This window comes from Myodes glareolus, chromosome 3, assembly GCF_982192425.1.
Source record: "Myodes glareolus chromosome 3, mMyoGla1.1, whole genome shotgun sequence".
NCBI classification, from domain to species: Eukaryota; Metazoa; Chordata; class Mammalia; order Rodentia; family Cricetidae; genus Myodes; species Myodes glareolus.
Window position 1 is genome coordinate 104,452,001 of NC_142028.1, and position 288,358 is coordinate 104,740,358.

Genomic DNA, 288,358 nt, shown 5'->3' on the forward strand with positions numbered 1-288,358 from the left:
TCGGTCACTTTCTTCAGTCCAGCGACCGTGCTTTGGTTCACCGTGTCTGCCTTAGGAAGGTTTCTTCCTAAGATAGCGCATTTCTTAACTTCTTATTTATTCGTTAGTTTCTGTGTACGAGTGTGTGCCTGCGTGGATGTATGTGTGCACACCAGTGTAGGTAGTCAGAAGGAAGTCAGAAGAGGGTGCTGGGTTACCCTGTAACTGGCATTATGGGGAGTTGAGAACCACCATGTGGGTTCTGAGAATAAAACTAGAGTCCTCTGCAAGAGCTGTGATCTCTCTGAATGGCTGGGCTAGTTCTCCAGCCCCTCCAATAACTGCTTCTGGTCATAGTGCTTCTCAAACTACAGTGGTCCCTATTTGCCACCTTTAATCCCCTGTCATCCCTCCCTAGAAGTCAATGTCCTCCATTTTGGGATTCCCAAGGAAGAGGGGGTTTCTTTTCTTTTTCTTCTTCTTTTCTTTTCTTTTTTCTTTTTTTGGTTTTTCGAGACAAGGTTTCTCTGTAACTTTAGAGCCTGTCCTAAAATTAGCTCTTGTAGACCAGGCTAGCCTCGAACTCACAGAGATCCACCTGCCTCTGCCTTCCTGGTGTTGGGATTAAAGGTGTGCACCAGCCCGGCTGAAGAAGAGGTTTCTAACTGACCTTGTAGACCAGTCCCTTGTGGCTCTCAAAGGAAAACTCCCTGAAGATGCCCTCTTTGTTTTTCTGCACATCTGTTGCCCGGATTCCATCCAACAACACCTACTGGTGGCATCCTCAAATACTAGTGGCTTTATGGAATCATCTGTTTCACCACCCAGAAGCTCTTTAATGTGTTCTCTCTCTCTGTCTCTCTCTGTCTCTCTCTCTCTCTTCTCTCTCTGTCTCTCTCTCTCTCTCTCTCTCTCTCTCTCTCTCTCTCTGTGTGTGTGTGTGTGTTAAACCCATGGCCTTATGTATGCAAAGTATGTACTTTACCACTGAACTACATCCCTGCCACTATTTTTGGGTTTTTATAGGTCCCATTGTGTGGCTCTCTCCACTCAGCACAGACATCACTAAACACAGCTGACACCTAAGTGCTTTCTTTGGGTAGAAGTGGAGCATGCCTTTACGGAGTGCACGCTGTGTGCCCAGTTCTTCTTCACCATCCCGTCACTCCTCCTTTCCCTCCTGACCATCTATAACAGGTCATGGTTATGATGCCCAGGAGTTTCCTGTTGTTCTCGGAGTATTAGAGGACCTAGCTGATGCTCAGGAAATAAGAAAACAAACACCCGAGAAAGGGATCTGGGAGGAAGACACAGGACCGGGGGCAGGGTTGGACCTCAAAGAGTAGAGTGCTGCCCATCTCCGTGAAGGCCTGAGTTTGAACAGCATGAAACAGTGCTGGTGCCTACCTGCAATCTCAGCCCTGGGCAGGTGGAGGCAGGAGGATCAGAAGTTCAAGATCATTCTTGCCTGCAGAGAGAATTTGAGCCAGGCTAGGGTAGAGGAAACCCTGTCTTGGAACATGGGAACTGGGCATGGTTGTGCAGCCTTTATTCTAGCACTCGAGGGGCAGGAGCAGGAGGCAAGGGTCAAAAACAACCATGAGTTCAAGGTCAGCCTGTCTCTGTAGTGAGTTTCTGGCAGCCAGAGCAATGTAGAGAGCTTTAAAAATAATGGTATAAGACAATGACTCTATTGCAGTTCAGGGGAGGGTAAAAGAGCAAAGGGTGTGGGAAAATAGTTCCTAAGAGACATGGGGTTGCTCACAGCCTACTTATAACTAGTAAAAGGCCTTGGTTTCTTTTTTTGTTTATTTATTTGCTTGTTTGTTTTTGAGACAAGGTCTCACTGTGTAGCCTTGGTTGGCCTGGCTCAGAAAATAGACCAGGCTAGCCTCAAACTCACAGACATCAGCCTGCCTTAGCCTACCCAGTGCTGGGATTAAAGGCAAGGTTACCATACCTAGTCACCCTTGGCTTCCTTTTTAATCCTGACTGTAGTACAAATCCACCAGTTGTACCAGGAGTGCTAATATGCTACTTTAATCCCAGCTCTTGGGAGGCGGAGGGAGTTGGAGTTGAAACTGCCCAAGTTTGATTTGAGACTAACCAGAGCCACAGAATGAAACCCTATCTTAAAACAAAACTCTTGGTCTGGCTGACTAGTGAACAGGAATCACCTGGAATCGTCTTCAAATTGATATTCTTCTTTAATAAGTGTGGTTTGGAGTTGCTGAAATTGTGGCTTTATGATGTCATGCAGCTGGTTGACAAGATAGCTCAGACCATTAAAAGAAGCACTGCTGAGCCGGACAATGGTGGCACATGCCTTTAATCCCAGCACTCGGGAGGCAGAGGCAGGTGGATCTCTATGAGTTCGAGGAAAACCTGGTCTACAAGAGTTAGTTCCAGCACAGGCTCCAAAGCTACAGAGAAACCCTGTCTCAAGAAACAAAACAAAACAAAACAAGTGTTTGTAGTGCTGTAATTAATATAATTTCTGCATGATTATTCGGGTCTGGGCAGCCAGGAAACCAAAGTGCAATTTCTGTTTACATGTTTCTAAAAAGTGCTAACTAAGCTCAGGAATGAAGTCTGCTAAGGGAGGTTAAACTTCCTTAGGGACAGTGATACCAAATGACACAGAGCATCAGCTAGTAGGGGACTCATTACTGTAGACAGATTTTTCTTTGGGCTTCCAGCTCACAAATAACCACATAAAAACTTCTTATTAATCATGAAAGCTCGGCCTTCGCTTAGGCTTGTTCTTAACTAGTTCTTTTTTTAAAAAAAATATTTATTTATTTATTATGTATACAATATTCTGTCTGTGTGTATGTCTGCAGGCCAGAGGAGGGCACCAAACCTCATTACAGATGGTTGTGAGCCACCATGTGGTTGCTGGGAATTGAACTCAGGACCTTTGGAAGAGCAGGCAATGCTCTTAACCACTAAGCCATCTCTCCAGCCCCCCCTAACTAGTTCTTATGACTTAAATTAACCCATATCTTTTAATCTATGATCTTTTTTTAATTGTTTTTTTGAGACAGTTTCTCCGAGTAACAGCCCTAGCTGTCCTGGAATTAGCTCTGTAGGCCAGGCTGACCTCAAACTCACAGAGATCCGCCTGCCTCTGCCTCCCAAGTGCTGGGATTAAAGGTGAGTGTCACTACCACCCTGCCTACTTTCGTTTATGTGGCTTGGTTACCTTTACTCTGTACTGACCATACTGCTTTCTCTGTGTCTTAATGGTGACCCCTCCTTTCTTCTTCCCAGATCTCTCTGTCCCCAGAAGTTCCACCCAACCTCTTCCTGCCATTCAGCTCTTTATTAAACCATTTACAGTGACACATCTTCACACAGTGTAAAGGAATATTCCACAACATTTCCCCCTAAATAAAAAAATAAAGATTTGTCTAAATAAAAAGGAAAAAAAATTAACTCTAACATAATAAAACTATAAGCAAAGATCGTTTATCAGGTATTTTTATGAAACCTGAGAAAACTGAGGTAATGGTTAAGTCCTGGGAAACTAGCCATGGTGTTTGCTGTTCAGTCTCTGTGCAATGGGAAAACAGAAGACTAATTTGTAGTCCTGGCTAGAATAGTCTGTGAGGCTGGACCATCTCAGTCAGCAGCCTTGAAGCTGTTCTGAATGCAGAACTCTGAGGAAACTATAACAGGTACTCTGAGAGGCTGGGTCACCTGGGCCAGTCATTTTCATTGGTGTCTGGTCCCCTTGCTCTGAAAACATACAAACTTTTAAAGGTAACATACATATCTGCATTAACACAAGTATGGACTGTGTGTTGTACACAAGCTCCCCAAAGATGAGATGATTTTTTTTTGTTTTATATTTGAGCAGGTAAAATATTTGTCACCTGTTTTATAGTTTTCTAGTTTATATCTGTAGCCAGGATTTTCAGAGGGCCTTTCGCAATCAAACCAGATCCTCTTTAACCTGCAATGAATCCATAGCCTTTCATTTTCTATGGAAGCAAAAGCATAACCTCTTCCCTAAAGCAATATATTTTCTGACTTCCATTTTAAAGTTAAGGCATTCCTAAAGTATCGAGGCTGGCTTAATTCAGCAGTCCCTCTTACAATCCCATGTCTCTGAGCAGCTGTCATTCTCTGTGCATTAGCATTCAAAAAAAATTCAAAATTAACAAAGCAATATATAAGGTTCAAATTCCCTGTCTTACAATAATATTTTCCATCCTTATGTGACTTATTTTTTTAGTTATTTTATTCTCTCTTTAAAGACTTGATTTTATTATTTAAAAACTAACCATTCTTTTTCTATGACTGTGTATACCTATTTTCTTTTCTTTCTTTAACATCTAAGCACATTTTTAAACCTACTATATCCGTTCAGAAGTTTTCTTGGTCTGGACCACTTTACTAAGTGTCTGCACCCACACCCTTGCAGCCTTCTCTAACACACATGAGCCAGACCTGAAACTATCAAACAGAGGTTGGGTTAGGCCGTCCACCACTAGCACATGGCCTGGCAGCTGCTTCTGCCCCCTTTGGGTCAGTGAGATCTGAGCCCCAGTTCCAGTAGACGCTTTTACCTTGTCTGCTACCACCGTGTAGTGTGCTGCCCACTGCTCATAAACCCCATTTAAGTGCTCGGTAGCAGGGCCTTGTAAAATAGCAGCACCTTTGTATGCCCAGCCCACTCGAGAGATCACTTTCTCAGGCCCTGTGTGGAGATACTTTTCCCCACATTGGATGCCATTTGTAGATGGATCTTTCTTTGGGTCACCAACTCACAGAAACAACATGGAGACTTATTAATTATGAAAGCTTGGCATATAGCTTTGACTTGACCCACTAGCTCTTATAACTTAAATTAACCCATTTCTATTCATCTATGTGTTGCCAAGTGACTCATGGCTTTTCCTCTCCTCCTGCATCTCTCTCTCTCTCTCTCTCTCTCTCTCTTTCTCTCTCTGCATCTGATTAGCGACTCCACCTTTCTTCTTCCAGCGCTCTCTCTATCCAGAAGTCCTTTCTATACCTCCCACCTAGCTATTGTCCATTTAGCTTTTTATTAAACCAGTCACAGTGGCACATCTTCACACAGTGTAGAGAAACATTCCACAACACATTGTGGACAAGAAATCTTCTCTGGGTCTTACCTGCAAAGCATTGTCAGAACCAAGAAACCACATTTAAATTCTTGGGAGAAATTAGCCTTTGGGGCTGTGGGTTGAAAGAACAGACTAGAGAAGGACTGAGAGGCAAGATGACACTCAGCTTGTACAACAGGCTTTGATGTTTGGCAGTCTCGGCAGCAACAATATGGGAATAAGCGTAACACCTAGCAACGGTACAGATGATTTGTTACAGACTCTAAGTATTGGGTGTTTGAGTGTGCACCTACAATGCGTTCTGTTTCCGAAGATAAACCTCACCCTGTGAACGCCTCAGGAAGCCCTCATAGTCAACTCTGGCGTTAGGCATCCTGAGCCAGGTGGCCTCGGCTAGCCTCAAGCTTTCTGTACAGCTGAGTATGTTCTTGAACTCCCTTTGCCCCTTCCCACGTCGGGATTGCAGACATGAGCCACTATGCTGGGCTATAAAATAAAATGTACATCAACAGAGACTTTGAGGCTGTCGTTTGATTAATAATTTGCCTCCTCTCATCCTGTACCCCTGATTTTCTGCAATTATGCAGGTTCTTGGGCTTGTAGTTATATGGCCAACCTAGAGAATGGAGATTTAAACAGACCAGGACTCTCATTTGTTCATTTCTCAGGGAATATTACAAAACCACAGATGCTGGGCTGTGGAGCAGCCGTCTTAACTGTTGAAATGAGGTCACTAGAAGAATGGGGCCATTGTGAGCTCTGAGCAGAACACCACTTAACACAGAGTAGGAAGGAGGCAGAGGAACAAGACGCCTGCTGCCTCTAGGCACTTCTTGGAATTGGCAGGCAGTACTTGGCTAGAAATGACTGTTGCGAGAGTTCCCAGTACTGTGGTGAGTTTAGACCGACAGAACAGAATCATTCCTCAGAACAAGTGGGGCTTCTTAAAGTCTTAATGATTAGCTGGGACGGGCAGGAACCCTCTGGGGCCGTCTAACACCAACTGTAAGCGGTGCACCTGAAGTGGTGCGTGGAAGAAAGGCCGCTGGACGAATGCGGAGAGCGTTCACGAGAGACAAACTGAGCTGTAGGACAGGCAGCCTTCATCAGCGTGGGCGTGGGCGTGGGCGGTCTATCAGGGCATCACAGAGGCTTACCTTCTTCTGCTCACGTCTCCCCTGGACAGCAAGGGCAGCTGGAGAGGAGGAGAGGGCCAAGGGCAGAAGGCCAAGGTAGAGAGGGCAAGAGCTGAGGTGGCAGCACCTGACCTAGTGGAGAAACAAGGCTCGTCCTTGAGAAGTTGCGATTGCAGAAACCTGGTGACTAGCTGTTGTGGTCAGTGTATGAGGAAGAAAGCGCTTATACACCCTCTTCTGAGGGGAAAAAGATGGGGGCACAGGGAGAGACAGAGACTCATTCTCACCCTCAGAGATCTCAGATAATAATTATGTATGCTTAGTTCTTAATTTCTTTCTTTCTTTCTTTCTTTCTTTCTTTCTTTCTTTCTTTCTTTCTTCTTTCCTTCTTTCCTTTCCCTTCCCCTTCCTCTCTTGCTCTCCCAATCTTTCTTTTCTTTCTTTCTTTCTTCCTTTCTTTCTTCCTTCCTTCCTTCCTTCCTTCCTTCCTTCCTTTCTTTCTTTCTTTCTTTCTTCATTCCTTTCGTCCTTTCTTTATGGTTTTTCAGGACAGGATTTCTCTGTATAGCAGCTCTGTCTGTCCTGGAATTCTCTGTATAGATCAAGCTGGCCTTGAACTCACAGAGATCCACTTGCCTTTAATCCCAGGGCTGGGGTTAAAGGTTTGTGCCACCGCCACCCACTTCTTTGTATGTCTGAAACAGGCTCTCGTTGTATAGTCTCAGGTGGCCTGAAACTCGCTATGTAGGCCTGCTAACAGGACCCTTGTAGCCCCAGCCTTCCTCCTGCTGGGATTCCAGGTGTGTGCCGCCACACAGAGAGCAGTCGTTATGAACCAGTGCAGTCTTGCATTCTCAGTTGCACCCAGTGCAAACTTTTATACTTGACAGTGCCTCCTCAAATAAGACTTATTATCCTTTGGGGTATGAAAAAAAATACAGGCTTGGTAAGCTGGTAACGTGCACTGCACTAAATGATTTGCAGGCCTGGGAACACAAAAGCTCCCCTCCTTACCCCAGCACTCTCCCTTACACATTTTAAGGGCTCTCGTTAGCAGTCTGCTCCTTATTGTATTTTGTTTTTGGACATATTCTCAACTGTGCAGGCCTGGAACTTACCATGTAGACCAGGCTGGCCTTGAACCCACAGAGATCCCCCTGTATCCTCCTCTGGTGTTCTGGAATTAGAGGTGTGCACCACTAGCTCACTAGTTTTCTAAGCTATGTCTTTGACTAACTGGGGGACTGTTGCTGGCAATCCAGACTAGTTAAACCTCTGTGCCCATTAACCACTTGTTGGGGGGCCTGGAGAATCAACCATTAACGACAGATGCTAAAGAACAAAGGGATGGGGGTGGGCAAGGCCTTGAGGAACTAGGCCTGTGGATAAAGATAGTCCCACAGGTCCAGGGAAGGAGTTACAGGAGAAGGGAGCCCTGGGGCTTTTGACCAGATTTATATCTGCAGCGTTTCTGACCTTCCAGAGAGCTGTTAAGGACAGCCCTCCACAGCTTGGGAATTGTGGGATTGTGGGCTCCTGGTTCTCACAGGATGCAAGACTATTATGAGGAAGGCAGTGTGAAGCTAGTGTGGTAGCTCTTGATCTACTTGCTACATGGAAAGCTGCTGACGTGTGTGTGTTTATGTATGTATGTGAGCACTCCTGTCCTTGTTGGTGTGTGTGGGTCTATGTGTGCTCCTGTGCATGGGAGTGTGTGTATGGGTCTGTGTGTGTGTGCTCCTGTCTGTGTGTGTGCAAGGGGGGAGGGGTCTCTGTGTGTGTTTCTGTTCATGTGCGTGGGGGGAGAGTTCTCTGTGTGTGTGTGTTCCTGTCCATGTGTGTGTGTTGATGGGTGGTGTGTTTGCTCCTGTGTGTGAGGATGTGTGTGGTCTCTGTGTGTGTGTGTGTGTGTACTACTGTCATGTGTATTTGTTCCTGTCCATGTATGTGGGGAGGGATCTGTGTGTGAGGGGGGGTCTCTGGGTGTGTGTTCCTGTGCATGTGTGAGTGTGGGGAATCTAAGTGTATTCTATGGATGAGGGTATGTCGGGGGTCTGTGTGTGTGTGCTCCTGTCCATGTGTGTGCATGGAGGAGGTCTCTCTGTGTGTATTCCCGTCCACGTGTGTGTGTGTGTTTCTCTGTGTGTGTACCTGTATATGAGGGTGTGGGGGGGTCTCTGTGTGTTTCTGTCCATGTGTGTGCATGCGGGGAGGTCTGTGTTTGTGTTTCTGTCCATGTGTATGTGAGGTGTCTCTCTGTGTGTGTTCCTGTGCATGAGGGGTGTGTGTGTGGGTCTCTGTATATGTGTTCCTGTTCATGTGGGGGGGTCTCTGTGTGTGTGTTCCTGTCCATGTGTGTGTGTGGGTCATCCTGTACATGAGGTGTGTGTATAAGTGTGGAAATCTCAGGTAGACATCAGGTATCTTCCTTTATCACTCGCCACACTAATTTTTGAGACAGGGTCTCTCCCTGGACCTGGATCTCTTTGGTTGTCTAGACAGACTGCATAGTAAGTCGCAGAGATTTTGTCTCCACCTTCCCAGTGCTGAAATTAACCTGTCTTTTAAAATTTTTTAATCTTAAAAGATATTTATTCTTTAACGATGTGCATGTACTTATGTGGGGTAAGTGTGTGTGAGTGCACACATGGAAGCTTCTGGTCTCTCTGAACCTGAGTTATGGGCAGCTTAAGTCCTCTAAAGGGCTAACTGCTGAGCCATATCTCCAGTCCTTTAAATTTTTTTATTTTTTATTTTTTTATTTTTTGGTTTTTTGAGACACGATTTCTCTGTAACTTTGGAGCCTGTTCTGGAACTTGCTCTTGTAGACCAGACTGGCCTTGAACTCACAGAGATCCACCTGTCTCTGCCTCCTGAGTGCTGGGATTAAAGGCGTGTGTGCCACCATCGCCCAGCTAAATACTTTTTTAATTACATTTTTATTTACCTATCTGGGGTGGTGGCACGTGTGGAGGTCAAAGGGCAATTTGTGAGAGTCTGTTCCCTCCACAGTGTGGGTCCTGTGGATCAACTCAGATTGTCAGGCTTGGATTCTTTACTCACTGAGTCTTCTCCTGGCCCTGTGCCTGAGGCTAAGAATCTGGACTCAGATCCCCCATGCTTACAGAGCAAGCCTGTTACCAGTGGAACCAAATCTCCAGACGTTTTACTGTTGTTGTTGTTGAGACAGGGTCTTGTGCTCTGGCTAGCCTAGAACTTGTTATGTATACCAGGCTAGACTCAACCCTGACAAACTTCTCTCTTTGCCCCCAGAGTACTGGGATTCCAGGAGTACATTGGCACACTTGGCCACTGGTTTTATCTTTTAAATTTGTTATGCTTTTGTGTACCAAAGTAGAAATACAAATTCACTAAACATTTTCAAACCTTTCTGCTGTCCCTGCCCATCCGTTCCCAATTATCATTTTGAAGTATTTGATATGAGATGTTTCTTTTTTTCTTTTTCATTCTTTTCTTTTTCTTTGTTTTTTCAAGATAGGGTTTAACTGTGTAGCTCTGATTGTCCTGCAACTTGCTCTGTAGACCAGACTGACCTCGAAACTCAGAGATTTGCCTGCCTGCCTCTGTCTCCCGAGTGCTGGCATTAAAGACATGAGCCGCCATGCCCTGCACATGCCATGGAATTTTGAAGAAAATTGTTTCTTAAACCACACAGAATCTCTAACCAAAAGAAACTGCACTATAAACTAAGATTCCTTGGCGGTTTAAAGTATGTGTTCCAAAGTGTGTGTGTGTGCGTGCGTGCATGTGTGTGTGTGTGTGTGTGTGTGTGTGTGTAAGAGAGGGGTGGTAAGGAGGAGAAGGGGAGAGAGACCTGGGAAATATGGGGAGTAGGGGAAGGGAGAAATCATCTTTGTTCCCTTTGGGGAGGGTCTGGGAATGTAGCTCAATGGAATTGTTTGCTTAGTGCCCTCAGGTGCCGAGTTTTGTCCTCAGAACTGTTTGTGTTCCTTTTCTGGGAAATACTCTTTCTGTTCTTGATTCTTGCCCTTTCCATGATGTGTATTTCCCATTTGGAAGAGAGGCAGTGACAAGCTCCTCTGTTTGTGAAGCCAGGGCCTGGCAGATACCACACAGACAGGGGAAAGGAAGGGAGGGGAGGCACAGAAGAGAGCTCCCAATCTTGTGTGCATTGGCTCTGGGTTTGTCCTGGCTGGATCCAGAGAAAGCTTGCTCAGAGATGGTATCACTGAGAGCCAGGGCAGAGGCAGCAGGCCAGCTCAGGGGAAGGCACAAATGGTGTCAATATCGACAGGCCAAGCAAGAGGTTTCAGATCACAGGGACTGAGTGAAATAAGGGTTTGAACCTCTGAGACTCTGCTCTCTGTGGGAAAGGGCCCTTTGCATGGCCTACCAGGTCAGAAAAGGAGAGGGATAGATACTGCAGTCTCCAGGTCCTGGCTGGAGTTGTTCATCTGCCCTGGCCAGGGCCAAGAAGCGGGGCTGACTGAGCAAGCCAGCAGGGAGCAGCAGTTGCTCACTGCAGGGTCTGTGGGATTGGAGTCACAGAAAGTGCAAGGACACTGAAGCCACCTACTCAGCCCGACATGTGGAGTGAGAGCGAATGGCAGCCTCCAGCACGCGTTCCACATGCTAAGGCTCCGTGGTTAGACCGTTACGGAACAGTTCAGGGAGCAGTGAGGCTGGAGGCCATCCTTGTCTGGGTGCCACACTGTGCCCCGGGTCATCCAGTGTTGAGTCAAGGTGGGCTGGGCAACTCAATGTTCCAAGTCCTCCTAGAAGCCATGGCCCAGTCAGAGCCTGGAAAAGGGTGGACAGAGGGAACCTGGAGGAACACAGAATGGGGTGGGGACCTGGGGTGGAACCGTCACTCCTGCAAAGGCAGAAGCCAAAAGGTGACATTAGAGGGCACAGGGGCCTGTGGGTGGGAAGGTGGAGAAGGGGCAGTCAGCGGAGCTGCCCCAGTATGGTGTTCCTGGAAAGGTCTGTGTGAAAGGTGTGTATGTGTGTGTGGGTGTTGGGGGGGGGCAGGCTGCGCTTTGAGTTAGGTTGAGAAGAGAGCTGACCTGGACTTGTTGGTTCTTCTGTCTTTTTTTACATTTTCATTTATTTATGTTTTATTTTATGTGTATGATGTTCAACCTGTCTGTGTACCACTTCTGTACCTGATGCTTGATTGGATTACTTGGAACTGGAATTAAAGATGGTTTTGGACCAGGCAGTGGTGGCACATGCCTTTAATCCCAGCACTTGGGAGGCAGAGGCAGGTGGATCACTGTGAGTTCAAGGCCAGCCTGGTCTACAGAGTGAGTTCCAGGACAGGTTCCGAAGCTACACAGAGAAACTGTGTCTCGAAAAACGAACACAAAGAAGCAACAACAAAACCAACAGAACAAAACAAAAATATGGTTTGGGGGCTGGGAATTAAATGTCAGTCCTTAGGAAAAACCACCAGGGCTCTTAACTCCCAAGTCATCTCTCCTGTACCATTCTCCCACCCACACCCCCCTTTTTTAAAGGAAAAATCTTAAGGTTTTTTAAAGGAAAACCTTGAACTGACTGTGTGGAGGCAGGATGACCTTGAAGTCCTGACCTCCCTCTCCCCCACCCACAGCTGATCTTAAGTGCTGTATCACCACACTTGATTTCTGTTCTGGGGCCTGCAGCTTCTCATCGAGTTTGTTGCCTTTCCAGTGTGTGCTGGATGCTAGATGTACTTCATGGGAGGCTCTGCCTGTGCTCCTGGAAGGGAAGGTTTATCTGGTTCTCCACATCCACCTTCAGCTTGAACAACTGCTTCTCGAAACCTCAGGATGGTTTCAAGGGGCCGAGAACTCTGCTGAGCACTAAACTCAAGTGGGTCATGAAGATCCTGGGGATAGGCCAGAGGTCCGTGTGGGTCCCTTCTAGGCTACGCTCACCTTAGCCCAGAGCTGGGACGTCAGAGGCTGGGACAGCTGACTCAAATTCCTTCCCAGGAAGCCCGGTCTAGTAGAAAGATTTTTATCTTTCATAGGAAACTGTTAGAAATCAGATAGCCGGATAATTTATTCACTAAGAACATGAAAACTTGGTCACAGAATCTTCGACACATCCACAAGGCAAGCAAAGACTGGTTTTATGAACCACCCAGGCTGACCTTGACAATCGAAGAGCTGCCAAGAGTCTGGTGGTCCAGGCAAGGGCTCTGCCCAAGTGCCGCTGATTCTTACAACTTACGATAGGCTTGATTACAGTCTTTGCAAACGCCTGTTTGAAAACCTGCAGTTTACACCACGGCAATGCAACTGCGCACCTTTAAGGCTGCACCACCAACCAGCAGGTCTGGACATCGGGGCCAGCGTTTGGGATGAATGTTGCTCCATATATATGATTTCCTAGAGACACTACACAGAAAAGGTTATGTAAACGACAGCGACTGCCTATCGGCACACGTGACAGCACTTTTCTCATTGCTGTGACCGAATGCCAGAGAAGAAGCAACTTAAAACCAGTTTGGACTGGTGGCTCATGCTTCTTATCTCAGCCCTCAGGAGACTGAGGCAGGAGAAGCTACAGAAGGAGGCCCTGCCTGCCTGAAAAAAGCATTAAGCTAGTCGGTGGTTGTACAAGCCTTTATTACTGCTGGCACTCAGGAGACAGGCAAGCAAATCTCTGAATTTGGGGCTAACCTGGTCTATAGGCTGAGTTCAAGGGCAGGTAGGGCTACCCAGAGAAGCCATCTCAAAAAAACAAAAACAAAATTAAAATAAAACAAGGGCAGTTTAAGGAGGGAAGGATTTATTAGGGGGTACAGTGTCATGGCAGGGAAAGCATGCCTGCAGGGGAGGGCACAAACCCCGGCTGCAGCTGTAGTTGTGGGTAGTTGTAAGCCATGGGAATTGAACTCTGACCTCTGCAACAATAGCAAGTGCTCTTTACTACTGAATCATCTCTCCAGTCTCGTAAATAAACTAAAGAGGAATGTAGTGGTTTGACAGAAGATGGCCCGACTTTGTAGATTCCCCATGCGAGGCCTTATCCTTTCTGAGGAGTGGCTGGGGGTTTGGGGGAATGTGGGAGTGGGAAGAAGGGGAAGGAGGGAAAAGTGTGGTTGATATATAAAATGAAAAAAAATTTTAATTAAAAAAAGAAAGAGGATGGCTCCCACAGGGAGTGGTACTATTAAGAGGTGCGGCCTTGTTGAGGTCGGTGTGGCCTTGTTGGAGGAAGTGTGTCACTGTGGAGTGGACTTTGAGGTCTCTTGTGCTCAAGCTTCGCTTAGTGCAACACTCAGTCCACTTTTTGTTGCCTGAGCAAGATGTAGCCAGTACTATGTCTGCCTGTGCACCGCCATTCCCCCTGCTGGATGTTAATGGATGGACCCCCTGAGCTGTAAGCCGCCATCTCAGCTCAATATTTTCCTTTGGAAGAGTTGCTGTGGTCATGGTGTCTCTTCACAGCAATAGAAATCCTAAGACAAGGAGGAAGAGGAGGAGGAAAAGAGGTTTGGAAAAGCAGCTAGTCATGGTGGCTCACAAATCTCATCTCAGCACTGTGTAGGCAGAGGCAGGTGCAGAGACAGTAGTATCTGTAAGTTCAAGGCCAACAAACCAAATAAAACTGGCAGGTGGTTCTCTCAAGCATAATTTCGCACCACAAACCAATTTTAGCTTTAACGTTTCTCATTTAAATCCTTTGACTTTACAGACTTTTTGTTGTCTTCATGTAGAGGCTCCCTTGCACTTGTAGACCAGGCTGGCCTCATGCTCACTAGTGTCTAAGCATGGCCTACAACTCTCAGCGTCTCGTCTGCTTCATCTCTCCAAGTGATACGATGATGTGTGATCACACCCAGCCTTTGAGAAGAGGTCTTGCTACGTAGTGCAGGCTAACCTCAAGCCTGAGAACTGAAGATGACCTTGAACTTCTGATCCTCCTGTCCCCAAGTGCTGGGACTACAGACGGTGCCATCAGGCCTAGGGATTTTTCCCTTCTGGCTTACTCTGTTGCCCTAGCCCTTGGGATGTTGCCAAGCACATTCACAGTGGCCTCTCTATCTCAGCTAAACTGAAAACACTTTGCCAGACATGCCCAAAGGTGTGTTTCATTAATGACCAAGGCATTTTTAAAATCCAATCAGTTTGGTGATAGAACTTGATTATCACAAGCATATTCAGAGAGCCGGGAATGTAGCTAGGTGGAAGAGGACCTAACATGAGGCCTTGGGTTCAGGACCAGAGGAGTGGGGGGATAGATTCTGATGGTCTCCAGAGTTTCTCCGTCTGTCTGTCTGTCTGTCTTAGTTAAGGTTTCAATTACTATAGAATACTATACTACTATATACTATAGAAGAGACACCATGACCATTGTAACTCTTATAAAGAAAAACATTTAACTGAGGTGGCAGCTTACAGTTTCAGGCATTTAGTCCATTGTCGTCATGGCTGGCAGCATGACGGTGTACAGACAAGACACGGTGCTGGAGAAGTAGCTGAAAGTACTATATCTTGCAAGCAACCAGAAGTCAACTGTGACACTCTTTTCCTTGTAGAACTGCCTAAGAGTGGTTATTAAACCAACTGACAGAGTCAACATTAGGCTGTCTTGAAATCTCTTCGGCCAGGGAAATTAGTTCAAAACTCTTCCTCCTGGATTGGCCTGTGGGCAAGTCTGTGGGGTATTTTCTTGATCAATGATTGACATAGGAGGGCCCAGCTCACGGTAGGTGGCGCCATCCTGGAGCTGGTGCTTCTGGGTGCTGTAAGGAAACAGGCTGAGTAAGCCACCGTGAACAAACCAGTAAGCAACACTCCTCCATGGCCTCTGCATCAGTTCCTCCCTGACTTCACTGGATAATGAACTACAGATGTAAGATAAAATACACCTTTTCCTCCCCAAGCTGCTTTTGGTCATGGTGTTTTATCTCAGCAGTAGAAAAGTAGCTAAGACAATTAGTAAAGTTGAATGTTGGGTTCTCCCGGAAATTGTACTTGATGTTGAGCAATCCACAGAACGGACACTAGTCAAACCACCAGTCACTGCCTTGTGACTTCTTACACTACTCTCTTTTTTTTTTTTTTTTTTTTTTGTCTCTGGTCATGAGGATGGTAGTCTTACCTACTTTCAGGTTCAGGTGAAAAGAAGACAGGACCATTTTCATAAGGGAGCCATTTTGTGACAGAACTAGCTAGTCCCTAGTCTGGTTTGAGACAAATTCCAGGAAGGACATGAGCTATATACAATGTAAGCTATTCTGCTTCTCCATTTGTTTTAAATTTTTTGAGACAGGGTTTCTCTGTGTAACCCTGGAAGTCCTGGAACTCACTCTGTATACCAAGCTGATGTTGAACTCAGAGATTCATGTTGTGGAACAATCGTTGTACACTGTAAATATGTATTACTCTCATTGGTTAATAAAGAGATGACTGGCCTATAGCTGGGCAGGAGAGATTGGGTGGGAGAGCCAGACTAGGAGGATTCTGGGAAGAAGAAGGGTGGAGTCTCAGGAGTCCTGAGCCAGATGCAGAGGAAGCAGGACATGTAGAAAATGAACAAGCCATAAGCCACGTGGTAGAACTTAGATAAGAAATATGTGTCAATTTAGGTTGTAAGAGTTAGTTAGTAGCAAGCTTAAGCTATTGACCAAGCAGTTATAATTAATATTAAGTCTCTGTGTGGTTATTTTGGAGCTGCTGGCAGGATAGAGCTGAGCAGTGGTCCTGACAAAAAAAAGTCTGCCTACAGATTCACCAGCTATACCGTCCTGGCTGTCAACCATGCAACAGTTTGCCAGTTGGGCAAGGGGCTGGAGATTGAAACACACACACAGACACACACACACACAGAAACATGGGTCATCCTGAAACAAGGATGCCAATTTTATTGTGTTCCAGGGCAGCTTATATAGGGCTCTCCTTGACTAATGGCCACGCCCTAGCTCTCATGACTTATCAGCTGCGAGCCCACCAGAAACCACTCCCCTGCCATCATAACTCAGAAGGTCTCATACCCAGAGCAGCTGCAAGCATAGGAAAATAGGTTGTTGACTCCGACAGGCAAGGGGTCACAGAAAATTCAGGGTCTGAGAGTCTGCAGTCCCCAACAACCTGTCCTTGCCTCCAGAGTACTGGGATTAAAGGCATGCAATGACCAATACTACTATCACCACCACCACCACCACCACACTACCACCACCCAGCTGTGTTTTGTTATTTTGATATAACATAGCTTCAAGGAACTCTAGAGATGATCTCTTCTAACCCCATCTTTCCTAAGGTCAAAGAAGCAAATGTAAATAGCCCAAGGGTTCCCCCAGAAGAAATAAAGTATATATATTCTTGAGTCAGACAGACCATGCCTGAGTATTGGGCATGACTGACACATGCCTCTATTCCCAACACTCAGGGAGGCTGAGGCAGGGACATCAGGAGTTCAAGCCCAGCCTCAGCCACGCAGGGAGTCTGAAGCAAAGGAGTAAACTAAAACCCAAACCAAATATATATATATATATATATATATATATATATATATATATATATATATATATACTTATAGCGCAGTCCTGCCGGGGGGGGGGGCTCAGATAGTCTAGATAGAGGAAACACTGGGGAGACAGGAGAGATCCAGCTGCACAAAGGAGGGGAGGATTGGAAGGAAACAAGGGACAAGTCTGGCAGGGTGGAACTATAATACCTGGTGTTAACACAAGAGGGAGGAGAAATGTTGGCGGGATGGGGGAGTTGCTGTCCTCCCGCTAGCCAGTGCCCGCCCCCTCCTTAGTATCCCTTTGTATGACCAGCATGCCTGAAGGAGGCCATGGCTTAATCTTAGTAGACACCAACTACAGATACAGGCTTCAACGCACTTTTATTATCATCAGCATTGCTACAAACCGAGACAAGAGGTCACCAGCCGCGTTTGCGTAGGCTTTATCGCTCAAGAAGGCAGACAGGGCAGTGTCTGGGAAGTCGCTGACTGCCTGAGATTCCTGCAAACTCCCTTGTCAGCTCTTCGTTTGAGTGCTCAGTAAGACCCTCCTGAAAAATAAGGCCATACACATGTCTAAGTCATTCCAGTCCAATTATTGTGTGTGACATTATTCTGTTCAATTTATTGATTCATTTATCTTTCCCAGAAACTTTCAAAATAAGCCGTATTACTCTCATCGTTCAACTCCTCAAAACGTTGGCCAGGTGTGGTAGCACACACCTTTGATTCCAGCACTCAGGAGGCAGAAGCCGACAGATCCCCATGTGTTTGAGGCCAGCCTCTAAATAGCTAGCTCCTGGCCAGTCAGGGATACATAGTGAACCCTAGAATAGCATACATAAAAAAACAGGTAAGTGTACAGTTTGATAGTTTCAGATTATACACATAATAAATTCCTAAAATAAAAATACAAACTCCCCCAGGACTCCAACTCCACTTGTAGTCCCCCCCCTTTTTTTGGTCTCAACACAGAAACAAATATCATCCTTTTTTTTTTCTTTCTTTCTTTCCTAAGACAGGGTCTCTCTCTCTCGTAGGCCTTGAAGTCTTTAAGTAGACCAGGCTGGCCCTGAATTCACAGAAGTCCACCTGCCCGTGCCTCCTGAGTGCTGAGATTAAAGCTGTGTGCCATCGTGCTTGGCCTCATCCTTACGTTTTTTACCTTTTTAATTGATTTGGGTTTTTTTGGGGGAGGCAGGGGGAGGTACTGGGTGCTATGGTGTGCTTGTAAAGTCAGAAGACAGCTAGGAGAATCGCTTCTTTCTCTTCCTACACCTAACTCAAATCATCATGGTTGGCAGCAAACACTTAGTCTTTTGAGCCATCTTGCCCCCCACCCTCTGGACCCCTTTATGTAGTATCTTGCTGTGTAGTCCAGGATGGCTGGAGCTCACTATGTATAGCTCAGGCTAGTCTTGAACTCCTGGCAGTCTTCTTGTCTCCGCTGACCCAGGGCTGGGATTGCAGGTGTGTGCCGTCTCACACCGTTCGCTGCCTTTACTTTGTGTGTGTATGTGTATTATATATGCTTATGAATGTATGTGCAGGTGCACATACCTCCGTGTGCAGAGACCAGAGGACACCACAGGGTGCCCTGCTCTGTCCCTCTGTCACTCCCCACCTTATTCTTTGGAGAGAGGAGCTCTCTCGCTGAACCTGGAGTTAGGCTGGAGCCCAGCAAGCCCCATTGGTTCTCCTCTCTTCCCCTTCTTCCCTCAATGCTGGGCAGCCATATCTGGCTTTTTATGTAGGTGCTGTGATCCAAACACAGGCCCTCCTGCTGGCACAGTAAGCCATCTCACCAGCCCCTTGATCTTACCTGTAACATCAGAGTTTAGCAGGCACGGGAACGTGACTGTAAATCCTCATCACACACCTCTAATCCCAGCATTCAGGAGGTGGAGTGGAGGATCAGCAGTCCAGGGCCAACCTACACAACACAATGAATTTAAGAGTAGCCTAGGGTACACAGTGAGGCCCTGTGTCCAAAAAAAATAAAAAAAAAAAGAAAAAGAAAATGAAAAGACCAATAAAAAGAACAGTCAAATAACTTTTATCTAGATGAGGAAGTATTGTTATCTACATTTTACAGGTGAGGGAACCAAAACAAAAATTAACTAAGCAACTAGCTCAGGTCATCTACCTGGCATCTAATCTTGGCCAAGATGCCGCGTGGCCATGTGACAGATCAGGTGTCTGTCCTGAAGCTGTTTCTTCATAAAAATGGTGGTAATGATTCCACGCTACCCACGCACCACACTGTTGTGAGGTTTTACCAGTCCTCTCAGGTCCTGACTCAGTAGGTCAGGAGAAGGAGGCAGAAAGCCTCAGACCGTGGGAACCAGTGTTGTGAAAAATAGCTATACTGGGCATGGTTCATGCTGTATTCCTAATACTCAGGAAGGTGAAGCAGGAGGATCACTGCAAGTTTGAGGCCAGCCTGGGCTCCATGGTGAGTTTAAGGCTAGCCTGGGCTACAGAGTGAGGCTTTGTCTCAAAAGAAAAAAAGAAAAGCAGCTTGAAGCCACCCTCTCTCTCTCTCTCTCTCTCTCTCTCTCTTTCTCTCTCTCTCTTTCCCTCCCTCCCTTCCTCCCTTTCTCCCTCCCTTCCTCCCTCCCTCCCTCCCTCCTTCCTTCCTTCCTTCCTTCCTTCCTTCCTTCCTTCCTTTCTTGTTTGTTTTGGTTTCTGAAATAGGGTTTCTCTGTACAACAACCTTAGCTGTCCTGGAACTAGCTCTGTAGATCAGGCAGCCTCAAACTCATAGAGATCCACCTGCCTCTGCCTCTGCCTCTGCTGGGATTAAAGGCATGTGCCACCACCGCCAGGCTCTTGTCTGTTTCAAAACCAACCAACCAAACCAACACACCTAAGAAATAGAATACTTGTAAAAGAAGATTCTTCACAAAACTAAAATTTAATTTGACAACTATTTACTGATCCCCCTGCTCAAGTGGGCTTTACTGTGTATAATAATAATAATAACAGACATCCCTTTATAAGAAAGAGAAACCTTTTTTTGTTGCTTTGTTTTGTTTTGTTTTTTTGAGACAGGATGGTTTTGAACTCCTGATGCTCTTGCCTCCACATCCTACATGCTGGATTACAGGGCACCTTACCTGGCCGAGAAGAACTTTTAACTTTAAAGATTTCTATTTTATTGATGTGTTTGTGTGTTTCTGTGTGGGTATGTGCATGTGAGTGCAGAGTGCACATACCTGCAGAGGCCCGAAGAGGACATTAGATCCCTGGAGCTGGGGTTACAGGGAGTTTTGCTGTAAGCTACGTGACATGGTTGCAAGGAACCAAGATCTGGTCCTCTGCAAGAGCAGCAAGTGGGCTTAACTGCTTAACTTAACTGTCCAGCCCTGGACAAGAACTTTCTGTTTTCAAACAAAGAAGAATGTTAAGACAGATGGTGGTGGCGCAGGCCTTTAATCCCAGCACTCGGGAGGCAGAAGCAGGTGGATCTCTGGGAGTTCGAGGCCAGTCTGGTCTACAGAGCAAAGGTACAGGACAGGCTCCAAAGCTACAGGGAAACCCTGTCTCCAAAAAAAAAAAAAAAAAAAAAAAAAAAAAAAAAAAAAAAAATTAAAATTAAAAAAAGAGTCCTATGTAGCCAGGCATGGTAGTTCATGCCTTTAATCCCAACACTTGGGAGGCAAAAATAGGAAGATCTCTGTGAATTTGAGTACAGCTTGGTCTACATAGGGAGTTCCAGGCCAGCCAGAGTTCAATGGTGAGACTATCTCAATAAGCCAAAGAAAGTAAATCTAAAGACAGACAAACAAACAAACCGTGTTTAAAAAAGGCAACCAAAGTGCAGTCTCAAAGAAGGCTGCTGAGTTCTAGATCCCAAAGGCAGCCATGGTGAGGAGGAGGTCCTCCCTGGGGTAGGGAGTGTGCGATGGTATCTGTCCCAGGTCTTAGAATACCCACTGAGAAAGAACGACACAAATCTTATGCTAAGATGTGGTCCAGGGACCACAGCAAACTGTGTTTGAAGTTTAAGGATTAAGATAGATAGAGATGAGGACCCATGAGATCTACACCCTGTCCAGTTGAATCCTGACTGAGGTGTTCTTTACCTGCCTACCCCAAAAGAAAGTTCTCCCCAGGATGCCTCACTCTCCTTTAATGGACTTCCCCCCTTCTGAATGTAGTTTTCACCACTGGCTCCCAGATCTCACACTGGTGAAAGTGAGAAAGAAGGGGGCACAAAGGCCTGAGTGTTCCACCCTTTGTGGATTAGGATAGTCTGATTCCCGATGAGTCCCTGGGGCCCTGTCTCTCACAGGCAAATGAAAACAGACGGGAAGTTTCACAACTCTGTAGAGGGGAAGTGACTCACAGGTTTGAAATTTAAAAAGAGGCTTTCTGTAGGGGAAAGGGCAGAAAAAAGAGGTCAGATTAGAAAAAGTCGGAAGGGATGGGGTGGAATGACAGGGGGCAGACCAGATACCTGCTTAGAGTGACACCAGACAGGAAGAAATTATTTGACCATTTTTTATTTTTATATCATCATCATCTGAAGAAGAAGAAGAATTGGGGGTGGGGTTGTGGGGACAGGGTCTTGCTATGTAGCCTGGTTGGCTTAATACTCATTATGTAGCCCAGCCTGGTCTCAAACTTGTAGCAATCCTTCTGCCTCAGCCTCCTCAGTGCTTCAGCTTACAACCAACTGTGACTTCGGTTCCTAGCGATCCAACGCTGTCTTCTGATCTCAGAAGGCACCTGCGCGAAGGTGGCATATAAACACTCACCCAAAACAAAATCTTTTGGACTTCTTCAGGCATTTTATGGCTTACTTTTTTTTTTTTTCCACACAGTGGTGTCTTTTGCAGTGGTGGCGATCGATCCAGACATACATTTTAACGAGCCAGTTTGGACCCTTGGACGCTTAAAAAAACAATAGCAGCACCTGCATGCTTTTTGCATGATGCAACATTGGTTAAGTGATTGACGTGGAGGTGGCGGCTGCCCAGAGTTCAAATTCCACAGCTCCCGAAGCAGCTTCCATAAGCCTTGTTTAGTGGGATCCAGCGCTGTTGCTGCTTCCCTTACTCCATCCTCTGGTGACAGCGGACCTGCAGGGCTAGGGCGTGAGGGAGTATCCTTCCTAAACCTGTTCCCTCTGGTTTCTTTTTCAAGGAGTCAAAGGCATGAGCCTCTCTACCTTTCCCGGGAAAGACATTCTCTGAACCCTTATGACTTCAGGTGGCTGCGCAACTTTCCAGACCAACAACCCAGTTCAACATCCATGCATCCTACACAGGGGTGAAAACGCCTCAGATGTTGACTATTTACGTTCCCCACGACAAACAAAAAACATTGCATACTGGGCAGGGCAATAGTGCCACATTTCTTTAATCCCCCATCCAGGAGGCAGAGGCAGGTGGATCTCTGAGTTCGAGGCCAGCATGGTCTACAGAGTGAGTTCCAGGACAATCAAAGTTATAAAGTGAGACCCCCGTCTCGAAGAAAAACAAAACAAAACATTTCATGAGTCACAGCCAAGTTAGCTGTCTTCCTTAATTTTGGGCTGCTATCACTCCAGAGCGATTTGGAGTTATCTTGCTGGTGAAAACACAGAAAGCAGTGCCAAGCTTTGTTTTTGGAAATCCAGATTAACCTTTCAATTAGAAACGTTTGATAAGTTGTCTCAGTTCGAGAACAGGGTATTTCTCTGGCATGGGACTTTTTACAACCCCCGCCCTCCCCCCCCCCCCCCCGCCCCTAAGTCGAAGGCCTCGCCCCCAGGGTTCCCGGTCTCCTGGCACTGGGCTGGGATTTCTTGGCACTGGCTTTGAGTCCCTTGCCAGGGGAGTCCCTAGTCTCCCGGCTCTCGGTTGGGATCCACTCGAGATCAGGGTGTGTCCCTGGTCTTCTGACTTCTGGCTGGGCTCTACTCGCCTGGACTGGGTTCCCACCTCCCCCGCTGGGCCGCTCCAGAGACCCAGCCCCGCCTGCTTTTAGCTGGAATAGGGTTCAGCTGCTGCCTGTGGCTAGGCTATCACGTGTCACGGAGGCCTGGGCGGGGCAGCCAGGCGCTTTTTAGCGGTTGTTCCGGGCTGCCCTGCTGTGCTGCGGGCTGGACCGTGCGGACTTGCTCTTTGTTCTGCTCTCCGGGCCGTTAGGTGGGTGCAGCGCCAGATCATCAGGTCCCCCAGGCGGCTGCCACTCAGCCTGCTCTGGGCTCGGGACTGCAGCAGTGGCTGGCTGGGAAAGCTTTCGCTTTTGTTTCAGAGGTTTACTTTCTGCTTGTCCTTCCGTCTGGGCTGTGGCGGAGCAACTTGCGTTTGCCTTTTAAACGTTTAAAGGGAAACACTTTATAGAAGTACTTACGGGGGTGCGTAGTGGGAATGGTCTCGTTTATCCTTTAGCGCCTCACTAGGCAGCGCCGTCTGCTCTCTGGCTCTCCAGAGCCCAAGCTGGCCTTGAACCCAGTCTCAGCGCTGGGATTACAGCACCACCCTACCCTTAGAAAACGTTGTAAAGTGCTATTTTACGGACTGCACTAAGGAATGGCTACTGCCCTCGAAGCTTCCGCCTTCACGGCAATTGTTGTGGAACTGGGAGCTTTGGCGAGAGGCTGAACTGTGGCTGGACAGGTTCTGCTGCTGGGCAGACAAACGGCAGTTTCGTGTGGGTGTGGGTCACTGGGTAGCTAAATTTTACAGTTAGCGCCTCTCCTGAGATGTTCCTAAATTCCCTGGAGCGACTTTTTCTTGAGCTCAGTCGGCATAAGGCATTCACTGCTAGTTTTAATCTTTGTCATACAGATGGTAGTTTGAGAGTCCTGAGGCTGTGAGCTGGTGTAGCCTGTACCTTAATTTCAACACTAGGGAGGTTAAATTAGGTGGACCAGTCTGGGCTTTAGACTGACCGAGACTTGAGTAAATCAAGAGCCTTTAATTCTTGGGATTCTGTCACAGAGACCGGCGTATCTGTATCTCTACATCGAATTGTTTGCCTTTTTGGTTAGCGTTTTTGAAAAGAGGCTGCCCCCTTCAAAGACATTTCTAGTGTTCTGGTTAAGAGACAGGACACGTGCTCTTTCCTGTTGAAAGTTCTTAAACTGCTCTGGAGCCTCACCTAGCGTCAGGCTGTTAGCCCTGCAGAGGGCTGAGTTAGCCGGTTGGAAACTGAAACTTTATCTGCCGGAATTGAGCACCTTCCTGGGTTGGAGAAGGAATCGCTTCCCAGTGTTCTGAAATCAGTTTCTTTTCTCTCCAGGAGGAAAAAATGGCGTCGGTTGCAATTGATCCACAACCGGTATGATTTTTTTTTTTTTAAAAAAAATACCCGTTTCTTGGCCCCTTTCTTTCTTCTGTTTGAGTCATTAATGTCCACTCCTCTCTGGTTGCAGAGCGTGGTGACCAGGGTGGCCAACTTGCCCTTGGTGAGCTCAACCTATGACCTGGTGTCCTCGGCTTATATCAGTACAAAGGGCCAGCATCCATATTTGAGATCCGTGTGTGAGATGGCAGAGAAGGGTGTGAAGACTGTGACCTCTGTGGCTGTGACAAGTGCATTGCCCATCATCCAGAAGCTGGAACCACAAAGTGAGTTCAGACTTTCCAGTCAATATTGAGCCCAAGGGACTAGGTAAGGGCGAGTTCTAAGTTAACACCAGGAAACCCTCAAGCCTTCCTGAAACACAAATCCACCTCTGTGTACAAGCTGTCTGGCGACCCTCATTGTCACAAAGGGACCGCTTTGTAGTCATATTCTCTAACAGGAACTTCCCAGCCAGGCTTGGTGGCTCATACCTGTCATCCTAATGCTTTGGAGGGGAGATGGAGGAGTGTCGGCTGAAGGTCAGCCATGGCTACACAGTGAACTCCAGACTGCCTGGGCTGTATGAGACACTGTCTCAAAAAGAAAAAAAAATAAGGCTAGACTTGGTGATGTATGCATTTAGTCCCAGAACTCTGGAAGTGGAGGCGGGCCGATCTTTGTGTTCAAGGCCAGCCTGCTCTACATAGCAAAATCCAGGCTAGCCAAAGCTACATAGTGAGACCTTGTCTCCAGACAAAAAAACAAACCAAAAAGAAAAGAAAGAGTAAATCCCTTTTTTTTATTAAATGCTTTTGTATTAGTAACTGAAATTACAAAGGAATCATCTAGGGGGTGGACAGAGATAGCTTTCTCATTCAAATGTGCAAATAGAACATTTTTATTATATTTTAAATTATTTTGTGTCTGGTTGTGTGTCCGCGTTTGTGTGTAGGTGAATGCCACGACCCTGGTCAGCGAATAGCAGTGATCAGTTCAGATCATCAGGCTTGGCAGCAAGCAACCTTACTCACTGAGCTATCTTGCCTGGCCAAACTTTCTTTCTCAGGCAAGGTTGCACATTGTAGCTCATGCTGGCCTGGAATTCCCTATGTAACTTTATCCTTAAAGAAGGATATCCCCCTGCCTTAGCCTCTCAAATGGCTGGGATCACAGGCCCAAAGCCACATCCCTGGTTAATGCAGTCCTGGGGATAGAACTTTGTGCTTGCTGGGCAAACACTCAACCCACTGAGCTACATCATCGGTCCAAAACTTTGTATTTTTAATATTAACATTATTGAGATAAGAAAAACACAGTGAACAATTGATCTACTTAAATTAAAAATGACTGTAGCTCAATGGTAGGGCAATTTCCTAGCATTTATGAGACGCTGAGTTCCGTCCCAAGAACTGCAAACAATGAGAGCAGGCTCATTATCATTAGCAGTCAGTTTCCCCTTTCCTTCTGTACCCCTCGGTTGCTAGTCATCCATTTTTATATAAGGTTATTTCTGGCCTCTGGTATAAGCAGAGTCCTGAAACGTGGTCTTCTCCAACCGGCTTTTTTCACTTAGCGTAGAGGTTTTCAAGAATTGTCTGGGACATAGCGTTGCATGTACTGCACAGCCATGACAGATGTTCATGCTGTATCTATACTTAATCCCTTTTTTTTTTATTAAGGAATAATATTACATTGTGTGGGTAGAACATATTTGTCTAGGGTTACTGTTGCTGCGATGAAACACCATAAATCCCAAAGCAACTGGAGGAGGAAAAGGTTTATTTAGCTAACACAACCTGAATCACTGTCCTTGAGGGAAGCCAAGGCAGGAGCTCAAACTGGGCATGAACTTGGAGGCAGGAGCTGACTCCAAAGGCCTTGGAGGAGTTGCTTACCGGCTTGAGTCTCATGGCTTGCTCCACTGGCTAATAGAAACCCAGGACCACCAACTTGGGAGTGACCCCACCCACGATGAACTGGGGCTCTCCCTGATCAATCACTAATTAAGAAAATGCCCTACAGATGTGTGTGTAGCCTTTTCTCTCTATTAGGTTCCCTCCTCTCTGATGACTGTAGCTTGTGTCAAGTTGACCCTAAAAGCTCGCCAGCACAATATGCCTCCCTCTTTTTCTATGTCACAGTGTGTTTCTGTGTGTAGGCGGATTCTGGGGATCTGAACTCTGGTCTTGAAGCTCTTTTGATAAGGGCTTTACCACCAAGCTATCTCCCCAGCCCCAACAGTTTATCCGTTCATCAACAAATGGACATTAAAGTCGCTTCTCTTTGGGAAGGTGATGAATGATGTTTCTGGGAACGTATGCATGTACAAGTTTTGGGGAGAATATTTTCAGTTTTGCTAGGATGTGTTTAGGAGTGGAACTGCTGTGTCTTCTATACCTGTTTAAATTTCAGAGGAATTGGGGTTGGGTGGGACTGAGGGTTAAGAGCACTGACTGCTCTTCTAGACAACCTGGGTGAGATTCCTAGCACCCACATGGTGGCTCACAACTATCTCTAACTCCAGTTTCAGGGGATCCAATGACGTTTTTGGCCTCCCAAAGACACTAGGCTTGTACACTTGGTGCACAGACATACACACAAGCAAAACACCCACCCGTACACATTGGATTTGTTTTTTCAATTTTAGAGGAATCACCAGACTGTTTTACTAAGTGGCTACACTGGTGATTTTATACTCTCACTACCAAATTTTTCCAAAAACCTGAACTGCTTTTGACAAAGCTTTGAATCAGTTTCCAAAGGGTGAATTAGGGCATTGGTGTAGCAAGTTTTAAACTATCCAGTCAGCCAGCTCCCAAATTATGACTTATTAATTATGAAAATTCAGCCGGTAGCTTAGGCTTATTTCTAACTAACTCTTATAACTTAAATAAGCACATTTCTATTAATTTACTACTTTTAATTGATTAATTTAATTAATTTACTCTGTACTGCCCATGCTGCTTTCTTGCTTCCTCTGTATCTGGTGACTTTGCCTTCTTCCCAGCATCCTCTCTGCCCTGAGAATCCTGCCTAGCTATTGGCTGTTCAGCTTTTTATTAAACTAATCAGAGTGATGCAACTTCACTGGGTTCAAAAAGATTATTCCATATCACCTTAGATTATAAGCATCCTTTGAGAAGCTCTCCCAACAATGCTAACTCTCAAGAGACTTTGATATGAATACTTGGCCTGTTACCTTTAACGGAGAAGCTTAGACTGAAATCTGGGCCTTATTAGGGGGATCCAGGGTGCTATTATTCGCTGGTGAGATCCCAAAATGCATCATTGTGTTCTGAGATAAACAGGGACTAACCTCGTTTTGAGAGTTTTCAGTTACTTTATTTCCTGAGGGAAGGTTCAGTGGGAGCTTGCCTACTCCATGGCTAACACTGAGGCCGTCCTCCTTGGCTGCTTTTCCTGGACAGTCCCTTATTTATCAGCCACTGGAGGAACATTGCCAGCAACCTGTGTAATCTCCTGTCACAGCGAGAGAAACCAGGAAGCAGATCCTGTGGTTTTAAGGGAAACAAAGCTGCATTCTTGCTATTTTTTGTAATAAGGCGAAATTAAAGCCGAATAAAGGCCCAAGGTATTGTTGTGTGTGTTCTATACTTCAGTGACCGTTTCCCTGTGTTTCCTGTTTCCTGCAGTTGCTGTTGCCAATACCTACGCCTGCAAGGGGCTAGACAGGATCGAGGAGAGACTGCCTATTCTGAATCAGCCGACAACTGAGGTGAGCTTGGGCCAGCGCTGAGGCTTGCTGCTGGGCGTGTTTCATCTTCTCTTTAGCCCGGGCTCTGTGTGCCACAAACACACGAGTAGCCTGCCCGTCAGCTCAAGCTGAGTGTAGTTTTGAAGGAGTAATGGCTGCCCCCTGCCTTCCTGAACGGCTGCCGGGTTAAGTCCAAGTAGCAGAGAGGAACTAGCCGCTTTAGGTTAGAATGCTTTTAGGCCACTGTCTACCAGTTTGTAACTTGGCTCTCGCTGTGACACTTCTTTTAAATAACTGGTTCCCTGTGACGCTGGATATGGGTACAGCTGGGTGCAGGTCTGGGCTGGCTTTGTGCAATGCTGGTAGGAACCACATGCATACGTGACAGCTAGCCAGTGTTGGCAAAAGGGTTGCCTCATCTGTCCTCGTGATTCTGTGGCTCAGATCATGCCCTGAATTTTTCTTTCTGGTTAAGAATACAGCATTGTACAAAATGATAGGGGCAAGCAGGGCTGTATCTTTCACCCTTTAAATCGGTGGGTTTTGTGGACAGCGTTTACAATACTTTTACAGGTCTCTAAAATTTTCACTTACGTTGCTTGAGGCAAGGAACGTAAGGATAGGAATTCTTTTCTATTTGGGATATTTAAATTTTGATGAGTGGTTGGTTAGTGTGGTGACGCATGGGCTAGGGCTCTAAGCAGAGGCAGGGTATTCCTTTGAGTTCAAGACCAGTCTGGTTTACATAGCGACTTCTTAGCCAACAGGGCTGTGCAATAAGACCCTTTCTCCAAAAAAAAAAAAAGTTGTTTGATGACTTGTTTATAATATTCAGTATTGCCTGCCTACTGTGTACAAGGCCCTGAGTTTGACCTGCAACACCACAACAAAATTAGTCAATTTATTGTGTTTCAAACGAAATAAAAAATTAAGCTGAGATGTTAAACTGAAAGCTTTGCAAATTGTGGGGTTTTTGTTGTTGATATTGTTGTTTCATTTTGTTTTTATTTTTTGAGATAGGGTTTCTCTGTGTAACAGCTCTTTTGATGACAGCATTTCTCCACATAGCCTGAAATTTGCTTGGTAGACCAGGCTGGCCTCGAACGCACAGAGATCCACTTGTCTCTCCTTCCCAAGCTCTGGTGCAAGTGCCACCACCACCCAGCAGTACACTGAGATCTTATTAAGAAGTAATCTAGAGGATTCTGTTGCTAGGGCTCCTCGTGGCTCTGCGCCACCCTGCCCTGTGTTTTTTGCCGTCTTTCCTCCTCTCTGTCATTCTTCTCTCTAACCTAGACAACCCTATGTGCCGTACCTAGAGGACCAAGTTCAGCTTGGTCTGCAGTTTCCTTTCTGGAATGATGTGACTTCTGAACGTGCTATCTAAAGTTATATAATCTCACCAGGAGTGATTATGTTTCTGCTTTTGTTTTTTGGGAGGTATGGGGTCTCTTAGCCTAGGCTGTCCTTGGATTCCCTTTGTAGGTAAGGGTGACGCTAAACTGCTGGTCCTCCTGCCTCTACCTCCCACGTGCTGGGGTTAGAGGCTTGTAGACTACCAAGCACCCTTTTAATGGTGCCAGCTCAAGCCCAGGGCTTCATGCTGTATAAATACGCTAACTGAGCTACATCCCCAGCCTACCACCCTTCTTCGGCGGCTTTTTTCTCTACTTTTACCTATATGCAAATGTAGCATTGTAAAGGTTTTTTGGGTGTGGGGCAGAGGTTGCTGAGGTTATTGAACCCAGAACTTTTGGTTTTATTTTGGCTTTGAGCCATAGTTTCCTTGTGTATCAGAACTCAAACTCCAACCTCAGCCTCTTGAGTGCTGAAATTATAAGCATGAACCACCAGTATAAGATTAAGTTTTGAAAAATACTGTGTGTAAGTTAACTTTTTGTGGAGTAACTGGGGTGTCTGTCACAGTGCGCGTGTGGAGGTCAGAAGACAGCTTGAGGGAGTGGGTTCTCTCCTTCCGCCTCGTGAGTCCCATGGTTGGAGCTCAGGTCTTCCGACTCAGTAGCACTTGCTTTTGTCTGCTGGGCTATCTTATTAGCCCTAAGATAAATTCTTTTTTGTTGTTATTATTATTATTTTTGATACAGCGTTTCTCCACATAGCCTAGACTATATAGACCAGGCTGACCTCCCAGACTTCTAAGATATATTATTAATGGGCAAATCCAAGCCAGTCATGGGGGCACACACCTTTAATCCCAGCATTCAGGAGGCAGAGGCAATTGAATTTATGTTCCAGGTCATTAAGGGCAGACCCTGTCTCATACAACAACAAAACCAAAACAGCTTGCCCCAATAAATAAGTTCATGTTTATTTATTTTACTTGCATATCTAACAATCCTTAAGGAATGGATGGATGTAGCACAAAGCGACCTGACAAAGACTTTTAGCCTCTCTGAATCTTAATGCTATGTCCAAGACCAGGAGTAAAGCGGTGTGTTCAGCCCTTCTTTAACTACGCAGCCTTTGTAAAAGCCTAAGTGTGTATTCGCCCATTTTTCTCACAAGCCAGCTTGTGTGTTCTTCTTGCAGATTGTTGCCAACGCCAAAGGTGCTGTGACTGGGGCAAAAGATGCAGTGACGACCACTGTGGCCGGGGCCAAAGATTCTGTAACCAGCACTATCACAGGGGTGGTGGATAAGACCAAGGGAGCAGTGACTGGCAGCGTGGAGAGGACCAAGTCTGTAGTCAATGGTGGCATCAACACAGTTTTGGGGAGTCGGATGGTGCAGCTTGTGAGCAGCGGGGTAGAAAATGCACTTGCCAAGTCGGAGCTCCTGGTAGACCAGTACCTCCCTCTTACTCAGGAAGAGCTAGGTAATGTTGCCTTTATGCTGAAGTGATTTATGATTTCCTTTTAAAAACTTTGTTTATTTAGACACAGGTCTCACTATGTAGCCCTGGCTGGCCTATAACTCTCTAGGTAGACTAGGTTGGCCTTGAACTTATAGAGATCTGACCGTCCGCTTCTAGAGTGCAGGAATAAACGTACACCACCATGACTGGCCCAAGGCTATCATTAACCTTTAATTAGTTGGTTAATCAAATTACATTTTATTATTTTGTGTATGGCATACACACATGCTATGACGTACATGCGGAAGACAAAGGACAAGTTCCCAGGGCCGATTCTGTGCTGCCTGCATGCGTGTTCCTGTCACTGTTCTATCGCTGTGATAAAACACCATGACCCAGGCAACTTGTTAAAGAAAGCATTTAATTGGACTTGAGGTTTCAGAGCCTTAGAAGCCATGATAGTGGAGCTGAAGCATGGCAGCGGGTCAGCTGAGAGCTCACACCGTCATGAACAGCCCAGAGGTGGAGAGAGCACGCTGGGAATGACACCAGTCTTTTGAAACCCCAAAGCCTGCGCTGTGACAGACCTGCATTCCATCAGACCACACCTCTTAATCCTTCCCACACAGGTCCAGCAACTGGGGACCAAGTATTCAACCAAAAGCCTCATTCAAACCACTATAGTGTGGGTGCTGGGGATCAGACTCAGGTCACCAGGCTAAGTGATGCCTCTGCCCACTGAGCCAAATGTCGCCTTTCACACTTTTTTTTCTTTTAAGACAGGATCTCATATGACTCAGGCTGGCCTTGAACTTACTATGTAGCTAAGGATGACTTTGATCCTTCTGGCTCTACCACACTCTTTGCCACCTATTTATTGATTGATTGATTGATTGATTGTGAGACAGGGTCTCACACAGCCCAAGCTGCCCTCAGACTCCCTAGGTAGATAACTCCTGATCTTTCTGTCTCTGTCTCTGTCTCCTAAGTGCTGGTATTGTAGGTGTGCGCATAGTAAGTTCCAATCCAGCCAGGATGGCATAGTGAACGTTTCTCAAAAAAAACAAAACAAAGCGGGGTATGGAGGCTGTGCCTGTAATCCCAGCACTAGGAGCAGACAGGAGGAGGATTCAGAATTTAAAGCCAGGGGCTGGAGAAATGGCTTAGTGGAAGACTCTGGGTTCAGTTTTCAGGACCCACATGGGGGCTTCCAACTGTCTGACTGTAGTGCCAGGGGCTCTAGCACTACACACTCATGTGATACACAGACGTACATGCAAGCAAAATACTCACACACACAGAAGAAAAATAAGTAAATCTTAAAAAAAAAAAAAAAACCCAAAACCTTAAACCTTAAAAAGTTTAAAGCCATTCTTGGTTATATAGCCTTAGTGGTCCTTAGGTATCTGGACCCACATGGTACTGCTTGTACCATGTGCCAGGTCTGTGTTGCTAAGATGTTCATGTTGGTGAGAAGAAGCATATGTGAACACACATGCATGTGTGTCTGTATGTGTAAGTGTGTAACAGATACAGTAGTACCTGAGGGTGGTCAGCCCAACAGTGAACGTGAACAGTTTCAAAACGTCCTTGTTGGCCGGGCGGTGGTGCGCACGCCTTTAATCCCAACACTCGGGAGGCAGAGGCAGGAGGATCTCTGTGAGTTTGAGGCCAGTCTGGTCTACAAGAGCTAGTTCCAGGACAGGCTCCAAAGCCACAGAGAAACCCTGTCTTGAAAAACCAGAAAAAACAAAACAAAACAAAACAAAAACCGTCCTTGTTGGGATCACAGCTGAGACTCCCTGTTTATTTTCTCTTTTTCTTTTTGTCTTTTATTTCCAGAGACAGAAGCAAAAAAGGTGGAAGGATTTGATGTGGTTCAGAAGCCAAGTTACTATGTAAGACTGGGGTCCCTGTCCACCAAGCTCCGCTCCCGGGCCTATCAGCAGGCTCTCAGCAGGGTTAAAGATGCCAAACAGAAAAGCCAGGAGACCATTTCTCAGCTTCATTCCACTGTTAATCTGGTGAGTACAGTGTTGTTTTAAGGGTGAGAGTAGATCTAATTAGGGAATTTAAGAATTTCAGTATTGTATATGAATAGCCCAGGGAGGAGAATGGGTCATGCTCGGATGACTCTAGAGAAGGAAGTAAACCTCGACCTCCTGGGTGACAGTGCGGCCACCTCCCTGTTCTGTGGCACCCACAGAATGTGATGCTGTTGCCAGTGATCCAGAGACAGGGTTGGGAACTTCCTCAGAACTCCAGCGCTCATAATATCAGCTCTGTGCGGCTGGAGAGATGGCTTCGAAGTTGAGAGCACTTGTTGTACTTGCAAAACACCCAGATGGGTTATCAGCATGCACACACACACACACACACACACACACACACACACACATCAGCAGTTCAGAAGTACTTGTAACTCTAGTTTCAGCAGATCCACCACCTTCTTCTGGCCTTTGAGGGTACCAGGCGTGCACATTGTGCACATACATACATGCATACGTACATACATGCCTTTATTCATACACACATGTACATATATACATGCAGACATACACTCATACACATAACATAAAAAGAGGTCATCTAAAAAAACAAAACAATGACAATAAAAAAAAAACACTTACTTTAATCCTAGCTCTCAGGGAGGGAGAGGTAGTAGGATCTCTGTGAGTTTGAGACCAACCTGGTCTACATAGCACATTCTTGGACAGCCAGGACTAAGACTTTGGCTCAAAAAAAACTAAACAATCAAATAATCAGGCTATTCTAGTAAGTTATAAATGTATATCTGGAGCAGTTTTCCTCTTAGATTTTTGTCTTACAGATACTTTATTTATTTATTTATTTATGTATTTATTTTGGTTTTTCGAGACAGAGTTTCCCTGTGTAGCCCTGGCTGTCCTGGAACCTGCTCTGTAAACCAGGCTGGTTTTGAGCTCTGAGATCCACTTGCCTCTGCCTCCCGAGTGCTGGGATTAAAGGTGTGCCCCACCACCACCAGGCTACAGATACTTTTTTACTTTATAGTTGCAAGAGACCTAACAGTGCACAGCAAGAGTAGGGGTGGGTTTGTGCAATACATCACAATAGATTGTTGTGCAGCCATTAAAGACTGCCAAGTTAAAGAACGGCACGTATGGTACCGAGCGTCAGTTTCTTCTCGGAAGAGCAGGTGGCTGGTGAGAAGGAAGAGGAAGGCAGAAGTCTCTTCCTCATTTTTTTGTTTTGTTTTTGAGACAGTCTTGCTTGCTACGTAGTTCAGTCTGGCCCAGAACTCGGTACACAGACCAAGCTAGTTTCAGACTTATAGCAATTCTCTTGTCTCTGCCATCCGAGTGCTGGGATTACAGGCACACACCACCATGCCTGGCCTCCTTCCTTTATTTTTCCCCATGCCTTTTCCTTCTTTTAATTCTCGTTTACCCTTCAGGCAGATATAAACTCTATTACCTGTGCTAAACAGAAGCCACACTGGGCCCTGGGAATTTACTAGTTGCATAGAGGCAATGAAGAGCCACTGCTCCTTGGCAGGCTGCCAGGTCGATCAGTAACTGCAGCTGTCCTTGAACTCAATCCGTGGTATCCCTGTCACCTGTGTCCCCCACGGAGCTGCAAGCCGAGGGAGAAGGAAGGGATGGCTGTGTTCACCTGTTTCGTTTCATCACAGATTGAATTGGCCAGGAAAAACATGCAGGGTGCCCAGGATAAGCTCTCGGCCTCGTGGGTGGAGTGGAAGAGAAGCATTGGCTACGATGACACTGACGAGTCCCACTGTGCTGAGGTGAGGCGGTGCCACCTTGTTTCTCTATGAGTCCCCACAGAACGTCTTTCTATCAGCCCAGCCTCATGGCACAGACATGGAATCCCAGCTACCCTGGGCTGTTGAGGCAGGAAGGTGACAGATTCAAGCCCAGCCTGGGCCTATCTGAAAATAAATAGAGAGAGGGGCTGGTAAGACATAGTAAGCAGATAGAGGTGCCTCCACCCCCATGGTAGAAAGAGCTAACTAACCAAGTCCCTCAGGTTCTCCTTTGACCTCTGCTTAAGTACACACAATACATGTAATTTAAATATTATTTTTAGAAGTAAGGAGCAGGCTGGGGTGTAGCTCAGGGGTGCAAGCTCCTGTCTTCAAATGGGTGAGTCAGGTGACTTCTGGGAAGGATCAGAGCTCAGCTGAGAACCAACGGTAAACTAGTGAAAGAGTGGGGGCTAATGCCGCCCTCAGAACCAGCTCAATCATACAAAATGTAATCATACAAAATGGATCTTTGTGTCCCCAGTGCCAGTGTGCCTCTGAAATCCGTATCAATTGTTTGTTCATATTTTATCTACTTATTTGAGAATAGAATATCTAAATTAAACTAACAACAGGTAGTATATGTTTTGATGTCTGCTCTCTCCTGCTTACTGTTCTTTTTAAGACAATGACCTTTGCAGTCATGAGTTCAAAACTCCCACCTAGCTACTTTCTAGCTATTAGAACAAATTATTTAAACTCTAAGCATATGTTCCTAGCTGTGAAATATGATTAAAACTGCCTTATACAGTATTGTTATAAGGGTTATTAAAAAATCAAATTGGTTGGGGGCTTAGCTCAGTGACAGAGCATTCCTCTCTGGGGGAAAAGAAGGTCAGGGCTCAGTGAAGCTGCATGTGTATTGGATGTCTGTATGCATACATAGCCAACTTACTGTGGCACCATTGGATCCACTGCTAATTCTTGAGTATGTTTTATTTTTAGCACATCGAGTCACGTACCCTGGCTATCGCTCGCAACCTGACTCAGCAGCTCCAAACTACGTGCCAGACTCTCCTGACCAACGTCCAAGGGTTACCACAGAATGTCCAAGATCAGGCCAACCACTTGGGGGTGATGGCAGGCGACATCTACTCAGTGTTCCGCAATGCTGCCTCCTTTAAAGAAGTGTCTGATGGCTTTCTCACTTCCAGTAAGGGGCAGCTGCAGAAAATGAAAGAATCCTTAGACGATGTGATGGATTACCTTGTTAACAACACACCTCTCAACTGGCTGGTAGGTCCCTTTTATCCTCAGTCTCCTGAGTCTCAGAATGCAGGGGTGGACAAGACCAGCCAGAAGGTCCAGCAGCCTGAGCTCAAAACTCACTAAACCTGTCCTTGTCACCAGTGCATGATGTTCGCCAGGTGATGCCTTTTGCTAGTTTGAAATTAACCCAATAGATGACTTTAGGTTGGAAAAGGAGCTAGTTCAAACAAAGGTCCTCCTTATGGTCGTTAGTGGCTGAATTAAGAGCTGTGAAGATGCGGCATTGCCACATGACCTTCTCCCCCCTGGCTGGGAAGTGGAACGTGTTAGGCACGTGAGAGCCTACCAGAACTTAAAAGCCCTGGGGTACTTGCACGTTCCTGTCTGTGGCCTTTGTGCTATTGGCTGTAAATGTCTGTCTGTACTGAATAAAGATTCATTTGTGTGGCTTCATTTGCCCCTGTGTGTCCTGTGTCTTCTGAGCTGGCTTCGTCCTTGTTCATCTCAAGGTGCATGCTTGAGCAATTTGAATTTCGGTGTCTTTTTATTCCCTGTGGAGAAATGCCGCCTTTGGATTCAGTGAAATTCATAGCAGGGTGGAACACTTTTATGCTGTTGTCACGTGGGCTTTGTGTATTGCTTTTGTTGGCCTGCTTGATCTGCCTGAGTTCCAGTTGGCCTGTTGGGAGGTCAGCAGGGTGAACAGCATTGGGAGACAACAACTGAGCTGAAGATTTCAAACAAATCCAAAGCTAATATGAGACTGAATGCGTTGTTACTGTTACTCAGGGGTAATGGGAGAGGATCACTTGAGCCCCCAGGGATGAGAGAGCAGCCTGGACAGCGGGGAAGCCCCCCACAGAAGGAGTAAAGGGTCAGTAAATGGACTCAGCAGGCAAAGATGCTACCTGCCAAGCCTGTTGGGTTCAAGACCCACCCCATGATAGAGGGATAGAGCTGACTCTAAATGTTGTTCTCTGAGTTCCTTATGCACAAGTATGCACACGCAACACACACATACACAGGCCAGGGGATGGTGGCTCATGTCTGTTATCCCAACATTCTGGAGGCAGAGGCAGGTGAATCTCTTAAGTCTGAGGGTAGCATGGCCTACATAGCAAGTTCTAGGACAGCAGGGCTACATAGAGAAACCCTATGTTTACATAAACAAAGCAAAAACACATGGAAGTGTGGAACGTCTTTTAATTTTTTTTAAAGATGAATTATAAAAAGGCAGGTGACTGGAGAGACGGCTCAAGCAAGGGTTAAGAGCACTAGTTGGGCTCAGTTCCCAGCAATGCACATGGCAGCTCAGAGCGGTAACTCCAGTCCTAAGGGAATGCAGTACACCCATTCACATAGAATAAAAAAGAAAAACATGATGCTATCTTTAAGAGACCAGAAAACAGTCTATGGCCATACTTCTCTGCACATTCTTTCAAGGCTGGAGAAATAAAAAACTCAACAGAAAACAAGAAGCGGTGCATGGGGCCATGGCAGAACATGCCTCGAAGCTTAGTGTGCAGGAGATAGAGAGAAGAGAACCAAAGTTCCAGAACAGTCCCTGTGTGCTGATGGCTTTAACCCCAGCACTCCAGAGGCAGAGGCACTACGATCTCCAAGTTTGGAGACCTGGGCTACATGAGACCCTATCTCAGAAAAAAATGGAAAACATAAAGGCAAAACATTGCTCATGTGTACCTTAGAATTTTATTGGGAGACAGTTGTTCATTTGCCAGCTGACCCAACCCCTGGCAGGATTTTAAAACATTTTCTTTAGATTTATTATGTGTGTTTGAGTGTTTAGCCTCCATGTATGTATGTGTACTACGCACACGCCTGATACCTGGGAAGGTCAGAAGAGGACATTGGGTCCCCTGGAACAGGAGTTACAATTATGAACCAACGTGTGGGTGCCAGGGACTCAAATCCCTGGTCCCGTGCAGGAGAAGCCAGTGCTCCCCACAGCTGGCCTTCTCTCCATCCTGTCCTCCCCACAGGGGTTTTTTTAAATTGAGAGAAAGGTCTGGCCACAGAGGGCTGCTTGGCTGGAAAGGAATAAAGGACAGGAAGCAACTGGGTGTTTGCCTTGCTTTCCCCAAAGACAGCAGATTTTTCTTTCCCCGAGAGCCCAGTTATAAAGTCAGTCACAGGTGAGATTGCTCAGTGTCCACTTGCCTGAATAACTGGCCGAGCTAGTTCTGTGTGGGGAAGCAATTTCAGTCATTGGTGAGATGTCCATAGGAGGACGTGAGAATAATTCGACATAAGATCTCTAAGCAATCTGTCTATGGTAGCCGGGCTTCTAGTTCCTGTTAAGGGTGACCTGTCATTTAGGACTGGTCCTGAGTCTCCTTGTCACAAAGCTGCAGCCTTATCAAGCTTTCAAAACTGCAAATGCAAACTGGGGGTGCAGCTAGCTGGTGGAGGGCTGTCCTGGCATGCTCTAAACCCTGGCTGGGTTCAGTCCCTAACACCTCGTAAATGAGGTGTGGTCACGGCCGGGATCCTAGCATTTTAGAGTGCTGGCAGGAAGAGCAGAAGTTCAAGATCATCCATATCTATGGAGTGAGTTCAGGAGCAGCCTGGGCTACATGGAGCTCTAAAAAAAAAAAAAAAAAAAAAAAAAAAAAAAAAAAAAAAAAAAAAAAACAACCTAAAAAGCATTTTCAAAACAGCAAATTCCAGGGGCTGAAGAGATGCCTGATTGGTTAAGAGCACTGGCTGCTCTTGGGGAGGAACTGGTTTCCATTCCTAGTATATGACAAAGGTTCACAGCTGCGGTAGCCAAGTTCCAGCGACTCTGATGCCCCCTCTTAGTCTCGATGGGCATTGTATGCACACGTACACATGCATACCATCAAGCAAAGCTCCTGTGGATAAAGTAATATTTTTAAAAATAGAATGTTTTAAGAAAGAGTCACACTCTGCCGGTCATGCTAAGAAGTGAACAAGGCTGCCCTTTGCCAGAACTAAAGTTAAAAAAGGTGGTCTCTGCTCTGACTTTCACCTTTCCATGAAAATAAGAAAGAGTATGTGACTTTACCTGTGTCCTTGTTGTGGGGCTAGGACTCGCTGGCATCCTGACAGCTGTCTGTGTTTGGCAGATACAGACCGGTTTTAGGAGAGGTAGATTATTCATGGGTCTCTGCTTAATTTTTTTTTCTTAGTTCAAATAAGTCATAATCTTTCCATTCTGTGCCTCAAAAGTTTGTGAGTAGTTTATTTCAGTTAAGAATATTTGTATTTGTGGCTATAAGAATTTTTTTTATATTTAATTGCTTTAGTGTGGGTGTAGGGTGCTATGACGGATGTAGAGGTCAGGGGACAATTTGTGGGAGTCCGTTTTCCCCTATCACATGGGTTCCCCATCAAACCCAACTCATCAGGCTTGGCAGCATCTGCCTTCACCCTCAGAGTGATCTCACTGGCCCTGCATGTTTTGTTTTCGAGACGGAGTCTTATTGTGCCATCCGAGCTGGTCTAACTCCCGGACTCAAGCAATCTTCCTGACGCAGCCGTCAGAGGGCAGGAACTGTCGGTGTGTGACGTACACCTGGCTTGGAGAATTCATAGGTCATAACCACATGCATGCTTTTTCTTGTCGAGACGGATCTTGTACACAGCCCTGGCTGCCTTCAGTCTCCTGAGGACTGAGATTACAGGCACGTGTCACAATGCTGACTACTTAATTCTGGATGTATACTCTTGTGTTTCTCCATGACAAGGGTTTCAGTGCCAATTAAACTGATTATGAAAAGGAGACGGACTGGACAGTGGTGACACACACCTTTAACTTCAGCACTCAGGAGGCAGAGGCAGGCAAATCTCTGTGGGTTCGAGGCCAGCCTGGTCTACAAAGCCAGTTCCAGAACAGTCAGAACTGCTATACAGAGAAACCCTGTCTTGAAAAACAAAAACAAAACAAAAGTTTAGAAAAGGAGACAGGTCTGAAATTTATTCTTCCTGAGCAACAGAATACAGCTTTTGTTTGTTTGTTTGTTTGTTTGTTTCTCTGTTTTCACTCTGTAACAAGAACACAGAAGGAACCCAGTGGTGCTGGCGCACACTTTTAGTCCAGGTGTGCCACGCAGGAGGCAGAGGCAGGCACTTTTCTAAGTTCAAGGCCACCTGCTCAGTCTTCAGTAACTTGCACTAGAGTGTGAGACCACCATTTGAGGGACAATAACATGTATTATCTCTAACTAACCAGGTCGGGTCAGTACATAATACCAGGACATGATTAGGGAAAACATACCTCCTTTAGTACAACATTTAAGGTGCAGAGGAGCTAGTTAAGCAAAAAGAGAAACTAAAATTTGGGTTATGCTCAATGCCTCTTTTAGGGAATTGCTTAAGAGGAGGAAGGAGGGCAGATCTTTAAGAAGCAGTCTAGCTGGAGAGAGGAGAGAAAGCCTCGCCAGCTGGACCTCTCTTGGCTCCCATGGGTCAAAGCCAGTTAGCTCCGAGAACTGATCCAATTCCAGAAATGACTCATACAGAGGCCTTTCTCTGTAATGGTCTCGCGATGTGTCTGTCTTTTACCCAGCAAGCTTAAGTGTTTATCACTTTTGTCTCAAGGAAACCTTCAGGCTATCGCTATAGACTTTCTGCAGAGGTTTTCTGTGGTCCTGGCTATTCTGTAACATTTTAAAATGGCTTCGTGGTAAAGATCTTACTTACTCCTCTGGCTTCTTCGGAGATACGGTTCTCTCACCCTGGGTGCAGACGTTATTAACTCAGCTCTTTCTGGGACAGGCTCAGGATGCTCAGGTTTTGGTTCAGGCTAGCCTCAAATTTGATTCACAGCAATCCTCTAACCCTAGACTGCTGAGTGCTAGGATTATACAGGCCTTTGCAACCACTTTGGCAAGTTGAGGAAGCCTTTTAACTTAAGTTCACTGTCCCCCTGGGCCAGAACTATGAGGCAGCAGAAGGGTTCAGGAGGAAAAGGCCAAACTGGAATCACACCCTCACTTCGGGGTGAAATGGAGGGAGGCAGGCATCTGCCCGCTGCTGAATTTGACAGCTAGAAATGATGATTGGCACAATACACATTCAGATATTTAAAAAGGTGTCAGCTAGGTGACTGTTTCAAGTGACAGGAAGTCAGAAAGATTTTATGTTTCAGAGTGGGGCAGACAGTTAAGCGAAGTTCTTTCTTTTCTTCAGCCTTTTGTTTTGTTTTGTTTGTTTGTTTTTTGGTTTGAGACAGGGTTTCTCAGTGTAACAGTCCTGACTGTCCTGGAACTCATTTCGTGGACCAGGCTGGTGTTGAATTCACAGAGATCTGCCTGTTTCTACCTCCCAAGTGCTAGGTTAAAGGCGTGCACCACCACCACCAGGCCTTTCTTTTGTTCTTGCTAAGTTTTGCTAAGTAGTCCAGTCTCCAGTCTGGCGTTGGACTCTGTCTGTAGTGAACATACTCTCCACAGTCCTCAGCCCTCTCCGTGTCGGGACTATAGGATGTGCCGTCATGCCCAGCTGAGATTCCTCTCCACTCTTGTGCAAGCAGGGCCCTCAGACTAGAAAGAGGTGGGGTATAACAAGATAAAGCTTTGCATTTCGCACAAGAGTCTGGCCTTCAGAGAGAGGAACCTCCTAGACTTTTAGCTTGGTCCTCACTTCATTTAAGTTCTATTGGAGTGAGCCAGATACAAGATGTTGAGCCTGTATCATAATTGCCTGTACTTTGGGGGGGGGGGATACTGAAAAAAAAATCTGCTTTGTACACTTACTAGGTGAAAAGAATGCGAATATGAACACAGTTACTGTATACATGGTGTGTGTGTGTGTGTGTGTGTGTGTGTGTGTGTAGATATTAACAAAGTACTCTGTTATCTGAGTTCCTGAAGGTATAAGGTATGAACTCTGCCACTGCATTGCTCTGCAGAGCATCCCACTTAGGGCAAGTGAGCTGGGCAGTTAGGTGTGGCCAGTCCACGCAGCTGCTCCTACTTGTTCAGCAAAGCTAAAGCAAGCCAAGCAGAACTAAGGGCTCCTGGCCCCCTGGGCTGCAAGCACACCCGCAAGCTCGCACACCACCCATCAAGGATGAGAGGTTTTCTCCAGTATTTGCATGACTCTGCCCCCTTTTTATTTTTAGAATTATATATCCAAACTACAGACCAGCAAGGTCGCTCAGCCAGCAGAGGCGCTTGCTACTAAACCTGAAGATGCTAGTTCAGAACCCAGTGCCTACACTGAGGAAGGAAGGACCTGACGCCTGCAAGGTGTTCTCTGACCCCACCCACACCCTGTGCTGTGCACGCAAACATACAAGCACAAACTAAAAAGGAAAAAGACTCTAAACTACTTCTAACAAACTCAAATTTTATGGGTTTTTGTTTTTGCGTCATTATTTAAAATCTGTTTCCAAAACAATTCCTGAACCCATGTAATAATTTTAGCACTGTGCACACACATTCACCAGCAGGTTAAATCCCTACAGACAGCTTTCCCATGTCCTCAATATGTTTAGTGCCCTCTTCTGGAAATGTGAGGTAACAAATATGTCCATGTGTGCTGTGTATTGTCGGAATGGTGCCCCCTAGGGGTTGCATGGTGAACAGCGTGCAAAACATATTCGGCATCTCTGACTACCCCACTAATATCACAGTGTGCCTGTCATACTGACTCCTTCCATCACGGATGGGCATTTTCAGCAAGACACTTCTTTCAGTCCTGCTTCATCACTACATAAGTGCTTGTCCTTGGCAATGAAACGGCTGTTGGTTTTCGGTTTTAAGTTTACTTTTATTTCATGTGCTTTGGTGTTTTTGCCTGCATGTCTGTCTGCATGAAGGCGTCAGAGCCCCTGGAACCAGAGTAACAGACAGTTATGAGCTGCCATGTGGGTGCTGGGAATTGAACCCGGGTTCTCCGGAAGGGCAGCCTGTGCTCTTAACCACGGAGCCATCTCCTAGCCGCAGGTATTTATTTTCTAATTCTGGGAAATGATTTGTGAAACATTTCCCAAAGCCCTACAAAGGTGGGAGGCAAGATCACTACCTCTGAGTTTAAACTCCCCGTACATAGATCACGGCTGCTCTTAGCTGCCCTTTCCCTCCCTATTTCCTTCACAGCGTGTAGCTTCACAGTAGAGTTGGAGGCAGTCTAATAGTCTAGAGAAACTTGTATGCTGAGTGGGTGTGGCTGGAAGGAAGGTGAATTGTCCATATGGTACTCTTAAGTGTGTGTGTACTGGGGTGGGTGCTAGAGGGGGTGTTGGTGGAGGTGGATGCACTATTGGCTTTAGGAACTAGAACTCTGCAAGAGGAACCTCCAACATTCCACAAAGAATCTGCAAAGAGTTGGTGTATAGGTCACTGTTTATTAAGCCCCTTTCACAAGTGAGCTTACGTTACCTTTATTCTTTACCTCATAAGTTGGATATTTCAGATATAGGTTGAAAAGAGTTAAGGAGCAGAGTGGGGACTTACTCCAATGCCTTGCTGATGTCAGAGCGCATACCCCCCCTTCTATTGCTCCAATATCTTATTCATGTCAGAGTGCATACCCGATCCCCCCCCCCCCAAATTCTGTCATTCTAACCTTCTGACAGAAGAAAACTATAGGTAGCTTCCATGTTTGATATCTAGAAAAGCCCTCTGGTTTCTTTCTTTTGGTTTTGTTTTCCAAGACAGAGACTGTGTACCCCTGGCTATCCTGGAACTCACTCTGTAGACCAAGTTAGCCTTGAACTCAGGGATCTGCCTGTCTTTGCCTCCCAAGTGCATGTGCCACCACTGCCTGGCCCGTTTATATCTTTTGTATTGTAGCTTCATGTTCAGTTTTACACTTAATAAAAATATAGTGATCCAGGCATGGTGGCTCCTTCCTGGAATCCCAGGTATGAAGGATCTGCCACAAGTTTGAGGCTATTCTGGACTATGGGGTCACAAAAAATATACATACACACAAATATTTTGTTATTTAATAGATTTATAAGATAGCAAAATAGAAATGAATAAGTACTAAAGGCAAAAAGTCTAGTGGATGTTAAAATATACATTCAAAAACAATAGATCAGAGAGAAAACTAAGCAAGTATATATTTTAACCCGAGAGACTAACATGGTAGTTGACTTTTCTGATTGTTGCTCCAAACCAACACTGCTGGCCTCTGTGAATCTTAGGTTGATTGAACCTTTGAAAAGTGAGCATTCCTAAGCCGGGCAGGGGTAGCACTTGCCTTTTATCCCAGCATTTGGGAGGCAGAGGCAGGCGGATCTTAGTAAGTTCGAGGCCAGCCTGGGCTACAAAGAAAGTTCCAGCACAGCCATGACTGTTACACAGAGAAACCCTGTGTGGAAGGAAAAACAACAACAACAGAAGGAAGGAAGGAAGGAGGGAGAGAAGGAAGGAAGGAAGGAAGGAAGGAAGGAAGGAAGGAAGGAAGGAAAAAAGAAAAGTGAACACCCCTGAAGAGCTAGAATGCAACTTACTCCTTCCATGAAAAATGTAAGGAATGAATTAATGAAAGTTGTACCTCAGATGCTCAGTTCTCACAGTTCCCAAGTTCTCAGGGGAAAGGACAATGAAGGACACAAAGATATAAGGGGCCTGTTGAATAAATAAAGACTTTCCCTGTCCCCTTGCTCCTCATTTTTTCCGTATTATTATGGAATACAATATACCAAGCATCAAGTTTGCCATTCTAGGGATGGGGAGATGGCTCCGTTGGCAAAGTGTCTGGGTCACAAGAATGAAAACCTAAGTATAGATCACCAGCACCCATATTTACACCAGGAACGGTGGTGTGGTCTGAAACCCAGTGTTGGTGGGGGTGGGTAGGATTATGCAATAGGCAGAATCTGGAGCTGATTGGCTAGTCACACTACCAAGTCAATGAGATCTAAGGTCAGTGAGAGACTTCTGCCTCCAAAAACAAGAGGAAGAATGACTGAGGAAGGTGTGCTCCACCAATCTTTGGTCTCAAGCGTGAGCACATGTTTATCCACATGCCATACATACATCATCCTAGGACAGGAGTTTTCTTTTTAAAATAATTTATTGTATTTTATGTACATTGATGTTTTCCCTGTATATATGTCTGTGTGAGGGGGGTCACATCCTATGGAACAGGAGTTATAGACAGTTGTCTGTGTAGCTGCTGGGAACTGAAGCCGGGTCCTCTGGAAGAGCAACCAGTGATCTTAACCGCTGAGCCATCTCTCCAGCCCCCAGACAGGATTTTTCTATGTATTTCTATCTGGCCTGATACTGTATAGCTCAAGCTGGTCGTTTTTTGTTTTGTTTGTTTGTTTGTTTTTTTCTTTTTTTCAGACATGGCTTTCCACCCCGGCCAGGCTGGCTTTGAACTTGTTATATAACTGAGGCTGATCTTGAACTCCAGATCTTCCTGCCTCACCTCCCAAATCCTGGGATTACGGGTGTGAGCCACACGCCTGCCCGATTCGGGTCATATTTTTGATATGTAACTCAGTGGCATTAAATACATTCACAATGTAGTTCAGCTATCGCTATCATTCGCTACAGAGACTTCTCATTCAAATAAAACGTCTTGTCTATTTATGCTACAGGGTAAAAACATTAATGCCTTAAACCCTTTCTTCATTTCTGCCCCTTTATTTTTTTGAGAGTTTTGTTGTTGTTAGTTGTTTTGGCTATTAGGCCATTAGTTTTCCCCTGTTCTTTTTTGCTGGGAAGAGTCCAGTCTGTAGTACTAAATTTTCCAGTTATTTCCTTTATCTTCTTCTTAGTTAACCTTCTGGTGTGCTTGGGGTGGAACCCAGGGCCTTTGAGATCACTAAGCACAAGCTTACTGTCGAGTTGCACCTTCCAACACCTGTGATGACTATTTCAAAGTTTTGTTTGAGGCAAGTCCTCTCTATGTAACTCAGTCTTGCTTCAAGTTTACCCCCCAACCCCTAACCTTTGCCTCCTCCGTGTTGTATTTCAAAATTAGAAAAAAAAAAATTGCTGGACAAATCCTAGAAAAGTAGAACGTTATAATTTAAAGAAGAAAGAAGAATAACCCAAAATACTCCTCATTGTTTTCTGAGACAGTATCACTATGTAGTCCTGGCTGGTCTTGCACTTACAGAGATCTGGTTGCTTCTGCTTCCAGAGAGCACCTGGCACAATAAACAACAACAAAACAGCGACAGTGTAATAGCGTCTACCCCGTTAGTTCTCTACTAAAGAGAAGTTTCAAGCTGACATAGTGGTGCCTGCCTATATTCTCGGCACTCCAGGGGAAGGGCCAAGGAGCTGCTGTGGACCTGACCGTTCACTTCACCTCATTGCTGCCAGTTCTTGCTTTGACCTTAGTTAACACAAGGAAGCTTAGTGCTCGTTTTCACATCTGTGGTGGTTTGAAAGAAAATGGCACCCACAGGGAGTGGCACTATTAGGAGGCGTGGCCTTGTTGAAGTAGGTGTGGCCTTGTTGGAGGAAGTGCATCACTGTTGGGGTGGGCTTTGAGGTCTCTTTTGCTCAAGCTTCCCTCAGTGTGACTCTCAGTTAACTTCCTATTGCCCACAAGATGTAGGACTCTCAGCTATTCCTCCAGCATTATGTCTGCCTGCACACTGCCATGTTCCACCCCACCATTATAATAACGGTCTGAACCTCTGAACTGTAAGGGACCCCCCCAAATGTTTTCTTTATAAGAGTTGCCATAGTCATTGTGTCTCTTCAAAGCAATAGAAACCCTAACCAAGAAACCATCTAAGGTTCTTCTTTTACAGATGCTGGATTTCACTGCCATTGATTTGACATCTGAGACTGATGAAGTTCCTGATATTATACCTTTGGAAGAGGATGACTGAACCAAAGATCACACACTCACAGCCCTGTCCTCTTAGGGCAAAGTGCTACAACACAAAGAAACACTCTCTTTTTTTAAAAAATGTATTACGTATCATTTTTTAATATTTACAATTGTGTTTAATCCTGTGGCTTTGGGGATTGTTAGTCTACTTTTCTGGGGAGTGCTTGATCTTAATTGTAAATGATGTGAACTTTTGTGAGAGATCTTGTTCAGTATCATGTATCATTTTCTTTAATTCTTTAATGTTTAATTGCTGAAATACCTATAATAAAATTGGGCTGTTGGTCAGTGAGGTGCACACTAAAAATATAAAAATTTGGCAGTATAATCCTTGATCAGAGAGTCTTTTTTTCTTAAACTGAACATTTGCAAATTTTTGTTTTATATTAGGATTTTTTATTTTATTTTGTTTTTGCAAAACAGGGTTTCTTTATATAGCTTTGGAGCCTGTCCTGGAAGTCATTCTGTAGACCAGACTGGGCTCGAACTCACAGAGATCTGCCTGTCTCTGCCTCTTGAATGCTGGGAATAAAGACATGTGCCACCACTGCCCAGAAACATTCTTCTTTTGGTAACAGCATACTTGTGTCTCTGGAGGTCCCAGTGTGTCAGTCAGTCAAAGTTTTACGCTTTCCCTTATTCTAGAAGTGACCTGTGGAATATTCTAGAGGAGTAGTGAACAGACAAAGAGAGAAGCACGATGGACATGCCGTACTGAGAAAAGATACCAAGCCATGCGACAAAGCATAGATAAGAATTATGGGTTAATTTAAAGTGTAACAGTTAGTTAGTAACAAGCCTGAGCTATTGGCCAAGAATTTATAATTAATATTAAACTCTGTAGGGTTGCTTGGGCATGGCTTGCTGGACAGAAACTTCTGCATGCTGTGGTCATGTCAATGAACAAAAGTTTGCCAACAAGAAGGAAACATAGGATGTACAGACCCCAAGTTCTAATCTCCTCTACTTAGGAGTAACCTTAATCAAGTTGCATCATTTCTTTTTACCTCAATTTTCTCATGTGTAAAATGAGAATTTTATTGTCAGTAGGGGTAGAGACATGGCCCAGAATAGCCACTAGGCCTGAGGAGTTCTCTGTGTAGGGTAAAGGAGGATGCTTGACTGACTATTCTGAAGAATTTCAGGATCAGTCTGAGTGAAGCAAAGGTAATGATTTTATTAAAGTGAAATAAGACAAGACTGGAGAGAAACTCAGCCAGTAAAAGGACTTGTTGCTCTTATAGAGGACCTAGGCTGAGTTCTCAGTACTCACATGATGGCTCACAAGTCTGTAATTCCAGTTCTGGGGAATCTGATGACCTCTGCTGGCAGAAGAGGACAACTGCATGAACATGGTACAGAGATCCATGTTGGTAAAACACAAATAAAAATAAATTTAAAATAGAAATAGGCACACGCCATGTTTGATTTAAGCATGGGCATTTAGAGAGAAGGACAGTATACACTCCTAAAACATGGATGCTTGAGAGTCATGTTTAGGTGTCTTTTTTTTCCCTGAGACAGGGTTTCCCTGTGTAGCCCTGGCTATCCTAGAACTCACTGGGTAGAACAGGCTGCCCTCAAACTCAGAGATTCTCCAGCCTCTGCTTCCTGAGTGCTGGAATCAAAGACTTGTACTATTGTTGGACACTGTGAATAAGATTATCACTACCCACACTAGCTCAGAATTGAGTATAATGAAGGGTTCTTTATTTAGAGGGAACTCATAGATCACAGTCCTCTGTACAAGTGAGTAACAGGAACTGAATCCAGAAGCCGAGAGAAAGAGAGAGAGAGAGAGAGAGAGAGAGAGAGAGAGAGAGAGAGAGAGAACCCATGAGCTGGTATCTTAAAGGCTATTGGCTGAAGGAGTTTCAAAACAGCACCTCGCTCTTTTGTCTAAATAAGAGAGTTCTAAGCCTAATATAAAACTATATACAGTAAGAACAAATATCAAGTATTAAAAATTAGAATTACAACCAGTATAAACAATATCAAGCAAGAAACATGCTAAATGAGCTGGTACAACTCCTTTAGATGTCAGTGTGGCGATTTCTCAGAAAATTAGGAAACAACCTTCCTCAAGACCCAGGAATACCATTTTTGGGTATATATCCAAAGGATACTCAATCGTGTCACAAGGACATGTGCTCAACTATGTTCATAGCAGCTTTATTTGTCATAGCCAGAACCTGGAAACAACCTAAATGCCCCTCAATTGAAGAATGGATAAGGAAAGTGTGGCACATTTACACAATGGAGTACTACACAGCAGAAAAAAATAACGACAGCTTGACTTTTGCAGGAAAATGGATGGAGCTAGAAAACATTATTTTGAGTGAGGTAACCCAAACATAGAAAGACGATTATCACATGTACTCATTCATAGATGTTTTTTAAACATAAAGCAAGGAAAGCCAGTCTATAAACCACAATCCCAGAGAACTTAGACAACAATGCAGACACTAAGAGAGACTTACATAGATCTAATCTACATGGGAAGTAGAAAGTAGAAAAGGCCAAGATCTCCTGAGTAAATTGGAAGCATGGGGGACCTTGGGAGAGGATTGAAGAGGAGGGGGGAGGCAGGGAGGGGAGCAGAGAAAAATGTAGAGCTCAATAAAAATAAAAAAAAAGCTGACCATGAGGGAGGGCTTCATCCACAATGACCTCCAAGAAGCCTGCAGATATCTGATGAGCTACCTAACAAATATATTTGGAAACATACTACAATTTATGAATTTCTTTTGTTCTGCAACTGTAAAAACTCCAAGAAGCTGTTTATACTTTCAAACATGGAGGTCCTTGTGCTCAGGGACAATCACTAAGGAAACCAGGAATGTTAAACATGCAGAGTTAACTCTTCAAGGAAAGAAATACATACCATGTTTTCCACCCTGAAGGCTGGAAATGGATGTGGTCAATAGCCTGGTGACTTCCGTGCTATCTGTATAGCCAGACCAAATTTGGCTCCTTCAGACTCTTATCCCAATCAGTCTATAGTGCTAACTTCACCCAGGCCCTCATTGTATACTTTATTTACCTTGAGCCTGCTTTCTCAGGATACTTAAAATGTTACATACATGGATACTATTGCCAAAACCTCCTGTGAGCAATGTCAGATTTTATTATTATTATTATTTTTGGATTTTTGAGACAGGGTCTTTCTGTAGCTTTGGAGCCTGTCCTGGAACTCGCTCTGTAGACCAGGCTGGCCTCAAACTCATAAAGATCCTCCTGTCTCTGCCTCCCAAGTGCTGAAATTAAAGGCATGTGCTACCACTCCCTGGCTATGTCAGATTTCTGAATGAAGACTGGTAGCCTCAAATCTTATAGGTGACCTTCAAACCAACTACAGAATGTAATTTCAAAGGAGCTGGTGCTTTTAGTAAGTCAGGGGGTGTAGACAGAGTTTTCCTGTCCTGTAGTTTCTCTCAAATAAACACACGGAGGTTTATATTAATTATAAATGCTTGGTCAATAGCTTAGGCTTATTACTAACTAGCTTTTATATTTTAAGTTAACCCATTTTCCTTATTTAAACTCTTTCATGTGGTTGTACCTTTATTAACATGGCACATTCATCTGCTTCCTCTGTATCCGGCTGGCATCTTCATACTCTGCCTTCCTTCACCCCAGCATTCTTCTAGTCTGACTCTCCTGCCTAATTTTATTCTGTTCAGCTATTGGACAGTCAGATTCTTTATTAAACCAATCACAGCAACATATATTTACATAGTGTAAATGAATATCCCACGGCATTTCCCCCCTTTTGTCTAAATAAAAAAGGAAGGCTTCAACTTTAACATAGTAAAATTATATACAACAAAACAGCTATCAAGTAAGAATTACAGTTATAATCCAGTCCATTTGTATTTGACAAAACTAGAGAAAATACTCTTTTTTACCTATCTTATCTTGGTGAGTCTAAATTTACCTTTTAATAATAACTAAGAAAAGCTATAAGTCTAACTATCTAGTTTTCAACTCCATCAAAGATCCCAGAAGTGTGAAATGCTACCTAATTACAGGGACATCTGGCTGTCTGTACAGTCCCCCTAGGTTCTTCTGTAATGTTAGGACATCCATCTTTGACCAACAGGTCTAGTATATCTGACAAACATTTCTGAGAAGTAGGAGAGAGAGAGAGAGAGAGAGAGAGAGAGAGAGAGAGAGAGAGAGAGAATAGGCAGATAGGCAGAGTCAGGGAGACACCGTGTAGCTGTTGAAGAAGACAGAAAGAAACCTGGGAACCTTACCAGTAAACCATGAGCCTCATGGTAAAATATAAAATAATAGAAATGGGTTAATTTAAGATGTAAGAGCTAGCTAGAAATATGCTTAAGCTATTGGCCAAAGAGTACTGCAATAATATAATTTCTGTATGATTATTTCAGGTCTGAGTGGCAGGAAACAAACAAGCAGTCTCCATCTTCAAAATGGTGCCCATGGGCTGATTACATCCACATAAAACCCGAGAGAGCTTAAAAAGGAATTCTACACACACACAAACAACAACAACAACAAAAACAAAAAGAAAAACAAAGTTTAGCACAGCTTCGTAGCCGCATTTTTTTTTCAGATGGGCTCTGTTTGTTGGCGGTGAGCAGGGGCACCATGGCACCTTTAAGAGAGGTCTTTCTGACTCAACACTGGCAGCAAGGGCTGTGCAGCTTCTTTACAGAAGAGTTTCCTGGTTCGTGCTGGTTGCATGAACAGCTCTGGCTTTTTCAGGAAACTGAGCACTTAAATGGGGTCTGTGAGCAGCATATTACAAATTGCTTAATGGTGACAAAGACCTGCTGTGGCCCTAGAGCTAAGGCGGTGTGCATGGCTCTCAAGGGCAGTGAACATGCCTCTGCCATGTTGGACTGAATGGAGCCAACAGGCAGGGCCAAAGAGTTGGTCCTAGCCATGCCTGCTTAGCATTTAAAAGAAAAGAAATTGCTCCTGGTTAAAAAATAATTACAGATATGCAATAAAGACTGACTCAGACAAAAACAAACCTCTAAATGGGTCATAGTTTGTTGAAAAATGTATCTAGGCTTGGGAGAGAGAGGAAAAAGAGTATAGACAGTTATAATATAAAAGAGTATAGTCAGGGGCTGGAGAGATGGCTCAGCAGTTAAGAGCATTGTCTGCTCTTCCAAAGGTCCTGAGTTCAATTCCCAACAACCACATGGTGGCTTACAACCATCTGTAATGAGATCTGGTGCTCTCTTCTGGCCTGCAGGCATACATGTAGACAGAATATTATATACATAATAAATAAAAAATATTTTAAATAAAAGACTACAGTTAGTCATAGGTTAAAGGAATAAAGATAATAAAATAAATACTTAACTTATAAAATGTAATAGAGTAAGAAAAATAAGCCACATAAAGATGGAATATACACAGAGAGTCTGGATTATGTATATTATTATGCTTTCTTTGAATTTTTTGACTGTGAATCAGCTAAGTACAGAGAGATTTCATTGTATGGGCTGTTAAGCTAAACCAACATATATATTTTAAAGGTATCTTGACTTCAAAATTTGGGTCTAAGGATATGTTGCTTTGAAAAAGAGGTTCTGCTTTTGTTTTCACAGAGCTTAGAAAGCTGTGTGTTCCTTATGGTTTAATCAAACAAGACCCGCTGAAGCAATGGCTCAGATGGTCCAACATCCATGATGGCCTCAGGACTGCTGGGTGAGATGGACCTACCACACAGGATACCCATGAAAGACCTGGTTAACAGTGCCCCCAGTCAGCAGGAAATAGTCTAGAGAACAACGCCCAAATTCCCTAAATGGTTGTGTATAAACATTTGTTTACATTTAAAGGGGAATATGATATAGAGATGAATACTTTGCATTGGTATGGATCTTGGTTGATTGATACAAGTTTAAGGTCAATTTTGTTATATGTATATTTCTGCTCCTGATTAAGGTGTTTGTGCAGCTCATAAAAATGTAATGTGTAATTAAGAAATACAGGTTAATAGAATGTCATCTATAATAGTCAAACTATAGTTAAGTTAGTTAGGTTTTCTCAGTATACAGTGATAGATTTCAGATAGATAGGTATTCTTCAAATCTTTCAAGGTTGTACAGACTATGACATTTAAAATGTTTTAAGAACTTAGGACTTTTCTGAACAATGAGACACATCTGCTCCTGGCAGTACCAATTTACTTCAAGAGGATAATGAACATCGAAGAGGCTCCTTATGGAGTTTGTTAGTCATTTGGGCAAGAAACTGCTCTTTCCTGGACTGCTTGATGGTATGCTGTATGAACTGGACATGCGGGAACTACAGAAAAATGACTGCCGAACTTGCCTAAAGGTGAGACAGTCTTTCAGGGCTCCTGCTTCATGAAAGAGTCTGGTAGACATTCTGCAGGACACAGAAGAAAGTGACTGACAAACTGCCAATATGGGTGGAACTGTCTTTGAAATTTCTAGCTTCATGGAAAAGTCTGCTGGATGCTATGGGCCCGTAGTCTGAAGATGGATGCCCCAATGTTACAGAAGAACTCTGGGTGACTGTCCAGGCAGCGAGATGTCTCTGTCAATTCTAGAGTTTTGGAAGTTGCTTACAATGTACTTTCTGTTAACTTAGGTAATATTATGTCCTTCTGGGGTCTCTGATGGTATTGAAAAATAGAAAGTTATAATTATAGTTTTATTTAGCTATAATAAAAAGATAAAATATTGTAACTAATTCTTGCTTGATACTTATTTTGTTATATATAAGTTTACTATGTTAAAATTAAAATCTTTCTTTTTATTTAGACAGAAAAGGGGATGGGATTCCCTTCTGTATGCTGTGAATATGTTTTATTATCATTGTTTAATGAAGAAGCTTCTTTGGCCTGTGGCAGGGCTAGAGCTAGGCAGGAAAGCTAAACTGAATGCTGGGAGAAAGTAGGTGGAGTCAGAGAGATGCCATGTAGTTGCTGAAGGAGACAGATACCCTGGAACCTTACTGGTAAATCATGAGTCTCTTGGAAATATATAGAATAATAGAAATGGCTTAATTTAAGATGTAAAAGTTAGATAACAAAAAGCCTAAGCTAATAGGCCAAGCAGTGTTGCAATTAATACAGTTTCTGTGTTATTATTTCTGGTCTGGGTGGCCGGGAAATGAATGAGCAGCCTTTGTGCTACACATCTATTTTCATTGGTGTTTGGTCCCCTTGCTCTGAAAATACATAAACTTTTAAATGTAACATACATATCTGCATTAATACAAATATAGACTGTGCATTGTACATAAGTCAAGCCAAAGGTGATTTTTTTTTTGCTATGTGTTTGAGTAGGTTAAATATACATCACGTGTCTTGTAGCTCTTTTAGGTTTATTTCTTTATTTTTGTAGCCAGGATTTTCAGGAGTTCTTCCTTGATCAAACCTGATTTTCTCTAACCTGATTTGAATCAAGGTCATCCTCCCCTGGAAAGGGAGTTCAAGGCTAGAAGAAGCTACAATAAGCCCTCACACATTCACAACCTCCACGACCAAAGAAATGATGTTATAAATTTTGTCACGTACCAGGATGAGGTGAACAATAAAGAACTCTGCTGGATGTGGTGGCTCTGGCCTGTAATTCCCACAGAAGGGAGGCAGGTATAGGATTACAGCAAGTTCAAGGCTAGTTTGGGCTATATATCGAGTCCCAGGACAGTTAGATTTACATAGTAAAACCATGTGTTAAAGAGCTGGGTAGTGGTGGTGCAGAGGCAGACAGATTTCTGTGAGTTCGAGGCCAGCCTGTCTACAAGAGCTAGTTCAAGAACAGACTCCAAAGCTACAGAGAAACCCTATCACGAAAAACTAAAGATCTGTCTCGTCTACAGAGAGAGTTCCAGGACAGCCAGGGCCACAGAGAAAAACTCTGTCTCAAAAACAAACAAACAAACAAACAAAAAAACAAAACAAAACATCCACCCCACAAAACCCACAAAAACCCAGACTGTGTGTTATGGTCTGAGAGAGCCCCAAATAAGACCAATAGCCACATATGCAATAACAAGAATACTTTCTTAATTCCAACGTTGGGGTGGCACTTGGCGACCACTTAAAATGGTTACAAGCTCCTTTTAAGGGAAGTTAGGGGAATTCCAGTGAGGAGGGATTGATCTGGGGCTGATTCATGGGAGAAAGATTAGTACTGGGACCTTCCAGAGGCAGAGTGGGGAAAGCCATCTTTAGTTATCAGGAGACTGGGGACACCTCGTAAGCCAGCAAAGGGGCTTTGGGGGCCTTCTGAGCCAGCAGAAGGCTGTGGTTTCTCTGAGGACCGTCTGTTTAGGTCTGTCCCATTTTAGGGACCCGAAACTCAGGCTTAGATTTCTGTCAGGCTACTAGGAGAGCTTAGTCTGCGGTTGCGCATGCCTTTAATCACAGTACTCGGGAGGTAGAGGTAGGTGGATCTCAGTGCAGCCTGGTCTACAAAGAGAGTTCCAGGACAGTCAGGGCTGTTACATAGAGAAACCCTGTCTAGAAAAACCAACCAACAAAAAACTTTAAAAAAAAAAAAAAAGGTGATTTGTTCAGGGCCATACACTTGTGTTACTCACAAGCGGCTTAGTGTAGCTTTTACCGAACTAACAGTAATCACAACCTGAGCAACAGGAATCTTAAATAAAACTCTCAAGGATCCGGAACGGATATCTTGTGTTCTCAGCAAAATACCTATTAACCTGGAGCAGGTCGCTGACTACGCAGCAGTGCTCTGTGGGGCTTGTAGTTTTCTCAGTCGGAGACAGGGGCGCATTGCATGGCGGGAGATAGAGTCCTTTAAGGAAGACCAGCCCCGGAAGTCCTGCGGCGCAGGCGCACTGCACTCTTCGTAAGCGCGGGAGTATCGGTTTGCGGGCAGGGCTGTATTCGCTGGCTTGGTTTCCTGGGTGCGTTTGGCCTTTTGTGCTGCTATGGCTTTCAGCGTGGAGGTAGCGGGCGACCGGAGCGGAGGGGCTACCGTCCCCGCGGGCTGCCTGTAGGCGGGGTGCAAGGGTCCTCAGGGTCGCCGCGGCCTTCGCCTTCCTCCGTCGCCCGAGTCGCAGTGCCCACCGGGAGAATGGATTCGGCTTTCGAGAAGCGTCACCTCTGGATGTACCTGCAGGCGCTGGGCTTGGATCCGAGCTGGGTCGCCGCCGTGGGCGGGAAGATGTTGTCTCAAGCGCACCTCGGAGAGTAAGGAGACCCGGCCGTGGCTCGGTCCCGGGTGGCCGGTCACTGGCGGCAGAGCTCCGCGGCTGCCGGCCTGTGGCGGCCAGGGGTGCGGGGAACGCCTTAGGGTTGTCCTGCACGGCCTTTATGGGCTGCAGCTGGAGGGAAGCGCGGGGGAATTAGCATGCAGCGCCTTTTAAGTAGTTAGCTGTGGGTTTAACTTCGAATCGAGGAACCAAACAGTGTTACAGCTAGTAAAAAAAAAAAAAAAAGTGGCATAGTATTAAGATGAAAATCAGAGGACGCCACCCTCTCTTTTGCCGCTTCTTTTATTGTGACTCAAAAGGAAATATTTTGTTTCTATTTGTGTTCTCTAGACCTGGGCTTCTTAGACTTCTGATTTCAGACCCTTTTTCCTCTTTGGAATTTGTTTTTTAATGATTTCTTTTTATTTATTTTAGCTGCATTGGTGTTTTGCTTGCATATATGTCTATGCGAAGGAGTCAGATCCCCTGCCACTGGAATTAGACAGTTGTGAGCTGTCTTGTGGGTGCTGAGAATTGAACCAGGGTCTTGGAAGTTTATTTAGGTGTCGATGTGCCGTGTTTTAATAAAATTCCAGACGGTTACACAGAGACATAGACCGCATTTTTTAACATCAAGCATTCTGTCAAAGGTGTTGATACTTAATCAGTAATCCATAATCCCAATGCTTGGGAGGCAGAATTGCTACAGGGTCGGGGCCGGCCTCCAATTCTAGACCAGCCATGACTACGTAGTGAGGCTTTGCCCCGACACTCGAGTCTCAACATTAGTCCGAAGACAGGCTATTTTTGATACTTAACACCCTGCCTGAGGCGTGATAGGAGGGATTCCGTTATGAAACTCTCGTGCCGCAGTAAAAGCAGGGAACTTGATAGTAAAAACATGGCCATTACAACATGCGGTAGTCTTGAGTCTGCCACGATGTTTCAGGTAGCTCTTGGGGCTGAGTGGTGGCATGCACAGCCCAGAGTGCGTGCGTGTTGTTTAGAGCCAAGGCCGTGGTGGTATTGTGTGGTGCATCATGGGCAGACACCACAGAAACTTCCTATTACCAGATGCATGTTCAGAAACATACTGTTCCATTTTTCAGGACCCTCACATTCATCTTTGCTTCCTTAATATATAGGGTTTTGCAACTTGAAGTTTCCAGAAACAGACTTGGAGGCAGTTGCGTTATGTTTCTCACCAAGGGCAAGAAGAACTTGGGATACCTTGGTTATCTTCCGTAGCCCCCATCTATCTGTTTTGTTTCTTTTTTCGAGACAGGTTCTTACTTTATAAATGTAGCTCTGGCTATCCTGGAATTCACTATATAATAAGAAGACCAGGCTGGCCTCAAAACTCACAATTATTCTGTCTCCTCAGCGCTGTGATTAAAGGTGTAAGCCCCTACACCCAGTTTGTTTTTTGAGACAGTGCCTTACTCTGCCCAGCTGGCCTTGTGCTTGTGATTATCCTCTTGTTTCTAGGTCTCCTGGGAGAGGAGTCAGAGAGACCGCCTGCCTCTGTCTCCCGAGTGCTGGAATTTGGAGGCGTTGTTTTCTCAGTCTTTAAATATATGTGTTTATGTGTGGAGTCAGTTCTCTCCTGCCACCGTGTGGGTCCCAGGGCTAGAACTCAGGTAGTCAGGCTTGGTGGCAAGCACCTTTCCCTGCCGAGCCACCTAAACAAAGCACTACATATGCTAACAGTAGTAACTCCTAAACAGCCAAATCAAATCAAACCTAATTACAACTTTGAGGGCTAATGTTGTGTCACATTTACTTAAAAACAATAAATTTTATTCACATATACGGCAAACTTTGTTTGTTATTCTATGAATTTGTAGTTTGTGTGGGCATATATTTGTGTAACCACTGTTCTTATAAATTTGAACATACTGAGCTAACCTAGTTGTTCTAGTCCAAGGTGTTTGTCTCAAAGACTTCATTTTGAAAGTCTCGTGAGTTTTGTTAGCGAGTGGAATAAAGGGGAAGTAGAGTTGCATAATTATCCCCGTTTGAATAAATTGACAGGTGGAGGTGATACATGTGTTCATCTTACAGCTACTTGTTGAGTGCAGTGTCCCACTGGGATATTTTTGGGAAGGGGCATTTTTTTTAAGCGTCTCTAGATTGAAGTTTTGTATGTAAAACGAGGACAGTCAAATTATTGAACTAATACAGCTTAAGAAAATAGTATAGTACTTCGAAGAATTCAGGATAAATTGCTCCATGTAAAAGTGATAAAATAGGGCTGGAGAGATGGCTCAGAGGTTAAGAGCATTGCCTGCTCTTCCAAAGGTCCTGAGTTCAATTCCCAGCAACCATATGGTGGCTCACAACCATCTGTAATGGGATCTGGTGCCCTCTTCTGGCCTGCAGGCATACACACTGACAGAATATTGTATTCATAATAAATAAATAAATATTTTTTAAAAAAAGTGATAAAATAATGTCTGACAAATACCAAGTTCTCAAAAATGTTAGCTGCTGTTATGCTACTTAGTAAAGTCAGTCAGTGCTATCTTCATCATGTCAGGGCGTATTCTCTTCCTATTGATCAGCTTTTCTGTCCCTTTATGTTTAATGGTTCATAGCAGTAAAGCAAGTGCTAGTTTTCTATTTGGATATCTGTTTTTATAATCTGAAAATAAAAGCTTGTTTTTACTTTTCCAGACAGGGTTTCTCTATGTAACAGTCCTAGCTGTCCTGGAACTCTCTGTGTAGATCAGCCTAGCCTTGAACTCACAGAGGTCCTCTTGCCTCTGCTTCCCAAGTGTTGTTTTTTTTTAAAAATATTTGTTTATTAAATATAGAATATTCTGTCAGTGTGTATGTCTGCAGGCCAGAAGAGGGCACCAGATCCCATTACAGATGGTTGTGAGCACATGTGGTTGCTGGGAATTGAACTCAGGACCTTTGAAAGAGCAGGCAATGTTCTTAACCTCTGAGCCATCTCACCAGCCCCCAAGTGTTGGTTTTAAAGGTGTGCGCCACCACCGCCTGGCTGTATGTTTTTTCTTAATGGAGTATAAAGTGTACCTAAAAGAGAAAAATTAATTCGCATTGACCTCCTGAAGAGAACGAACAATACCAGTTTGAGTGCAATGCTTAGTCAGTTTGATGCTGCATAGCTTTATTAATCGTTTATCTTTGCTTCTTTCATTTTAAACCACAGGAACATGTTTGACAAACTGAACCGTGACGCCTTTCATGTAGTTTCTTATTTTTTGTTTCAAACACTGAATGAGTCTCTTGCCAAAGACGTTTTCAGGTAGGAAAAATTATTTTGTTTTCTCTTTTAGTCATTCTCAGATTTGAAAATAGACTTCCAACTTTGGCCATTATCTTGTTTTAAATAAATGTGATAAAATTCTGGTGTGAGCCTTAGAAATGTAGTACTTAACCTTTTTATAGCTGAGTGAGGATTTGGGGGGTGCGTGCGCTTATATTAAAAGTTGCATATTTCATAAATATAGATTTTGTTCTTAACATTTGTTTCTGCTGTTTTTAATGCTCTTCTTCTGATGGGAGGAGTGAGACAGGGTCTCACTTTGTCACTCTGGCTAGCTTGGAATTCACTGTATACTGTGTAGCCCTGGCTGTCCTGAAACTCACTCTAGACCAGGCTGGAGTTAATTAATTGGAGTGATTAATCTCTTAATCACAGAGATCTGCCTGTCTCTGCCTCCCAGTGCTGGGATTAAAGACGTGTGCCACCATGCCTGGCTGAAGCCTTTTAATCCTATCATATGTGAACCTGTGGGGGGTCATTCTTATTTCAGCTACCACTAGGGGTTTCAAATAAAAATAATTTTTTATTCTGTTTTGTTTCCCCCGATTAAAAACTTTGGTGTAAAACACGAAGTTCTGAAAACTTCTGTTTTAGAACATGTAGAGACAGATATAAATGTCATTCCTGACCCCACTAAGCCCAGAACATCACTGCTAACTTTCTAGCCTTTTAGTCCTGTTTCCTGTACATGTTCTAGTTTTTTCTTTTCTTTTGTACTAGGGATAGAGTTTGCAACCCTGTGCTAGGCATGCACTCTCCTACTGAGTTATAACCTCAGCATCGGCTTCCTCCTGTGAATAGAAAACATGTTGTAAAAGTACAAACAGCTTGATTCTTTTTTAGGACTCTTTTTTTGTTATGTCTCCCCCCCCCCCCCCCCCGACAGGGTTTCTCTGTGGCTTTAGAGCCTGTCCTGGAACTAGCTCTTGTTGACCAGGCTGGCCTTGAACTCACAAAGATCCACCTGCCTCTGCCTCCTGAGTGCTGGGATTACCATGGCCCAGCTTTTTTGGGACTCTTTATGTAGCCCTGGTTGCCCTCGTACTCCCAGAGATCCTCCTGCTTCTGCCTCCCTTCTGCAGGCATTAAGGGCATACACTACCACACTGGATAAAAGCTTGATTCTTTAAATAAGTATTTATGTCCCAATACATACTTGGGTAAAAAAGATTATTGAAGGAGTACTAGGTAAATTGTAAAGTTACTATTTTTTTCTTTTTAATGAATAGGAACTCACTATTATTCCTGGCTGGCTGATACTCTAGATTTTAACTCACAGAGCTCCTCAATTCTAGGATTAAAGGCTTGCACCAAGACTGGCTTATTTTTTGGTAAATTTCTATAATATGTAGTTATTTATAATAAACTGAACTCAGCCTACAAATATTGACCTAAGAAAAAAAGAACTATTTTCTCAGTATTTTTAGTTGAGTCAAAGAACACTAGTTTAATTAATTTTGCTTTAATGTTTCTACTGTGGGGAATAATTTTCATGTCTTTTAAATTTTGCTAAGTTTGATTTTTGGGAGGGTTCATTCGTCTACTGCTTTTTTGTTTTTAAGAGATTGCTGGCCTCCATTTGACCAAAAATATGACGTGGAGTTCCGGAAACATTGCTGTGAATGGTTAAAAGAAATTTCTGTAAGTATTTTCTTTGTAAGATAGGAGATGCAGTCTTGAAGGTTCAGATGTGCCTGCAACTCCAGTGCTTGAGAGGCAGGAGGCGCCATCAAAGTTCAAGGCCAGCCTGGGTCTTTGTGGTGGGTACCAGGCTAGCCATGGTGACATGGTGAGACTGCCTTACAAAAATAAGCAATAAAATAACCACAACAAAAATCCCTTAAGGCTGAGGATATAGCTCAGCAGGTCACTTTCCTAGCATGTGTAAGTCCTCTGTTTCCTCAGCGGCACTGTAACAAACCATCTAAACCAAACCAAGAACAACAAAACAGGCTGCTTAATTACATTATTTTTTTTGTAAAAATGAAACCTGTGTGTGTGTGTCTGTATAGGTCAGAGGTTGATTTTGGATTGTCTAACTTAATCGTTTATTTTTATTTATTGAAACTGGATATCTTTCCTGTCTCTTTTTCTCTCCCCGCCTTTTCTCTCTCTCTCTTTTTTTTATGGGGTGGGGTGTCTTTGTGTAGTGCAGGCTGATGAAGAACTTACTCTTTAGACCAGACTGGCCTTGAACTTAAAGATCTGCCTCCCTCTGCCTTCCAGGTACTAGAATTAAAGATGTGTGCCACCATTCCTGGCCAAAGCTGGTTCTCTTGCTCAGCATGGAGCTTGTCCCTTACTGTTGGTCTTGCTGGCCAGCTTGCCACTGTAAATCATGTTTCTGTTCTTCCAGAGTTCTGAGATTACAGACATATGCTATAGTCTGGCTTCTTTTTTCATTCTGGGAGTTTTATCTACTGAGCTATCTCCCTAAACCCCAAAGTGAAAGATTTTATTGTGTAACTCTGGCTGGCTTGGAACTATGTAGCTGGTCTTAAGCTCATAGAGTGCTCTGGTTAAAGCTCTGGGTGCTCAGGTTAAAGGCCTTTATTTCTCTCCCTACCTAGCACTGGGGTTATGTGTGTAACACTGTACCCGACTTTTTCAGGTTTCCAAAATGGTAGGTAGGAGAGTGGGTTGGAGTACTTATGTTCTCTCTACCCCCCCCCCCTTTTTGGTGTTTTGAGGCAGGGTTTCTCTGTAACAGCCGTGGCTGTCCTAGAACTAGCTTTTGTAGACCAGGTGGGCCTTGAACTCACAAAGATCCACCTGTTTCTGTCTTCCGAGTATTGGAATTAAAGGTGTGCACTATCACCACCCGACTGCTTTGTTTTCTGACTTTTCTCTGTTCCACTATGGAAATTGATCTTTTTAAGCCACTATACCATGAAGTGGGTGTGTTGATGGTTTACTGTCCTACTGTGAGGAACTCATGTGACCCACTGCAAGATTATCACACACCTTAAAAAAAAATAGAGTGATGGGGCTGGAGGAATGGCTCAGTGGTTAAGAGAACCCAGTGGTTCCAGAGAACACAGGTTCAATTACATGGCAGATCACAAGCCCCAGTTCCAGTAAGCTGCAGTTCTAGGGTATCTGATGCCCACTTCTGACCTTAGCTCCCCGTGAATGTACTTAGTATACGGACATACATGCAGGCAAAATACCCAGACATAATAAAATTTACAAAAATAGTGATTAAAAATGTGACAGTTATTGTTGGTTGAATTGTCTCATGTCTTTTCTTAGGCTGAATATGGAAGAAGTTTTCCTCAGGTTGTTGGCTCACTGTTTCTTTCTCCTGGTGGTCCTAAGTTTATTCATCTGATGTATCATTTTGCAAGATATGTTGCAATCAAATATATTAAAATACAATCAAATGGTAAGTTTACTTATACTTTTCTTTATTCTTGAATTATTATTGTTCATAATTTTAAAATCAAGATCAAATTAAACCATTTGCCTGAAAAAGCAAATGGTTAGTTAATATTTTACTCATCTATGGTTGGAAACTTTATATAATGAACTTGTTAATATTTGTGTTACTTTATTATGTTCTGGTGCAGGGGTTGGGGCACGTTTTCCATAGGAAAGCTAGATAAGTATTTTAGGTTTTATGGACCACTTAATATTGTTCTGTTTTTACAACCCTTTAGAAATACAGGGACTGCCAGCGTGGTAGCACATGCGTATAATCCTAGCACTTGGAGGTGGAGGCAGGTTGAACAGACATGTAAGCTAACCTGTGCTAAATAGTAAGTTCCAGGCAAACCTGCACTACCTAGTGAGAACCTGCCTTTTAAAATATTGTAGAAATCCATTCTTAGCTTGCTTGGCTTAAAGATAACCATTGAGACAAATCAGGCCTCTAATCCAGTGTGCTGAATATTGTTAGCAGTTTAGTTCAGTTACTGGCATTGGCTGATAATTTCTATTTCAAAATTTTTTGATTCATTAGCTCATAAAAATCAAATAAATGATTTCTTAGAACTAATAAAAATGATTAGTATTTGTAGTTTATTAACTATGGTGCTGTTTTATTTTGATCATAAAGTATGGACAGGTATAAGGCAAAAGTGTTGAAGTGTTAAATCCTGCCTGTCTTCTGGTTTCTGACATGACTCATTTTGAATAGTCATTTAGTACACTCTATTAAAAATCAGAATATGAGAGCTCACCCTGTTTTTTTAAACTTTGATGTTCTCTCTCTCTCTCTCTCTGTTGGTTTTTTTTTCTTTTCTTTTCTTTTTTTTTTTTGGTGATACGACCTCTCTACCTAACTCTGGCTGTCATGGAACTCACTGTAGATCAGGCTGGCCTCAAACTCCTAAGTGCTGGGACTAGTGTGTATGACCAGGCTTAGCAATTTTGATGTTTTCAGTTGTATAGACAACAGTGTAATCAGTAATACAAGCAAATATTCTTTCTTCTTCCCTTCTTTTCTAGTCTTTATCTCACTTCTACTGGGATTACAGACATGTGTTACTTGGACCAGCAATTTTTTTTGTTGTTTTAAAAAAAAAGAAAATCAAACCAGACTGGAGAGATGGCTCAGCTGTTAAAGGCTAGACTAACAATCCAATATATAAATATATCATATATGGACAAGCAGTCATGTGCACACACACCCATACACCTAAATAATAAATAGATCTAGGAATGGTGATTTATGCCTGTCATCTAAATTCTAGAAGACTGAGGCAGGAGGATTTCAAGTTGAGGGCCAACTTGGGCTGCATAGTGAGTTTAGGCCTTCTTCATGGGTTACATGGGAGACCAAGTTTGGTGTGCTAACACTTGGGAGACTGAGCCAGTAATATTGCTAGTTTGAGGTCAACCTGGGGCTACAATGTAAATTCCAGGCCAGTTTGGGCTCATAGTGAGAGTGTCTAAAAAACACTATCCAAACCAAATAAAAAATGAGCGAAGCTCATAAATGTGACTATAGCCCTGGTTTTGGATTTTTTTTCCACTTGGAAATCATTGGGTGTCAGTTGATAGACCTTTCTTGTTTCTTTTTTAGAACTCCTTTTTATTAAACTGAACAAATCACCCTAATTTGTTTACGTAACCTACAGCTGAGAAACATTTGGCTAACCTTATAAGAACAGTGCTACGACCCAAACTTTATGTGTGTGCATTTACTGCTCTTTCCAGGTATGATGTTTTCAAACATCCATGAGCATGCTCTATAAATATTTATATATTTTAAATCTAATGCAATATTAGCATTGTGCCTCTTTTTCTGCAAATAGGTGATTTATCCAATTATATGTAATGCAAGCTGTTTTATATAAAATATGTATGTTTGGATTTTTCATTGTTTTGTTTGGAATAACCCTGGCTGACCTTAGTCTTGCTCTGTGGCCAAGACTGGCCTTGATCTCCTGATCTCCTCCTACCTCCCAAGTACCAGGATCATAGATGTGTACCACCATACTCAGCTAAGTATTTGGGTTTAATAAGAATTTATTTTTTATTTGGGTTTCTGAATATAACTTCTGATTTAAAGTAGTTTTAGTCAAGATTTTAAATGTCTAGGTGACTTCTGAATCCAGTGAACTAATTCTCTTTAAATAATTAGACATTGTGGAGGTTTCTGCGCAGCTTGCTGGGATGTGGATATGTTGTGCTTTTTTGTTTGTTTGTTTGTTTTTCCAAGACAGGGTTTCCCCGTGTAACAGTCCTGGCTGTCCTGCCTGGAGCTCACTTTGTAGTCCAGGTTGGCCTTGAGTCCACAGAGAGCCGCCTGCCTCTGCCTCCTGAGTGCTGGGATTAAAGGCGTGCACCACCACCTTCCACCTGGTAAATTTTAAGTGCAGTGTAGAGACCCTATTTGGGAGAATATCCTTATTTTTTATTATTGATCTGTCTTTACAGTAGGTTTTATAGATAAAAGCCTGACCTCTGATATGTTTGTATGGATTCTTCCTCATTGATCAACAGTAGCAAAGTGAAAAGTTGCTTACAAAATGGCACAGGTTTATTTTATTTTTTTCTCTCGTTTGTTTTACTGAAAAAACAAGCTCATGGTGATGTTGTTTGCAATCTTGTCTTCCTTATAGATTCTCTGCGTTTTGCAGAAACATTTAATGCAAAGCAACAGGATATGTACAAGTGCATTGCCAGATGCCACGTAGCACGTAACAGATTTTTACAAATTTTGCGAAGAGAACATTATGTTACCCAAAAATTCCAGGAAAATGCACAGTAAGTCATATTTTAAAGTTAGTAAATAGTTTTCTTTTTTAAAAAAAATACCAATATAAACAAGCCTAGACATGATCTATGCCTACTTCAAATTCTTGGTTTCTAATATTGCATTTTAGTTACACAATTTTTGAAATTATTTTTACTTTATGTGTTTGGCTGCTTTGCTTGCATGTATGTCTGTACATCACATGTACCTGCTGCCCACAGAGGCCAGAAGAGGGAGTTATAGACAGTTCTGAGTCACTATGTGGGTGCGGAGCCACTATGTGGGTGCTAGGAGTTGAACCAGAGTCCTTGAAGGGCTGCAAGTGTTCTCATTTGCTTAGCCATCTCTTTGGTCATGGAGTTGTAGTTTTAAGTTCTAATTGTGCTATTCATTCTGTAAATTTTTCCATGTTTCTGTTCTGTGTTTAATGTTTATTTCATAGTTTGAATAGATATTTTGTACCTCCCAGCAAGTACTCCATATTAGTCATTTTATAGCACATTCATTCATTCATTCATTCATTCATTCATTGTTACTTGAGCCTTGCCATATAGACTGTGTTTCTTGCCATATGAGCTGTGTTTCTCTTCTACATCTGAGGATTGACGTGTGGCATACTCTAGTTTATAGTATTTATTTACTGTATGTGTGTTTATCTGTTCAACAAATTCTTTTTTCTGTGCACTGGTGCCACAGCATGAAATGAGACAGGCAAGACTGTCACGGAATAGTTTGTCTTTTTACTTTTACATGTAAAAATAAACATGTATTGTTTGTATACTCTATATTGTGCAAGTGGAAGTCAGAGGACAACTTTTGAGTTGAGTCTCACCTTCTGCTGTATGGTTTTGGGGATGGAACGCAGGATGTCAGGCTTGGAGTCAAGTGCTTTTCCCATTGAATCATCTTGCCGGTCTCTTTAGTTTTTATTTTTAAAACATTGCAGTAAAGATAAGAATAAAGAAAGCAAACAAGTGGCTCATACCAGTTCATTACAGTGGAAATGTTCTTTTCTGTTTTTTTTCTTGCAGTTTGTCTATTAAGCAGATGCGAAATTTGAGATCAGAATACATGACCCTACAAAATCAAATTAAAAGGCAAGTGACTTTTAGAGCCGGAATTTATCTCACACAGAGTTTAGATCTTGAATTATGAATGATAAACTACTAAAAATAGAAATAGAGTAAATGTCATTAGCCAGTTGATGTTAGAACTAGAGCATGGTTTTTCCCTCTCACTTTAATAAAGTTCTTAAAAATTACTGCTTTGAACTTGAGTTCTTTTGTTTTTGAGACATAATCTGTCAATGTATGTAGCTGTGTCTGCTCTGGGACTATATATAGATCAGGCTAGCTTTGAACTCAGATCTGTCTGCCTCTGCCTACGAGCATTAGGATTACAGGGGTGTACCACCACACCCAGCTGAGAGCTTCGTTATTATTGTTGTTGTTATTTTTAACTGAAATACCTGTTTGTAGATTTGCAGACCAGTTTTTTTGGATGTGAAATTACCATGTCAATTTTTTAATGAGTAATTTGTTTGTTTAATTTTTTTATTAGAATGAATCCTTGTGATGACCAGAGTAATATACAAGAGAAAATTCAAAAGGTGAGATACATTTTTTTAAATAGCAGAGAGTATGTTTACTGTGAAAGTTTCTATAGGGCATTAATGTTAGCATTTTTCTAGATCAGTGTGTTTCAGAGACCTGACAGTGTAATTCCAAATGAGAAGCAGCAACAGAGGACATCTATAACAACTTCAGTTTTGTTTAAAAATATAATTTATGTATATACTTATCCACACATGGGGAGATAACAATGTTAATAATAGGGCATTGGTGAAAAGGTTTTGTTTTCTGTGTTCTAAGTTTTCTGTAATGAACCTTTAGCATATGAAGGCAAAATGTTACTTTAAAAAGAGCAGGAGACATGGCTCAGTGGCTGCTCTTCTGGAGGACCCAGGTTTGGTTTCTGGCACCCATATAGCCTCTCAGTCACCTGTAACTCCTGGGAGATCTGATGTCCTTTTCTGGCTTTAACTAGCAGTGGGTGGATCTGGCACACACACACACACACACACATATGTGCAGGCAGAACATCAGACACATAAAATAATAATAATAATAAAATGTTAAAAAGCAGGAAATTTGTTATTTTAAAAAACATCTCATTGCTTTCAAAAGAAACTAAGTTCATAATGTCTACACTTACCTTCACTCTGAAAAGAATGGGAGTGTTTCTCATTTGCTTTTGTGAGATTTTTTTCTCATTGAATCCTGCTTATTTACTTCATCTTTTATTTCTCTCTCTCATTTTGAGACAGGGTCTGGATACATATCCCTGGCTGTCTTGGAAGTCAGTCCAGCTAGCCTAGATCTCACAGAGCTCTGTCTGCCTCGCCATTGAGTGGTTGGCTTAAAGGTGTGTGCAACCACCACATACAGCATTTATTTTCCTCCTTTTTGAGCTTGCCATATGTAATACAATTTTTGAATGGTAGTATAAAGATTTCTTAGGTTTGTTTGAAAATTAAATTAGCTATATTTTCCCTAAGAAATTCTTTAAGTCAGCCCTGGTGGCACAAGTCTTTAATCCTAGCACTCGGGAAGCAGAGGCAAGCTGATCTCTTGAGTTGAAGGCATGGTCTAATCTGGTTCTTTGCCAGCCAAAGTTACGTAGTGAGAACCTGTCTCAAGTCCCTTCCTCCCAAAAAACATTTTTCAAGCCCCTTTGGAGATAATATCAGTGCTTTAAATGGTTAGAATGCCATCACTTAATTTTCTTTTCAGCTGTATTTCCTATTGTTAGAAGGGGGTGAACAAATACTTATGCCAGCATTTTCTTATAGTACATATATGTTATTTGTTTGTTTGTTTATTATGTGTGCATTGTTCTGTCTGCATGTATGTACCAGATCTCATTAAGATGGTTGTGAGCCACCATGTGTGTGCTGGGAATTGAACTTGGGATATCTGTAAGAGCAACTCTTAACCTCTGAGCCATCTCTCCAACCTCCTATAGTACATATATGTTATGTGTGGATTTCTTATTTTGTTTTGTTTTCAAAGGTTCGGTCTTTGTGGACTTTAGTGAATGAGACACTCCTGTTTTTGGAAAAGGAGAGAGAAGTTGTTAGTTCACTCTTCAGTGTTGATAACCAATGTGTTTTGGATGGAACTAATGTTACAGTTGATATATCAAGACTCTTACTTGACAGAATCGAGGAGCAGATGTGTCAGGTAAACTTTGCTGTTAAGGAAATGTGTTAGAACAGTGTCACTGCTTTTTATATTTCCTGTCAACTCTGCTTTCCCACTGCTTCCAGCATTTGTGTTCTTTATCATCTCTAGTGAAGCCTTCGTAGAGGTCCTGTCAAAGGTATGTGTATTTGGATCCATTGCTTTCGTTATCTCTTCATTGTACAGTTTTGTGTAGCATGGAGAGCTTAAGATTGCTTAGTATGAAGATAGTACTGTTTTGTTCTTTACATTTGTATTTACACACACACACACACACACACACACACACACACACACACACACACACACATTCACACATGTGTGTATTTGGTGGTCAGAGGACCACCAAATGGTGAGTCTATTCTCTTCTTCGTTTGTGTCCTGAGGTCGAACTCAGCTTGACTGTATTGGTGTCAATGTCTTTATCCCCTGAGCCATTTCAACTCCCTCTGAATTAATTCTTTATAAATTTCCCCCTTCCTCAGCCTCATTAGTGCTGGGATTGTAGGCCCCACCAAGCCCAGCTCTCTTTGTGGTTTTTGTTGTTGTTTTAAGATGGGATCTGCTATGTAGTTCTGGTAGACTACATTTGTAGACCTGGTCTGTCTCTGTCTTCCAAGTGCTGGGGTTAAAGGTGTGCATCACCATGCTTGGTTTCCAGGTGACCTTTTATAAAGTCTGTATGCTCTGTCTTTTTCTTTTTTTTTCTCTTAAACTCATCTATATTTATCTTTAAGCAGAATGTGATTTGGGCACTCTCTTTTCATTCACAAGCTTTGCTGAGTCTTAGGAAGGGTTTTGTTCTTCAGTAATTTGGAAAACAAGCCATGGGGAAAATTTGTGGTAGGTTCTCTTTGTAGTCCTACCTATCCTGGAACTTGCTATGTAGACCATGCTGGCCTCAAACTCCATCTGCCTGCCTTTGTTTGACTCCTGAGTGCTGGGATTAAAGGTGTGCACCACCATGCCTGGCCTTCCCCATACACACACACAGTTTTCTTTCTGTCACTACAGGATTACCTACATGCCATGACTTCAACAGCTTCCTTCCTATCAATAATTTTGTATTTATAATCTTTCTTCTTTAGCCAAAGTACCAACCATCTACTATCTATGTATTTCTGTCTTTATATGGAGCATTTTAATTGTATGACTTACTTATTTTTTCCTTCGTAAGTACAGTTTATTTAGTATCTACCACCTACTTGGTATTGATTGTAGTATATAGAAGTTATATGGATAAAATATTTTGTGAAGAGATTTCACTTTGGGTGCAATATATGTGCATCAAACTCATAGTATGTAACACTCTGGCTGTATAAATTCAAATTTCTATAGGGTGTAGGCAGGTATCAGAAAAGACATTAAGGTCGGGTAGTGGTGGCGCACGCCTTTAATCCCAGCACTTAGGAGGCAGAGGCAGGTGGATCTCTGTAAGTTCGAGACCAGCCTGGTCTACAAGAGCGAGTTTCAGGACAGGCACCAAAGCTACAGAGAAACCCTGTTTTAAAAAACAAAACAAAAAAAGAAAAGACATTATGTTTAAGAATACAGATAAGGCAGGAAGTGGTCATGTCTTTAGAGAATATCACTATTAATTTTTTTTTTTTTTTGAGGTAGGGTCTCACTGTGTAACTCTGGCTAGCTTAGAAGTCATACCAGGCTGGCCTCAAATTCATAGAGATCCACCTGCCCCTGCTTCCTGAGTGTTGGAATTAAAAGTGTGTAACACCATGCCTGTTTTTTGAGACAGGGTCTCTCAGAGTGACCAGGGATTCACTGATTAGGCTGGCTGTCCAGTGAGTTCTAAGGATCTTCCTGTCTTCATTTGCATTGCTGGGATTACAAGCACTTGCCCAATCTCACTTTTTTTTGTGGTAATAGGGACCTCATACTTGGATGACGAATTCTTTTTCAGAAAGAAAGACTGAATTCTTTCTCCAGCCTCCTCATTTTCTTCCTCTTTGTTTCTGTGTTTTTTTTCTTCCTTTTGTGTATGTGCATGCACTTCTGTGTGTGTATGAGTGCTCTCAGGTGTGCAAGCACATGGAAGCCAGAGGACAGTTTCAGGTGTCTTTTCTTGTTTTTCAGGTGATAATCCACCTTTTTTTTTTTTCTTTTGAGACAGGTTCTTTTACTGACGTGCAACTCAAGTAAGCTGGGCTAGCTGACATTTTTGCAACTTTTGTTAAAATAAATTTGTCAGTGAAAGGCAGAGACAGGCAGAGTGCAGGGCTAGCCTAGTTGACATAGTGAGTTCTAACCCATCTGGGCTACATAGTAAGAACCTGTCTCAAAGGAAAAAAAACTGATCCCTTTTGCAAATTTGCCTTCTCATTAGACTTTTTTATAAAAAGACTGATTCATTTTACTTTTTATGTGAATGAGTGTGTGTGTACACATGTACATCTGTACACACTGCATGTGCACCTGGTGCCCAAAAGTGCCAGAAGAGGGAGGCATTTGGTTCACTGGACCTAGAGGTAGAGACAGTAGTAAGTTGCCATGTGGGTTCTGGGAACTGAACTCGAGTCCCACTAGAGCACCAGTTGATCCTTTTGGTTTTTTTCGAGACAGGGTTTCTCTGTGGCTTTGGAGCCTGTCCTGGAACTAGCTCTTGTAGACCAGGCTGGTCTCAAACTCACAAAGATCTGCCTGTCTCTGCCTCCCGAGTGCTGGGATTAAAGGCATGCGCCATCTGTTTGATTTTATTTTCTGCTAGATTTTAGCGTTTTGCATGATGCAAAAATGTGTGAATTCTTTGACAATTTTTATTGGATTGAAATTATTTCCATAGTTTTATGTTTGGGTGGTGATCAATTTATCCCTTAAGGTATGATACTATATTATAGTAAAAAGCATATAAGTATTGCCAAAAGAACCTACAGATCTTTGCTTTTTTTCCCCTTCTAAATCTTTAGTTGCAGATGAGAAATGTTTATGAGGCTGGAAAGTTGAACCTCTTAACCATTATTCAGTTGTTAAATGAAGTCTTGAAAGTAATGACATATGAACATTGTAAGGCTGACCAAGCAAGACTGATACTAGACCTTCACTACCTTGAAAAAGAAGCTAAATTACAGAGGGAAAGATTATCAGATATGAAACATATGAGGTCAGAAAAATTTTGTTATTTTACTATGGGGTGGGTAGGGTGGTTTTCCCAGCAGAAATTGTGTATAATTTTTAAACTTTGGCATGTAAGTTAAATACTGGTATTTGGGCCTGAGACATGTCTCAGCAGTTAAGAACACTTCCAGATGTCCTGTCTTAAATTCCCAGCAACTACATGGTGGCTCATAACTATATGTAATGAGATCTGGTGCCCTCTTCTGCCCTCAGGCATACATGCAGACAGAACACTGTATATATAGTAAATCTTATAAAAAGAAAAGAAATACTGGTATTCAAGAGTCTTATGTAAGGAATTTCCAGAAAGATATGTGAAGTAAAAGGACAAGTAATGTAGTTTTTATTTTTATTTTTGGAATAAATTATTTGTCTTATGATAATTCTTTTTGTTTTTGAGACAGTCTCACTTTTTAGACCTGATTGGCTTATACCTCACTATGTAGAACAGGTTAATCTTGAACTCATACGTGGTGGCACACAGCTATAGTCATAGTACTTGGGAGGCTGAGGCATGAAGATTGTGAGTTTGGGGCCAGCCTACTCTCTATAGTGAGTTCCCCTGAAAAATTGAGCATGAGAAAAGTTCCTCATTTGAGTGGGAAGATCATGAGCTCGGCTCCCTGTAGAAGTTGATGGAGTGGGATTCAGAGCGAGGGTTAGAGCTGGGGAAATAATGCCCTGTGGCAAAAGCCTGTGATCCCAGCTTTGGGAGGCCCAGGCAGGAGGTTGTGGAGTCCAGGGACATCTTCTGTTAAGTAGCCTAGGCCAGTCTACTGTATGTGACCCAGTCTCAAAAAGTTCGTTTTTAAAATAAGTGGAGTAGTAGATGTATGGTTGCTTTTTTGTTTTAAAATGAGAAAAAAATATATTTTAAATTCTGAAGAGTCACTTGTGAGAGTTAATTCAATTTATATGTAGTTTAATGGTTAATTTTTTATATTCTCTTTCCTAATACTATTTTCTTAAATTGTGCTATATTTTTATTTGTCCTTCAAATACAGTTATTTCTTATGATATCATAGGCATAAAATAAAAGAGAACGTCACTGCAATAAGACATTCTGTCTTTGAAAAGGAAGGAAAATGGCATCAGAAGTGGAAAGAATTTCTTGGTCTGTCTCCTTTTGGTGTAATTAAAGGCGGGTCTTCAGTAAGTACTGTAGATTTGGAGAAGAGTTTAATTTTGGCAATTCTCTTTGTCTTTAACAGTCTTTTAATTTATGTTACAGTAACCTAAAAATGTGTGTATGTGTATTTATTGTGTTTACATTGAAGTTGAAAGTTTTTTTTTAATAATTGTATGTAATTATTATATGTTTGATGGAGCTGGGGCAACACATATGTGCCAAGGTGCACATACAGAGGGCATGGGGTGACTTTATGGTTCAGTTCTTCCCAGTCCTTTTTGCTTGTGTTCCTGGAATGGAAGTCAGGCCCTCAGGCTTGCCTGACAAGTGCTTTTACCTGCAGGTATTGCATCAGTCCAAATTATTATTTTTCTTTGAGGCAATTTCATGTATTTTCAGTTGGCCTTAAACTTGCTTGTGATGATGAATATGACCCAGTGATCCGCCTGCGTCTGCTCCCAAATGCTAGAATTATAAGCCTGCACCACCATGCTCGGTTCAGTGGTTTTCTTTTAGAGACAAGTATCCATTGTGCAGATATGTATCCTAGGCTGATCTGGAGCACTTGTAACCTAAGCTGTTTATTATCTGCTAGGATTATAGGTGTGTGCTACTGTGCAGTTCAAATGTTTTAACTAATTTGTATAATTTTTTCTAAGTACATAATAGTTCTTCATCAAGCTACAGTATTTATAGTTACTCATTTTAAGTTCAGAGGGTTAAAATACTATTAAATAAAATTTGAAACTTGTTTATACAAATAATATATTGTTTGCAGGGGCGGGAGAGATGATCTATCCTTAAGCCTACTGTTTTGAGTCCTAGCACCCATGTGGTGGCTCATAACCAGCTTTTTTTTAAAAAAAAAAAAAGTAGTCGCAGGGTAAATGTTTGGTAATTCATTGTTAGGAGGAAAAATCTATTTGTAGATGAACTTAGCTTTGTCGTTGTGGTTGTTTGCGAGAGTGTTAATATTGTGAATTCTGTATTTAAGGCTGTGGATCTTTTGCCTCCCATGTCTCCCCTTTCGTTTGATCCTGTGTCAGAGGAAGTATATGAAAAGAGTGTACTTTTAAAGTATCCTGCTTCACTTCCAGGTTGGTGAGCTCCCCCCAGTCCCCTTTAAAGACAGTGTCTCTTTGGTAAAGCATTGACTGACCTGGCACTTACTGTATAGACCGGGCTGGCCTGGAACTTGGAGCAGTCCTCTTGCCTCTGCCCTGAGTGCTGGGAGTATACCTGTTCACCACTGTACTTGGTTTATTATTTTTCATTGTTCATAATAGTTATTTGTATTTTTAAAATAACTTTTACATTTTTTGCATGTGTATGTACACTCAACAGTGCTTGTGTTGAGGTCACAGAACAACCAGGTTCTCTCTTTTTACCTTGTGAGACCCCAGGATCAAATTCAGATCCTGGGTAACATTTCTTTACCCTCTAAGTCATCTTGCCTGCTCTCCAGTTATTTTTACTGTGAAATGTATGTAAAATTTCTGTTTTGGTGGCAAAAATGTCATGATAAAGGATAGAATCCTATCATTTGTAAAACATGAATGTTTCAGCCTATGTGAGGATTGGGATTAAGGTGTAAGACACTAAACCTGGTGTTTTATTCATTACTGAACAGTAGTTAGCCTGGATTTAGAGTCCTGGATTGACAAATCATCTCTAGGACTTTGATGGTAAAGTCTGGTTTCCTGCTTTCTGCTACAGCTGACACATTGACTGTCTCATAGGTTACAGTTTGTGGTTGCTTATAAGGCTTCTCTTTCTATGTTGTGCAGATTAGCTGGAACGTGCCTAATGTAGGTTTGTTTTTATATGTTTGGGTGTGTATGTGTATATTCTAGAAGCTCATTATTTTCTAAGTTCAAGAAATTGTTTTCCTATGTCTTCTAATATTGCCTGCCTTTCATTCTTAAAAAGATTTTATATGTGTGTGTTTATATGTTTGCATATATGTGTGCAAACATGTGCACGAGGGTACCCATGGAGAACAGTGTCACATTTCCGTGAGCTAGACTTAAGACATTTTTGAGTTGCCTGATGCAAACTCTGATTCTGTAAGAGCAGTAAGCTGTAGTTGAACTTTTCATTGGACCTTTGGCTCTTCTGTAATGACACAGAGACTTATTATGAAAGCTTAACCGATAGCTTAGGCTTGTTCATAACTAGTTCTTAAAACTCAACCCATTTCTATTAATATATTTGCTGCCTCGTGGCTGTTACTTCTCCTGCATGCCTTGCTTGTTCTCTCTCCACATCTCTGCACTTTTTCTTCCTAAGCATCCTCTGTGCCTGGAAATCCTACGTAGCTATTGGCTGTTCAGCTTTTTTTTAAACCAATCAGAGTAACATATCTTTACACCGTGTTATCAAATATCTTCCAACAAGGTGGATGGAGTTGGTACACACCTTTAATCCCAGCACTTAGGAGGCATAGGCAGGTGGATCTCTGCGAGTTTGAGGCTAGCCTGGGCTACAGAGCAAGTTCTAGGACAGACTCCAAGGCTGCAGGGAAATCCTGTCTTGAAAAAAACTGCTGAGCTATTTCCATCTTTCATTTTTAAATCCTATCCTTATGGAATTCTGTCTTAGTTACTGTTTTTATTGCTGTAAAGAGACACTAGGACCATGGTAACTCTCGTAAAGGAAAACATTTAATGGGCTGGCTTACAGTCCATTATGGTGGTACACACAGGCATGCAGACAGGATGGTGCTCGAGCTGAGAGGCCTACATTTCCAGCCGCAGGCAACAGGAAGTGATCTGAGACTCATGACTTGAACATAGGAGACCTCAAAGCCCAGCTCCAAAGTGACACACTTCCTCCAACAAAGCCACACCTCCTACTAGTACCAGTCCCTTTGGGGGGTCATCTTCTTTCAAATACCTTCAAAATCCTATTAGAATTCTGTTTTGTCATTGTTGCTGCTCATTTTGTTTTAGGCCATGTTTAATTTGTGCCCCAGTCTTGAGCTTCAGTCTTGAGATTCTTGTGCCTCAATCTCTCAGATGTTGAGATTAGAAGTATGTACCACCACTCGTGGCTAGGACATCTAATTCTGTCTTTCATCTCTGTTAACATTTGCATATACAAATTATTCCCCCCCCCCCCCCCATACAGAGCTTCTTTTGTGTAGTCCTGGCTGTCCTGGAACTTATTCTGTAGACCAGGTTGGTATCAAATTTATAGACTTGCCTGCCTTTGCCTCCTGAGTGGGATTAAAGGTGTATATTACCACCACCCAGCAAGTTGTTTGCTTCTTGTTGAAATACTTGGTTGCAGTTTTACCTTTAGTGGGTCTCTCCACATGGAGGAGTCCATGTTGGCGTAGAATTCTATGTAGCATAAGCTAATCTTGAACTCAGCTTTCTTCTTAAACATAATTTATTTTTATTTTATATGCATTGGTATTTTTCTTGCCTGCTTTTCTGTGTGTGGGTGTCAGAAGCTCTGGAACTGGAGTTACAGACATGTAGGTAGGTGCTGGGAATTGAACCTGGATCCTCTGAAAGAGCAGCCAGTGCTCTTATAACCACAGAACCATCTCTCCAGGCCTGAACTTAGCTTTTTTTTTTTTTTTTATTTATTTCTTGTGTGTACAGTATTCTGCATGTATGCTTGCAGGCCAGAAGAGGACACCAGATCTCATTATTACAGATGGTTGTGAGCCACTATGTGGTTACTGGGAACTGAACTCAGGACCTTTGGAAGAATAGTCAATGCTCTTAACCACTGAGCCTTCTCTCCAGCCCTCTTTCTTTCTTTCCTTCTTTCTTTCTTTCTTTCTTTCCTTTTTTAAGATTTATTTATTATGTATATAGTGTTCTGCCTGCAGGCCAGAAGAGGGCAACAGATCTCATTACAGATGGTTGTGAGCCACCATGTGGTTGCTGGGAATTGAACTCAGGACCTTTGGAAGAACAAGCAGCGCTCTTAACCACTGAGCCATCTCTCCAGCCCTGAACTTAGCTTTTAAGTGCTGGGATTGAGTATGAACCACCACCTTTGGTTATAAACTTTTTTGTTTGCCAGACAGGTGAGTTGTAGTTCTGTCTGCCAGTAACAGGTGATATTTATAGTTTTGTGTAGTAATTTGTTTTTATGGTGTTCTAGTTTTGTGATATTTGCATTTGCTCTTATTTGGGGAATGTTTTGTGATTTCATTTATAATCAATAGGTACAGAGGTTTTTGAAAAGGCTGAGTTGGAGCCTGGCAATGGTGGCACACCCCTTTCATCCCAGCACTTGTGAGGCAGTAGCAAGGAATCTCTGAGTTTGAGGCCAGCCTGGTCTACAGAGTGAGTTCCAGAACAGCCAGGGCTACACAGAGAAACCTGTGTTGGAAATCAAAACAAAACAAATAAGAAAGGTTGAGTTTGTATACTATGCGTACTACTGTAAGACGAAGAGAGAACCTTTACATAGCATTTGCATTGGCTTATGGAGTGATACCTTGGCTAAATGTTCAAGTATGGAAAGACTTAGGTGTTATGTGTTGAAAATGGAGGGGTTCCTGCAATATCACATCTGTAATGTAACCAGGGTTTGATTTTTCCAGGCTTCTTGCTTTTGTTTATCTCCTCCTCAGTACCATAAGCCATGCTCTTGCAAATGAAATCTGTACCTTATCTTTTTGGTGTTTTTATGTCTTGCTTTCCACTCTTAGCGGGACTGGTGTACATCTGCATCCTCCTTGCACACTTCTGGTCTACTACTGTAGCAGTAGAACAATACTTTAGTCATCACTGTCCCACACTGATGCTTGTGTCAGAGTTCTCTTCGTTTTTGCTATGTTAGTATGGTAGTTGTTGTAGGAGGCCGCCTAGACTCCTGAAATAATCACACAGAAACTATATTATTTAAGTCACTGCTTGGCTAAGCGTATTGCTAGCTAGCTCTTATATCTTTTTTAGCCCATTTCTATTTTATATTTTACCATGAGGCTCATGGCCTACTGATAACGTTCCAGCTGGCAGCTCGTGTCTACCTCTGGCAGCTCCATGGCGTCTCCTGACTCCATCGACTTTCTCCCAGCATTCAGTTTAGTTTTCCCCACCTAGCTCTACTCTGCCCTATCACAGACAAAGGCAGCTTCTTTATATGTGTTGCTTTTATTGGTTAATGAATACAGAAGGACTTCCCACACCTAGTGACATAGATTTTTAATGAGAGGATGGTGAAAAATTGTGTAGGCTGATTGATGTCACAAAAATATTGAAATATGCTAAGTATCTTTTGTTTTTCCTTGCTTAATTTGTTAGCACATGATTTATTCACTCAAAAATGAAGCATGGTTATATAACACCTCCTTTTTTTGTTTCAAGACGGGTTTTTCGTAGCCCAAGCTGGCTTCAAGCTCTCTGTATAGTAGAAGCTGGACTTGAATTACCTGCTTTTATATGCTGGGCTTGTAGAAATACAGAACCATGCTTGACTACATCAGTCATTTTTACAAAAGCCTGCTACCAGACACTTTGTCTTAACAATTTGTTCCATCAGACTTGTGGGAGTTAGTTTTCTCCTCATGTGGGTTTAGGGGAGCTAATTCAAGTGTCGGGATTGGTGGTTAGTGCCCTAACCTGCTGAGCCAACTATCTTACCTTAGATAGTTTTTTTTTTTAAACTTTCCTGTGTGATGACTGTGGGAGTGTGAGTATGGGGCAAGGTCTTGTTGCTTTTTTTTGCAATTCTTCAAGGCCAGTTGACCTGCAATCCCCCAGTTTCTCTGCCTCTGCCTCCTGTTTTCTGTAGGGGTCCCGAGGTTATAGGTACACATGGCTTGGGCTCTAGAGGGTTGAACTCAAGTCGTTGGTTTCTATGGCAGAGTTGTTTTTACCCACTGAGCTATCCCCTTGGCTGGTGTTTATATTATCTTTCTGTTTGCCTCCATTTAGAAGCTTTTCTAAACAGTTTGTCATGAATTCAATGATAGAGCACTTGTGTAACATTAACAAAGTGTGTTCGACGTTGGTTTCAGGGGGAAAGTATAGTTGTTCTACCATTTCTAGAGGTTTGAATATTAGAATACATAAACATACTAAAAATTCTTTTACACTTTCTTAGATACACATAAAGAACATAACCAAGAAAATGGTAGTGGAAGAGAAGCTGACACCCTCGGAGGTGTGTGTGATCTAGCCGGCAGGTAAAGCTTTTGGTTTTCATACTGACTATTGATTTGAATCTCATCTTAAGCAGTTTACAACTTTCTGTACTGTAGAATAGTGTGTGATTTCTTCCTCTCAACTAGACAGCGTTTCTACTTCAGACCCACACTTTGCAGAAGACATTCAGTACCTGCTGTGCCTGGGCATTTCTTTCCTCTTCTATTTTTCTGAATATTGAATTACATTATGGGGATTGTCTGAGTTTTGAAGAAAGTATAGATTTGGAAATTGCAGAAGGTAAGTTTGGGAATTTTGCCCTTTTCTTTATGTGTGTACTATTTTTGAATCACTCTTAACTATTGAATCTAAAATTTTGAGGTATTTGAGGTAATCTGGTTTGGTAGGGAACAGATTAGTGCTTTCTGCTGCAGTGGCTGAGTCTAATTTAGCTTTCGGTTGGTCCATGTTTTCTGTCTTTTTTTTTTGTCCCTTCTAATTTTCTTTTTAATTTTTTTGAGACAGGGTTTTTCTGTGTAACTTTTGGCTGTCCTGGTACTCGCATGTTGACCAGATAGTCTTGAGCTCACAGAGATTTGCACGCTTCTGCCTCCTGAGTGCTGGGATTAAAGGCGTGTGCCACCAACACCTGACGATTCATCTTTTCCTTCTTTAGCCTGCACAGCTTGCTGTTTCCATATGTTTTATAAAATTTTCTTTTTAATTTATGTTTCATTATGTTTACAATGTTTACATTGCCCGCATGTAAGTGTGTAAGTGTACTGAGTACATGCCTGGTGTCCTTGGCCAGAAGAGGGTGCCAGATTCCCTGAAACTGAAGTTATAGTTGTGAGTTGCATTGTAGGTACTAATAACCAAACACTCTGCAAGAACAGCAGTGCTCTTAGTAGGTGAGTCATCTCTCTGTCCCATATATTGAAGTTTTGTTTATGTATACAGTGTTCTGCCTGCATGTATGCCTGCAGGCCAGAAGAGGGTATTAGATCTCCTTATGGATGGTTATGAGGTACCATGTGGTTACTGGGAATAGAACTTAAGACATCTGGAAGAGCAGGCATACTCTTAACTGCTGAGCCATCTCTCCAGCCCCAAAGTTTTTTTTGTTTTTATTTTCCCCCTTATCTTTTTTTTGCTTGTTTGCTTGAGGCAGGGTCTCACTGTGTAGTTCTGGCTCTCCTGGAATATAGGCTGACCTGCTGTCTCTGTGTCCTTAGTGTTAGTAGTAAAGGTCTGCATCACTATGTCGGGCTTATACTGAAGTTTTTGATATTTTATAAATAGTTATCATTCTTTAGAAAAAATATTAGAAGACACCTGATTTACTCTAATACCAAATTTGATATGAAAAACCTAAACCCATTTCATTACCACTTCCTTCAGGAATTCTATTTTCTTTATTGCCTGTTTTCTGTTATCCCATTTTAGCTCTTACAATCAATGACTGCTATAAAGTAAAATTAAACTGGTGACCAGTGAGATACCTTAGTGGATAAAGGTATTTACTGTAAAGTTAAACTGGTGACCAGTGAGATACCTTAGTGGATAAAGGTATTTACTGTAAAATTAAACTGGTGACCAGTGAGATACCTTAGTGGATAAAGGTATTTACTGTAAAGTTAAACTGGTGACCAGTGAGATACCTTAGTGGATAAAGGTATTTACTGTAAAATTAAACTGGTGACCAGTGAGATACCTTAGTGGATAAAGGTATTTACTACCAAGCTTGAAGACATGAGTTCAGTCCTGACCCTTCAGACTCACATAGTAGAGAGAACTGACTCCCCCAAGTTGTTCACTGACTTCCACATGTGTGCTGTGAAATGCACAACCTCTCCACCATTAATTAAAACATAAAACAAAAAAAACCCTCTGGATTAAATATATGTAACCTGCATATTTTTATTGCAATTAAGAATTATTATGTATCAGTGAAACAGATATACTGAAGATAGTTGTATTTATGTGTACATGTGTGGTGCATGCTTGTGAAAGCATGTATGTGTGCACCTATGCATGTGTGCTAATGTGGAGGCCAAAGCATTACTAGGTGTCGTCTGTTACTCCCAACCTTATGTTTTGAGACAGTCCATTGAACCTGGATTTCACAAATTAGCTAGGTTGGGTGGCTAGTGAGCCTTTGTGGTCCTTCTGTCTCTGACTCTGAAGACTATAGATTTGGGCTGCCATGTCTGACTTTTTATGTGGTTGTTTGTTGAGGATCTGAACTCCAGCTTGTGCAGGAAGCACATGAACCATCTCTCCAGCCTTTGTATTGTCTTTTACACTTATTTTTCTTTCTGTGTGGATGAATGATTGCACGTATGTGAGGTTAGAGTGACAACCTGTGTGAGCTGGTTTATTCCTTCCTTCTACAGAGTTGTTCCAAGGATCAAACTGAGGTTGTCAGGCTTGGCAACAAGTGGCTTTATTTGCTGAGCCATCTTGCCACTCCCCATCTATTTTTTTTTTTAAGTTTTGTTTTTAGTAATTTTCGTTATGTGTATGGGTATGTGCACATGAGTGCAGGTGCCTGTGGAGTTCAGAAGAGAGTGTCAGACCCCCTGGAGTTGTATGTGTATGTTGTATGTTTATGTGTATGTGCACATGAGTGCAGGTGCCTGTGGAGTTCAGAACAGAGTGTCAGACCCCCTGGAGTTGTATGTGTATGTTGTATGTTTATGTGTATGTGCACATGAGTGCAGGTGCCTGTGGAGTTCAGAACAGAGTGTCAGACCCCCTGGAGCTGGAGAGTCAGGTGGTTGGCAGCTGCCCAGTGTGTATGCTTAGGAGCTGAGCTTGGGGCCTCTGCAGGATTAGTACTTGGGGACATTGCCCAGTACCACCATGTATTATTTGTAAGTATATTTTTAGAACTTTGACATACATGTATCCTCACAGATAATCAAAGCACTCTAAGTCCTATGCTGGTTTTGATTAGAGTAAGCTGATGGAGATAGCATCGTACTCAGTATTCAGTAGTAGTAGGTCGTTCCTGTTGTGAGCACTCTCATTATAGTGATTTTTGCAAAATTTCTAATGTATAGTGGTATTGATGTTTTCTTGATTTTTTTTTTCATTTACTTTTTGATATTATTTTTAATTTTTAAATTGCTAGCCTGCAATTTGCTATGTATATCAGACTGACCTTGAATTCAGAGTTCTGTTTTTTGCTTCCTTGGTCCTGGGATAAAAGTATTTCTCAGCTCTTAATCTCTATATTTTCTTCTTTCCTTATTTTTTAGGGAAGAAAATAAAACAACCCCCCCCCCCCCACCAAGGCTGTGGTGGTGCATGTCTTTTATCCCAGCACTGGGAAGTAGAGGCAGGTGGATCTCTGAGGCCATCTGGTCTACAGAGTGAGTGTCAGGACAGCCAGGGCTACACAGAGAAATCCTGTCTTGAAAAAAAAAAAACAACAAAAAAAACGCCCACAAAAAACCTAAATTCTAGTTTTGTCTTTCTTTTTTAAAAGTTATGTATATTTTTAGTTAGAACATAGTAACTGTGTATAATATTTTTTATATATTAATACATCATCCTTAAAATATTTTTATTAATTCTTTGAGAGTTTAATACAGTGTGTTTTGATCTTATTCACCACCCTCTCCCCGTTTTGTTTTGGATCGACCCTACCTCCCTGTCCACCCAACTTCAATGCTCTTCTTCCAGTTGCTTGGGGATGTTGTACCTATTACTAATTAATTTGTTTCAAATTTTATTATTATTATTATTATTATTGTGTATGTGTATGATGTAGGGGGGTGGTATGCACATGCCATTGTGTACATGTGGAGGCCAGAGAAATTTTGGGGATTGATTCTCTCTTATAGGGTGGGTTCCGGAAATTGAGCTCAGGCCTCCAGTGTTGCACAGCAAGTGCTTTAACCTGCCCAGTCATAACTCCACCTCCTTAAAAGATTTATTTCATATTTATGTAATGTGTATATGCACATTGGTGCCTGAGGAAGTCAGAACAGGGTGTCAGATTCTTCGATCTGCCTGTATACATGTTTGGAACTGAACTTGGGTCTTCTAGAAGAGCAACAAATGCTCTTCACTGTGCTGTCTCTATAGGCACCACCCCACATCCAAAAACAAACAGAGAGAAAGAAATAAAAGCTCAGTCTCTAACTATAGAGCCTGGAACTGAAGACCCTGGGAGGAAAACCCACCAGATTAATTAGCAAAGCTGTTCAATTTGTGTTCTGTCCTGAAAAGTAAGCAAAGTAAGTGCTTACACATGCCAGTGCTCTGCCCTCCCCCTTGCTTTTGATCTTAGAATTTAAAAGATCTTTTGAAGTTAAGACAAGAGTTACTTATAGGCCAGGCTGGCCTCAAACTTGCTGTTTAGGAAGGAGAGCTTTTCTGTTTTTCTTTTAAAGGAAGTTTAGTATTTGTGTGTGTAACTTGAGTTCTTGCACTTGTCGTTGTGTGCACATGAACCATGACACACATGTGAAGGTCAGAGGATAGCTGACCTTCTGGGTCTCTTTCCATCTTTATATGGGTCCTGGGGATCAAACTCAGCTTACCAAGCTTGCATTGTGAGGTATCAGCTGCCTTCTCCACGTGAACCATAATTGCTGGCCTGACCTTGACCCTCCTGTCTTAAACTGCAGTTTTAGAATTACGGGCACATGCCACCTTGATACCCTTCTTATGGGGCATGCAAACATTCTACCAGCCTTATCCACGTTCAGCCATATCCCAGAGTTGAAGTTATTTCTCTTAAGATTTTTAAAGTGTAAAATAAATTACAGTTAACATGAAAAGGTAACATGACATTTTAATGTTTGTGCAGAGTAGCAGGGGATATAAAACACTAAGGCATCAGCAGAATGGAGAACACTAAAACACTGAACACACAGTTTCTTTATATATAACAGTTGTTATTGAGCAAGATTCACAGGAGAAACTGATTTTGGACATGAAATATCAAGTTTTTGTTAAATTTTTGAATAATTAAATTGTTAAATTTTGTTTTAATTTTGATCTGCAAAATTAAAAATTTTATGATAGTGAAGAATTTCTGTACACGGGAAGGAGAAGAACTTGAAACGGGTTAATAGTGTACAGATTACTATTCTTATTATTATGACTTGCACTTCATGAACATACATATTTTAATTACTATATTGTATTTTTTATGGCCTGGAAAGGGATCGGAGTAAAGAGTATTTGTTTTGTTTTTCGAGACAGGGTTTCTCTGTAGTTTTGGAGCCTGTCCTGGAACTATTCTTGTAGACCAGGCTGACCTCGAACTCACAGAGATCCACCTGCTGCTTCCTCCCAAGTGCTGGGATTAAAGGCGTGCGTCACCACTGCTCAGCAGGAGAAAGTATTTATGTTGTGTGTGGTGGGGGCACAAATGTGTCTGTGTGCAAAAGTTAGGGGATAACTTTTGAGAGTCTATTCTGCTCTGCCGTGAGATCTGGGGATTGGGTTCAGGTTGCTAGGTTATATGACAAGTGTTTGCCACTGAGCTGTCTGATATTACAGGTGTGTGCTACCGTGTCTGCTTAAAGGAATAGTAAAGTCTCTGCTACTGTGAAATTATATTAATATGTTGAGGACTTTGTAATAATGCAATTTTAGTTAGTTGAATTTGTTTTTTAAGTTGTGTTGAAATTGTTGTGTGCCAACTCATTTAACCATGTAAAAATATTATTGATGTAAAAGATACAAACAAAGAAAGTTTGAGTTAGTTGGGAGAATGATACACAGATTGGGCAGAAGTACTGCTCTAATTGTCACTAGACCTCCCTAGAATAAATTGCCTTTCGATGACCAGGACGAATTGAGTGAAATCGTCATGGACAGATACGGGGCAGACAGTTTCTTGGATATTCAGATTCATCAACTTAGTGAGTCCTCCTGCTTATAACCTGGACTTGCTGTCTTTTTTTTTCAGCCCTGCGCCTTCCCCCTTACAATGTGCCTCGTCATCAGATACAAACAGTATCACACTACTTGAAAAGGTATCTTGTAAAACAATTTTCATTTTTATTGTTGATTTGTTGTAAGACTCTGTAGGTGGAATTTCTGTGTCTCAACAGCTGGTACCAAATAAACACACAGAAACTTATTATTAATTATAAATACTCAGCTTCTTACTAGCTAATTCTTACTACTTAACCCATATTTCTTTTTTTTCCTATTTATTTTTCATTATTTCTAAACAATCTTTTCTCATTTTACATACCAATCCCAGTTCCCTCTCCTTCCACTTCTGCTTCCACCACCTTCCCCCCATTCCACTCCCCATTTACTTCCCATGGAAGTCAACAAAGTCTGGTCATCACTTTGAGGCAGGGCAAGGCCCTCCCCTGTATATCTAGGCTGAGCAAGGTATTCCTCCAAAAAGAATGGGCTCCAAAAAGCCACTTCAAGCAATAGGGATAAATCCTGGTCCCACTGCCAGTGGTCCCACAGACTGTTCAAGACACACAATTGTCATTCACATTCAGAGGGCCCAGTTTAATCCTATGCAGGTTCCCTGCTGTTAGTCTGGCGTCAGTGAGCTCCCACTAGCTCACATCACCTGTTTCTGTGGGATTTCCCATCATGGTCTTGACCCTTTGCTTTTCCCTATTTTCAACTGTACTCTGGGAGCTCAGCCAAATGCTTAGATGTGAATCTCTGCATCTGCTTTCTTCAGTTGCTGGATGGGGAGGTTATATGATGGTAATTAACGTAGTCCTTAATCTGATTATAGGGGAAGACCAGTTCAGGCCCCCTCTCCTCTATTGTGGATTCTTGGAAATTTCCCCAGTGCCAGGTTTCTAGCTGGCCCCGTAATGGCTCCGTCAATCTAGATATCTCTTTCCTTCTCTGTTAGTTCTACCTTGTGGCTCATGGCTTGTTAACCTCATTTTCTACACATCCCGCTTCCTCTGCATTTGGCTTGCGACTCATCTAATTTGCCCTTCTTCCCCCGAAAGCATTCTCTCTCCCCCGAAAATCTGACCTAACCATCGGCCAATCAGCTTTTTTATTAACAAAGAGAGCAATACATATTTAGAATGTACAAAGATTGTTCCACAGCAAGACACGGCCTCGCTAATTGACCCAGGCTCTTGTTTTGAACTCACTGTGTAGCCTAGGCCAATTTTTAACTCATGATCATTTTCTTGCCTCATTTGCCCACATATTGGGATTATATAGTTGTCTAATGCCTGGCTTTAAAAACAGTTTTAATTAATTGTGAATATAATTTATAATAATATAATAAAATTGTAATTTATAATAAAATTATTTTTGGTGACATTACAATTACATTTAAAGTTTTTTCCTCCTGTTTTTGTACTTTTTTTATTCTCTTGCTAAATAAGAATGTGAAATTGTTTCTTTACAATAGTATTGTCTGTTGCCAGTGTGATGATACACTCCTGAGATCCTGGGCTTTGGAGGCTGAAGCATAAGTGTCTCTAGGGGAGGCTATCTTGGGCTACACTGCAGTTCAAGGTTAGCCTGGCTACTCAATAAGACTCTGTCTCAAAAAGTAAAACATCCCTACTTTTAACCCATCAATCTGGAGTGAAGATAACAAAATCACCATGATCATTAAGGTTATAATTTATGTCTTTTCAGGATCCAAATATGAGAACTCCCAAAGACAAAAACATAATGACTTATAAGAAAGTATCAGACTCTGATGTAGAAAACTCTCCTTTATCAAACATTGCAAAGAATACACAGAAGAATGTATTCAGAGGGTCTCTGCCCGTGAAAAAGAGTGATCCATTCCATAAGGAACAAGAACGTCTGGCAGAAGAGGTTAGAAGAAGATTATTGATAAATATACTTACATTTTGTTATTTTCTTTTGTTTTTATTTTTTTATATTTTTTTATGGTTTATTTAACTTTATTTTATGTGCATTGGTGTGAAGGTGTCAGACCTCCTGCAACTGGATCTTCAGACAGTTGTGAGCTGCCATGTGGGTGCTGGGAATTGAACCCGGGTCCTCTGGAAGAGCAGTCAGTACTCTTAACCACTGAGCCATCTCTCCAGCCCCTTGTTTTTATTTTTTTGTTTATTTTTTCAAGACAAGATTTCTCTGTGTAGCTTTGGCTGTCTTGAAATTCACTATGTAGATCAGGCTGGCCTTATACTCAGGGATCTCCCTTCCTCTACCTCTGCTGGGATGAAAGGTGTGTGCCACCACTGCCTGGCTTCATTCTTCATATTTGGTATTTTCTAAGTTGTATTGGAATCAGAAATGGAGTACAATTGTTGAATAATGGGGTAATTTGAAGTTAAGGAAGTCACAGATAATAAAAAATAATGCTAGGGTCTGGAGAGCATACACTGTTCTTGCAAAGGACCCGAGTTCTGTTCCCAGCCCCAATGTTGGGTGGCTCACAACGGCTTGTAACTCAAGATCCAGTGAATTTGATGTTTTCTTCTGACCTCTTCAGCCACTGCACTGTACATGTCCATGTTATGTGCATGGACATGCACGTAACACATAATTAAAAATAAAAATAATCTTAATAAAACTTAAGGCTAAAATAAAATTAGTCTTTTTTGGGGTTAGGGGGTTGTTTTGTTTTGTTTCTCGGTGTAATAGCTCTGACTGTCCTGGAACTCACTTTGTAGGTTATGCTGACCTTGAGCTCATCAAGATCTGCCTACCTCTGCCTCCTGAGTGCTGGGATTAAAGGTGTGCACCACCAACACCTGGCTTCAAATCAACCTCCTTAAAAAAGAAAAAGTAGATTTCTTATAAACCTATTTAGTTAAGATTGAGATTATTATTTATTTCCCATTCTGTAAATATCATTCATGTATAAACGGAATACATGTTCAGTAGTTAATGCATAAAACCATTGCATAAATTGTTAGGTAAATGTCTTAGTTTCTGAGCCATTTCTCTAGCCCTTGATTTTTTTAAAAATTATTTTAATATTTAAAATATTTTTGTGTGTGTGTGTGTGAATGTTTTACCTGCATGTGTATATTGCATCACATATGTGCAGTGTCTGCAGAAGTCAGAAGAGGGTATTAGATCCCTGGAGGTAGAGTTACTATTGATGGTTGTGAGCCATCATGTGGGTACCGGGAACTAAACCTAGGTCCTCTGCAGGAGTTCTTGACTGCTGATCCGTCTCTCTGGCTCCCTTAGTGTTTTTTTTTTTTTTTTAATGGAAAAAGTTCTTGTGTGTGTGTGTGTGTGTGTGTGTGTGTTTATATTACGTAAATGTGGAGGTAGAGGACAACTTGGAGAAGTTGGTTCTCTCTTTCTACCATGGGTCCCTGGAATCAAACTCAGGTCATTGTAGCAATGTTTTTATTTTGTCAAGTGACTTGATCAGTACCCAGAGGTCAGTTTATACAAATCAAATACTCAGGCTTTCCACTGTTGCTATCTTGATTGTTTTATAATTTAACATTATTTGAATTAATGTTTGATTAAGCAGTCTTAGCATATGACAGTTTATTTCCAAGTGACTTAAAAATAGGCCTTTAATAAAGACTATTAATTTGGGTTTAGCATCTCCTTATCAGTCTGACCCTACTAAATAGGCACTGTACAGTATCAGAGAATGGAATTAATGCCAACTATTCTATTTGTAGCATGAGGCCAATTTCATGGTTTCTAAATGCTCCTAAGTTTCTAATATTCTGTTGATTCTCTTTATTGACTACACCACAAAGATGATCAGTTCTTTTAACAATGGAATTTCCTAGTTATGGAAAGTAATGCATATTTTCAGTTTAATAGAATTTAGATTGCTCTTGGGAAATGGAGGCAGGATGGTTAGGAATTCAAGGTCATTCTCTGCTAAATAGTGAGTTCCAAGCAATCCTAGGTTACATGAGACTCTTGTCTCAGAAAGCAAAACAAAAAAAATATGGGCCTGAGAGATGGCTCAGTGGTTAAGATCACTTGTTGCTTGTCCGGAGGACCCAGGTTTGATTTCTAGCATCCACATTTTGACTTAGTCACCCATAACCCTAATTTGAGGGGATCCAACAGGGTACACACACATGTGTGCAGGCAAAAAAGTAAATAAATTAAAAAAATTAGAAAAGACCTCAAAACACAATAAAAAAATTAACAGTGGAATAAGGTGGGATAGAAGGAGAGAATCCTAAAATCTCATGACACTGAAAGTAAAATGAATATTCATTTATTTAGTGGTTTGAGACAGGATCTTTTCATAGCCCCAGCTGGCCTTGAATTCTTGATGATGGTTTTCCTGTCTCTGAAATGCTGGGATTAAGCTTAATGCTTGGATTAAGCTAAAGTTCCCGGACAATCAGCTACACAAAGAAACCCTGTTTTTTTTGTTTTTTTTTTAAAGATTTATTTATTATGTACACAGTGTTCAGCTTCCATGTATGCCTACATGCCAGAAGAGGGCACCAGATCTCATTACAGATGGTTGTGAGCCACCATGTGGTTGCTGGGAATTGAACTCAGGACCTCTGGAAGAGCAGTCAGTGCTCTTAACCTCTGAGCCATCTCTCCAGCCCAAGAAACCCTGTTTTAAAAAACAAAAATCAAAACCCAATATCTTTGAGTATAAAAGTTTTCTCCCTCCCCTAACACACACTCTCTCACAAGGTTTTACTATGTAGCTCTCTCTGGCTGTCCTGTAACTCACTCTGTAGAGCAGGCTGACCTTGAAATCCGATCTATCTGCCTGTGTCCTGTGTGCGTGCGTGTGTGCGTGTGTGCGTGCGCACGCGCAAGCATGTGTGTGTTAGTGTGTGTTAAGGTGTTCATCACTACACCTTGCTAAATTTAGTTTGTGTTTCATCTTGCGTCAGGATGGTACCTGGACTATCTGCAGCATGTCAGGGAGCTTCCTTACTGTCTAATCTGTCATCTGTTAGTGATGAACTGCCGGCTTTGATGTGCTCACAGTTCCTATTGGAGTTTTGTCTGGGCTTGGTCATTTTCTTTTTCTTTTCTGTTGCAGGTTGCCAGAGTAGTTCTGTCTGATTCACCACAGTTCTCTGAAGGAAAAGAAATAAAATTGGAGGAGCTGATTGACACTCTAATTTCTAATCCTTTCTTAACTAGGAAACAAATTCCCCGAACTCCAGAAAACTTGAGTAAGTTATGCTTTTTTGTTTGTTTGTTTGTTTGTTTGTTTGTTTTTGGTTTTTTTGAGACAGGGTTTCTCTTTAGCTTTGGAGCCTGTCCTAGAACTAGCTCTTGTAAACCAGGCCTGCCTCTGCCTCCTGAGTGCTTTGATTAAAGGTGTGCGCCACCACCACCCTGCTTAAGTTATGCCTTCTGTCCTGTTTTCCCTTCCTAAGACATTGCCACTGTCAGACTAATGATCTGACAGTTCTTTGAAAACAGTCTAGGACTGTTTCTGTATTTTTTGTTTCGTTGGCAATGACTTTTATTCTGATATGATGAAATTTTATTGTAGTATTCAGTGTGATCAACAATTATTCGTTAGTAATGTTGTGACTTTAGTGTACCTACACAAAAGCACAATCAGTCTTGGTATTCTAGTTTTGTTTTAATGTGTTACGTGGCTATTTTTCTACAAGATATTTTATTTTACTTGAGAAAAAATTCTGGGGCCAGTTGAGCCATCTCTTACATAGTAGAAGGAGAGAATGAACCCCCGGGAGTTGTGCTCTGACTCATACCTGTATCATAGCATGTGTATGTGCATACACACACATGTGCGCACACACACACACACACACACACACGCACACGCACTCTCTGTCTACATAAATAAATGTGTTTAGTGGGTACGGGGATTATGTTTTTTAGTCAACAGTCATATGCAACCATCATACTGCTTGAAATATTTTTACTCTTTGGTAAAAATAATCATAGCGTCAAATGTTTCCCCCTAATATTTACAATTGGGTAGGCAGACGTCTGATACACAGTTTTTTATTTAACCAATGTAGATCGTTTGGGTTAAATGATTAAGACAGTTTCCTCTTTGCGGATATAATTCATATTGAAGTGAAACAGCCTAGGTTGGTGTTCTTCAGATGACACCCAGTGAAGTAAATGGTCCTGCAGTGTTGGTTTTTCTTTTGTTGTTATATTTAACACAGCCTTGCTAATTTGTCAACATATTGTTAATAGCCATTTCCATGCTACAATGAAAGATTTGAGGAGTTGTGGGAGATCAAATAGTCAACAGAGATTAAATTAATATCTAATCCTTTTATCAAAAAAAATAATTCCTCCCACTTCTGGTATGGATGGACAAGAAAATAAATTTTTTATGTATGCAATCACATGTATCACCTAGAGGTGTTATGTGTGTTTTAGGAACAGCTGTTATTGTGTGTACTGACTTGATTTTGGGCATTTGGAGATGAAGGTTTCTCATCATGCCAGCATGTGTATGGAACTTGGACTGAGGAAGTAGTTTTATTTTCAGCACTAGATTGAAGATTTTCATTGCATGTGTTTGGGAATATGTAAATAGTAAATTATGGTTTTTTTTCTTCACATTAATTAGTAACTGAAATTAGGAGCTCATGGAGAAAAGCTGTTGAAACTGAAGATGACGGAAGTTCAGATTCGATTCTAGTAGACGTAAAAGCTAGAGGAGTGTCTCCAGAGTCTTTGCTGACACTGAAGAATCAGAGGGAACTAAGCATGGCTATTTTTTCTTCCGATTTTGATCAATCCTATTTGCCTGAAGAAAAAGCTGTTTCAGATCAGCCCAAAAGTGTACCTCAAAAACCTTTGGTGACAAGTCAGGTCAGTGAACCCCCGATGCAAGAAGAGTCAGACTCGATAAATAAGAAAATGCTTTGTGAGCAAGAGTTAGAGTGTGCAGCCACCAGACTTTCAGAAACCGGACAAATAGCGGCCTTCTCCCTTGCTGTGGGCAGTGGGATAGATGTGTTGGGTAAAAGAGAAGAGGACTCTGTCCAACTATTGGAGCACTCACAAGCTTCCTGCAGTGAACCTTCCACACATAAAACTCCGTCATGGGACCCTTTTCAGAGGCTGAGTGGTTTTGGAATATTACATGAAACTCTTCCAGAAGAAGCTGGCCACCTAAGTCTTAATAGCTCTACTAATTCAGAGATCAATTTTAGACTGGATCCAAGTAGTTGTGTGTACTCTGATGCTTTTCCAGATGATGTTGGAAAAAGACAAGCTCCTCCAGAAGTCGATTCCAGTTTTCAGGCTATTCTCAGTAGTTATGAGGCTTTGAAGAAGTCCCTTAACAAAATAAGGAAAGAATCTCACTTGTCTAATCCCAAGACACTGGAACAACACAAAATAGAATTGAGCCCTGTAGCCAAAGACCTGCAAGCGGATGATACCCATACTTTTTTGGGCACTCAGGATTGGTTTACTGACTACACAGAGCCATCTTCCCACATGTCCCTTGATGAAAGAACACAGTCTGTATCACCACTAACTAAAGTTTCTTTGGTGGAGCAAAAATTGAGGACTACGTTACCATGTAGTCTCAGGGAATTTCTTCCTAACTTAAACGGTAAGAGTTACCCACACCTGTGCATACATCTTTGGTGAACTATCCTCTCAACTTTTTTTTTTCCTTTCTAAGACAGAGTAGCATCGTACCTCTGGCTAACCCAGATTCACTGTATAGTTCAAGCTGGCTTCAAATTTGCCAAGTAGCCCAGGCTATTTCTAATCTCTTCCTGTTCATTAAGTTTTCATAAATATAGTACAAAGTGAATGTTGCATGTTCATGGTTGGTAATATGATAAATAAAATGTTTATACCTTCATCGAGGGTAAGAGAAGTGATCCCTTGCTTTATGGGTACTTTTGGAATCCCTATGATTATATATATCCATGGAGAGAGACAGACAAATCTATCTTTCAAAATATAATCATAGTGTCTGGGTAGGCAGAGTTCTACCTGTAACAATAAGTTATTGAAGCCAAGTTGTCAGCACATTTTATTAATCATAATTCTCCTATTTTCATGTTTTAAAAGTTGCATAATAAAGAATTAAGAGCTGGTGAGATGGCTCAGAGGTTGAGAACACTGACTGTTCTTTCAGAGGTCCTGAGTTCAATTCCCAGCAACCACACTGTGGCTCAGATCTGTAATGAGATCTGGTGTCCTCTTCTGGCCTGCAGGCAGACATGCAGACAGAACACTATATACATAATAAATAAATAAATCTTTAAAAGAAAAATAATTTAAACTATATCAATATTTTAGAACAAATATAGACCTTGTTATACTGATTTCCTTGCTTATCACTTTGATTTTCCCAATTTAATTAAACACTGGGTTTTTGAAAAGTGTTCTAGGAGAATTTTGGAGAAAAAGCATTTAAGTAGAAATGGCAATTTTATTTATTATTTATTAGTGAGTCTTGCACAAAGTGAGCCTTCTCGAAATCAAGAAATATGTTACTACTTAGAATTGTTTCTACTTTTCTTTGTAATGTTTATTTTCCTCCTTTAAAAAATCAATTTTACAGAAGAAGAAATCTCAACTCAAGAGCCTTGAAGCAAGAGAATCTCTGATTTGACAAGATGAAGCAGTTTCCAGTTAACTTAGCTGTGATGCACTTAAACTGAAGCCTTGTCATTCAGCTGCAGCCCATCTAGAGACACACATTGGAAGTGTAATACTCTTTCCAAGGTCAAAGGAGTTATGGATGCACTTCGGCTTCTTGTAATGTCTTTAGGCATTTAGGTCTTTTGAAATGTGTCGTATTTAGATAGTTTGGAAATTGTAAACAGGCTTAATGAATTCCAAGTATACTGATCCTGCAGCCTGATGTTGATGGATAAAATACATGTGATAAGACAGAATGAATTGAGAAAAGGGGAAAGGTAGAAGATGACCGGACATTTAAAGAATACTGCCAAACTGTATTATTTCGTCTACATAGATTGAGAATTTAATCCTAGTTTATATTTAACAAAAATATAAATGAAAAATTAACAAATCTGTTCTATTCTTGTCTATGGGTGATATGGGGTATTTGGGGGAAAGCAACAAGTTTTATGTTACTGATCAGAATCTATTAAAGTTCCCTAATGCCTACTGAATATCCAAAAATAATTTGAGAAAAATGAACATGGATTTAAGTAATTGTGACATTTGTACACTTTGCCTTATTGTCAGGGCTTCTGGCCCAGAACTGGGTTTGTTTGTAACATCCAAGAAATGAATGCGTGCGCCTGAATAAGCGTGAGCAGAAGAGGTACTGAAAGGTTGATTTGTCTCCTTCAGTTCCTTGTATTGTCTCAGTTTGTAATATCTAAATCTTGTCCACAAGTCTTCTAGGAAATGAGAGAGGAGAAAGGTCAGAGGAAAGAGTACTGGAAGTAGATGGGCTGAGCATCAGAGGGACCGTGTAAGAGCTCCTTCATGGCAGTGGAAAGGAAAAAGGTCAGGTGCTGGGTTTCATGAATACAGCAAAGCAGGGACTGTAGGGAAGCCATTCAGTCGTCTGTTTTACAGACAACCTAGTATCTAAATTCTGAATAGCATATTCAGAATATGCTATTTGGCATCTTGTCAGAGCCAAAGCTGAGTATTTAATGTGCATGCTTATTTAACCTTCATAATTGAGATAGCAGGTGTAGCTAGCCTGCTGGTGTTGAAGCTAGGGAGGTAAATGGCTAGAGTGGAATGCAGGGACCAACTGTACTAGGATCATCTGAGATACCTTTTTAAAAATGCTTAAGAGAGGTCCTAGAAATCCCAGATATGCTTCCCTGGTAATTTACGAGTTCTGAAAGAGACTCCTGAATAGTGGGGGCTTCCTCCTGGACCCTAGCTTAGGCACAAACCACACCCAAACACCTGTTTTCATAGAGAGGGAAGTTAAAGTGGCTGCTTTCTGATTCAGGCAGAAAACAGCAGCAAATGACCTTGCGGAGGCAAGTTTTAAAGGAGGAAAAGGAGAGGTCTATGCTAGAGTGGGCTAGGACACTGTGGTAAAGGAGGTAGGGTATGAGGGAGAAGGAAGAGAACAAGGGAAGGGGGGAGGAAGGAGTGTTTGTCCCTCTGGAGACATAAAGAAGTGAAAGACAGACATGGTGGATAAGCAGGTGGCGGTTTATAAAGTTAAGGTGTGGGGGGGAAACCTGTGTTAGTACGAGGTATTTAATTTTAATTGGCATGTTAATTAGGTGAACCAAAGCGGACTTCTGATTGCTGATTGCTTGGTAGTAGTCAGCCTCAGGAGGAGGAAGTAGCCAAATAAGGAGATAAGGCAGAGGAAATGGGAGAGAAGGGCAAGGCCTGCCAGTGCCAAATGTTGAGTGGGTTAGTGTCTCTTCATGTTCAACAGTTTTCTGCTAAGAGGTTATGATTCATATTAGCCCTGAGGTACGTTTAAGAAACAGTATGCTATTGTGTGTGTATTGCTCTAGGAGCCCTTCATTATGAGAGTCAAAAGATCAAATATCTGGATATATATTACTTAGGAGTCACTGAAATTTACCTATGGTCTGCTCAGTGTTCTGACATGCTTATTTCCATTTTAGCACCATGAACAAAATCTTTAATCTAGTTTTCCCAAACTGATTGTAACTTAATGCTTTTGGCATCTTTCCATCCTGTATCTCCTGAAGTTCCCTTTGACGATAATAAGTAATTACTTTGATCATGTGCTTGCTTAGAAGCCCCTTGATGATTTATTGTAATTCTAGAATAGGGTTCTAATTTAAAGACAGCTCTACTTAGAATCCTCTTTTCTTCCCCTGGGATCTTTTGGAGTATTTCCCTTGCTCTTCTAGCTCACCTCAGTCAGTTCTTTAATTATTTTGACTTGAAAAATTTAATAACCTTTAATCATACCAGTTAGTTATTTTTTAAATTCTTTTTTCGTGTGTGGATGTTTGCCTGCATGTCTGTGTACCACTTTAGTGTCTTGTCCCCAGGGGAGGCCTGCAGCGGGAGTCAGATCCCCTGGAACTTGAATTACAGGCTGGTATTAGCTTCCATGTGTTAGGACTTGAACTTGAATCTCCAGAGTAAACATCTCTCTAGTCAGTTATAGTTCCTTTTAAAGCTCAAAACAACATTAAATCCTCTAATTAATAAACACTTTTGAGCTGGGCATGGTGGTAAACGCCTTTAATCCTTTAGCACTTGGGAGACAGAGAGAGGCAGATCTCTTAGATTAGAGTTCCAGGCCAGCCAAGTAAACAGAACGAGTTTCAGGACAGCCGGGGCTACACAGAGACACCCTGTCTCGATAAACCAAACCAAAAAACAAAACAAAACAAAACAAAAAACAACACAAACCTCTAATCCCAGCACTCAGCAGGCAGAGGCAATCAGATCTCCGAGTCTAGTCTACATAGTTCCAGGATACCCAGGGCTGCACAGTGAGACCCTTGTCTGGACAAGGCTCAGAACAAATCACATTTTCCACCTTGAAGTCTTAATCTGTCCTCTCCAAACCATGGTCCAAACCATGCTCTGAACCTTTTTTTGAAGTGTGTTGTTTAACTTTTTTTTTTTTGTCTGTTTTGTTTTGGTTGTGAGAGGAGCTCTTGCTATTTTGTTCAGGTTAGTCTCACAGCAATCTTCCTGCCTCAGCCTCCCAAGTGCTGGAACTACAGATGTTTGCCTAGCTTTCACTTAGTATCTTCATTAGACACTTCCCCCAAATTGTGTGTGATCTCTGGTCACAGCATTTATATACAAACTTAGATACCTACCTTTGTAACCTATATAGATGTCTATGGGGTATGCATGTGCATACAAACACACATAAACACATATCCCATGGGTCACATTTCATTGGTGCAGATACTTAAGTATTTGAATTTTGTGTGCTTCTATGACAGAATAAAAGAAGGGGTAAATAAGTAGTTTTTTTTTCCCCCTTTGGTTACAAAGAGTATACCTTGTTTTCTTCACAAAGATTAAACTGTGCAAATGGACTTCTACATTAAGTAAAACTGTAGATGCAAGTATGTCTCTATTATGGTGGAGGTGGGATCAAACCTAGGAGCCTTAAGGATGCACTCCCAGCCCCTGAAAATTAAATGTTTAAAGAGGGCAAGCATGTAATGTTGCTGAGCATGAAAAATGTTACCAAGTGGGATAAAGAACAGTTTGAGAAGTTAAAGATCATTTGGAGGGCAGGGATTAAGCTGAACAAAATAAACTAAACAGGCATTTTGAAACCTTTACTTATTCTCAGCTATAAGGTATTACTTCTATTTTATCTAATGTATAAACAGGAATTCTTGAGACCTGTATAAAAGCAAACTATTTTTGTCTTAGTATACTAAAAGAAAATGTGTTCAAGACATTTTGTTTAATGTGTGAAGACAGTATGAAGTTCAGACCTGGTTCTCTAAAGATCACCTTTTTCTTTATTCACTGAGAGCCTGCTAGTCCATGCTCTTAAGTGGAAACTGTCTGTGCCCTAAGAATTATTTATTAAATGTGTTCTACATACTACTGTCTAGAATAAATATTCAGTGTTTTGCCACCTGTCTGGAATTCTCTTTATTTCAAAAAGAATTATGCCTTGAACACACTGATTTACCACATATAAAAGTACAACTTGGTCAAAATAATTTGAAAGGCTCAGTGATACAGGTAAGAGTGTTTTGTTACTTGCATTTTACTCCCTAGAATCTAGACTTATTACAACAGGTTTTTGTTTTTTTCTTTGTTTTATTTTGAGGCAGGGTCTTTCTATGTAGTCCTGGTTGGCCTGGAACTCCCTGTGTAGACCAGGGTGGCCTAAGTGAGTGATTGGTCTTTCTGCTTGTCTCTAAATGCTGGGATTATATAAGGTGGTGACACCATGCCCAGTTTCCACCATATATTTAGTAGGTAGGGAACCTGTCATTACACCTACTACTAGTGTTTAGTAAATAATGTAGAAAGCTTAGAAACATTAAAGCCCTATCACTTATCCGTACTGCCTCATGTGTAAAATGAAAAGTTCGAGGTTGATCAGAAGTCTCTGCTCTACTTAACACAGCCTTTAAGCTGTTACTAGGACTGGCGTGGGGTAGTTTATATCAATAGCAATAGTTTTTTGCCATACCGTATATGGCCAATGCATATTAGGAACCTCAGAATCGCTCCTCACAAAGGAAGTGATTTGCTGCTCAGTATCATTTAATTTCCAGATAAATACAAATGGCAAAATACTAATTCTGGGGCCTTGGTTTCTTCAGTTTGTAAATTTGGAATTACATGATCTGTACCTAAAATGATAGGAATGGTTTTTTTTTCCTTTGAGGTAAGACTTTACTTTTACTATATATAACACAGGCTGTGCTTAAATTTATGATCATCTTACCTTAGCCTCCTGAATACTGGGATTACGGGGAATGAGCTGATGTTTAGCAAAAGCTAGGTTTTTATTTTTTGTTTGTTCTTTAAAACAACTTTTCTTCAATGGTGGTAGAGGGGTGTAATAGGAAGGTCTGGTCAGAAAGAATGTTGCTGTGTCTCACCTTAAGGTCGTACCAGTTTCCTCATGTATTAGTGATAGAAGTAACCATCTCTCAGGTTGTGAGGCTAAATTAAAATACATGGCATTGCAAGGGTTCAAGCTTAGCCAATGTCACATGCTATAATTAGAGAAAGGGCTCAGTGGTCAAGGCTAACAAGGTGCACTATTCTGGATGCTTCCTCTGTTAAACTTTTGGCAGTCCTATGTTGTATTCTTACTGGGCCCACAAACAAGGGAAAAGGCACAGTGAAATCAAATGTCTTGCCAAACTTCAAAGAAAAGGGTCAGAACTGGGATTTGAATCTAGGGCTTCATCTGCTAGACAAGTACTTTACCGTTGAGCTCTATCCCTAGCCTGAGAACTTCTTGGGTTGAGGGTGGGGGGAGATCCTCATGTTTTCTCTAGTCTCAAACTTGATGACCTTGAACTCGCAATCCTGCCTTCACCGGGGATTATAGGCATGCACTATTACCCCGTTTTTTATGTGTTGCTGGTGTCTGGACCCAGAATCTTGTGCATTGCTAGGCAAGTCATATACCAGTTGAGCTACATTATATAAATACCTAGTCCTTTAATACAATTTTCACTTAAAATTTTTTTTTTTTATGTGTTTAGCTGTTCTGTGCCCGGTGATAGCAGAGGTCAGAAGATGGTGTTGGATCCCCTAGAACTGGAGTTAGAGATGGATGTAAATTGCCACGTGGGTGCTCGGAATCCTGCGAATTGAACCCAGGTATTGTGGAAGAGCAGACAGTGCTCTTAACCACTCCAGTCCCACAGCTACAGCTGCTACAAAGCACTGCTGGAGTGATGGAGGCCCAACTAGGGAAACGGGAAGCTTGCCAGCCAAACAATACTTCTGGTTAATCACAATCTTTACTATTAAGGACTTTCAAATTATTTCAAACAACATTTTAAATTGCTAATAATAATTGTTTATTCATGATTGAAACCGAGGACTTAGAAATACATTTTAATATCCTGCTGATAAAATAGTAACATCCCACCTTTGTAATCTGATAATACAGAAGATAACTACTTTAATATTCTTATCTATTATAACCAGGTAACCAGAACACGCACACAAATCCCCTACTTTAGTGTTACACCACACCAACTTTTCATAAAGGCCATCTTGAAGCTCTACTGGGTAGCTGAGTAAATAGTGTCCAATGCAAAGAATACGGAAGATATGGGATCCTAAGCACACGTTTCAAAGCTCACTTTTAAGCACACGACATGAATATCAAAAACAGGGGATGCAAAGAAAAGAAAGGTAATTCAGCATTTTACTAAAGAGCATTTGGCATTACTCAACGCATGAGGAGGCTGTGCTTGGGACCATCTACTCTCTCTAGCTTCTCAAAGTGTTTCCTGGCATTACGAATGTTGATCAGAGTAGCTGCAGAAGGGATGGATGGATCTGACATGACCACCATCACATACGTGTTTGATGTGAAGATGTCGATGAAGGCAGCGAAGTTAGAATTCCTCACTTCCATGCTCTGGAAAGAAGCGGCTAATTTACTGCAGCTTAGCTTGAACTGCTTGATGATGTTGCTGATCTTCTCAAAGCGGTGCACATCACGCTGCTCTTTGCATTGGTAGTGGGAAATCACCAAGAACGTAGCTCTCTCGAACAGCAGAACTTCATCAGCCTCAATAATCTGGGCAAAATTCCTGAGGTTCATCTCCAGCTGCTGAACGTTGGGGATCAGCTGATAGACGATGCTGGACCAGGCTTTGTAGAGCGTCTCATCCCAGATGGACGTTCGGAAACAAGCGCACTCCAGCGGGCGAGACAAACGCCTCAGGTCTTCCTCTCGCTCTTTAAAAATCAGGTCACGTTGATCTTCCTGAACCAGATCCATTTTGTGCACTAGGCAGAAGATTTTGGCGTCAGGTGAATTCTGGAGGATGGCTTCCAGACACGACTGGTAATAATGCATGTCCTTTTCCAGTTCGCGGCTCTCCACGTCAAACACGTATATCAGCACCTCCACATTACGGAAGATGTTGTCCCGCTGGCTGGTGAAGTAATTTTCCATAAAGGTGTCCTGGCCGCCACAGTCCCACAGGTTCAGCACCAGGTTCCCCAGGAATCGAACGTGGGAGTGCTCCACGTCGATGGTGGCACCCAGGCGCCTGGTGTCGCGCGCGATATAATTGGCAAAGATGATCGACCTCATGCTGGTCTTCCCCGACCCGCTCTTGCCCATCAGCAGCACCTTTTTCTTCATGGCTGTATTTGGCATCACCTGCCGGCGTCGCCACGAACAGGGCCTGAGGCGCGGCCTAACGGCAGACCAACCGAGGACCGGGACGGCGGCTCCGGACGCCGGGCGACAGGCACCGCCGGACAGCGGGAGGCCGAGCGCGCGAGCTCCGGGCAGGAAAGACCGCGGCGAGGCGAGAGCTCAGGGAACAGCGCCGGAGGCAATGGCTACAGCCGCTGGAGCTAGCGAAAGCCGACCAGTGATGCGCTCAGCTCCGGCCGGGCCGCCACCCACTTCCCGCCGGGTTCTCGCGAGAACTCCGAGTTCCTACCGCCACCCACTTCCGGTGATGACATCGCGAGAATGTCGGCGGAGTCCTGCTTGTTCGTGGAGTTCTGAGAAACTGCTTCTTAAAGGCAATGTGGTGGTAGTGGAGAGGAGACCCCCACACCGGCGTTTTGTTCTCTTCAGGTTGCACTGAGGGGTTTTCAGGAAGGATCGAGAGAACCTGGGAGGGAGAATGCTGCCCTCTCGTGGCCGCAAGTTCCTCACGCCCACTCCCACGGTCACCTCACGAGAGAGATGCTTTCAAACTCTAGCAGGCAGGTGGAGGCAAGGCCTAATTTGTTAGTCCACATAGGAACGACAAATGGAATCCAGCATAAAGAGACTGCGAGAAGCTAAGAAATTGCCCAGTACCGGGCCGTACCTTTACCAGAGACTTCCCGATTTACTGGTTAGTCCCCTTTCTACTTCCAGACGAGCTCCTTGTTCATATCTTATTTTCTTATAATCTCAGACTCGAGAATTTATAATCAGAATCCAGAGTCTGAGGAGAGAGTGATATGGAACACCATGCGTTAGCTATATTCCTCACACTACCGTGTGGACAACCATTTTCATGAGAGGAGACCAAACCTTAGGAAGCTGGAGTCTGCAGGAGTGACAGGGTTTGCTTGCTTCGCCACAGGTCACACTGCCTCGCCCAAGCACAGGGCTCTCTGCTCTTGATTTTCAGATTCAATACATTCGGGATCATCAGGGCACTTCAACTTCCTAAGTTAGGACACTACAAACTTACTGTAAAGCCTTTTTCAGGCTGCATACTACGCTGTACCAGTAAAGACATTTCCTCACCTGTTCGTTCAAAAATTGAATGTTGGGGCTGGAAACATGGCTCAGCAGTAAAGTGTACTCTCTGCTTTTGTAGAGGACCAGGGTTCAGATATGCTACCCTCTTTTGGCCTCCGTGGTTTCTTGCTTGCATAGATATGGTGCACATAGACTCACACAAGCATGTGCATGCACACACACTTCTCTTCCAGAGAACCTGGATTCGATCCCCAGGACCTGCCAAGGCTCCTTGAAACTGTTACTTCAGCTCCAGGGGATCTGATGCCCTCTTTCAAACTATGGCACTGCATACACGTGGTGCACAGACATGCATGTAGGCAAAACACCTATTCATATAAATGATATTTTACATACACAAAAATTAAAAAGTGATCATTTTTCCTTTATACATTTGTGTGTGTGTGTGTGTGTGTTGAAATAGATGTCTTATTTAGGACTAGCCATTCAGTAGTCACTTACTAATGCCAAGTATGAATCTCTGCATTAACAGCTGTCCACTACAGAGAGAACCTTCTCTAGTTGAGGCCAAAGACAGCTCTAATCTATGTGTATAAATACAAATATTTAGAAGAGAGTTTCACACACACACACATTTCTCACACATATATGTGTATGCGTGCATATGTGTGTGTGTGTGTGTGTGTGTGTATAAGGGCTTTTCTTCCATCCTTAGTTTTGGTTAACAAACTCCCCACCCTTTTCTCACCCCATACTTCTACCTCATCACTGCTTAAAATTTTAACTTCCAGTATCTTTCCCTCTATTTTCTAGTGTGTGTATTCTACTATACCCTCACCCTCACCTTTTTTTAATTTTATTTTTGGTTTTTCGAGACAGGGTTTCTCTGTAGCTTTGGAGCCTGTCCTGGAATTCGCCCTTGTAGACCAGGCTCGTCTTGAACTCACAGAGATCCACCTGCCTCTGCCTCCCGAGTGCTGGGATTAAAGGCGTACGCCACCATTGCCCAGCTACCCTCACCTTTTTTTTAGCCTCTTGAGTTCCACAAGTACTCCAAAGTAAACACATAAATCTAGAAATTCAATAAACTTTGTTCTGTATATTTACTGTCTGATTTTTTTTTCAGGTTTGTTTTTGTGTGTGCCTGTGTGTCTGTGTGAGTGTATGCCACACGTGGCAGGCGTCTGACAGGGCATTGAATCCCTCAGAACCGAGATTACAGGCAGTGGAGAGCCACCTTAGTTGGGTGCTGGCAACCAAACTTGACTCCTTTAGAAGAATAGGAAATTCTGACAAACTGCTGAACTATCTCTCCAGTCCCTACTATTTTAATTATAGTATGGTGAGAGAAGTCTCTTTTCTGATCTCTGTGTGGTGTTCTGAATGTCTTCTGTATCTGGACTGACAATCTCTCCCTAAATTTGGAATGTTTTCTGCTTGATTCATTTGAAAAACACTTTCCATGTCTTTATACATGAGTTTCTTCTCTTTTTTTCTATGCCTATAATCCAATAAATTTGATCTTTTCAGAGTATCATATGAATTTCCATTGGCGCCTGCTCATTAATTTACCTTTGTCCTTGTTGGATTGCTTCATTTTCTCCACCTTGTCTTCATGTTTAGATGCTTAGATGTTCTTTCCCTCACCATCCATTCTTACTGATAATTTCCACTGAGTTTATTTGATCTATTATGTTTTTTACTTCCAAATTTCAAATTAGTTTTTCCTCATTATTTCTATCTATGGCGAATTCCTTTCATATCACCCACTGTCTTTCATATTTCATCCGGCTGTTTGTCTGTGAGTCTGAACATGCTTATGGTCATTGTTTCTCCTTCAGGGGTCTCTGTGACCACCCTTGCCAGCAGAGCAGTGATTTGTGGAACGCAAGAGGTAATTTGCTTCAGCATGACTAAGCGGCTGGTGTGGTTCAAACTTTGGGAATTTGACCCTGAGTAGTTTATTTCAGGCATATTTAAGCACAGCCCAATTTGGTGAAAACTTTCCTGTTGACAATTAACTTAATCCTGTGTGCACAATAAAAGCCCATGGCCTGACTACATCGGAACAATTTGTAGTACAAGTGACACTTTCCATAAGGATAGGTCCTATAGATTGATGAGGAGGATCCGCTGTGGTCTCAACCATACAGAAAGCACAAAGGTCACCAGGCTGTTAACCACATCCTCTCCCAGTCTTCTGTGCTGATAACAAGTTATACATCCTTCCGTTTGAGGGGACAACCCTGTGTGTTTAACATTCCTGGTTTCCCTAATGACCTGTGAGCACAATGACCTTCATGCCCTCTATACCCCCTTTTATTTTTTAAAGAGAAAATTGTGACTTTAATAGAAGCCAAGATTGAATGCAATACCTGCATGGCTAGTCTAACTAGTATAGGCAAGCCTAGCAGAATTATAAGAATAGCTACCAGAGGAACCTAGGAAAGGGGAAAGCCACCTAACGATGATGGCCTTTCAAAGGTCACTTGAGAGATTTTGTTTATTCCCCTATGCAGATCATTAATTTGACCACCCACAGTATGAGAGACATCTGACACATCAAAGCCACACATGCCAGGACATGGATGACACCCAAGATTGTGCCTGAGCAACAGATAATCTAAAGTGGTTCTGTTTTGTAAGACCGTGGTCCTCAATTCACTCATGCCTTGATTCATTTCTGCTCATATTTTTTGTTGCAATAGTAGTAGTTTTACTAATCAGTCAGGTCATCTTTGAGACCTCTCTTTGTATTCCAATAGTCACTGCTGGAACGGGCAGTAAAAACGTCTAAAAACAACCTTTACGGGAAAACATCGTACTGTCTCCTATTACAGGCATGCCCTTTATTTCCCCTGACAAAAGGCAATTGGAGTCTGCATTGACAAGCTGAGAATTATCATGTAATATAGTCAGTAAACACAACAGCATCGTTTTGGGGTCAGTAGAATTATGTCCTTGTTATCTCCGTAAGTCATTGCCTTATTTTTCCTCCTGGAATGTCTCCTCTTAATGGGTTTTCAGTCTATTTTTAGATGTTTTATTTGACTGGTGGTCTCTGGGATGCTGTCCTGGTCTGATGCATTGGAGTGGGAGCCATCTGGTTATTCATTTTCTGGAAAGATACAAGCATAACCTCGCCTTGATGTTAGAAGAATATCAGGCCCTTTCCATTGGTTTGTCTCTAGATTTTTCCATTCAACATATGTTGTAGGCTGTGTCTCCTTCAGAGCAAAATGCTTTTGGGCAGCAGACGTATTAACCTTTAAAGTGAACAAATTTGAAGTTAGCATAGTTTGTGGGGATTTAGATGGGCATACACACCTTCTTTTTACTTTTAAAATTTGCCATTTCTGTGATGGTGTCATTCTACACCAGCCTGATCATGTGGATTGTAAGGGATTTCAGTAATGTGATTAATATTACATAAATTGTAAAACTCCTTAAATCATTTGTTTGTATAAGCAGGACCATTATCAGTTTGTAGTTGTAATGGGAGCCCTAGAAAGGAAACGGATAAAGAGCTGCTTGACAAAGTCAAGTTCCAGATGTGCCACGATGCTGTTTTCCTGGAGCCCCCAGGGCAGCGTGCTTTACCTGAGGCTGTGCTCTGCGTGGGAGGCGCAGATTGTTCCCACTGTCTTTGGTATTTTATCCAACTCACTCTCACTAGATGGCATTGCTGTAGGGCTAGTAAATTTGGAGGGAATTAAGTTGTTTTGATTTTTCCGAGTTCTTGTACTACTGTCTTAATATGTTTGCATCTGATCTATTTCTTTGATTGCTTTATTTTTTACTTTTTAAAGATTTGTTTCTAAGTGTGTGTGTGTGTGTGTAGGTGTAGGTGCCTGTGGAGGCCAGAGGCATCGGATCCCCTGGGAGCTGGAGTAACAGGCCCTGTGAGCCATCCGACACAGGTGTTGGAAACCTAACTCAGGTCCCCCTACAAGAGCAGTACATATTCTTATCTAGTACATACTCTGTCTATCTAGTCCCTGCTCAATTATTACTATTATTTTTATCAGTTACATTCTTTCAGTCAAAGTATTTTGTTCAAACAGATGTGGTAGGGTTGACTGTATAGTTTAAAACACAATTTCTAAGACTACGAGCTCTGGGGGCCTGGAGTAAGCTCTATATTGTTTCTAGAGCAGGGCCTTCACTGCGAGAGCAGCCACTGCTGTTTGCTACCTTTTAATTACAGACCTTATTACAGATGGTTGTGAGCCACCCATGTGTTGCTGGGAGTTGAACTCAGGACCTTTGGGAGATCAGGCAGTGCTCTTAACTGCTGAGCCATCTCTCCAGCCCCAGGCTGTTTGATAATACTCTTCTGCCAATGTACTAACCAATTACTAATGGTGGGTGCTCTGACTTCAATAACTGTTGCAGGATAAACAACCAAGAGGAATGTGGCATATGCTTGAATTTTAGTTAATAATATTAGAAGTGGAAGGCAAGGAAGGTAGATAAAGATGAGTATTAAATATTAGATCTACTTTGAAAAAATAGGTTACATGTGGATTAGGGTTAAGCCTTAAGATCAACTTTGGGGGGAAAAACACTATCATGGTGGGTGAAGTGAGTAGGAGGGAAAATTGTGATACAGTCAGGGTCCAAAGAGTTTAGAGATTGTTAAAGCTATGGAAAGTTATAACCAGGAACTAAAACGAGGAGGTGAGGATGAGAGAAAGAAGTCATAGTAATAAGGGGCGGTGGTCTACGAGATGGGGCGGAAGAGTGCAGCGACGAATGCCGGTAGTAAACCGGGTGGACACATAAACAGTGGTCCTAAGACCTAACTGAGCAATGCAGAAGCCAAAGCAAAATCGTCCTGAGACACAGATACTAGAGTAGAAATTAACAATAGGAAGTAAGGGAGAAAGACCACTCGTGCAATGAACAGCTGGCATAGCTGTGCAGAGTTGAAAGATGACATTGTCAGATCCTTCTGCTCCAGTGGTTCCATACGGTGCAGACGCAGAGTGTGGGAGACTTGGTCTCTGCAGCCTTAGTGTTCTTAGGGGCCTGACATGTGGGGCATGGGAGGTTGTAAGTGCTTTCCCAGTGACTCCACAGACTCCTGCTCATTGCCGGGGCCTTTATTGTTCTAAATGGAGGGCTGGTCCACTGCAGTCAGGCTGATTTTATTTCTTTATTTAATTTTATTTTCAAGCTTGGGTTTCTCCATGTATCCATGGCTGTCTGGAACTTGATCTATAATAAACCAAGCTGGCCTTAAACTCACAGAATCCTCCTGCCTCTGTCTTCTGAGTGCTGGGATTACAGGCATGTGCCACCACTGTCAGGTTTATTGAAAAATTTTTATTACGTTCTGAAATTTGAATGTGTGGGCACATGTATGCCATGGTGTATGTGTGAGGTCAGAGAATGACTTTCAGGAGTTGATGTTCTGCTATCAGTAGATGCTGGGGCTTTGAACTCAAATTGTCACTCTTATTAGCAAGTGCTTTACCTGCTGAGTCACCTGACTGACGGATTTTTTTTATACATCTTCTTTTAAAAGTTGTTTTTATTGAGCTATATATTTTTCTCCACTACCCTCCCTTCCTCCCCTGCTCCCATTATACCCTCTCCCATGATCCCCATGCTCTCAATTTACTCAGGAGATCTTGTCTTTTTCCACTTTCCATGTAGATCAGATATATGTATGTTCCTCTTAGGGTTGTCTTTGTTGTCTAGGTTCTCTCGGGTTGTGATTTGTAGGCTAGCTTTTCTTTGCTTTATGTCTAAAATCCACTTATGGGTGAGTACATATTATATTTGTCTTTCTAGATCTGGGTTACCTCACTCAATATGATGTTTTCTAGATCCATCCATTTGCCCGCAACTCTTCAGCTGAGGGGCAGTTAGGTTGTTTCCAGGCTCTGGCTATGACAAATAATGCTGGCATGAATATAGTTGAGTACATGTCCTTGTGGTATAATTTAACATCCTTTGGGGATATACCCAAAAGTAGTATTACTGGGTTGTTTCCTAATTTTCTGAGAAATCTCCATGCAGATATCCAAAGGAACTGTACCAGTTTACATTCCCACCAGCAACGCAGGAGTGTTCCCTTTACCCCACATCCTCTCCAGCGTAAGTTGTCATCAGTGTTTTTGATCTTGGCCATTCTGACAGGTGTAAGATGGTATTTCAGAGTTGTTTTGATTTGCATTTCTCTAATGGTTAATAATGTTGAGCATTTCCTTAAGTGTCTTTCAGCCATTTTAGATTCTTCTGTTGAGAGTTCTCTATTTAGGTCTGTACCCCGTTTTTAAAATTGGGTTATTTGTTCTTTTGATGACCAATATTTTGAGTTCTTTGTATATTTTGAAGATCAGACCTCTGTCCGATGTGGGGTTGGTGAAGGGAGCTTTTCCCATTCTGTAGACTGCCATTTTGTCTTGTTGACCATGTCCTTTGCTTTACAGAAGTGTCTGAGTTTCAGGAGGTCCCATTTATTAATTGTTTCTCTCAGTATCTGTGCTACTGGGGTTATATTTAGGAAGTGGTCTCCCATGCCAATGCATTCAAGTGTACTTCCTACTTTCTCTTCTGTGAGGTCCAGTGTGGTTGGTTTTATGCTGAGGTCTTTGATCCATTTGTACTTGAGTTTTGTGCATGGTGATAGATATGGATCTATTTTCATTCTTCTACATGTTGATATCTAGTTATGACAGCACCGTTTGTTAAATATGCTTTCTAAATCATTTTATATTTTTTGCTTCTTTGTCAAAAATCAGGTGTTTGTAAGAGTGCAGATTGGTATTTGGGTCTTTGATTCAATTCCATTGGTCCTCCTGTCTGATTTATGCTATAACCAGTCGATTTTCATTACTGTAGCTCTGTGGTAGAGTTTGAAGTCAGGAATTGTGATGCCTCCAGAAGTTCCTTTATTATATAAGATTGTTTTGGCTTTTTTGCTTTTCCATATGAAGTTGAGTACTGTTCTTTCAAGGTGTGTGACGATTTTTGCTGGGATTTTGATGGGCATTGCACTGAATCTGTAGATTGCTTTTGGTAAGATTGCCATTTTTACTATGTTAATTCTACCTACCCAAGAGCATGGGGGATCTTTTCATTTTCTGGTGTCTTCTTCAATTTCTTTCTTCAAAGATTTAAAGTTCTTATCATACAGTTCTTCCATTCATTTGGTTAGAGTTACTCCAAGATATTTTATATTATTTGTGGCTGTTGTGAAGGGTGATGTTTCTCTGATTTCTTTCTCAGCCCATTTATCATCTTTGTAAAGGAAGGCTACTGACTTTTTTGAGTTAATCTTGTATCCTGCTACATTACTGAAGATGTTTATGAGCTTTAGAAGTTCCTTGATAGAATTTTTGGGATTAATTATGTAAACTATCATATCATCAGCAAACAGTGAATAGATATGGAGAGAGTGGACAACCTTGTCTTGTTCCTGATTTCAGTGGGATTGCTTTGAGTTTCTCTTCATTTAGTTTGATGTTGGTTGTTGGCCTGCTGTATACTGCCTTTATTATGTTTAGGTATGTTCCTTGTATTCTGCTCTCTCCAAGACCTTTATCATGAAGGAATGTTATATTTTATCGAAAGCTTTTTTGGCATCTAATGAGATGATCATGCTTTTGTTTTTTCAGTTTGTTTATATGGTAGGTTATGTTGACAGATTTTCATATGTTGAACCATTCCTGCATGTCTGGGATGAAGCCTACTTGGTTATGGTGGATGATTTTTCTGATGTGTTCTTGGATTCTGTTTACCAGTATTTTATTGAGTATTTTTGTATCAATGTTCATGAGTGAGATTGGTCTGTAATTCTCTTTCCTAGTAAAGCCTTTGTGCGGTTTGGGTGTCAGGGTAATTGTAGCCCCATAAAAAGAGTTTGGTAATGATTCTTCTGTCTCTATTGTGTAGAACAATTTGAGAATTATTAGTATTAGTTCTTTGAAAATCTTGTAGAATTCTGTGCTGAAACCATCTAGTTCTGGGATTTTTTTAGTTGCAAGTTTTTTGATGACTGTTTCTATTACTTTATCAGTTATAGGTCTATTTAATTTGCTTATCTGGTCTTGATTTAATTTTGGTAAGCAATACTTACGCAGAAAATTGTCCATTTCCTTTAAGTTTTCCAATTTTATGGAGTACAGGTTTTCAAAGTATGACCTGGTGATTCTCTGGATTTTCTCCTTGTCTGTTGTTATGTCCCCCTTTTCCTTTCCGATTTTGTTAATTTGGATATTCTTTCTCTGTCTTTTGGTTAGTTTGGATAAAGGTTTGTCTATTTTGTTGATTTTCTCAAAGAACCAACTCTTTGTCTCATTGATTCTTTGTATTGTTTTCTTTGTTTCTATTTTGCTGATTTCAGCTCTCAATTTGATTATTTCCTGCCATCTAGTCCTCCTGGGTGAGTTTGCTTCTTTTTCTTCTTGAGTTTTCAGGTGTTCTGTTAACTCACTGGTGTGGAATTTTTCCAGGTTCTTTATGTAGGCATTTAGTGCTATGAACTTTCCTCTTAACACTGTTTTCATTGTGTCCCATAAATTTGGGTATGTTGTGTGATTTTAGTTGAATTTTTAGGACATCTTTCTTTCTTCCTTTCTTCCTTTCTTCCTTTCTTCCTTTCTTTCTTTCTTTCTTTTTTTTTCTTGACGCTTTGGTGATTCAGGTGAGCATTGTTTAATTTCTATGTGTTTGTGGGGTTTCTGAAATTAGTGTTTCTGTTGAATTCTAATTTTAAGCCATGGTGATCCTGATAAGATACATGGGTTTATTCCATTTTTTTTGTATCTGTTGAGGTTTGCTTTGTTACTTAGTATTTGTTCAATTTTTGAGATGGTTCCATGAGGTGGTGAGAAGAAGGTATATTCTTTTATGTTTGGATGGAATATTCTATAGATGTCTTTTAAGTCCATTTGATTCATAACATCTGTTAGTTCCCTTATTTCTCTGTTAATTTTCTGTCTGACAGATCTTTCCAGTGGTGAGAATGGGGTGTTGAAGTCTCCCACTATTAGTGTGTGGGGTTTAATGTGTGATTTAAGCTTTAGAAGTGTTTCTTTTACATATGAGGGTGCCCTTGTAAATGGGGGTATAGATGTTCAGTATTGAGATTTCCTCTTGATCAATTTTTTCCCGTGACAAATTTGAAATGTCCTTCTTTGTCTCTTTTGATTGATTTTAGTTTGAAGTCTATTTTGTTAGCTATTAGGATAGCCACACCAGCTTGTTTCTTAGGTCCATTTGATTGGAATTTTTTTCCCCAACTCTTTACTCTGAGGTGATGTCTGTCTTTAAGGTTGAGGTGTGTTTCTTGTATGCAGCAGAAGGATGGATTCTGTTTCTGTATCCAATCTGTTGTGCCTTTTTTTTTTTTTTTTGGTGAATCGAGTCCATTTATATTAAGTGATTATTAATAAACAGTAATTGCTAGTGAAAGACCCCCAGTGTGGGGAGACTCTCACTCAAGTCTCGGGATAACACGACCCCCCCCCCAGTAACTCACGAGAGACCATCCTTGCTGCAATCACACGAGGTTTAATGACAAGATGACAAGACGGGAACCAGTGCACTGGGGCCGAGACTCAACCCATGCAGGGGAAGAATTTGAACCCGAGCAGTTGGGAGAAAGGGTTTTTAAGGGAAGAAACCACAGCCCAGTAATCCGAAAGGGGTAGGGAGGTTCAGTGATGGTCACAAGGGGGCAACTCCCTGTTCCTCAAGGTTATTCTCAAGATTATAATCTAACTTTATCTTCAGCTAGTTCCTGAAACACTGAACCGGCTAATTCTAGATTTCTGATTCTTCCCTCCCTGCTTAGATTTTTGGTTTTATGTTTTCCTGCTAGGGGGATCTGGATTTATCCAGGTCTTTCACTAGTTCCTGTTATTTTAGTTTTTGTTATTTGTCTTCGGGATTTGCTGCTGTGAGATCATCTATTGTCTGTTATTTTGTGGATGTAGCTGACTTCCTTGGGTTGGAGTTTTCCTTCTAGTACTTTGTGTAGGGCTGGGTTTGTGGCTAGGTATTGGTTAAATCTGGTTCTGTCATGAAATACCTTGTTTTATCTGTCTATGGCGATTCAAAGTTTTGCTAGGTATAGTAGTCTGGGCTGGCATTCGTGGTCTTTTAATGTCTGCTTAATGCTTGACCAGGACCTTCTGGTTTTCATTGTTTCCATTGAAAAATCAGGTGTAATTCTGATAGGTCTGCCTTTATATGTTACTTGGCCTTTTTCCTTTGCAGCTCTTAATATTCTTTTTTATTCTGTATGTTTAGTGTTTTGATTATTATGTGTGAGGGGACTTTTTATTTATTTACTTATTTTGGTCCAGTCTATTTGGTGTTCTGTAAGCTTCTTGTATCTTCACATGCATATCCTCCTTTAGGTTGGGATTTCTTCTATGATTTTGTTGAATATATTTTCTGTGCTTTTGAGTTGGAATTCTCCTCCTTTTATCCTTATTATTCTTAGGTTTGGCCTTTTCATGGTGTCCCATATTTCCTGGATATTTTGGGTTAAGCTTTTTCTTTGACTGTTGAGTCTATTTCCTCTATTGTATCTTCAGCACTTGAGATTCTCTCTTCCATCTCTTGTATTCTGCTGTTCATGCTTGTATTTGTGGTTCCTGATCATTTTCCCATATTTTCTGTTTCCAGAATTCCCTCGGTTTGTATTTTTTTAATTGTCTCTATTTTGGTTTTCAAGTCTTGAATCATTTCTTTCATCTGTTTGATTGCTTTTTCTTGGTTGCCTTAGGGATTTGTTGATTTCTTCCAATTTTTGTTGTTGTTTTTTCTCCATTTCTTTGAGGAAAATTTTCATCTCCTCTTTAAGGGCTTCAAACATTTTCCTAAAGTTACTTTTTAGGTCATTTTCTTCTGCTTCATTTGTCTTGGGATGTTCAAGCTTGCTGTTGTAGAGCCACTAAAAAGAGTGCTGAATTGCTCTTTTTGGTGTTGAGTGTGCCCTTACCTTGTCTACCCATCTTTTCCTCTGAGTGGTGTAGTTGGGGCTGTGTCTCTAGTGACCACTCTTCCAGGTGCTAGTGGATCTAAGGCTCAGATGGTTGCTCCTCGTGATATAATGGGGCCACAGTTCCAGTCATCCCAGAGGTAGCTTGGACCCCCCCCCCCCCCGAATTCCCGAATTTCCTGTAAACAACTTGTTTTCTATGCTTGCAAATGCTCCAAGCAAAACAACTTGTTTTCTTGTGCTTGCAACTGCTCTTGAGCAGGAGACAGGGAAGTGGTTCCTGGTGGGTTTGCTTCTGAAAATCCGGAGAGCTAGGGCGTGACCATTGGTCAGGGAAGGCACTGTATAAGCTGCCCTGGAACACAGTGAAGTTGGCATTCTTTCTTCAAGGATGACCCGTGTCTCTCCGTGTGTATGTGTTTCAATCTCCAGCACTATCCTGTAGTGCAGGCACCGCAATTCCCAGAGGTTGCTCTGCAATCCCCCATGTCATCACTGGCTCTGGCCTGCTCCCAGGGAAGCTGCTGGCTCAGACCTGCTCCTGTGGAGGCCTGCTCTGGGCCTGCTCTCTCGAGGTCACTCTCTGGTACCTGCTCCAGTGGAGGTCACTGGTTCAGGCCTGCTCCTGTAGGGGTTGCTGACTCATACCTGCTCCCGAGGAGGTCACTCACTGGTCTGATTTTCTTTTAAGCAGGATCATTTTCTTGCATTAAACATCTTCTTTTACCTTTCTAAGGTAATTACAATATTAATTTTAAAAAGTTTTTTATTTCTGCGGATTTCACCCAGGGACTCCTACATGCTGTTGTCTGCATCTTTAGACTTGGGTGTCAAATTCTCCCAAGAGTTTTCCACTAAGTATAAGTCCATCATCATTATTTTTTAATAATAATGGTATTATTAGTTAGCTTTTCATTGATGTAAAGAAATACTCTAGGTTGGGTATGGTGCTGTACACCTATAATCCTAGCACTAAGGAAGTGAGGCAGGGAATCGAGTTTAAGGCCTGTCGAAACACAGCACAACAAAAAAGAAAGCACAGAATGAAGCAGTGAAAGACCCAAGAGGTGAGTCTGAGCTTGGAAGCCAGAAACAGGGAGGGTGGCAGGGAGATGAAACAAACACCTTAGTCTCAGGATATTCAGAATCACACACACACACACACACACACACACACACACACACAAGGCATTTGTCAGAACTGGGTATGGAATGAGTTACAGACCAGTCATTTGTTACTTTCTCGTGGTTCCTCAGATCTCCTATAGCTGCCATCTTAAGTAAATCATTCTGAATGCCCACACCAGCGCCATGTTGTTTAAACCTATGCCTGGTTCTTGGTATCTTTATTTTTCTCACCAGGGCTTAGGGGGAAAAGATGGTTTATTTAACGTTCAGTCTAAATGGCCTACAGCACATTCAATGAAGGATGCCCTTGACTACATCACCTCATGGCTCATGATAGGAATTGTGAAAATGTGTGTGGGCATGTAAATTATTTTGAACTAGGTGCAGCTTCAAACTACCCTCTCACGAGAACCACAAAAGAGTCCCATGAGAGCTGCTTTCTGACGGTGGCTTGACTCCCAAAGGTTCTCCTGTACCTCAGGAGTGCTTTCCTGTGCGCCAATTCTTCATTCAGAGCCATGCTTTGGGGACATCAAGCATGATGTTTTGAATAGAAGAAAGCTTGTCTCCCACTACTGAGTTTGTAGGCATGCTTTAATCTTTCTGTTTATAATAAGGAGCCCTAGGCCTCAGTGTCAGGTGTTCCTCCAGTCTAGACACCCTCTGATTTATTGATCCTGGGGGGTGAGACTGATAATCTTTGGTGAGATAATTGCCCACTTATATGAAACTGGAGAAGGGGATCCACAAGCCTATGTTTTTCTTAAAGATAACTCCAAATGATCCACTTGTTAAAGTGTAATTTTTACCCTGTCATCAAAAGAATAGCCTTCACCTAGATTATTCTGAAGTGTATGTGGGCGGCTGTGGCCTTGGAGTATAGATTTAGGTATTCCCAAATACAGTGTTCCAAGGTAAAAACAGTCTCCCAGAATTTTTATAGTAACAGAACAAAGAAAACTATAAATCAAAGGATTAAAAAAAAAAGCTTTGGTGGAAACATCAGGGAGATGGCTCCCCAAGCTGGGGACACTCTGCTGCTGGGCTTGGATGCTGGCTGACTTTTAATCATGAAAACTAGGATTTGGTTAACACTCAAAAAGGTTTTTATCTGCTTGTCAGGATGTTAGTTACAATGCAGGTGGGGCAAAGGACTAGAAGGTTAATGATTTCCAGGAAAAACTGTAATTGAGCCCTGGAACCATAGCATTCCAAACCCCCCTCCATCTCAGAAGGATGTGTCAGCCCAGTACACAGCTTCTTTCCGGGTACTCGTGCACGATCCCTACTGAAGCCTTCAATTCTTCACTGTTTTGGATGTTCTGTGGTAAAAATTACTTTTCTGGGCTTTCCCCACTTCTGGCTCAGGATTCTGCTCGTTTGAGTCGCCAGTGGCCATGTCAGAGGAGCAGCAAAGGGCAATTGAAGTTCAGGAGTCAGCCACTAGGGGGAAACCTCCGATGGGCGAATCTCAGATAGGCAAGGGCCCAGACCCCGGACTCCAGAATGTCTTCTGCTTCTGCTGTGCCTTTACATGTTTGCCATTTTTCTCTGCTATCTGGCATGGTGTGAATGGCCATGGGGAGATTCCCACTGCCTGTAACGTAGTGTGCTTATCTCATGGAAACAGCCCACCCTACTGGGCATTTCTACTTATATATTATTATGAAGATGGTTTCTTCCTAAGCTCTACTGTCAAACTGATGACAATGTTGGTTTAAATAGAGTTTTGATGATAAAAAATAAAATAAGGAAGTGTGACACAGCTAAACCCATGAGTTTTTATTGAGGAGCCCTATAGACTGTGCCTTAGGTTAATGACTAAGAAAAACAGCGGAGTCCCAGCAGCCCATCTAGTTTAAATTCTTCTCATCTTAATGTTGGGAGATGGACTGGAAGTTTCGGAGTGAATCATTACTGAAACAAAGCTTTGAAAATAAAGTTAGACTAAGGTGGTTTTTTTTTTTATTTTTCAAATATGAGGTGAAAAACCCAGGAAGACAATCTAAAGTTTGAGAAAGGCACATAGTTGAGTGAGGAACACTTTAAGATCAGGGAACAAGAACAAAGCGGCCCACTTATTACTAGCTGACACACTTTCCTTGCTAGGATTGGTTGGTGATCAAAGATGATGATTAATTCCTTATGCCCATTTTTGCCCTCAATCTTCGGATTCAAAAAACTATTGATGAGTGGGTATACACCATAAAGATTTAAGGTGGAGGTGACTGATTCTTTTTCATATTTAAAAGTTTAGATTTGTGATTCTTTTAATATTCCTTATTAGATTACCTTTTAAGATAAGTCCTTTCTTTGCAATTGCAAGATGCAGCTTGCCAGTAAGATAATATCTTGCTTGTTTATACACTATTAATTTATAACAAGTTGCTTATATAAATCTACATGGGATAATTTGTTTTTCACCTGCAATACTTAAAATGTTTAATCATGTAAGGAATATGGAAAACATGTTGTGTTTTACTTGTCTTAATTGTAATCATCCACTTGAGAAACAGATGTAACCACACTGTAATTTTTATGTTGCTTGACAGATTTTGCTGGGGTATATAAATTGTAGGGAAAAGAATAAAGACAGAGTTAGAAGAAAAACATCAGGAATGAGAGAAGGAAATCACCGGGAAAATAAAGAATAAAGAGAAGGCAAAAGAAGAGTAAAGAAAAGGTCTGAAGGAAACCCTCAAGAGAGTATGAGCATCCTGCCCCTAACCCTCTCAGATAAAAAAGTCTTAGTACTCAGACTCCATGGATTCCATTTGAGGCCTGCACTGCTGGAGGCTGGGCCCCAGGCAGGGAAAGTGAGTCAGCTGCGTCAGTGCTGGTCCTTTGTCTTCTGTTCCCGTCTTAGAATTTACCCTCTTATCTCACTCCTGTCCTTTTTGTGGAATTTAGGGTAAAGACTTACAGGTGACTTTATTTGGACAAGAGAAAAATCTTTAATCCAAATAATCAAAACAATAAGTCTCTCTCTCCCTCTCTCTCTTTCTCTTTCTCTCTGAGACATACTAGCATGGAGGTCAGAGGACAACTTTTGGAAGCCAGTTCTCTTCCTTTACCATGAGTGTTCTGGGAATTGAATTTAGGTTTTGGACCTGGTGGCAAGTATTTTTACTGTTGGGAACTGCTGACCCTCAGACCCTGAACTTTTTATGACCCCTTGCCTGCCGCAGTAAACAACTTGTTTTCCTGTGCTTGCAGCTGCTCTGAGCACGAGACCCTCAGGAGTTCCTGATGGCAGGGGAGTGGTTTCAGGTGGGCTTGCAGCTGAAAAATCCTGAGACCTAGGGCGTGGCCATTAGTCAAGGAGAGCCCTATATAAGCTGCCCTGGACCACAATAAAGTTGGCATCCTTGTTTCAAGAGCGAACCATATCTCGGTGTGTTTTTAAATCCCCAGACCCTTGCCTGATTATAGTTCCAGGTGGTGCAGACGCTACAGTTTACTACACTGAACCATCCAATAGGATCTTCTTATTTATTTATTATAAGCAGCTCATCTCACGATGTAGCCCTGGTTGGTCTGGAACTTGCTGTGTAGACAAAGCTGCCTTTGATCTCATAGAAATCTACCTGCCTCTGCCTCCTGGGATTAACTTCTTAAAATTTTCCTTTGAACATAATTTTTATCCTTCTTGGGTAAATAAGAATAGAATTTCTGGGTTATATTATATGGTAAATAGTGTGACTTTTAAGAAAATAGCCAAAGTATTTTCTTTCCTTTTTAAATTTTATTTATTACTAAAATTTTTTTTTATGTCCTGACTGCAGTTTCCCCTCCCTCCTCTCCTCCCATTCCTTCACCCACCTCTCCTTGGCCCTTCCCCCATCCATCCACTCTTTCATTTCTTTTCAGCAAGGGGCAGGCCTCCCATGGGTATCAACAAAGCATGGCATATCAAGTTTCAGTAAGACTCAGCACCTCCCTTGTATTTAGGCTGTGAAAGGCAATCCAGTGTGAAGGATAGGTTCCTAAGAGTCAGCTAAAGTATTAGGGAGAGCCCCTGCTCCCATTGTTAGGAGTCCCACAAATAGACCAAGCTACACAACTGTCACATATATGTAGTCTCCAACCCAAGGAAGTTAGTTAGCTACCCCCATGAAAACATAGGCAACAGGTAATCCCACAGCAGCAGAACCCAAAGAACGGAAACATAAACACATATACCACCACCACCACCACCAAATAACAGGAATTAACCATCACTGGTCATTAATATTTCTCAATATCATTGGACTCAATTCTTCAATAAAAAGACACAGGCTAACAGAGCAGATAAGAAAACAGGATCCATCCTTCTGCTGCATACATAAAACACACCTTAACTTCAAAGACAGACATTACCTCAGAGTAAAGGGTTGGGAAGAGATTTTCCAATTAAGCAAACCTAAGAAGCAAGCTGCTGTGGCCATCCTAATAGCTAACAAAATAGACTTCAAACCAAAGTTAATCAAAAGAGATGGAGAAGGGCATTTCATATTCATCAAAGGACAAATCCACCAAGATAATGTCTCAGTTCTGAATGTCTATGCTCCAAATACAAGGGCACTCACATTATTAGAGCTTAAATCAATACTGAATCCCACATATTAATAGTGGGAGACTTCAACACCCCACTCTCATCAATGGACAAGTTGACCAGACAAAAACTAACCAAAAAAAAATGGATCTAACAGATGTTATGATTCAAATGGATCTAACAGATATCTACAGAGCATTTCACCCAAACACCAAATAATATATCTTCTTCTCAGCATCTCAGTGAACGTTCTCTAAAACTGACCACATACTTGGTCACAAAGCAAGTCTTACCAGATACAAAAAAATTTGCAATAACCCCCTGTGTCTTATTAGATCACCATGGATTAAAGATGGAGTTTAATAAAGTATTATCTTCTCCTCATTCTTGTTTTTTTTTTTTTTTTTTTTTTTTTTTTTTTTTTTTTAAGACAGGGTTTCTCTGTAGCTTTGTAGCCTTCCTGGAACTTCTTCTGTAGACCAGGCTGGCCTCAAGTTTACAGAGATCCACCTGTCTTTGCCTCTTGAGTGCTAGAATTAAAGGCATGCGCCACCACTGCCTGGCTCAACAAAGTATTTTCTAAAACAACTACAACCATGTCATACCCCAGCTAGCAATCTGGAAAGTCAATACTTCTGCCTTGTCCTTGGCAGCAATATTGAATTGCAGTCATTCGAATCAATGTGTAGTGGAATCTTACTGAGTTTGCAACCTGTATATCCTAATGGTTATTGCTATGCATTTTGTTGGGGGAGGTCTTGAGGACCATTCTCAGGCCTGGTGACTTGCTAGGAGGACTCACAGCTCTCAGCATATTGCCTTACAGCTCTAATGATTACACAGAGAGAACTCAGAGAATCTAGCACAAGGGAGAGCTTCTCAGGCTGAAGGCTGCTGAGAACCAGGTGCTAGCTTTCTTGCATTGGCCTTGCAGAAGATCAGCTTAATTCTCCCAACACATGAAAGACTGTCTGGTAGGGAATCTAAGCAGAGTCAGTTCTTAGGGTTCCTCTCCTCCCCTCCCAACTCTGTCTTTTCTCTTTTGAAGCACAATTAATAAAAACTCAAAGACAGATATTGGGGTTCAACCTGAAGATCAGACAAGCAAAGTAGTCAGCCACTGACTCTTAATTCAACATCCGTTTGAAAATAGTGATTCTGCCTCCAGGAAACCTCAGAATGACACTGAGCCTGCGAGCTTCATGCCAAGGTTTTCATGCCAAACACATTGACCGGATGAGCCATCACCCTGGCCCCTCACCTCCGAATTGAACTGCATAGTCATGAGACACTCTCCACTTTGCAAATCTTCATTTCCTTGGGCTATTTTTTTTTTTTTAGCACTGATTGGTTTGTTCTTGTAGCTCCTGACAAACTCAAAAGGACAGGGAAGAGGTAGGACATCCTGAGGTCTCTTTGCTTATCACAACTATATATTTTTGTCACTGTAATAAAAAAAGCACTCATTACCTGATCATTTTGGATGACAAGGGCCACAGGAAGGTAGTAAATTGGACAATGAATATTCACCTCTCAAAACTTGGCTTCACTTCCACTAGCAGGTTCATGAATAGATAGCAAGGTTTAGGTAGCAGTGTAAAGAATGCCAGTCTCCAGACCAGCTACTTTGTAAAAACTACATTGTAGACCCTGTCCCTTGACACTGAACAGTGTGTACACATGGTGGCCCTTGTCCTTGGCAATGAACAGTGTGTGCATATGGTGGACCCTGTTCATGGCGATGATCAGTGTGTGTGTACATAGTAGACACTGTCATTACAATGAACAATGTATGTATATGGTGGGACGTCTTCTTGGCAATGAACAGTGTGTGCACATGGTGGACCCTGTCCTTCCAATGAATAATGTGTGCAGGTTTTGGTGTATTTTCCAAAAGCTTTCATTTCTCTCTCTGAAGCCTCCTTCCTTGCCCTATTTCATCGCACATTTCTACGTTCCCCTTTATCAGAAAGTCAAGAAGTAGCTTTACTATTTTTAAGAATGATTGTTAAGCATTGTGCCAGTTTGAGTTTCTGTCTTTGACTTTCTATAACCCAGGTGGGGAAAGCATAAATAGTTAGATACTAAATATTTTAGCTTCTGCGGGAAAAGAGGCAAGATCAGGAATGTTTCTGTAGAATGTGACAAAAATCCAAATCTTTGTAGACAGTGAAATTAGAATGTTATGTTTCACAGATCATGTAATGATACTTTAATTTTTCCAACCATTTAAACCTGTCAAACATTCTTAGCTCAGTGGCCCTACCAACTAGCTACCAGCTGAGTGTGGACAGCCGGCAACGATTTGCTGACTTCTGTACCAGTCTGGCGTGGAAGAAACACCTAAGCCACGGCACACAACAACTCAACATTCTGCAGCCCACGATTCCTCAGACACTTGCAGACCAGACTGACAATCTGAATTCCAGCCCTTGGACTGGGTGGACAGGGAGACCCAACTTCTGCAGGCTGTTCTCTGACCTCCACGAGAGTCACGGTACACATGGCTCTCACTACCCAGAACCTGCAATAAATCAGTGGAGAAAAGAAGCAATGTTTGAATCCAACCATTCTCCTGCAGAAGTCTACTGTGTACTTTTGTTTGCTTTTGCGAAAGGAAAGGCTATGCAGAACTGATCTTCTTGCCTCATTATCCCAGGTGCTGGGATTCTAGGCACGTGCCACCATCTCCAGCTCTAAAGCAGGGGCCCTTGACCTTCCTTTATCATCCGAACAAGCTGCTGTCTTGTGAAAACATGACTCCCAGAACAAACAGTCTTGTTTATGCTTCTTTGAAATAGAGTGAAGCCTCACTTTGCAACCCAGGCTGGTCTTGAGCTTTTGACAACCCTCCTGCCTCAGCCTGTATGTGGGGATCACAACCTAAGCCATCATGTTGTGCTCAGATTTGGGGTTCTTTGATACTGGAGATTCCAGGGCAAATGTCTGAAGTGGTTTTCAGGACCAGGTTAACTGTTAGGGGAGAGAGGTAAAATCGAATCTTCAAAGCTGTGGTCCTTGAAGTGTGGGCTGTGGTCCAGCACCATTGTCATATCATTAAGAACTTGTAAGAGATGCATGTTTTCTGGAGCCCAGATCTCAGAAACAACAGAAACTCGGGGTGGGGCCTGGCAATCTGGTTTCTCTCGAGCCAGGTGGTTCTGATACTGCTAACATTTGAGAAGCGCCTAATTCCAGGCTTCACTGCCAGCCGCTGGAGCAGCATTGAACCACCTGAGCAATAAAGGGCTGGGCCTCTCATACAGCTTTGTTCTCAAGAATGAAGCAGGGCCTGCGGTTGAGAGCAATTCCAAGATGCCTGGCAGCCAAGACACAGATTTTCCAGAAAGATCTGGGAACGGGACTCAGGGCCAACATTTTGGAGGTCAGGGCATGCATTTCCGTAAGGAGTGTAGTGTGGTCTTAGAGATGGCACGTGCCACCCTGATGTTTCAGTGTCTTTGCATTATGTGACCATGGTATTAATTAACTCGGGGACCCAGAGGCTTTTCAAAGCCCTCTAATGTATCCTCCACCATCCTTCCAAGGTCCAGTGGGAGAGTCCCTGTCTTGGGGGCCAGTGAGGCAGTGGGAGAGGTCTGACCTCACAAGAGGCCCTTGTGATGTCATTGACACCTCAAGATGCCCTTTTCTGTGAAGGTCACAGGGGACTCAGTCCTGGACCCTGCAGCTTGCAGGGGCCAGGCTGCTGGCGGCAGGCGCGTGCTTCCAGCGGCAGAGGTGGGAGGAAGCATGCAGACTTGAGCCGGCCTGGCGAGCTGTCTGTGCTCGGTGCTACTTGTTTGCGCAAGGACAGTTTCAGGAAGGGAATAGACTACAGAATTTTGCAAAAGGGCCACCTAAGTTTTCTTCTGAGCAAAGACAGCATCTATCAAGGTCCTCCAGAAGTGTGCTTGCCGTCCCGCTGTGGTGGTGGGCGCTCCGAAGTGAAGGATGGGGAAGCGGAAATGCATCTGCGATCTGTGCTCCTGCGGGTAAGGCAATCGCCCCCCATCAAGGTCAATCTGAGGAGGGGGCTTGATTTTTACACTCCCTGGGGAACCGAGTCATTTTCTTAGAAGACAGGCAGTGTCTTCATCTTGCTGCCTTCCCAGGCAGCATCACACTGGAGTCTGGTTTCAGGCTGGATCGTTGTCAATTACCATTTGACGCACACCTGTTGAAACAGCATGCCCATGTTCAGTTGTATTTTTTTTTTTTCCTGTGGTCCTACAGGGTAGAGATTCAGGAACCTTAAGAGTGGACTGGGCCGAGCCTTATCCAGATTGAGGCCAGTATTGTTTCTTGTTAGGTATAGATGGCCAGTCAGTGCTGCGATTTTTAGGACGGGGGAAGAGTTCTTTTTATGTGGGTCGATTTTCCACTCACAGAAATTGGTACTTTGTCTGGGAAGCACAAGGCACTGGTACCAGTTGGTGCAGTGTTGAGGTGGACAAGGGTCACCGGGGAAAGTACTTCACAGTCTCCTGCCCAAGGCCTTGTGGGATGCCTTCTTGTTACCTGCCTGTAGGACCATGCTGAAGTGAAGGATAGTGGAGGCAGGGTTTGGGACAAAGCTTTGGGCTGCTGTCTCTGAGATGATCCTTCTGTCTGTTTTCCCAGGACAATTAGAGGACTGCAGTACTAGACCAGGGGATAAAAGGTTAGAGGGCAGTATGTAAGAGGGTGGACCCCGGAATTGCTCCCCAACCTTCTGGTTCTCAGCTTTGGGGTTAAAGTCTTTGAGTCCTATCTTTGCACAGCAGGAGAGGCCCAAAAATGTGAGCCCGTTTCCACTCTCAAAGGTCAGAGAGTTTCTGCTTGCTCTAAGTTATTGTCATTCCACCCTGGTGGAAGTTCAGAGAGTTGAAACTTACTTCTCTTCCTTCAGGGTTATTGTCTGTTGCTATCTCAAACAAAGGTCTCACCTAGATTTAGCTCAGAGAGTTCTGCTCTCCAGGTTATTGCCAACAGGTGTGTCTAATAGCCAGCCCTTATACTTCAGGTATGGAAAAAGTGGAACTGTTTCTACCTCAAACAAAAGTCTAAGGACCCAACTAAGTTTCTACTCCTTTAGGGAGATAACAATGGATTCCACCCAGGGAGTGCTTTGCCTACAGAATGTTTTGGTCTAGGGTGTAAGTGTTACTTGGCTTGTTCTAGCAACAGAATGTAGCTTGCAACCTTCAACTGGTATGTTCATTTCCTTGTATCATGTTAATGCAGCTTTTTTTTTTTTAAATCTTACTCCTGCCTTTTGAGGAATTTTAAGTAAATGGAAATTAAACACGGGTGATTCAGCATCACTGGAACTCCCTCCTGGCACCATCCTGTTTCTGTTTATTATTTTCACTCATGTCTTTGCTCCTTTTACTTATTTTTCTAATCTGCATGCTCCTACCCTGGTAAATGGTATTATTTGTCAAAGCTGGTCTCTGACACACAGCGTGCAGTCTAGGTAGGAAGGCAGGACACACTGGAGAGGCTCAGGATATGCAATCAGATGCCACCCCAACCCACCTCCTATTTGGTGTCTGTCTCGGACGGATGCTGTTTTCTCTTCACCCTGCAGAGTTGCTTCTTCCATTGGGTGTGAAGTCTCTCTGGTCTTTCTTCTTGCCTCCTCCTGTGTCTGTTCCTTTCCTTTATGGTCTGTCAAGTGCCTCTGCTCTGATCCTCATGTCGGTCAGCCTTCCCTCCTGACTTGTAGTCTTTCTAGTTTTTTCTCCTGTGGGTTTTATTTTTAAATTGATTTTTACTAAGCTCTACATTCTTCTCTGCTCCCATCCCTGCCTCTCCCTTCCCCTTCAACCCTCTCCCAAGGTCCCCATGCCCCCAATTCACCCAGGAGATCCCGTCTTGCTCTACTACCCTTGTCTCTTAGATCCATGCATGTCTCTTCCAGGGTCCTCATTGCTGTCTAGGTTCTTTGAGATTGTGATTTGTAGGATTTTTTTTTCTTTATGTTGAAAAACCACCTATGAGTGAGCACATGTGACAATTATCCCTCTGGGTTCAGTCATTTTGGGTCACCTCACCCAAAATGATGCTTTCTAGCTCCATCCTGTAAAACTCAAGATGTCCTTAATTTTTCTGCTGCGTAGCACATGTCCTTGTTGCACGATTGAGCATCCATTGGATATATACCCAAAAGTGGTTTTACTGGGTCTTGAGGAAGGTTGTCTCCCAATTTTCTGAGAAATTGTCACACTGACATCCAAAGGGGCTGTACCAGCTTGCATTCCCACCAGCAATGCAGGAGTGTTCGGCTTACCCCACAACCTCTCCAGCATAAGATGTCATTAGTATTTTTGATCCTGGTCATTCTTACAGGTGTGAGATGGAATCTCAGAGCTGCTTTGATTTGCATTTCTCTGATGACTAAGGATGTTGAACATTTCCTTAAGTATCTTTCAGCCATTTTAGATTCCTCTGTTGACAGTTCTCTGTTTAGGTCTGTACTCCATTTTTTTTTTATTGGATTTTGGTGACCAGTTTCTTGAGTTCTTTTTATATTTTGGAGATCAGACTTCTATCTAATGTGGGTTAGTGAACATCTTCTCTCATCAGGTTGTGATTTTGTCTTGTTGATTGTGTCCTTTGCTTTACAGAAGCTTTTCAGTTTCAGGAGGTTTCATCTATTAGTTGTTTCTCTCAGTGTCTGTGCTACCGGGGTTATACCTAGGAAGTGGTCTCCTGTGCCAATGCGTTCAAGTGTACTTCCCATTTTCTTTTATATAAGGTCCAGTGTGCTTGACTTATGTTGAGGTTTTTGATCCATTTGGACTTGAGTTGTGCACGATGATAGATATAGGTCTATTTTCATTCCTGTACATGTTGATATCCAGTTATGCCAACACCATTTGTTGAATATGCTTTCTTTATTCCATTTGATATTTTTTGCTTCATTGACAAAAACCAGATGTTCAAAGATGTGCGGATTGATATCTGGGTCTTCTATTCAGTTCCATTGGTCCTCCTGTCTGTTCTTATGCCAATACCAGGCTGTTTTCAGTATGGTAGCTCTGTAGTAAAGTTTGAAGTCAGAGATTGTGATGCCTTCAGAAGTTCTTTTATTGTACAGGATTGTTATGCTATCTTGGGTTTTTCGCTTTTTCATATGAAGTTGAGTATCGTTCTTTTGAGGTCTTTGAAGAATTTTGCTGGGATTTTGATGGGCATTGCATTGAATCTGTAGATTGCTTTTGGTAAGATCGCCATTTTTATGATGTTAATTCTGCCTACCCAAGAGCATGGGAGATCTTTCCACTTTCTGGTGTCTTCTTCAATTTCTTTCTTCAAAGATTTAAAGTTCTTGTCGTACAAGTCTTCCACTTGTTTGGTTAGAGTTACTCCGAGATATTTTATGCCATTTGTGGCTATTGCTCTGATTTTTTCCCCAGCCCTTTTATCATTTGTGTACTGAAGGGCTACTGATTTTTTGAGTTAATCTTGTATCCTGCTACATTACTAAAAGTGTTTGAGTTGTCGAAGCTCCTTGGTAGAATTTTTGGGATCACTTATGTAAACTATCATATCATCAGCAAACAACGAGAGTTTGACTTCTTCTTTTCCAATTTGTATCCCCTTGATCTCCTTTTGGTGTCTTATTGCTCTAGCTAGGACCTCAAGAACTATATTGAATAGATATGGAGAGAGTGGACAACCTTGTCTTGTTCCTGATTTCAGTGGAATCGCTGGGAGTTTCCCTCCATTTAGTTTGATGTTGGCTGTTGGCTTACTGTATATTGCCTTAATTATGTTTAGGTATGTACCTTGTATCCCTGCTCTCTCCAAGACCTTTATCATGAAGGGATGTTGTATTTTGTCAAAAGCTTTTACGCCATCTAATGAGATAATTATGTGGTTTTTATTTTTCAGCTTGTTTATATGGTGGATTATGTTGACAGATTTTTGTATGTTGAACCATCCCTGCATCTGTGGGATGAAGCCGACTTGATTATGGTGGATGATGGTTCTGATGTGTTCTTGGATTTGATTTGCCAGTATTTCACTTAGTATTTTTGCATCGATGTTCCTGAGTGAGATTGGTAATTCTCTTTCTTAGTAATGTCTTTCTGTGGTTTGGGTATCAGGATAATTGTAGCCTCATTAAAAAGAGTTTGGCAATGTTCCTTCTGTTTCAAATGTGTGGAATAATTTGAGGAGTGTTGGTATTAGTTCTTTTTTGAAAGTCTTGTAGAATTCTGAGCTGAAACCATCTGGTCCTGGGCTTTTTTTGGTTGGGAGCCTTTTGATGACTGTTTCTATTTCTTCAGCAGTTATAGCTCTGTTTAATTTGCTGTCTAGTTCTCTTGGGTGAGTTTGCTTCTTTTTGTTCTGATATTTTCAAATATTTTGTTAATTCACTAGTGTGGGCTTTTTCCAGCTTCTCTATGTAGGCATTTAGTGCTATGAACTTTCCTCTTAACACTGCTTTCATTGTGTCCCATAAATTTGGGTATGTTGTGTGGTCACTTTCATTGAATTTTAGGAAGTCTTTGATTTCTCCCTCCATTTCTTCTTTGACCCATGATGATTCAGGTGAGCATTGTTTAATTTCCATGTGTCTATAGGCTTTTTGAAATTAGTATTGCTGTTGAATTCTAGTTTTAAACCATGGTGATCTGATAAGATACATGGGGTTAGTCCAAGTTTTTCATATTTGTTGAGGTTTGGTTTATTACTGAATATGTGGTCAATATTTGAGAAGGTTCCATGAGGTGCTGAGAAGAAGGTATATTCTTTTCTGTTTGGATGGAATAGTCTATAGATGTCTGTTAAGTCCATTTGTGTCACAACATTTGTCAATTCCCTTACTTCTCTAGTTTTTGTCTGTCTGACTTGTCCAGTGGCAAGAGTAGCGTGTTGAAGTCTCCTACTATTAGTGTGTGTGCTTTAATGTATTATTTAAGCTTTAGAAGTGTTTCTTTTACATATGAGGGTGCCCTTCCTTTTGGGACATAGATGTTCAGCATTGAGATTTCCTCCTGATGGATTCCTCCGGCGACTAATATGAAATGTCCTTCTTTGTCTCTTTTGATTGATTTCAGTTTAAAGTCTGTTTTGTTAGCTATTAGGATAGCTATACCAGCCCATTTCTTAGGTCCATTTGATTGGAATAATTTTCCCCAACCTTTTACTCTGAGACGATGTCTGTCTTTGAGGTTGAGGTGTGTTTCTTATATGCAGAAGAAGGATGGATTCCGTTTTCACATCCAACTTGGTAGCCTGTGTCTTTTTATAGGTTAGTTGACTCCATCTATATGAAGGGATATTAATGACCAGTGATTTCTATCTCCTGTTAATTTAGTTTTCATTGTTGGTGATGCTAATTTGTGTGTTTTTTCCCTTCTTTAGGATTTGCTGCTATGAGACCATCAATTGTCTATGTTTTGTTGATGATGTAGCCAATTTCGTTGGGTTGGAGTTTTTCTTCTAATATTTTGTGTAGGGCTAAGTTTGCGGCTAGGTATTGGTTAAATCTGGTTTTGTCATGGAATATCTTGTTTTGTCCATCTATGGGGATTGAAAGTTTTGCTGGGTATAGTAGTTTGGGCTGGCATCCATGGTCTCTTAATATCTGCATAACGCTTGACCACGACCTTCTGGCTTTCATTGTCTCCAGTGAAAAGTCAGGTGTAAATCTGATTGGCCTGCCTTTATATGCTACTTGGCCTTTTTCCTTTGCAGCTCTTTAATATTTTTTCTTTATTCTGTATGTTTAGTGTTTTGATTATTATGTGCGAGGGGACTTTTTCTTTGATCCAGTCTGTTTGGTGTTATGTAGGCTTCCTGTATCTTATAGGCATATCTTTCTTTAGGTTGGGAAAGTTTTCTTTTATGATTATGTTAAATATATTTTCTTTGCTTTTGAGTTGAACTTCATCTTCTTCTATACCTATTATTCTTAGGTTTGGCCTTTTCATGGTGTTCCATATTTCCTGGATATTTTGGGTTAAGCTTTTGTTAGATTTAATGTTTTCTTTGACTGATGAGTCTATTTCCTCTATTGTATCTTCAGCACTTGAGATTCTCTCTTCCATCTCTTGTATTCTGATGTTTATGTTTGTGTTAGTGGTTCCTGACCATTTTCTCATGATTTCTGTTTCTATAATTCCCTCGATTTGTGTTTTCTTTATTGTCTCTATTTCAGTTTTCAAGTCTTGAATCGTTTCTTTCATATATTTGATTGCTTTTTCTTGGTTTTCTTTAAGGGATTTGCTGATGTCTTCCAATTTTTTGCTTGTCTTTTTCTCCATTTCTTTGAGGAAATTTCTCATTTCCTCTTTAAGAGTTTCAAACAGTTTCCTGAAATTATTTTTTAGGTCATTTTCTTCTGCTTCATCTATATTTGGTTGTTCAAGTCTTGCTGTTGTAGGGTCTTTAGGTTTTACTGGTGTCATGTTTCTCTTTGTGGTGTTGTGTGTGTTCTTACCTTTTCTACTCATCTTTTCCTCTAATAGGTGTGGTTGTGGCTGTCTGTGATTCTGTTGATTAATCTTCTAGGCGCCAGTAGATCCAAGGCTCAGGTGATTGTCCCTTGTGGTACAGTTAGTGCCATGGTTCTAGTTACCCCGTTGGTCACTCTGTGTTCCTGGAGGTTGCTTACCGCTCCTGGACTTTGCTCCAGTCCCTTGGAGTTTGCTGTTTCAAGCCTGCTCTAGCCTAGGTTGTTGGCTCAGACCTGTTTTTGTTAATGTCCCTGGTGTGGATCCATTCCTGCAAAGGTCCCTGGCTTGGGGTGGGTGCTGTAAAGGAATCTGGCTCTGATCTACTCCTTTGGAGTTCCCAAATTCACAGAGGACCTGGCTCAGGCTTACTCCCTCAGAAGTCCCAGATTCACACTCAGACCTGCAGCGGTTTCTGGTTCCTGCCTATTCCCTTTGATGTCCCAGACTAATGCTGGAACCCACAGAAGTCTTGGCTCAGGCCTACTCCCTCTGAGGTCCGAGACTCATGTCTGGACCCATAGAGATCTCTGACTCCTGCTTTCTCCCTCACAGACCCTGCTTTCTCCACACCCAGACCCGCAGAGATCCTGGCTCAGGCCTAGTTCCTCGGAGGTCTTAGACTCATGCCCAGACCCACAGGGATCCTAACTTAGGTCTACTCCCTTGAAGGTCCCAGATTCATGTCCGGACCTGCAGTGGTCTCTGGCTCTGGCTCACTCACTCAGCGGTTGCTCCCCTGCACCTGTTCCTGTGGAGCTTTCTGTCTCAGGTCTGCTCTGACTCAGGTTGCTGGCTCAGTTCTGCATCCACAAATGTCCCTCTCTCCTGTGGTTTTGATTAGGCATCTCAGTCTTTCTGAAAGATAGACTTTCTAGTTTCCCCTCACCCATCCCTTACTCTTGCCTTTCTTCCCTCTTATAAAATGTTTCTGACCCTTCCTTCTGACTCCTAACCCTTGAGGTCTTGCTCACGTTATAGGGTTCCCTTAGGCTCAGCCCTGTCGTCCTCCAGAAGAAAGGCAGGACCCACTACCTATGCCATGGTCTTGTAGTTATGTGTCTACCAGCCTCATGTCTCTACTGATGGTGTGTCCTAGGAAGCTGAGCTCATATTCTGTACCTTTGTAAAACGGTGGATGGATCTGTCTGCTGAACTGACATGTTGGAGTGGGTTAAGGCCATCAAACAAGTTCTTAGGATACGTTCTTAAGTTCGGCCACAAGATGGCAGCGTTTTCTCAGCCTACCCTGCTTGCTGGTTCAGCCTGTTTAACCTAAGTGGAAAACAAAACTGAAGATCCTTGAATTTTGTTTTTATTTTTAAATAGGTTTCCTAAAGTTTTCTAGAATAAGCACCTAGTCAGAGTTTAGGACCCAGTATAGCTGAGTGTTATACCTCGAGGAACTGACTGAATGCAGGTTAGAATGAAGGTGTCTCAAATATGTACAACCAAAGATTCCTGTTACTCATAAAACTTGGTAGGGAGCTTTACTAGCTTAAGGAAACCAGAAATACGTTGCTGTATCAAAATACATTCCACAACTTCCCTTAACAACCAAAAACTGGCAACAGGGATTCTACAATTGAATATTATAATCCTTTAAATACGATCAGTACCAAATAAGCAAAAGTAAACACCCATAGGGTGCAGAAAGACGGTCAAGTCATCATTTTCAAAAGCCCAGCCATTGTTTCTCTCTCTGCAATTGCAGCTATATGGAGATAGATAGAGAGAGAGAGAGAGAGAGAGAGAGAGAGAGAGAGAGAGGGAGGAGAGAGCCAGCGCATGCATGCATATGTGCATGTGTATATGAGTGTATTTTAGTAAAGTAAAAAAAAGGGGGCAGTGTTTCCTGCTGCATCTGCAAACCACCAGGCTTTACCTGTTATTGAAGAAATTCCCACGTCAGGAGGTCTACTGTCTCCATTGACTGTAGAAAATTCAGAAGGATTTCTGTCATTTTCAGAAAATTCAGAGCGATTTTGCTCATCATCCTGGTAGTTGTTAGCATGGGAAACATGGCTGAGGAGGGAGGTTTGATTCATCACCTTAGCCTGTTCTCCCTGGGGAAGCATTACTTGTCCTTTCCTAATTCAAAAGTAGGAACCGAAGCTAACTTAGCGACTGGGCTTAGGCCAGTGCCTGTATGGGCAGTCAGGCGTTAACTGATCCTCAGAGCTGAAGGCGCCTGAGTGATCTCCTGTTCTCTTAGCCTACAGATAAGGAAATGGAAGCCCCGAGCTGAAGTTGAGGGATGTATTTTGTTAAGCTTGAGCATAAAGTAGGTTGAAATTGCGTCCACATTTAACTGCATATCAGACATTGGTAGATGTTGAAATTCAGTCTGGTGTAATTTCAAGTAACACAGGCCCACTTTTTCTTCTTTTTCTTCTCCTTTCCAACAGGGTCTCCCTATTTAACCCAGGTTGGTCTTGAATTTGTGAGTCTTCTGCCTTATCTTATTGATTGGATTACAGACATGCAGCAATATATATATATATATATATATATATATATATATATATATATATATATATTCAGCCAGGCTCTACTATACCTATAGGGTGGTCAAGATGGTTCAGTAGGCAAAGGTACTTGCCATCAAGCCTGGCAACCTGAATTTGATGAGCCCACGTGCTGGAAGGAGAGAACAGACTCTACAAGTTGTTACCTGATATCCACATTGTGTGCCATGATGCCATGGCACACAAGTGCATCAACACATACACACACAAAATAAATAAGGAAGTGTAAAAAAAATTTAAGCAGTTAGAAAAGTTTGTCCAATGGTTAAGAGGGTTTACTGCACAGGACCCATGTTCGGTTCCCAGCACCCACGTGGCAGCTCACAGCCATCTGTCACTCCTGTCCCAGGAGATCTGACGCCCTCCTTTGGCTTTGTTCAGCACCAAGTACACACGTGCATAGACACTCAACACATAGAACAGAAATAGAAGTTTGTATAATATACTCTTTTTACTTTTAAAAAATTGTGTGTGTGTGTGTGTGCACATGTATGTGAGTTCAGGTGCCCTTGGAGCCCAGAGGCATCAGATTCCCCTGGAGCTGGTGTTGGTGGTTGTGAACCACCCAGTTTGGGTGCTAGGACTGTACTTGGTCCCTCTACTAGAGCATTTATGCTCTTAGCCGCTGAGGCGTCTTTTTAGTCCCCAACTTACATCATCTTAATTTTTGTTAGTGCTGTGGGCAAAACTCTGGGCCTCATGTACCCTAGGCTAGGGCTCTGCTGCTGAACTGTTTCCACACTGAGCCATTTTTGTCTGTTGATTAAAATAGTGATGCACTATTAATAAAAACTAAAACAGAGAAACTGGGGTTCAACCTGAAGATCTGAAAAGCAAAAGAGTCAGTCACTGGCTCTTACCTCGATCTCAGTCTGAAATGGTGATCCTGCCTCCAGGAATCTCAGAATGAGACTGCGTCTGAGAGCTGTCTCCTCCCATTTTATAATTTTCTCTAGGGCTGGGATTAAAGGCATGTACCACCTAATTTCTATGGCAACTAGTGTGGCTACTGGGATTAAAGGTGTGTATTAGCATTGTCTGGTCTGTAAGGCTGATCAGCGGGGCTGTTTTGATCTCAGATCTTCAGGCAAGCTTTCTTTTTTAAAATACAATTGAAATGCTACTATATAATAGGAAGGCTGCTGTCCAAGTCAGAAGTATTCTCTAATGTAAAAAATGGAGCAATCCTAAAATTTTGAGTAAAACAATATAAACAGCAAATCTTCCTCCCGAGATTAGAACGGAGAAGCTCTACTTTTTCTAAAATATTGATGAGAAATGTAGATGTGAACAAAGGGATTGACATAGCTTGCTTTTATATCTGATTATTTTATAGCTTACTGTGCAGCATTTAAATGATTTTGTGTAACTTACAGGAAATTCCAGGATGGGATAATGTATCATGGAATATTTATGTAGCATTGGTCATATGTGCAGTATCTCAAAAAGAAGGTAGCTCCAGAGAGAACCGGCCAATTTCTCTGGAGGATGTGGATTTGGCTGTTTCTGGGAGCGTGCGGAGGAAGGTGATCTCCAGGGCAGCCATGTATCTGCAACTTAAATCAGTTATGTGAACCAGGGAGGAACTTGTTATTTTAATTTTGGAAAATATTTTCTTCACATTGATGGAAATTTCCTTAACCTTAGATTTTATTTTCTTAGAGTTTCTGTTACAAATTAAGAGGAAGGGCAAAAAAAAAAAAAAAAGAACTTTGTTGGATATTACATGTTTCAAGAAGAATTCTTGTTTTTAATTTAAATAAAATCAACTTTATAAATTCTGAGTAGGGGGAAAGCAAGGGAAAAGCAGGAAAAAGGCTTCACAAATACTTGGTGATGACTTTTTGTGAAGACAAGGGAGACAACCTTCATTTGATTGCGCATTTTCTGTTCTTTCATGTTCAGCTACTTTATACGCCCTTTAAAAATGTGGCTTTTTAGATATCAGAATTTTAATTGTTCTAATTTCATATGAGACGTAAGGCTGTGTATTACCAGTCAAATTAGACACTGAGGGCATAGAAGACAGCTTTGTATTACTTCTGATAGCGTTGGTTAGAACACTCTACCATGTAGGCCGAGAATGATGTGTTTGAGTACCCTGGTTAAAATGGTTAAAACACTCTATTCTGCCATCTAGGCTGAGAATGGATGTGTTTGAGTATCTGGTTTTATTTCCTCTTCTTTCCTCTTCCCTATCCTTGGAAGATCCCTTCTTTGCAGTTGGCTCCCTGCTGTACCAGCCACCTTCCCAATTCTGCCTAGTGGGTAGCTTTCAACTCCATTCCCATCACGGATGTTCAGAGATGGATGCTTCCGGTGACGTGTAGTTCTCTTGGGAAGATGTCAGGTCTGAAAGAGGAAAGTAACTTCAGACACACGGGGGAGGGGGTGGGAGGAGGCAGCACATCAAATCTGGAGGCTCTCCGAGGTGGGGCTACCTACAGGAAGGGGAAGGGGCTGGCTGATGCTCAGGAAACGGAAGCAGTCAGGAAGCCCAGTCAGGTTCCGCCTGACTGTGAGCTCTGGCCAGTCATGTGCTGTCCTTGTACAACAGTGCTACCAGCGGCACCTTGTTCTCAGAGCAGGTAGAGGTGCGGGAGCCACACGTGCTCTGAAGGGAAGGGCGATGCTTGGAGGGTGGGCAAGCCACTCGCTAAAAGTTTTGGTCCCAGAAGAGAGAGACTATGGCAGAGGCGCCTCTGTGGTGTGGCCCTGGCATTCTGGACATCTTCTCTTCCCCTTTCCGTCCTGTGCCCTGGAGGGGGACGTGTGGATCGTCCCATCTGAGCTCTACAGGTGTTGGGCCACCACATTCACCTTCCATTCTCTTAATAACGGAGTGATGATTGCTATGACAACGGCAGAGCATGTGAATCGAAAGCACAGATGCTGGACCAGGCCACGAGTTCAAATTCTAGCCTTTCCACAGACTGGCTACGCCGCTTGGACCACTTTACAGGGGCAAGGTGCTTCCCCTTGCCTCGCTGTTCTCATCTGTGAAATGGACACAGGAATAGAGCCTGCATCTTGGGGCCGTTGTCAGGGCGGAGCCATGTAAAACCAAGCAGAGAGCACTGAGGGAAGTGAAGCCAGCGAGTGTTATTATGTGAATGCCGCTAAGAGTGTGGTCTGCGTTCCGAACCCCGAGAGAGGAAAAGAGCCTCTCTTTTCCTCGGGAGACCGCGTGTGCTGCAGGAGAGAGCCGATTTTATTAACGGGCAGATAGTAAAGCAACGCTCCACAGAGAAGTCCAGTCAGAGGGCTTGTAGTTAGATGGCTGCGGACTGGTTATACTTGGCAGGTTGAAATGGTTGACAAAGGCTTAACACAATTAAAAATTACTTTACGCGTAGGCGAGGGGACAAGTTTGTGGAGTTCTCTCCATCCACCTTTATGTAGGTTTAGGGGATGGAGCTTAGGAAGTCAAGTTTGGTTGGCAGGTGCTTTTGCCAGCTGAGCCATCTTGCCGGCCTGGTTTACAGGGTTTAATTTGCTTTTTACACACCAGCAGGCCTACACACCTGCAGGCCCTCTGCGTGCCCAGGGACTGATAGTCACTGTCCTGCACAAGTTCAGGCTGACGTGAGCCAACACTCAGTGAAATGTCTATTTGGGTTAGAGCTTTTCACGTCTTAAACTCAATGACTGTGGGCTGAAGCCATCCTCACTGCAGAGTGCAATTTACAATTCTCTTTATCACCTTTCCTTTTTATATAAAACCCTGGCTCTTTTAGAATCACATTAAGGTTTCTATGATTACTGCCCCGAAGGGAAAGGATAGTATTTCTAGGTGACTGTCAAGTTAACTACTTAGCCAAATACAGCCATATATTTTGAATATCCAGCTATCTGAAAGCCCCTCATTCTAAGGTTAACGAATTGAATCTGTAATCTGTCAGAAACGAGTTAGGTTTCATCTGTGCTGTTCAGTTACTTAACTTGAGAAATGCTACCCTCTCGCAGGATGGTGATTTTTTTAAAAGTCACCGTTTTCCCTGCAACTACCCATTTTCTCTTCCAAGTGTGGTGCAGTTCGGCTCCTTTCTCCAAATAAAATCTACCTGACGCCTGTGAACAAGAGCGCACCACGAAAAGCAAAGGGTTGGCTGGGCAGTTTAGTCTTTAATCCTGGTTTAACTGGAGGGCAGCTGTGGGCGTAGGGGAGGAGCCAGGGGTGCACGGAGAACACTGTCATTGCCGTCCTGGGCTTGGTGGACCGCGAACTTTATCTGTCTCTCCAGGGCCGTCAACATCCGTGGACTTTGTTTATTTATTTATTTATTTATTTATTTATTTATTTATTTGATACCATGAAATCAGACGAACTACCTATCAACAAATTTCATTACATTCTATTTATTTAGTGTGTGTGGATGCATGTACCACCGTGCGTGTGGAGGTCAGAGGACAACTTTTGTGGGAGTTGGTTCTCTCTCCTTTCACCATGTGTGATCTGGGCACTAAACTCAGGTCATCCATCGCCTTTGGCGGCAATTGCTTTTACCCACTGAACCATCTTGCTGGCCCCATCTTTAGGCCTTTGAACTGTCTCCTTCAATAAGACTGAAGGTCCCGTCTATGGTGCTTAAACGCAACAGCAATCTTGCTGACATGTTGGAACTTGACGGCAACGCTGTCACTGAAGAGGCAGATGCAGGAGAATGATGAGTTAAGGTCGGCCTGAGCATCATGGAGAGATCTTGACTCTAAAAACCAAAGCGATCTTCAGATAACGAGGTTGGCTTTGCTCCTCTGATAGTGACTGTCTAGGCTCGTAATTTCTGTCTCAAGTCTCTGAAGATGTCTGAAGAGGACTTTGGAGAATCTCTTGGTGACTTTATGCAGGGGGTGGGAGAAGAAAAAGTGAACTGTGTCATGAGGTGGACAGATATTCTTCCAATTTTTCAGTAAATTCCTAATTGATTATTTAGTATATGCATCTTTCATGGGCCCTGAGGATTTTTGGGCATGTCTGGCCCAATTTCATAGGACACTCTAATTCCTTCCACACATCCACATTTGTGGGTTCCTCTGCCTCACATCGTCCATCACTTGAGACCACTGAAGACAACAATTACATTTTCTTATTCTGGTTCCCCATTCCAAAGGGAAGAGGCTTGGTCCAGTCAATTCATGATTCTTCTGGCATCCAAGGTCCTTTTCGTGGTCCAATTAGCTGAGCTCTTGAAGGCCCAGGGCTATATAATACCAGCCAGAGCCAGGGCTGCTCTCTATAAGGCCATGAGGTGGAAAACAATCAGAAGAGGAATCAATTGGCCTTCCAAGAACTCTTGCCAAGATACTCTTGTAGGGAGTGAAAGGTTGGTTGGATGATAGTGTAATTAGATGGATTCCCAGGTCATTGAACAAGTGGGCCCAGAAAAGCATTGATGGCTTTGCCTGCTTAGAAGAGTGTCTCCAGTACGAGGCAATGGGAGATGTGCACATGCACACACACACATACATGTATATATATACATACATATAAACTCACATACATATATTTAATTATATGTATAAAATATAATCATAATTTAATTATATATATTCAAGTTTTGGTGTATAATATATATATATATTAATTAATATACCAAAACTTGAATGAAGACACAGACAGCACCCTTGTCAAATGTACTGGAAACACCAAATGGGAAGAATGTGGCAAGTACGGCTGATGACAAGATCGAGATTCAAATTGTCTCGACAAGTCAATTGAAGTCAATGTGAAGTTCTGTGCTGGATCAACACTACGTGTTTATAGTGGGGACTGATCATTTTGGCCCTTCTTCGTAAAGAGTCTCCTGGTTTTTACTCAGTGATGCGCTGTGCTATGAAGCATCAACTTAAGTTCCAGGCTAGATGGGAATAAGATGCTCATATCAGAAAGGTACCACTGCCTCATACGATTTGGCCTGGTCAGCTGTTTTCTTTCAAGGATGCTATCTGGTGACCTGGATGTTTGGATTATGGGGAATACGTTTTGGAAGTGATAAAACTCAAAGCTCAGAAGGTCGGGGGAGGGCCCCTTTTACAGTTGTATTCTGTCGGGGAGGTCTCAGGCTTGTCCTTGACGGTCCAGGGAGAAGAGAAACAGGTGAGCGGTCCCTTCATGAAAATGGCTTGGGGTCAGTGTCGGTAAAGACTCCATAGAGTTATGACTGTAGGAGCTTGTAGGGGACTTTCTCAGATGGCTGAGGGGAGAGTGGGTTGCTTAGGGTTTTTCAAAAGGATCCAGCATCAGGCAGCATCTGACAAAATGGTCTCCAGGTCCCTTTCAACACTGGCAACTCAAAAGTTCTGTAATGGCAGATCAGAGGGCATTCATTTTGATATGATGATTGAGCTTGAAAAGCAAAGAGAAACGGGTGGGTGCATGTAATATGAGGAATAGGCTGATGTCCATGTGTGCCTGCAGAAACCTAGGACCTTCATAGGGATCACAAGGCTTGCATCTTTCACATATAAACGTGTGCCCAGACCACAGCCATTTATTTGGAGCCTTGATTACAGAACCTGCCTTTTCCACTGATGAACCTGCTTTTCTGAGAGTCCTCTGGCACCCTCCTCCAGGTAGTGAGCAGAAAAGCTTCGTCCATCGCTTCCACGACTCTCATTTCATGTTCACGTGGAGGATGTTTTGCGGGCTGGCCAGGGACACTAGCATGTTTTGATGGGAAACATGCTGTAAGCTACAGCCAGCGTATAGATTTTTGAAGCATATTAAGTTGCAAAGCGGGAACGACCGGCACTTCTCCTATAATGTCTCACTTTGTATCCACCTAATGCCTCTGCTAAACTGAGCTCTCTTCTCGGAAGCCTTTCTTGGTGTCAGTCACGGCAAGTCCTGAAACGAACACCTTAAGGGGTCAAGCGTTTCTGTTTCTTTTCCTCTCCCTTGTTTTGTCTAGAAATGGATTTTTACAAGTCATCAAGGTGACTCAGCAGGTAAAACGCTTGCCACGCAGGTCTGGCAACCTGAGCTACTTGGCTGGAACCCATGTAAAGATGGAAGGGGCGAACTGGATTCACAAAAAGTTCTCTGACCTCTGCATACATGCCACACAGACTAATAATAAATACTAAACGTAGGAAATGAATTTCTATCAAGTTGCTTTCTTTTCGCAAAGAATTATGGAACACCATAAAATACCGTTAAGTAGTATGGTATAAGATAAAAATTCATGTATCCTAATATTACACCCTGTAGCGTACATGCCCTAAGAATTGTGTGTGGATTCAGTTTCTGATATCTCTTTGTTTTTATCTTCTGTGGGAGTGTTTGCATGAATGTATTTTTGTGCATTATATGTGTCCTTGGTGGATCTCTTTCAGTTGGAGCTGCCAGTCATTGTGAGCTGCTGTGTGAGTGCTGGGAACCACACCTAGGCCCTCGGAGGTGGAGCAAGTACTTTTAACCAGGGAGCTATTCCTTTTCCTTTATCCTTCCCTTCCCTTCCTTGCCCTCTGCTCCCCTCCCCTTCCTTTCTTGGTGGTTGAAACTGAACCCAGGGCCTTGAGTATCTCTAGCCAAGCACTTTAACTCAACTAGCTAGCTATATTACCATTGTCCCACACGTTTCTGTCTTGGTATCAGCTCTCAGCTTTGGATCAAGGTGTGGCTATTTTCAAATTGTGGTGTTGATCCTACTGAATGGCCCTGCAATTGTTATTTGATTTATAGCTGAAGTCAGGAAAATGAGCAGTGACTGATTTCAGCAGGTTTAAACCAACACGTGGGTGCTGGGGATCGAACCCAGGTCCTCTGGAAGAGCAGTCAGTGCTCTCAACCATTGAGCCATCTCTTCAGCCCCATGAGAGCGAATCTTATTTGACTATTCCTTATGTCATGATGGTAGACTTCGTCTGCACATGAATGTCTCCCAACCTTAAATGTCCCAAGGATCCCTTGGAAATCCGTATCTGGGCCCTGTCTCCGTACACCTTGATTCCGTGTGTCTGAGGCAAGGCATCTGAGTGTTTGAACGATTAACCTAGAAAGCTGTGTGGTAGCGGGACCACACTTTAAGTAACATGATGCCAATCTGGTGAGAGAACTGACAAAATAACCTCAGCAACAAAAGGCACGTGTTTGTTGAGAGAACCAGTACCATTTTAAGATATCCTCTCTTCCCAGATCTTCATAAAAAGAAGCAAGGTGGAGAGCCTGCTTCTGTGTTCTGGCAGAGTGCTTGGGGCCAGCATTCATCATCTCCCTTCCCATCAGCAGGAAGTGTATTCTGCTCTGAGCGCCCACTAGCTTGGGGAGGAGCTCACCCCTTAGGCTGGAAGTTTCAACTCCCTAACTCCCAGTTGCATTGCTCACACCCCTCCGCGTGGTTTTAGTGTTTTCTGGGCCTTCCAGGCCTGCTCTGTGATCTTGATGACAGACTTCTTCACCCTCGAGGAAGCAAAGAGCACCTCCTGAGCACCCCAACCTTCGATCTTCTGTGGAGCCTCAAGGGTGGGAGGGCTGATGTCCTTCCTGTGCGTGGGACCTCGGATTCTGTAATTCCCGTGACAAACCAGTGGCCCTTCTGAGCTTCTGCGACTCTGTCGCTAACATGGCGGTGCAGCTTAAAGCGTTTGTGCGTGTTCAACTGAGTGTGTGTGTGCTTGTGCATTTGTGTGGGTGAGCAGGCGTGTGTGTGCACAGGGAGGCCAAGGGTTGAAGTCGATGTCTTTCTCAACCACCTGTCCTTATTTTTTGAGGCAGAGCCTTTCACTGAGCCTGGAGTTCACTGATTTGACTAGATGACTGGCCAGCGAGTTCAGGGATCTTCCTGTCTCTGCCTCCCCAGTGCTGGGATAACACTGCAGGCCGCTGCACTCAGCTCTTCACACAGGTTCTGATGAACTGACAGAGCTATCTAATTCCAGCCTTTCAGTTCCATCTCACCTCCTTCTAGCTAGGACTGCTCATAGTGTTATTTGTGATGGAAACATTTTTTTTTCTAATATTAAGATCATAAGACTTGGTAAATTTAAATAGAGCACCCCCAACCCATTTTAGGTAGTCTTGCTATGTGGCCTTGGCTGGTCTGGAACTGGATATATAGACCAGCTTGGATTCAAACTCATGGAGATCTGCCTACCTCTGCTTCTTAAGTGCTGGAATTAAAGGTGTGTGCATCGTCTAGATTTTAGCCTTTGATAGTGCTTCATCGATTTGGGGGACTTAACATTTATGCAATCCCCACGGACCCTGTCTCCCAGGCTTGCTGAACAACCATCCTGCTGCTGACAACACTCTCTCTGTTAACTACTCAGAGCCACCAAACCATACTGCACACTGGCACGGCAACTGAGTATGTCCCAAATATTTTTTCAAATAAGTAATTTTTTTTTAACATCATGCAAAACCTTCTGAGAAAAAAATCTTGAGTTTCTAGATTCTCTTGAAAAACCCAAATGACATGGTGGTATTGTGACTGTTTTTTTGTTAGTGGTAGTGGCCTGAGAAGACAGGCATGCCTTCTCCAAGGTGTTCTTGGTGAAAGGTAAGGGGGAAATACCATGAAACTTTATGCTCGTATCTCCCACAAGAGGGCAGTCTAATCTCTAAAACAGCTAATGCACCAGGCCTAGAAATTGAATTGGACTCCGGTGAATAACTTGTCCAGGCCCCACCTACGTTTGCACAAGTCAGAATGGAGCATATGCTTTCTCTTTATGTCCATATTTTCACCCTAACCCTGTCCTAGGGTCTGGTCCCCTCTGCCCCACCCTTGCAGCTCCCAAACCTGCACAAGCTACTTTGTGGAAATGGAAAGAGGGACTATTTTGATTATATAGCTTCAGAGCCACAAGTTCAGCTGAGTTGGCGGCTGTAGAAGTCTGATAGGGGCCTTGTGAGGCAGAAATTCTCTCTCTCTCTCTCTCTCTCTCTCTCTCTCTCTCTCTCTCACACACACACACACACACACACACACACACACTTCTTTTTAGTTAGAGTCTTATTCTGCCTAGGCTGCTATTGATCTCTGTAGCTGAAGATAACCTCGAACCTCATCCTCTCTCCTCCAACCTCCCAGGTACTAGAAACACAGACACGTGGTACCTACCACTCCAGGCTACCTCAGTGCTAGAGATGGAGCTCATAACCATGGGCCTGCTAGGCAAGCACTCTACCAACTCAGCTATGTCCTAGCTCTTTGTGGTGGTTCTTATTGGTGTAGAATCCTGGGGCGGAGCATGCAACCCCAGTCATGCCCTAATACTAACTAGGCCCCGAGGAGCTGCTATGTAAACCCAGATGCCTGTTTGTTAATTCACAATGAGACACATCTGCTGCGGAGACCCAGAAAACTCATTTTTGCTAACCAGCATATTTTTTTTTCCCGAAAACAACAAAACAGAACAAGTCAAAATATAAACTAGAGACCCACACAAGGGTAATACCACAGTTTGACATCGAAGGTTTCCTTGTGGTGATTCCAAGCCTGCGCCAAGGGACTGCATGGTTGGTGCCAGCTCCCCTCACTCGAGCGGAGCTGTGGGTAACTTGATCTAGTTCCTTGCCTCTCTGTTCTCTGTGGAGTAGGTCCAGATCTACCTCTCTGTAGCGATGCCCCCACCCATGTGAGATTGCATTTACTTGTAGCACTTCCTACTTTAGGTCCTGCTCCCATTTTATCTATTGAAAATTATTTTAATAATTTGACCTCAGGACTATCACAGGTTCAGGATCCAAGATCCCCCCCAACCTGCAACTCTGAAGATACCTATGAGGAAATTTCAAAGGTTTCTGTAAACTAGTTTAAAAATGTCTTAAGTTAGCACATTAACTATATAAAATAATGTTTTATTATGACATTGTCACTCATATATGATAAAGTACATTTTGGCGGTATTCACCCCTACCCTATTAGCTCTTCCCACCCTGATAACTGTCCCTTTCCCATCTCAGTCTCCCTTCTACTCCCTGTCTCTGTGTGGTCTGTGTGACCCAGTGAGTTAATTAGGGCATCTGCTACCTGTCTGTAGATCCTCAGAAGGGAGACAAAACTAGCTCCGTCTCTAGATGTGACCCTAAAGGAGTGGAAACAGGCCAGGTTTTGCATTCTCTTGACTGCTTTGTATTTGGCAAAATAAAACATCTTTTCTTTGTGTCTTATTTTTCTGTCATTAAAAAAAGTCATTTCTTCATGAGTTCTAGACCAGCAAACCCATCTCAATAAAAAAAAATCCATCTTTCAAATTTTAAAATTTTTATTATTTTTGTGTGTGTCTGTGGCTTACAGGCATATGAGTATGTAGGTGCCTTTGGAGGTCAGAAAATCCCAGAGTTATCGGCAGAATTACAGGTGACTGCCTCTGGGGGTGACCGCCTCTGTGGGTAACCACCTCTAATTGAGCTGCCTAATGTGGGTGCTGGGAACTGAACTCTGGTTCTCCGAAAGAGTAAGACGCCGACTTAGCTGCTGAGCTTCTCCAGTGTGCCCTGCCACCCTCAAACATGTCCTTCTTTCTAGAGTGAACTGAAATAGTTTAATGACAATATGGAAATAAGGGAAAACGAGAATGAAGAAAAATTTGGATGGTAGAAATTAGATCTTAAGCTGGAAGGTTGTAGCATGATTAATAAAAAAACAAAAACAGAAATTGGGGTTCAACCTGAAGGTCAGAAAAGCTAAACAGCCAGCCACTGGCTCTTACCTCTACCTCAGTCTGAAATGGTGATCCTGCCTCCAGGAATCCTCAGAATGAGACTGACTGAGAGCTGTCTCCTCCCCTCTTATATTCCTCTCCAGTGCTGGGTTTATACCACTACCGCCTGGTTTCTATGGCAAACTAGTGTGGCTACTGGGATTAAAGGTGTGTGTCACCACTGCCTGTTCTGTAAGGCTGGTCAGTGCGACTGTTTTACTCTCAGGTCTTCAAGCAAGCGTTATTTATTAAAGTACAAATGAAATATCACTACAGGAGGTGGTGGTGCGCAACTTTGATCCCAGCACTCAGGTGGCAGAGGCAGGCGGATCTCTGTGAGTGTGAGGCCAGTGTGGTCTAGAGAGTGAGTTCCAGGATAGCCAGGGCTACACAGAGAAACCCTATCTTGAAAAACAAAATCAAGAAAAGAGAAGGAATTGGATTTTAAGCTATTTAACAATTGGCTTTAGTTAAAAAAGCAAACAACTTACATTCTGCCACTACCCCCTGTACTCATTGAATATAAACCTAGGTATCCTAGGTAAAGATAATATTTAATTGGGTATACTGGAAGTATATGTGTATACATATATAAATATTTGTCCCCCACACATATAAACACATTTTTGTATATATGTGTAATATATATATGTAATATGTACACATATATACAATACATACATCACACATAATGTAAGGTTTTATATATATATATATATGTAAAATACTCCGTGTGTGTGTGTGTGTGTGTGTGTGTGTGTGTATCCTGTTTTTCACCCTAGTTTCCACAAACTTGCCCATAATCACAAAGGATGCTGCCTCAGTCTTGGGCTTTAGAATTTTGGGCTTAGTTCTGGGCACACTAAGAACGAGAATGTCTATTGACATTTCTGTTAATTTCTATTCATGAACTCCCTTCGAGGACTCTCCATGTGTGCCAGGGGTGTCTCCTTCAGTTGGTTATGTGTGCCCTGCGTTTCCAGTGCAAGGGTGGATGTGCGTGGTTGACACTGTGTTGAGTCCATCCCTGCGTCCCCAGCGGAAAGCGAGAGTGGGCTCAGATGCCTCATTAAGTCGCCTGATAGGATCTGGAGAAATAGGGCAGTCAGAAAATGAGTTATTCGGTACTAAAGTGCAGTGAAGCATGCGTTTAAATGCCCATTTAGTGCTGCAGACCTGGCTTTGGTTCACGGTGCTATTTGGAGAAGTTCTATTTTAAGAGGGATTAAAATCTTTGCAACTGGCTGGCTATGCAAAGCAGCTAGGACAGCGCAGGCCTCCACAATGCAATAAAGCTTAGACAGACTTGAGTGGTTTCTTCTAATCTTACGGAGAGTTCCTTAATATTTGAGAGGGATTATGTAAGGTAATGTGTGTAAAGTGCTCAGCCCAGAGCCTGACGTGCAGTGGCGTGTGGTCCATCATTTGGTAATAGCCACAGTAATTGGGCCTAATGAAAGGTTTCCTTTCTACAGTCTTATGATAAGGAAGCCTGTCTATATGCACTGATCTGTTAATCACTCTGAAGGTTTCCTAAAGCAGCTGTGTATGTATACTGATTTTTTTTTTGAGCTATACCCTCAAGACAGAATTATGAACCTTTGATCCTGTTTATTTTTTTAAATTGTCTGTCCATTTCATATGTGCATATGATGTATTGTGGTCACCGCAACGCCTGCTGACCCTCCTCTTCCTGCTCAGCCCCCCTCCCTAACGCCTTCTCCTTTGTGTGTGCATCTCTTGCATGTTCTCACCATCAGCATGCTTGCCTTTCTGTTGCATTTTCCAAGATGGTTTCACTAATGTAGCTCAGATTGGCCTCTAGTATTTGTGATCCTTCTTTAGCCTCCCTGTAGGTGTGAGCCCCCAAACTCGGTTTGTGATTGCTTTACCTGAATCCCCTACCTCTTTTTGGTACTGGTCTGGTATAGCGCAGGCTGCTCTTGAGTTCACTGTGTTCGCAGAGACAGATCTTGAGTTCCTGGTCCTCCTGGTCCTACCTCCACTGGGGTCACAGGCATGTGCCACTGTGCTCAGCTTCCATCCCTATCTTTTTAAAATGCTGCTGTCTGGAAAGCCAGCTACCTAGAGCATCTTTCTACATAAAAAGTAAAAAAGTACAAACGAGTTTATACAGGACTAAGGAGTGAGGGCTTTGGGATGGCGTCATTGTTTTGGGTGCTCAGAAAGAATCCTTTTGCTTTCAACCTTTTTGCTGTGTCAAAAAAGATTGGGGTTTCTAGAGGTATGGTCTTGGTTAAAAGGGGAGTTTGTTGAGGACCAGAGGTACACAGATGTAGTCTGTGCCCCGAATTGTCTTTATCTGACTCCAGAAGTGAGCTTTCTAGGGAGGCACCTTTAGAAACATGAAGAGTGTGGCTTCTAACCTCAATGACATAGCAGGGCTCTGTGCAGGGGGACCCATCCACAGCATGAGGCATTGGCTGAGAGAATGAACTTGCTATGTCAGAGGTCTTTCTATTTTGGTGAAAAAAAAATCAGAAACCTTTTAACAGGCTTTAACTCCTTGGAAGGTGAACATACTGTTTGAAGTGAGGAACGTCACATAAAGGGAGGGAACCTTGCCTTTGGTCAGGAAAGAGTGTGCGAGTGCCAGGATCCTCACAGCTGTTTTAGTAGGCAGAGGGCGTCCACTTGGGGAATCACACCGCAAGAAATCTCAGTTTTCCCTGATGTTTGTTCCATTTCATTCCGCGTATTCCTTGCAGATGCAAATGCCAAACCATGTCTATTATTACTTCACGGTTTCCACCTGGGGGCTCTGGAGTTTGCACAGAGCCAGACAGCATCTGCAGTCTCCCGGTTGCCACATCTTCTGACTTGGGGCTTCTCTTTGGGCTGTTATGTCATCACTGTGATGTCTCTGGGCATGGCTAAGAGTTTTCAGTTTCAGCTGGAGCTGTAATCTCAACAACATGGAGACTCCCTTTGCTTAAAATCCAACGCCATTTTGGGAGTGTTTTTTTTCTTTTGCTTGTGATGGTTTGGGACATTTGAGTCCGTTTTGAAACTCCCCTTTTGCCTTCTGCAATTCTGCTGCTATTTTTCTTGTATTTTCTGGATGTGGAAATTTTAACAGACTAAGTCATAATGTTTATTTCTGTAGATGTACAAAGTTGCTTCAGTGGGCTCTTGTTTGCATGGTTCTTCTGTTCTCCGGCATGGATGGATAATTGCAGGTAATAAAGATGGATTCAGTTCTGTCATTGATGAGAGTGGTTCAAATGGAGCTATTTACGTTCACATGAATGGGGGCTTCATTGAGGAATACTTTTGCTGCTTGGGCGGGCTTACATATTTTGACTAAGTTGACCTATCAGGTGAGCTGATTAGCTCCTTTCAGTGTGGGAATACAGCCTGGGTGCGTGTGATCACACGCCCTGCAGCAAGTTGCTATAGTTCATGCTTGCGAAGAAAAGCTTCCATAGAACTGGCCAGACACAGCTGCTCCTGAATCTGTCCTTGAAAAGGTCCCTTCCCATGCCACAAAGGCCTTCCTTCTCCCTTTGTGATTATTGGTTGTTCTTTGTGCATGTCCCATAAAGCTGGGTTGAGGAGAGGTTACTGTGAGAGTCGCAGAGGAGGCAGGATGCCATAAGATGTGGGACCGTTTCTCTCAGCTCCATTATGGTCCTGCACACTTTCTGTTGCCTGCTTCTCTACTTGCCCATCCCTCAGGAGCTCAGAGGCCTGTGGCTTGCTAAACATACCTATTGAGTTCTGACATCCCTTCTGTGTTCCCTGCATTGCAACTGAGGGGTTGTTTATTCTATAACTCTGACTCCTGCATTAATGGTGTGTAGCAGGGTTTTACTCAGTATTTGAATGAATACGTGAACAGATCCTTTATTCTAATCTGTTTATGGAAATCAATCTGCCTAAACTAAGCCACATTAAATTCAAAGAACTGGGCAGGGAAGATTGCTCAGTGGTTGCTGTTTACCAGTACGAAGACCAGAGCTGGGCTCTCTAGAAGCCGCTGAATGTCATGCTGGAAGGTAGCCTGCTTCCTACAGTTCTAGCCTCAGAAGCAAGGCTAGTCTCGGAAATGACTACCCTTATATGGGGAACCTTGCCTCAATGAACAAGGTGGAGGACAGAGGAAGGGATGATTTATGAAGTCAACCTCAGGCCTCCAGATGCATGTACATACATGTATACCCACATACACGTATACCACACACATAAAAAAATGGAAAAAGATGGAAAAAGATTTCAAACTACCCCAAATCTTTCGTCAACATTGCTTCAAACATTGTAGAGAATTGCTCTTGGATTTACGACATCTGTACCACTAGTTTATTATTTCAAAACAAAGAATTTTAAAGGAGTACCAATGAAATGGCTTGGCTATAAAGGCATTTGCTGCCAGGGTTTAAAGCTGGGGGCTCATGTGTGTGACCCCAGCACTTGGGAGCGATCTCCCAAGTATCCTATTGAAGTAGTAGGACTGCCTTGGGTTCAAGACCAGCCTTGCCAAAAAGAAACACTGCCTCAAATAAATAGCAGCAGCAGCAGCTGCAATAGCACACACAAATAAGGGTTTGTCGACTTTCTTTAAAGGATCATAGATAAATATTTTACGATTTGCAAACTGCTGTAGTTTAGATCTGGGATGTTCCCTAAAGGCCAATGTGTTAAATAACAGCTCTTGAGAGGGGTAGAGATGTTAAAAGGTGAAGCCCAGAAGGAGACTTTAGGTCATGGGGTGGGATTCCTAGGGAGGGAGTTGTGGGAATCTGGTCCTTTTTTCTCACATCACAGCCATGGACTAAGCAGCTTCACTTTGCCAGGTGCTTTGGTTGTGATGGATTTCCTTGGCACAGGTCTGAAAGCACATCCAGTCGTGAGCTGGAATCTTCAAACCTTTGTAAGTTGATTGTATCAGATGTTCATTACAGCAAGGGAAACCGATGGACACAGTGACTGTCATTGCATAGGATTAGGGAAGGGCGACGCACGGAGCAACGCGTTGGCCGTGCTTCTGTGAAATTCTACTCTTCGCCCTGAAATTAGAATTATGTACAATTTTCAGGTGCTGTGGAGTGGTTTCTATTCATTCAGCAATTTCAAAATGTAAAGATTAGTTTTTCACACTGTACAAACAGATAACAATCTGAATTTAGTCTAAGGGCCATAATGTGACAGCTCCCAATTATAGTTGATGTTTATAGAAATTATTCCTAAAAAGGTAGTATTTTTTTAAGGTGCAAATTCATTTCATAAGGATGAGAGTCTGGAATGGACTTGGGAAGAGTAGTCTAAGCTTTCAGGTCACAAAGTCTAAAATATATAAGTGTATCTCACTGGCCTAAGAAAAAGTCTGTGTGTTCAGAGATGGAGCTGTGGTGTGATGATAAACAGACAAACTGGGAAGCATCCCATTTAAGCCGATTTTAAGTGACTATTCAGTGACATCGAGAAATTGACAGTGTGGTAGAATCATTTGTTCTCTCCACTTCCAGAAATTTCCCATCAGCCCAGACCGAAACTCTGTACTTGTTACAGGATAACTTCCCAGGTCCTGTAACTTCAGGGACATTTGAATATCAAGAAGCTTGAATCCTCCACCTCTTTTTTTTTTTTTTTTTTTTTTTTTTTTTTTTTTTTTTTCATTTTCGAGGTTGTTTTGACTATTTGGGGTCCCTTGGGATTCTATGCAAATTTTAGGATGGGTTTCTATTTCAGAGGCAGGGGTGGGGGGTGGGGGTGGGGAGGGGGAAGTCAGGCAGGGTTTGTATTGAAATCTGTAAATTATGTTGGTTAGCATTGTCAGTTTGAAGCTTTGGTTGTAAGCCTTAGCTTTAAAAGGCTGAGCTCTCTCCTCAGCCCTCATATAGTAATTTTAATACTATCAAGTCTTCCAGTCCAAGAGTATGGGATGTCTTTCTTTTAATCCGAATTGTCTTTAGTTCCTTTCAGTAACATTTTATAGATTTTAGTATATATATTTCACAATTTATTCCAAAGTATTTTATTTTTCTGATATTAAAATAATTGTCTTAACCTTCTTTTTGGATACTCATGGTTAGTGTACATAAGTTCTGTTGACGTTCATGGTTAGTACACATTAAGTTCTGCTGACTTGTATCTTTATTAAAATTGTTAGCACCAAGAGATTAAAAATATTTTAGCATCTTATCCATAGATAAAGTAGCTATGGTCAGAGATAGATCTATGTCCTTTATGACTGCATGACTTTACTTTTTTTTATTTCCTAAAATGTCTGGCTAGAACTTCTGGTATTATTTTGGCTTCTAGTGTTGAAGTGAGCACCAACGTTTTTTTCCTGATTATAGGAAGGTCTTCAGTCTTTCATCACCAACCTGATGTTTGCATGGTGTTTTTATATATGCTGTTTTGCCTGTTGTAAGAATTTGCTTCTACCTTAGTTTTTTTAATCAATAAGAGATTGATTATCAATGCTTTCTCTTGAGATTCATACGGAAATGCATTATCTTGATTTCTGGGATTTACTTTAAGAGTCTTCAACAAAGAAATGAGACAAGTGTCGAGCTAAATAACTGAGAAATGAATGATACATCGTTAAGGATTTATTATACAATTATTTATTCTTCTATTATTATATTTGAAAATTTACACAATAAAGTTTTCATTAAACTTTCTTATTTGCATGCTCTTCTAAAATACCTTTTAGATTTCCAATAATCTCAAAATCATTGTTTTAATTCATTTATTTTCCTTCTTTTTGGAAATTTTGTGATCTTTGGTAACATAGTTATACTGTAGTTTTTTCCCCCAACATAGAAAAGAATGTTTTTTATGTTCTTTGTGTCTAAAATTTCACTCTTAAGTATTGTTCTTATTGCCAGAAGCGAAGTAGGATCTTCTGCATACATCAGATATTTAATATGTATATTCAGTATTCCCCCCCCCCTTTTTTGCATGTGTGTGTTTGCATGTACGTGGGTATATATGGTGTGGGGTGAGGGTGCACATACAGGTGTTGTGTGTGTGTGTGTCTGTGTGTGTGTGTGTGTGTGTCTGTGTGTAGAAGCCCAAAGTTGATGTCAGTTGTCTTCTCTGGTAGCTCTCTACTGAGACAGCCTCTCGGTGATCCTGGAGCTTAGCAGTTCCTGCTAGTCTAGCTAGCCCGTTTGCCTTGGGCATCCCCTGTCTGTGCCTCCCAAGTGCTCGAATTACAGATGGCCACCATATTTGTGTGCGTTTTACATGGGGTCTGGGAATCTGAACTCCAGTGTTCATGCTTGCCTGTGAAGTGCTTTATCCACAGAGCTATCTCAGATCCTATACAGACATGTCTATATGTGAAATATTTGGGAGTGCTTGAGAACACTATAGACCCTGTGTGCAGATTCCTGAGGCTTGGGATAGGACTTGGTTCCTGGAAGTGACTGAGCTACAATTAGGTTAAGACTTGTTCTTTCATCAGCCTATACCAGTGGGAGTCTTAGTTAGGGTTTCTATTGCTGTGAAGAGACACCATGACAACTCTTCTAAAGGAAAACAGTTAATTGGGGCTAGCTTACAGTTTCAGAGGTTTAGTCCATTACCATGGTGGGAAGCATGGAGACACATAAGCAGACATGGTGCTAGAGAAGGAGGCAAGAGTTCTATATCTGGATCAGCAGGCAGCAGGAAGAGAAAGACTGTGGGCCTGGCTTGAGCATTTGAAACCCACAGCCCAGCCCTAGTGACCACACTTTGTCCAAAAAGGCCCCACCTACTCCAACAAGGCCACACCTCCTAAGATCATTCTAAGCATTCATATATGAGCCTACGGGAGCCAATCAAACCACCGCAGTGGGCAAAAGCAGGACTTGGAATCCAAAGTCCTAATCAGAAGGACAGCCTAGATGCTTGGTGGGATAGATAAGTGACCCACTTTACCCTCAGAAAAATAAGGCTAAGGTTAGCTTTCCATGTCAAGAATTCCACAAATGAGACTTCAGCTGATGCTGCCTTCAGCTGCGGGTGTGGGTATGAGTGTGATGTTGGTCACTGGAAGTGGGGAGCTTACGGTGGGATAAGTCTGTGTACTGAAGAAGATACTTGTGTGCTTATGTTAGGGTTCATGAGATATCTTAGACCCATCACTCCGAAATACCTTCCAAAGGTTATTTGGGAGGGAGGTGTTTATTTCATTCGTCGATTTTGTATTTAGTTAAATCAGCCTAAAGAGGGGCAATGTGGCATTCTGTGGTTACATGTGACGTTTTAAGACGGGAGCTTGATCTGCTCTTGGATGTCCTGGTGGAACCTCAGCCTTGACATATCTAATAATTCTAAGCACTGTACGTGGTGTCAGAGCCTGAGCCCCTCTCCGCCACCCCCACACTGAGATCAGCCCCAGATCACATCCTGGGGTTGTGTGGGGGGCTGCTAACAGGTTCCACTCTTTTCAAAACCCAGGACTCAGAAGGGAAGGATCCTGGGAGACCGTTGGAGCAGCCTTTCCTTTTCTGGATGGTAGAACTGAAGCCCCTAAAGGAGGCATGCTTACCCTGAGCAGAAAAGTCCCCTGCCGGGCCTGCAGGTTTCCATTTCCCTGGGCCTCAGTTAGCACCGTAGAACCATCAGAATACATAACACACTTCCCTGCCGGAAGCCACATCCTTCAACAGTGATACCCAAAGGTGGCCCCCTTGGTCTTTTGATTGTTTTGGAGAGATGCAGCGTGACTCCCTTTATTGCTACAGCATTGGGTGGTCTGCCAGGGAGCACGCAGCATAAATAACAACTAATAAATAATTTTACAGCAAAGGTCCTAAATCTTTCCAGATAGTGTACTGGTATGTGGCTGTCAAATACCAGGCGGATCCTAAGAAAACAGTAACTTTAACCCATCCATCTTTTACATACATGGCACATTGCTGTCATAATTTTTTTTTCCTGAGGTTTTAATGGCTCAAGGGAAAAACTGTGCATGTAAAAACACACGTTTGCAAATACACTCTCCTATGCATAGTTTCCTTGCTGGCTGCGTGCTAACTTCTGTTTTTAAATATGATCCATTATAGCCCACTTGGAATGTTTCTTTGGCCGCAGTAATGTGTTTTGTTTTGTTGCCAAGAATTTCAGCATACTTGATATTTTTGAAATACAATTCCTCTGATTTCTGCCGCCCGGAATATCCATACTTTTGCATTTAAATCAGTGTCGGTAATGCTCAGAAGATGAATTGATTTCACTCCCTGCACAGGCTGGCGTGTCCTCTTTAACTCCTTGAGCCAGTGACCTGTGTTCTCTGTCAGCCTTGACCTTTGGTTTTCCTGATGAGCTCGGGAGGGATTCTGACCTCTTCTTGCCTGGCATTTCCCAAGCTTTAGTTTCATCTTCTATAAGCCAGGGATAAAAATGCCTGCTACATGGGAGTGACGTCACATACTGACGGGTGTGGGAGCTAATACAATTCCCGCTTTTTCATGAAGTGCTTAGTGGGTGTCTTCCTTGCCCTCTTAATGTTATATGCTGACTTCAGTTGAAATTCTACCCACAGTGAAACCTGTTTGTTCTTAGCATCACGCTGGGTTGGAATGAAAGCCATGTTGTTTGTTTTCTTTGTTTTTGTGGATACAGCATGCATATGGCACAAGCACCTGTGTCCATGTACAGGTGAATGCCAGAGGAGGATGCTGGCTGCCCTGTTTCCATCATTCTCCACTTTATTCCCTTGAGGCAGGGTCTCTTACTGAGCCCGGAGCTAGGCTGGAGGCCAGCAAGCTCTACCAATACTCTTGCCTCCAGCCTTCACCGCGCCAGAGTTACAGATGCATGTGTGGCTTTTTACATGGGTGTTGAAGATTCCAGCTTGGGTTCCCATGCTTACACAGAAAGTGTTCTTGCTTACTGGTCATCTTGCCAGCCCTTGCCCTGCATTTTTGTGGTGCGCCATGTCTTATATCTGCCCTATTTGACCTTAGCGGGGCTATCTTTTACTCTGGTGATTACCGGGCACCTATCTGTGCACCCCTTCACGCTCTAAGGTGGTGGACCCCCTAGACTGAATACTGAAGTAGATGCTGAGACCGACTGAGCCTTGTGGTTCCTAATAGGACATTAGCACAGGGCTGCCCTCACAGTAGCTATGATCACAGACAAGTCCACAAGTATGCGGGGGCAATTTAAAAAGAAATGGTAAGCCAGCAGAAGAGTTCCATTTGAGGTGGCTGTCCTCTCCTCATCCTTGCTGCTCCTTGTATACTCCCTCAGGTCTCAGTTGGGGAGCCTCTTGACTCTTCACCCCGTAGGTGTGGCCCCCCTGGGGGTAGGGAAATGGGACTTAGAAAGTCGTGGTTAATCTGGGAAGTCTGACAGCATACTTCCCGTGTTTTAGGGGTTGGCTTATGTCCCAACTCTCCTACCAAAAAAATGTTGAAGGTCTGATCCCCAGAACCTTAAAATATGTGCTTATTTGGGGAAGGGTTTTGATGGAGGTCATCAGGATAATATGAGGTCATTAGAATGATTCTAGGATTGATATTATCAAAAAGGGGAAACATGAGTTAAGAATCTTCACGTGTGACAGGGGATGATAGGCAGGCACAGAGGATCCCATGTACATACCATGTGCGCTCATCTGAGGCTCCTGGAAGCTAGGAGAGAGGCATGGATGGATTCTCCCCAACAGCCCCCAGAAGTAGCTAGCAATTTAGGTCCCCTCGAGCTACATCTCAGTTTCTTTGTCTGTTGCTGTGATAAGGTACTTTGACAAAAGCAACGTAAGAGGGAAAGGGTTCATTCATTCACAGTTTGAGGATGTAGATAGTCTAATAAACCAGGGACTTGAATCATGGCTAACGTCACATTCACAATAGGGAAGCAGAGAGTACCAAATGCACATGGATGCTCAGCATCTTTTCTTTTGCTATACAGTCCAAGATCTTAGCTAGGGAATGTGCCACCCAATGTGGGTAGGCCTTCCTACCTCAATAAATACAGCCCAGATAATCCCCATGGGCATGTGCAGAATCTCACCTCCTTGATTGTCGGTGTTCAGTCTCGATGGGTTTCTGCGTTCCTGGGTAGGGGTGTGTGGATTAGAAATATTAGGGAGAAAAAACAAAGATGCAAAAGGAAAGGACAGAGACACAGGATAGAGGTGGGAGGGCGGCTCAGTGGATACTGAATTCGTTCGGGTTTATTTCTCATGATCTTTAAATACCAAAGCCCAAACGGGGGAAAGAGGGCAAGACTTCCTTACCGTGACACAAACAAGGAACAAATTACCTCTTCACTACCTGAAATATTAAGTAACTGTATCATGAGTTAAGTATTCTGTTGTTTAGGCAGGACATGTAGCGACCACACTTTAGGTCATGTATCCTGTAGGTAGCCTCACCCTGGGTCAAATCTCCTGTCATAACCTTGCTTGTCAAGCAAGAATAGACTTGAACTCTCTGACCTTTGGTCAAGGTGAACGAATCCACATCCATGGACTCTGACACTTGGTATCACGTTGATGATAACACTGACCACTGCAAACAAATTATGAGACAATACATTGTAGTTTAATTCTTCCAGTGTGTGGCCCACATTAATGGAAGCCTTACAGGAAGGTAGTACACCATAGGAAGGAAGCAAAAGCATTCATCTTCTCTGGCGTTTTAAAAAAATAATGGAATGGTGTGACGAATACTACCTACCTATCTGGTCATTTTGATAATTTAATGGTAGTGGTGCTTTGAGAAGATCTCTGGAAATGACGTCCCAGTCCCATCACCATTCCATAGACTTCGTTCTTTCCTTGACTCTGGACCACTTTTCAGTGGAATTGTCTCTTGTTGAATATCTCCAGAAGTTGTAACTAGTGGTAGGGTGTGGCAAAGAGGCAAGGTGACCATCTAGAGTTTGAGGTTGAAGTCAGATAACATGGGTCAACACTTCTCTTCTATGCGGCACATAAACGTATTATCTCCCGTCTCCTTTCTCTGCCTTTCCACGGCCTCTTCAGTCCTGAAGTGGAGGTGACTTTCAGGCATGTCAAGAGCTTATTGAATTCTCCAAGTCTGCAGAAAGTTACACACCACCCATGTGCTCAGTGCCTCCAGCGACACTTTTGAGACTGACTGACATGTTACACCAGCATGGGCTGAAGTGAATTTACTATTATGCTTAAGGGTTATTTATTTACTTTTTTTTTACAAAGCCCAAAAGTACTAAAATATTTGAAGAGTAGTGTGCATGTATGCACAATGGCTAAAAAGTACATTTTCCTGAAGCTCACGGTCTGTAATTAGAACTGGCCACCTCTATACAAAAATGTATATTTTGAAGTTCTCTAAGATAAATCTGTATTAATAACCATGGCTATTGGATGACTTAGGGTTCAGATAACATCAATAACCTAAAAATCACAGGACTCTTTATAAACATCAATGCAGACTGTTTTAGTGTCCCTGTGTTATAGGGCTGGAGCTTAATTAAATTAGTCACTTGGTATCGGATGAGCAGTTCTCTAGTTCCCCTTAAAAAGCAGTGGGGTAGGGAAAGAAAGAGGCAGAGAATGTTATGTTTTGGCATAATTTATTTGTTTTATCAATTTTTAGCCATTCTCAGCTTATTCCATTATAGGAATCTTTGCCATTTTCCGTGAAAGTAATGAGTATGAGGGATCCTTTGTACCTCATTATAACCAATGTAACTCTTTCTAAAGCTGTAGCTTGTGCCCTGAAAGTCAGATGACCTTGTTTCCTATTTAAAAAAAAAGAAGGCATGATTTTCACAGGGCAAAGTTCTCAAAACACAGAGGAAATTGCCAAAGGTTCTTCTTCCTTCCTCTTGATCCGTAATTATTGCCGTAAACTATGTCTGGGAGACCCTGTGGTTTGAGCTGCTACCTCATCTGTTTTCCTGTGTGTGGGTGTCTAGTGTATGTGTATATGCTTATATACACATGTTTATGTGTCTATGTGCATCTCTGTGCAGGTATGTGCACATGGATGTAGAGGCTAGAGGCAGTGGATCTCCTTGGAGCTGGAGTCACAGGCAAATGTGAACGGCCAGACATGGCTACTGAAGTAAGCTTGGGTCCTCTGGAAGATCAGTGTATACACTCTTACCCTCTCAACTGTCTTTTCAGCCCCCAGGAGTCTAATCGTTTCCTTAAAAATATTTTTGAATTAAAATAGTTTTACGTTTATATGTATGATGTTTTGCAAGAACGTCTACGCACCACAGGCATGCACTTCCCGTGGAGGACAGGAGAGGACATTTAATTCCCTGGTCCTGGAGTTACAGAGGGTTGTGAGTCATGATATGGGTGCTGGGAGCTAAACCTGGGTCTTTCAGAAGAGCAGTCGCCAGTGTTCTTAACCCCTGAGATACCTCTCCAGCCCCAGGAATCTAGTTTCTAATTAAACGTTTTATTCTTGACCATTCAGCATCCTATCAATCATAAATGTGGGCTCAAAAATAAAAGTAGAGATACAGCAATATATACAGAAGTATAACTTAAAAATATGTTAGCTACATACAATGGACATTCACTAAGTATGTGCATTCAGCACATAAATTGCACAGCTTTCTTATGATTCAGCATATATGACAGAAGTAGAGACTGTTGAGAGGCTCTGTGCATCTAGCCTCACAGGGTGGGTATGTAGTAAGGCATCCTTGACTGCCTGAGTAGGAGTGTTTGTGCTCGCTTTCAAATCTGGAGGTACTTAGGTATGACGTAAGAGACAAGGAGGAGGAAATTCAAATGGGCACTTATTTTGTTACTCTGTCTTTATGCTTGCTCCAAAGTGCCTTCCCATGTGTTTCGTAATGTGCTCATTCTGTGATAACCTTTTAAGCTTATTGATTTAAGGTCATTTAAGGTTATTTCCACTTTGGAGGGAAAGATGTCGGTGCTCTTTATTGCTGTTGAATAGGTCTGGCACCTTCCTAGATGTTTGCTGAAGGAACCTGTGAAACCCCCAAAGAAGGCTTTTCTCTCTGGTGCCTCATGGTTTGCTGTGTTAAGTGCACCTCCAAGGCCGGGCAGTTTCCCTCCAATAAGAAGGAACTCTTGAAGTCACTTGTGGGCTCTTACAGCTGTCTTCGAGGCTAGGACGACTGTTGTAGAAAACTACCCCAAAGCCAGAAGGTGTGGCCCTTGCAGAAGCCTGCACCTCGGTGGGTGCGGTGAGAACAGAGTGCCTAGATCTGTTCTCTTTCAGCAGATCATACTGTTGAGTATAGAGGGACACAGTAGGCTGGGCAGGCGGGCAGTCCTAGTACCACACGGAAAGGGGAATGGGTCATGTTTCTTCATCTTAGACAAGTAATGCCTGCTTACGCCACAGTAACAAACAAACCTGGATGCCGAATTGGTTCTAGCAAACTTTCATTTGTTAACTACGTAAACTCAGAGGTCTTTCCATGCAGTGCCATGGGGCCAAGGATGCTACTACCCTAATAGGTCTGCTTCCTGACATTCATTTCCTCCAGACACAAGAAAGGAGAAAAGGTGGTTATTGCCGAGTTGAGAAATGTAGTCTGAAGTTTTCTGCACGCTCTCATGCTGAGGCTTACCCTTGTAGCTGGGAAGTCATAGCAGAGCCGTCAGTATTATCCTGTTAATACCCAGAGCTGGCCAGGCCTGGCAATTGCTCAGTGGTTTTTGTCTGTTTAATAAAGGTTTATTGATGCTTATGCACAATGTCAGTGGGTTGAGAAGTTGATTCAAAACAGGAATTCATACCAAAAATGCACCGGAAGTATGTTTCAGCCAGTAATCATGATTTCTGTGTCTGCTGCGGTGTTGCATGTGAAACCTTCCCACAACTAGAAACAGGGGCTCTTCTGTCTTTTACTCCCGTCTGTTAGAAAATTGTCACACTGGTTTTATTAGAACGCTCTCCTTGACTGCTGTCCTGTGGAAGTGTCAAAAGAAACAAGCAATTGGCGGTGTCTTTGAAGTGAGCAGGGCTGTCTCAGACGTGCCCCACTTGTGCAGGGCACAACCAGTGAAGCGTGTATGGTCACTTCTTCCTCCTGGAATACTGCTAGCAGATCTTTCTGAACTTGCCCCTTGATCTCAGGCGAAACCTTCCCACTCTCTATAAACACTGGGTCGGTTGTTAGGTTTCAGGGGAAGAAAATATGGTTTTCCTGCGTTGCTGGGGATTGAACCCAGGACCTTGTCCATGTGGGGCAAGTGGCCCAACATTGAACTTCACCAAGTGTGAACTTTTTCAGAGTGTCTGTGATGTTTAGCTTCAGAGATGAGTTTCATATACCCCCAGACTCGTTTGTTTCAAAAACAGCATCTACCTTCGTTTGCTGAGGCTTCCTCTGTTGACCATCTGAAACATTTGAAAAACATGGGGTCACTGGCTACGATAGTTCTTATTGAAAAGCCTTTACTTAAGAAGGACCTGAATACAGTATCCTCCAGACTGATCAATTCTTGCCTAGGGGCTAAAATTATTGCCATTATTAGAGAAAAAAAAAAAGGTTTGCCTTCCTTGAATAGATGAACCCAACAGTAATGCTCTAATTCTATAGGAAAGGGAACATTGTCAGGGCATTTTGCCTGAATTGGCAACCAATAGATTTTTCTAAAAAAAGTCTGTTTTATGATCATGTTATCACAGAAGGACCCAAACGTAGAAAGCCCATTACGATGCCTTCAAGTTAAGGATCTAGGCTAAAAAAATGAAGGAGCAGTCATGTGTGAAGAAAGGATAGTTATGTTTAAAAAAAATCCCAGGACTGGCCTAATTGCACTTTGAGTACTCTCCAGGGAGTAATTCTTACTCCTTGGTAGGAAACCATGGGCAATTCTGACCATTTGGTTTTGTGAAAATAAACTTGCTTTAATTTATTGACATGTTAGACGTACCTGCCCAATTTTCTCATACTTTTTCCCTGACATGTGTCTTGCGCGAGGGAGTTGCTGCCATGTAGTCTGTGTGTTTTTAGAGACGTTGTGTTTGGCTAAGGAATGTATCAAAAATGGTCGCACCTTGTTCTCATTATACTCTGGAATGTGGCTGCCGGAACAGCGAGGGCTGGGGCCCGAGAGGTGGCTAAGTGCTCTCGCCTCCCTAGCCCACGACAGGCCCGCTCTGCTCCCTTCTGAACTACTGTCTGGGCTGCGCGGGCAGGGTGCCAGGAGAGCACAGCTGGGGAGGCCTGCCACCCAAGCCCATGGTTGCTCATGAGACCCACCTCATGGACAACCCAGCTACAATTGCCCCAACTGTGAAGTTAACCCCCACCATCCTGTTTTGCAAGGCCAGAACGGGGAGGCTTGTGTGGGCTAGTGAAAAGCAGTGGACACAGAAGAGAACCCCAAAGTCCCAAGCCTGACAGCTGGACTTCCTTCTTGATGGAGCCTGTGAGGCTCAGACCTGCCTGTTTTCCCCTCCCAAGGCGGGTCCCTGGCTCAGCATCCCACCTCTTGAACTTGGCCAACAGCTCTCTAGCCAGACCTCCTGTCTTGTTTTATTGACCCCACTGTTCACCCTGGGGGAATCTTTTAACAATGGCTGGCCTTTTCAGAGTTAAAGATAAAACTCCTTTGTGTGTCCTATTTAGGCCCTGTCTTTCAAGATTTGGCTTCTTCCTTCTCCTTTAAAAAATATTTTTAGGGGCTGGAGAGATGGCTCAGAGGTTAAGAGCATTGCCTGTTCTTCCAAAGGTCCTGAGTTCAATTCCCAGCAACCACATGGTGGCTCACAACCATCTCATAATGGGGTCTGGTGCCCTCTTCTGGCCTGCGGGTATACACACAGACAGACTATTGTATACATAATAAATAAATATTTAAAAAAATATTTTTTATTATGTGTGCATTGGCATTTTGCTTGCATGTGTGTGTGAGTGAGTCACAGATCATTATGAGCTGCCCTCTGGGAACTGAACCTGGGTCCCCAGAAGAACAGTCAGTGCTCTTAACCACTAAGTCATCTTCTCAGCCCCTGGTTTCTTCCTTCTTGTTCATTCCCATCTTTCATTTCATGCTCTTGGAATGTAAGGTAATTTTGAAGGTATCTCTGTATCAAGCTTGTTTTTCTTTATTCCTTGAATATCTTGTCTGGCCTAATGATCCATTGGGCTAAACTGTGTGGGCCAGATGCAGCATCATTTTTTAACCTTCCCCACGTCCTCTTTTGGTTCACATAGGCACTCTCATGGAGCACCTCCCACAGGTACCTACTATCCTGTGCGCCCAAGAGGTTTATGTAAGCACAGCCATCAAAGCAAGTAGGTAGTTTGTAGTGTAAGTACTTGTTTCTCCTAATTGGACTGTGAGCAACTCAAGGACTCTAGCTTTTAATTTGTAGCTCTGCTAACCATCACAGGTGTCCAGTGGATGCTTTAAGGACAGATTACCCAAGTGCTTGGCGAGCCATCAAAAGCAGTCCTCTGTGAAGGCCGACAGCTCTGAGCTGCAAGTTCATATAGAGACTGGGATGGCTTTGATGACGTAGCTCAGTAGCTCAGTCATTGCTGAGCTGATGTTTGGACCTGTGGCATCTGAAAACACAGAGTCCATCTCCAGTGACACACTTCCTCCAGCAAGGTCACATCTCTAAAGTCTCTTCAAATGGACCTGCCATCTGGGGACCAAGTACACAAACGTCCTGAACAGCTCATTCAAGTCATCACACAAAGTTTCCCCGGGACACTGTCTGCCTTCCTGGGGTGACAGAGCTTGTACCAGGCTCCCATGTTTACTCTTGTCCTGTACCCTAATATCCCCTCTCTGGGGGAGGAGACAGAACTGGTTTTTGATTTTTTTTCTGATCACTTTTTATTTTTAATGTAGCGCTGGCTGGCTTGGACCTCACAGAGAACTGCTTGCCTCTGCCTCTCCAGTGTTGTGATTAGAGCTGTATTCCGCAGCACCTGGCCTGGGAACTTCATTGCCTGATCAAAGATGCTCTGGAATCCCAGGAAGCAAGACAAATAAATCCATGGCTGTTTTTATTATGATTCATCCCCTGCTCTCCCCTCATATACTCCCCCCTGGCCTGTGATCATTAGCGGAGCTACAAATTAAAGTTGTACAATTAAAACTGGCCAATGGGTCTGAATTATTGCCAGCTTGGGAGGACAACTGTATCCTGCTTGACTCGTGGTTGGTTTTGGTTGAGATGAACGGAGAAGTTCTGTGAATTAATATGCTTCGAATTTCAAATTAATATACTTCAGTCTGTCCTGTGCTCAAGGGCACCCAGTGTCTGGGATGGAGTCTGCCTGTGAGGGCACAGGGCTGTTGTGGGTCATGAGAGTTCTGCAGAGCCAGGAGTCTGTGCTTGTATTAGACTGACTTTCTCCTGGTGGCAGAGCTCAGCCTACTTAACTTGCAGCAGCTACATGTCTCTCAGCTTGAGAGTGCGACAAAATGGAGAAAAAGCATTTAGAGTTGGGCGGAATTGGATGGGCATCCCATGCTGGCACTTGCTCACTTGTTTTGCGTATCGTTAGTGAAATAGTTCCCATCATCCTTCTGGGGTTGCAGGATAATTGAATGGGAGTGCATTGTAGCGCTCCTGGCATGTGCCAGGCTCTCAGGATCATTATTTTTATCTGCACACAACACTCTGACCACACAGTTGAGGAATACATGGGCACACAGATAGGGGGACATAGTTGCGTGGATACAGAGAGGGAGAGCCGGTCTTGTCTTTTCATACCAACTGGTGACACACAGGTTTCTAATGCCACTCCATTCAGAGGAACCTGTCACCTTCCTCAGACCTACCTAGGGATGCTTCTGGAAAGGCATGGGGGTGAGGTGGGCTGTGTTACCGGCCACTTTCATGACCTTATTTGCCTACATTTCCTCACCCATTAAAAACGGGGTATGGGCCATCCATCACCTTGGAGATGGGAAAGTGTTGGTATGACATAGTCTCTTCTGCTTGAGGTCATAGGTAGCTATGTTTTCTCCCACCTTCCTCCTTGCGCGCGCTCTCTCTCTCTCAGCAAGTGATTTAATTATTGCACCACAAAGCACCAGGAGGCAAGGAGCAGTCGGCTTCTGTTAGGGTGATTTTATGTAGATGTCATCGCAGCCATTTCCAGGGGTCTCTGGAAAGACGTGGAAGTGGCTTTTTACCAGGTTCCCCCTGCTCTGCTGTCAGGTGTTGCGTCAGATCTGAGGTTCACCAGTCTATGTATTCTGTAGCTCTCAGGTAATGTGCTACCAAGAAGCCTATGTCTTAGAGGTGAAAATCCCTCAACTACGTTAAAAATGCTGACGGGAAGACCAGCAGGTCACGTACCACAGCGCTAACTGAACCTCAGATGTTAGGACTCCAATGAACTTTCCCCAGATTTGTGATACCCTCTTGTACTTCCTGTAGTGCTATTTTATTTATATCTTAATAAATAAAGCTTGCCCGAGGATCAGAGTGCAAAGCTAAGCCACTAGAGGCCAGGGAGTGGCGGCAAACACTTTTCATCCCAGGACTCTGGATTTCTGTGAGTTCAATGCTAGCCCGGTCTATACAAGATGGCGTCTAGAAACAGATCCAGATGTCCTACACCTTTAGTCCCAGTGTTTTGGAGCCTCACACCTTTAATCCCAGCACTAGGGAGGTGGAGACAGGAGTGATAGGGCTGGGCAGAGAGAGGAATACAAAGGGGAAGAGACAGGAATTTGCTGGAGTGTGGAGTCTGAGGTTTGGTGGAGACAGTGCAGTCTAGCAGTCTGCGGACAGGAGCGCCCCTTTGATCTGAGCGTTGGTAGAGGGGAAAGGTGTCTCTAGTGGTTACTGCTCTGCTTCTCTGATCTTCAGCTTTCACCCCTATATCTGTCTCTGGGTTTTTATTATTTGTGCTACTTCTTGTGCTATTTCTTTGCTGTTAATGATGGATTTTAGTTTTGGAAAAAAAATGTGCATCTTCCCTCACAAAGCAAATGTGGTGCTACTGCTTAATATCATAAAACATCAGGGCTCTCAATGTGTTTCAAAATTTCAATTTCTAGCCAGAAAACTAAAGCGGGTTAGAGCATGGAAAACTCCAGAAGGTAGGCATGACAGTGCAAGGCATGGCTCAGTCAGGATGGGGGCTATTCAGTCCGGCACAGTGCACAGACTTCTAGTCCCTGTCACTGTGCCGAGCTGTGGGATAGTGTTGGGGTGCAGGCCTCCCATGAGCTGTGCAGAACTGTGGGATAGTGTTGGGGTGCAGGCCTCCCATGAGCCGTGCAGAGCTATGGGATAGTGTTGGGGTGCAGACCTCCCACGGGAACTGGGGGTTTTGCCAGTCACATACCAGCTTCTGTGGTAAAACTGAGCTGCTAAACCTTGGCTACTGCATTTCTTGAAGTTTCCTTTTAGACTACAGAGTCCGAAGATGCTCATCTGTGGCCCTTAGCTACCTCCCACCTTCCTGGTGCCTTGAAACTGGGTTTTGTCCATGAAGCCTTGGCTGTCCTGGAACTTGCTATGTAGACCAGGTTGGCCCCAAACTCAAAAGATCCATCTGCTTCTGCCTCCTGGTTTCTTTCTTTAAAAATAAACAAAAACTTCCCTGTTTACTGTGTGTGTGTGTGTGTGTGTGTGTGTGTGTGTACATTTATGCCTGCATGGAGGCCAACCTTCCCTGTTTACTGTGTGTGTGTGTGCGTGTGTGTGTGTGTATATTCATGCATGCATGGAGACCAACCTTCCCTGTTTACTGTGTGTGTGTGTGTGTGTGTGTACATTCATGCATGCATGAAGGCCAACCTTTCCTGTCGGAGGCCAGAGGTAGACTTTAGGGGTCATCCATTTTCACTTTATTTTTTTGAGGCAGAGTTTTGCAGTGAAACTCTTGGCTAGTGAGCTCTCTTTTGACTAGACTGGCCCCTCTTTATCCAGTGCTAGGCCTGTAGGTGTGTGCTGTCACACCTGGAGTGTTTTCTTTTTCTTGTTTACACTGATTGTGGGCATCCAAACTCGGGTCCTTACTCCCACATAGAAAGCACATTACTCATTGAGCCATCTCTCCAACCCCAAGTTAAGGCTCTGAATTACTTGAATTTGTTAATTCTAAGGCATCAACGGTCGAACAAATCAGAATGTTCAAAACCTGGGCGTCTTTTCCTTTGTTGTCGGGAAAAGTTTCTTTCTGCCTCTTGTCTGTCAGTGGGAGTCTCCCACCCACACCCTCCCACATTATCTCACACAGACAGCTGTAACCTGAGTCCCCACTTGTGGGCTCTTGGCCCTCCGTCAGGTCATTCCCAGTCTACACCCTTCGTCTGCTCCCCATTGCCCGTGATTAAGCAGAGAATCGGTCGGTCTCAGTACAACCCTGAACTGTGGACCAACTCCAGACCAAGGGATCTGGCAGAAAATGGCTGTGGATCATCACATGGCTCCTGGGGGTGGGGGCTGCACCTTTTCCTCTTCAAATCTTTGCTCAGGTTGTTCCCCTTCACCTTCTCGCTCATGCAGACATTACTCATTCCAGGCTATTGCCTGTGAGGTCTGAACTTATCACGTGACTTCCCCTCAAACAAACCACACTGTGCCTGATTTTCTGCTTCCCACTTTACTAGACTATCAAACAATTCACCTAGTAATCTGCTCCACAAATGGGAGACCCACGAGGGCAAGAGTGTCCCCTCCTTCTCTCCCCGATCTCGAGTCCTGTATCTCGAACCGATTTTGTTGAGTGCAGCTGGGTAGTTGGCATTCAAAAGTACTTTTTTGGGTCAGTGAGCTGGCTTGGGTATGAAGATGCTTGTCACCGAGACTTTATGTAGGCATCAATTCTTGACTCTTGGTCAAATTATTTTACCTCTTTCCCAGTGCTTTGGCTGTCCCTCCGCAAAGGACACCTTTGTAAGCTGTTGTGTGGGTTGCGGGTGGTGGCTGTGAGCAGTTAGCTCAGTACCGGGTACATAGTGGGCAGGCTGTAGTAATGTGCACCAGTTTTCTTAGCCGTTATCCAGGGTTCAGTGAGACAAGTGGGGCGTCTGAACGTGAAGCCGCAGATGAAAACGGCCGGAGTTCAAATGCTCACCCTGCGCAATGGCCCTTATTAACTTGTGAGACCTTACAGCCTCACAGAAGTCATCGGACGATGGCACCGATCCTGAAAACAGCCTGGGCTCAGGCGAGTAGGGGTGGTTGTGTGGTGCGGGTCCCCACTGCACCTCCCTCTCAGCAGGCCACTCTTCAGGCTGCACGTGCTGATGTGCAGATTTGTGAACTTCTGGCCTGGAGAGGTGGGAAGGGTCCTGCTGGCCCTTTTGTGGTGTGAGTGCGGTGGATGGCTCGCCGGGAGTCACACAGGTGTGATACAGAGCTTTAAGCTAGTTCTCACCCTCACTGCGTCCCTGCTGGTGGTGGCGTAGAAGCAGATCCAGCAGCGGCACGGAGGACCAAAGCTAGGATGATAGGTAGACTGGGCCGGGGCTAGCTTCCTCCACGCCAGGCTTCGTTAAGTCCTCACTCTGCTTCGGTCTCTGGCCTCGTGGGGCCCTGGCTGATGACGCCTGAGGACTCAGCAGGTGAAGGGCAGCAGGCTGTGTGAGCACGTGGCAAATTGCACGCCAGCAGAAGGTGTTGCTTATCGGCCTTCGCTCATTTGATGGCTACCGGGTTCACCCTTTCGGAATGTGCCCGCTGGAGAATGAAGGTCTCTCATGCAGTGTACGATTTCAACCACAAGGTTCAGAAAAAACCTCTCTGAGCTGGGGGGAGAGTTACACTTAATCTCGTAAAGAGTACAGATGAAAGTCTTTCCTATCGTTACAATCAAAGACACTCTAGGCCACTCTTTCCTCAGTGGAATAGTTGGTTTTTATGGCACGTTTTAAAGTTTTATTTCAGAAGCAGCCAGCGTCTTAAAGCAGAATGCTGTGCTCCCCAGGCCTTCACTTACAACGTGTTTTCGGTTTTCTCAGCCGGTTAACCAAGTTTCTTGTTGGCGAGGATGTGACTTGCTACCCTCGTGGAGCTGCATGCCGAGGGTTTTGGCTGGCTTTCCTGTGCCCATCACATGGGTTCTCGCAGCTCACCCTGCTGCTCTGACTTCAAAGTCAGTCTTACTGTTTTAGCAAATATTGCTGTAGCCAGCCCTCTCCTTTCTCATTCAGCGCAACTGAGTCCTGCGAAGTGATAGCCTCCATTCCGCTCGGCATTTCTTCCGCTACGCTCAGTACTTAGCTGTGCTTCCAACGCAAACAAGCCGTTTACTCCTTGATTAACCACCGAGAGAATAAAGCTGGCTGTGTTAGAGAGAAAATCACAGCGGCCACTTACTGCAAGACTCTAAAACCCCCCTCACCTTAGTCAGGAGGCGAACGATTCTGTTTCACGTGCCTGTTCCAGGTGAGCGGTGGCAGCTGTCTGGAGTGTAATACAGTCTGTGGTTACTGATGTCTGGCGTGTGGGGCGGGCATCCTAGCAGGTGTTCCCCATCATCTTAGGCGAGAGAATGCCATCTGAGTTTCCAAACTTGGCACAGTGGATTCTTCTTGGTTTGGATCATGTTTACCTGTCCAGAACTATTTACCATCCCCTCCGCTGCTCCCTCCTCCCCGGGCTGTCACACCAGCATGACTTTGCACCCGCCTGGCTTCTCCCAAGTGCTCTCTGTCTCTTGTTTTCTGTAACACCTGATTGGAGAACTGCCAATGAGGCCTTCCTACAGCTTTGCCTTAGCCACACCCATCACAGTCGGCTCCCAACCAGTTGTTCACTGAATTATCCCCCATCTCTCTGTGTACACACAGAAACACACACAGAGAGACACACATACAGACATGCAGACACACACAGAGACACACACAAAGACATGTAGTCACAGACACATACACATGAGCACACACACAAAGACACTGACAGACATACACGAGCACACATGTAAAGACATGCAGACACACAGACACCGACACACACACACACACACACACACACACACACACACACATCCATTACGGAAACTCCAGTGGAGTAGAGTGTGGGGCTTTGAAGTTGTCTCTGGTGTTTCTGTGCCCTCTTTTCTTGAGGAAATATAGTCTGGGTCGACCAGGAATCCTAATTCTCATGCTGCAGGCTGTTTGGGGGTTTATGAGAAAATGTTAGCGCACAGTATTAAGTCTGTGAGGTGGGAAGAATTAACATTTCAGGAAGTGATGCAAAGGGAGACTCAGATTATTTCGTGAGTGTCATAGGTCAAATGAGTTTGAATTAGAGTTGAAACTTAGTGTAAGGCCAATGGCTTCCTTCTTATTATAATTCAAAACTTTCAAGCTACAGAGTCATTGATACAAAACGCTAATATCTCTATAATTTTCAGGCTTTCTACTTGCATTTCATCACCTGGTTACCTCCTCTGTCTCTTAACACTTACACACACCACACATATTTTTCTGGCATGGTGACCTATTTCTTAACCCGCTTAAAACATGGTGATTTACTTTTTAACCTGCTTAAAACATGGTGATTTACTTTTTAACCCACTTAAAACATGGTGACCTATTTTTTAACTTGTTTTGAACATGGTGACTTTTTCTTAGCTTGTTTGAAACAAGGCCCTCTCTCCTGCATTGCCAGCACATACCCTGCCTGGTAGGAGTCAGTATAGACACACACTGCTCCCAGACTCCTCAGATGTCATTCTGATTGCATGGTTCTATTTTGCTTTTTTTCTATTCTGGGTCACGGCCTTAGCTAGGCATACGGGTTGCTTTAGGCACCGGAGCTTGTCGCCATCTTGAAACTTGAAACCTTTCTCATCTTTGCTCGGTGTCTCATGCACCTTAGACCTTTCTGTAGGACAGCCTACGAGGTCCATCCAATCTTTCCTCGTCATCAGACTCAGTCTTAACCATTCCTTCTGGGAAGGAAAGCGTGGAAATGGTGCTGAGTTTTAAAGCATCAAATCAAAAGACACATGGCAGTGACTCATGACTGGGAAAACCTTACCAATCTGATGTTGGAGTCTGCCAGATTTCTTCCCAATAAGACCCTCACTTTCCCCTTGTATTAGATTCCTATGGAAACTTCTCTGATAATCTGGTAATGTTCTTTACCATTAGCTTTAGCATTTATCTATGGTTACACGAATCTAATGCCATCCACGATGATTGCCAGACAGTGAGATGTATTTCCACCATCTCTTTTACACTTTTCGTTTGGTATTCTGTCATAAGAAAGCACTTCCCCTTTCCCTCATTTGTGAATTATGGCCTCATGGATCTGTTTTGTTTAACGCGTCATCATCATTAGTCATTTTAATGTCAAACTTGTTCTCTGATCTCCTCCCATGTTCTTCAGACACATGTTCATCATTCATTGCACATTTATGGACTTTGTGACAGAAGTTGTCCCATGGTTCATCTTTCATATTCCCCATCCCAATCCTAGATTAAGCATCCTTCTAGCATCTTTGATTCCTTTAGAGGAGGGTGATATTTAAAAACCAGTATATGTTTGTTTGTTTGTTAGGTTCATTACCTCATGAGAAAGCAAACTGAAAAGGAGGAGTTGTTTTTGTTCTTGGTTTTTTGTTTTGGTGGTGTCGCTGTTCTTAGTTTGAGACCGTGGCTAGCTGGCTCCATTGCTTTGGGTCTGAGGCAGAGCAGAACCTTGTGTTGGTGGAACCATGGTAAAGATGCTGATTATTTCATAGCATCTGGGATGGAGAGAGAGAGAGAGAGAGAGAGAGAGAGAGAGAGAGAAGGGGGTGGGGGTTGGGGGAAGGGTCTGGATAGAAGTCTAACATTCAAAGCCACATCCTCCGACTAGGCCCTGCTTCCTGTTTCTACCACCTGCCAACAACACTGTCAAATTATGATGAAACCAATTGAGTTCTCAGCAATTAGCTCTACCAGCTGGGGCCAAGACTGCCACACAGAAGAGTTTTGGATTATACTTCTAACCCATGCTATATACATAAACATACCTGCACATAATATATACACATATATAAATTGTATGGAAAAGAATGATTTTTGTAACTACTTCCTTATGTGAGTGTATGTGTATTAAAATCTTCTCAGTTCTAATAAATTTCTACCCAGGCACTTCAGAGTCTCTTCATCTCATGTACACAAATACCTTAGAGTGAGAACTAGACCTCTTTTATTTTCCATCTATTTACTTAATTGTTGCAGCTAGTGTTTCTGACATGCCTGCTTTTTTTTTTGTCTTCCAACAGTGTGCCTTTAACTTTTTCCTGTTTACTTTATAGACCATTGAGGTACACTGCCGCCCAGTATCTTTTAGGTATTGGGTACCAGTGTCAAGAAAGGGAGAGAGGAAGTGATACATTTATCCTTTTGAGACAAGATCCCAGGCTGACCTTGAATTTCCTGTGTAGCTACACTGTCATTGAGAATGACCTTAGCATCTGGCCCTCTTCAGTTGATCTTCTGATCTTCTGAGTTCTGGGTTTCCGGTTGTCCATTACCACACCAGCTTTAAATGGTGCTGAGAACCGAACCCAGGGCTTTATGCATGCTAGATAAGCATTCTACCAACTGAGCTGTGCCTTTACTCCTCATAGAAATGTTCATTACTTTATCTTTCTGGTTCTAGCACCCAACTCAGTGCATAGCCCATCATAGGAACTTCTTGGATGTTAAATAAAGGAATAAATGGGAAAATGAATGAATGAGTGAACAAATTTGCACAATTAGTTTGCATTATTTAATCTGTGGAATGTTATATAGGACTTACTGAAACACGAGGACATACTATAGTGTAAAACTACACCAGTTCCATTCCGCACTCTATTCAGTCTGTGCTACGGGAACTAGGCAGAAGATTAAAAAACATACACACACAGACAGAGACAGATAGACAGACAGACGGAGCCACGGGAACATCCTTGCAACAAGAATGCCAAGAAGCCCACTTTATTGTGCTCAGGGGCAGCTTATATAGGGCTCTGGCCACGCCCCAGCTCTCAGGATCTTTCAGCTACAGTCTCATCAGAACCCACTCCCCTGCTGTCAGGGTCTCATGCTCAGAGCAGCTGCAGGCTGCTCAGAGCAGAGGAAAAGAAGCTGTTTACAAGAAATTCAGGGTCTGGCGGTCCGCAGGTTAGACCAAAATATTGTCTGCATTTGGAAGGGGTTTTAATCTTTTTTCACAACGTTTGAAAGTTCACAACGGAAAGAGTCTACGAGTGCGTTTACTTGTCCCGTCATGTGAGCTGACATATGGAACTCTGATCGTGAGTCGGTTGGCTGATGAGTTAGGCTGCCTTCTTACACGTATAGCACAAGGCACCTGAGCGAGCCTTTAACAAGAGAAGTAACGACAATTCAAAGAGCGAAGCACAGTTTGAGCTTTAGACTGCTTTATTTTGTGTGACATTGATATGTGTGTGTGTGTTTGAGAGAGAGAGAGAGAGAGAGAACAAGAACTAATATAAAGGCAGTGACCCAGAGAAGCTAGTTTCTGTCCATCTCTATCTTAGTTTCAATTGGCTCTCAGTGTTCTCCAGCCTCCCTGTTCAACTCTACGGTAATGTGCAGTTGTATGGAGACTGCACAGCAGGGGACATCCTTTCAAACAGTATGAAATTTCTTGCATACTTTAATGTAGTCATCATCCTATGAATTTTCCTGAACTCTTCCCATGGCAGCCACATGGATGATGTTGATAAAATAAATGCTTTACCTTGTTATTATCATTTTGGGAATAGATTTTGTTGGATAATAATTTAAACTACTTCCCATGCCCATTTTCTTGCCCATTTTTTTTTTAAACTTTCAATGTGAGAGGGTATTTTATTTGTTTGTATGAATGTACACTGTGTGTGTGCCTGGTGCCCATAGAGGCTGGAAGATGATGGAAGATCTCTGAGAACAAGAGCTACAGATGGTTGTAAGCCACCATGTGGGTGCTGGGAATTGAACCGGGTTCCTCTGGGAAAGCAGTCAGTGCTCTTAACCATTGAGCCATCTCTCCAGCCCCTTGCCTATTTTCTGTTGCTAACTTTTGGTCACTGTGGTGAAATAGCTGAGCAAAGAATTTAAAGAAGGAAGCATTTGCCTTGGCTCCCGATTCCAGAGGTTTCAATAAGTGGTCTTTGTTGTTTTTGGTTTTTTGAGACAGGGTTTCTTTGTGTAGCTTTGGAGCTTGTCCTAGCACTAACTCTATAGATCAGGCTGGCCTCGAATTCAGAGATCTGCCTGCCTCTGCCTCCTGAGTGCTGGGATTAAAGATGTGCACCATCACCACCCGGCTTTCAGTCTGTGTCCATATTGAGGTAGAACCTCTTACTCTTACAAGCATGTGTCTTAAGCCAGCTCAGAATCAGAGAGTGGCAGGGATGGGAGCAGGGCAAGATATATCCTCTAAGAACTTGCCCCAGTGACCTATCTCTTTTTTCTAGTTAGGCCCTGCCTTTTTTTTGTTTGTTTTTAATTTTGGAGAAAGGTTCTCACTACGTAGCCTTGGCTATCCTGGAACTTGCTACATAGCCGAAACTGACCTTAAACTTAGAGATCCACCTACCTCTACCTCCTGAGTGCTGGGATTAAATCTGTGCACTGGCACACATTTAGATCCTGTCTCTCAAATTTCCCAGGACCTCCAAAGTAATGCCACCAGCTGGGACACATGAGCCTTTTGAGGTTACTTTATATCCAAGCCTTAACAGTTGATTTCACAGTTCTCCTTGCAATGGGGGGTGGAGGGTGTCTTTGTGCTCTGAGATCAGTAAGCAAGGGGATGTGGGCATTTTCTTCATTTTTTCCTAGGGGGTGAGATGGCTGAGAACCGAAGGTGGCTGGCAGTGTTCTTAAAAGGAGGCATTGCCTTGTGCACCTTCCAGGTTGGAAATGGTTGTGGTGTATGTAGATCCTGAGAATCAAAGCTTAATGCAGGCAGGACACACAGAGGACACTGGGGGAAAAGCAAAAGACAAAGCATGGGCAAAAGGATGGGGTTCCATAGAATCTGAGGGACCCTGACCATGGTACTGCGGTTTAGTGGAAATACTGCAGGCTCATACCCTCATGGCTGCCGCAGACCTGGTTCTATGACAGTCCCGTATAGCCTGAGGCAATAGTTCCCAGCTTCAGGCTTGGAGCTTTCTAGTCTAAGAATTTATTGTGGTGATTAGGTTAATACAGACAAATAATTAAGGACTCAGCCAGGTACACAAACTGTGCTCAGCAAGTGTCAGTTATAAGATAACTGACTGGTGTATAAACTATATCTATGAACAAAGGGCAAAGACCCCATGGAGAAATTTCCAGCAGGTCTAGTAGAAGTGGGTGGTATTTGCCTTTACAATGATTTGAGGTGGGGGAAGAGGAGGAATAACTGTAAACAGATAGCTGAGAATTTTCCTTTTGTGAATCTTTTCATAAAGAAGGTATATATTCTCCAGAAATCAGAGTGACAAAACTCTCGTAGCCCTGTTCTCTCCTAACAGCTCCTTATTCCCTAGGACTTTGCCAGCATCTGGGGGATCCAGGAAGACATACTCTTTAAATCCTCTGTGTTCTTTCCAAAACCCAAGAGGCTTATCAAGTCCTATTTTAGCTAAGATGTGCACACACGCACGCACGCGCGCGCGCACACACACACACACACACACACACACACACACACACACACACACTCAGCTCCTCTCCTTAGGCCAGAATTCTGTATGGATGTGAAGTAAAAGCAGAACCTTGGTCTTTTGCTATTGATGATTGGTCAGTTAGCATAAAGCAGGGTATATACAGGTAAGACATGGGGCTGCCTTTATATTTTATAATGCTGTCCTTTTATTGAACGAGTAGGGCTTGCATCACTGGTAAACATTCATCTCCAGAGGTCATATATTGAAAAGGTACAAATGGAAACGAGTGGCTTAAAAAGATTCCCTTTAGGCAAAACATTTGGGGAGAAATAGAGAAAAAAAATCTTTAATGAAATCGGAGGCCACTTTGACATATTGAGTTATGAACACACAGCACAGGGAAGTAATTTCGTTCCATCTGCTCAGCTGCCGTAATAATTAAACTTGAAGTCCAGTCTCTTACTTTTTGGGGGGTGGGAGTAAGGGGTGTCCTATAACAGTGACTTCAATCCCTAAGAATCGAATGCTTGTTTAAAAGTATTTATTTTACTCCAAGGAATAAATTTAGTGAAATAAGGCTATTTTCCTAAAAATCATTCCATTCATTGTTAAATTATTTTTCCTTTCAGTTTAATGACATTATGGGAGATTTGGCTCAGCTTTTGAAACTCTTCACAGAGGCGGAGAGGAAAATGATGTAGGTTAGCACTGCTAAGTACTTTTTGATGGTGAGTACAGCAGCTGCTGAAATCTGGCCATCAGTAGATACCGTGAAGGTTTCGAGAATTGAAGCAAACAGCCCCGGCATCTGGGGACTGTTCTATTCATGGTGGTAGCCATTGGTTTATGAGCAGGAGGGAAACCCCTCAGAGTTAGTCATTGGTTGCTAGATCTCGAGCTTCCTGTCTGTATGCCTGGGCCTACCGCTTGCTGCTGGGAAGGTATTCTTCTTTTGTGGCTGGTCGGAGAAAAGGCACGTGCTGGGCAGAAGAGTGATGATCAGACTAGGGTAGTGTGCACGTGTATGCGTGCATGAGTGTGTGTGTGTGTGTGTGTGTGTGTGTGTGTGTGTGTATGTGTGAGGTGAGAAAGCCATTTTTCTTCATTGCCCACAGTATGAGACAGGGCCCACGTTTAGAGATGGAAAGGCATTTGGAATATGAACATCTGAAATGGTGGTCATGAGACATCACCTTGGGTGCCTTGGTCAACAGACTATGGAGTGTCTGATAAACTGCTTGAAATGAATAATTGAGATTTATTTATTTTTATTTTAGGCATAATGTTTTGCATGCCTGCATACAAATACATTGCATGTGTGTCTGATGGCCGAGGAGGCCTGAAGAAGAGGGCACCAGATCCCCGCACACTGCAGTGGCACAAGGTTGAGAGCTGCCATGCGGGTGCTGGGAACCTAAACCAATTCTGAAGCAAGAGCAGCACATGCTCTTAACTGCGGAACCATCTCTCAGCACCAAGATGAGTAACTGTGGAGGCACTCACAGATTCCCACATCTGTCAGTAACTATTAGGGTATCACAAGCGTGATGGCACCCTAGGGAGGGATGCACGGACCCCGAGACACTTTCCAGAAGATGGTGGCAGCTGCCCCTCTGAAGTCATGCTCTTGGGACTTTTGGGCTCTACTCAAGTTGCTGTTGGTTGCCTTTGAAATTGCAAGCAGAAAGGGAAAGCTTTATCTCCACGGAGCACAGACGCATGTGCATGACGAATTGTATCAATGGTCAAGACAGCCCCGACAGCCAGTTCTTATTTATAAACCCACCCAGAACATTCAGTTGTCTCCCCAAACTCAGGGACCAGGGGAGGAGGAGGACTCTCATGAACTCCTGCTTGGGGTCACCTGATCGCCCTGCTGGTGGTGTCGGGTGAGCCTATCCCTGTGCGGCCCCAGAGGGGTGCAGAAGTGCAGTGCTTTCTTCCTTATGCAAGATGAGGAAAAGGTCCCATGGGGCTGGAGAAATCATGGAACCAATAAATGCATGCAGAGTGGTTGCCAGAGATTAACATGGTGGTTAGCACAACTGTTATCTTTCTACCTGCATTAATTATACGAGACACTTAACATGTTGACACAGCAAGCCAAACATCTGGGCTTTTTATGGATGGTGGCATTTATTCAACTGTTTGCTTCCCCCGCTTTTCAAGTCAGTCCCCGATCACTAGGTCCCATTCATTTGTAATTTAGTCAGAGATTATATATCCCTTACTCGGTGCTCGGTGCTCCGTGCTCATGTAGGAGGGCATCATATTCTGAGAAATCCCCTTGAACATTCCTTAGAGTGACACTGGGTAGGACGAAAGGGCTATCCCTTTAGGAGTCAGTCAGATGGTTATTGATTCTGGCTCTGTTGCTGATTGTTCTCTAATACTGATTATAACATTAGCACCCAGGTCTCAGAATTGCATAAAGAACGAGACAAGATGGCATAGCAGAGCTGTCGGAACTGTGCATGTTGTACAAATTGTTCATCCATCTAAAATATTAAGTGTATGAGTGTGTCCCAGGTATTGGCTTAGCTGGTTGTTAGTAAGCAAGATACTTTTCCACTCCAGAAACATAGTCTGGGTGGCATTCACCTTTTTTTTAAAAGGCTTACCTTTATTTCTGTTTGTGTGTATGTGAGAATTTGTGTGAGTATAAGTTGTACATTTACAGTAGCCTTTGGAGGCCAGAACAGGGTACCGGATCCTTTGGAGCTGGAGTTACAGGTGGTTCTGAGCCTGAGCCTCCCACCATGGGTGCTAGAACCCAAACTCAGCAGCAAGTGCTCCTAATCCATAAGCAACTTTTTTTTTTTATCTTTTTTAAATTTTTTTTTAGTAGTATGGAACTCATACTTTGATGAGAGTAATCCCAGGCTTCAAGGCAAACCATGGTTAGCCTAGGAGAGTCCGTTGTTTTAAAACAGGGATTGAAGAGGCCTGGGTAGCTTTCTGTGATGCCTGTAGGAAAGCCTTGAAAAGATTTGTTTAGCATAGTTGTAGGGTTTCTCCACAGGTACTGGGGTTCTTGGGAAGAGTGTGTAGGCTTGCTGCTTTTGGCTGGAGGATATACCGGGAGACTGTGTGGGAACAAGCCCAGCGCAGCTGCCGGCACCTTCAGTGCGAGAGGGGAGGCTTCCTCTGGCTGTTGGCGCTGCACTTATCATCAGTTTAAATCAAGGGCCTGTTCTGTCCCAGGTGGTTGGACCGAAGCCCTGGTGGCCCCGAGGGAAGCACTTGCTTAAGCAGATACACTCTTGTTTGTGTAGGCCCAGCCTCTCAGGGATTTGTTTTAATTTCTTTCTTAATTTGGAAGAATTTAAATCTGCAAAACAGGACAGAGTGACAGCTCCCCCCCCTCCCCCCAAGTCCAATTCCTGAGCATCGGCCGTGATGAAAGACGGACCACATTCGGTCCGTCCGTCAGTTCCAGCCATCATGCCATTTCCGTGTGACATTTCCTGTCCTGCATCTGTAAAACAACAGACATTTCCGTGTGCAACCACGGCGACACAATCACGTCTAAAACCCAAGGATTAAAGAAACAGATTTTCTTTTGCCCCTTTCTTCTAAACCCCAAATGCTTTATGAAGAATTGCTAATGTGCAACAAAGTCAGAAGAGATTGGAAATGAATGGCTCCCAACATCAACACAACCCTCCTGCTCATCCATTCCACCCATCTGTCTTTTCTCGTGTTTGGAAGTAAATCATGGGGATCAGTAAATCTTTCCTCTGAGGAGTTTAGCATTAATTTCAAAACCTAGAGCACAGCAGCTGCTTGCTCTCCCCCCTTTGAAGTAAACTTTGCACTGAAATGCAGAAACCCTCAGGCCAAGTTTTAACAAATTCAGGTGCCCAGCCCCAGTTCCTATCTAGATTAGGCCACTGCCAGCTTTCTAGAGAGTGAGTATCTGTGTACTTCATCAGCCCTGCCCTTCTCCCCTCCGGGGGGAATTACTGATTTGATTGACTTGATTTGTGTTTTCCCACTGAAGATTAGGTCCCTCTGTCATCTGGCCCCCTCTTCCTAACCTCTCTCACCTCCCTGTTTCTGCAGCTCTTTGGCAGCCCAGCCCATGCCCTGTTGATATTTTTGCTTATCAAAGAATCTTTCTCTATCTGCCCATCTTTTCCTCTCCCTGCAGGATGGCCCAATCTATTTCCTTTACAGGCATTGTTCTCCCCTAAGTCCTCCCAGTCCCATTCACTTACCCTTCCCAACTTCAGGTCCTCTTTTTTCTTCTTCTTTGTTTTTTCCTTTTTTTTTTCCTTTTTTAAAATAAACTACAGAGTTCAACAAGCTTCTTTTTTCTCATTCTTCAACATGCTATTCTCTACAAAGTTTTGTTTTTATTCCTTTCCTTCTTGGCAACTTCGTTCGCATTTTATGGCTCCGTTGTCAGCCCAGATGTCTCCCAAACATGCTGTTCCTTCAAATCACCATGCTCAGCAGCCTGCAGACCTTTCTGCCAGGATTTCTTTGCCTTTTTCTGCTCTTTCATTTGGTACCCTCAATGGACATGCCTAAACAGTAAGGTGTTCTTTGTCCTTAAACTTAGTGTGACCGCCGAGCCTTTTCAAGAGGCAGTGGCCTCTGCTTGTTGGTGCATTATTAGCATCTTGGTGCCAGCGACTTTCTATTGCTGTGGCAAAACACCTTGGTCAAGTCACCTTGTAGAAAATACATTTCGTCTTGGCCTATGGTTCTAGAGTGTTACATTTTGGCAAGGAGGCATAGCAGTGAGCAAGCTGCATCATGTCCTCAATGGCAAACACAAAGCAGAGAGGTATCTGGTATATATGGGGCTTTAAGAGATTGAAGCCCACTCCCAGTGATATATGTCCTCCAGCAAGGCGCCTCTAGAGGTTACGAGAGATAATTCATTCACCCACCACAGTAATCATCGCGGCGTCCTTCTTGTCTAATAGCCCGCTGAGTTTAGTTAGCGCTGTCTGCATATGCATAGGTATAGGACCATCCGCTGGAACGTGGACAGTCTACTAGCTGCTATACCTTGAAGAAGATGGACTCTCTCTTCTCTCTTCCCTGGCGCCCTGGTGAGCCCCTCCTCTATCCGTGCTGGAATGCTGACGGGCTTAGTCTTGTGTAGGTCTTGTCCGTGAACCGCAACATGTGCAATCTCGTGCGTTCTGTAGCCACATTATACCCAGGAGGCAATGTTTGTAGCGTACCTCTCCATTCTCTGGCTCTCACATTCTTTCCGTCCCCTCTTCTGCGGTGCTCCTCGAACGTGGTGGTGGTAGCTGTGGGAGGATATAGATATCTCTTTTAGGGCTAAGCACTCAATGATCCCACATGCTTAGCACTTCGAACAGTTCTCAGTATCTGTGCTAACTGCTGTCCATTTCAAAAAGGAACTTCCGTGACCAAGGTTGAGAGCAGCAAAAACAGCAGTAGCAGACCTCTCCCTAGGGCTGATGACGTCCATAGCTATGGACTTTGGCCAGGTACACTACCAAGCACAAACTCTTTCCTGTAGAGCAGGCCTCAAATCCAATCAGCAGGTGTTGGTTAACTCCATCGCAATCATGCCCCTATTTTTCCAGTGACCACATCTTCATTGGCAGTTGGTATTACAGCATGCGGGATCCACTGCTGTGTAAGACTGTTGAGGCTTTCCTGCTTCTTAGCAGACTGCAAAACACCTTCCAGCTCTATCAAAACCAGATAGCGGGGAGAAGTTTCCAGGTCAGTTGCAGGTTGCTTGCTATCGGTCCTATAACCTAAGGATGTCTTTAGCAATAGGATCCATTTTTTTTTTGTTGTTGTTGTTGTTTTGTTTTTCGAGATAGGGGTTTTCTGTGTAAAATAGTCCTGGCTGTCCTGGAACTCATTTTGTCAATCAGGGGGTCCTCAAACTCATGGATACCCACCTGCCTCTGCCTCCTGAGTGCTGGGATTAAAGGTGGGTGCCACCACCACCAGGCTGGCAATAAGATCTTATCATCTAGTTATGGAGGGGAACCAAGATCAATGGCAATAGTCTGTATTGTTTCGGGAGCCACTGAACCCCCACCCCACCCCTTCACTACCACCTACCAGTGACTCATAGGGAGGGATCCTATGCCTGGCACTGGGAGTTCTGTTTAATATGCCATGTTTTCTGGGACCAGCATTATCCATCCACACAGGGTATCTCTGCTTAAATGCCTTCTTTCAGAAAAGTTAATATATTTTAGTTGACTAATAAACCACTGGTTTTCAATAAGATCTGTAGTTTTCCTGTAAATCCTTAGTTTTGGTTAACATATACCCTACCATCTCCTTTAGCCCCGCCCCATCCCTGTTTAAACTCTTACTCTCAGCCGTGTTCTTCCTCTACTTTCATAGCACATATGGTCATCCATGTTCGCCCATATTCCTTCCTCCATTTCAGGTCTCTCCCCTCCACCTCTCACGGGCTTCCCTAGCTTCCTGAGATCTACAGGAACTTCTGATGAAACATACAAACCTCAGTTTGAAGCTAGGATCCATATACAAGTTATAACATGTGACATTTTTTTTTCTCTCTGAGCCTATGACACTGTGGTAGTTTGATTGTGATTGGCCCCCATAATCTCAGAGTGGCACTACTAGGAGGTGTGGCTTTGTTGGAGTGGGTGTGGCCTTGTTGAAGGAAGTGTGTCACCGTGGGGGGGCAGGCTTTGAGGTATCCTATGCTCAGGATACTGTCCAGTGTCTCACTTGACTTCCTATTGCCAGCAAGATGCTCAGCTTTTATTCCAGCACCGCATCTGCCTGTGTACTGCCATGCTTTCCACCATGATGATACTGAACTGAGTCTTTGAAAAATTATAAATGAGCCACCCCAATTAAATGTTTCCTTTATAAGAGTTGCTGTTGTCATGGTGTCTCTTCACAGCAATAAAAACTCTAAGACTCTAATACTTCACTTCGTATTCTGCTTTTCAATTCCACCCATTTCCCTGCAGATTTCATGATTTACTTCTTCTTTATAGTTGAATAAAATTGTCTATGCCCAACGTTTTTGTTATCCACTCATGAACTGCTGGACATGTGGACTGATTGTTTCCTCGCTGTGATGAGCAGAGCAACAATGACCATGGATGTGCCAATATTCTGCAGTAGGATTGGAGGTCCTTTGGGTGTGCCAGAAGTGGAATGACTGAGTTACACACTGTTCTATTTTTAGCTTTCAAGACCTTCACACTGATTTAATAGTGGTGGTCACAGTTTATGCTTCCACCAACAGTGGATCAGGACTCCTTTTCCCTCCCATCCTCCTCAGCGTTTCCTGTCATTTGTTTCCTTGACAATAACCATTCTGACTGTGATGAGTTGAAATCTCAAAAGTGCTTACTTACTAAGAGCTGGTGGGATTGATTAGCAGGTACGAAGCCTAATGACCCGAGTTCAATCCCCAGCACTCACATGGTGGAAGGAGGGAACCAGTTCCGGAAAGTTATCCTCTGATTGCTACAGGCACACTGTGACATGTATGTCCTTCAGTCCTCCATAGACAAATTCACACAAATTAAAAAACAAAATGTGGAACATTATTTTAAAGTGTGTTACAGTTGCTTATGTTGTGGGACATTTGTTTAACGAGGTAAAGGTGTGCTGCTTTTGTTTCTGTTGCATTGTCTAACTCTGTGAAGCTGGGATTCTTTGCCTGTCTAAAATACCTGATGGTCTAATAAAGAACTGAATGGCCAATAGTGAGGCAGGAGAAAGGGTAGGCAGGCTTGGTAGGCAGAGGGAATAAATAGAAGGAGCAGGAGGAGGAGGAGGAGGAGGAGGAGCAAGAAAGAACAAGGAGAGGAGGACATTAGAGGCCCTGACACCCAGCCAACCACAGAGCAAGAGCAAAAGCGAAAGCAAGATATACAGACACGGGAAAAGGGAAAAGCCCAGAGGCAAGAGATGGATGGGATAATTTAAGAAAAGATGACTAGAACTAGGCAAGCTAAGGCCAGGCTTTTATAAGAAATAAGCCTTCATATGTGTATTTATTTGGTCGCTGTGTGATGGGCCCCTCAAAAGAGCAAAGGGACCCCCCCAAAAGCCAAAAGAGTAAAGAGTAAAACAACCAACAACATTTTGCTGTTGCAACGTGGGGTTAGAGTAAAAGAAATTCAACAACACGAAAAAGTAATAAAATCACAAGATATTGATAAAAACAAAATAAGTATTTTATTAGAAAGATTGTGGATGTTATTGTCCTCCCGTTTTCACACATGTAGATCCATGACACATAGCTCATAGTCAGTCTCCCATTAACGTCTCTTGTTCCTCTTGTCCTCTACTTCAAAGATTCACTCTTCTGCTGCATGTCTTGTTTACATACAGGTTGTTAAATTTTGCCTTAGGTAATCTCGAAGGTTATGTGTTCTTCAACATATGCAAAGGTCAGATCTGAAGTCCTTTTTGTCACCCAGAACTTGGTTCCCTGAAAGGTTAACCACCATTAAAGTGTTCATTTCCACAATCCCTGCTCCTCCACTCTGGAAGGCGTGTTCTCCGGAGTTATTTGTATTTCTTAGGCTTCTAAAAAAATGATTTATAGGTAAGGTGAGGGTAGGGAGTAGGGTGAGTCTTGTCTAAAGATTGACATGAAGTTCATGTATGTTCAAAAGCTGTCTTCTTTTGAATGCTCAGCCATGAAAGAGTTATTGATTTCATCTCTTCCAAAGTTCAGGGAGCGCTATGGAAGAGGAGGAAGAAGGAATAGAAGAGGTGGAGGGTGGGGGCAGAGTGCAGTGTCTGGCTTCCAGGCGCCCTGCAATGGTTGCAGTCTTGAACTCAAGAGCAGCTGTGATTCTCTGCACAAGACTGGGCCTGTCAGCGCAGTGAGGGGGGAGACGCTCTTGAGGACCCACTGTTCCTGGAGGGTCTATAGATAATTGCTGGGAAAGAGAGGACCATTTTCTTCATGGGTGTAACTCTTGGTAAGATGCTTTCACTCCTGTTCCTGTATGCAACCCTAATGAAACGCATTGTGTTACACACACATGCACACACGCACACACTCACACGACTGGAAGTAGGGGAATAACTGGGGAGAGGGAGGGGATTAGTGGAAGTGGGAAGGGGACAAAGTAGGTTAGTGAGGGGTGAAGAAGGTCAAATACATTATATATATTTCAAATATCATAATAAACCCGTTACAATATATAATTAATATTTGCTAATAAAAATGTAAAAAATGTCTTGTTTTGCAGTCTGTTACACCAGCTCACTTGGCCCTTGTTGTTGCATATGTTATAAGGATAAGAAAATGAGTCAGTAGTTATTGTAAAAATTTATAAACTACTGCTGATAGATCGATCAATGCACTTTTTGGGAAGTGTTGACTCTGTCAATGGGCCTGGATTTCTGGGGCCATGAAGAGAGCAGACTTTTTGCTCCAGACACATGGAGCCTCTTGTCAACATCCTGCCTTTAGTATCCGTTTCTGCTTGCCAACCACCCTAGAATCAGTCTAAACCTCCACCGAACAGTGGCAACTTTTATGGCTTGAGGTTTGGGAATCCTTGTCCCCACCGCCCTTGAGAACACAGTTCCTGCAGCCAGGGTGCTTCAGCAGCTGTGATAGCTCACAAGCCTCCATCTGCTGGGAACAAGGAAAAACAGACTTCAAATCCTTTAAGAGCTTGAACTCTGAGTTCTAAATTGGATAGAAAGTGGAAGGCAGTTATGTGGGAGTTGATACGGGGCTGTGAGGGAGGTTGTTGCTGGCCAGCTGTGTGACCTCAGGCAGGGACGCAATGTCTTGAAGTCTCAACATCTCCATTGCATGGTGAAGCAGAGAGGCTGACTGATCTCCAGGGTCTTCCATGATCCAGTGGTCTGTATTCTTTTCTGTTACTATTATTACTTTAACGACAGTCTCCTGTTTACACAGTAAAAGAAGTCCCAGAGTTTTCAAGAGCATTTGGAATTGGATCTACCTGTTGGTATGTGCTGGGATGTGTTCTGTATCATTGGAAGACTGAGTATAGCTGAAGGGAATGCGCATGGGCAGGATGAAGATCTGCCCGTGAACTGCCTGCCCTTTTGGTTACCCGGGAAGTCAGGAACAGAGTCAGTAGCTACACACGCTTACCTCAGTCAGCCATATGGCATACGACTTGTTAAGAGCACAGTTTGGTTACATCACCTTCTGGCCTTATGAACTTGAGCACTGACATCTCCTAAGCCTCAGTTTTCATGTCTGTTAAATGGGGATAAAATGCTTCCCTCATAGCATTTCAAGAAGAGAAGCTCTTCCCTGTGGTGCATAACAATCACATCACACATGAAGCTTATTAAAGACAGAGCATCTGTCAGCCATGTTGTAACCAGGAAAATTAGCAATAAGAAGAATTATACAAAGCACTATAGGAGATAAGGAGTACCAAAAGAACACTTGAATAGTGGAGTTACTATAATGAACATTTTTTTTTTTTTTGCTTAAACTTTCAAGTTTTACATCCCCACTTTTCTTTTCCATTCCAGTTCTTCCTGTGTTCCCCTCTGATTTATGACCTTTTGTTTTAGTATGTGCTTAGGTGCGCGCACACACACACACACACACACACACACCTGAGCCCATAAAGCATTGCTTTCACGTGTATGTCTTTAGGGCTGACTCTGCAATTGGATGACCTCTCAAGGGTTATTATCCACAGAGAAGACCGATTTTCCCCTTTTTCAGCAGCCACTGATTGCCTATAGCTCTTCATCTAGGGGTGGGTTCTTGTGAAATTTCCGCTATCTGAATTGGGATGTTGACTAGTGGTGGTGTTATGTAAGTCTTGTTTAGTCAACCATACTATTTAGATTTTAGGGGTGCAGCTTGTCACGTCTAGAAGACACTAGCTAGCAGCAGGCATGCACTCAGGTCTTAATCTTTCCATTCCCATTTTAGCAATGTTCTCCGAGCCAGGTATAGAAGTTGTGTTGTAGCTAAACAACTGGAGTCGGTCCTCTCCAGTAATGGGCCATTGGCTTAAGATCAGTTGAACAGCTGATGGTTACCCTCGAGACAATAGTGCCACCATTACACCATTGTGGGGATTTGACTGGGCCAGTCATATTGTGGTTCATATGCTGTATTTAATTGTATGTTTGTATGTTTCACAATAACTAATAGAGACGACTTTACACATAAATGTTTTCAATGATGGACATGCCAGCTTGATTTGATCAATGTATAATGTATACATCACTGTATAAGGTATACATGTTCTGAAATGTACAGGTACTGTAACCCACAAAATATATACACTTGCTCTATCAATGAAAAACAGAAAATTTTAGATGACGAGAAACTAAGATGGCAAAATAGAAAAGGAAATAGGAACATAACACTATTCTGTGATGCAGAGGGAGCCTCACGGTCCCATGGGCTCAACAGGAGCATTAGGAAAGCAGTCGGTGGGTGGGTGGGCTTTAGAATGGCTCTGCAGTTAAAGGTACTTGTGAAACCCTGGCCCCCTGAGTTTGATCCCTGGGGCCCACGTAAGCATGGGAGGAGAGAACAGACTCTCTAAGTTGTTGACTGTTTTCCACATGCATGCTGTGGCTTTTCCCCTCCCCCAACACATAGTTTAAAAGCTTTAGATGTGGCAGCTAGGATGGGCCTTGGAAAGCTAAGCACTTTGTAAAAGCGGAGTCACAGGGGACGAGGAAAGGCAGGGAGTCCACATCTCATCAGATGGAAGCTCAGGGCTGTGCGCCGAGATGAGTTAGGGGAGAACTTCATTTTCATGTCTTTTTGTATTGTTTTTCGAGACAGGGTTTCTCTTTATAGCTTTGGATCCTGTCCTGAAGCTCACTCTGTAGACCTGGCGGGTCTCGAACTCACGGAGATCTCCACTAGTCTCTACTTTCCCATTGCTGGGGTTAAAGGCATATGCTAACCACTACCTGGCATCTTTTAGTGCTTTTGATTATGCCTCATTACCGCAGTTTCAGAGGATTCAAGATACCAACCGCAAAACAGAAAACAGAATTTTATTTCTTGAGACGAGGTCTTGTGTAGCCCAGCCTAGCCATGAACCCACTTTGTAGAAGGTGGCCTTGATCTCCTCATCTTCCTGCTTTTACCTCGGGAGTGCTGGGATCACAGGCCTGCACCATCGGGCTTGGTGTAAAAATATCGGTAGGCATTTGTGTCAAGTTACATTTACAGAAACATCGAACACCTATGTGGGGCAGTTCCTTTGAACCTGCAGATTATAGACCTGTGCTTTCCAATATAAAAGCAGCTATCACATGTGGCTAGCCTGCACTGAGATATACTATAAATGCACAATAAATGCCGGATTTTGAAGGGTATAAAATAAAATAGCATAATAATTTTTATACCGATGGTTTGTTGAAATGAAAGATTTTGGAAAAAACTGAGACTTAAGTAAGGCTTTATGTTTCTTTTTACCATTTTAATGTGACCAACAGACTTAAGGTGACAGATGTGGCTCGCACTTATTTCTATTGAAGGACACTATGCTAGAGGGAGCTACTCCAAGTCCTGTCATCCAGTCTAGGGTAACCCGAGTCCCAGATGGCTTGAGCCAGATGCATGTTGGGGGAGGGCCTGGTGATAGAATCTGGGCTGTGTCCGCAGCTGGGTCGTGTCCATTGTTCTGAACTGCAATATTGTTATCTGCGTATGAGTCACTGGGTTGGACATTCTTCACACCCCCTCTCAGCTTGAAGTTCTTTCTGACTTTAGTTTGGAGCCAGTGTTCAGAGTTAGCTATTATTATTATTATTTTTTTTTTTTGTGAATTTCATCAAGTCTCTACTGCACCCTTTCCCAGGTGTCAGAGTAAGTTGAGATTGTTTCTTTTTCTCTCTCAAGTGGAAAGACTTCAGAGTTCTGCATTAAAACACCCCTTGCCCTCCCCGTTTTCTCCCCTAGTATTGGCTCCACCTGGACGTTTGTCAGTGGGCATCCGAGCAAGGTGGCCAGGGCAGTTGTCCAATGACACTGTCAGCCCGGCTAGAAAGGCTTCTAGTGATTTGGTTCATGGCCATCACATCTACTTTCAAACGTCCCAAGCCTGGTGAGCCACTGACTTTGTTTAAATGCTAACTGGTTCCATCAAACAAGAATCTAACTCTTGTGTGTTTAAGCTGTCCTGAGAGAACAGGCCCGTCATTCTCCTTTTCCTGGTGACTTGTAATTAGCTTCCTTTTTAAAAAGATTTATTTATTTTCTTTAAGTGTATGTTCTCTGTGTCTGTCTGTCTCTCTTTCTGTCTGTGTGTGAATTCGGGGAACTTTGGAGGCCAGTAAAGGGTGTCAGATCTCTTAGAGTTAGAGGTGACTGTGAGTTTATGGGTGCTGGAAGCTGCTCTTGGGTTTTCCTTAAGACCAGCAAGCGCTCTTAACAACCAAGTCATTTCTTTACCCTGTGTGCATCTTCATTTTTAGCAGTTCTTCCTCTACATATTCGACTATTATTTGACATATACATATATCATATAAATATACATATAAATATGAGACATATACATATGTCTCATATTTGACTATTATTTGAATTTATCAGATGCTAGGCCAGCTTCTAGGACAGAAACCTCAGATTTAGTCTTTATCCCAAGGGGCAGGTAGATGACCAAAGACATGGCCCTTAGGGTCTTGAGAGAAGTATCTGGGTGCTGCGAAGGTACAGTAAGAGGAAGGAGATAATCCCCTTTAGCAAACGTAAACAACGAAACATTTATTTTTCATGTAAAACGATATTAGGGGGTTATACTTAAATACTGCCTTTATATTATTTCCCTATTCACTCCCCCTCCCCTCCCTCTGACTACTCCTCAGATTTACACACGCGCACACAGCCTGCTGTATCCACTTCTTGTTGTTTGTATGTATACGTGTTTAGGGTTAGCCAGCTGAGACTGGATAACCTCTCAGAGGCTCGCCCATGGAAAAGACAAATTCTCTCTCAGCTGCCATTAGTAACCTGTAGCTCTTCATCTAGATGCTGGGCCTTGTGAAGTTTGCCCATCCACACTGGTATGTTAACTAGTGGTATCATATGCAGGTCATGCTTAAGAGACTGTATTGTTAAGATGTAATGGATGCGGCTTTTCTGTCATCTAGAGAAGAGCCTACCTTTCGGGAGATGTCCTGATCTGGGCTTTAGCAGCCTTTCTCTGCCCTCCCCTGCAATGGCCCCCGAGTCTTAGGTGTAGTACTGTGTTGTCGGTGTCTCAGTTGGGGCCAAGTACTCCATGGTCAATTGTTTTCTGCACGTTGATCAGTTGTGGACCTCTAAAAACTTTTTTTAATAAAGACTTTATGTGTATGAGTGTTTTGCCTGCCTGCCTGCGTGCATGCATGTATGTGCTCCATGTGTTGTGTCTGGTGCTGGCAGAAGTCAAAAGAGGGTATGGGGTTCCCCTGGTACTGTAGTTATGGATAGTTCTGAGCCACCATGGGAGTATTGGGAACCAAGCCCAGCCTTCTGCAAGAACACGTGCTCTTAACTGTTGAACCATCTCCCTACCCCCAGTTAATGCATTTCTTCAGTGGTCCCTGTAATGAAATATATTTCTTCAGTGTTCTCTCTCGAGTGAAAAGCGAGACTACACTTATTGCGGGTGTAAGGGTAAGAACTTAGAATACAGTTGGGAATTACACTGGAAATCAGGAAAGTGGCAGTAGCGGATTCCCCTCTAGGGTCCATGGCCTCATCACTCACAGAAAAGGGCCTATGTCTGTAAACGTTGTAAAATTCTATGTAGGAATTCCCTCCTGTTGAATGGGTCTTAAGTCCAATTAGATAGCTCTTGGTTAACTCCAGGATATAAGTGCCACCATTGCAACTCTTGGAATATCTCGCCAAACGAAACATTCCTGAGCAAAAGTTTTTGATATTTCAAAGTAAGACAAATGTTCAGTTAGCTCATAAGTCTGGTAAATAAAACCTGTCTAATAAATACGTCAGTAGAAATTTCCTTTAGTGTGGCTTCAGTCTGGATGGAATCTTATTGCCACAGGAAAACCCACTCTTGATAGGCACCACATTGCAGAATTTGCCATTTATTTTTCTTTTGAAATAAGTGGTTATAATATACTGTATTTAAAAGTAGTAACAGCACATACATACACACAAAAGAGAACATTTTACTGGTTTAAAAGGCAGGGGATCTGAATAGGGAGAGGATTGCTCTTACTGTAGAGTTCATTATACCAAAGTGCCCGACTCTAAGCTAGGCTTAATAAGATCTTGACTTTTATCTCAGAGTGTGGGTGAGCAAAATACATGTACAGTGGTATTTTTGTTAAGTTGAATTTCCTGACTTTTGGTTTGAGGTTTGTAGGAATCTTAAAATGGTTGGCTTATAGTGAAAACTCAGATAATTGGACTGATTATGAATATAGAAATGAAGATACTATCTTTTGTATACAATGGAAATGTTCTCTCTATTTTCCAAACACCAGCTTATCTGCAGCATGAACTCATCTATGCAAAAGCTCTTATATGTTTTATAAACATACATAGAATATAATCAGCATTGTATATTAAATGCTAACAGCGTGTGCTTTAAGAAGAAAAAAGTTCTATCGATCATTTCTACTGATCATTTTAACAGCAGAGAAAGTGCGGGGTCTGGAAGATCTCCTTGTAAATAGGAGTGTAGTGACCTCATTCACGCTTTCTCTTTGCACACTGAGTTATTTCACAGTTATATGCAGCCTGGCCATATTAAGTGGGAGATTCTAGAAGTCACTCATAAGTTTAAAATTGCATGCCATTCTGAGTAGCGTGATCAGATCTATCGCCAGGTCCCTAATTATCACTTTATCCAGTGTGTCCACCCTGTATGTGCTGCCTGCCCTCCAATATTTAGTTAACTGCTCAGCTATCAGATCAATCTGCGGTATTGAGGGGAATATGCACAATAACCCTTATACTACCTAACAATAGTCTCAAAGTACAAAGGCACCTGGGTACACCAAAGGGAACAAGAAAAGTGCTCCCTTAAGGGCAAAGGTGAGTTCTCAACTTAATGAATAAAAAACGTCATATGCTGAGATCACCAAGATTACTCTCAGTTATTGCTAACCCCTTTCTAACCTCTTTTTGTGCCTGATTTATGACTTAAACATAGACCTAGGTGAGTACACATCACATACATGCGTACAAATAGGGCTCAGCATTGCCTGTGGCTTCAGGCATCTGGCAGTGGTTTTGGAATGTATCCATAAGCAGGGAGACTATATATCAAATGTTTGCTGTGAGTCAGAAGTATTTTATAATAAAGATGAACAGCAATCAAGACAACATCGTAAGGCCTTTTCTATTGACCAGTTTGCTAATGTAACAAAGATGAACGGGGATGTTACGTAAGGCACTTGCTACTCCTGTTCATGTATTTGTGGATGATTACAGAGGGACAGATGGACACAACAGCAGGGACAGCAATGATCTGTAAAGTGTGGGGTTCACGACAGGAGCAACTTGACTACCGTTGCCTGGAGCGCAGCCTTCTTATCGTTTATCCCTTTAAAAAAAGCAACAGATTACCTTTTAGGATAATTTTAGAGTTACAGAAAATTAGGTAGCACATAATTCCATATGCCTTTTCCTTTTATTAACATTTTGTATTAGCATTGTGATTTGTTAAGTAGATAAAGCAATTTTGGTAGATATGAACTATATATATATATATATATATTTGCATATGCATGCTAACTATTAAATGTTTGATAAATATAAACAATGTGCATATGCACATATATTTTACTTCCTGGTGCTTGGAAATAAACATAGGACCTCATGCATGCTAATCAGGTTTGCTACCACGGATCTGTGTCCTCCAGCTGTCATTTTATATTAATGGTTATTTTTTTGCCAAGTGTGGCGGGATCACATGCCTGTAATACTAACACCTGGAGACTTTGTAAGAGAGCTGACAACCTGAGAATTTGTGATCAGCCAGGGCCACATGACACGATCCTGCCTCAAACAACACTAACTGACCAACCGACCAAAGCAAGCACTTTCTGTATCGTTACTTCTGGTTTTGTTCTGGTATTTGAGACAGAGCCTTATAGTCTAGGTCATAGGTCTGGTGCGGGAGAATTGTCTGTATTCTGTCAATCATATTTTAAATAAATGCTGATTGACCAGGCAGGAAGTATAGGCGGGAAAACCAGACAGGAAGTAGAGGTGAAGCAAAGGGAATGGGAGTATTCTGGGAAGCAGGAAGCTTCTTCCCCGGTCCAGCTCAGACCACCAAAGAAGCAACATGTGAGCTGCCCAGCTAGAAAAGGTACTGAGCCGTGTGGCTAACGTAGATAAAAATAATGGGCTAACGTAAGTTATAAGAGCTAATAAGTAGCCAGAGCTAAGGGCCAATCAGTTTATAATCTTATGGAGTCCTCTGTGTGATTTTCTTTGGGGTTTTCCAGCTGTGGGGAACCGGGCGGGACAGATACTCCAACAAGCAGGCCCCTTAATGTTGCATAGGTCAGCCTATGTAGTCCAGGCTGACCCCGTACTTGTGATTCTCTTGCCTCTACTTCCTGAGTGCTGGTGTTACACACTGTCCCTTAGTTCTGTTGATTTTTATAAATGGCCAGATCTCATGTGTTCTCATTTGTTTCCCGTAGCTGTGACAGAACACTCTGATCAAAAGCAAATTAGGGAGGAAAGGGTTTATTGGGCTTATACTCTAGGCCAGTCTGTCACTGAGGAAAGCTGGGGCAGAAACTCAGGCAGAGCCCATGGAACAATGCTGATGATTGGCTCAGGAAGTTTTGTTGTTGTTTTAAATATGGTCCAGACTCATCTACTTAGGGGTGACACTACTCACCGTGGACCGAACCCTCCCACATCAGTCAAGACAGTCTGTCACAGACATGCGCCTCCCCCCCACCCCCGCCTGCCCTGGGCAATCTGATTGAGGCAGTCCTTCAAGGAGGCTCCCCTTTCCCAGGTGATTCTTAGTTGTATCACACCAGCTGGGGCAGGCCCAGTGCAGGCCTGGGGCAGACCCTGTGTATGCTGTCTCAGTCTCCGTGAGTTCATGTGAGCTTTGATTGTTGATTTAGAGGGTTTTGTTCTTCTGGTATCCTTCATCCCTCTGGCTCTTATACTCTTTCTGCCTCCTCTTCCTCAGGGCTCTCTGAGGAGCCTGAGAAGAATTTGATAGAGACATTATGTGTAGGGCTGAGCGTTCCAGGGTCTCTCACTCTCTGTGTATTTGTGGGTCTCAGTATTTGTTCCCATCTGCTGTAGGAGGAAGCGCCTTTGATGATGGCTGAACAAGGCACTGATCCACTTCTCTGGCTGGAGTCTAGATACACTACACTCTATCTGTTCGATTATTACCTTTAGTTAGTTGCTTCAGTGTTGTGTGGATTATCCAAAAGGCTGTTAAAATACCCATCAGCTTTTCAATTTTGGGTTTAATTGCATAAACACTTATGAGCATGATTCTCGACTGGATTGTGTGTAGCTTTGAAAGCAGACTGGCTTGCTGAGGGCTAGGGGTTTAGTTCAGTCATGAAGCAGTGTGGGACTCTATCTAGAACCCTGCAAAACAAGCAGCTAACAAGAAGCCCAGCCTCCTAGCTGGGTACTTAAAACATTGTTTATATACTTAACCTACTTGCTTTTAGTAAGACAAAGTCCTGCCATGTAGCTCAGGTTGGCTCCAAATCTTGTGCCTCTTGAGCTCAGGGAACATGGTTGACCACTTTGCATTGTCATCAGCAACGTCATGGAGTCCTGCTCTCCAGCGTCCTCATGAGTGGAAATGGCTTTACACTGAGCAGTCGTGAGCTTCTAATCTCTCTCATCTTTGATTCCATCCCCCATGTGCTGTCCCAGTGTGCTATGTTTTGATTTCTGTAATTAAAATGTAAAATAAGATGTGTGGGGCTCTGCAAGCCCTTGGGGGAGGCCAAAGCAAGAAGATTTTGAGTTTGGGGTTAGTCAGGGCTATACAATATGACCCAGTTCAAAGAAAGGTTAAAAATATTAATGCTATTTCTTGGTATGGTTACGGTGGAAATCATTGATGGGAAGTTTATCTTAAGATATTGCTATTTTCCATCTTACACTTGTCAGAATGGCTAAGATCAAAAAACACAAATGTCAGCTTACATTGAAAAGGCTGTGGAACAAGGGATACTTCTTCATTGTTGGTGGGAGTGAAAACTTGAACAGAAACTTTGGAAGTCAGTGTGGTGGTTTTTTAATTTTTTTTATTTTTATTTTTTTTTAGAAAACTGAGAATCAATTTATCATAAGATTCAGCTATACCATAAGATGCTCAATCCTACTACAAGGACACGTGTTCCATGTTGTTCATAGCAGTGTTATTTGTAATAACCAGAACCTGGAAACAACCTAGGGGATTGGTGTCTGGACTGGAGTTTATGTTGCACCCTAATGTGAAGCTTCCAGGCTCACAGCGGTGCTCCCAAAGCAGAGCCTCCATCTGGTATCCCTGGCCTATGGTCAGTACAGGACCAAAGACGTTTCCAGATTCTGACCAAGGAGAAGAGTGGAACTCCCGCACTGGGGACCCGGAAACTACCTGATCAATTTCTATCTTTGGTTTCTGGCAGTTGGGGTGCCTCTCAGAAAGGTCTGACACCATAGCCATTTACTACGGACCATTTTAAACACTTTCACAAGCGATATGAGGTGCGACAGCTGAACATCAGTCATGCTCGTGTGTAATTTTATGATTCGCATGCTTTGATAAAATAATGGAAGCGACAGAGTATCTTTTAAGTTTGGACGTGCACATAATATGATAGAGGGGAAGAAAAGGTTAAATCTGAATTTTGATGGCACCAGTCAGTCTGCATCACATCTGGAGGACACGACATTTTCAGACCGAACGTGTTCCTTTCGAGAAAGTCACTAACCGAACTCTCCATGTATCTTTTCTAGGCGGCACCACTGTCCACATCTTCCTACGAAGATTTATGACAAAACAGAGAAATCATGTCTTCTCTCCGAGTACACCGAGAATTATCCTATCTATGAGTCTTACCTGCCCAGAGATTCCTTTAAGCCCAAGAGGGTGTACAAGAAAGGAGCCATACCGATGGAGGGCCTGACCACAGCCAGGTGAGGCAAAGGAAGCCATGGAGAAAGTGGGCAGAATACAAAGCCGTAATGAAGAGTGTTTATCAGGACAATAACTGTGGTGTTAGTGCAGTGTGGACGCGCAGCATTAGGGTCTTAATGCTCATGTTCTCCATATCTCTGGAAGAGGATCTTCTGCTTGTTGGCTTCCTTAACTGTTCCCAAACACCCTCTTACTGAGAAAGAATTCTGGCTTGTTAAAGTGGGGGTCAGGAGGCTAAACTGGTCTGTCTAATTAAAGTGGGAAGTTAAGTATTGAAAAAAAAAAAAAAAAGGAGAGAGACCACTACTGAAAAAAGAGGTTTTGGCTTTATGGCAGCCTCCGCACCAACTTGGGTGGTTAAAAAAAAAGAGTGGTAAGAAAGAATGGGTCCTTCTGATGTTATATTATCGATTTTGAATTTAGAGACCCCACAAATGTTCAGGGTATGTAAAGAGCATTTTCAATTTTTCAGTTGCTCCTGATACACTCTAGCTTATTTCCAAGTTGAGATTGTTGGGACCTAGGGCCATGCAGGCACGGACCTGTCTTTGGCAGTGTCCTGGAGGTCTTTATTTCCAGGGGCTGGGGAAAATCCTCAATCTGAGGGTTCAGTGTTCACAAGACTATGCATCTCCCATGACAGTTCTGCTAGTGACCTCCTGATGGAGATGCTCGGCTTGGTGATCTAGTGGAGCTAGGAACATCTCTGAGTGAGGTTGGGTGGGTTTCAGACCCAGGGAGTCAGTCTCCAGGTGAAACCTTTCCAATGATGATGTGTTCATGACCTCCCGATTCCTCATGCCCCAAAGGCAGGATTTCTGTGCTATGGAACCCACAGTACCCACCATCTTTTCCTTCACAGCACTCAGACATCACAGGTACTTGGATACCTCGCTGAATGTCTACCTATTGGTCACTGCTTGCAGCAGAATTTTGCATGGTTTTAGTGACGATTCCAGGTGGTTCAGGGTGGAGCGTGACATCTTTCACTCAAAATAACGGAAACTTCCTCTCTTGAGATTTTTGACTTGGAGGTGTTCTTATCTAAAAAACAAGTTCTGTCTTCTAGACCCATAGAAGCTCTGTCTATGAGTTAGGGCAGGCAGTCCTTTAAGGGGAGAAATGAAACTAAGGGGTTTCTGAGCTTGGTAGGAACTACAGGACAGGGACATTTTGAGAATGGGGTGTAGCTGAGGGACCTGTCTGACACCAAGCAGTTGTTGTGAATGACTTGGTTTTAAGCACAATTGTTCTGACTCCTAGTACGTTTGAACAGTGTTAACGTAACCGCTTTCTCAACCTACAGCTCATTAAATGATTGTCAACTTCACAGTCTGGGCTTCATTTAGCTAAGAAAATATCATCTCTAGGGTTCAGGAGCTTGAAGCAAAGACTGTGGGATGCTCCCCAGCATTGCTTCTCTTTATAAGAGACGATAGGGCACATCTAGGAGGAGTCCTGTGCACATGCCTGAAGATGCAGTGGTTAGAAAGGGAGGTGTTGGGAGGTGATGTCAGACTTTGTTTTCTCCTCCCAGGTGTAGCTGTTCTCATCCCTTTACACCAAGTTTTCAAGAAACAGAGAGCCCTTTATTGGGAAATCAAAAGCACTAACTTCAGACGATTTATAACAGGCCATTTCTGTGCTTTAGTATAGGAGAGGGTTGCTTGAGGCTCGGATGTTGGGATGTTGGGAGATGCGCTTGTTCACTGTCTAAATGTTACTAGAACAAACACACAATGCCCTGGGGCAGGACCCGGTCCCACCTCCCAGCTCGGAGGCCCTCAGCTGTGGTAGCCCTACCTACCCTCCTCTTTCCCAGATGCTGTTTTGCGAATCATAAAATTAACCTCTGTTAAGCTGCCTTTGCCTGTGTCATTTGTAACAATAAAACAATAAAACCATTTCCCAGCAGGTGGGCCTCAGTCAGAGCCATAGCAACAATCAATCCAGCTTACATCAAGAGGTCCCCAGCTACTGAAAGAATTTCCCAAACTATTAATGATTACAGGGCTTTACAAAGAGAAAGGGGTGGAATCCAGTTACTAATGAGGAGGAAGAAGAACAGACTTGGGAGTGGGGTATACCTCGGTCATAGGACCTTGTCTTGTGCCAGGTCCTATGTTCAGACCTTGAAGCTGAGGTCTCAGGCTGGGGGGCGGAGGGAAGCCAATGGGGACTTTTTTTTTTTTCTTTTATCCTACCCTAGCAAGAGGAGCCAGTCTCAAACTCACAGAGCAGTCAGTGTCCTGTATGGATCTCATTGATTCTCAGTCCATGGTTGTTGGGGAGGTTTTCACAGATGGAGGAAAAGTGAGCTTCTTTCAGGAATGCAAAGCAGCCTGCCTCCGGAGGCTTTTAGAGGAAGGGGTGTGTCATCCCATGTCTGCCTAACCTCTGGGTCTGCATGGATGGTCACCCCTCTGTTCCCAGGTCCCTTATTGCCACAGCACCTCGCTCACTTCCCCATTTACAGGTGGACTCTGCGTAGTGTCTGAGGCTGGACCCGGGGCTCCCACCTGCTGCATGAAAAAGTCATTGGTCCCGGTTTGGCTGAATTTGGTGATTAACTCCAGACACAAAACCCCACCTGGCTTCTGGAAAGGCTATCAGCGCAGCACGAGGCATGATTGCAGCTGCACTCAGCTCTTGCTGACCATAAATTGTGGGGATTTAAAGCAGGTGTCAGAAGGGGAATGCCTGCGATTTCCAGCCCTTCTTACTGGAAAACCTTGATTTTTTTTTTTTCCTTTTCAAAAAATGCGCAGCCCTTGGTAATTCTCTTGCAGAGGATTTGCCTTTAGTTCAACTAACTCTGACATCAACTGATAAAGAAAAGTTGTGTTTTTAGCCTCGTTTCCCATTCGGTATGTCCCTGGATGAAACACTGGGGCCCCCACTCGGGGCAGTATTTCTGTTACCTTAGCCAGCTTCAGTGGTGTTAAGTAGTACCTTAAAAGGGGGTGGGACACGGGCACAGTGTGTATGTGTGTGTGTGTGTGTGTCTTTGTATGTGTGGGGAGGGAAGAGGGGGAGAGTAAATGAGTGATGAATTGGCTTAAAGGTAGGGGATGGGTTGGGGATGGTAGGTTGGGGTAGAGTTACTAGTATAGAGGAGAGAAGAGAGAGGAGAGAGGATTTGGCTTAAAGGCAGGGGGTGGAGATGGCGGTGTGGAATGGAGTTACTAATACAGACTCCTGTTTATTGATAAGACTTATTGATAAATCAGGGAGAGTAAGGGAGGAAAAAGCTAAAAGAGAAAGGACATCTGGTACCCTGTCCCAAAGGCAGGGCGGATACAGGAAATGGTAATGAACTGAGTCTTGATGTGCTGATTGAACCCTATGGACTTTCTTTGCTGATGGATTTCTTTGGCGTGCATGGATTTCTTCATGGAGCTGGACAGTTTGTCCATTATTTCATTAAGAATCTTATGTATCTGCTGGTCTGTGTTCCTGCTGTTCTGTTTTCCTCTGTCTTAATCTTACCCATTTTTGTTCAGATTAGATAGCTTTTAATCAATTTATCCTCAAGTTACTGAGGCTTTCCTCCTTTTTCTAAGCCAGTGAATTATTTTTTTCTGAGATAATGTATATTTTAGGTTTCTTTTTGACATGAGGTCTTATTATGCATCCCAGGCAGGCCTAAACTTATGACCAGACTTCTATCCTTGATCCTCAGTGCTGGGATTTGGGGATTATAGGGTTGTATCACCAGGCCTGCCATTAGCTTTTTGCGTTTCCAGTTGAATAATAGCTTTTAGTTCTCTGTGTTATTTTCTAGTTCTTAACTTATTATGACCTTATTTTGCCTTTTCTCATTAAGTATAGTTAAAATAGCTGGTTTGAGATCTTTGTGATGTCCATTGTCTGGCCTGCTCGAGGTCCATGGGTCACATTCTACCGCAGTGTGTCAAGTCATTCTGCATTGGGTCTGGACAGGATTGTGAGTGTTGCACTTGGAGACTCCGGACTGCTTTCTTTTTCACATTCTTCAGAAAAGCATGTTTGTTTGTTTGTTTATTGAACAGGTAATGTGATTAGGCTCAAAGTGCAGATTCCATGTCTTGGGTGGCAGCCCAAATTCCATTTCAATTCGGTTACCCTTAATTCAGAAGCCCGCTTCTGGCGTGTGAGGCGAGAGGGACCTGTGCCCAGCGACTTACAGAGCTTTGGCGTGAGCTCCACTCCAAGATCGCCTCACATTTGCTTTTCTGGTTTCTTTCTTTCTCCCCCCGCCTTTTTTTTGAGCAGAAAGAATCTGGCATCTGGCACAGGCTGGTTTTAGCTGCCTCATCTGACACAGGCTGGTGACTGCCTTCAGGCTGGAAGCTGCGACTCCCAAGCAGTTCATGGAAACCGGAGCAGTAAAGACTTGAGCCAGGACCATTCTTCTCCCACCTGCTGGCTCTACCCCAGACCCTGTTGACTGGCCTGACTCTAGGCTTTCCAGGCGTTTACTACGGTTTCTTCTGGACTTTGTAAAATGGGGACAGATGCTAACTTCTGCCTCAGCAGATCTGAGGAGCTGACAGCAGAAGAGGAGGCTGTACTGTGTAATCTGGGCCCTGGGTGGTTGCACTAGAATCCACTTGCTTCAGGGATGATTTCCTGCAGGGATCAATGCTGGACTCAAGCTTGGTAGTTCCGTGAAGGGCTCTCTGTCAGTGTTCTGGAAAAGGCTCTCCAGCTCTGCCCAGGATGACAGAATGGCTTCCTTAGAAGGTGTCTTTGGAGCTGGGGAAGCTGGAGAATTATATTTGGAAATAATGAAATAAATCAAAAGACGAAGAGTACCCACCTCCCCATAAGAGGAGATTGTAAGAGGTCAAATCATGAGAAGTGAGGCCAAGGAAAGAGATGCTCAAATATGAATTTGAGGACAGACACTGTGACTAATTTTGCTATGCAGCAGGCTAAGGGCAAGAGAGACCGGCTCTGAGATGCCTTGGCTAGAGTGGAGTAGAATTGTATTTGCTGGTTGGGGAATGTGTGGGTGGAGGGGAGGTCATGTAGACTCTCTCCGGAGGAGAAGGAATGAGAAGAGGCCCAGAAGAAAATGTGGTTGTGATGTGTGTATGTGTGTGTATGCCTGTGTGTGTGTGTGTGCGCACATGCATGTGTGTGTCCACATGTGTGTGTGTGTGTGTGTGTACATTCACATGAACCGTATTTTGTTTATTTTTCTTGTAAATATGGGAGAGACTGGGGACAAGTTTAAGTACTGGCAGAAGGGAGACAGCAGGGGAAAAATGTGAAGCCATAGGCTGGGAGACGAAGGTCTCGGGGAGGGCAATTTAGGGGAACGGTTGCAGAGAGAGCTTGACTTTGGCAAAATGGAGGGATGCCTCCAAAGATTACATTTTAATTTGATTGATTCCTTGGCTACTATAATAAATCCTGAAATTTGCATAAATACTAAGCTATTTTAAAAAGTAACTGTCGCTTGGCTTCTGTGAAAATTCTCCATTCCCACTTCCAGGCAAATGATTTTCATTAGCAATTATGTAATTTCCCCCCTTCCCTTTTTCCTATTCTTGCCCAACACCTTTCTGTAGCTTAGCCAAATGGTTTGAAATGAAGTTGCTCTAACTTCCCCAGCAGGACCACTTTAACCTGTACTTAATTTTGGTTTTTAACTCTTGGCTTTCCATGCTGGGTAGCTTTTTTACAGCTACCTACCCGGAGGAAGCTGAGACCTGTGCCCTTTTCTTCCCCTCTTTATTCATAGTCACAGTGAGGCTAAACATTGGGAAATGTACCACAGGAAGAGAGGAGCCATTGAGTGCTGAAAATAATTATTAAATTTATGCAATTTCTGGGAAGAATAAAGTAAGTTTTTGTATAAACTCGAAGGCTGTAAGATTATGTGTAATTGGGGACATAAAACTACGCTACGGTTAATGATAAGCTTCAGTGAGTGTTCCCAGCATAAAAATCTAACGAGGAAACAGAAATTCTGATAGAATTCACTCTCTTCAGCCAGTGTGACTGCTTCTGGGCCAGATACAAATGAGCCAAACTTTAAATTTAAAAATGGTCCTTTTTTCTGGAGCTGAGAGGCTTTTCCTCCTCCTGTTTATTTGTATGTATAGCTGGTCTGTAAATACAAACATAGATGCACATCTAAAGGAGAATTTGAATTTTGTGTGGAAGGAGATTCAGTAGCAAATCCATCCCCTAAATGTGGCTAACAAGAAATTTTATGTGTCTGCTTCTGTCTTTGAGAAACAACTTGAGGGCATCCCCTGAGCTGGTGAAATTGTGAGCATTCCTTAGCAGATTTCTGTGAATGAACGGGAGACAGGATATTAGGCCTGCTTCAGTTTTTAGTGTCTGGAGACCCTTGGAAGATGGCACCTTGGAGGAGAAATAGAATTTTTAAGGCAGTCACAGAGCTTTGGGGTGGGAGTCCTTAGCATGCAAGTTTGGACATCTGGCTTTGCTCCTCAATGCTGGTCTTTGATATCTGCTGTTATTTCTTGGAAGTTCAGAGAAACCACAGCCTTGTTAGCCATTACCAAACATAGGTAAGGTCTCCTCAGAATCCCATTCCAGTCCTGGTTAGCCATCACCGAACATACATGAGGTCACCCCGAAATCCCACTCCAGTCTTGGGAGTGGAGAACCTTCCGCTTCCCTCAGGTATGTTCTCTTCAGAAGATAAACGTTTGGCAGGAAGTTAACTCAGGCTAACTGGTTTTCAGGTGGACTTTCAAGGGTTTCCGTCTGCGCAGCCCATGGAGGCTTTAGTGGTTTCCTTGTATCTTGCTGCAACTGGTTGAGTAATGAGCGGTCACTATGAGGGGATCCTTCATCTAAGCAGAGTGCTGGTACGGAGCTGACCCTTGGCTTCTTGTTTAGCTTCTTGTCAGCCGGCTCCCTTCATAATTCCCACTCCTACAATCAGCTTCCAGATACGGGGTCACTCAGCTTCCCTTCGCTGGGAGCGCACAGTGAGGCGCCTGGGAAGGCAGCTGAGGCAGCAGATGCTATTCCTGCTACTGAGATCGACTTTAAGATGTCCCCACAGGGAATTATGGGAGCTCAACGGAATCATCTCCCATTTCTCGCTTGCAGCCTCAAAGAGACCAGTTCTCCTGCTTCCACGCTCCTTCATCCCACCAAGCATGCGCAGGACCTGCTTTGGGTTTACTGACCACCCTGTGTATAACTCATGCAAGACAGGTTACAGTGGAGCGTGTCACCCTTGCTACTCAAGCATGGCTCAGTAATGCCCCACCGGGCTTCAGCCTGGAAATAGGTTTTATTAGTGTTTAGCTTAATGTTTTCCTGTCCGGAAACCTTTCCCTTCCATTGACAGGGCTGTTCAAGAAAGCATCTTTAGGGAAAGAGCTACTTTTCCCTTGTCCTATTTGGCCACATGGGATGGATCCAGGAAAATCGGTTTGTTTTGGGAGGAACTGGTAGCACGGAGAGAAGGGCAGTGGAGGCCTTGGCAGTAGCCTGACTCAGTTGGGCTTGGCCAGGGGGCTTCTGGTGATGGGCAGCTGCCTCCTGGGCCTGTCATAGCTTGGGCTGGGTTGGGAATGCACGATTTTGCTCTGGTATAAAGCATCCTGTCTTTTCCATTCTGTTTCTTACCCTTTGACATAATGGGAGGGGGCTCTGACCACAATAGAAAGCAAAGAAGTGAAGACTTTGTGTGTCTATTGCATTTTCCCTCTTCTGGGTTTTCTGTGAGGCTCAGAGTAGAGGGGATAAATATTAGCAGAAAAAGCTCCCGAGAACACAGAGAGAAAGGTGAGTGTTTCTGCAAAGCCGATGTAAGCCCCATGAGAGGGCTTGGATGGAAGGCAGGTGGGCTATCAGCTACAGAACAGTCCTCCTCCTTAGCAAGCCTTGTGGTTGACACAGGTGTGAGTAGGGGCGAAGTCAGGGGACAGGTCTGGGACGACTTGTCAATTGCGCGAGAGAGCTGGGTTTTATCTGGAAGGCGTTTTAAGCTGGTGGACAAACTCATTTTCATCCAGTATGTATTCTGGGCACACCAAGACAACTGAAGCAGAAGCAGGAAGATGGGGAAAGATTGCCACATGGCCCATGGCCCAAGTCAAAAAATGGTTGAGATCTGGACCAAAGGGCAAAAAGATCTCCAATGAGGAAGAGGAGCCTGGCTGCTCTTGATGACTGACAGACCCTGGGGCTTTGAGGGGAGGAGTCAAGGATGACACCCCAGTGGCCAAGTGGTCAAACATGGGCAAAAAGTGAGTTAGAGTGTCACGTTCCAAAGTAGAAGAGCGAGGAAATGGTAGGAAGATGGAGTAGAAAATTCAGTTGCCAGGAGTCGAGTAGGCAATATTGTCTTTTTCTAAGCAAGGACCCCAATGACATATGCTTATTCTTCTCCCAGGAGAGATTTTGGGCTTCACAAAATGGTACCAGTGAAGTTCCATCAGCCTGACCCATACATCCCAAGTGAAGAGACTATGGATTTGCTCACCACATACAAGCAAGATTTTAACTACCTCCCTGTCTGTCAAGTTGGCCTCATCAAACCTCGGGACACTAAATTTCCAAACGACAAGATACAGTATCTGCCTACTTACAAAGGTGAGAGGAAGGCAGAGGAGAGGATGGGTCAGCCTGTAGACTCTCCAGGAAATGGTTACATATGTATTACCTTAGGGCAAAGGTCAACAAACCATTTCCTGCCAGCCAGATCCAGCTCTCAGCCTACTTTTGTACAAATGGAAAGCTAAGAATGGCTCTATAATTTTCTCTAACTGAAAAAAAATGATGATTTCAGGGCATGTTGAAGATTGTGGAATTCAAAGCTCACTACTGATAGGCACATTATGTTGGAAGAGAACCATAGCCATTCTTCTGTGCATCTACTATGGCTGCTTCCGTGCTGTAGTGGCAAAGCTGAGTGTTCATGGCAGACTCCATTACAGGAATGTGTAATATCTTGACTTTGTATAGAATATATTTATGATCCTGTCTTAGCCTCTGTTTGAATCTTACAATGGGAAATCTGTTCAAGTTTAAGCTAAGATTCTACAGTTTGATAATTTCATTCATCCAGCCAAGAGAAATTTGAAATATAACATGCATACAGAAAAGTGAATGCTTTGTAATTACACAGACCTATGAATTTTTACTGGTTACACACAAATAGTGCTTGGCCAAAAAATACTATATCCACAGAAGTGGAACACAACCATTGTGCTGACTTTTATTTTTTCTTCCTTTGCCATGCTGGGGAGTAGACCCAGGGCCTTCCAAACACCAGACAAATGCTCTACCTCTGAGCTACATTTCTTGCCCCATTATACCGTGCCATAATAATTTAATATTATAAATTAGTTTTGCCCTGTTTTAATTTTTATATGTTAGATTGATTTTTAAAAAAATGTATATTTTAAATTGATATATAATAATCATACCCATTTATAGGGTATGAGTTGGAATTTTGATATGTATGTACACTTTGTAAAGTTTTCAGAAATGTCTTTATCTTTAATTTATATATTTAATTTTCTTTTGACTTGCGTATATGTGTGTATCTGTGTGAGTATAAGGCATGTGAAGGTATGCCCAATGAAGCCATAAGAGCTTTGCCTCTCCTGGAATCATCATTACAGGTGGTTGTACAACATGGATGCTGGAAACCAGACTCACGTCCTCTGGAAGAGCAGCAAATGCTCTTAGCCACTGAGCCATCTCTCTAGCTCCCATTTTTAAGATTTATTGTTTTTCTTTGTGTGTAATGTTTTTGTCCGCAGTGTACTATGCCAGAAACACAGACATATTTGTGTCTCTTCGTAGTGCTTTATTGAAAAACAACCCATAAGCTACTTTGGATTGATTGGTTGCACATGGCCAATTAGTTTTGATTTCCCTTTGATGTTGGCCGGGGAAAACACAGTATCTTTTATTTCAATCCAATTACTACTATTAACTCTGGGATTATGCATTACACATCACTCAGCAATTATAACTCTCTGTATGTAGGCTTCAGAAGGACTGCAAAAGAGCTGAGGAGACTGTAGAAGTCAAAGGGGCCTTACCCTTAAGGCGGAGACCTGTTGCTGATGCACAGGCTTCTCTGTGGGTGGTTAGATACATTATTAACTGGTCCAGTTGGAGAGCTGCTGCAGGGTCTATAGAGCTGAGATATGGAACTATGGGAGCTGCAGAACTGTGGGGGTGGCAGGGGTGTGGGAGGAGCAGGGCTGGGGGGGGCGGCAGGGGCGGGGGGGATGGTAGCAGGGGTGTGGGGGCGGCAGAAGTGCAGGTTGTAGAGGTGCAGGCCAGGCCCCGTTGGGAGACAGGATGTATGGATGGACTAGATGCTTCAGTTGGCCTTGTCAAGCAGTGGGGACCATGCTGAGCGTGAAGCCCAGGAGAGTGGTGGGGGGTGGGGTTATTTGCTGATGGATCTCTTGAAGGACATATTGGGCGGCCAGATGACGTGTCTGTGGGTTCATGGTCATTGCTGTGTTATGGATTCTACTCCTTTTGATGGTCAGGTGAGGGTATTACACTCTTTTTGTTTTCATAGGCTTGATAAGTTCTTGGACCTGTTTTTCTGATGTGTTTTTAAAAAGGATTTACTTTTATGTATGTGAATGTTTTACCTGAGTGTCTGTATGAGCACCATGTGGGTGGTAGGAACTAAATCCAGGTGTTCTGGATGAGCAGCCATCCCTTATCCCCCTGATGTGGTTTTAGTATAGCCATCTGCTCCCACATTATATGGTAAGTTCATAGGTGGCGTCTTTGTATTCTTAGGGAAGCATCGTCATTTGTATATCATGGTTAGTGTCGGATAGGTGGTTCAGCAAGAGCAACAGAGTGCAGAGCCGTCTTCTTGCCTCTGCACTCAAAATGGAGTCACCCAGGGCAAGGCGCAGCCAGAAAGTATTATAGTCTCTGGCAATATGGAGTAAGCCCCGCCTCTACAATTTTCATCTTCTCAAACATCTCTCTGGGGTGAAAACACTCAAATCCTCATCATTATTACCTTTTATTTTCGTTAGCATATATTAATTGCACAGACAGATGGGTTTCATTGTGGCATTTTAAAAAATATACACTATGTATGTTAGCCATATTTACCTCTCTGTTACCCTCCCTTGTCCACACCTCCCCTCTCCTCCTGAGTCTCTTCCTGTTGTAATGCAGAGCGAGTCACGTCCAGCTAGCCCAGCTAGCTTAACCCCCAAATAACCACACAGAAGTTGTATTAATTAAAACACTGCCTGGCCCACTATCTCTAGCCTCTTACTGGCTAACTCTCACATCTTGATTTACCCTATTTCTATTAATCTGTGTTTACTACGCGGTTGTAGCTTACCAGGAAAGCTTCTAACCTATGTCCATCTCAGGTAGGAGAAACATGGTGTCTGTCACACTTCCCTTCTTTCCAGCATTCTGTTTTGTCTACTCCACCCATCTAAAGCGCTGCCCTATCTTTATTCAACCAATGAGAGCAACACACAAACAGAAGAACCTCCTACACCATCTTCCTATTTCAAGTAGTTCCCCTTTTCATCTGATATCTTTGAAATCCACACATTTCCTTTGATATCTGTTACATGCTAGGCATCAGGCGAAGGAGCATAATGACCAGTCTTTGACCTTTCAGTAGAGAGACAAACTATGTTGTCCTGTGGACTGGGCCAGCAGAGTGGCAATCCCCACTGTGTAGCTCATAGCCACATAGCCCGAGGTCAGGGAGTGAGAGAGTGGGTTTGTCATCAGTAACTCGTCACGCTTGTCATGCATCCTGCTGTTCCAAGAAGACAGGCTAAACAGTTCGTGTGGAACATTTTGGGGGCCTCTGTGGGAGTGTGTTGAGGGTTGCTTTTATTAATCAAGCCAAGCGTTTGGGTGGGAGGTGACAGTGGAGGAGGGAGAATGCAATCCATCTGCCAGGGAATCCTGCATGTTGTTGGTCTTCTCTGCTTAGTCCTGGAGCTGATTCTGAGGTGGCTTGGACTTTGCCCTTTGACTCGCTCATCTTTTGTGTCCCCATCTTCCTCGTTCTATAGCCACCTCTGTCAAGCCATATTCTCAGCGTTATTATTCTATGAAACATGAAGGGTTTGTGAACCCCCAAGCCCTATTTTTCTTGTTTGCTTTCTTGTCTACATTCATGATGACTGTCCTCAGTATTGCTGGAACCTCTGGGTCATTGACACGTCTGCTTTTCTCTACATCAGCACTGCTGTCTGTCCCTCCTCATGGAGCTTCCTCCCTGATATTTATTTCCTCCTTGAAGCCTGCTTTTTAGCAATGTCTCAAAGTTTCTCCCTTCTAGTGTGCTGTTGCTTCTTCTAACAGAACCCCAGTTCTGCCTCTGCAGGTCTGCTCTTGAGTATTCCCCTGAGCACGGCTCTGAGGAAGGCAGTAAGGGACTCCTATAGGGCATGCTCAACCACAAATTCTCTCATCCTTACTATGCACTGTGAGCACCTTTGATCTCAGTGAGATACAGGCTCTTCAGTGTAGCACAATTAATAAAAACTCAGAGACAGATATTGGGGTTCAACCTGAATTCAGACCAGAAAAGCAAAGCAGTCAGCCACTGGCTCTTACCTCTGCCTCAGTCCAAAAATGACTTTGCTTCCAGGAATCAGAATGAGTTTGAGCCTGAAACCAGTTTCTTCCCATCTTATATTCCTCTCTAGTGCTGGGATTAAAGGTTTATAGCACTACCACCTGGTTTCTATGGCAAACTAGTGTGGCTACTGGGATTAAAGGTGTGTGTCACCATTGTCTGGTCTGCAAGACTGACCAGTGTGGCTGTTTTACTCTCTGATCTTCAGGCAAACATTATTTATTAAAATACAAATGAAAATTCACTACATTTCAGAGGAACTGATTGCTTAGTTCAGTTTCCTCATTTCTACCCAAGTATAGTGTCATGTCTGGAAATGAAGACCACACCTTGCTTAGGATGGAGAAAGTCCTATAGTGTTTATTTCTTATTGACCCCAACAAACTGTTTACTCCTAAAAATAAACAGACAGAAATTATAAAAGCAAATACTCAGGTTTCAATCCCTTCTACCTCCAACTTTCCTGCACTTCTCCCTAGTTTATCCATCTCAAACCACCCCCTGTAAAACCACAGAATATTCCACTGCTGAAACTTAACCTTGGCTTATAGTAAAATGGAACAGTCTTTAGTGATAGTTCTTTCTTTCTTTTTTTAATGACATCATCTTATCCATTTATGCTGCTGTGAAAACAAGCCCGAGACGCAATACACAGAGTATGTTCTTTCTCACGTGATGGATGCTGGGAAGTCAACAATCGAGGCATCGGCAGGTTCAGAGTCTGGCAAGAACCCTTAGTTCCAAGATGGTATTTGGTTGCATTGCCTTCGCAAGCTGAAAGGGAGGGCACAAAGGGCCTGAGTGAGTTCCCTCCGGTTCTTTTAAGGACAGGCCCCTCATGATTGAATCATAAAGGTCCTTCCTCTTCATACTACTACAGTGGATATTAAATCTTAACATTTGCATTTGGAGTGGAAGGTGTGATTCAAACTATAACAAAGGCTTACGTTTTTAAACATGTGAACAGTTTATTTGATCTCCTTGATGACATCATGGCTTCCAAAGCTGTGCCTTTAGTTCCTAATTCCCATTCCCAGCATTTTAGGACAGAGAAGCACAGCAAAGAGATGCAAGGGGACAAATAAAGGAAGGAGTAGTTGTGAACCACTGCTTTCAGGGCTCCAGATGACAGTGTCTGGCAATAGTTCTGTCAAATCCCCATCCTTCCAATTATTCTACAGGTCCCAGCCAGGAGCTGGAATGAAGGTGGGGAAGGACCATGCCGTTTACCTTGCCTTTGGGTCAGTTCTGGGACACTTTCCGAATAAGGGATACCATATCCTAGCTTCTTGCCTTGGTTTATTGTCCCTTGAATGACTTAACTCTTGTGAAAATTTGCTGCTCTAGTAAGTATTTCCCCAGTAATCTTTATAATTTTTGGCCATATATTACTGTCTGTCTTTCCAAGGAGGGTTATCAAGGCAAGAAACCAAAGAACATGGTAATTAAATATGTGCATTTCAAAGGATGCCATTTATATTTTGCTTATGTGTTTTATTTATATTAATTCTGTGAGAAAGATATTTAAACCTTTTCTTTTATCCTCATGACCAGTACATTTACTGTGGTGAAAGAAAGAAGAGAGAGAGAGAGAGAGAGAGAGAGAGAGAGAGGAGAGAAAAGAAAGGGAAAGAAAAGAACCTACGAATAAAAAAAATGCTCAACAGCATTTGGTTGTAATTTGTGACATTTTCAAAACACCATGCAATTGAAAAGATTGAGAGTGTAATTACTTGATGCTCAGCTTTAGGCTTAGCGATTTTTTTTTTTAAAAAGGACATTATTATTGAATGGAATCCCGTTTAAAGAGGTTCTTGCCAATTACCCATATGACACTCTGGCCCTGAAGGGCTTTACTGGTGTGTGAATACTTTGTCATGTGGAATTCTGAGTTTTTTCAGGGTCTTATGGAGGGATATGTGTGTGTGTGTGTGTGTGTGTGTGTGTGTGTGTGTGTATGTGGCTGTGTATGTGTGCGTGTATAATAGTTGCTGGTGGGGGAAGTCAGGACGCTGAATAATAGTGTGGTTTCAGCTATGTTGTTGGTTATCAGGAGTCTCGTGGGGCAAGTTTGAGCTTAGGAACCTGTTTTCTTAACACTTCATCCGTCAGAGAAGAGGGCCAAGGAAGTTCTGTTCTACTCACTCTGAAGTATCTCGCGGCAAGATGAAGGTATCTCCAGGTAGACACCGCATTTCAGGGCAGCCTGACGTGTGGTGAGTTGAACATGTGGTTTGTATTCAGCAAGATGGTTCCCGCTAAGGCCCCCTAATGCTTTCAAGATGCTGATAGAGCCATTAGTGGCTCTTGGAGGGAGATTAGATTTTCAATTAAAATGAAGCCAATTTTGAAGAAGTAGTTGGTAGTATTGCTGGCCTAAAATAAACTTCGGAGTGTGCCTGAGGGGGGAATTATCAGGGTTTCTGGAGCAGGAGAGGCTTAGTGAGCCCCTTCCCCCCAGTAAAACTTGACAGAGTGGTAAAATCAATTGTTGCAGGGCTCTGGACATCAACCGAAGGCAGAGGACAGATTGAGAGCATCTATTTAAGAGACACGAGTGACTTATGAACAGTGGGCATCGCTGGGATTTTATCCTGGAGCTGCATCTGTCAGTTCACCATCTGCCCCCAGGTCTGTGTGTGTGGTAGCCCCGCTGGGGGACTGAAGACTTGGGAGAAAAGCAGTCATGCTGCTAGAAGGCTCCGAGTTGATTTCAAAGAGAATTTTTGACCAAACAAGGTTATATAACGAGAAACCATTCAATGATCACAACTTGTGCCACCAATCCTAGACTTACGGGGATAATTGTGGGCAACGGATAAGTAGATGAGTGAGAAAATTCATAGGGAGATACACACAGGGCGCCTTGATAGGCTCCAACATAGCCTGGTGGTCTGAGAGGCTGTGGGCAGTCTCAAGAGCCATGAGAGCAAGGCCCTTTCTGTCTACTCAAGTGCTCTGGCTGAATGGGAGGCCGTATATCTGTGCAGCAGAGACGTGAAAAAAATAATAAAAAAACAAGCAAGTTCTGATTTGTGAACGACTTGATTTGTGTAGTCTCCAGCCCCCCAGATGCACCACACTGGTTGAGGTGTTTGAGTCTAACTGCTAAGCTATGGAGGATGAATCTCAGGAAGTGGTCTTAAAGGGGCTACACACCAGTGACCTCACACTGTGGAGGAAAAGATGGTAGAATGAGTGCAAGGCTTTCTCAAATAGGAGGAAAGACAAGAACTCTTAATGGAGGGAGCATGTATTATGTAAGTCACTTTGTTTTGGGAGGGAGAGGAGAGAAGGAGAGGAGGAGGAGGAGGAGGAGGAGGAGGAGAGAGAGAGAGCGAGAGAGAGCGAGAGAGAGCACAGAGAGAGAACAGAGAGAGACAGGGGGGAGTAGTAGTAGGAGGAGGAAGAAGAAGAAGAAGGAAGAAGAAGAAGGAGAAGGAGAAGGAGAAGGAGAAGAAGAAGAAGAAGAAGAAGAAGAAGAAGAAGAAGAAGAAGAAGAAGGAGAAGAAGAAAAGAAGAAGAAGAGAGAGGAGTGAGAGAGCTATCAGAAAAGGGATGCAGGGTCCATGCACAAAAGCTAGCAGAAAAATATTTGAAAGTAGGTACTGTAAATATATAGAGAGTGGTTGGAAGCCATCCTTAAGGAAGTGAAAGCAAGTATAACAATTACTCATCAACAATAGAACCAATAAAGGGAGATCATAATGAAATGAAAGATCCAGAGTTGAATAATAACCATTTACTTTTTAAATTGAGAAGTTCATCAGGTTTGAGTTGACAGAAAAATCAGTTATATAAAGGCAAATCAATAGAGATTATTCAACATCTTATGTTCACATAAAAGATTAAAAAAATGAAACAGATATTAAGAGATCCAAGACAGCCATCAAGATTACCAGTGCACTCATAATGGGAGCCCCACCTCACAAGAAAGGATAAGAGGGCAGTTAAAGAATTAATTTCTGAGATACCCCAAATTTGTGAAAAATTTACCTAGACATCCAAGAGACATTATGCCAGTAGTATTAACATGAAGAGATCTGTGTGTTATGGTCAGACTGGAACAAAAAGACAAAGATTTGGAAAGAACTGAAGAGAAATATCTCTTCATACAGAGAGAATTGAGGCCCCCCATCCAGGGTCACAGCAGATTCCCTTCAGAAGCAACAAAGAACAAGGCAATGACTGGGTTGAGATATTTGAAATACTGAAAAACATCAAGAATTTTATGCTGAGTAATTGTTATGTTTCAGAAATGAAGGTAAAGCAATGATATCCCCAGATAAAGACAGCACCTATCTTTAGCTGGTTGTCTTAGACATGCCCTTAGAGGAAATCGCTCCACAGAGACGGAGAATGTGCTTACAAACAGAACTTTCCAAAGAAGGATGAAGTTATCAGAGAAGATACCTGAAGAATCTACAGAAATAAAATATTTATGAAGACATCTGGAGAATATCCAAAATAAAAATAGAGCCAATAAATGAGGACTGTTGAGCTGGCCCCATGGGTAAAGGCATTTGCTGCACAACTCTGAGGATCTGAGTTTGATTCTTGGATCCCATGTAAAGATAAAATGAGAGATCTAATTCCTCAGAATTGTCCTCAGACCTCCACATCTGCCATGGCTCTTACACACATAGTATACACCCCATAATAATAATAATAGGACTAAAATTGAAAAATAAGTAATGGTTTTTTTTCCACTGTCAGTCTTGAAGAATAAAAAGCAAATTGTGTTTCTGTACATTTGCTTGCCTTGACAATTAACATGAAGCTGAAAAAGACATCTCTAGGCCTTGGAAATACAGTTCTGTGGTAAGAAGTGTTAAAGCATGCCTAAAACCCTGTATATGATAGTATAATTTAGCACACAAATAAAGTACAAAAATCCCAATCTCCAATAGATGAGTTTTAAAATAAAAATTAACATCCCTTTCTGACCTTCAGGAACTATTTCAGAACAGTAAATACAAATGTATAATAAACCTATAGACAGTACCTTGAGTGTTGGAATTAAATGCATTTCCTCTAAAGTGAATAAGACAAAGAACCCATTCTCATCACTCTTACTCAATATAGTTAGTGAAAGTTTAGCCATAGCAACATGGCAAAAAACAAAACCAAAAACCCAAAAACTAAAACCAAAAGAAGAACAACAAAACAAATGAACCAAAGAAACCAAAACCCAGGATAAAATCAGAAGGGAGAAGCAAAGCTAAGCCTATTTGCAGATATTAGGGTTCTGTAACCAGAGTATCTTAAAGATTCACACAAAATACTTGCAGGCCCAGACTATTCAATGAAGTAGCAGGATACAAAATACACACTAAAAACCTGTGGTTTTTTTTTAACACACACACACACACACACACACACACACACACACACCTCAGTGAGAAAGAAATCAGGAAAATAGTCCCATTCACAATAGTTTCAAAGAGAATAAAATAACTAGGAATAAACCTAACCAACAAACAAAGAGACCTTTATAGGGAAATCTCTAAAACACTGAAGAAAGAAATTGAAGAGAATTCTGTGAGAGGGAAGGACCTGCCATGTTCATGAATCAGCAGAATCCATATTGCTAAAATGGCTACCATGTCAAAATACCCATGGCATTCTTCTTAGAACTTGACAGAGAGCTCCTAAAATGCACAGGGAAACAGACTACTTTGGATAGCTGGCACAAGCAAAAGTGTAAAGCTGGAGGCATCTCAGTACCTATTCTCTGTCACACTACAACCACAGGAGCAAAACCCGGCATTGTCTGGGCATAAAAACAGACACACAGACCAATGGGATAGAGATGAATACCCAGGAATGAGTCCGAGTATGTCTAGACGTTAGATTCTCAAGAAAATGTCTCCTGGAAAAGAGATGGCTTTTAAACAAATTATATTGGGAGAATTTAATATCCACATGCAGAAGATTGATCTAGACCTCACTCTCTCACCAAAAAGTCCAAACTTGATGGAAGACCTTATAAGAATATTTAAAACTTTGAAATCACTAGTACAGAATACACTCATTACTTTAAGCTTTGACCAAATGTCTGACAGAAAAGTAACTCGAAGGTTTGAGAATACTGGTCCATCATGGTGGTTTTACACTGGTTCGTATGGTAGTTAGCACTTTAAAAGTATTGTTGGCCATTTTATTTCTTCTTTTGAGAATCTTCTATTCAGTTCATTAGTCAATTTATTGATTGGATGATTTACTTATTTGAGGTTTAGTTTTTACAGTTCTTTGTATATATTGTATACTAATCCCTGGTATGATATGAACAATGATGTGCGTGTGTGAGTGTGTGTGCGCACATGCGCTCTGGTGATTGTTTCCTTTGTTATTCAGAAGCTTTTTAATTTTACATAATCCCATTTGACAATCCATAGAGTTATTTCTGTGGCACTGGAGTACTAGTTAGGACATCCTTGCTCCCGCCTTCATATTGAAGTGTTTTTACATTTTTGTTTTACATTGACTGCTAACACTTTTAAAGATTACATTAAGGTTTTTGATTTTTGTGCAGAGTGAGAGATGTGGACTTAATTTCATTCTTCTGCATGTGGAAATTTAGCTCCTAGCAGAATTTGTTGAAAGGACTCTTTTCTCCAATGTTTGTTTTTATAAGCTTGGTCAAAAATGAAGGGGCGCTAACGGTGTGCATTTATTCCCTGGTCCTCCCTCTATTGCATCTCACTGGTTGGAAGATCTGTTATTATACCAGCATCCTGCTGTTTTTTGTCACTGTGGTTTGTGTTGTAGTTGGATAATAGGTGTTCTGTATGATACCTCTGGCATTGCTCTGCTAAGATTTGCTAAGATATTCAGGATATTTTGTGCTACTGTATGAATTTTAGAATTGTTTCTGTATGTCTGTTAATGGCCATAAAATTTGATGGGGTTTTGTTGAACCTATAGATGGCTTTCAGTACTCTTGCCATTTCCACAATATTAGTTCTGCCTGTGCATGAACATGGGAGGTCTTTGCATCTTCAAAAAGTCTCCTTCAATTGCTTCCTGTTGTATCTTCAAGTTTTCTTTGTAGAGATCTTTCATAGCCGATTATGTTTATTTATTATCCTACATGTTTTTTTTTATTTTTTGAAACTGTTATGTGACCCCTTCTCATTTTTTGGTCAGTTTATAAATACAAAAAAGCTTCTAATATTAATAAGTTCATTTTGTACCTTGCTACTTTGTCGAAAGGGCTTATCATGTCTAAGAGTATTCCTCTGAGTCTTTAGGGTCTGTAAAGTATAGGATCACATTATAAGTAAATAGGGATATTTTGACCTTTTCCTCTCCTATCTGTACCCCTTTTGTTTATTTCTCTTATTGCTTTGCCTAGGACTTCAAGTTCTTTGTGGAGAGAGCAGAGGATGCTCTTTTCTAATTCCAAATGTTAGAGGAAATTCTTATTTCCTCCAGTTAGTATAATGTTGCCTATAGACTTATCTTATGTATATGAGTGTTTTTACTGTGTGTATGTGTACCACACACATGCAGTGTCCATGGAGACCAGAAGAGGGTGTTGGGTCCCCTGAAATTGGACAGTTATGGTTGTGAGCTGTCATGTGGGTGCTTGGAATTGAACCTGTGTTCTTGACAGCTGAGCTGTCTCTCTGGCCCCCTCAAAACTTTTTTTTTGTTGAAGGAATGTTGCAGTTTGTTGAAGACCTGTTCTGCATGATTAAGATAAACATGTGATTTATTTAATTAAGTCTATTTATGTACTAAGTTACACTTACTGGTTTACTTACATTGAATAAACCTTGCTTCCCTGGTATGAAGTCAACTTGGTCAGTAATCTTTTTAATGTATTGCTCAATTTGCAAGAATTTTATTGAACTTTTGAATGTTTTTATTGGGTAAGTTGGTTTTTATTTTTCTTTTGTGTGTGTCCTTATCTGGTTTTTGTATTTGGGTGGAACTGAAATTCCTTCCCATGAGACATAAGCAAAACATCTACCTCATCTCCTTAAGGTCCCATTGACAAATTGAGACATGATTCTGTCAGTTCACTCTAGGGGAGCCAATATATTTACTGGGCTTCCAATGCTCAGAGAGCATTGGTGAGGGATTGCTTACAAGGGTGTGGAGATTCCTCTACATAACAGGCTGCACCAGAAAGTCTGTATCTCTAGTTATTGTGTTATTGTCTGACCTTCTGCGCCCATTAGGTTTGTTTTAGTGAAATTGGAAACCCCAATGTTTGGTGCACATATTTACAAGTTGCTGTAACATCTTTATGAATTATTCCCTTTATTAACATGCAGTGGTCTTTTTATCTATTCTAATTTTGAGCTGTAGTAGTTTTATCAGATATAAGAATAACTACATTGGCTTACTTTCTGCTTGGGGTTTGCGCCATAGATTGATTTTCATTCTTTGACTCAGTCTCTGTGTCTTTATCAATAAGGCATGAGTCTTGGAAACAATGGAAAGTTGTATTTACTTTTATTTCTTTTTAAAAACTTTTTTCCGTTTTTTTTTATTTTTTATTTTTTGATATAGGGTTTCTTAATGTAGCCCTGGCTGTCATGAAACTCGCTCTCTAGGCTAGGCTGGCCTCAAACTCAAAGATCCACCTGCTTCTGCCTCCTGAGTGCTGGGATTAATGACGTATGTCATCACTGCCCAGCATATTTACTTTTTTAATACGTTAGTTGAGGCCACTGACATCTAAAATTATTATTGAGAAATGTTCACTAGCTTTTGATGAGGTGTTTTTCTTTTACTTACTTTTCTTTTCTTTTCTTCTCTTCCTTCCTTCCTCCCTCCCTCCCTCCTCTCTCTCTCTCTCTTCTCTCTCTCTCTTCCCTCTCCTCTCCTCTCTTTCATTTCCTCCTCCTCTTCCTTCTTCTTCATCACCTGTCTTTTGTAGCCCAGGTTTGCCTTGAACTTGGTATGTAGCTAAGGATGATCCTGAATTTATGATTGTCTTGCCCCTACCTCCAATGTGCTAGGATATAGGTATGCACTATCTGTATCCTGACTAAATCTTCACAATTCTGCTGGTTGTTTTCCTGGTTGCTTGGATTGTTTTTTCTCTACTCTCCTCCCTGTTAGTATCAGGGAATGCTGGTTTAGTGTGTTGGATATGTTAGGTTCCTCTCTAGCTTTGTTAGCTATTTATCTTACAAAATTTGTTCTGTCCTGTGATCTATGATTGAGACTGTATTTATTTCCCCAATGTAGCATTCCTTTAAGTCTTCTGTAGGTTTTGTTAATTTTTGTTCATTCTGAAGAAGTGTTTTTTTTTTTCTATCAATTCTAAAAGATAGTTTTGCTGTCTATGGTATGCCTGTTTGGCAGTAATTTACTTTGAGGGTTGAAGTGTATCAGCCCATGCTTTGAAGGTTGCTGTCTTTGTGTTTTGCTGACCCCAGAGCCTATGTTATTCTGATGTTTCTGCCTCTGTAGGTGACTTGGAGTTGGTGTTCCCTTCTTGTTAATATTGTTCCTTTGCTTTGTGTTTTTGATGGCTTGACTATAATGTGGCTTGGGGGTGGTTCTTTTCCAGTTATGTCTATTTTGGATTTTTAATGCCTTTAGTATTTTAATGTAATCAGCCCCCCCCCACCATGTTTAGAATGTTTTTGCTGTAATTTCACTAGTTTGTGTTTATTTGGCTCTTTCTTCTATCATGTAGATTCTTAGTTTGTTCTGATGATTGTGTCTCAGAGGTCTTGGGCATTGTGGCCATGCTGATTTATTTACTTTCCTTTATCAACATTTATTTTGTTATAAAGAGTTTTATTTTTATTTATGAGAGTGGAGGTTTCTCTCTCTGTGTGTGGTTATTCATGAAAGCCAGCTGAATCCTCTGGAGATGAGTTACAGGCGGTTGTGAGCTCTGCCCAGTGCAGGAGCTGGGAACTGAACTCTAGTCCACTGCAAGAGCAGCAAGCCCTCTCAAGCACTGAGCTACCTATCTCTCCAGCCCCCTTATTAATACGTTAGTATAGCGTTTCATCAACTCTGTCCTCCATACACGATATTGTTTCTTGCAGTTGGCTGAGTCTGTGGGTAACAGTTTTCACTGCATTCTTTTTGTCTATTTCACTGAGTTTTTCATTTCCAATATATATTTTTAAAAATCTTAATTTCCTTACTGAAATTTTCTTCTACGTTGCTGACATTTTCTTCCATTTTACTGACATGTCTTGCACAGCTTCCTCTCTAGGGTCTGGACTGAATTCATCTACTGGTTTATATCCCTTTCAGACCATTGATAATTTTTATCATACAACTTTAAAAATTACTTGGCGTTTTATTTATTTCAGTTCAATACTTGAGTTACGACCTTCTGGAGAAGTCATGCTAGATTGCTCAAGTTTCCATGCTGGGCTTTGAACATCTGCTGGTTTGCATGTTTTCTGGATTTGGGGTGTTCTTCTTCAACAACCTACTTCTAGAGGCTCAATCTCCAGAACTACTCAGTGAGGAAGAAACAAACCACGGTGACAGATCAGCAGTTGCAGAAAAACATGGGCCGTTCGTCAGTGACTATAGGCATGGAAGTGGCAGCCGCTGGGTTCTGTCCTATGGAATTAGAAACTATCCGGGTAAGGGTGGAATTAGGAAATGAATGAGGTAATGGGAGGACACAGAGACAGAAGCAGCAGCAGCGAGCTTCCGTAGACAAAAGCAGAAAGAGGAGGGGCTGGAAAAAAGGGTAAGAGAGGGGAAAAGAACAGAGCAAGAGATTAGAAAGTGAAAAGTTAAACAAAAGAATTCCTATAGTAACGTAGTTCAAAGCCCAAGGTAGATCAATGTCAGAAGGGGAATAATGACTGGAAATGTTGGAGTAGTAAAAAAGTCAGCAGCTGGAGAGCTGGTTCCGTGGTTAAGAGTGCTTGCTGCTCTGTGGCAGACCTGGGTTTGGTTCTTAGCACCCACGCGACAGCTCACAACCACCTTAATTCTAGTTCTAGGTGATGCAACTCTTCCTCGGCAGGCTGCAACGGGCTTCTGCACCCACATGGTGAATAGAAGCTCAGAGAGACAAATGTCTACACATATTTTTTGTTTGCTTTTTTATATTATTTTTATATTGATTTTTTTATCGAGCTCTACATTTTCTCTGCTCCCCGCCTGCTCCCCCTTAACCCTCTCCCAAGGTCCCCATGCTCCCAATTTACTCAGGAGATCTTATCTTTTTCTACTTCTCATGTAGATTAGATCTATGTATGTTTATCTTAGGGTCCTCATTGTAGTCTAGGTTCTCTGGGGTTGTGATTTGTGGGCTGGTTTTCTTTGCTTTATGTTTAAAAACCACTTATGAGTGAATGAGTACATGTGATATTTGTCTTTCTGGGTCTGGGTTACCTCACTCAAAATGATGTTTTCTAGCTCTATCCATTTGCCTGCAAATTTCAAGATGTCATTATTTTTTTTTTTCTGCTATGTAGTACTTCATTGGGTAAATGTACCACATTTTCCTTAATTCTTCTTTGGTCAAGGGGCATTTAGGTTGTTTCCAGGTTCTGGCCATGACAAACAATGCTGCTTTGAACATAGTTGAGCACATGTCCTTGTAGTATGATTGAGCATCCTTTGGGTATATACCCAAAGCGCTATTTCTGGGTCTTGAGGAAGGTTGTTTCCTAATTTTCTGAGAAATTGCCATACTGATATCCAAAGGGGCTGTACCAGCCTTGCACTTCCACCAGCAATGCAGGAGTGTTCCCTTTACCTGGCTTTTTAAAAAATCCAGGTGTGGTGGTGCATGACATTAATCCCAGCACTCAAGAGGCAGAGGTAGGCAGATCTCTAAATTCAAGGTCAGCCTGATCTACACAGTGAGTTCTAGTGCAGAAGACTACACAGACTCTGTTAAATTTTTTTCTTCCCCCTGAGATAGGATTTATCTGTGTATCCCTGACAGTCCTGGAACTCACTCTGTAAACCAAGCTTTCCTGGAACTCACAGAGATCCGCCTGTCTCTGCCTCCCGAGTGCTGGGATTAAAGAAGTGTACCACCACTCCCTGGCTCCCTGTTATTTATTTATTTATTTATTTATTTATTTATTTATTTATTTATTTTTGGGTGTGTGTATGTTTAAAAAGAGAACATAAAGTAAAAATACTACTAAATGTAGAGACAAGGAAAAGCAGTAAGCACAGAGGGCAGAAATAAAAAGAAAAAAAATAAAAAGAAAAAAAATGCAGAAATGAAACAAGATGAATGTATAAACGATAACAGCGAAAACAAGAAGTTTTGAGAAATACACAGCAGTCAAGTCCCTTTAAACATATGGGAAAAAGTAAGTTGGGGTGTCGGGGCTTCTCCTTTCTGGGCCTAGGGAACTGGAGACTGGTCCGCCATGATAGACCTGAAGAGTCGGGTGCTTGAACTTGAGCTCTGGTCTTTCCTTTGGTCTGTAGCTCTGCCCTGAGTCTGTGCTAGACAAGCATCTGAGTCTGTGAGACTCATTTCCAGAGTAACAGTTTTCTGTCTTTAGTTTTGTATTCTGTGAGCTGGGCAGATCCTTTTCCCCTCTGAGAGTCAGCCCCATCGCCCTCCCTGGCGACTGCTTTAGTTGAAGAATATCTGGCACCTTCCAGTGGGTGGTGAGCGTGGGGGAAGCAGCTACAATACTGAGACGGTGCCAGCAGAGTACTTCTCGAACTTTCATGGCCTCCTGCAGGAGGGAATATCGCTGTAGCTATCATGCATGCACCTGAAAATTAAGTTCATGGGCTTTACCACAGTGAAGGCAGGCAGACAGATGGCTCTCGAGTTTGATCAACTTGCTGGTCTGAGGCTCAGAGTTATCCCACTTCAGAGTAATTGTAGATGAGGCCTGCTCCTGGCCACCGAGGCAGGGGCTGTCTCTCTTGTGCGTCCTAGCCTGAACCACCCTCCTGTGGCTTGCCCACTTCAGTCTGTCTGTTCCTCACCAGTCTCTCATCACCCAGGGACCACGGCCGGCCAAATGGAGTCTTCTTAACTAGTAGGTGTTCCTGGGTTCCAGGATAGTTTCTCTCTCAAGATGGCGCCCACAGCTGCCCTCTGAGCCACATGGCTTGCCAAAATAAAAGTTCTTTCTGTTGCTGGCTAGAGGAGAGTCATTGTAACATCAGAACCTGCAATTGACTGAGGCTCATGATGGCTGCCATCTTGTCTTGAGGGCAAGGCTGCTCTGGCTTCATCTGGTTTACCTTTTGGAAGTGACTTTTGAGGTCCATATGCCACCTTTCACAGAACTGGTGCACTGAGGCTAATTTTGGCTTCTTTCTTTGCATGATGGTATAGCTTCCTTCTGTCCTTTTCAGCATCCTTTGACTTCTTCATAAATTTCTGAGGCAACCCTTGAGATAAAGTCTTTTTTGTTTCTTATTCTGAATCTCTTTTTTGCTGGTACCCACAAAAGTGGCCTCTAGTCTGCCATCTGGCCCTGAAATCTCTGCTCCTCACATGCCTGCAGACCAGAGCACAGAAAGAACTAGAAGCCTTCCTGGGCTATAATGCTCATGGCCTCTTCCCAGTGGCCTGTTTCTGCCAACTAGGTCCTTCACCCCAAAGGTTCCACAACCTCCCCAAATAGCACCTAGCACCCCAGGATGGAGATACATAAACCCCTAGAGTATAACAACATAAGAGGGTATGTACAATATGGTCAGTGGCCCATTGTATGATGTGTGGAATGCTACAGTGGAAATCAGCAAACTACAGTACAAGCAGTACGTACTAAAAACATGTAATAAAACATATAATAAAAGCAAAACAGCAGCAGCAAAACCCTGGAAATGTGTGAATTTTGGATTAGACCAGGATTTCTTAGGTAGCACATTTCGTTACGTAGATAACAAATGCTATTATACCTCTCTAAAGCCGTTCAAAATCCTGCCTGTGGCCTCCACTCCTGTTGGTTACATAGTCTAAGACTCCTGAGAAACTGCATTTGGCCCGCCTGTCCCTAAAGGTGCAAGAGAACTCTTGGGGGTCATCCCTGTGACTGTAGGCTTGGTAATTGATGAGCATTGCGAGACAACACAGGCCTCACTGTGAGTCAGGCATTAAGGAGAGCAGGGTGCACTGCGCCCACTGTTCCGCTGTTCTCAACTGGACTTTTGGTCTCCAGGCTGTCCTGAAGGCTTGGGATAAAGTTGCTTCGGAAAGCACCTGGTGGGTGTCTCCGTTCCTCCAGTGCAGATTTCTTTTGGGGCAAGTCCTTTGGTCTTAGCCATTCCAACCCACTGCAGAGGTTCCTCTTGATATGGCTGTGTATTTGATCCAGTTGCCAGAGCTTCATTTTTTTCAAACACCCTGAAGTTAGCCTTTCTCCAGATCTTCCTTGGTTATTCCTTTCCAGTCTGTTTCGAAATGTAGTTCTGTTGTGATTGGGGATGTTTTGAAGCAGGACTATGGAGTCAGGTCTCTGTCTTAAATTTTCAGGTAAGCCTTTTAGTTTCTCTGAGACTCTCTTTGGGAAATCTGAAAAACAGAGACAATCATAATCATTGCATTTGGTGACTGCTAAGATGTCATAAGTTTATGTATGGAAAGGCCTTAGCACAACTGGCTGGCATATAATAGTCTCAAGAGTGCAGCTTCGGAATCTGGGTTTGTACCCATCTTTTTTTTTTTTAACTTCAAGCCAAGTAATCTGGATGTGAATTCCCTAATTTCTCTGTGCTTCCATTTCTATAAAATGAGTATTTTCATTAGGGGATTCTGAAGAGAAAATGAACGAATAACATACTAAGAACTAAGGCCGAGGCAGTGGTCGCCCTTCTCTCTTTAGGCAGCACCATATTCTTATTCCCTTGGAGCAGTATGTTTGGTGTGTGTGGATTAGATACGAGCATTACAAGGACATAATAGTAGTCACTGGCTAGGTAGACCCGGTTGGCTTGGCTGGTGGATCGCCAGTGGTGGTTCGTGAATCTCTGTCTTACTGTCTGCCACATGTGTCTTTCCGTGCACTCTGCCAGCGAGAGGCAGCCCTTTCCCCACACAAGCATGACTATGGGTCAGACTTCTCTGCTGGAATAGGTCCAATAGATTAAGACCCTAGGTCTCTAAAATCTCTGTGCACAGCACTGTGGCATACAAGGAGAACTTTGGTAAATGGTTCTCTCTGCACAGCAGGCTGCAAGCACCATGAAGATGAAATGCCAAGAGTGCATGGGATGGGAGCAGGAATCTTCTTTGTTCTGCTATGTCAGAGATTATAATTGGAAACTGGCTTTGGCTTTGGGGCATTTTAAAACACATGGAAATGAGGAGGTCTGATCGATCAGTGATTACCTCTTCTTTAATTTCAGCTGATTATTTACCTTGGAACCAACCCAAACGGGAGCTTCTTCGTCCACCACACAAGTTCCGGCCAGAGTCGGCCAAGTTTGAAAACAGAACCACACATCAGGATGACTATACCATGAAAGGCCTTGTGATTACTGAAAGCTGCAAGCCTCCAGCTAAACCAAAGCTCTATAACATCCCTTTGGAGGATCTGACCAACTACAAGATGAGCTATGTGCCCCACCCTGTGGAGAAACGCTATGTCAAAGAGCCTGCGAAATTTATTCCCTGCGACATCCCCTTCGAGAACCTGACCACCCACAAAGAGTCCTATCGAGGCCTCCTGGGGGAGCCTGCCAAGAGCACGAAACCTCCAGCCAGGTGCCCTGTGCAAGATGTACCTTTCTCAACCTCCACCGAGTTCCAAGATAAGTTCCAAGCTTGGCCAACACCCCAGATACCCGCCAAAGCTCCCGTTGCCTATGTCCCTCCCGAGGAGAAGATGGATCTTCTGACGACTATGCAGACCCATTACAGGTACCTTAAGGGTAGCCCTGCTCACGCTTGCCGGCCTGTGCCTTCCGTGAAGAAGAACGGCTGCTTTGAAAGCTCCACCACCACCAAGGACGACTACAAGCAGTGGGCAGCTGCCCTCACAAAGCCGGTCAAACCCGTGCCCCATCTGACCCTGCCTGCCGAGCCTTTGGACTGCCAGACTACCACTAAGATCTGCTATGTGCCCCACCCACCTATCACTACTAAAAACTACAAGCCCCCCTGGCTTGGCCTACGGAGAAACATCCCTGTGGAGGGTCAAACTACCTACTCCATTAGCTTTACTCCCAAGGAGATGGGCAGGTGCCCGGCATCGTACACTGAGCCCCCTGGCTACATCTTTGAGGAGGTGGACGCTATGGGGCATAGGATATATAGGTCCCTCTCTCAGACAGGCTCTAGGCAGGGCAGCTGTCTTTCTATAAACGACGCGGAAAAGGCTGGCCAGAAGGAACTGGAACTGTCAGCCTGACTTTGAAAAATTATTTAAGAATTCCACAGTCCCTCAAAAATTATCCATTGAAGCATTTTCCAGAGCAACAACAAACAAAAATTAAAACACCTTACCTCATAATGAGAAACTGTTCTTAACCACCTGCAGGATATCTGAATAGCATGAGAGTCACTTGAATAAAGGAAAGTGATGGGCACTCATTGGCTGATTGACCCCCGTAGCCCTCCCTCTGCTTTCCTCTCTAACCCCTTCAGGTCCCTTTTGTTCACGGAATCAAAGATGACCACAGTGACGTTTCTGTGATCTTGATCTCATTTAATTATCGTGTGACTTGATTTTAAGCTTTGCCAAGTTTGAAGTGCCAAAGAATAAATGCTATTTTGGGACATTGAATTTGTAGGTTGGTTTGTTGACCTTCGTGTACTTGCTATGCAGAGAGCTGTCGACATGGGACCTTTGGAGGGACTTCATACAAACACCTTATTGCATCTCAACAAGGGAAGAGGTTCTTTGAGCCCAGGCTGGAGTCTTCTTTGGGTTTTCTGTGTCCAGGTCTCCTTCACAGGACATTTGTCTACTTATTTCCTGCGTGACATACCATCAAGGATAATGATGTCTGATTGGGTGTGGCTCTTGTCAGTCCTTGACAAAGGAAAGGGAGGCGGTCCTGGAGGAATTCTATGGGAATGTGGACCTGCCAGACTTTTTTGCCTTCTCTCACATTAACGTAGGCTCTAGTTCCAGGAAGAAGGGGAGGAAGGGCCACTTGGCAAGCAGGCACTTGAGAGCTGGCCCTCGAGCTGTGAGTAGAAACTGTGGGATCTTCTAAATGTTCAGAGCCCAGAATGGATTGCCCGAGGCAGGGCAGATTTCTGGGAACGCTGGGCCTACTTATCCTAAAATAACAGCTGTGACCAGATCTGTGACAGAGCTTGGCACAGAGAAGGGCCAGGCTCTGCCTTGGAGATTTCTTGGGCCTAAAGTTTTTTAAAACCAACTTTTGATGTGAAGGTCAAGTTGAAGTAGGCAGAAGGGAGGAAAGATTGTTCAAGAGAGCTCTTTCCAGGCCTAGAGGGCAGAAGATGCGGACTGACACCTGACTTACCCACCTGTCTTTCCACATTGAATTTGCAGGTTTGTTCACCTTCATGCGCTTTCTATGGAGAGCACAGAACCCCTAAATACTCCATGGTCCTAGGAACTTGGGGATATGGTGGAGGAGATGGGATTTCAGCTTAAGACATTGGCTTAGGCCCAGAGCTTGGTTTTTCAGTGAGGAGCCTATATCTTCTGCCCAGTCTGTCCATGGTGCTCAGGTCTGGCCTGGGCTAGTTAAGTTCCCCTCCCTTGCATCTTCACCATGAAGTTAGTTTTTATCAGTGGGTTCAGACATCTGTATCATTTGTTCCTGTGTCTTGTCTGACGAATGGATGCCTATCTTTTTTTTTTAAAATTTTTATTATGCTCTACATTTTTTTCTGCTCCCCTCCCTGCCTCTCCTCTCCCCTTCAACCCTCTCCCAAGGTCCCCAATGCTCCCAATTTACTCAGGAGATCTTGTCTTTTTCTACTTCCCATGTGTACTAGATCCGTGTCTCTCTTAGGGTCCTCATTGTTGTCTAGGTTCTCTGAAATTGTGATTTGTGGGCTGGTTTTCTTTGCTTTATGTTTAAAACCACTTATGAGTGAGTACATATGACAATTGTCTCTCTGGGTCTGGGTTACCTCACTCAAAATGATGTTTTCTAGCTCCATTCATTTGCCTGCAAAATTCAAGGTGTCTTTATATTTTTCTACTGTGTAGTACTCCATTGTGTAAATGTATCACATTTTCCTTATCCATTCTCTGATTGAGGGGCATTTAGGTTGTTTCCAGGTTCTGGCTATGACAAACAATGTTGCTATGAACATAGTTGAACACTCGTTCTTGTGGCACGGCTGAGCATCCTTTGGTTATATACCCCAAACTGGTATTCCTGGGTCTTGAGGAAGGTTATTTCCTAACTTTCTGAGAAATTGCCACTCTGATATGCAAAGGCGCTGTGTCAGTTTGCATTCCCACCAGCAATGCAGGAGTGTGTTCCCTTTCCCCACAACCTCTCTAGCATAAGTTGTCATTAGTGTTTTTGATCCTGGCCATTCTTACAGGTGTAAGATGGAATCTCAGAGTTGGTTTAATTTACATTTCTCTGATGACTAAGGATGTTGACCAATTCTTTAAGTATCTTTCAGCCATTTTAGATTCCTCTGTTGAGAGTTCTCTGTTTTGGTCTATACTCCATTTTGTTATTGGATTATTTGTTCTTTTTGACAACCAATTTCTTGAGCTCTTTGTATATTTTGGAGATCAGATGTCTGTCTGATGTGGTGTTGGTGAAGATCTTTTCCCATTCTGTAGGCTGTCATTTTGTCTTGTTGACCATGTCCTTTGCTTTACAGAAGCTTTTCGGTTTTAGGAGGTTCCATTTATTAATTTTTTCTCTCAGTATCTATGCTACTGGGGTTATATTTAGGAAGTGATCTCCTGTGCCAATGCATTCAAGTATATTTCCCACCTTCTCTTTTATCAGGTTTAGCGTGGCTGGCTTTATGTTGAGGTCTTTGATTCACTTGGATTTGAGTTTTGTGCATGGTGATAGATATGGGTCTATTTTCATTCTTCTACATGTTGATATCCATTTATGCCAGCACCATTTGTTAAATATGCTTTCTTTTTCCCATTTGATATTTTTTTGCTTCTTTGTCAAAAATCACGTGTTTGTAAGTGTGTGGATTGATATCCGGGTCTTCTATTTGGTTCCATTGGTCCTCCTGTCTGTTCTTATGCTAATACCAGGCTGTTTTCAGTGCTGTTGGATGCCTATTTATGGGGTAGGGAGGCCCAGAGCAGTTAAGCTTCCAAGGAGAAGGAAAGAAGCAAAGTCAACATGTAATCTAAGTTTTCTGACCTCAGATCTGAATTCCACAATGCAGGTATCATTCTCCTGGGTCTTAGACCTCCTGACTCCATGAACCACATCAAACCATATATCTAAGCAGACTAAGTTAATGAAGAATACTAAAAAGGCTAGCATGACACATGACTCAGACGTGAACCGTCCTCTCAGAGCTCATGTATTGAGGACTTTGTATGCAGTGTGGTGGTGTTCAGAATCGGGAGCCTTTGGAAGTAGTTAGATCCTGATGGTTCTCATTTCACCAATGGGTTATTGGATTCAGAGCGGAATGGGATGTTGATGGAAGGCAGTGGAAACTTTAGGGGCTGGAGCCTTGTTAGAGCAGTGGTTCTCAGCCTTCCTAACGCCACCATCCTGTAACAACGCTCCCTCCTGTTGTGGTGACCGCCAGCCATAACATTATTTTTTGTCGCCACTTTGTAACTTTAATTTTGCTATTGTTAGAAATTGTGATGTAAATACCTGTGTTTTATGAGTCTTGGGTGACCCCAGTGAAGGGTCACTCGAACCCCAAAGGGGTTGCGACCCACAGGTTGAGAACTGCTGCTTTAGAAGAGCTAGGTTCCTGTCTTTGAGGGGCTTATTATTGCCTCCCTATCCCTTTCTCTCTCCTTTGTTCCTAAGCACCATGCGATGAGCAGGTTTGTTCCCCTATGCACTCCCCACTGCGATGCTCAGACTCACGGGGCCAGAAACCGTGGAGCAAGGCACTATGATTGCAACCTCCAAAGCTGGGAGCCGAAATGCATTTTCCTTCACTAAGAAAAACTGAGAGGGGCTGGAGAGATGTCTCAGTGGTTAAGAGCACTGGCTGCTCTTCCTGAGGTCCTAAATTCCATTCCCAGCAACCACATGGTGGCTCACAAATCGCCTATTTTGGGGTCTGATGCCCTTTTATGGAGTAAAGGTGTCCTTACAGATAGAGCACTCATATACGTAAAACATACAAAACTTGAGGCTGAGGTACAAGGCCATTTTTTCTCGCCTAAGCAAGGTCTCTAGAACTAAAGAGAATACATGGCTCCTACTAAAATTGAAGGTGCTTATGCCTGAGATGAAGTCACACTCTACAAGACATGTGCCTTTGTGTAAAGCAAGAACAGTGCAGTGACTCCCTCAGGCAGACCTGACAGAACCAGAATAATTTGGGGAAAGGTAACATGGGCCCTCGGAAATAGTGGCATGATTCTTGTTAATTTCTGTAGACACCTTCCGGTAAAGGACATTGCACAGAGTCCCTGTGATGTGCCTCTACTGAACGGAGACTAACAAACTGCAAATAAATAAAAGTGGACTTGAACTCTTGTAAAAAAGAAAAAGAGTTGACTTTGGTCCTGGTTTGGTGCGTCACACCTGTAATCCCAGCACTTGGGAGGCAGGGGCAGGCGGATCTCTATGGGTTTGAGGCTAGCTTGGTCTACACACTGAGTTTCAGGCCAGCTAAGGTTACATCGACCCCATCTCCAAACAACAGCAACAAAGGGGTACCAAATCCCCCCAACAAAACAACTGTCCCACATTAAAAAGTTGCTCTCCACAGATGTTTTATCATAGTGATGACAGGAGCCTATAATAGCACTGATCTTGATCTTATTTTTGTTGTAGTTTTTGAAAAACCATTATTTTATCAGAAAATGTGTATGTAAGTTCAGCAATCTACGTCGCAGCCCTACATTTACAGATATTTACAGATATGACCATGCTGGTCATAGGTGTCAATGCTGCGTGGGACTATTAATTGCTTCTTCCCCGAGGCAGCTTGCACAGTACTTTCTGGCACTATGGGAGCTAAGCTTTATCTGTCTTTGTTCATAACTTGCCTGTCTCCCATTCCGTTACGTTAGATGTGGTCTGTTTGGGTAACTGTGGATTTTAAGTTTTTTGTAGTGTCTCCCTTTTCTCCCTTTCTCTCAGCGCAGTTAGATGTCAGTGCCTGGGAACCTCAAGATTTTCTAATGGCTCTGACTCCTACGTAGGTCAGATGCTTTTCAGCGGCATACTTGTAGAGAGCAAGCCGGCGAGGCAGGTGGGGGCGAACACCGTCCTAACGGCAGACAAATGGTTCCCAAGCCCCTCTGGCTATCGCCTAAGCCCACGTTTGTTTAGCAGGTATGGGTGGGGGCAGATGGGATCCTTTGGAACATACATGCTGGAGTTGGGGGGAGGAGGGGTGTTTTCTTTGGCAGAGCAGACCTTGAATTTGCACGTGGCTTTCCAAGCAGGTGCTTAGCCCCTCCCTACCTTGGCGATGCAAGGGGAGCCCTGGAGCCCACGGACCTTCCAGAAGAACATGTGTTGCCTTCTGGAAAAGGCATCAAAGCAACGGTAAACTGGGTTTTCCTTTCAGGCCCATCCTGAGCACCAGGTGCCCCCAGTCCTTGCCTCTGGATCTTTAGAGGCTGACATGAGAGATCCTGATGGCTTTTCCTTGCCGAGCCTCAGGCCGACTGCGAACGCAGCTATGCATCTTTCCGAAGGAGTCGTGAAATCCCTGCTTCTCTGCTTGACTCTATTGGAGACTCTGCTTTTGCTTCTCTGCTCAGGTCCGGCTTTGCAATGTCAGTGACAACGCAAGGTGCAGTCACCCCATGTTTCCCCCAGTTCCCACTCATTCCATCATAGGACCGTACACGGAGGGGCCCACAAGGCGTCTTTAGGCAGGCAGATAGCGTCGCGAGGCTTTGAGGTGCACAGCGTGCCTGAGAGATGACTGAACTCTGACTTGTATGCCAATGGATGACTTATAAACTAAGAAATGGAATTTTCCTTTGGACTATGGGTTCTCCTGGGTTTAAAGAAAAAAAAAAACCAGACTTTATGGTTTCTAAGAACAGTTCAGTGCTTACTGTTAAATCGGTGTTCTTTAGTGAAGATGGCAACACTTTCCATAGTCAAGATCACTTATCTGAGAACTTTAGCTGTCCAACACCAAGCAGGACCCTGGAAACCATCACCCATTCCGGTGCCCAGCTCACCCTTGGCATAGGTTCTAGGTGCAGCTGCGTGTACTTTACACAGTGCTTGTGCTGCCTTGGAGTCTGCCACCCCACTATTTTCCCAAAGACTGTGTGCCCAGGCACAGAAATCTTGGGCCTTTATGGGACGGAAAAGAGAACCCTTGGGTGGCGAGGGTGCGGGGTGGTATTTCATATGCATGCCTGTTCCTCTGCAGCATCAAAGTTGCAAATCCCATTGTGGGAAGGTTGGTATGTTGATCTTATCAGGGGCTTCTGGGATCCTAACCCTCCTTCAGAAGCTATTATCAGTGGGCTTACTTTCCTGTCAGGAGTTTATCAGCCCACCTGAGATTTCAGGGTGATTAGCCCTTCAACCAGAGTATGCGGGGCTACAGCTAGAGGGAGACACATTTATAACAATGAGCAGCGATAGCCCATAGCTTTGCAGTGAGGCTAAGAGCAAAAACACTTTAGAAGGTGGAAATCAAAAGCATAGTAGTGCAGGAATTATGACCCTGATGTAATAAAGAGAAGTCTGTATATGTGCACACATATTTTATTAAGTCTGGGAAAAATAGACTATGGGCTGTGCTTATGACCCCAATTTAGAGAAATGACTAAAAAATTACACACATACATTTTTAAAGGCTGGAAAAATGCATCAACAGTGTTGAATAAATGAATTCCCATTTGTCTCATTTATCCAGAATAACAAGGGAATGGGGATTTTCAGTATTTTCATATTAGGTTGACAGACAGGTAATGTGTATTAGCTTTTCTGAAGGTGTTTTCTTGTGACCTGTAAGCCCCACGATATGTTCTTTCCAAAGCAGTTCATTAGACACGCGTGGGAAATGCTTCCTGGGTAGCCTCCTGACACAGAACCACAACACATGTTTATATTTTGAAGTCTCTGGGATGCTACAGAGTAAAGACACCTTGTTTATCTTTGTGTAACACAGAGTAGCAATTCGCATGCCTACAACTATAAGTGCTCAAGAACAGAAGATTGATTGATTGGTTCAGTCAACTGAAGAGCCTAGGGCTTCATTGTTGGCTGTAGGTGGAGTTGGCTGCACGGAGAGGCTCTGGTGATGTGAGGAGGTCTCTCCGTTCCATGCATTTTCTTCCGCGTTGCTTGCTAAGGCCTGCCTGGTCAGTGTGAGCATCTGTCTCTAGTGACACTAAGCTTCCTGTATCCTCTTGCTCTGCAAGCCCAGAGGTTCCAGTAAAGATCCTACGGTTGAGTCTTTGCCGACTGTAAGTCTGATTCCCAAACTGGTTGTCACAGCAATAGAAAAATGCCTCTTGTCCAGGCCTAAACTGGGGTCCACCCCTGCACTGAGGAGTATGTGTGGGGTCAAACCATGTGAACCACATGAATAACAGAAGGTTGGAGGTGGCGTGCGCTCTCGGGGGAGAACTGAAATGTAGTTTCCAGGGAAGGGAGGGATGAATGCTGAGCAGACAGAAACATCATTTTTAAACTCTGACAATAAGTCCTTTTTATTGTGTAAAACCTATTGGAACACACATCAAGAAATACTGCCAAGCACTCATCATAAATTTTTTTTTTCAAGCAAGTTTGGAAGACAATAAAATACACATGCCACGCAAACATGTGGTGCCGTCTCCTTTGATGATCCTGGAACCTCACTGGATTCCGCAGGGCCTCAGGGTCCTCTCTGGATGTTGAAACATCCTGGCTGTTGACTCTTTCGACTGTGGCTTCGTGATAAATGGGAGGTTAGGTGCAGCCAGAGTGCGGGATGAGGGGAGCCTGGGAAAGTTTATGATGGGCCACGGGCTTGTGTGTGTCCTAGGTAAAGCCCTGCGGGCTACTGTAGAAGCACAGTTGGTGCCATCTCCCTTAATCTGCACGACTGCACCCTGGTCAGGCAGGCAGCTGGGGCTCCAAGAGGTTGAGCCACTTGGCAAATCCCTCCCAGGGCTGCTCAGCGGCTTAGATGAAATAATTGTATATGAGCTGGACCTGGAACAGAGGAGCAGCTTTTGAATGGTCCCGTGGAAGAGAGGGTGTGCTAGAGAGACGGAAAGGCTGTTCAGATGGAGAGGGAAGAAGGATCTTTGAGATGGTTTCAAGGAATGCAGTTTATAGATATGTTGTTAAGAGTATGGTAACTGTGTCAGTAGGTGTGTGGGCCTGATCTATTACAACTAGTACAGGTTAGCATTCAAATTCATCCTGTCATATGTGTGTATACATATACACCAGAGAGAGGGAGAGAGGGAGAGGGAGAGGGAGGGGAAGAGAAAGGGAGGGGAGAGAGGGAGGGAGAGGGAGGGGAAGAGAAAGGGAGGGGAGAGAGGGAGGGAGAGGGAGGGGAGAGAAAGAGAGAGACATAGACTACAGTATTGATTAGGTTACACTAGGGCTACTTTACACAGCATCCATTTCCTTGGGAATGCAAGAGAGGAAGGCTATTTAAAGTGAGTGTAAAACAAAAGCAAAAAAAGATGCAGTCTTGATATATACAGCCCAGGCTGGCCCTAAACTCATTTTTCTCTTGCGTTAGCCTCATGTGCACTGGGATTATAGGGATGTGCCACCATGCCCAGTTTGAAAATTTTAAGCTCTCTGTTCAAAACTATTCTTCACTGTAGAAAATGACCCCTTGGGGGTTTGTTGAAGGAAAAAAAAGTGTTTTCAACTTGTGATTTTACAGTAGTCACATACAGCATGTGTATCTCATTATAAAACCGCTAACAACTGCATTTGCAGAGATTGTGTTCTTTTGCTTAACAGGTTCTTGAAGAGTCTATGATTCTCCTACTTTGCTGTGGGCCTAAGACTCACGGCTCTCTGGTGCCCATTTTGGGTTTGTGTAGTTTCTCTTTTAGAGTTCTGGGCTGGCTGCATTCTCCAGTGCGCTATTGGCCTACGAGCCCCTCCAGGCGGTTCTACAGCATCTTTCTGCCACCCGTCTCCTCTGCTTGTCAGGTGAGGGCCCAGCGTGACAGGCGGTGACTCAGAAACCCCCCTTCTGCCTCCTGTGTCTCCTCACATGTCCCCTTGGTTAACCTAGCCTCTTCTCCCATAGCCCCATGCAGTTGTCTTTACTCTGGTTATGGGATGTCCTGTTTATTTAGTAATCTTCCTCCCTCCCTCCCTCTCTCCCTCCCTCCTTCCCTCCTTCCCTCCCTCCCTCCCTCCTTCCCTTCCTTCCTGTCTCCTTTCCACTTTCCCTGCCCTCCACCTCCTTCCTTTCCCCTCTCCTCCCTCTGTCCACCATCTATACCTTTATTCTTTCCTTGAGAAAGTGTATATTTGGTACCAGATTTTCTTCTGTGTGTTTTAGGCTTTCTCACTAGAACGGTCAGACTCAGATCTTGTCCACTGAACTTTCCATGGGGAGATAGTCAAAGTCTAGTCATAAAAATTCATCACAATAAACAATTAGACAATACTGAACAGCATAAAATGAAAAGAAACACACAAATATTTATTAACATGAGTTTATGACTTGTAAGGAAGCCATTAGCATATAGGAAAATGTAGTCAGGATGAAGTAGAGTTCAGGAGCTCACTATAGCGAATGGAGCAGCTAGGAGGGGGAGAGTGTCACCAAGGAGACAGAGAGGTCTAAAGGAGCCCAGTGGATAACCAGGAACAGCTGATGTGGCCACGTTTCTGTCTAGGTGTGTCCAGGAAGAAGAAAGGAGGAAAACCAAGGCGTGCCAAGGTCAAGCTTGACATTGGATGCTGTGAAGGTCTGACTTGTGGAAATTAGCATAGTGGTCATTCAGACTGCTTGAGGAGGCTGTCGGTAGCTGGGTTGAATCAGGACTTGGTGGCAGACATTCTGCATGGAGTGTGATGCAGGCTCACTCTTAGGCGTAGGCGTAGGAGTCATGAGAGTAGTGTTACATTCTGGATGTGTTTCAAAGGCAGGACGTGGCTGTTGCTGGTTAGAGAACAATCCAGAATTCTGTCTGGATAATTTTAAGGTCATAGTTGCTATCCATTGAGATTACGGGACACTGATGTAGGACATTTGGATACTGGACAGCCAGCAGGCTTGTTCTGCAGAATGAGATCTGGTGCTTCTGCATAAGCCTGTGGTCTCTAATCAATAAGGGGTGGCTACACTATCCTGCAATGTTTGAAAGCTGTGTTCTTTGTCTGCCCCCACAACATCCTTCTAGCAGAAAAAAGTCCTTCTGACATGATTTTTTACAGGCACTGGGGATGGGTAAGTAACTTTGGGGGTTTAAAGAAAGAGTAGGAGTTAGCACAGATGACAGGCTTAATTTTATCCTTCAACCATAAATCCAGTAAGGAGATGAGGGCAGTGGGTGAAGGGAAGAAGAGAAAAAGGAAAGGAGAGAGCTTTGTGGAGTCTCTTTCTTTGGCAGCAGGAATTGTAGAGGGGTTGAAATCAGGGCTGCCATAATCTGCATTGTCCTTTGAGGAGGTTTCTTTGTGCATAGAAGTTCTTTGTGCACAAAAAGCAGGTGCAAGCTATGTTAGTAAAAGTGAGAAAGAGGCTGAAGTGGTGCGTGACCACGAGGCCAAATTCTAGAGCTAGTATAAATGCTATGAACCCAACCCAAAGCCGTTGTATAGCCTGGTCCTTGGGTCTGAGTAAGTCCTATTGTAAAGGTGTAGTTGCTCCAAGGTCAGTGTTCCCATGGTGACAACTGTGAAACCTTCTCTGGTCAGATCAAGCAAACAGAGTTACACTCAGAGAACCCAAACCAGTTTTAGCTCGATTTGGATCATGATACTGCTAGATTCTCTGGGTAAGGCTTAGTCCATTTCTGCTGTTAGAATACAACAGAATGGGTAATTTATAAAGAAAAAGAGTGGGGAGGGAGGCAGGGAGAGAGAGAGAGAGAGAGAGAGAGAGAGAGAGAGAGAGAGAGAGAGAGAGAGAGAGAGAATTTTCTCATGGCTCTGGAGGCTAAAACTCTAAGGCTAAGGTGCAGCATCCTCGGGGAGCTGCTCTGTCTCCAAGATGGCATTTTAAACACTGTGTCCTTGTAAAGGGAGAAACATTGTGTTCTCACGTGGCAGGAAGTGGGAGGACAAGAGAGACTCGTCTCAGTCCCTCAGGCTCCTTTATCAGACTCTCTTCCTACTCCAGTCCTTAATGGAGGAGCTGTCATTACCTCTTGCGATTCCTTCTTAGCTCCCTGGAGATGGCAGCACCAAGTTTGAAGGGGCTCACTGTGACCGGAGCAGCTGGAATGTTGGCATATTTGTGCCTGGGCAGCAGAGTTACTGTGTCTTTTCAAGGCCTAAAACACAACTCGTTTTCACCTGTGTATATTTAGTGACAATTGTGTAACAGATGACTTGTTCAGACTTGCAACGCTGTCTGAAGTGCTTGCAATGCTCACTTCCGGGGGCTGGATGATGTGGGAGCATTGTACACGTTGGGGAACAAGCTCCAGGGCGTAACTTGAATTTCCTTCCGTAAACGAGAAGCTATACTGAGGTTTTCAGAGGGAGAACAACAGTTCTGTCTTAAGTTAAATGGATGGTAGGAAAGCTGAGTGAGGTCAAAGGGTTGGACGTCAGGTGAGCTTGGCGAAAACTCCGTGGAAGAGGAGAGTGGGGTAAGCTTTGCGTGCTGAGTGTGAGAAGCAGCGCTGGAGACTCCCCAGAGCCCGGCAGCCTTCGTATTGGAAATAGGAGCACTGACATCTGTTGTGGGCTGTGCCAGGTTCCCAGGTGGGCCGTGAGCGCTCTACAGACCAATCTGGAGCTGACCCATGTGCTTGGGCCCAGAGTGGACGTCAAAGGCCAGGGAAGGAATGTGGTGGGAGAAGGAGCTGGAGCGTCAGGAAAGAGGAAGTGAGGTGAGAAGGACGGAGACTCACAGGGCGGGAAAACGCAGAGGGATAAGCTCTGGACTGAGATGGAGACTTGGGATGTTTCCATGCCTGCTGCTGCAACCAGGGGCAAAAGCAGACCCTCACGGTGAAAAGGAACGGGAGATTTGGTTATGGAGCCCTGCTTTTAGGTGATTATCTCTCCACTCCAGTAGGGAGGGCCTGTGTAGGTGGACGAATTCAGAACGGGAGTCCTTGGAACTAGCGTCTGCCACTTGCCCTCGCATTTTGACCCACTGATCTAAAGCCACGGGACAGGACGATGTAGATGACAGATGGAACAGCTTTATCTTCCTCCCCTGGCCTCAGCTAAGCCATTTATTGACCTTTCAACTAACTCTCCTCTGAAAAACAGCTGTGGTGGGATCGAGGGGCTGACAACCAAAGCCGCGGCACACCTTTCGACCTTGACCATTAAAGTCGCGTGGAGTTGCTTCCCCGGTAACTAAGTCATTTACAGCTTGTCTACGCTCCTTCGTGGGATGTGTAGAGAGGTCAGTCCTGGGTATCAGGAAGCCCCAGAGGAAGAGCTCCCAGCACTCTCTCTGGTCTGAAAACTGACTGTGCAATCTCTGAGGCCCTAAGCATTCTGCTTAGACAAATAGTATTCACGTTCCCGCCAGAGAACCATTCCCCATGGTCCACGGTTTTTTCTAACACGCATAAAACTGGACATTTAACTTCTGTTTACGTATATATAAACCATACCGTTAGGAGAAGCCTGGGAAATGCTTGGTTGGAGAAGAATTTTGCCCTTTGAAAACACAGGAGTGAGTGACTGCTGTATATTGTCTTATCAGAGGCGTGACACATGTGGTTGATTGGGACCAGGTGTTCCGCAGGGGCCACTGCAGTGAAACTATAAACTTCTGGCTGACAAGGAAGGTGACAGCCCAGTTTTTTTTTTGTTTGTTTTTTTTTTTTTCCCCAAAGGATTGCTTGCCAATATTGGCCTTCCCATGTCAGGCTATTGACAAAGCAACTAAAGAACTTGGGAGGCTCTGAGTAAGAAGCTACGGGAGGCTGAAGCTAGAACGATAATGGTTTGTGACAGACTTTGTGACGAGGGGTTGTAGGCTCGGCCTATACGAGCACCCCTAAGTGGACAAGAAGACCAAGAGATGAAGCAGATGGGAATTTTGGGTCAAATTCGGTCAAGTCCATTTTACATTTGCTTCCCCACTGTCTACTTCAAGGCCATATCAAGACTGGTAGTTTCCTGAGTGGCAGTGTGCGACTTGGGCAGGACACCCTCTCTGATTAAATACATATCCAGTGTGTACTGAGTCTGAATCATGAAATCTGTCGCTCAGCTAGCGAGATGTGGACGTGCTGAATTTGCTCCCTCAGCTAGTGGTCTATAGGCGAGTTCACCAACCAGGGCTCTTTGTGTTAGATTGTTCCAAACAATACTGTCCTTCCCTCTCCACCACCATTTCCTTCCCTTTGTGGATGACTTTGACTACTTTAGGGAGCCTCACAGGTCTCTGAGATGTGCCTTGTCTGGCAGTAGCAGAGAATCATTAAGCTGCATTATTCCTTTCAGGCTTACGAGCAGGACGAAGAGAGGGGCTAGGGTTGTTTGAAGAAGAACTGTGGTGACTCTTACTTCAGCTCGTCCTTATGTGTTTGCTTATGAGCACTTTGCCGGGTTTTATGGTACCTTCAAAGGACATGGTAGTGATGCGTACATCCGGGAGCGGATGTACTGCAGCCAGGGCTCCACACCGAGGCTCTGAGATAACATTTGCTCTGGGAAGTATTTCTCAGGGCTTTGTTGGTTGCCTGCATCTGAGCTGGCTGCATGCTCTGGTCTGGTTTTTCTCTAAAACACACAGCTTGGCTCTTGATCACTAATGTCTTTTCTTGTTTGTTTATTCTACTGGGCAACCCTGAACACTGAAAGAAAGACTGGCTTCCTTCTCTGTCCAACATGGAGACACAGAGGCGACCGTGGAAACAGCAGTCCTTCTCCCTGCCGGTCCGGGAGAGCTTGGAGGGTGAGGATAAAGCGATTAGCCTAGGTGAAAGCTTCAGTGTGTGCAGCCGCGGCTATTTCTTCGGCCTGAGAGAATTGGCGTTTTTCTCACGTCCCGCACCCTGCGCGGTGTGCTACCTTGCTGGGCGGTGAGGCTGGAGTGTGAGGGAGTTTTGGTGACTCCTGAATGTTCTGATCCTAATGTCTGGGCTCATTTAGTTTGTTCTGGGTGCGCACAAGGATCAGCAAGGACTTTAAAAAGAGGAATTGTAACTCTCAGACAGCTAGGGGTCAAGTTTCCACTGTGGTACACGTTTACACTGTGGTACACGGCATCTTGGCAGGAGTTTTTTTTCTTATTGGGGGTCTGTGGTAGAGGGTAGAACCTTTTCTATGCTTTATATTTGGGTTCTCCCTGCCTCTTGGGTCTTCTTGGTGTTTTTCCTTTGAAGTTTCTTTCTTCTCTCCACAGTATTGCTGCAGGACATTCGTTGCTAGTGTGTGTGTGTGTTTGTGTGTGTGTGTGTGTGTGTATTTGAGCAAAACCTAAAGTTTCTGAGAAAACAATAGAGAATTGAGGAGGAGCTTTCAGATGGATTGTTACAGTACTCAACAGGAAGGGGGTATGCTGGGGTAAGTTTCCAGAAAATGTTCTGGAGTTCAGCTTTGAAGACACTGTTGCTGTGTATGTGGGGTGGGGCATGGGGCAGTTTTGGAGCCTTTTCCACAATGGTCCTGTGTGGCTATCATCCAGGCCTGGGGACATACTGCCGTTTCACTAGGCCTATCTAGGAAGAACTCTACAGATGAGTTTGCAGCTTTTCTGCACACCTCCCAGTATCTCCGTTTCTATAAAAACGTGTTAAAACTAGGGACATAGGAGCCTGAGCCCTATCAACCAAAGGAAGTCATGTTGGGACAGGAGAAGCCACAGCTCCCATAAATGCTGCATAAGATGCTACACTGTCATCTTCTGGTCGCCTCAAAGGAGCAGGGAAGGGTGTGTGTGTGTTAAGGGGGTCATATGCACATGAGGATAATTGCAGGGTTGTATGAGGATTAAGTGTAGGGATCTAGGAAGCTTAGTCTCCACTTACAATGCATAACCAAAATTCCATAATGCGGCTGCCTCATACTGTGCCCACATGCTGGGAGGAAGTCACCCTGGAGTCTGGCTCTGTCGTGAGATGGTTCTCCGTGCTTGTTTTCTAAGAGGTACCGTGCGCTCTTGCTGTCTCCTACACAGGGCTGTCAGTGACATGATGGGAATCAGCCGGCATGTGCACATGCCTCCCATCGCCTTTCCTCTGGGTTAATTTACTGAGTTGGCCTTTCTGAGCATGGGCCCCAACTTCCCACCGAAAGCTAGAAAGTGCAATTCCTCCATTTCAGCATGACATCTCTAATTGGCTGGGAACTACTCAATTGGTAAATAGGGACGTTTTGTTCACCCCTTACATAAAATATGAAGGGAATGAGTTTAACAGAGACTCTGACACCAGCATTTAAATAAATAAGCTGTATTATCTGTACAAAAAAAATATAAATACAGTTTCGTGTTTTAGAGGAGGAAGGGCCTCCTTCCACATTATCCAGCAGCCCCGATAATTTGTGGCACTGCTGAGTCGCAATTCACAGAACAAATATTAAATGTACATTCATCTCATGCAAGGCGCATACTGTGTTCCCTCCCAAACCTAAGCTCTCCAGCTTGCTGGGGAAGGCACTTCCAACCTCACATTCTGACACGTGGTGGAGCTGGAAGATGCCTGCCTTTTCGGGAATCCAAACACTGACCACCAGTTTTAAATAGCTGTTGAGCTAATCAACTGTATTAGTTGACAGATTTGTGTCTGCTCCATGTGTAACAAGTGTCACAAACAAATCGACTTTATTGCCCCCATCCCACATTAGCTTTTTAATGCACTCTGTGTACACAGTGAATAATGGATCAGAGTTAAACACCAGTTTTCTTTTAAAATTAGGAAGGATACAGTTATCACCACAGAGTTTTTTTAGGAGCACAGCTGCAGGAAGTAAATCCCCCAAAGAGTTTTTGCTTTTCTGGATGACAATGTACAATTACCAATATTGCACTTTTTTTATACAAGAAATCCTAATAAATATTCACAAAAGATATACATAGAAACACTCTCTTTTATTTTAAATAAACATTACACTGATTTTTTTAGTAACTCAGTTTCTTAGAACCTATTTCTTGGATGAGGACAAGGTCCACCCTAACTGTCCGTAGCGCACCTAGTGAGGACACAGATTACCACCATCTTCCAAACTTAACTTCTGGGACAGCTGGACAATGGCGGCCCGGATGTCGGTGGCAGCGACATCACTTTGGCGAGTGTGTATGTGAGGAGTGGTTTATCTGAGGGTGGGTACCGGGCTCTGGCTGCTGATCTGCTACACTGAGACTGCTCTGGGGGAGGAAGCAAGTATTAGCGTTGAAGCTTCTCTGCCGAGTGGGGCTTTGCAAAGGGCTTTTGGACTAGCCTTATCCACAGTTGATGCGTGTTGCTGAATCGTGTGTGCTGTTTGGCCTGCTGAGTGGTCCATTCACCCAGTCTGGTGTGCTAATTACATAGGTGGATGGTATTTGTGTTGGGCGGATGGTTGAAAGGCTTTTGAGGATTGTCCCGTGAGTCTCTGGCCATCCTCTTGCTTGGCCATAGCACCCTACTCCTCCCACCCTACCCCACCCTGCTGTGTAAATAGGATGCACGGCAGCTCTTCTGTGGTTTGGGAAGGGCCCACAGGCCCAATGTGTGACAGCCGGGATAAGCAAAGCACACTGTGGGCATGCACGGCCCCTCTCTTCTATCCGGTTCCCTGGCCTACTCTGGTCGGAAGGGTTGCTACACCCTGTAGATGTTTGCCAGCCAACAGATTGCTTAATGAATCCTTTGTAAGTAATGATTCTCGTCCCCGGCCTAACAAGGAGCAGCAAAGTCAACCAGGTGGAAAACCTGGTGTACTCCGGCTCAGATGCCCGTGGCTCACAGCAGCTGTTAGTTCAGGGCTAGCGAGCCTTGATTTAAGATACTGAGATGCCAGGGACAGCTGTATTACACAGCCAGAGCCGGACTCTCTTGTTTTGTTTTCCCCAGCTGCAGACACAAAGGTTACTTGATAGACAGGGAGGAGAGGCGCCTCTAGAACCACATGAAGGGCACACTTTCTTTCATGCAGCGTGGGTACCCTGAGAAGACGCCGGACACCCTTCTCACCTCTGCTGAATCTACAGGACAGCACATGTACCAATGCATGGGTCTGTCAGATGGGTTTCATGTGGCTGTTTTAAAATCTGTCCTGCCTGCTAGTTCCTTCCACCAAGGAGCACACACAAGCTCTCTTCTCCCACCTCTTCCCTGCCTCCATCTCATGCATAACTGAATGCCTTCTGTTTATTCTGCATGTCCCCTTTGCAACATCTGACCATGGTTGAGTTTCCTTTCTCCATTCCCCCTCCCCTTCAGAAGAACTTGATTCCGGCCTGGTTTCTGCTCCAGTCTGGCGTTTCCCTTATTCTTACCACCCAGGAAACGAAGGAATGACACTCCTGGTTGGCCTGTGCCTGTACCTATGTGTCACAAACCCCAGCTCCCCGCCGTCCCTATGGACTATGGCTTTCTCCTCCTGTGTCTCCGAGACCCTGATTGGGAAGGAGCCAGCTCTACAAGGGAGCTGCTGTCTGCCTGGTCTGCTCTGTAACCTCCTTCAGACATCGCTCTCTCTGTTCTCAACCCTTGTTCCAGCTAGCTGAATAAGAAAACATGGCAGGGTCCTTAGGATCACGGGTGCAGGTGGACATGGGTGTGTGGGGAGGGGCAAATAAATAAATAAAAGGAAGAAAGCATAAGTCATGTCCCAGGTGGCTGTATGAGTCCTTTGTGTGGCCAGGGTAATATTCATCCCCGAGCCCTGTCTTCAGGCTTTGCCGCACGTTCCACAGCAGCGAGACCGGAACTGGCCGAGCTGGCAGAGTTTCAACTGTCTCACCTTCTCGCAGTACCTGGTGGTGTCTCTGCACTCAGCTGGGGAAGCGGGAGGGAGGAGGGGACAGAAAGGAGAAGTGAAACAGAGGCTCACGGGTGCAGCTGCTGCTGAGCAGCCCAGGCCCTTGGCAAGATGCCCGAGGGCTCTACCTTGCCCATGGTTCTGGAGTCCCTTTGCCATTCCCTTCCCCACCAGCCTCCTGCAGCTGTCTGGTGGATCGATGGGGCCCATCTCAGGGCCGCCTTTGCTTCTGATGGCCACTTCTACTCAGAATGGAAACTTGAAGCCCCCTCCTCTTGGGATAACCTCACCTCCTTGCCTGCTGTTTTCCCCATGGGCTTTTGGGATTTTAGTGAGAGATGGTTCTCAGAAGGACAGAATTCTGTTCTTTGCGAGAGAGCGTACAAGCAGGGACCAGGCTGAAGGTCTATATTCTCAGGTGCTTGGACCTCAGTTTCCCTGTTCTGCTTTCTTTTCTTACCCAGGCCTCTTGTTCTTCAGCTCAGTGGACCTTCCAGACACCACAGTTCTTAAGCACTGGCACAGCCTGTATCTGGTAAACTTTTTAACTCCCTGCCCTGCACACTGGTACTTTCTGAATACGGCAACCATCTGACAAGGCGCAGCAGAGTGAAAAGATCATATATCTCCCAGGGAGTCAAAAGGGATGGGCCGTCTGACTCAGTGTGGGGAACTATCTGATTGCTCAGTCAAGTTCATTGAGGGGGAAATATTGGATGATTACACTTATTTTTATTGTCTGTTCTTGGCAAAGATCTATCATTATCTTTTGTGACGAACTATCTCCAGTCTGGGTCCTGCACTCTGAGAAGGAGAGACTAGATCCCTACCCAATCAGAATACAAACGCTGTGGTGGGGCTGAGAGGCTCCAGACCTGAGGGTGCAGGGAGTAGAAGGACTGACAGAACCCAGGGGCACAGTCTCCCATTCCATTCCAGTGGACGCGCATGGGCTGGGGAGGAGGGGGGTCAGCAGGTCCTTGTTTGGTGGGAAGCAGAACAAGGGTGGGCAAGGGCTGGCTGAGCAGCAGCCATTCTGCATGCTTCTTCAGTGCTAACAGTGTTCTGTCCTTAGGAGCCTGGTCCCTGGGAACCACTATTTAGGCTTCCCTTGTGGGCACCAGCCATGTTGACTGCAGGTGAGTTGGAGGCCAGTTTTATCCAGCCCTTGGCTCTCTCTGAGCCCAGGATGAAGACAGTGGAAGCCCCTGCGACATATCCTGGCACCTTTTATGGCCTGAACATGTGTACACGTATCCTTGCACATACCCATGTACCTCACTTAAAATGTTCAATTCTGGCCCCAGCTTACAATCCTTAAGGAACTTGATCCAACGCCCCGTGTTCAGGCTCAGTCCCGGGGATCGCCCTCTGTACCCGATGGCCTTTGGGGAATTTGCAGAATGTCCTTTGGGATTGGAACGTACTGTTTTCACAGGGAGTGATGTTGCAGCGTTGCCAGTTGGCAGGCCGGGGCCCCCAGGAGCACAGGTGCTCAGGCACAGCCTTGTTGGTGCGGACATGAACACACTCCACTCGTCGGGACTGGAAGCCATAGTTGCCACAGGTCGCTGTGCACAGGGTCCATAGGCTGACCCTCCAGTGTACACCGCAGGCCTCTGACCAGCAGTTTTGGGTGCTCACAGGCCTGTAGGAGGAGGGTGGCAGGATTAAGGTCTACCTCTGTGAGAGCTAGATCTGAAAACAAACTACAAACCCAGAGATGTAGGTAGGTTAGGATCTTGGTCTCTGCTTGTTAATGAACGAAGGAGCATGGATCTTAAAGAGGCCACTCTTCTGGGCGTCTTTCTGTTGCGGACTATTCCTTTACACTGTGTGACAAGATGCCACTGTGATTGGTTTAATAAAGGGCTGAAGTTAGGCAGGACTTCTGAGGACAGAGAGCTCTGGGAAGAAGAAATCTAGTATAACCCCTGTAGATGGCTCCTTCACAAGAAGAACTTGTGAAGCTCTTGTGGTCTGGTAGCCATGGTGTAGGTGCCTCTTGCTCTCTAGGTGTGGATCGCTTGTGGAATCAGATCTCCCTTATGAATAACACTTACATGTATTTCATCCCTGAGAGAAGAAAGCCCAACCTGGCTCCTTCAGCAAACACAGGGCACTCTTTGCCAGAGGCTAAGGACTTGGGGTAAGATGGAGGAGCGGACAGCTGACCCCTTGTGGAAGACTAGAGTAGCAACAATATTCCTCACCACGGTCTCTTAGTGCTGTTCATACAGGGACTGAAGTAGAGGATGACAAGGGCTTTGTCTTACCTGGGGAGCGCGCTGCACTGCTCTGATGGTAAGGTGATGCCATCCCGGGTCTGGCAAAAGACTTGTCTGTGTTGCACAGCGAGGCGAGGGCCTATGCAAGGCCCATTGCACTGGGAGGGAGGAAGATGAAGAGCATGTTATCTGTGTCCAAGGTGGAAGCTGCGATGCTCAGGCTATGCGAGGCAGGAGCATTGAGTACCGTCTCATTAGACCTGTAGCTCCTCTTTCTCTTTGTTGATCAAATAGCAGACGCTCACTGGCATGTGCTTTATGCCATCAACTGTCCTATAACATGTGGGCCTTGTGCTTGCAAGTGACCAAGGAAGTGCAGAAGGCTTCTGTAGACCACAGAAGGCTTACCTGGATTAACCCATGGAAGTATTTTGTTGTGTGCTGGAAGTATGGTGGTAAGCTTCGGAGAAGAAGATCTCTCAATACCATATCTGGTAAAATTGATTATTTTAACTACTTAAAAATAATTTTGTAAATTATAGTCCATGTAGGACAGTCTGAGTAAAACAAAATATACTCTGAGAAAATGAATATGGAGACGTGACCTGCTACATGGTGCTACCCCCACCTTAGAAGGGACCTGTTCTCGGCTTAACACGCTGTTGGCCATCTTGGCATCTATTGTGGTTTTTGGTTAAGAGACTCTGCAGGTTATGTGCCCCAGCTGTGTATGGGCAAAGGAAAAACAAATAGACAAAATACACGTGACTCAGCAGCCTGCGTCCGTCCACTCCTCTCCAGATACAACTGATGCCGAGATCAGAACTTTATTGTTCATCTGTTTGTGATCCACAGTAGACTTGTGATTATATGAAGTAATTAGTGAAAGTGGTACCGCTACCAGCATGTGGTGGGTGCTGCCTCATGCTTCCCAGCATGCAGTTTTGTTGAGTATGTGTGTGCATGGTGTGTACATGTTTTAAGGGGCACTGTCCACTTAGGGTTACAAGTACCTTTGCCCATTTCTTCTCCAGCCACAGGTAGATGGGGTTTCCATTTGGAAGTTCTTGGATGGTCATATAGTTTAAACACTAGGCATTCTACTAATTACGTACTCTACTAATTACTACTAATTACTCTCTACTAATTACATTCTACTAATTACTCTCATCTTGGCTTTATTTGTATTCCTTGTCTACTAAAATATTTAATATATTTTTATTAAATAACTCTTCACCCAGATAAAGTCTCCTCCAGTTTTTCTGCCTTATTCCTTTAGTGTCTGGCATTTTCCACTTTCCCTGTGTGTTTCAGATAGGCTTCCTGCTTGGCTATGGGTTTTAATTGTTTTCTCTCTTACAAAGTTCACCCCACTCACTCAAATGATGTCTTCTCATAAAGACCATGCTTTGATTTCGTTCAATTTACACATTTTGTGTTTAAGTAAATTATTCTGTTTTATATTTTATATTTTAGTCTGTCACACATATATGGTCACTTGTTGCCTGATGATGGAGACACATTTGAAATTTTTTTGGTTAGTGTTATCACTATTATGCAAACATCAATAGTGTACTTAAACCAAGATAGCTATGACATCATCAGGTAATACAATATTTTTAAAATTTATTTATTCTTCTTTCATATATTACATCCCAACCAAAGCTTCCCCACTCTCCACTACTCCCTCTTCCCCAGATCCAGACCTCTCAGGTATATCAAACACAGCATACCAAGATACAGTAAGACTGGGCACATAACCTCATATTGAGGCTGGAAGAGGCAATCTGGTAGAAGAAAAAGGGTCCCAAAAGCAGGCAAAACAGTCAGAGACAGGCACCACTGACTTTTTGGGGGTGGTTAATTTTGTATCCAGTCACTATGATGAAGGTGTTTATCAACTATAGGAGTTCCCTAGTAAAATATTTGAGGTCATTTATATCATCTGCAAATAATGATATTTGGACTTTTTACTTTCCAATATGTATATCCTTGATCCCCTTCAGTTGTCTTATTGCTCAAGCTAAACCTTTAAGTGCTATATTGAATATATATGGAGAGAGTGAACAGCCTTGTCTCTTTCCTGATTTTAGTGGAATTGTCTTGAGTTTCTCCCTATTTAATTTGATGTTGCATATAGGCTTGCTGTAAATTGCCTTTATTATGTTTAGGTCTGTCCCCTTTATCCCTTATCTCTCCAAGACTTTTTTTTTATCATGAATGGGTGTTGAATTTTATGAAATATTTTTTTTTAAAAAACACCCAATGAGATGATCATTTTTTTTTGTCTTTCAGTTTGTTTATATGGTGGATCACATTGACAGATTTTCTTATGTTGAACCATCCTTACATCTTTGGAATAGAGCTTACTTGATCACAGTGGATGATCTTTTTGATGTGTTCTTAGATTTGGTTTGCAAGTATTTTATTAAACATTTTTGTGTCATTGTTCATGAGGGAAATTGAACTGTAATTTTCTTTGTTGAATCTTTGGGTTGTTTGGGTATCAGGGTAATTGTGGCCTCATAAAATGAATTTGGCAATGTTCCTTCTGTTTATATTTTGTAGTATACTTTTGACATTATTTCTTTTTCGAAAGTCTCGTAGAAATTCTGTGCTCAAACTTTCTGGCTCTGGGCTTTTTTTGGGTGGGAGATTTTTAATGACTTTGTCTGATTTTGATTTAACTTTGATAGGTGATATCTATCAAGAACATTGTCCATTTCTTTTAGATTTTTAATTTTGTGGAGTATAGGCTTTCTGAAATATGATCTTATGATTCTCTGGATTTTATTGGTGTCTATTGTTATGTTTCCCTTTTTGTTTCTGACTTTATTAATTTGGATGTTCTCCTGTGTCTTTTACGTTGGATAAAGGTTTGTCTATCTTGATTTTCTCAAAGAACTCTTTGTTTCATCGATTCTTTGTATTGTTCTCTTTTTCTATTTGATTGATTTCAGCTTTGATTATTTTCTGCCATCTACTCCTCTTGGGTGTGCGGTTATGTTGCTAACATGGCATCTCTCCACTTTCTTTACCAAGGCACTTAGTGATAGGAACTTTTCTCTTAGTACCACTTTCATTGTGTCTCCTTAGGTTTGGGTATGTTGAACATTCATTTTCATTGAATTCTAGAAAGCCTTTCATTTCTTTATTTCTGCCTTGACCTAGTGGTACTTCAGTAAAGAGTTGTTCAGTTTCCATGAGTTTGTAGGATTTCTGTTGATCAACAGCTTTAATCATGGTCTGATGGATTCAGGGGGTTATTTCAATTATCCTGTATCTGTTACAGCCTTTTGCTTTTTGATCGAGCATGTGATCAATTTCGGAGAAAGTTCCATGTTGGACTAAGAAGAAGGTATATTCTTTTGTGTTTGGATGAAATGTTCTGTAGATATCTGTTAGGGTCATTTGAGTCATAACCTCAGCGCCATTATTTCTCTGTTTAGTTTTGTTTGGATGACCTGTCCACTGGTGAGACTGGGGTATTGAAGTCTCCCACTATTAATGTATGAGGTTCAATGTGTGATTTAAGTTTTAGTAACATTTCTTTTACAAATGTGGGTGCCCTTGCATTTGGGGTACAGATAATTTAATTAAGGATTGAAATGTCATCTTGGTGGATTTTTCTTTTGATGAGCATGAAGTGTCCTCTGCATTTTTGATCAATTTTGGTTGGAAGTCTATTTTGTTAGATATTAGAATAGCTACATCAACTTGCTTCTTAGGTCCATTTGCTTGGAAAATCTTTTCCCAACCCTTTATTCTAAGGTAATGTCTATCTTTGATTTTGCAGTCTGTTTCTTGTATGCAGCAGCAGGATGGATCCTGTTTTACATTCATTTTGTTAGTCTGTGTCTTTTTATTGGGGAATTGTGTCCATTGATAATTGAGATATTAATGATCAAAGATTATCAATCCACATTATTTTGTTGTTATAGATAGTGTATGTGTTTTGGTGGTATGAGATTATTTCCTGTGGTTTCAGGATTAACCTTCTTGGGTTGGAGTTTCTTTCTAGTATCTTCTGCTGTGCTGGATTTGTAGATAGGTATTGTTTGAATTTGACTTTATCATGGAATATCTTGTTTTCTCCATCTATGGTGATTGAAAGTTTCACTGGCTATAGTAGTTTGGATTGACATCTGTGGTCCCGTAGAGTTTGAGGGGCGTCTGTCCAGTCCTTTTTGTCTTTTACAGTCTCAAGTGAGAAGTTAGGTGTAATTCTAATACCTTTATATGTCACTTGGCCTTTTTCCTAGTAGATTTTAATATTCTTTCATTGTTCTGCATGTTTTAGTATTTTGATTATTAAGTGGTGAGGGGACTTTATTTTCTGGTCCTATCTGGTGTTCTGTATGCTTCTTGTACCTTTATAGGCATCTCCTTCTTTAGTTGAGGAAATTTTTCTTCTATAATCTTGTTGAAAATATTCTTTTGGCTTTTGAATTGGGATTGTTCTTTTTCTTCTATTCATATTATTTTTAGCCTTGGTCTTCTCACAGTGTCCCAGATTTTTCTGGTTGTTTTGTGTTAAGAATTTTTTAGATTTAGCATTTTCTTTGACTGATTTACCTACTATTATATCTTCAGTGTCTGAGATTCTCTCTTCCATCTCTTGTATTCTGTTGGTGATGCCTGCATTTGTAGTTCTGTTTGCTTACCTAGATTTTCCATTTCCAGAATTTGCTCAGTTTGAGTTTTCTTTATTGCTTCTATTTTCATTTTCAGGTCTTGAACAGTTTTGTTTCCTTCAACTGTTTTTTTTTTCTTGACTTTTTAAAAAGGGATTTTTAATTTCCCGTTTATCATCTTCATAAGGGTTGTTTAAAGGCCTTTTTCTTGTGCTTCAGCTATGTTGGAATTTTCAGGGCTTGCTGTAGTAGCTTGGTTCAGGTGGGGGTATATATTGCCCTGGATGTTGTGGCGTTTAGGCATCTGGATTTGAGGTGATTTTAGGTCTTGGTGCTGATTTCTGATTTTGTTTCTTGGTCTGTTTCTCCTTTGGTCTTCTGGTCTTTGTGACCTGGAATTCTGGCAACCTGGTGTATTCTCTGGTCCAACAGGGATTCTCTGTCTAGGTTGGAGGCTGAACTTCCAGCAGCTAATGTGACCTTAGGTTGAGCAAGCAAGGGATCCTCGCCCAAGTTTGGGGCTGTTCTTCTGGCTGGCATGACCTGCACCTGAGCCAAATTTACATTGCTGCCAAATTTACATCTGAATTTGGCGGCAGGGGCATGGCAGCAGTGGTGAGCAGTGTGCCAGGAAGGGGTGGATTGGGTATTTCGGAACTGAACCGAGGGAGTGGGAAAGTTCCTTGGGCAGGCTGGCAGCTTACTTGTTCTTCTGACTTGATACAGTTATTATGTATGTGAGTGAGCTTGTGTGTTCACCATGTCCATTCAGGAGTCCAACGAGCTCCCTGGAGCTGAATTATAGGCATTTGTGAGCCACCATATATAGATGCTGGGAGATGGCTCCCTTGGGAATGAACAGTCTCAATCATAGAGCCATCTCTCCATCCCAGGTGATGGAATCTTATGGAATCCCTATTGTATGTTATGGTTAGTCATTGGCTGGGTATCACTGACACAGCACAATGCTCTTTTGGTATGCTCAGCAGAACTATTATTCTTGGGACATGCAGTAATTATTTTTCATGTTTTATCATTAATTCTTTGTCAATTTCATATATGCATATAATAAATTCTGATCACCTTCCTTCCTCCACCTCTCCTGATTGCGCGAAGGAAGTAAGTATGTAGGCCTTGTGAGGTTTGCTTTTATCAGCTTCCGACTAATGGAATTAGGCTCTATTCTCTGGGGAATTCCAAGTCTCGGATGTAACCTGGTGTGAGTATCTGCATAAAGCCTCTTTTTTTTGTTTAAAATGTATTCACATCCAGACCGGGAAATCTCTGAATGACTCCCGACCCCTAACTCCAGGCAGAGAACTGAGAAAGGAGACATAGGTTTCAAGGTGATCCAGTTGGCTTCACCTTTCTTTTGGCTTGGAATGATGGTTTCCAGTTTCCAAAGCCTGCTTGAGTCCCACTGCAGTACAGCAGACTCCCACCTTTGGGAGGTATGGCCCGGTCATCATTGTTTTAAAAGTTTTTCCAGTGAGGTTTCTGATCTGAGGAACTAGCTAAGAACCCTGGTGCAGAGCCACAGTGCATTCCTCTGAAGTTCCCAGTTCCAGGAAATGGTCTTGGGGTCATAAAACGAACAGCAACAAGTCTCAGGAGTGTGCTAATGCCTCAGAAAACCTTACACGTTAGGATAGGGGATGCAGGCGTGACACGGGGTGGGGTTAGCAAGAGGCGGGAATGTGTGAGAGAGGGGGTGGCATTTCTCTCCCTGCTATGGCAAGGTTTCTATCTGCAGATTTGCCCTCAAAACCAAAAACCAAAACAATCAAACCAGACCTCTCTGGCTCCTCACCTGGCCCCAGCTCGAGAAAGCCCATTCCACACACAGTTGCTGGTTACAGGCTTGGGTGTCCACAGGCCTTTTGGCCAGCTGACTGCACATGTCATTAGATACTGGGGTAGAAATCCCAGATGCCTTCAACTTCTGACAGGTCACCCGGCGTGTCTGGACACCTCCACCACAGCTCCGGGTACAGGCAGACCAGGAAGTCACCATCCACCTGAGGAGAAAGCAGACTTGAGGGCCATTGCAGAGGGTAAGGCCTGGGGGAAATAAAACCTTGCTTGTCCTTCTCAATACACGTGGATGTTGATCTGAGGGTCATTTCCCCAAGATTTACGCAGAAAAATGTAAAATGTCTACACCGTGCTTCTGAAACCCGTGAATGCTAACTTGCTTTAACTTTTGTTTCTTGTTGTTTGTGAGACAGGGTCTCAGTGCGTGGCACAGCTCGGCTTTGGACTCGAGTGCTGGAGTTACAGGCATGCACCATAGGCAGGATTTGGAGATGAGATTATACGAGTAGACCCTACAGGCCATCATCAGAGGGAAGCGCATATAGGTGAAAGGTGGCAGAATGACCAGGGAACAGGAGCTGTAGCCACGCACCAGGGACTTTAAGAGGTACGGGGATATGGGAGTGATTAGGAGCAAATTCACGCCTAGAGTCTCTACAAAGAGCACATGGCCCTGTGGATGGCTTAATTTCTGGTCTTGGAAATGGATTTTTATGATGCCATTTGGACGAATTTTTCTTGCAGCCCCAGGAAATTGCTAAAATTTGAACATTGACAAGGAAAGACTATATTGAGGGCTGGTTGCTTTAAGTTCCCCCTCACTAGAGAAATTGTGGCTAGAAAGCTTTTAGTTAGAACTGCACTATGTCAGGGAAGGACCCTTTCCTAGGTGAGCTGGGTCCAAGCACGTTACCTCTTGAGCTAGGAGGTTTCACTGAGGTCAAGGTTTTGTCTGGAACCTTGCTCCACCTTTCAGAAATAGTCAAAGATAATTCTAGATTTTTATGGTAATTTCTACCATTAGTAAGTCAGTGTAGAAGTCATATCTTGGAGGGTTGTATATGAAGTATAAATATCTATTCTCAGAATATAACTTAAGTCCCTAGAAGTAAAACTGACCAAGACTATGATAAATGAGCCTTCCTCATAAAGCCATTCTATAATCTGGGGACATTGTGAAGTCCTTAGTCCACAGTGTATATGCAATCATGTGGGAGCCCTCTTCTGCATGTGTGCACATACAGATAATTAAAGAGTTAGACTCCAGGAAGACCCCACAGCTGTGATACAGTTCTAATCCCAGGATCCAGGTAAAGTAGATGAACAGCTACCTGGGTTAGAAAAGACAGTCAGAAGATAGTCGGAAGATAGAGTCATGCTTATGTATGTACAAGAGAGGATGCTCACGTGGCCCTCAAGCCAGACTGGCATTCTAGTCAAACGGAACCTTATGGGCTTCCCTGCCAAGAGGGACCACGTTTTGGTTTTCAAAAGAAGTGCATGGAGAGACAGGGAAGCGATTCTTTCTTCCAACAGGATCTGCAGCTGACTTAGTTTGTGGCAATTTCTCAGTGCCTTGGCCTGGGGAGGACGACTGTAAGCGGGTTTCTAGGCCAAGGAAATGTCGTGTTTAGGAAGCAGGCACAAGGTGTTTTAAAGCCACTTGGAAGCATTGAAACCCAAGAAGAGATGGCCATTACTATGTCAGTTGCTGAAGTAAATTAGGCTGATTAGCTCTGACCATCACCAAATCAAATCACAGAGTTCCTGGCACGTGAAAGATCTCTTCTTCATTTCAGGCAGCTTGGCAAGGGCAGTCTTCCAGAGCCTTCTGTCCCTGGTGAATGTCAGGCCCGCGTTTCAATCAACTTTGATTTCTAAATATACATTTCAGTGATGTTTTCAGGAGCCGGGGTGGGGGTTTTGAGAAAGGAGAGCTATGGGCCGTGTTACTGTTCAGGAAGGGTATAAAAGGACATTAATCATTCCCGTGGAAACCTTCCCGTCAGCGAGTCAAACTGCTGATATTAATGAGTGTGTTTCATATTTCATGGAGTCTCTCCTAGTCTCAGCTGCTCCCTATGACTCAGCTGGCAAAACACAAAGCAGTTGCCGGAGCAGGATAGCAAAGCCCTACAGATAGGGGCCCTGCAGATCCTAGCCAAGTCTCCTGGGTTGCAGGGCGCCATGCTGGTGCCAACTCCGACCCCATCCATTACCCGTTAGCTACCGCCTGAAGACCTGGGGATATGAGCTCAGCGGGACTCAGGCCTTCTCGATGCCAGAGTTAAACGAGCGAAGGAGACGGTGGGTGTCATTGCTGCCTAACGACGAATCTGAAGTGCAGGAACTACATCCAGTCAGAGCAGCTATAGAAAAATGGAGCTGCAGTCCAACTTTAGTTAGATGCAACTGCTTGTAAAAAGGTAAGTTTTCCTTAAAATTAACTAGCGGAGGTATTTAGGTAGACAGAAAGGAAAAAGTCGGAGTTGAGCCCAGTAGTCCTTGTCTCGTCAACTTTTCAATAGGAAATACGTTCCGAACAACCCAGAACGACAGTTTACTATTGCAGGATGGCTGTCACCTCTGGCCCCACCCTGGGACATACTTCTTTACTGGACAGACTCTCAGGACCTGACAGCCCGGGTAGCTTCTGCTGGCTGAGTGGTGAGGGAATAAGGAGAGCTGAAAGCGGGGGTCTCCTTGAAGGCCATCTCCAGTATGGGAAAGAACAGCCCCTTGGATGCCATCTCTTTCTGCATGGTGCTTGACAGCCAGCTAATAGTCAGGGCCAGCAGCTGGGGGCGGGAAGGGCACACTTACCGAGAAGGGCAGTCTCTCCGGTTGCAGGCAATAGGCTGTGCGGCGGGCCGAGGCTTTCCAGCACAGTGCTCAGGGTCAACCTCCGTGGTGTTCAGCAAGCACCTGAGGCGGGGCTGATGCACCCCTCTGTTACCACAGGATGCTGAGCAGGTTGCCAGTCTGTCCACAGACCACCAGTAATCTGTCACGGGGGAGGGTCAGAGGGAAGAGGACGCAGTGTCACTGTCCAGGCTTGTCCTTCTGGGCAGGGGAGTGGGAAGGATTGAGTGAGCTCAGAGGGGCTGTGTAAACCCACCATCTGCTTAGGGGGTGGGGCGGCGCAACAAGCAACAAACTTGGGCAAGGCCAGTGGGCTCCAGGAGCCTCCAGTCAGCTCACCCCAAAAATAACGAACACAGAGCCCCTTTTCTCACAAAGTATGGTGAGGCCTGAGTAAGATGGCAGGAAAGGCCTAGCTCCACAAGTACCTGGCAGAGTATTTAGCCGACAGTCACAGCGGTTATTATTTTTAATCACATTTGCTCAAGTCCTTCTTTTTTTCATTTTGGTTCATCACACAGTGACTTTATTTTTCTACAGAGAGGTAGAAATATATCAAGGTACTTAATCATGTTTAAAAGCAAGGATTTGAGTTGGATTGTCTATCCGAAGAGTTCCCCTTTGTATGAGACAATGGAGTCGGGGAAGAGCCCTGCTCCTTGGTATCTCTGTTTGGGGACCTGGGACGTGTTGCAAGGAAGGCTGTTAAACGTTGCTTGGTACTGTTAGGATTCACATTTGCGAAAGCTTGTGTGTTACAAACACTGCAAATTCATTTTCCTTTTTGGAGAGCCAAGCGGCAAGGGAGGTTGTTCCAGCAGATCTGTGTGCTTAGAAAAATCTCTCTTTTCATGAAGTATTAGTGAGAGCAAGCCATCCTTCCCAGAGTCCTCAGTCTTGGGAGGACATTCCATAGCCGTTTGCTTTCCTCCACAGAGCCGCATACAGTGCGGTAGAACCAGCCCATGGAGAGCAACCTCCCCCAGTTTCCACAGAGAGGCCAGCTTGGCCTTTCTTCCTGCTGCTTTCAGCTCCTTAGCAGCTCTGTGCAGTGAGTGTGGACTTGCTGACCTGCCTGTGTTCCTGGAAGGCTCATGCCTGAGCCATGCAGGCTGCTTTATCAGGGCTGTTTTCTTTTGTTCTTTTGGTGTTTCTTTTTTTTTTTTTTGCCAACACCGAGCGAGCTAAAGGAAAGGTGCCTAGAAACCCCTTTGCATGCGGCCACGGCTGAACAGCCTGGAGTGGAGTGTGAGGCCTACACTGCTCTCTCCAGGCAGAAGCCAGTGACCCCACCCCACTGGTTAGATCAAGATATACTTTTAAGCAGAATCAGCAGGGAAGACGTGGATTTTGTAAAAATGTGCTGTGTGTAGTCTTTCCTAGTTAAACCAGCTTAAAGGAAATGTGTGTAACTGACAGTGTGCCTTCTCCATCCTGATTTTTCCAGGTTCAGCCGGGATAGGCCCCAGGTGCTCTGTGGTGGTAGAAGTAAGGTTTCACGGGACACAGACATTCCCCACAAGAAAATCAGCGCGTTCTACCAGAGAATGGATTCCCTAATAAGTTGCTGCTCCAAGCCTGGAGAGTTCTTACCTTGGATCACCAGAGACGCTTTCTGCGTGAGCGTTCCTGCTTCATTCTGAGCCAGGCAGCTGAACTCCTCTTGAGGCCTTCCGCTGAGATTTGCCACCTGGAGGATTTGTCCAGCTCCCCAGATGTGGTGGCTCAGCCCCGGGGCAGTGGCAATTGGCTGGCCATTTCGGAACCAGGTGATGTTGGGGGTGGGGTGACCTTTGATGGGGCAGCCTAGAAGAAGAGAGAAGACATCCGTGGTACAGTCAAACCCCACATTCCCGGTGAGCTCATGAGGGTTTCCATGGCTCTAGGGATTGTACACATGTCACGGTCTTACTGAGAGTGTTTTTTATTGTGCTTGTTTTTCCCAAGGAAAGGGGTGTTTTCACTCTCTGGACTTCTGGGAGGGCGACTATTCTTCAGTCAGTCCAATAAAAATGCTTGAAGAACACAAAGTGGCCATTCCTCTTCCTCCTCTACGCTGACTTCTGAAACAATGGCACAATTGCCATAATTTGTTAAGTTTTTTTTTCCTGGTAGCTCTTCCACTGATTCACTGATTCATTTATAAAGGAAGTTTTTCTTTACATGTTGAGAAAAAATATAATATTCTTAAGTAAGACTTAAGAATCAAACTTCTACCAATTTAAATCTAATCCCTGTCTCCATGTTACTTTATATTATTTTTGAAGTAATATATTTTTAGAAGATACTAGGAAAATAATTTTATGCATTGACCTCATTTGTCTATAAATGAAAACCCTTGCTTTTTTTTTTTTTTGATCTTGAAGGAAGATAGACATGCCTTTATTTCTTTCTCCTTGGTCCATCAGGAACTGTCCCATAAACCACCCTGCCATCACATTGTTCAAACAGCTGCCCCTTCTCTCTGTGAACTTTAAAGGACATTTATTTAAATACAGAGAGGGGTATACCTACACAGAAGGAAGACTTAGTAAGGAACACACAATTTGTATGGGCTACAGATAAATTTTTGTCTTTATAAAAATTCCTCAGAGTTTAAATCCTTATACTCTAAATATGTCTACCCTGGGTTTACAAAAATATCTAGCAAATTTACTACATGACTTAATGTTTCTCTGACTTTGGGCTGTTCACTCTGGAGTCATAGCAAGACTGAGACTTAATAGAAACCCACCATTAATTGGAGGACTCTGAAAAAAAAGTGTGATTTTTAAAATTATTTTTATAAAAATAACCATGTGCCAGAAGTAGAAAATAGAAAGCTTAATGATTTTGAAATATGTACTTTTAATCAATATGGAGGACACATTTTATCACCAAATACCTAAAGGAAAATGAACATATTAATTATCAAATTCCAGGTCTCTCTCAGGTCCCAGTGTTCTTTCAGGTCAGGTTAAATCTTTGTAGGTGATTTTTGTCTGAGACAAAGCAAAGGCTCAGAAGCAGGTCTAAGAATCCTGAGTGGCATAGCTTAGCCTGATACAGCCATTACATACTTACATTTCTTCATAAATCTTAAGGACATCAGTTGTCAGCCTGTCTGGGCTAGGCACTGGTGTTCAGTTTCTGGTTCCCCTCCGAAGGATGTCCGCTAGAGCACCCTTACTCTTTTTTTTTTTTTGACAACTCTTAACAGTACAGGCATGTATTGGATATGTGCAACCCTATCCTTATCTATGTAACATGGACTAGGCATGTGCAGTTCTATTCTGTGTAGCTATAACATATTTTGATACATTAAAAATTCTAAGATATTACAATGACTTAGTCTCATGAGAAAAGTTGTTTCGAAGCTCACAGTGCATACCAAATCATCAAACTGCAGAGAAACTGAGGTTTTCTTCAGTGGAGCTCAGCAAGTGTCTACTTGGCACCTACAGTTCTGAGGATTAAGAAGGTAGTTGGGACAACCTCCTCTTTTACAGGGACCTCCCAGCTTGTATGGACTTTAGAAGACAAAGTAACGGGGTGACTATTTGGATGTAGGGAGGGAACCATTGTGAGAGAAGGGATAGAGAGGATAGTATGTGGGGGCAAATAAGAGCCAAGTGCAGTGAAACACACACACACACACATGCATGCACCAATGTAAACTACGATTTTGCAAGCTGAACAGTACCTGCACAGTCAGAATTTGTATATTTCAATATCTATAAATCTTAGGGTAGAAGCACAAATGCAGGAATGGCATTTAATGCAGCAGCATGGCAAGGCATGAAAGTTCATTGGCTGTTTCATTTACTTAGTATGAATCTAAAGTTATTCATAACTCATGCTTGCATTATTCCATTCATTGATGTTCAGGAATAACTCAGTATCTGAATAATCATTTTCTCTACAGTCGGTCTAGTCAACTCTTTTTTTCCCACAAGTTAAGCATAAGGTTGGGTCAACCCATCGTTTGTCTTCTAAACGGTTTGGAAAATACATTTATTTTTATTTCATGTGTATGAGAGTTTTGCTGCATATATTCATGTATACCAAGTGTGTATGTCTGGCATGTGCAGAGGTCAGAGAAGGGTGGCAGATCCCTTGGAACTGGAGTAATGGATGGCTGAGAGCCACCATGTTATTGCTGAGAACTGAACCCAGGTCCTCTGCAAGAGTAGCCAGTGCTCTTAATTAATGAGCCACCTCTCCAGCCCCTTTCCTAAATGTTTTATAGTTTACTTAAAAGTTTTCGTGGTTCACCTTCCCTCCCTTAGCCCTGTGGAGTCAGGGATGATTTTCCTCTTGCCACTCTTGATCCTGAAAGTTTTGGCTTGGCTGTCCTCTAGGAAGATGCTGCTGGGCACCCTTCCTGTTTTCTCTTTCTCAGAGCAAACAAGTCCTGGATTACAGATGAAATACCGCTCAGGTCAGAGGCTTTCCTCAGCCTCCCTGGCATACGGACTGTAGCTTCTAGTTCTATTCAGGGACTGGAAAGGAGAAAAACGGCACAGAACAAAAAGACTTGTCCTGCCCCCTCCCTCCCTCCCTCCTGCAGATGGACAGCCAGCCATTCTGTTGGCTTTCTCTATCGGGAAGAAAAAGGCAACAACGCTCTGTGGTCAGATCCCTTGAAGTCTGAAGCAAGTTTACTGCTGAACCTAGCAGGCGATTGTATTTTGTCAGACCAGGCTGGGTTGTTTTCCTGTATGCCAGGACTTGGAACTGGAATGTCTTTCTGGGTTCTTTAAGTTCTGCTAGGCAATGTGGGCAGGGAAGGGGGCTGACTTTAAGTGTCTGCTAAGTAGGGTTAAGGGTCTGCTCCACATGAACCGACTCCCTGGTCCAGTGGTTGGTTGGTCGGATGAATGTTGGTCGGATGAATGTGGGTGGGGGTGGAAAGTGGCCCTGGGAATCTCTCCCTAAAGTTCAGGTTGGACTCTAAGGGGTCCCAGATAGGCACAGAGGAGGCGTTATTGAATACACATCCTAACTAGGGCACTCACAAAGTCTCTTCTCCCTCCTAAGGCCATGGGCATTTGCTGAATAGATGATGGGATTTCTTCCACATCAGGATAGTGACGATAGAGCACTTTCAACATGTGAGACTGTTCATCATGAATTGAAAAGTTGTCTTGGGGTCTACTTTTCAGAGAGAGAGAGAAAGAGAGAGAGAGAGAGAGAGAGAGAGAGAGAGAGAGAGAGAGAGAACCAAAAACATGAATTCTAACCAAGATAAAGCAAAATTGTCTGCCTTTTCCATTGCTGTTTGTCTTTCAGTACTTTTGACTGCACACACAGGTATCTCCCTAAAACATCCTTTGTACTCAGTAGTAGCATTCTTAGTTTACATGCAGTCAGGCTCTTGAGTTTTTTTTAACGTACACACGTGTGTGTGTGTGTGTGTGTGTGTGTGTGAGTGAGTGTGTGTGCACCATGGTCTCTGAGGATTGCCAGCAGCAATAGTCAAAATAAAGGTCTAACATGAATTCCCACTGTGTATGTTCCCAGAGAGTAATTATCCATGTTTCATTGCTAATGAGAAAACCTGCCTTGTAATGGGGTTCCCTTCTGTCACGGATATTTCTCATTTGTTAAGGTAAAAGACATATCAATCATTCCGTTTTGAAGCGGAGCACTCTCTCTGTGTGCCACATACAAGGACATCCAGAACTGCGCTATGTATTCCATGCCTCCAAAGAAGCCAAGTCAGGCCCCCAAGCCCCAGTTTCTGCACTGCTGAGCAGTGCAGCAGTGCTTAGCGCAGGGGGAACCAAGAGGGGCGGACACCTCTTTTTCCTGCATCCTTCTCAGCTTCACAAGAGCCAAGCCTTTCCTGTTCAAGTCCCAGCACCTTCCCGAGGAGATGGACCATCAGAGGGACAGTCCTCAGTCCCCAGACCCCAGCTGCTAAAGAACTTGGGCAGCGGTGGCGGCGGCAGGGGTGGGGGGGGCATTGAGGGAAGCAGTTGGAGAAAGCTGCTCAGCTAGTGAGAGTTCTGGCAGTAGAAAGCCTCCCTCCACCAGCGAAAGAAAACACCGCCTTCAGGCTCCATTCTTAGGCTTGCTGTGGTTCTCAGCTGAGCCACAGCCAGGTGGATGAAGCTTTGTGCTTTCAACTTGTCTTTTGTCACGGTCATCTCTTCCTCCTCCAACATACTGACTGTGCAGCGAACGATGTTTAGAGGGAAAATAAGCCCAATAAGAAAAAAAATATAAAAATTCTTAGTTCTGATCATTGTGACCTTAAATATAGGCAAAACCATGTATCCTCCGATGTCTATAATGTCCCTGTACACCGATAGGGGAGCAGAGAAGAAGCCAAAGAGTATTTGGGCCTAGGAAGCATGAATCAAAGGCCAAGGAATTCCACACCACTTGCTCCACATGGGACAGAGTCAGCGGGCCCCAGTGAGCCCAGGAATTCTGTCCAGCTGATGCTCTTGCTTCTGTTAAATGCTCCTCACTGGCTTTCATTAGCTCCATGTCTTTACTGTGCACTGATTTTTTAGAACTGTAGCAGCCCGTCTCAGGGAAGCAGCCCAAGTCTGACAGGTGAGATAACACCGGGGTAGAATAGTAGGTGGCCTGTCGACCCTGGCTTCCAGCTTTCTTGCATGCTGTATATACAGGAGCGCTAGGGACCTTCGAGGTAACCTGATAAGGCTGCTTTGGAGGCACCATCTCCAAAGAGGCTCTGAACGCACAGTGATCGTCGTTCAGTAGATATTTGTTGTTGCTGTTGATTTAAAGGGCTGGAAACCACCAGGAGCTTTGGCAAGCAGCTTGGCTTGTGAACTTCTTCGTAGAGAGCAAGCCAACTCTAGATTCATGAGCTGTCTGTCACTCGAGTGAGCCACATACCCAGAATTCATTTTCCTGAGTCCTGAGCCTTAATGAGCAGAAGTAAGGTTTAGAGCATGTATCCCTGCCCCCCCCCCCCCCCGACTTCTCCAGGTAAAAAGCTTAAAAAAAAGTAGCTTAGACTGATAAATCAGTCACGGAGCAAAGACTGTATCTGGGCTTCAGGAGCCTACGAGGAAGAAAGCCTTGGAAATGGGAATGTACGTTCCAAGGGAGGACCAGGAGAAAGTGACGCTCTGGGAATTTTCACTTACTTCACTGCTATCTAAAGGAAAGGAAGGCTGTGGCAGGTCGGGACATGCTGTGTAAAAATATTAAAGACGTGGCATTATTACTTCATGAGCTGGCTCCAGGCCTGTCAGCATTTTCATTATAATCCTGTGTTTTTCACAGAGTTAAAAACGTTACTATAAAAATGATGTGTGTTGGGATGAAACTTGGCGCTCGGTGTAGTCAGTCTGGAAATCCTTTCCTTAATTTAATTTTACAAAACTGGAAAACACTCTCTCGGTACTTTAGAATTTATAGAGGCCTTTCTGGTCTGCCAGTGGTCTGAGAGGGTGTGGGGGCCCAGGCTAGGGCCATGGGGTGACCAGCCCAAATAGGCACGCCATTTCACTGCCCCTTCTGGTCCTTGCTTTTTTTTTCAGCATGGGTCCCCTGGGCAACAAGTCTCTAAAATAGCAGAGAACGAGGGGGAACTGGCACCAGGCAGTGGGCTGGGAGAAATGATTAATTTATATTGGAAAACCCCAGTTCCTGACTCCCCATTTGTCGGCTGGACCCCAGAAGGCCATGGAAGAAGACAAGCCACTTTAATTTTCACTCGGATTTCTGGGACCTCCCAATAAGCTGGTCAAATAACCAGGCTAAGACTATTCCCATGCACATTTGCCCAAAGAAAACTAACTTTAAAACATTCCTGGAAAAACAGAACTACACAAGCCCGTTTTCCATTCCCCATATGTCTCTCTACCCCTAAGGGTAAGCTTTGGGTTTCCATTGGCAGGGGGTATACGAATGTCTCCCATGTTCCTGGGCATCTGGTGGAAGAATTTGATATATTTCTCAGCATGAAAAGTAGCTCCATCCAGATTTATGACTTGATCAAGGCCCTTCTTTCTCTATAATGATTTAAGTACTGCTGGTCGATTGCCCTTAAGTACATTCTAGAATCTGATTATTCTCTTATTGGTCAACAAGGTGAGATGCCTATGTCTGAGGCACCGGCACCCTCAGTCTTGGCTATGAAAACAGGATTTCATTGTTTAAGTAGAGCTTGGGGTGTTGAACATCATACTGGCTCCGGGATGCCTGGACCTCATTTCAGAAAGGGGAGCGGGGAGAGAGGAGGCGAAGGCAAGGTCAAGAAAATTGGTTCAATTTTTAAAATTCACAGTAAGAATTGTTTTAAATTTAACCTATCGCACGTGGATAACACACAGAATTCCCCCATGTCCCTCTCTGCCAGTAGGCTCTTGGCATAAAGCTCACCTCTTAAAAACACATCAGCATTTTTAAAAAGTTTCAACTTTCTGGGTTTATAAATCCCTGGTTGACTTTACCTTCAGGCTGCTGGCAGGTGCTACCCAGCCCACGGGAGCGGAGGGCAGCATGGCCCCAGGGAGGCCTGGTTGCCAGCTGTGTGGGGCCCGGGAAAAGTCTCAGTGCACTGACCAGATGCCTGCCTGTGAGTCCCCAGATGTAGCTCTCGTGGGGCCACACTTCTTAAGTCAGAGTTCTTTTCTCTGTCTACATTTGTCATTCCCAGCAAGCCACTCTCTGCAAAGAAGGAGGCTAGTGTTTCATGTTTGGTTGGAAGTGAATCCTTACTTCAGGACACTGGGAGTATCACTGAGGAGCAACTACTCTAACATGGGAACAGCAGGGGCGGGGTAAAAGCTATGGAGCCTGGGCGGTGTGCGTACTCTCCTGAGCAAAGTACCTGCGCCCACTGCATGTCAGCCAATGGAGAGGCAAGCTAGAAAATAACCAGATTGGGTTGGGGAGTAAGCCCAAGTCCACAGCAGCGTAGAGCCAACATGCCTTCGTAAGTTCAGGCTAGGTTTGGCTCTGTGTACCGGCAAGAGCCCTTGCGAAAGAAATAAAAACCCATCTGCGTGCACACACAAAAGGAGCCTCCACTCAGAGGCCTGGATACACCGCATTTCAGTTCATTTCTACTGAACCAAAGCCACAGAACAGCAGCGGAGATGAAGAATGGCTAATATTCATAGCAGGTATCCTGAGAGGCCGCACTGGGGTTCACTGGCGGGGCACAGGAAGGAACAACTGCTGACGAGGAATTCCAGAGTGCGGTGGAGGGGTGGGGCTGCTGGGGCGATGCGAAGACCTTCGGTGAATTTATTATTTGCGCATAAGCCTCCTGGGTCCTGAGGCTCCAGGAACTTCTCAACAAAGTAAAGAAAATAATAAACACTGTTAGTGAAGCGAATAAAGATGAGAGCTAAGCAGGCAAGCTGGAAGAGGGATGAGAGCCATAGAAGGGTTCGGGAAGAGTAAGGACAGAGGTCCCCAGCAACTGTGAGGAAGGACGCTGTGGGCCGGCAGCTGCTGGACAGGAACACATCTGGCTCATGATGTCTGGCCTCTGGCAGGCAGGCTCCAAGAACGTGTGGTTTTTCTGGGACCCATAAATAGAGATATCTTTAGAAGAGGAGGTCAGAAACCCACAGCTCTTATTGGGGCGTGCGTAGCGGCCATGCGAAGTGCTGATGGAGGCTGCTCAGATGCGTGGATGGTTGTTTGCAATCTACATTTCCGATGTTGCTTTGGCTTCTGATCCGCTTTGGGTATGGTTTTGGATCTACTATGGACCTATATAACCCACAGATTCCCTTGGAGCATTTGGATAGGTAGCATGGTTCAGATCATCTGAGAAAATTCCCAATTTAGAAAGAACCACTTGGGTTTCAAGCCCTAAAACCAGGACTGCCTCCTTAGGCAATCTGACATTTGGAGAAATCTAGGCCTGGGTGAGGCAAAACACATACTGCTGAGCTGAATTTCTTCCTTTCTGGGGCCCTTGTTGTATGGAGCATTCACACCAGGCGCCTGGGGTGCCGCAGAGGAGAGAATACATCTGGAAAGGGTTGCGTACCCGGTCTCTGTAAATGATGGCAGTGTCACGTCCAAAGGCCAGCATTCTCCTAGAACTGGTAAAATTGGTTCTCTACCAAAGCAGCCCGTTCCCTTATCACCAGCAAGAGTAACAAATGGTCACTTGTGGTTATTTGTGGTGCCTACTAGCACGCCAGAGCACATGTGCTCTCCAGGGTCCCTCGAGCACCCCAAGTGTCTAACCCTCCTCTCCTCTTCCTCCAACATAAATGTCTCCAGCTCAGGAGCTTCCTGCCCCTGCTCGTTTCCTCTTATAGCCCTGATATTTCAGCTATCCTCTCTTTCGTTTTCACCTCTTGGTCCCCTCTCTGTCTCCGTCTCTCACTCACCCCTCCCCACCTCTGCCTCTTCTCCTGGCCAGGCCCAATTGGCTGACCTTGTTCCATCTTCTCCTTTCTCTCTCTGCTCTGAACTCTTACAGATGCCTTTGGCTGTACTCTCCTTCAGATCCCCCTTAACCATACATTGACTGGTCACGTCATCAGTTTATACAGAGAGGAGGCCAAATGTTCCCACAGAGCTTCCCAAAGGCATCTCAAATATGGCAAAGACATAGAACCCTAAAGGTTTAGGATTAGACAGAACAGGGGCTCACAATTTGGACACCTATACGCTACTTTAATAGGTAGAATTAAAATTTTCTTAAAATTTTATTCTTAAATCTTTCTAAAGACTAAATATAGGAAATCCTAGCTACTATATACAGGAAAACCATGTTTTCCTATAGTGATAGATTTTTCCCCTCCCTATACATATTTTTTGGATAGAGAAAGGGTGATCAGCAAGGCTCTGAAATGACAAGTGTTTACTATAAGATGTTCATAAATTACAATTTTCATGCCAATATTACAGATACTGTACTACTGACTGAGCTGTCTCTGTGACTGAATGCTGTGTTTAAAAAAAATAAATGAAGGAAAAGATGTTTACCCTGAAAAAAAAAACTTGATTAAAAACTGAATAGCCGATTAGTGTCACTGCCAATAGTAAGAAAGCCCAGAGCAGGAGCTGGTGGGTTTTTATCAGGAAAGGACTAGATAGGGGATATTTTAGATTGGGGCCACATGATCTCTGTCATTGATCAGCTTTCATTGTAATTTGAAAGCAACCACAGACAACATCTAAATGAACCCGCATGACTGCACCCAAATATAACTTTATGTGAAAAGAGGTGGCAGTCTGGAAGCTCCCGTCTAGGACATGAGATCATTAGGGTTTCTGTATGCTGAGAACAAATGGTCCAGTAAAGCCACTAAATGCCTGTGCAGTACATATTTCTACCGCCAAAGAAAACAGCCATTTTCACCAGAGAAAGAATTTGATACCTCTTTTCCTAGTTAAAAGTCTCATTTTGCTGCTTTAAAAAAATACCAGTCAAAAGTTCTTCATGGATTAAAAGTTCAGAAAAATATGACAATTAAGAAACCCCTCAGTTCCCACTACTCAGAGGTACACACCTCTGGATATTGTCCCTTCCAACCCATAGATGCACACATTTCACTAGATAACTTAGAGAATTTTGGAGTCTTCCCATTAATACATAAGAGCTCTACCCATCCTTCAAAACTGTTGCCAAAGAGTCTTTATGTAAACGTATCCGTACCTTTTATTTGTGGTATCTCTACAGAGAATTAGGTAATTTCCATTTTGTCGTGAATGTAAATTATGCTAAGGGAAAGTTCTTAGCAGTTCTGTCCCTGAGTACTGATGCCCTTACATCATCTCACTGAAGGAACACTGATGGGTTAATGAGTGTCACTAAGAATACTGATTACGTATTGCCAACTGGTCCCCCAGAAATGTTATGCTAATGTATATTTTGGGCAACAAAGCATGATGGTTGGTGTGCTACTCCATTCTTGAATATTATTGTCAGTAGGCAGAACCATGACCTCTGTCTTCAGAAGTTCCTGCCACAAACCGGGAAACCTATGGGCATGCAACTTTATAGGTAATTGCTCTTTTCAGATGTGATTAAGAAAGTATCTATCTACTGGTTTGATTATTCTAGAATATCAGGGCTAGTCCAACGCAATCAAAGGGGTACTAAAAAGAGGGGAAACAGAGGTAGTGTTAGAGAAAGATTTGTGGTCCTCTCTATCATTCTTAAAGATAAAACAATAATCACAGTCGAAGAACAGAGGTAGCTTCTAGAAACTGGTAAAGCAGAGGGATAGCTTTCCCTTCAGAGCCTCTGGAAGCTTGGCCAACCTTGACTTTATCCTAGCAGTGTCTGTTCTGAAATCTTGATCCTCACAATTAAAAGAGAATGAATCTGTGTTGTGTTAGACCATGAAGTCTGTGGTACTTTGCTATAGCATCAATTGTCAATTAATAAAAAAAACCTATGCCTCTACAAATTTCTTACCCAAGAAATAACATTTTCTTTATATCTGCTTTACTTTGATTTCAGTAAGATTGGGCCTTCTGTTATCCCTTTGTATACAGTCACTGGGTAAATGTTGATGGATCATAGATCTCTTAGAGATTCTGAAGGAAGTTCTATGTTCTTTTATGAGAAACAAAACACATTAGAATATGCACTTGGGGCTTAGAAAGTGCCTCAAGCTCCTTGACCTAGGCTAAGACTCCTCATATAGACAGTGGTAGTAGAAAGGGTACCAACAACATTCCCTTACTTAAAATTAGAAGTCTACAATATAGGAGTATTTCCCACAAGGTACCAGAGAAGAGGTGACAATGTGAGATTGCTTCCCTGGGTTATGGGCAGCAGTCAGAGTCCTGGCTAACCAGATGCTTCATGCCCCAGGGTTACAAAGTCTGGGTATCATATAACACTTATGCTCCTTGTTCTCTGCTTTCTTCTCTTTTGCTTCCAAATCTGGAGGCAATATGTTTTCTGTCATGTACCAGAAATTCCCCAGCCACTCACCTTTCCTTCTTAAACAATTTGGTCCAAAACCCACTGTGTGAGGCTAAGGCACAGTTCAGAGAGGAGGGGAAGTTGAGATAGTCGAGAACAGGACACTAAGCCTGAGCAGTGAAATCCCAAGTACATGGTGTGGGAGGTCCTTCTGTCTATGTGTTGCTTTTATTAGTTAATGAATAAAGAAACTGCTTTGGCCTATAGCAAGGCAGAAGTTAGCTAGGTAGGGAAAACTAAACTGAATGCTGGGAGAAAGAAGGCGGAGCCAGGGAGAAGTCTTGTAGCCCCACTGGAGACAGATACTATAACTTTACCTGGTAAGTCACAGCCTCATGGTGATACACAGATTAATAGAGATGGGTTAAATTAAGATTTAAGAAATAGCCAATAAGAAGTTAGAGCTAATAGGCCAAGCTGTGATTTAATTAATTTTGTTTCTGTGTGGCTATTTTGGGGCTGAGTAGCCAGGAACAAACAAACGGCCCTCCTAGAACAAGTACATGCAGGGTGTTGCTGTGGTCTGAGTGTTGAAACCATCAAACTCACATGTTGAAAGATGTGGTGTTTGGTTCAGAAGGACTGATTCCTTATAAATGGATGAGTGTTTTCTTACAGGAACAGCTCAGGAGGAGGAATTTTCTTTATGTTTGCTTGTCCTTCTGTTTTCCACCAGGAGTTGAAGCAGCAGAAAGACATCCTCACCAAGAGCTAAGAAGATGCCCTTGGGAGTTTCAGTTCCCTGAACCACAAGCTCCTAGCTCCACCCTCAAATCTTCCTAGAGTTACTGAGTCTCACATATATATTTTTAAATAGCAACAGCAAACAAACTAAGATGCTAATGGTGGTGGTTTGGTTGATGGTAAGTGAATGCAAGGGGGGATGAGAATGTATGTGTGAGGCCAAGAAACAGCAGTGAGAGGAGATTGCCTATGCAGAGAGGGCTTGACCAAATCACTAATGCATTAAGAACAGTAGAGGCCATACACTTACAAATAAAGAGGAAATGGAGATCGAATTCTGTAGTGTTGGGCCAGAATTGGAGGCACAAGGGAGAAGTCAGAGAACTCACTGTCTGAGGTAGAGGCAAATACAGAAACTGTAGTCTTGTTAGCTGCACGTCCATGCCTATGTGCTGTGAACAGTGGCACCACAGCAGCACCTTCCAGAACTATCCTCTAGGTCAGGAATGGGGAAAGTCTGAGGGGAGGGGAAGGACTGGCGTTCTCAGGGATGACACAGCAGTGTCAGGAGATACAGGGCCACTTTAAAGCCTCGCTGGCTGCATCCGGGAATTTCTTTTACGAAAATAAGGAACAGCGCAAGATGATAGTTCTCTGGATGGCAGGAATTCATGAGTTATGCAAATATATACAACCTTGACGTCTACCTTAGAACAGAATGTTTGAAACAATTTGAAGTACTTCCCCCTATGAATATGACTGATGACCAGAGAGATGAAATAACGTTGCAAAGGAAAACCCAACAGACATTTTAGCAAGTGATTAGAATTCAAACCATCTATGAGGGTGCAGCCGCTGTCACGACCACATGACTGGGTGCAAGGTGATGAGCCCAGTGCCAGGCACTTCCTCCTGTCGTATATTCACAGCCTGAATCTAATCATGAGGTGACGTCAGTCACACCTGGATTGAAGCACACACTGTACAATAGTAAGTCTGTGAACTTCAGAAGTATTGTCACAGAGGTCAAGGAAGACCAAGGAACCATTCAGCTAAGAGACACGGCAGCTGAATGCAACGTGTTATCGGGGTTGGATTCTTTTATTATAAGGATGCTATCGGGACAACTAGCTAACCTTGAGGGAATATATACTGGGTAATGGGGTCAGAAACATACTCTCAAATGGATGAAATGGGAAAACTAATATTATCCTGTCAAAGTGTAAAACTGAGACTGTTTCACAGCAAAAGTTCATTACAGAAAAATGTCTTATGTAAAATTAATATAAGATAACATAGGAGTGGAGAACAGTCTGCCATCTGCCCAGATCTTGGATCTTGGGTGTGAGCGCTGGCTGCTGCAGAACACAGGCACTGGGCAACAGAGCAGCTGATGTCTCGGAAAACGGGCTTGCGGACTTAGTGATCTGAGAGCTCACACACAGACATGATTTCCCAGAACCGCTCCTTGCGCTCGCCCTCCAGGGTTCGCTCTGCAGACGAGGGTCTCCGCTCGTCTCTGCCCATCAGACCTCACCAGTTCAGTGCGTGGGATTTTTCAGATGCTGATGACTTCTTTCTCACTTTTAACAGATCTTTCTTACAATTGAACAAAACTAGTTTATCAATTGACTGATCATAAAATTAAGGGTTCTTAGGAGCAAAGTCCAATGGCCAAATTGTAATTGTCTGAATAAGCAGTGCTCTACTCCCTAGGCCCGAAGCAGAGAGAGTTCAAGATGACCCTAGAAGAGCTTTTGTGCCTGGAAGTAATGAAGTTCCCAAGGAATGGATGTGACAGAGATAGAGGGGTTATTTTAAAGTCTCATTGGCTGCATCTGGAATTTTCTTTTTTTTTTTTTCAACATCTAAATAAAGAGATGAGCAAATACAGCTCTCTGGATGGCAGGAACTCATGAATTATGTAAACATAAACAAATTTTTATGTCCAGAGTGGAACACCTACCCCTTGGTATGCATGAGAGGACAGTTTCTGGACCCCTTTGGGTGTAGAAAACAGAAAACGTTAAAGCCTCTGCATAAAATGGCACAGTATCCATCCAGATGTCACATGCACACATCCTCCTGTGTGCTTTCGGTCTTAACCAGTCATGCGAATGCTATATAAATCGTTGCTATACTATTTTATTTAGGGAGTAACAATGAGTAGAGCCTGCGTGTTGAGCTCAGACATGTTTGTTTACTTTTCCTGACTATTTTTGATATGTATCTGGTTGAATCCTTGAATATGGAACTCATGGATATGGAAAACAAAATATATCATTTCATAATCAAATCAAGTTTTGTGTGGAGCACGGTTAGGTTCTAAAATTAAAGAGTTCTGCAATGGTTGTTTGGTAAAGACTTTGTTTACCCAGCTTTCCTCCACATTTTTTGTAACAGATTTTTTCTCTCTGCAGTTGTACCGTCATCAGGATTATTTCGGTGTCCTTAGCAGAAGCGCTTCACTCTAACCTGTGACACCCCGAATCTTCATTATATCCCCCTGAATTAACGGTGCTGAGCCAGCCTCTGAGCCATGGCCCTGGGCAAGGATCTGTGAGGCCAGGAAGGTTTGTTGAGTTGAGAACGAGATTATAGGGCAGGAGCTAAGAGGCTGCACAGTCTTTGTTGTGCATCGAGAGGTGCCATGGTCACCTTCCGTGCCTACATTCCTTTTTCTGGGCTCGGGAAGCTGGCAGGACAACAGACACAGACTCGTGCTGATTTATCTGTCTTGATACCACTTCAAAGACTCACACACTGCACACAGTGGTTCCTGCCAGGGTCCAGAAGGGCCTCGGATGAATTTTTGGTCTTATCTCCTTGGAAACAAAATGTACAGGGAGCTCATTATTTCTGAGCTGCCTGGCCAAGACAGAAATAAGGAATTTCATAATTACAATGGATTTTCACATAAAAGCCTTCTTGGTAGAATGACTTTGGGGTTGACTTTTATATACCTTTCAGAAATAAGGCGTTGAAAGGGAAGGTAAAAGAATTTGAACTGTTATAGAGATGTAGATGTATTACAAGATTTTATTTCACAGTTCAGCTACTGTAATCATCTTTTGTTCCTCTGTGGCCCGATCTACCTCCTAGGATTTGCTCCCATAGACTATCCCAGGTGAGGAATAACCACAGATATTCAGGGAATTTCTCTCTTCTCTCTCTCTCTCTCTCTCTCTCTCTCTCTCTCTCTCTGTGTGTGTGTGTGTGTGTATGTTTTCAAGACAGGGCTTCTCTATTTAACAGCCTTGACTGTCCTAGAACTCCTTTTGTAGACCAGGCTGACCTAGAACCCACAGAGATCTACCTGCTTCTGCCTCCCAAGTGCTGGGATTAAAAGCTGAACTATACCATACATTCCTTGCCGGGATTTTAATGATGCCAAAATATTATTCTGGCTTATTCCCTTTGCCTCCTTTGTACACACACAGGGGAGAGGCTTTTTAAGCTGGCCTCTGTTGTTGAGTCTCAGCAGAGTTGGACACCCAATCTGTACACTCTGGTGAGGCCAGAGACAGCACAGACTTCCTGGTACACCGAGTTGTGCAACAGACATTTGTGGGATTGAGCCATATTTCCGGGTTTTGGTCATTATATTTTGCATATTCCATACACATGCTTGCTTTGAAATTTGATGGGTAGGGGAGGGAATGGAAAATCTTCCTGATACCTCTCTTTCAACTACCTGGTTATTTACAGTGTTGTCTGCAAAGTACCTCTTTGAAGTAAAAATAGTTAAGTTAAACCACAACTTCAGTCCTTTTAAATAATACACTTTAAACTCTACGGTCCTTAATATGTGAGGAGGCTTCCAGGATTCTACGCTTGCAGGTCCAGTGATGGGCAGAGGAGGAAGTTAGGGAGTGTGTGTGCGCGGTGAGATGATTTCCATATACCCATGAGCTGTAAAGGAGCGTAGGGAAGGTGGAAGCTGGAAGCTGGGTAGTGTTACTCCTGCTGTACAGCAGACAGAAGCTTACTATGTAAGAAGTGAAACTTACCCAATTTCTACAATATTAGCCAAATCCCCATCTCCAAACTCTGCCTAAACAGCACATGTAAAGGTAGATCAGGGAAACCCTGCCTGCCGCTCCCCAGGGGGATAAGGTGAACTTCGCTGGCGATCAGATTCGGCTGAGTTTTACTTCCACAAACATCAATTATTTACACCCACAAAGAGGAATCAAGGCTCTGGACTCCAGAGGCCCAGTGTGGGGCTTAAAAGAGGAAAGTGTTCTTTGCTTTTTTGCATCTTCATGGCTCTCCAGGAGGGGCGTGTGTGGCTCCAATTCCCACCTGTGCTTTCCTGGCCTGTCTAGTTCTATAAGATCCTTCTTAATGTCATGTAGCTCCCATTTCTTCACAAAGTCTTCTCAGATACCGCTCTCCAGGGCAGACTACATCATATTTCCCCAAGGTTCCTTACAGAGAAAACACCCTCTCTATTCCAGTGTGAGGCAAGGAATGAGAAGGAACTGTTTTTAGCTGGACGAGCATCATAAGTGGTCTAGAATCAGAGCTTTGCCCTTTCCTTAGGGTCCTAGGGGCCCTACTTTGTGGTCATTGCTTCTTAAGAAAAAGGCAGTAAGTAAATTTTAGAGAGTGGTTAGAGACTGCAACAATGTATTTGCTATGCTTTATCTCATTTGGTTCTCAAACTAAGCCTGCGATGGAGGTTATTTCCCCACTGCACAGTGGGAAAGGAAGACGCAGAAAGGCTGTGTGACTGGACTAGAGAACTAGCCACGTTTGCTTTACCCTTTTGGCTGAGTAGTGACCCAGACCTCTTGACTAATTTATCTGAAATAAGCTGCAACTCTTCAAGAGAGCTTGACTAGAAAGTAAGTGTAGTTAACAAGCGAACAGGTAAGGACATAAGAACAGGTGTAAGATGTGTAAGTTAAAGGAAAGGTAGGTTGATGGAGGCCCGACTCTACCATCTTCTTTATCCCTGCCCCTAGGACATGGCCACCAAGTTTCTTGACTTTAAGACTCTTAAACCCCCTACTCTGCTACTTCCAGAAGGGAAGGGCTGGGACAAGAGCAGTACAGAGGTGACCTACAGGAAGTGGGCAGATACCACGTGCAGAGACAATACTGTAATGGTTCAAATACTGTATTTACTTCTTTCGACAACTCTGGAAGGTTATACAGCCGTTCATCTTCATTTTACAGTCAGAGACAGGAGAGCTGGCAGGACCGGCCCAAGGCTATTCTGCTGTCAGTGGGTAGTGGAGCCACACTTGCCTGCTCTGAGCACGTGCTAAGCCCTGAGATGCATGGGAAGGGCCCCATTTGGCAGCATCGGCACTAGAGGATAGAAGGGAAGAGGTCTTCCTGAGAGGACTGAGCTTCCATCTTTTATTACTAATTTTCAGAGCAGCTGTTTAAGCCTCCTGTCTCCTTCTACTACACTGTTCTCTCATCAGCAATACTGGGCAGATCTTTCTATGTAAGAGGTTCCTTCATGTCAGGGGAACACCTCTGTGGTCCCATCCAGAAGGTACCACACTTGAGCCCTCTAGTAGGGCACCCGTCTTCTGAGCTACTTCTTAACACCTGAGATAGCCACCAGCAGCTGTCCCTAAACACCTTAGGAAGCTTTCGTAGCAACCAACGTGCTATAGGCAAAAGCGAACTCCTGCTAGCTTTCACTTTTGTACTGAGCAACAACCTAGGCACGCAGCATATAGCTTCTCATTTCACCCATGCAAGAACCAGTTCTGTGGGATGGGCTATGCACCAATGAGGAACCAGATGCTGTGGATTTGGAAACAGGTCTTCTAACTGATTGGCCTTTCGCTCTCCAGAGCTGGCTGAGAACCGAGGCAGGAGGGTCTGTCTCTCCTTTCACAGATCATAACGAGCCCTGACCACAATCCTGCCTTTCTTGTCTATGGTCTGCCTCCGGGCTTTTCAGCTGCCCTAAAACTGCCGCTCCAGCACCACACAGACACAGAGGGGCCACAGAACACTACAGTGTGTTTTCCAGAGTCATTTCATGGCGAGGAAGGATTTATTAGGGCAAGTGTGGAGGTCCTCACTTTCCCAGGACTTTCAGTACCTGTCTATTTTGGGGACACCAGGCTCATTCACATCGTCCCTGCTGGGTATGCTAGGGAGGGCACTGGCTTGGGAATTCTGTCTTGGTGCCAAGAAAGGGCAGGAGTAAGTGTGAGTGGATTTTCTCAAGGTCCCCATTTCCTGATTATCTAGACTCTTAAAATAAGTCCATGCTTGGGTGTTTGTTATGGCCTGGAACAGTGGCAAGTGGGGACATTTACTGCCTTGCTCTCTCTATTTTAAGTGTTGCTTATGCTCTGGTGTCTTTATATTTATGGACGTCTACTCCAGCCCAAAGAACTGCTGTACTTCTTCCCATGGCTGCCCCATAAATACTTATTGAGAAATGAAAAAATTACTGTATTTTATATGATATGCGTGGTTGAGCTTCATGTAGTCCCGATAGGCTTCTCTACTCTAGTTCAGATTTTACCTTAAGAAAAATGATGAAAGCAAATAAATATGAACGGTGAACAGCCACAAAATACTGGCCTTTCTTCTTCATAGCAAAGCATATTTTCCTTATGGGCAACATTAAAAACAAAACACGTTATCCTTGTGCCATGAAATCTCAGCCTCAGTATAAACGAGGAAACAGATGCCAGCTGCTCTTTGAAGAGGGTCAGGGTAGATGTATTCTTGCCTGAGCTTTCTCGTCAAGGATGCTGCTCCTGCCCTCCGGGTTGCCTTGCCCTTCCTCTGCATCACTTTCCCTGACCCCTCTGGGGTGGGTCCCCATTGTGAGTGGATTTCTACCTAACCTTTAGCCTTCGGGACTTGTTGTTCTCACAGCTATCTTGGGAGAGGAAGCAGCGATGATCTTCGTCTTCCAGAGGATCATGATGAAGACTGGCTTCCCAACAGATGTGGCCCTAGGACAGTCACTGATGTCATAGCGTGCATTTCCTCGGAAAGGGCGTTAGGAAGCGCCTGATGCAGCCTCTGTCAGGAGAATCAGGAAGTGCGCTTTTAAGGGTGAGGGTGGAGGCGCATGGGACTGATGGATAAGCTGCGGTTACAACAGAACTGGAGATGGAAGTGACTCAAGAGGACTCCGAAGTCAACGCCTTGCTACCAACCCCTGTTCGACACAGCTAGAGAATGGTTATGCAGCTCCTTTTCTCCCTAGGAACTGGGAGCAAGCTGGGAGCCATGATGCAGACCTGAAATGCCTCTAGCAATTCTCAATGTCCTATCAGTGACTTAGAGCAGAGTTGGCAAACTGGAGCTTTGATCCTTGCTTTGGAAAAGACAGTTTCACTATTATGAGATATAACTATACCCAGTAGGTCGTACAATTACTCTATAATTGCAAAGCAGAGTAGGCACAGCAGCAGCAGATACAAGGCACAGGGCCTAAAACAGCTCCTATTTATTTCCTTACAGGAAAAGTTTGCCCAGCCTTGGTGTAGAGCAGGTACTTAGGGGGTCAGTGGGGAGTGACCACTTCATAGAGCTGAGTCTCAAAGACCTATAGGACTTAGTTCAAGGTCAAGAGAGGGTCTTTCGGGCAAAGAAGTCACAGAAAACTGAAGACAACGGCGATGACCAGGGAGAAATTTGACAAGATAGATTTTTTTTTTGTATGAGACAAGACCAGGATGGAAGGACACACACAGTTAGATTGGAGCAGCAAAGAAGTTGTATGCCAAGACAGACTATCCTAAACGATGGCACATTCCATTTCCCTACTCTAAGCACGCAGTAGGCAATGGGGAAGGAAGTGACTTTGGAAATCCATTTGACCCTGAGAATAATTTAAAAGTGCTGATACTTAGCTCCACCTCCAGAGACTCTTGCTTAATTGGTCTTCGTTGGAATCGTTTTAAATTTTCCAGGTGGTTCTATCATCCATTGGGGCCCCTCTTCCTAGAAGGAGGAAATGGTTAGGCACGTGCCTGCTGAAGCTTCAGGTCAGGTAGGCTAGCAGGTGCCCGGCACATGTGAGTCAAATTAAATCAGCAATATTGGCTTGTACCAGAGCCAGCTTGATAAGCCCCTGGTTTACTGGAGTCAGCTATACAGCATGCAGTTGGCCACATGGCTTCCAATAAAAGAAATCACTTCTGCCTGCCTTTGCCTCATCCTGGAAAAGCTCACGATGCTCAATGCAATATCGAGACAGTTTATAAATTGGACATTTATAGATTCTTCTCTGTTGTTTTAATGTGACCATTTACAAGGCCTTACAAAACTTGCCCTCTGCCTTCTTGCCTATCTGGTTGGCTCCCAACCCCCATAACGTCTCTTCTCTGTGTAACTTCACTCCAGCTACTTTGGTCTCTTTGTTGTTCCTGGAGCTGGGGATACCCACAGCATCTCTCCCAGCAGACATGCACAGTGCTCAAGAGCTCACTGCACATCTCTGCTCATGGGTCATGCTCTAAGACATCCTTTCCTGACTATCTGACTGTAGCTGGCAACCTCCTTCCCACACGCTAAACTGTTTTTCTGATGTACCCTTCTACTTTGGGGGGTTTCTACATGAACACCATTAAGCTCCATCTGTAGACTCCAGCTCTGTGTCTTATATGCTCCAGGCTTGGATCACCATCAGTGAGACACTGTTTACTGAAGTGGCCCAGTTTCAACTCAGTGCTAGAGAAAGAAACATTCACCTTGTAGGAGGAGATTATGGGTCACCACTATTCTCAACACAGGTCTCAGGCCAGCTGAGCCTTGCAGTTCTCAGCAGAGAACACAGATGCCCAGAAACTGCAGCCATGTGCAGGTAGTCAGTGTGGAAACACAGCTGTCTGAGCACAGCCTGTGGGCCTCAGCCCCAGGGCCTGATGGACCCTTACAGAGAATGGTGCATGGACTCTGTCTGATGCCACTGCACCATAGAGCATGCCAGTGTTGCTGCGAGGCTGTGGTCTGGGCGAGGCATGTGAGGGCGGGGCATGTGTGGGCGGGGCATGTGCTGGAGCCCTGCAGGGGAGAAGAGCTAGGAACACAGATGATGAACTAGTCACTGGCTCTCCCAGCTCATTGTAAAATCATCGGGCTTGAGAAAATGGCTCCTGTGGGACCGGGTCACATGCCTTTAGCAGGGATGCTTGTGAGGTCTGTGGAGTTCAGTTTGTTCACTCACAAAGGAGAGAATGGCCTTAGAGCAATGGTTCTCAACCTGTGGGTCATGACCCCTTCATAGGCCAAATGACCCTTTCACAGGGCTCACCTAAAACCATCTGAAAACATAGATATTTACATTATGATCCATAATAGTAAAACCATAGTTATGAAGAGGCAACGGAAGTAATTTTATGATTGGGGGTCACCACAACATGAATTGGGAAGGTTGAAAACCACTGCCCTAGAGAGAGTAGGTGGCCAAACCATGAGATCCAATTCTGTCTTAGGCTGTGAGTTTAAATAAGATATACTGGGGGCGAGGGGAGAGTATACTCAACTTCTCTCTCTCTTTCTCTCCTCTTCCCCACTCTCTCTGGTGTGTGTGTGTGTGTGTGTGTGTGTGTGTGTGTGTGTGTGTTGTGTGATCACAGGACTTGTGATACATACAAGAAACTGTCAAAATAAAAATGCATCACATAAGAAGTCAACTTCCCAATGGCATTGATCCCTTTATGTAATATAATACTGTAGATAATGCAGTTGCTTACTCTGCTGGATGGGAAACAGATCAGTGGCCGGCTGAGGTGGGAGGGGTGGGAAAGAGCAAGGTTGCAGGGAGTGGAAAGTAGAAGGACAAGAGAAGATCGAGAAAGGAAAGAATACAACAAAAACCAAAGGACTGAAGGTAACTTTGAAAATGCTACAGGTTAAGACTGTTGGGTGTAGAAGCAATTTCTATTTTAGACTGTGTGACTTGTTTTGTGTCAGCCAGATGGTTAAACATATATAAATAAGTGTCCTGTAAGTTAATAAAGAGAATAGATGTCATAAACAAAAGATGGCATGAATGAGTAATTCCTAAATGAAACTAGGAGACTGACAAATGTGTTAAATTGCAAAAGAAATAAAATAAGAATGTACTTATAATGTTTCTTTGTATCTTACACCATTGTGCACACAATTACAGTGGTAAATGTAAAAACTATTGGTTACAACTCACGTAGATACTAATTTTGAGATGGGACCCTTTCTCTCATTTAGTTCTGATGGGTATATAAGAGGGACATAATTTTTCTGGGGGAAAAGTTGATAATATATAGTAAAACCCCAAATAGTATGAAGCTTTGAAACAATAAATCTACCATTAGAAATTGATCCTATGTAAACAAGGGTCACTTGAGGTTAAAGAAAAAAAATCATTATATTTATTTTTTAAAATAATAGTGGGAAGACTAAAAAGAGCACAAAATCCCTCAGAGACTTAATTTAATAAGACAAAGCATCTTCTGCCAATGCATCCATGAAAAGTGAAATTGTAGAAAAGCTTCAGAGACACAGAAAGATGCTTGCTGGATATTGCCAAGTGTTTAAAACCATAAAGCCAGTGTGCAGAACATATATAACTTTAGATAAAATATATAAAGGCTCTACACTGATGTTTAAGAGAAAAAGATTAGCACTGATTATCTCAGTGTTGAGTTGTTAGATTTTTCTTTCTTCTTTTTGATTTGATTTCTACTTATCCTACAAGGGATCTCCACTACTATGATAATTAAGCATCCAGCAAATTATGCTATTTGAGAACAATCAAAGATCCTACTCTATAAATGAATACAATGGACTTTGGTAGTCCTTCTGAAACCATTTCTAAGTTATAAAACAGTTGAGATGCCTTGGGAAGGCCTCTCTGAAAATGGAGCCTGTAGGGTACTGCTTTAGGACTGGGCCAAAGGTGGCGGTGGGCACAGGACTGGTTTTGCCACCTAGAGAAGCTGGCATACCCTTGAGGCCCCTGCAGGAAGTACAACTACCATCATGCTGAAAAGAAGTAGTGCTTGTGTTGCCCAGGGCGATGGATCAGGAGGCCAAATCCTCCGAGTAGCACAGACTCCAGGGCCAGTTCCCACACCTCACCCACAGTCAAGAGTGAAGAGCAACATTTACTCGAGTCCTAAATTCCCACTTTACACTCATGGAAAGTGAGGCTAATAGGACCGACCCAGGTGCTATTCCATCAGCTGCATCTGGGGCCTGAAGTGAAATCAAAGCCACTGGGCCATATAACTACATCGGCCATTTCTGGAAATAGATTCCTGTGGAATCTCAACACTCAAGTCTCAGTGAGTAACAGCTAGCTCTGAGACTTGGCTTTTCCTTCTCCCCTTCCTCTAGGGAAACAGGAGAATTAAAGTCCAGGAACCACTGCTCCTGTGCCACAGAACCACGTGGTACCACGGTACATGATTAGGTTATAGGCCGTTCCATACACCAAGAACTACTTGAGTCTAACCACTTGCTGGCTACAGTTGGGTTGTCAAACGGCTTTCATCCACAGAATCAAGTGGGTCAGGCTTGGATATTCATGAGTTCCAAGGCAGTGCCTGTACTGAGTGACAAAAGGCACCATAATCAGGGATGCTTTGGTGTGGGAGGAGGCCTTAATAGCATGTTACCCTTGAAATAAGATCAGTCATTCAGAGTACATCTTGAATATTTCTTTTACTACATCATACTCTTGTAAACAAAAGCTAGGAGCTGGGCAGGTGGCTCAGTGGTCGATCATGATCACCTCTCTTGAAGAACATTTGAGTTTGATTCTAAGCATCCATGGCTAGATTACAGCTTTCTGGACTTCTAGTTCCCAGGGCTCTGGCCACACTCATGTGCATATACAAGCAACCACACACACAATACAAAAATTAAAAATCTCTAAGTATTCATCTTCACACCCTATCACAGCTCAGAGTTCAAGATGCTCCTCAGTTTGCTCCTTACTGTTTCATTTTCTTAGGAATGCAGCACGAAACCGCCTTCCTGGACTGTTTCTTATAACAGAGGGCCCACGCAGAGGAGCCAGGGTCGGAAACCTGTCCAATTGGGAACAAATGGATGAACAAATAGCAGGGGAAGCTCGAGATGGACAGAGGCCATCATGATTGTTGAGGTGAACTCTGGCTGAGCTTTGCTTATCTTGAGGATTCTATTCCAGTCTATCTGCTCATCATCAGCCTCAAAACAAAGAAGCTGTATGGTTTTTATAGAAGGATCCCTAATAAATACCTTGCACATTTTTCCCCCTCAGGATTCATGACACCATTTTCTTCTATCTGTTTTTAAATCCTGAGTGCCCACTCTCCCACATTCTGCCTATTTGAATCCCATCTGTTCTTTAGTACACGTTTCTATAGCATCTTGGAGACTCTGGTCTGTGGAAACCTAGTTCTCAGAGTCCTGACATTTGACACAATTTCTAAGTCCTAATTTATCTCCACAGTTGCACACAGCACTCCCTTAGCTCTACAGTGCTGGGGCGGCACTGGTTTTTACCCAGGCTGTTACACTCAGGGACTCTATGAACACTGGCTCACTGTCTCCTTCAGATGGAGCAGTCTGGAGGTAGGCTGGAATAGTCAGGTGTCTTAATTGTTAGATTTAAATACCAGTCTAAGGTAACAAAGCATCAGAAACCAGCAGTGGAATTCAGCAGCAAGCACAGTAAATCCTTATTGCCCGTGGCTAAAATGAGACACACATATTATTTCAAAATAAGGGGGAAAAAATCACAGCTATCACGAAAAGTTATGAGTCGATGAACCTGTCCTGCATATGGAGTTGGCACCCGAGTGACCGGAAAGACTTACTCAGCTTTAAGATCAGCAGTTCCTATGCCCTTGGTAGGCATTGTGCTGTAACTAACAGGGGGATAGCAAGGAGTCTAAAACAAAGATGTCTGCAATGCACATACTTAATCTGGAGTAAATTTATCCCCTGTAAGCGCCAAGGAACAGACATTTAGAACTGTGTGAGCTTCCCGTCAGTGGGCTATGGAAAAACAGAATGCCAAACTTTTCAGGTATTTAGAACCATGTAGTGGGAAACAAAGGCCACTTGTGTAAATTGAATCAATGTCTCATCTTTACACACACACACACACAGAGAAGACAGGAGTGTTTTCATCTGCTGATAAGGTATAATGGCTCCTCATTAATTTCAGATGATAATGGAAATTGAAGGACAATTCTGCACTCTGATTCTGAAGTCACTAAGGCCCTTGACCTCCCTGATAAGCAGTTACCAGTGTGACGTGGGAGAACAGAGTAACTTTAAACTTGGAGCCAAGAGAGTAATTCTAGCTACTGTTATCAACTGTCAGGGGATATAGTGTAAAGAAGTTCTCTATTTTGTGGGCTTAAAAAGAAAAGTGGTTAAACACTTTGATTTTTCTTCCTAACCAGTGTTAAGTCCTAGGCCCAATACTATCAAGAGAATGGCATGCAGATTTTCCACATCTTCCCTGTTCTCTCTCTCTCTCTCTCTCTCTCTCTCTCTCTCTCTCTCTCTCTCTCTCCCTCTCTCCCCCTCTCTCTCTTTCTGTTTTTTCAAGACAGGTTTTACTGTAGCTTTGGAACCTGTCCTGGAACTAGCTCTTGTAGCCCAGTCTGGCCTCAAACTCACAGAGATCCACCTGCCTCTGCCTCCCCAGTGCTGGGATTAAAGGCGTGCACCACCACCGTCAGGCCCCTGTTCTCTTACGTGCATAACCCTGTACTTTCCATGCCTCGGGCTATGATTCCAGAGTGAAGAGCCCTGAACTCAGAGACAGAGAAAAGACAGTTACTGGATGGTACCAGTTGTGTAGGCAATAGCTTGGTTCCCCAGTGCTCCAAAACAGGGAGATTTTTGCCCTGGGAAATCTGTCTGGGCTGGCTGTAGACTCTGCATGGGGAGAATTGGTCTAGACAAAATTGCTGGCTTCTAGGGTGCTAGCACTATTGCTTTGTCTTTAATAGCTCATTCTTGCTGTTTTGGAGTGAAAGGTTAGAGTGCTCATGGTGGGGAGGAGACATAGAAGGGGTTCTTCTCTGCTACCCCCCTTCTCAGAGTTCAGTGAGTCCCCCTGAAGGAGAGGGTCTGGGCCATGGCATCAGCCCAAGAGGGGCCATATTGGAATCCAGACAAACCGGAGTCCAGACTGAGAGCCGCACTCACCTCGTGTGGAAAGTCAGCCAAGTTTCCACTGGTGAGTCTGGATTCTGTAGGCAATTTAGTGATTTCCTGTTGGCCACCCCCCACTGCTGCCCCCCTCCCACCTGCAGGCAGTCACCCATCCATAAATCCTGTCCAGCCCTGGATTTTTGCCCAATGTTTCAGAGGGTTGGACTCACCAAGGAGAGCCGAATTCCCAGGATCCAGGACCAGCTGTGTTCCCACAGGAGACATCAGCACTGAAGGAAGGTTCGGTCCAGTGGCTAAGAGCAAGGCCCTGATGTCTTCCAACTGTGTGGGGACTTGTGGGGGATCTGGGAGAAGACAGATGGGGAATCAGGAGGTGAGAGCATGTGGGGTGTGTTAAAAGAGAGAGAGAATAGGCAAGTACCCCCATGTGCAAGATAGGCGTGGTTGCGATTGACTTCATTTTTCCTAAAGAGAGAAGGTATACACCTATGAAGGTGAGTCTGAATTTCAAAGTTAATATTTGATGCCTGGAATAACAAGGTCTGTAATAAGAACCAGGCCTGTGAATTCCAGAAGTTCTCATTTTCTACCACTCCCAAGCACGCCCCCACTGGCTCTTTCTAACAATATAGATAAATTGAAACATGATACAAAGACGATATTTTTTTAAAGGACAATTTTAGCATTTACTATATGCCAAGGTGTGAGATAAATAGTTTTCCACCAATTTTTCACTTAACTCATAAGATCCTTAGAAATGAGGCAATTTGTAACTGTCTCCACAGCTAGAATATTATCCAAGGGCTTATTTAAAAGGATGTGGATAAGTGTCTTTTTCAGTGTGAGGCAATCTAGTTGTGAACATTTGCTTTGGGGTGTAATTCTTATGCCCAAGTGGGACCCAGATAAAAAGGACAGGAAGACGTTATTGTGGGGTGTCATGCTTCTAAGGAATCAGGACTGAAGTCTTCAGTGGTAGGTTTGGACAGGCCCCTAGTGTGCTTGGCATTTTGTTAGTATGTATTCGGCATGCACATGAATGTTGATGGTGTCTACTTTAGGAGCCACCCTTTTATCTTTCTGCCTTTGATGAAGACCATCACAGAGAGAAGACAGTGGTGAAATGATTAAGAAACTTAGGGTACTCAACCATTTTCCGAGGGAAAACATGCTTACATTATAAACCCACAGTTTGAGCTGTTCCTGTGCCAATGATTAACTTAGGCTAGTCCTTAGCCTACTGGGCCTTAGCTGCCTCGTTATAAAGATCTCTTTGAGCAAACAGCCATCGTCAGTGTCTTTATTCCTCTCCTCCTCCTCCTCCTTTATGTCTTTATTAAAAGCAAAAAGGGAAGGCTAGTCTCATCTGAGAAACATTTTATTCTCTTTGGGCCAAATGTCAGTCCCTGCTTATGTTTCTGTAGCTTCTACGGCAATTCTTTGTGTGTATGTGCGTGCCTGTTTTACCTTCCCAGTGGAAACGTGAATTTTCCAGTGGCAGACATCTCCTCATTTCCCCCCTAAAACTCTACCAGTATCCTCTTAACTTGGGCTTAGAGGTAACACTCAACAAATATCTGTCAACTGCCCACATGAATGACTGAAAAAAAAAATGAATGCCCATATCATTCCATGTGGAACTTTTAGACTACAAGTTAAGCCACAGGACTTGATGTGAAACTTTAGTTTGATATACAATAGTTCCCCTTAAAAACTAAACCATACAGTGAGACCAGGAGCAACCCCTAATGAATGATCTGGCTTTTTGGAGCCCATTTTCTATGAAGAGAAATTTTGCTTAACCTAGACATGAGGGGGAGGGCCTTGGTCCTTTCTCAACGTGGTGATATGACAGAATTCATTGACTCCCCATGGGAGGCCTTACCCTCTCCGAGGAACAGATGGGGGGTGGAAGGTTGAGGGGAAGTTGGGGGGAGTGGGAGGAGAGGGAGGGGAACTGAGATTAGCATGAAAAAAACAAAAATAAAATAAAATAATATAAATATATATATATACATATATATATGTATACATATATAAAACTAAGCCATACTTTCACTGATTAAAAAAAAGCAATATTTCCATGTTGACATTTGTTAACTGAACCAAGACTTCTTATAGAGAGCTGAACAGTGATTGTTTTCTCTTGGGAGGTTTGAGTATGATGGGGAAGGTACCAGGCTCTTCAGCCGCATTCATGGCCATATTCTATTTGGGATGCAGTAAGAACTGGCTCAGAGAAAATTCTTCACTGCTGATGCCACAGTAGCACTCCCAGACTCCCATCTCGGTTAGCAGAGACAGCAAGGGCAGGCTATCAGGGAGGAAAACCCCACCAGTGAATACTGTCACTCAGCGCGACCCCAGAATCACAGCGCAGCTGATGGAGCCCAGTGGAAAACAACTGACATCCTCCTTTTCTCTGAGCCAATGTTCTGCGGCTTCCTATGAAGTCTGGAGGTTTACGCAGCCACCAGCGAGATGAAACCACAGCAGGACCCCTGAAATCTGAGTGGGCAGGGGCGAGGGTTCCTCATCAGCTGTGGGTGTGAAAATCGAAGTGTAAAGTTTATTTCCCCCAGAAAAGGGCCACAGTGGATGCTGACGTGCACATGTGTGACACCTAATTATTATTTCTCATATTTTGCTTCCCGCTCTTAGAATGACAGTTTTTTCTTGGTGAGAAAGTCAGCATATGGGCTCTAATCATTGCTCTATTTGTAAAGGCTAAGGCTCCATCTAGAAGCTTTTTTTCTATCTCACCTACCCATTCCTGAACCAGTGGAAAGGAAGTAGAGGTGCCTGGGCAATGGGGGATGGAGCTTGCAAGATGGCCACGCTCTGTCCTGGGGAAACATCATGGTGGATGGTGACCCAGGAACTGTTTGTTTATTTATTTATTATTTTCAAGACAAAGTTTCTCTGTGTAACAGCTCTGGCTGTCCTGGAACTCACTCTGTAGACCAGGCTGGCCTCAAACTCACAGAGATCCATTTGCCTCTGCCTTCTGAGTGCTGGGATTAGAGACATGGGCTACCACTTCCTGGCAAGACTGTTCCTATTTGTAAATGTTTATTTTACACAAGGATCTGTGATAGACTTTTTAATAAGGAGTTATTATGCATGGGACATGCATGTGAAGATTTTATGCAGACTTCAAACTAATAGGAAATGGATGGGAAATTTTTTACACATATGAATACTATTTTTTTCAAGACAAGCTTCCTTTGTGTTGGACCTCATTCTATAGACCAGGCTGTGCTCAAACTTGTAGAGATCTACCTGCCTCTGCCTCCTGAGTACTGGGATTAAAGGTATTAAACCATCACCACCTGGCTATATACCAGAAAATTTTAATCCATGTTTTTCATTTGCTCTTCAAAGAAAAACCTAACATGGGCTTAGATGTCATTTTCTTTGTCAGCTCCATTTGATAAACCTCATTCCCCAGCAATGTGGGTAATCCTCAATTGTCAGATTTCTCATAGACCTCAGCATCTAAGATTTACCAAGGAGAGTAATTTGTTGGATTATTTAATGCCAGAAAGATTAACCAATGAGGTGGAGCCACGTTTCACACTCAGCTCTGGCAGGCCCCACACTCTGTGTTTTCTGTTCAAAGGGCTGATTATGGGAGGAGGGAATAAAAAGACATCGAGTCTATTTTATGTTCTTAATTCAGTAAGGGGGAGAAAGGAGGTGAAGGGTGGACCAGCTGCTCCCCACAGTACTCCTGAGACTGGTTTTGGGATGTTTTTACCTAGAATCAGGAGTTGCGTCCCCTCCGTCTGTTCTCCGTGAAGATTGACTGCCCTGCAGGAATATAGGCCCTGGTCAGAGAAGGCCACATTTGTGAGCAGCAAGGAGCCCTCATGCAGATGATGGGAGGAGCCCAATTTGCTTTTATTTCTGAACCAAGTGACTTCAGCTTCAGGCACACCTATGGAGACAAAAATATGCTTATCAGACAAATGGCAGGTGAATCCAGGACGTTGAGAGCCTCTGGCCACCCCACCCAGCTCCGCAGGAAGCATCTGCCTGGGCGTCTTCTACTGTCCTTCAGCCAAACCAAACATCACACCTTGGGTTTCTTCTTGTCTCTAGAGCTTTGTAAGACTTCTAGAGATGAAGCAGGAAGCGGGAGGCCAGTTAAAGGAGGAGGAAATAGTAGCAGCTGGTAAATGACTCTTGCCAATGAAAAGAACATTCAGCTTCTCTGGAGAAAACATCCTAAAATAGAAAAACTAAATGTATATACCTCATGAAAATGAAAATTCTACCACTGAGACCAACCGTGCTCAGTAAGAAAAGCCAGATGTAGGAATATTACACTGTCTGATTTCATGTCTGTTAAAAAACTGGTGTCATTATACACTTGTGAAGAAGTCATATACATACAAGTAACATTGAATGGACTGAGAAGGCTATATTTTTATGTTTAGAAATATATATACACACATATGTATACATACATACATACGTGTGTGTGTGTGTGTGTGTGTGTGTGTGTGTGTGTATACAATAACAAATAAAGAAATGGGGACCATAAATGTGAGAGAGAGTGGCAGAGTGGTGGAAGATAAGTGGGGGAGGCACATGGGAAGGACTGGAGGGAGGAGAAGGAAGGGGGAACTTATGTAACTATTTTAACTAAATCAAAACAGTAACCAAGTAGCATTGATAGAGGCTGTTTGTAGGCAGCAGGATGAGTGGTTCCTCTGAGGAGCGCAATGAATACAGGGGGTGGTCACAGAGAGAGAATCAAAAGCTGCGTCTTTGGCAATGTTAGTTCTTGACCAGGAAATGGCTGGCTGTGGAGTGTTCACTGGCACTGTTTTGATGCATCCACTTTTCTATATAGATGCTATATTAAAAGTAAAGCCAAGATATAAAATATATATTTGACCCAGACAAATAAAAGCTTCTGGGTCCTGACTAGACTTGATGCTGCATAGGAAGCATGCTTTTATATATATATATATATATATATATATATATATATATATATATATATATATATATATATACACACACACACACACACACACATAGCTGCCATGGTTTAGATTTAAGAAAAATGTTATGTGTATGCATGCCCATCTGCATATGGGTATATGCATGCCAGTGCAGGTGCCTATGGAAGGGGCGGGGCAGGGGCATCAAATTTGCTGGAGTAACAGGCAGTTGTGAGCTCCCTGATGTGGGTACTGAGAACCTAACTCATGTCCTCTGTGAGAACAGTATACAGTCTTAACCACTGAGCCATCTTTCCAGCTTCTAGCATTTGGATATTTAGTGTGCTCACAATTACCACATTTCCAGGGCATAGTTTTCTGGTTGGCACCACTGGAACATGGTAGCTCTTCTAAGAAGTGGGGCCTAGCAGATGGTCTGTCAGGGGCTATCTTTGAGGAGTAGCATAGAACCCTAGGTCCTTCTTTATTCCTTTGCTTCCTGACTCCAAAGTGTTTCATTTTACTCTTCTATTCACCTATCCTGTGATCTATTGTGTAACTACAGATTCAGCTTCAAAGCAGCAAGCCAACTGACAGAAACTGAAGCTGCCAGAACCTCAAGTCAACAACCACTCTTTCCTTATGAACTGGCATCATGGGTGTGTTGTCTTAATGTCAGAAAGATGACCAAGACAATGGGTATCTTCTCAAAAAAAAAAAACGAGAACACAAAACGGTGACATCAGGAGTAGGGTAGAAAATGGGCCAAAGGAGACGACTTTGCTCTTCCATTTATATTCTTGCCTGCAAGAGTCAGGGAGATTATGTATGGGATGCGTGCCTATCCTTGGAAGTCAGTTTCTGTACTCTAGATATAATCTGGGCTCCTTGGGAAGTTTCCTTGAAGTTGGTATTCAGGTAAGCAGTCTATAGTCTGTGACAAGAGTTTCCAGATGGCCTTCTGAAGAGGCTCCTCAAGAGGAGACTAAAATTTGGGGCACTGACTCCCAGGCTTCCAGGCAACAGAAGCTTCATCTCTTATACCATCCAGCCTGCTGCCAAGTCCAGTTTGCTCATAGAATTCTGCAGCAAGCATGCAAGTAATGTTTAGAATGTCAAATACTGGAAAATGGGGTCAATGCCAAGAAAAGCCAAAGACCTAGACTCTTAGTCTAATGATTTCCCAGAGCAGGGTTGTATTTTGTCCTTGGGACAAGGCAGTGTTGTCCTGAATAGACAGTTTACGACTAGGGACCCTAACTTCTCCAAGGAGCTGTGTGCACTTACTATTGGTCTTAACATTGCTCAGGAAGAGTAGGGTTAATGGGAGGAGATGCAGACTTGGATTCTGAAGCCTTGTCATCCCAGGGAGAGACATACACTGATTCAGCTCCAACTATACTTGAGCACACCAGAAAGAGGTTGACAGCATCTCTAGACATACCTTGAGAACAGATACAGGTGAGAGGCAGAAGAGCCGAGTTTTCATTGTAGCACCACTAGGGAGAGCAAGCGCATCGTGATGTTTGCCCATGCCAGCCAGGCCTTTGAACCCTGAGCTCAAATTTTTACATTAAAAAAATGTATTGGAAAGTCTCTGAAAGTGGTTGAAGAAAAAAATTTCTAGTTATCTCTCTCTCTCAAAAACATAGAGAAAATGAGGTCTTATAAATCGTTTCTATGAGGGTTCTCTCTCCCGCACTGAATCACTTCCCTATAGCACTTGGTGGGGACATCTTCCTTTCGGTCCCCAATGGGAGTAAAAGGCTGTTCTGGAGAAAGATAAGCAGAATAGGGAAATCAGATGTCACAAGCCTTTTGTTTGATGCAGAGGGGGTGTTGCCTAGGTGAACAGAGTAGCAAGCAACCCCCACCCCCACAATTGCCTTGATGACACCTGTGCTCCTAAAGGGCACAGTGACAGTCACATATGTACATATACAGACATTGCTGTGGCATGACGGTCTCAGTCAAGCGATGCAGAGGAGAGGGCAGAAGTGTGGCAGAGGGTGAAGGGAAAAGAAGGGAAGGCAAAGAAGCCTGGTTGGGAGGGCTCAAGGAGCTACTTCTTACTTCTCCAGGAACTGATTCAAAAAATTTCCTGTTTCCTGTATTAGTCCTTGCCTCATGACCCATGGAGTCAGGCTCCTCTGTGAGGGCAATGCTCGGGAAGGGACGATTTCTCTGGTGAGACCAGGGCTTCATGGGAGAAATGGAAATTTTTAGGATAGCAACAGGGGGATGTTCACCTCCAGTCCCTACAATATTCCCAAGAAGAGGATGCTATGGAAACCCTTCTCTGGTCTGTTAGTAGCAACCTTCCTCAGGCTCACTCTCAAAGAGACCTGAACTGTGAGTTTGTCAGTGGATTACCGCTGCCACCACAGTTTGGGAATTTCTCCTTTGGGACTAGGAACCTTAGGGCAGAGAATGACTCTCTAAAGATATCTGGAATGACAACCAGCCCTACTATGAGTAGTTTTGACATGATGGACAAAGAATACAGAAAGGAGAAAAACAAGCAAGGTCCTAGAGAGATAGCACTCCCCCATTAGCCATTTAGAAATGCCAACAAATACCTTGGAAAGGTACCAGACACACTAGCCTAAACCCAGTGTTTAGAATACCCTGACACTGAGCACGTAATGAGATGTGCAAAAATAGTTCCCTGGCATCACTAAAGATAATAGTAATTAAGCATTTACTATAAGCCAAACACTGTAGAGATGCAAACACTTATTTTTCATAATCTCAAAAGGGCAGGTACTGTTATCAATTTCAGTACATAGAGGAGAAAAGTGGGTCTCAACGAGACTAAGAAATCTGAGGCGACTGCTCTACGACTTAAACGCTTGCACAGTTTAAAAACTGGAGTTGGGATCCCCAACACCTGTGTAAATGACAGGGTGGGTGTGGCAGCCTGCCTGTAATCCCAGAGCTTAGGAAGTGGAGATGGGATCTTCGGAGTAAGCAAGCTAGCTGGACTAGTCAAGTGTTCGGGCTCCAGGTATAGGGAGAGGCCCTACCTCAATATACATAGCAAAGAGTGATTGAGAAATCTACCCAGAATCAGCCTCTGGCTTCCTAAGACATAGCCACACATGTGTACATGCATCTACACACAAGGACATATCATACAAACATACACATAAAAAAGAACTCTCCCTATCGTCACGTTAGTTTGGGTCCTTGATGACTCAGGAGCAGAATACCTGGTCCCTGCAGTTTCCTGTCCCTGGGTCAGTCAGCAACCAACCAATCTCAGGGTGGAGATCGAAGTGGAGACACCTTCAGTGTCAGGAATCCCTTCCTCAGCAAGTACACATCAGAGCCTGCTGTCACACCAGACTGCCTCTCTTAGGACATTTGAAATGCCTTGCTATGATTTCTATACCTCTTGCCTTTTAAATATAATCATACCGTATTTTTTTTTTTTGGTGGCCATTGCAGCACCAGAACTGATGTGAGGAGGGGCCTTCTAGAAGCTACAGGGGTTGGCTGTATTAGTTGTCTGTTGCTGGAAGGTTCAGCCATGTTGTGGAAACTTTCTCCCCCTCCATCTGTTATCACCTAGAGACTCGGCTGAGAAATGGCAGAAAACACACTCGGCAACAAAGTTCAGCCCGGGGCTTTACTGCTGTTGATCAATCGCTGTGCAGGCTCCACACCGGATTCCTGGGTATTATTTGTGTCTGCAAAGGGGACTCAAACTAACCTGTGTCTGCTTTATCCCCTTGTGGCATTTCTTAACAGCAACACAGTGTTCTCCCTGTTGCTGTGAAGGATCAATAAATGGGTCTAGTCAGAATGGCTGGTAATGGGATCCGATTATAAGGATTAGTGCCTTTAATCTGCCCCGAGCTGCCAGGAAGCATGATGCTATAATATCCCTTTCTTCTTTAATATCCCAGACAGGATATTCTTGCTAACTGGACCATTTGTTATACTTGGAGGGCGGCTTTCACCATGGCAGCTTGTCAGCACCTTAAGGTGGGGCATCTAACGGTGTACTTTTACATGATCTGTTCTGGAAGTTTCTTAGGGTGTGTGTGTGTATGTGTGTGTGTGTAGGGGATTGGCTTGGTGCAAGAAAGGAGAAGGGATACAGTAATTCAAATGTCAGCTTTGGCGACTAGTCTAAGGAGCCACAGCAGTCCAAAGACAAGAGGCTTTCAACTTCCTTTTCGTATTCCTCTTCATGAACAGTGGCAGGCACTAGTAGTCATTCCCCAATCCCCAAGCCTGTTTATTCTTCTTCACATGTGCTGCAGGAGGGTATTTCCCAGTATCTTTCATAGTTGTAAGTGGCCATGGACTAAGGTAAATGAAAAGTAGTAAATGGCCCCTTTGTTATGGCCCTCAGGAGTCTTCCCAGGTATTCCTTGTTTAGTTCACAGCATAGAGAGCATCCCAGGGAGACCTCAGGATTTCAACAGAATGAAGGCCACAGCATCCCATGACCCTGAGTGATATAGTGAGGGCAGAGGCCTTCCAGCTGAACACTGAATTCTTGAGAGAGTCCTGATCATCTATTGTATCTGAACCACTATACACCGGGGGATAGTAGGATTTACTCTATGCTAGGATCCAGCCAACCCTAACTGCTACACTCCATTCATGTCCACACCACCAATCCTGCATCATCAAACCCTTCAGAAGCATCCCTTGCTCTTAGAAACCTATAGTGTGATCTATGAGCACTGGTGAGATCTAGCTCCTGTCTACTTCTTACTTCCTAGCCTCATGCACTTCCTTTATTTCTGCTACTGCCAACCATATCTCACAGCCCAGCCAGAGTTCACTTTGTCAAACGTGGCGTGCTCTTTCTGTCCCAGGCCATTTGCACACTATTTCCTCCATTGCTCATTCCCTCCTACCACATAGAGAACACTCCTAAACATGGAAGAGTGGGCTGGATCGCTTTTAAAGAAAAAGCCCCGTCATACTCACTGCTTGGTGTTTTTTCATGCTGAAGGATTGGGAAGAATGTGTGAGGTGCATTTTACAAGTTGAGAGCACATGTGTGAGAAAAATTCTCTAATGAGAAACTGCTAATGGCTCAAACACGTGAGGATGTCAAGCAGTCTAGGTAATGTATGAGATGTTCTTTACATAGACATTTATACATCCTTTCAAATCAGACTCAGGCCTGACAAGTGTTAATAAGGGGGTGGAAAGGAAAGAGGAGGGAACACAGAGAAAAAGGAACTATGCTAAGATGTTCATCACGGGGAAGAACTTTAAGCACATGATCTTATTTTTCTCTAGTTCCTGACATGTCAAAACCACCCTGCTATCCTAGACTAAGGAAATCATGAGTATCCCTATGCAGTGTGCTATATTATTATGTGCTTCCTCACCTCTCTTCTCCCTAGATGGGGAGCTTCGTGTCTTACCATCTGTGTCTCCTTGGATTAGGAACTCTCTGATCTAACCCTGATTGGATATTCAGAA

General features: G+C 43.4%; 5 protein-coding genes, 1 long non-coding RNA gene and 1 other non-coding gene across 12 annotated transcripts in view; 5 read left to right on the forward strand and 2 right to left on the reverse strand.

The window, feature by feature from the left end:
- The first annotated feature begins 22,667 nt into the window (after positions 1-22,667).
- Plin2 (perilipin 2) lies at positions 22,668-46,610 on the forward strand. Of its 2 annotated transcripts, XM_048453034.3 has the most exons (9): positions 22,668-22,797; positions 23,897-23,935; positions 24,030-24,225; positions 27,595-27,677; positions 30,207-30,492; positions 32,314-32,495; positions 34,145-34,258; positions 35,222-35,512; positions 46,200-46,610. In XM_048453034.3, exons 2-9 carry the CDS (start codon positions 23,906-23,908, stop codon positions 46,278-46,280), a joined length of 1,263 nt encoding a protein of 420 aa, XP_048308991.2. In that variant the 5' UTR covers positions 22,668-22,797; positions 23,897-23,905; the 3' UTR covers positions 46,281-46,610. The 2 variants fall into 2 exon arrangements, with proteins under 2 accessions (XP_048308991.2, XP_048308989.2); XM_048453032.3 differs by lacking the exon at positions 46,200-46,610 and having other exon boundaries at positions 22,671-22,797; positions 35,222-35,938.
- Positions 46,611-55,104: 8,494 nt separating this feature from the next.
- On the forward strand, positions 55,105-96,999 carry Haus6 (HAUS augmin like complex subunit 6). Its single transcript, XM_048453029.3, is given in 18 exon segments — positions 55,105-55,460; positions 58,641-58,736; positions 60,320-60,398; positions 62,010-62,142; positions 64,826-64,970; positions 65,991-66,056; positions 66,520-66,568; positions 68,031-68,201; positions 71,123-71,316; positions 72,356-72,482; positions 73,454-73,556; positions 78,532-78,613; positions 84,505-84,571; positions 86,184-86,369; positions 89,524-89,659; positions 91,051-92,046; positions 93,013-93,029; positions 93,031-96,999. Coding segments are annotated over 18 exon segments (2,796 nt in total). The 5' UTR covers positions 55,105-55,344; the 3' UTR covers positions 93,064-96,999.
- On the forward strand, positions 84,300-84,430 carry LOC125412727 (small Cajal body-specific RNA 8). Its single transcript, XR_007235673.1, has one exon.
- Positions 97,000-98,893: 1,894 nt separating the features above from the next.
- Positions 98,894-100,486, reverse strand: Rraga (Ras related GTP binding A). Its single transcript, XM_048453028.3, has one exon. It carries the CDS (start codon positions 100,234-100,236, stop codon positions 99,295-99,297), a length of 942 nt encoding a protein of 313 aa, XP_048308985.1. The 5' UTR covers positions 100,237-100,486; the 3' UTR covers positions 98,894-99,294.
- A 21,121-nt stretch (positions 100,487-121,607) lies between these two features.
- On the forward strand, positions 121,608-221,354 carry Saxo1 (stabilizer of axonemal microtubules 1). The gene is made up of 4 exons (XM_087903889.1): positions 121,608-121,909; positions 191,921-192,100; positions 200,476-200,675; positions 219,976-221,354. The coding sequence occupies exons 1-4, from the start codon at positions 121,869-121,871 to the stop codon at positions 220,977-220,979; spliced, it is 1,425 nt and encodes a 474-aa protein (XP_087760015.1). The 5' UTR covers positions 121,608-121,868; the 3' UTR covers positions 220,980-221,354.
- A 13,086-nt stretch (positions 221,355-234,440) lies between these two features.
- On the forward strand, positions 234,441-251,882 carry LOC148122773 (uncharacterized). Its single transcript, XR_015737575.1, has 5 exons — positions 234,441-234,733; positions 247,555-247,659; positions 247,834-248,027; positions 249,647-249,846; positions 251,730-251,882. It is a non-coding gene; the product is annotated as an uncharacterized LOC148122773 (long non-coding RNA).
- Positions 236,216-288,358, reverse strand: part of Adamtsl1 (ADAMTS like 1) — a 924,007-nt gene continuing 871,864 nt past the window's right edge. For 3 of the 5 annotated variants that reach the window (XM_087904875.1, XM_087904873.1, XM_087904877.1), the window contains 7 exons: positions 281,710-281,889; positions 278,159-278,293; positions 251,876-252,088; positions 250,244-250,424; positions 247,416-247,623; positions 241,020-241,129; positions 236,216-240,391 (listed from right to left, as the gene is read on the reverse strand). In XM_087904875.1, the coding sequence (XP_087761001.1) occupies positions 240,061-240,391; positions 241,020-241,129; positions 247,416-247,623; positions 250,244-250,424; positions 251,876-252,088; positions 278,159-278,293; positions 281,710-281,889 (1,358 nt within the window). In that variant the 3' untranslated portion in view covers positions 236,216-240,060. The remainder of the gene's footprint in view (positions 240,392-241,019; positions 241,130-247,415; positions 247,624-250,243; positions 250,425-251,875; positions 252,089-278,158; positions 278,294-281,709; positions 281,890-288,358) is intronic. The other 2 variants (XM_087904876.1, XM_087904874.1) reach the window with 1 other exon arrangement.

Bases quoted from the DNA above. Each gene is read 5' to 3' on its own strand.
- Rraga (XM_048453028.3), bottom strand. From the start codon at position 100,236: ATGCCAAATACAGCCATGAAGAAAAAGGTGCTGCTGATGGGCAAGAGC.
- Saxo1 (XM_087903889.1), top strand. From the start codon at position 121,869: ATGGGGAAGCGGAAATGCATCTGCGATCTGTGCTCCTGCGG. The intron at 121,910-191,920 runs GTAAGGCAATCG...TATCTTTTCTAG, and splicing joins TGCGATCTGTGCTCCTGCGG to GCGGCACCACTGTCCACATC. The intron at 192,101-200,475 runs GTGAGGCAAAGG...TTCTTCTCCCAG, and splicing joins GAGGGCCTGACCACAGCCAG to GAGAGATTTTGGGCTTCACA.
- Plin2 (XM_048453032.3), top strand. From the start codon at position 23,906: ATGGCGTCGGTTGCAATTGATCCACAACCG. The intron at 24,226-27,594 runs GTGAGTTCAGAC...TGTTTCCTGCAG, and splicing joins CCAGAAGCTGGAACCACAAA to TTGCTGTTGCCAATACCTAC. The intron at 34,259-35,221 runs GTGAGGCGGTGC...TTTTATTTTTAG, and splicing joins ACGAGTCCCACTGTGCTGAG to CACATCGAGTCACGTACCCT.